The 288,358-nt window shown below is 40.5% G+C and overlaps 3 protein-coding genes, 1 non-coding gene and 2 pseudogenes across 17 annotated transcripts; 3 read left to right on the top strand and 3 right to left on the bottom strand.

The window, feature by feature from the left end:
• Positions 1-52,954: 52,954 nt before the first annotated feature.
• On the bottom strand, positions 52,955-74,254 carry SLAMF6 (SLAM family member 6). Of its 6 annotated transcripts, none has more exons than XM_019987915.2 (8): positions 74,101-74,254; positions 61,885-62,208; positions 58,728-58,991; positions 58,130-58,249; positions 57,402-57,440; positions 56,168-56,247; positions 54,071-54,145; positions 52,955-53,633 (listed from the first exon to the last, which is right to left on the bottom strand). In XM_019987915.2, exons 1-8 carry the CDS (start codon positions 74,207-74,209, stop codon positions 53,586-53,588), a joined length of 1,059 nt encoding a protein of 352 aa, XP_019843474.2. In that variant the 5' UTR covers positions 74,210-74,254; the 3' UTR covers positions 52,955-53,585. The 6 variants fall into 6 exon arrangements, with proteins under 6 accessions (XP_019843474.2, XP_019843482.2, XP_019843491.2 ...); XM_019987923.2 differs by having other exon boundaries at positions 56,168-56,244; XM_019987932.2 differs by having other exon boundaries at positions 56,168-56,205.
• Positions 70,330-70,401, top strand: TRNAC-GCA (transfer RNA cysteine (anticodon GCA)). The gene has a single exon. It is a non-coding gene; the product is annotated as a tRNA-Cys (tRNA).
• A 29,841-nt stretch (positions 74,255-104,095) lies between the features above and the next one.
• CD84 (CD84 molecule) lies at positions 104,096-203,432 on the bottom strand. Of its 9 annotated transcripts, XM_019987848.2 has the most exons (10): positions 203,308-203,395; positions 156,646-156,681; positions 149,315-149,430; positions 131,309-131,650; positions 113,102-113,353; positions 112,585-112,704; positions 111,713-111,745; positions 109,609-109,706; positions 108,642-108,704; positions 104,096-107,620 (listed from the first exon to the last, which is right to left on the bottom strand). In XM_019987848.2, the coding sequence occupies exons 3-10, from the start codon at positions 149,394-149,396 to the stop codon at positions 107,555-107,557; spliced, it is 1,056 nt and encodes a 351-aa protein (XP_019843407.2). In that variant the 5' UTR covers positions 149,397-149,430; positions 156,646-156,681; positions 203,308-203,395; the 3' UTR covers positions 104,096-107,554. The 9 variants fall into 9 exon arrangements, 7 of the variants coding, with proteins under 7 accessions (XP_019843407.2, XP_019843425.1, XP_019843450.1 ...); XR_011565109.1 differs by lacking the exon at positions 104,096-107,620 and having other exon boundaries at positions 108,664-108,704; positions 112,565-112,704; positions 203,308-203,389; XM_070783480.1 differs by lacking the exons at positions 104,096-107,620; positions 108,642-108,704 and adding an exon at positions 198,396-198,508 and having other exon boundaries at positions 108,711-109,706; positions 203,308-203,432.
• Positions 173,815-174,129, top strand: LOC109556680 (small ribosomal subunit protein uS14-like; annotated as a pseudogene).
• A 14,696-nt stretch (positions 203,433-218,128) lies between the features above and the next one.
• SLAMF1 (signaling lymphocytic activation molecule family member 1) lies at positions 218,129-257,427 on the bottom strand. The gene is made up of 7 exons (XM_019987835.2): positions 257,030-257,427; positions 248,094-248,432; positions 245,879-246,163; positions 232,682-232,780; positions 228,047-228,120; positions 220,397-220,489; positions 218,129-218,811 (listed from the first exon to the last, which is right to left on the bottom strand). Exons 1-7 carry the CDS (start codon positions 257,103-257,105, stop codon positions 218,761-218,763), a joined length of 1,017 nt encoding a protein of 338 aa, XP_019843394.2. The 5' UTR covers positions 257,106-257,427; the 3' UTR covers positions 218,129-218,760.
• Positions 257,428-257,896: 469 nt separating this feature from the next.
• Positions 257,897-257,995, top strand: LOC139182358 (U6 spliceosomal RNA; annotated as a pseudogene).
• The last annotated feature ends 30,363 nt before the right edge of the window (positions 257,996-288,358 follow it).

The raw sequence follows: 288,358 nt of genomic DNA, 5'->3' as shown, positions 1-288,358 counted from the left end.
TTCTTTAGAGTTTCTGAAGTAGTACTGGGCCATTATTTATGGTGGGGGTTACCAAGGGGACTTTTTGTATTATTAAATGATTAATTCAAGAACACAGAGGCCCAGGGATTAGATGTTAGATATCTGTGACACCACAGGCTGAGGGTATCTTAGGAATTTTTTAAAGGATGCAGCTGGGCACTTGGCTCTAAGTTTGGGGAAGCCCATTGTTTTGTCTTAATTTTAAAAAATTTTATTTATTTTTTGGCTGTGCTGAGTCTTTGTTGTTGTGTGGGCTTTTCTGTAGTTGTGGTGAGCGGGGACTACTCTGCAGTAGTGATGTGCAGGCTTCTCACTACACAGGCTTCTCTTGTTGTGGAGCACAGGCTCTATGGCTCACGGGCTTCAGTAGTTGTGGCAGATGGGCTGAGTAGTTGCAGTCCTGGGCTCTGAGGCAGGGCAGGGGCTCAGTAGTTGTGGCATACAAGCTTAGTTGCTTCGGGGGATGTGGGATCTTCCCTTAGGGATGGAGCCCATGTCTCCTGCATTGGCAGGCGAATTCTTTACCACTTAGCCACCAGGGGAGCCCCCTTCACTTCGTCTTAATTCACTTGTGAGTACCAGCCAAACTATAATGTTAAACTTGATGTCCTTTCCTGAAGTTTGAAAAAGAGAGTCACACTATGTTTACACTTCTGTATAACTGGACTTCTTTCCACATGCTTTTTCATTTTAATTAAGCTGGTTGAAACAGAATATAAAATGAGCCAGAGATTTTTAAGCTTTCTTCTGGTTCCAGGTTTCAACTGAACTTCCAGTCTTTGGTGCCTCTTGATGATGGGGAGTGGGGCGGGGTAACTTATGAAGGTGGAATATGGACCGTTTGGCAAGGTCCATCCTGTTTTTGCAGTGGCTACCTCCCACTTCCTATTTATTTTTTAACGTTCTATACAAAATAGCACAAATCCAAATTAAAAAAAAGAGTTTCAGAGTAGAAAACCCAACCCATCTGCTGACTCGGATGAGGCAGAAATCCACCCTGGTCTGAACAGCCTGTAGCTCTGTTTGAAAAGGGACTGCTGCTACTGCTCCCCTGGAAGTCTGACCAAGCCTCAGTGGCACAGCTGGGTCTGCTGGAAAGATAGGTTGGCATTTGTTGTAGATTCCTTTCTGGGCTTTGGTTCTTTGTGAATTGAAGGGATTCGACTGGTTGACTTCTAGGTGACTTTTTGAAGCATCTTGTTCTATTGAGTTTAGGGATCTCAATTTTGCACTCGGATGTTGGGGTTAGGAAGAATATGATTTAATTCTCTCTTGAACTCAAGTGCTGTGTTTACGTTTACTATGTGGAAAGTGGTGGTAGCTCTGTCCTAACTCCTAGTGGCTGCTTTCCCTTCAGTGCTGTCAGGGTGATCAATGATAATGGACTAAGGTGGACATGCAAGAGCATAAAAATAATCATCGCACTTGCATTGAGAATGTGCTCTTTAAAACATGTTCACATAACTTTTTGTGATTCTGAAATTTTCTGAAGAAATATGAGGAAAGAGAAAGGGATTCAATAATATGACTAACATCAGTTTATTTCCAAAGTGCCAGGCATTGTGTTAAGCTATTTATATACACTGTTAACACCTTTTTCATTTAAATTTATGTCTATACTTCATACTTGTGGTGGTCATTTTGGCTCATCTCAGGTCAGATTTGGAGAAGGAAATGACAGCCCACTCCAGTTCTCTTGCCTGGAGAATCCCATGGACAGAGGAGCCTGGGAGGTCATGGTCCACGGGGTCGCAGAGTCGGACACGACTGAAGTGACTAAGCATGCACATATACCTCATAACAGCTTTGTAAGATAGGTGCTATCACTACAGCAGTTTTACAGATGAGGGAATCAACACCTTAGTAACAATCCATCTGGTTACAGGGATGCCGCTTGCGAGCAGGCTGAGATTTAAACCTAGGTCTGTCTGACTCCAGAGCCCCAGTGCTTACCCACTCGGGCTCTAGGGTATGTAGGTTTCTGTGGTTGCGGCACACAGGCTCAGTAGTTGCGGTCCCTGGGCTCTGGATCACTGGCTCAGCAGTTGTGGTGCATGGGCTTTGTTGCTTCGGGGCACGTGGGATCTTCCCAGACCAGGGATGGAACCTGTGTCTTCTGCATTGGCAGGCAGATTCTTTATCGCTGAGCCACCAGGGAAGCCCCGCATTGTGTCTTAGTTGTGGCATATGAGATCTTCCCTGCGTCATGCAGGATCTTTCATTGCATTGCACAGACTCTAGTTGTGGCATGCGGGCTCAGAAGTTGCAATGGGCTTAGTTGCTCCAATGCGTGTGCGATCTTAGTTTCCAGACCAGAGACCAAGCCTCCATCCCCTGCATTGCAAGACAGATTCTCAATCACTGGATCACCAGGGAAATCCCTCTTCTTCATTTTTTATTGTGAAATATGTCCTACTCAGACTGTATTGCGTAAACTCATATTCATATGTGTATTTTATATCAAACCATGTAAAATGTTAATATTTTCTCAGATTTGACATATAAAATGGCAGTTTCATGCTTTAACATACTATATACTTTTTAATGAACTGCTTTAAAGTTAAAGCAAATTCTAGCATATACACCATCCAGTTTTAAAAATATAGCATTGTTTTCTGTGTCCCTCCCTGGTACCTGCTCCTTTTTCCCCTTTCTAGGTAACACTGTCCTGACTTTATGATTGTAATTTTTTTCCCTTATGGCTTAACAACTTTTAAACTTCAGGGTTGTTGAGTCAGTGAGTCAAAGTGGCTCAGTCATGTCCAGCTCTTTGCAACACCACGGATTGTAGCCCACCAGGCTCCTCTGTCCATGGAATTTTCCAAGCAAGAATACTGGAGTGGTTTGCCATTCTGTTCTCCAGGGGATCTTCCCGACCCAGGGATTGAACCCAGGTCTTCTGCATTGCAGGCAGGTTCTTTACCATCTGAGCCACCAGGGAAGCCCTTGGGATTGTTGGCATCCCTAAAAATATAGCTTCTTTTTGTTTGGTTATATCTTTATATAAACATATCATACCACACATGTTATTTTGACTATCTTATTTCATGCATCACTATGCTATGAGATTGAGCTAGAATGATGCCTGCAACTATAGTTTTTTTAAAAAGTGTATTTATTTAATTTTTTTTGGTAAATTATTTATTTGGCTGCTTTGGTCTTGTGTCATGCAGAATCTTTTCTTGCAGTGCATGGACTCTCTAGTTGTGGGACAAAGGCTTAGTCATTGTGGCACATGGGCTTTGTTGCTCCATGGCATATGGGATCTTAATTCCTCGACCAAGGATCAAACTCAAGTCCTCTCCATTGCAAGGGGGATTCTTAACCACTGGACCACCAGGGAAGTCCCTATAGATGGTTTTTTTTTTTTTTTTACTGTTGTATAATATTGTATTATGTGAATAAACCACAGTTTATTTATGCATTTTATTGTTGAAGAGCATTGGGGTTGTTTCTGGGTTTGAGTCAGTAAGCGCAATGCTTCTGTGAATATTCTCGAATGTGTCTTCTGGTGCACCTGTCAGGGATTCCTTCAAGTCTAGGGTGTACGATTATGGGTAAACTTTCTAAGTGGAAGAAAAGGTGAAACTATTTATACCAAATTTCTCTGCATCCAGCATGTATAACTTTTACCAAGTTTCCACTGCTCTGTATTCTCTTTTACACTTGATATTATCAGACTTATATATTTTTGTTATTTGAAGGTATGTAATGGTACTTCACTGTGCTTTTAATTTACATTTCTGTGATTATTAAAGAGGTCAGGCAATTTCTCATGTCTTCACCGAGCATTTGATTCTCTCCTTTGCCCTTTGGGAATTGCCTGCTTTTATCTTTTACCTCTTTGTCTTATTGTTTTTCTTTCTCTTTCTTCATAGGAGGTTATTATATATTTCCAGATATTAGTCCTTTGTCAGTTATATATGTTAAAAATATCTGGTCCCAGTTTGAGACTTGGTTTTTTACTTTCTTGGTGATTTCTTTAGGTGAACAGATTGAAAAAAATTTTAATGTGTGAGTATGATTAGTGCATTTTATGTTTTGCTTAAGGAATCCTTTCTTTTGCCAAGATCATTGATATGTTCTCCTGTATTATCTTTGGAAATCATTATATTTTTGCCTCTGATATTAAGGTCTTTAATATTCCTGGAGTTATGCTTGTGTATGGCATCAAATAGGTGGGAAGGGTCTAGTTGTTTTATTATGATTTATTTAAAAAGCTCATCATCATCCTAGTGATATGCACCACCACTTTTCACCATAGGTAATGAAAGCCATCCTGTTCCAGATTTGGGAACAATATAATTATTAACTTTGTAAACCTGCTGTTTCCTCCTCTCACTTGTTTCTGTGTGGTTATTTCACAGGTGTACTATTATGAAAATACTACAGTAATCAATTTTGACTACCTCTTAACTTCGTCTGCGTTGAGGACTAACACAATCATAATGACTTGTAAATTCCCCTGGATCCTGCCCCATCTGTCATCTTGCCCCACGCCACACAGATTGAGATGCTGTGTGGTGACTGTTGTCTATAGCTGACTCTCAGGTTTACAGAGTAACCAAGCAAAGAGTTTAGGAAGGGAACCAGGGCAGCCAAGTTGCATTCTGGGCCTGGAAGCAAGAAAGCCTGGGTCCCCTCTGTAACTGTTTTCTGTGTGACATTGGGCTGACCTCAGTTTTCTTATTTGTTGGGCTACATGAATAACAATGACTGTTTCACTTCTAAAATTCAAATAAGACTAAGTCATTACCTTTCTGTGTGACTATATGTATATATGAGGCTTCCCAGGTGGTGCTAGTGGTAAAGAACCCTCCTGCCAATGCAAGAGACATAAAAGATTTGGGTTTGATCCCTGTGTTGGGAAGATCCCTTGGAGAAGGAAATGGCAGCCTGCCAGGAGCCAGCACGGGAATTCCCACCTATGACAAGCTCATGCGGGAGAGCCCTGACGGGCAAGGCGAGTCAGGGCTCGAGAGGCCCCCTGGACCTGCCCGAGCATCTACCCTAAAACCAAAATTTGTCTGTTTTACTATTTCATGACTTTCACCAACTCTTCTGACATTAACAGGGGGCTATCCCTGACCACCTTTCTCTGAAGAAAATCAACTTAGAGCTCTAGTTAATAATTCTCCTGGGTATAATAGGAGTGTTTCAATTCAAACTCCTCTGATGACTTTCTAGCTTGCCTGACAGGTTTGTTCGGACTCCTGCAGCTACGCATGTGATTGCTCACAGCCTCCCAACCACGAGAGGCACGGGAAGCTTAAGATATTCTAACAATGCAGAGCTTCTCAGAGAGTTAAAATTTTTAGAATAGAACTAGTAGAGGATTTCTTTGTTGAGCTAATGCTTGCTGCCAAGTTTCCATATCCCTTACCTACTATGTCCCTGGGAGTGTATTGATTAATATAGTTGGTGTATAGAAATGTAAGTAGTAGCTTTAATGTTTGTAACCATGGACCCTTGAGTTAATTCTTTTCTTGTCATAGCCCATCACACTTTTGCCCTATAGGAATGCAACTTTATCTAATGCTTTTGGAGGGTGGTGCCTGACTTTAGAATAATCACCTTTAGAGAAAAATAAGTTTTCTGAAGAAAGGGTCATAAAATGTTAACAGGCCTCCTGGCCAGAAGATGATGTAAATCACCTAAAGCTTTGCATATGATAAGATTGCAGAAAGAAAGCCTGGCTTCGATAAGGATCAAGGACTGCTGACCTTGCATGACTCTACCCCGCTCCCCCCACCCCATTATCCTCTTTGCACAACTTAAGGTATAAAAACTACTTTGGAAAATAAAGTGCGGGTCTTGCTCACAGAAGCTTGGTCTCCCCATGTCCTTCTTTCTCTTCTTTTCCTTTTCAGGCTGATTCCCTGGAGCGCAGGGGCCCTCTGCGTTCACTTTCCTGCCTGGGCTTCTAAGACCCACTCGAGAAGGTGCCTAAGGTGGGGCACCTTCAGCTATTCGAGAGGGCGCCTGCGGCCTATGTGAACAGAGCAAGTCCCCTGCTGGGGCTTTATTGGCTTTCTGCATAAACCAAGGAATATCAGCCTCTTTTCTCTCCTCTATTTCCTTAACTGCAAAATTCTTTCCCTGTCTCTTTCTCCTTTTATCTATCTTTTTAATAGCCAATGCCGTCCTCCTGAGGGAATCCCTGGATCCAACTGGGGCTAGACCCCAGCAGCAACCCACTGCAGTATTCTTGCCTGGAGAATCCCACGGACAGAGGAGCCTGGCGGGTTGTAGTCCATAGGATTGCAGAGTTGAACACTACTAAAAAGACTTAGCACACATGCATATCTGTATACACATACATAGATTTTAGCTTCTTTTTCTATAGCTGTAGTTTTTCTTGAGTGCTTATTCAGTGTGAGTGTTTAATCAACATCTGATTTCTTACCCATTTGGGGAGAATAGCACTGGTGTATCCATGGCAGAAATGGAAAGAAGGTATCCCACATGGTGAGAGATGATCAGAAGTTTACAAGAAAGGGAAAGGCCCACCATTCTGCCCCCTCAATCCATAAAGTTCTTTAACAAAACATTTACCTCTTTGAAACTGCTTTCTTCACTTGCAAATGAGGATAACAGTACCAGCTTCATTACTTTATATACTTATTGAGAAGATCAAAGGAGATACTCCAAATGTAAATAATGATGTATTTTAAAAATGGAAGTAGTTACATACACACTCTCTGGATACTCTCTCCAATCCTGCAAAGGCAACACATAATCCGTTTCAGGCCTCTGGAGCTCACAATCCACAGAGACAACACGGTATAGTGGAAAAAATACTGCTGTAGGGAAAAAAAGCCCTGCTCCTAGTATTATATATGTTATGTAACCTTGACAAGTCTTTTAACATCCCCAAACCTGATATCTTTTATTTACAAAATGGGCAGGGAAAGATTAAACCATACAGTTGATAACATCTCTTTTAAATCCTCTGATTCTGGGCCCTTGGAGAAACTAAAACTATTCCTCCTCTTTTTTTTTTTTTTGTTTTTTCCTTCTTAAAAGAAACATTGTGGGTCAAGAAAGATGTGCAGAGGGACTTTGAAATCTTAGGGGGCTGTGTGAATGTGATGTGTGGTTATTTCTATCTTCCCCACTTTCTACCCCTGGTGTGTGTAAGTCTGGTGATTCTGTGTTAGCAAAGTCATTATCAGGTTGAAAAATCCCTTAACTAACACCCAAAAAAGTTTTCCTTTTCATTATAGGGGACAGGAATGCAAAAGTAGGAAGTCAAGAAACACCTGGAGTAACAGGCAAATTTGGCCTTGGAATACAAAAGGAAGCAGGGCAAAGGCTAATAGAGTTTTGGCAAGAGAACACACTGGTCATAGCAAACACCCTCTTCCAACAACACAAGAGAAGACTCTACACATGGATATCACCAGATGGTCAACACCGAAATCAGATTGATTATATTCTTTGCAGCCAAAGATGGAGAAGCTCTATACAGTCAGCAAAAACAAGACCAGGAGCTGACTGTGGCTCAGATCATCAACTCCTTATTGCCAAATTCAGACTTAAATTGAAGAAAGTAGGGAAAACCACTAGACCATTCAGGTATGACCTAAATCAAATCCCTTATGATTATACAGTGGAAGTGAGAAATAGATTTAAGGGACTAGGTCTGATAGATAGAGTGCCTGATGAACTATGGATGGAGGTTCATGACACTGTACAGGAGACAGGGATCAAGACCATTCCCATGGAAAACAAATGCAAAAAAGCAAAATGGCTATCTGGGGAGGCCTTACAAATAGCTGTGAAAAGAAGAGAAGCGAAAAACAAAGGAGAAAAGGAAAGCTATAAGTATCTGAATGCAGAGTTCCAAAGAATAGCAAGGAGAGATAAGAAAGCCTTCCTCAGCAACCAATGCAAAGAAACAGAGGAAAACAACAGAATAGGAAAGACTAGAGATCTCTTCAAGAAAATTAGATACCAAGGGAACATTTCATGCAAAGATGGGCTCGATAAAGGACAGAAATGGTATGGACCTAACAGAAGCAGAAGATACTAAGAGGTGGCACGAATACACAGAAAGGATATTCACGACCAAGATAAGCACGGTGGTATGATCACTCACCTAGAGCCAGACATCTTGGAATGTGAAGTCAAGTGGGCCTTAGAAAGCATCACTACGAACAAAGCTAGTGGAGGTGATGGAATTCCAGTTGAACTATTTCAAATCCTGAAAGATGATGCTGTGAAAGTGCTGCACTCACTATGTCAGCAAATTTGGAAAACTCAGCAGTGGCCACAGGACTGGAAAAGGTCAGTTTTCATTTCAATCCCAAAGAAAGGTAATGCCAAAGAATGCTCAAACTACCACACAATTGCACTCATCTTGCACACTAGTAAAGTAATGCTCAAAATTCTCCAAGCCAGGCTTCAGCAATACGTGAACTGTGAAATTCCAGATATTCAAGCTGGTTTTAGAAAAGGCAGAGGAACCAGAGATCAAATTGCCAACATCTGCTGGATCATGGAAAAAGCAAGAGAACCAGAAAAACATCTATTTCTGCTTTATCAACTACGCCAAAGCCTTTGACTGTGTGGATCACAATAAACTGTGGACAATCTGAAAGAGAATTGGAAATACCAGACCACATGACTTGCCTCTTGAGAAACCTATATGCAGGTCAGGAAGCAACAGTTAGAACTGGACATGGAACAACAGACTGGTTCCAAACAGGAAAAGGAGTACATCAAGGCTGTATATTGTCACCCTGCTTATTTAACTTATATGCAGAGTACATCATGAGAAACGCTGGGCTGGATGAAGCACAAGCTGGAATCAAGATTGCCAGGAGAAATATCAATAATCTCAGATATACAGATGACACCACCCTTATGGCAGAAAGTGAAGAGGAACTACAAAGCCTCTTGATGAAAGTGAAAGAGGAGAGTAAAAAAGTTGGCTTAAAGCTCAACTTTCAGAAAATGAAGATCATGGCATCTGGTCCCATCACTTCATGGGAAATAGATGGGGAAACAGTGGAAATAGTGTCAGACTTTATTTTTTGGGGCTCCAAAATCACTGCAGATGGTGATTGCAACCATGAAATTAAAAGACGCTTACTCCTTGGAAGGAAAGTTATGACCAACCTAGATGGCATATTCAAAAGCAGAGACATTACTTTGCCAACAAAGATCTGTCTAGTCAAGGCTATGGTTTTTCCAGTGGTCATGTATGGATGTGAGAGTTGGACTGTGAAGAAAGCTGAGTGCCGAAGATTTCGTGCTTTTGAACTGTGGTGTTGGAGAAGACTTTTGAGAGTCCCTTGGACTGCAAGGAGATCCAACCAGTCCTTTCTAAAGGAGATCAGTCCTGGGTGTTCTTTGGAAGGACTGATGCTGAAGCTGAAACTCCAGTACTTTGGCCACCTCATGTGAAGAGTTGACTCATTGGAAAAGACTTTGATGCTGGGAGGGATTGGAGGCAGGAGGAGAAGGGGACGACAGAGGAGGAGATGGCTGGATGGCATCACAGACTCGATGGACATGAGTTTGAATGAACTCCGGGAGTTGGTGATGGACAGGAAGGCCTGGCATACTGCAATTTATGGGGTTGCACAGAGTCAGACACGACTAAGCGACTGAACTGAACGGAACTAAACTGCAAATGGGTATAAGGGATCTTTTTGGGATGGTGGAATGTGTTCAAATTAGATTATAGTGATGATTGCACAAGTTTGTAAATTAACTAATAATTATTGAAGTGTACACACTTGAAACAGATGGATCTATGATGTGTAACTTACTTCAATAAATCTGTTTTTTTTTAAGTTCTTGAGAAATACACTGTATTGAGAAATACATTTTAAAAACAATGTATTTATTTTATTTTTTATTTTTTTAAAGTTCTTGAGAAATACAATGTATTGAGAAATACATTTTAAAAACAATGTATTTTATTTTTTATTTTTTTTATCAAGCTTGTAACAATTTTATTCATAATAGGAAAAAGTTACTTACATATATACACAAAAGACATTTATTTTCTTACTCTGACATAAAAAACACAGAAATATTTACATATGTACAAAATATTAAAACATACAAACTTAACAAATAAGGAAAACAAGCAAAACTTCACAAAGGATACTTTTTTTGGGAAATACACTCTAAAAAAGAGGTAAAACAAAGGAGACAAAACATTTACATGGAGACACCAGAAGCTGATATTTCAACAGATATTATTAATTTGGTAAAGCAAATAAAATAATCTGTTAATAGATGGCAAAGAAGATTTACTTTTAAGACTGTCTAGGTAAAATGACATGGTCTTCCTTTACCACAAAATGGAATGAATTTTATTTTACCTCTGAATCACAATCATCATAGTTCCCCTTTTTTCCTTAAAATATTTATATTTTCTGATTTACGTTGAGAATTTTAAATTTTTAAAATATTTTACAATTTAATAGTGAAAAAATTTAAAATTATCATGTAAATCAGAAAATATAAATATTTTAATTATTTATTTTAAATTACACATTATATATGTTTGAAGTATATGCTAAGATATTTTTAAGAGACTAGATTTTCAAATGAGAAGTTAAATCTAATACCTGGAAAGTTACCTGGAATATGTTAAAATGATGTAAACTTTAAAGGAAAGAATGTGAATCACCACTGAAATTATTCACTCATTCTTTAAAGACTTATTTAATTAGTTTTAAATTTACATATGGTAAAATTCAATCTTTGTGATATATACTTCTGTGGGTCTTCTCAAATGCATATAGTCATATAACCACTACCACACTTAAGATATGAAACAGTTCCATCACACTGAAAAATCCCCTTATGCTGCCCATATATAGTCAGCCTGTCTCCCACTCACAAACCCTGGCAACCACTGAGCTGTTCTCTGTCCCTATAGTTTTGCCTTTTCAAGGATGTTAAATGATATATAAATTTTGAAAAGATTTTCAAACCTAACAATTACTAATTTTAATTTTTAACTGAGACATAATTGACATATAACATTATATTAGTTCCAGGTGTACCAAATAATGATTCAATATTTTTTGAATCATTTGTTTATATTTCAATATTTGTTTGTATTGTGAAATGATCACTACAATATGTCTAGTTAACATTTGTCACCATACAAAAAAAGTAGTTACAATTTTTTTTTCTCGTGATGAGAACTTTTAAGAACTACAGTTTTAGCAACTTTCAAACATACAGTAAAGTATTATGAATTATAGTCACCATGTTGTACATTGCCTCCTGATGACCTATTTATTTTATAACTGGAAGTGTTTATTTTTTGACCCCCTTCACCTATTTTGCAGCACTCCCATCAAATGACACCACCAAATCTCTCTTCTGTATCTGTAAGCTTGTTTTTTGTTTTTGTTCTTTGGCGGTGGGTGAGGGGAAGGTTTAGATCCCACATGTAAGTGAGATCATATGATATTTGTCTGATTTATTTCACTCAGCATAGAGCCCTTAAGGTCCATCTCGGTTGTTGAATTTTAACTTTTGAATTAAAAAAATAATGGCTATTTTGGGGTTGTGGGAATTTCCCTACTGATAACGAGTCAGACTGAGAAGGCCGAGATAGTCACAGACAGGATGAGGTTAGCCTGAATTCAGCTGTATGTACAGATTCACATGAAGTTAGAACTGGAAGGAGTTTTAAAGACATTTAACCAAAATCCTAATTTTAAATATGAAGAAACTGAGATCCAGAGAAGAAAGATTTCAAGTTTATCTAACTAGCTGTAACATCAACCTGGCAGTCAGGTTCTTTCTTTTCTTTTTTTAAATTTAATTAAAAAAATTGAAGTATAGTTGACTTACAGTGTTTCAAGTGTACAGCAAAGTTATACATATATGATTCAGATTCTCTTCCATCATAGATTATTACAAGAAATTGATTACAGTTCCCTGTGATGAAAGTGAAAGTGGAGAGTGAAAAAGTTGGCTTAAAGCTCAACTTTCAGAAAATGAAGATCATGGCATCTGGTCCCATCACTTCATGGGAAATAGATGGAGAAACAGTGGAAACAGTGTCAAACTTTATTTATTTTTGGGCTCCAAAATCACTGCAGATGGTGACTGCAGCCATGAAATTAAAAGATGCTTACTCCTTGGAAGGAAAGTTATGACCAACCTAGATGGCATATTCAAAAGCAGAGACATTACTTTGCCAACAAAGGTCCGTCTAGTCAAGGCTATGGTTTTTCCTGTGGTCATGTATGGATGTGAGAGTTGGACTGTGGAGAAAGCTGAGCGCCGAAGAATTGATGCTTTTGAACTGTGGTGTTGGAGAAGACTCTTGAGAGTCCCTTGGACTGCAAGGAGATCCAACCAGTCCATTCTGAAGGAGATCAGCCCTGGGAGTTCTTTGGAAGGACTGATGCTAAAGCTGAAACTCCAGTACTTTGGCCACCTCATGTGAAGAGTTGACTCATTGGAAAAGACTCTGATGCTGGGAGGGATTGGGGGCAGGAGGAGAAGGGGACGACAGAGGATGAGATGGCTGGATGGCATCACTGACTCGATGGACGTGGGTCTGAATGAACTCTGGGAGTTGGTGATGGACAGGGAGGCCTGGGTGCTGCGATTCATGGGGTCACAAAGAGTCAGACATGACTGAGTGACTGAACTGAACTGAACTGAACTGTGCTATCCAGTAGTCTTTTCTGGTTATTTATTTTATATGTAGTAGAATGTATCTGTTGATACCAAATTCCTAATTTATCCCTCCCCATTTGGTAGTCATAAGTTTGTTTTTATGTCTGTGAGTATATTTCTGCTTTGTAAATAGGTTCATTTATAGAATTTTTTTTAGATTCTGCATATAAATCATAGCATATGATATCTGTCTTTCTCTGACTTAGTATGATAATCTCTAGGTTCATTCATGTTGCTGCAAATGACATTATTTCATTCCTTTTAATGGTTGAGTAGTATTCCACTGTATACCACATCTTCTTTATCCATTCATTTGTTAATGGATATTTATGTTGCTTCCGTGTCTTGGCTATTGTAAATAGTTCTGTTATGAATGTATATATCTTTTTGAATTACTGTTTTCATCTTTTCTAGATATATGCCCAGGAATGGGATTGCTGGGTCATATGATTACTCTATTTTTAGTTTTTTAAGGAAGCTCCACGCTGTTTTCCCTAGTGTTTGCACCAGTTTGCATTCCCACCAACAGTGTAGGATAGTTCCTTCTTCTTCATACTCTCTTCAGCATTTACTGTGTGTTGACTTTTTGATGATGTCCATTCTGACTGTTGTTAGGTGATATCTCATTGTAGTTTTGATTTGCATTTCTGTACCAATTAGCAATGCTGAACATCATTTCATGTGTCTGTTAGCTATCTGTATGTTCTTCTTTGGAGAAATGTGTAAGTCTTGTGCTTTTTTTTTTCTCTTGATACTGAACAGTATGAGTTGCATTATTTGCAAATATTTTCTCCCATTCTGTAGGTTGTCTTTGTTTTGTTTATGGTTTCCTTTGCTGTGAAAAAGCTTTTAAGTTTAATTAGGTCTGATTTGTTTATTTTTGCTTTTGTTTCCATTTCTTTAGGGCAAGTGTGTGTGCTAAGTTGTTTCAGTTGGGTCTGACTCTTTGAGACCCTATGGACTGTAGCCTGCCAGGCTCCTCTCTCAAGGGGGGATACTGCAGGAAAGAATACTGAAGTGGGTTGTCATGCCTTCCTCCAGGGAATCTTCCCAAGAAGGGGATTGAACCAGTGTTTCTTATGTCTCCTGCATTGGCAGATGGGTCCTTTACATTAGCACCACCTGGGAAGCTCATTACTATAAGAAAGTGAAGGTGTTAGCCACTCAGTCCTATTGACTCTTTGCAACCCCATGGTCTGTAGCACACAGGCTCCTCTGTTCTTGGGATTCTAAAGGCAAGATACTGGGGTGGGTTGTCATTCCCTTCTCCAGGGGATCTTTCCTACCCAGGGATTGAACGTGGATCTCCTGCATTGCAGACAGATTCTTTACCACCTGAGCCACCAGGGAACCCATGACTATAGGAGATGGATTCAAAAAAATGTCAGAGAGGGTTCTGCCTATGTTTTCTTCTAGGAGTTTTATAGTATCCTATCTTATATTTAGGTCTTTTATCCACTTTGAGTTTATTTTTTCATATGGTGTTAAAGAATGCCCTGATTTTATTTTTAATTATTTTTTCCATTTTTAAAAACTATTTTGTTATTGGAGTATAGCCAATTAACAATGTTGTGATAGTTTCAGGTGCACAGCAAAGTGACTCAGCCATTCATATACATGTATCCATTCTCCCCCAAAGCTCCCTCCCATCCAGGCTGCCACATAACATTGAGCAGAGCTCCCTGTGCTGTACAGCAGGTCCTTGTTGATTATACATTTAAATATAGCATTGTGTACATGTCCATCCCAAACTCCCTAACTGTTGGTTCCCCCATCCCTTCCCCAGTTCAGTTAGTTCAGTCACTCAGTCATGTCTCACTCTTTGCGACCCCATGAATTGCAGCACGCCAGGCCTCCCTGTCCATCACCAACTCCCAGAGTTCACCCAAACTCATATCCATCGAGATGGTGATGCCATCCAGCCATCTCATCCCCCTTCTCCTCCTGCCCCCAATCCCTCCCAGCATCAGAGTCTTTTCCAATGAGTCAACTCTTCACATGAGATGGCCAAAGTACTGGAGTTTCAGCTTCAGCATCAGTCCTTCCAAAGAACACCCAGGACTGATCTCCTTTAGAATGGAGTGGTTGGATCTCCTTGCAGTCCAAGGGACTCTCAAGAGGCTTCTCCAACACCACAGTTCAAAAGCATCAGTTCTTTGGCACTCAGCTTTCTTCACAGTCCAACTCTCACATCCATACATGACCACTGGAAAAACCATAGCCTTGACTAGACGGACCTTTGTTGGCAAAGTAACGTCTCTGCTTTTGAATATGCTGTCCAGTTTGGTCATAACTTTCCTTCCAAAGAGTAAGCGTCTTTTAATTTCATGGCTGCAATCACCATCTGCAGTGATTTTGGAGCCCCCAAAAATAAAGTCTGACACTATTTCCACTGTTTCCCCATCTATTTCCCATGAAGAGATGGGACCAGATGCCATGATCTTCGTTTTCTGAATGTTGAGCTTTAAGCCAACTTTTTCACTCTCCTCTTTCACTTTCATCAAGAGGCTTTGTAGTTCCTCTTCACTTTCTGCCATAAGGGTGGTGTCATCTGCATATCTGAGGTTCAAGAATGTTCTAATTTTATTCTTTTAAATGTAGCTGTCCAGTTTTATCATCGCCACTTATTGAAGAGACTTGCCTCCTTTGTTGCAAGTTAATTGACTATAAGTGTGTAAGTTTATTTCTAAGCTTTCTATCTTACTCCATTGATCTATGTGTCTATTTTTATGCCAGTACCATACTGTTTTGATTATTGTATGCTGAAGTCAAACAGCATGAATCCTCCAGCATCATTCTTCTTTCTCAAGATTGTTTTGACTATTTTGGATCTTTTGTATTTCCACACAAATTTTAAAAATTTTGATCTAGCTCTGTGAAAAATGCCATTGGTAATTTGATAGAAATTGCGTTGACTCTGCATATTAGCACTTAGCTTCTTAAGAGTCAGATTTCAGTATGCTTTTATCTATTACATAACATGGTTTTTAGTATTGGTGTTGTCTGACTTTCAGTTTCAGCACAAATTCTGCCTCATTGTAGTTCCTCTGCCATATTCCCCATTGCTGATGATCAAAACAATACTTGGAATATATCACTAATGCTGGAAAAGGATGATTTTAGACTACCATCTCATTGTTAATTCCTGACTCTTTGCATTATAAAACTGCATTTCAGTAACTCACTCACTAATAAACATAAATATTTATTTATATTATCTGATGGTTGTTCATTCTGCTTGTAGGATAAGTGCCCAAGAGAAAACACAATCCAGAATCAAGTCACTTTAAATGGTAAGGACTAGAAAGACATTTCTAGATCACTTGAGATGGTACTGAGGCAATGTTAGGCATCTGTTGAGTCCCCACCTGGAGCACCTTAATAAAGGGGTAAAGAAAGGGACTGAGTGGTAGCTGTGCTACCTCCTCTGATTAAACCATTTGGTATCATTATCATTATTCCTGAAAGGCTTTCTTTAACATTTCTTGTGGTGCCAGTCTGCTGGTAGTGATTCGGCTTTTGTATGTCTGAAGAAGTCTTTATTTCAGCTTTGTTTCCGAAGGCTATTTTCACTGGGTATAGAGTTTTAGGTTGATAGTTTTTTTCCTTTAAATTACTTATTTATTTTTGGCTGTGCTGGTCTTTATTGCTGCCCTTGGGCTTTCTTTAGTTGTGGTGAGCAGGGGCTATGTCTCACTGTGGTGCCTTCTCTTGTTGTGGGCTCTAGAGCACATGGGTTTCAATAATTGTAGTGCGTGGGTTCAGTAATTGTGGCACATAGGTTCAGTTGCCCTGAGGCATGCGGAGTCCTCCCAGTCCAAGGATCAAAGCGGTGTCCCCTACCTTGGCAGGTGAATTCTTTACCACCTAGCCACCAGGGAAGTCCACTAGGTTGACAGTTTTTGTCTCATTCTCAAGGTGTTGCTCCACTGCCTTCTGTCTTGCATTGTTTTCAGTGAGAAGTCTGCTTTTGTTCTTATCTTTATTCCTCTGTACATGATATGCCCCCTTTACTTGGGCTGCTTCTAAGCGTCTTTCTTTATATCAGTGGTTTTAAACAAATTTGATTGATACATCTTGGTAGAGTTTTCTTAAGTCTTTTTGTATTTGGATTTTATTGACTATCTTGAATCTATGAGTTTATAATTTCATCAAATTTGAAAAATTTTACTGCTATTTCTTCAAACTTTTTGCCCCTTCCGTTTTCCTGGACTCAAGTTACATGTATACTAGTCGATTTGAAATTGCCCTAAATGTCAATAATTCTTGATTATTTTGTTTTCATCTTTTTTCTATGTTTCATTTTGGTAGTTTCTGTTGCTACGTCTTTAAGTACTCTAATCTTTTTTTAATGCAGAGTTTAATAAGTTCTTAATTTCAATAAGTAAATGTTTTCATATCAGATGTTGCACTTTTTCATATTTAGAAGTTCAGTTTGGGCCTGTTTTATATCTTCCATGTCTCTCCTTTTTTTTTTTTTTTGGCTATGCCACATGACTTGCAGGATCTTAGTTCTCTGACCAGGGATTGAACACAGATCATGGCAGTGAAGGGCTTCTCTGGTGGTGCTAGTGGTAAAGAAACTGCCTGCCAATGAAAGAGATGTGAGAGACTTGGGTTCAATCCCTGGGTAGGGAAGATCCCTTGGAGGAGGGCATGGCAACCCACTTCAGTATTTTTGCCTGGGAAATCCTATGGATGGAGGAGCATGGGGCTACAGTCCATAGGGTCCCAGGTTTGGACATGACTGAAGTGACTTAGCACACACGCACATGGAAGCTGAAGTGCTGTGTCCTAACAGGGAATTCCTCTCCATGTGTCTCCTTAACATACTCATGCTTCTTTCTACCTTCTTGGACATACAGAATACGTTTATAACAGCTGTTTGAATTTCTTTTTCTATTCTTTTAATGATCTGTGTCATTTTTTGGTTCTGTTATTTTTTGTCCTCATAATGGGTCATATTATTGCATGCCTGATAATTTTTTTTTTTTTTTGATGTCACATACTGTGAATTTTAGGGTATTGGAAGTTTTTGTATTTTTTAAAAAATAATTCTAAGTTGTGTGTGCTATTAATTTACTTGGAAACAGTTTAATATTTTGACTTTTCCTTTTGAGCTTTGTTAGGTGAGATTAGGGCCAGTTCACTTTATTCCTTAGTATATACCTGAATTTCCATCTAAAATCTTTAAGTTTTAGCCTTAAGAACTTCTTTTGAAATTTCTTGTAGTGTAGGTCTTCAGGCTGTGAATTTCATCCTTTTATTTTTCTTAAAAGTCTATTTTCTAGGCCTTCTTTTCTGAAAGACATTTTCTCTGGATAGAATTCTAGATTTAGTGTTTTTTCTTTCAATACTTTTAAAGATGTTGTTTGCTTGCAATTTCTTTTTAATAGACATCTGCAATAATTCTTATCTTTCTTCCTCTGTATGTAAAACTCCTTTCCCCATGGCTGCTTTTAAGATCTTTTTTTTCTTATCACTGGTTTTCAACAATTTGGTTATGATATCACTTTTTTGTGGTTTTTATGTGTATCTTGCTTGGAGATGACAGAAATTCTTGGATCTGTAAGTTTATAGTGATAGTTTTATCAGATTTGGAATATTTTGGTCCATTATTCCTTGAAATAGCTCTTTGCTCCTCCCTTCTTGGGTCTCTGACTACATTTATGTTATTCTGCTTAATGGTGCCATACTTCACTGAAGTACTGTCTTTGTCTCTTTCTTAAAGTATTTCTTCTCTCTATTATTAAATTTGGATGGTTTTTATTACTATGTCATCAAGTTCACTGATCATTTATTTTGTAATTGTTAAGCCCAACAAGGGAATTGTCATATCAGATCTTGTATTTTTCAACACTACAACTTCTATTTGATTGTTTCCTGTGTCTTTCATTTTTTCTCACATGAACACAATAAGAATATAAGTGGAAGATAGAGAAAAGAACCAAATGCAGCATCAGTTTAAAACAACAACAAAAAAAATGAGGTAGTCATGAAAGTGTGCCACTGAGATCTTTTGTTGCATGAAGGTTAATTGATTGATAGTTCTAGCAGCATGCTCTGAATCCAACATTGTGCTTATAGTGGAGTCATGGTTTTCATGGGCTGCTCTTTTTCAATGATTGAATGTGATATGAATACTAATGCAGGCCTTTCCTTGCAAGATTCAGACTCCTCTGATGGGTGACTTTAACTTGAGGATTGAACAGCCTAGCTGAGACTGTCTTAGAAGCTGAGACTGTCTTAGAACTGCATGGCAGTCAGAAACTCTACCCATACAATTATTTTTCCTTTCCTCTCTCTTTTCCTAAGGGTCAGGTCTACAACATGGTCTCAAGAGTTTCCCTCTTTCTCCAGTTCTTTCTCTTTTTCTCATAAAAATCTCCCCCAATAAATCTTTGGCATCTTGTTCCTTGGAGGATCTGAACTAGTATATTTATTATTATTTTATTTTTGTTTTCAACAGTATAGAATTTCATTTAAATAAAAGATTCCAGAAATAAATTTTTTTGAGATCTAGTGATCTGTTTTATGTCACTTATAGTTTAGATACTGGAGCTTAGAGGTTCCTTCTGAAAACTGAGTTTGCAAACCTAAACCAACCTATGTTATGGCAATAGGTCATAAAGAGTTTTGCTCTTATCTGGTGGTCTGAGGTCCTGGACAAAGACTCAAGAGCCCTGACACACTACTAAATCTTTTTTGAACCTAACAAGCTACTCAACTTCTCTAAGCTTATTAAAGGGTTTGGGCTAGCTCACCTATATAGATCTTTTAACTCTAAAATGTAATTTTATAGCTGAGAAACCTTAAATAATTTACCTGTCCAATTATCCAAAATGTTGTTAAGGAATATCTGGAAAGAAAAGATATACCCATCTGAGTGCAGAGTTCCAAAGAATAGCAAGGAGAGATAAGAAGGCCTTCCTCATGATCAGTGCAAAGAAATAGAGGAAAACAGTAGAATGGGAAAGACTAGAGATCTTTTCAAGAAAATTAGAGACATGAAATGGGAACATTTCATGCAAAGATGGGCACAGTAAAGGACAGAAATGGTATGGACCTAACAGAAGCAGAAGATATTAAGAAGAGTTGGCAAGAATACACAGAAGAACTATACAAAAAAGATCTTCATGCCTCAGATAACCATGATGGTGTGATCACTCACCTAGAGTCAGACATCCTGAAATGCAAAGTCAAGTGGGCCTTAGGAAGCATCCCTACGAACAAAGCTAGAGGAGGTGCTGGAATTCCAGTTGAGCTATTTTAAATCCTGAAAGATGATGCTGTCAAAGTGCTGCACTCAGTATACAGCAAATTTGGAAAACTCAGCAGTGGCCACAGGACTGGAAAAGGTCACTTTTCATTCCAATCCCAAAGAAAGGCAATGCAAAAGAATGTTCAAACTACCGCACAATTGCACTCATCTCACACCCTAGCAAAGTAATGCTCAAAATTCTCCAAGCTAGACTTCAACAATACGTGAACCATGAGCTTCCAGATGTTCAAGCTGAATTTAGAAAAGGCAGAGGAACCGGAGATCAAATTGCCGACATCTGCTGGATCATTGAAAAAGCAAGAGAATACCAGGAAAACATCTCCTTCTGCTTTATTGACTATGCCAAAGACTTTGTGTGGATCACAACAAATTGTGGAAAATTCTTCAAGAGATGGGAATACCGGACCACCTTATCTGCCTCCTGAAAAATCTGTATGCAGGTCAAGAAGCAACAGTTAGAACTGGACATGGAAATAGACTGGTTCCAAATCAGGAAAGTAGTCTGTCAAGGCTGTATATTGTCACCCTGCTTATTTAACTTATATTGAGAGTACATCATGTGAAATGCCGGGCTAGAATCAAGATTGATGGGAGAAATATTAATAACCTCAGATACGCAGATGACACCACCCTTATGGCAGAAAGTAAAGAAGAACTAAAAAGTCTCTTGATGAAAGTGAAAGAGGAGAGTGAAAAAGTTGTCTTAAAACTCAGCATTCAAAAAACTAAGATCATGGCCTCTGGTCCCATCACTTCATGGCAAATAGATGGGGAAACAGTGAGAGACTTTATTTTCTTGGACTCCAAAATCACTGCAGATGGTGACTGAAGCCATGAAATTAAAAGACGCTTGCTCCTTGGAAGAAAAGCTATGATCAACCTAGACAGCATATTAAAAAGCAGAGACATTACTTTGCCAACAAGGTCCATCTATCAAAGCTATGGTTTTTCCAGTAGTCGTGTATGGATGTGATAGTTGGACTATAAAGAATGCTGAGCACTGAAGAATTGATGCTTTGCATTGTGGTGTTGGAGAAGACACTTGAGAGTCCCTTGAACTGCAAGGAGATCAAACTAGTCAATCCTGAAGGAAGTCAGTCCTGAACATTCATTGGAAGGACTGATGCTGTAACTGAAACTCTAACACTTTGGCCACCTGATTTGAAGAAGTGACTCATTGGAAAAGACCCTGATGCTGGGAAAGATTGAACACAGAAAGGGAAGGGGATGACAGAGGATGAGATGGTTGGATGGCATCACCAACTCAATGGACATGATTTTGAGCAAACTCCGGGAGTTGGTGATGGACAAGGAGGCCTGGCGTGCTACAGTCCATGGGGTTGCAAAGAGTCAGTCATGACTGAGTGACTAAACTGAACTGATCTGGATTGAACTTTTTCCCAACAGTCAACAAATGGCACAAGACTTTTCTTGTATTGAACTGTCTTTAGAAAAATACCTTGATAAAGCACTCATGGTGAAGGATGTAACCTGAGGAAATGGATTTGGGACTAATATAATGAAACAAAGTGGCTGAACTATTCTGAATAAAAAAGGGAAGGCATTTAATTTTGATTCTAGGAGGGAACAGAAAAGAGAAGGAAGAAGCAAGAAAAAAGCGTGAAGCTAGCAAAAGAGTAAGAAGCTATAGATGTACTTGAGGTGAACTTTCCTGGGGGTAGAATGGGGAAAGGGTTTTTTTTATTCTTTTCTTTCTTTTTTATATATTGTTTAAACTATGAAAGTATGATACCACATTTACAGGAGACTTGGAAAATACAGAACAAAGTTATACATAGTTCCACTATATATTACAATCATTTTTAAGTAGATAAGATTTTTAGTTGGAGTTTCTATCACAAACTCTCAAAAATTAATAAAATTAGTATGCAGAAAAGTAGAAGTATATAGTAGACCTGAAAAGCACTATAAACCAATTCAACATAATTAAGAATCACATAATTTTCACACAACAGTAGGATACAAATTCTATTCAAGTTCCCATGGACTATAAATGAGGAGACACTGGATCATATACAGGGACATAAAACAAGGTGCAAAAATTTCAAGGTCTAAAGGCACTGAAATCTTAGAGTCTGTTCTCTTATCAATGTGGAATTATGTTAGAAATCAACATCAAAAGATATTTGAAAATAACCCACATATTTTCAAATGGAATGTGATATTTATTAAGAGAGATCTTTGACTTAGCCATTGAAAGCCTCAGTAAGTTAGAAGACTGAAAAAACAGAGGGTGATTGCAGAGAAGAAAGCATTTAAATGAGAAGTTAATATCAAAATGAGAAATTAATATCAAAGATACTTTAAAAACTCCATGTATTTAGAAATTAAATGTCCATTTTTAAATGATGGGTCTCTAAGAAGCCATAACAAGGAAAATTAGAAAATATTTATGACAGAATAAAAATGAAAAGAGGATTTACCAAAATTTGTTTCATGCAGCTGAAACTGCCGGGAAAGGGCTTTTAAGGCTAGAGAGGTGGGTTTTTTTTTTTTTTTTTAGAGGTTTTTAAAAAATTTTGTATGAATTAGGCTTCCTGTTTGAAAGTAACACAAACCCAAATCAAAGAAGTTTCAATAAAAGAATCTTAGTGGCTCATAAAGTTTGGAAAGATTCTAGGAGAGTCTGTAGCATCTAAGGAAGAGTTATGGAAACCAGAGCTGTGGGAACTGGAGCCAGAAACTTAAATTAACATTGCCAGATCTCTCTCTCTCTCTTTGCCTTCTTCTCTCCTTCCTTCTCCTATCTTACTAATCTCTGCTTAACTCTTTCTTTCTCTATGTGGGTCTTACTCTTCTCTACTGCAGACAGGACTTTGCCATGTGGTAAGAGATATGACTACTATCAGACCCATCTCAGTGACCACAGAGAGTTTTCTTTGGGTACTAGTATGCATATCGGAGAAGGCAATGGCAACCCACTCTAGTACTCTTGCTTGGAAAATGCCATGGATGGAGGAGCCTGGTCAGGGGCAGTCCATGGGGTCGCTAAGGGTCGGACACGACTGAGTGCCTTCACTTTCACTTTTCACTTTCATGCATTGGAGAAGGAAATGGCAACCCACTCAAGTGTTCTTGCCTGGAGAATCCCAGGGACGAGGGAGCCTGGTGGGCTGCCGTCTATGGGGTCGCACAGAGTCGGACATGACTGAAGCGACTTAGCAGCAGCAGCAGTATGCATATAATGGGGCTTCCCATGTGGCGCTAGTGGTAAGGAAATAGCCTGCCAATGTAGGAGACTGTAAGAGACCAGGGTTTGATGGAAGAGGGCATGGCAGCCCACTCTAGTATTCTTGCTTAGAGAATCTCATGGACAGAGGAGCCTCGCTGGCTACAGTCCATAGGGTTATAAAGAGTTGGACATAAATGAAAAGACTTAGCACACACACATATATATAACAATCCTAGGGATCTTCTCTAATTAGCTTTACTTGGATTACATGTCCATCCCTGTATCAATCATCAGTGCCAGTGACATAGGGCACGATGATTGTCCTACACAAATCATGTGACTATATTTTGGCCTAGAGAGGAAGGGTCTATTATCAGAAGAATGGAGATGGAAATGTTTACTGGGAAGATAAAAATGATAGTGAAATCTTTGTGTTGCTTAAACCACCCCGCCCCCATTTCAAAAACCTTCAGTACAATCTTCTTTCCAGTAACAGGTTTGTGTAAATGGAATTTTTTAGCTAGAAATATTGGAAGGGATCTTAAGCCTTCCAAAGGTCTGGTTTAAGGTAGTAAAGAATAGGGAAATACACATAGATATCAAATGATCCATAAACTGAACTAATTTAGCAGAAGCAGGATTTTTAAACTGAACTAATTTAGCAGAAGCAGGAATTTGGAACCATAAGTGACTATGAGAATAATGCTATGAAAGAGGGCATTGGATTGCAAAAGATGTAGTGCAGAGATTTGAGCCCTTCTTATGTACCTCTATTACCTGGAAAGGGGCAGATTAATATTGTTGGCTTATTACAATGGGGTGTTGTAGGTTCTTCCAAGATCCCCCTGATGGGACTCTTTAACTGTAATTCCTGTCATGTGGGTGATGCTTCTTATCCGACTGGCTGGTTTTTAACTTCACCTCCCAGGAATGAGCCTCCTATAGTCAACATAGGGAACGTCTACGGCGTCATGAACTTTCAAACTGGCTCTGTGTGAACTCCATTTTAGAAAGCCTGTGTCTGGTATGAGGAAATATTCTTATTTCTGTTCTGCCATCTGTGGATGGTCAGCCTTCTTTTTTCTCTGCTCTGTGGCCCCAGGCCTGTCTATCTCCAAACTCCAGAGGACACAGATCATGCTGAATAATCTGCTGCTTATGATTCTATTGAAGCCCTTCCAGTCAGCTTAAGGTGATGGAAAATTCCCCTTCCCTGCACTGTGAACACAGCATTTACACAACTCTTCTAAAGAGATTCTGTGCTTCCTCTTCTCTTCAACTTTAACTCTTGATTACAGGGAATATGCTGAGGGTCACAAAGCCTGCTTTTGATTATCTTCTTTGTAAACTCCTCAAAAAAGGGCAAGCTTTGTAATGCGAGGAGAGCATGGCATCTACTGTTTTATTTTTGGTTTTGTAGACTTAGCCCAAACTCACAAAGAAAGAATACTGTTTTAAGTTCCTTTTAACAAGCATTGGGCTTTCCTGGTGGCTCAGACAGTAAAGAATCTGCCTACCTTGTGGGAGACCTGGGTTTGATCCCTAGGTGGGTAAGATCCCCTGGAGAAGGGAATGGCAACCTGCTCCAGTATTCTTGCCTGGAGAATTCCATGGACAGAGGAGCCTGGTGGGCTACAGTCCAAGGGATTGCAAACAGTCAGACAGAACTGAAGGACTAACAGACACACACGTACAAGCATTACCTCACTTAAACATTTCAGCATATTGGTCCCATTTTACACATGAGAAAATTGGCTTAGAAAGGTTAAGTGAATATTTGAGATCATACAGAGACTAAGTGGCAGGGATGGACTCTGAACCCAGATCTTCCTGACTCCCAGATCTTGATGTGTCTTTAACTTTAAAAGTGTTAATTGATTACCAGGGAGGCCTAGAGTTTTGTGGTTAATGCTCTGAATCAGATGTGAGGAGCCTTGATCAAATGCTGGTGCCTCTGATTCATTATGGTGTTGGTCCATTCACCTTGGTGTCTCACTTTTCCTTTCTGTGAGCTGTGGAACATAAAAGTAAAACTTCTATTTTATTTTTTTCTATTCCTTCCTGGTTGGTGTTGGTGAGGAGATTTAGGGGTTGGTGAGTAGGAAAAAGAATTGGTAGGATTAAAGTTTATTGAACATCCACTACTATGTCCCAGGCTGGCTCTGTGAGAGGCTCTTTATTATTTAATGTAACTGGTATTGACTACAATCATTTAGCAACAAGTATAGCACAGTCAATGACCAATTAGGATGATATTGGCCATTAACAGTCAGTAGGCTGCACCCTTGAGACCTGCCTGAGTGTGGGCCTCAAAGAAACAGGCTTACAGAGCAGCTCACACAGGTCAAACAACCAGTGAAGAGGGGCTTGGACAACTTTCTGGGCTGATTCATGACAAAGTCCATAATCTTTCCAGCTATTTGATGAATACTCAGGAGACAGTATCCACACAGAGTTGAGCTATTATTATCCTCAGATGTAGGTACTTTGATGTTACTTAGGAAAGGTAAACAAGGCTAAGAGCTTTTATTTTTATGGTTCTCCTTTCAAAAGAACACTGTTTTTCTTCTTTCTCTTATCTATGTTTTTCTCATGTCTCTGGTGAAATACGGAGAAAGCAATGGCACCCCACTCCAGTACTCTTGCCTGGAAAATCCCATGGACGGAGGAGCCTGGAAGGCTGCCGTCCATGGGGTCGCTGAGGGTCAGACACGACTGAGCAACTTCACTTTCACTTTTCACTTTCATGCACTGGAGAAGGAAATGGCAACCCACTCCAGTGTTCTTGCCTGGAGAATCCCAGGGACGGGGGAGCCTGGTGAGCTGCCGTCTATGGGGTCGCACAGAGTCGGATATGACTGAAGTGACTTAGCAGCAGCAGCCAGTGAAATAACTAGTTCAGTTACAAGCCTCAAAACCTTATATTCAGAATCTTACTTCCTCCTGTTGTGGCAGGTCTCCCTAATCAAGATACATGTACACGACTAAGAACAACACAAGAGAAAAAAGAAAGAGGGACAGAGGGGGAACAGATCAAAAAGAAAGAAAAGGTGACAAAGACAGAGAGGGAACAAAGGAAAGAGGGAAGAAAAAGCAAACAAACAAAGATGCGGTTCAGACCAGGGCTAGTTCCGGAGCTTGTTTCTACAGATTAATGAATGGAAAGTTTGCAAATTTGTAAGTCATTTCTGACTCCCTAACAGCTTTCAACATCAAAGTGCTTCAGTGTCCCCAGTGTATTCACTTAACCCCAGGGCTCTGGTAATGCCCACCTGGGAGGGGAGGTAAGAAAGGTACAGACTCAACTGTTACTTGTGGAAAAACCAAGGCCAAACAGGAAGAATTAAAACAGAAAATGACTCATAAACCATAGAAAGGGGCACTTCCTTTACTTTGATCATTCATCTCACAGAAAGCAGCATTTCCATTGCTTTGTTTTTAGGAGCTTTCCCTCAACAACTCAGCCTCTCCTAACTCCCTCCTATGAGGCAAGTTCAGTTTTTCCAAAGAAGTCATGACAAACTTCCCTGGCCTCTTCTTTCACTCTGACTTCTCTTGAGCTGAATACTTGTGTTGAATATTTGCTATTGAAGATATAGGAATAGTCGACGATTTATAAATGCATTGCTTATAAAAAACCACAGCAGCAGCTGCAAATTTTATGGGCCTGGTAAAATCCTTTAGAGAAGTGATAGGTTTAGAAAAGCTCCTTAACAGGCCTCTTCTTGGTTTAGATGCTGTTCAGATCCCATTCTGAAACGGGAACTACTGTGATAGTTGAAATTGGTCTGCATAATAGAGTAACAGATGTCTTTCAGTTTTCCCCTTGGGGTGTGCTATCATATGTTTAAAAACCACTTCTCTAATAAAAACAACAGCAAGCAAACAAAAACCCACAAAACACTGATTGGTAGCGCCTGTCTATTCTGTGGTATCATTTGCATAAAAAATGTGTACTATTATGTAGTATTTCTACTTTACCTGTACAATACATGTAAATAGCCTCAAGAGCATAGAATAGTAAAGTGTAGCAAAATAATTAGGAAGTGAGTGCTAATTATCTTTTAAAAATGTATTTTATTTAAATGTAACCTTATATAACTTCGCTTTTAATAATGGCTGTGTTTAACAACAGGCTTGTGAAATTTCTGAAAATTTAACAATGGACTTAAGTGAACCTGTATGCAATAATGAGCATACCACTAGCTTTGGGGGCCCTGAAAGTTTGAGAGGAGGGGAAAGAGAGTGAGAATGGGCTCTCAGGAAGTGTACATGCCAAAATGACAGCAAAGTGATGCCCAATGAAAAACTCTCTGTGCATAGACACCAATGGACTTTGAGGACAGTGATTTAAATAAAGTAATTTAAATTTGTTCTCTATTCCAGCCTTTTCCCTCAAATCTTAGGCCTGTTAAATAATGATTAAAGAAGACAACTTAGGTGATAAAAGCAATCTTTACTTAACATTTTATGAAGTAGACTATCTCCATTGGACAACTGCAAAATGAGGCGGAGGGCAGGAGCTTTTCTATTTTTTTTCTGTTTCTCTTTTTCTTGAAGTGTAGTTGACTTACAATGTGTTAGTTTCAGGTGTACAGCAATGTCATTCGTATACATACACATACATATACATATGTGTTAGGGGAAGCACACTGATTGAAACCGCCCACCCTGGCCAGGCACCGTAGTAACCTTATGCACCAGTTGTTTTATGACAGGAAATCCTGATAAGGAATACGGAGCTAATAAGCCACCACCAACCAGAAGAGTTCGGGAAAGGTCGAAAGGAGACACTGCGTGTCCGTCCATTTCCCAGAATCCCTCTTGCTAGCATCCATCTTGGCTGAGCGATGCGTGCGCCACCAGGAAAGACTCTGAATTAGAATGATTGGCCAAAGACCACCCGGAAACTAATCCCATCACCATAAAACCCGAGACTGCGAGCGACGCGGCACAGCAGTTCTCCTGGGTTCCCTTACCCTACTGCTCTCCACCCGGGTGCCCTTTCCCAGAACCAGTACAATATTGTAAAGTAATTAGCCTCCAATTAAAATAAATAAATTTAAATAAAAAAAAAAAGAAAAAAAAATCTCTTGCTTTGTCAGCACATGTGTCTTCTCGGACAATTCATTTCTGAGTGTTAGATCAGAGCCCAGTTTTGGGCCCTGGAAGGGGTCTGCCTTCCTGCAACATATACATTGCTGTAGGTAAATGTGTGTGTGTGTGTGTGTGTGTGTGTGGATACACACACACACACACACTTTTTCAGATTCTTTTTGGCAGGAGCTCTTATATGATAAAGAATAAGGCAAAAGCAAGGAAGTATAGAGCCCAGAGTTGGCTTGCATATTTTACACTCAAGCAAGCAGAGTGTAGGTGAGCAAAATGTGCCACCCCAAAATATCTCTTTGGCATGAGAATTATTTTGAACTGAAAACAAGCAGGTCCCAAAAGACTCAGGAAGAAACTTTGACCTTCTCCCTAATTGCCTAAAAGAATTCAGATAGAGGGCTTTTCCTGGAATAGAGCTATCACCAGAGATATCTGCAAAGACTATGGGCTAGGAGTGGTGGGGAAACTCAACAGGGCCCAGCGATCAGGATCCACTCTGTGTCTCATAGTTTCTGCCTGGCCCGGCAAACATTTGTTTACCAAACATTTGCTTTCCCATCTCCGTGTGAATTGCCCTCTTCCCTCTTGAAATCCCAAACCACTACCCCAACACCCTCTTTGTTTTTAGCTAAATATGGTATATAAGGTTAGAGTTTGGACTATTTTGCAAGTTACTCAGTTTTCCTGTGTCTTTCCCAGGTATGCATGCTATTAAACTTTTCTTTTCTTCTGATCATCTCTCTCATGCTGACTTAATTCTTGGGTTAGCCAGAAGAACCTAGAAGGAAAATTTCTATTGGCTGTCTTGGGTCTTCCTCCCTGCATGGGCTTTTTTCTAGTGAGTGGGGGCTACTCTCTAGTCATGGTATGTGGGCTTCTCATTGAGGTGGCTTCTCGTGTTTCACAGCATGGGCTCTAGGTTGTGTGGGCTTCAGCAGTTGTGGTTCCTGGGATTTAGAGCACGGGGTCAATAGTTGTGATGCATGGGCTTAAGTTACTCCAAGGCATGTGGGATCTTCCAAGACCAGCAATTGAACCAATGTCTCCTGCATTGGCAGGAAGATTCTTTACCACTGAGAAACCAGGGAAGCCATTCCAGAAACTTCAGACATTCAGATTACCTGACCAGGAGTAATAGTATATAAAGAAAAGCTAGGCTCCTAAAATGGCTGCCACCATGCCTTTGTTTATGGCTTTGTAGGAGAGGCCCTTGGATCATCTTTCAGAGTCTACCAAATCTTAATTCACATGAAATCAATGGCAATTTTATTTCTCAGACCACAGCAAAAGTGAAATATCAGGCTAGAAGGTACTAGGTTATAAGAGAGAGTTTCTACGATAAAGGAAATAACTATTGTTCTCCTGATATAGTAGGAGACTTTAGGAAAACATGACTGCTGTTGTTCAGTTGCTCAGTTGTGTCCGACTCTTTGTGATCCCATGGACTGTAGCACACCAGACTTCCCTGTCCATCACCATCTCCTGGAGCTTGCTCAAACTCATGTCCATTGAATCGATGATGCCATCCAACCATCTCATCCTCTGTCATCCCCTTCTCCTTCTCCTCCTGCCTTCAATCTTTCCCAGCTTTAGAGCCTTTTCTAATGAGTCAACTCTTTGCATCAGGTGGCCAAAGTACTGGAGCTTCAGCTTCAATATCAGTCCTTCCAGTGAATATTCAGGATTGATTTCCTTTATGATTGACTGGTTTGATCTCCTTGAAATCCAAGGGACTCTCAAGAGTCTTCTCCAGCACCACAGTTCAAAAGCATCAGTTCTTCAGTGCTCACCTTTGTTACGGTCCAACTCTCACATTCTACTGGAAAACCATAGCTTTGACCATATGGACCTTTGTTGGCAATGTGATGTCTTGCAAAATTCAAGAAAACCTGGTAGAGTACAGAAGTTAATAGTTATATTGACATACATGATTAATCAAGAAATGGAAAAATAATAGTTGTTATCTTCTGTTTAAGAAAGAGGGTGCTAATTAACTATTCTAGACAGATTTCCATAAATGTTTATAATACAAGAAAATTGCTTAAACATGTAAACTTCAGTTCCTGAACAAGTTGCATTAATACAAATCACATTGTTCCTTAAAGATCCTGGTGCATGCAGATTTATTATCTAACTTTTACATTTGAGTTTTTTTTTTTTTTAAGATTTTATTATTTATTTATTTATTCTTTTGCCATACTGCCTGGCATGTGGGATCTTAGCTTCCCAACCAGGGATCAAATCTGTGCGCTCTGCAGTAGAAACAAGTCTTAAGCACTGGACTGCCAGAGAAGTCCCTCTGTCTGAGGTTTTTTTTTTTTTTTTTTTTTTACTTTGCAATATTGTATTGGTTTTGCCATATGTATAACCAGTTTCCTAATTTTTCAGTCATTTGTTTGAATATTAACAAGAAGTCTAAATTATGCCTCTGGCCACACTTTTCCATCTGATGTTCGGCTTTCAATCTCATTCTCAATTTATTTACAACCAGACTCATAAATTTTCCTATGAAATAATAGAAAAAATATATATTTCTCTTTCCCCGGTTCATGGCACACAGCTCTCAAAACCCTGGTAGTTCCTTAATTCTTAAGGGCACTAGGAATATCTTCTGTTCTAATATTTGGTTTTTGATTTTAGCTTCTGACACAGAGCAACTAAATATCTTGGAATTCAGGAAATTCGCGTGGCAGAAATGGTTTTTTTTGTGCTAATGACTCTTGGTGGGATCCTGGATAGTTCAGGTTGGGGACTGGTCACCAGAAAGACCAAAGTATGATTAGAAGTGTGGAACTTTCATCTCCATCTCCCATCCTCCAGAAAGAAGAGAGGGCTGGAGACTGAATTAATGATCTATCATCTCTGTGTGATGACAACACCATAAAAATCCCCCAAATGTTGGGGTTTAGAGAGCTTCTGGGTTGCTGAACACATGGAAGTGCTGGAAAGAGAGCGTGCCTAGTGAGGGTGTGAACACTTTGAGCCCTTTCCCCCATTCTTTGCCTTACACAACTCCTTCTGGATGTTTTTCTGTATCCCTTAACATGTCCTTTTATAATGAATGAATAAATATAAGTAAGTGTTTCCTGAGTTCTTTGAAATATTTTAGTAAATTATGGAACCCAAGGAAGGAGTTGTGGGAACGCTGATTTACAGCCCATTTGGACAGAAGTTCAGGTAACAATTGAGGACTTGTGATTGGCATCTGAAGTGAGAGCTGGGGTACAGTTTCATCCAACTGAGCCCTTAATCTGTTGACTGCTGTTTTTCAGTTGCTCAATTGTGTCTGACTATTTGCCACCCCATGGACTGCAGCATGCCAGGCTTCCTGTCCTTCACCATCTCCTGGAGCTTGCTCAAACTTATGTCCATTGAGTTGGTGATGCCATCCAACCATCTCATCCTCTGTCGTCCCCTTCTCCTCCTGCTTTCAATCTTTCCCAGCATCAGGTTTTTTCTAATGAGTCAGCTCTTCACATCAGGTGGCCAAAGTATTGGAAGTTCAGCTTCAGCATCAGTCCTTCCAATGAGTATTCAGGACTGATTTCCTTTAATATTGACTGGTTTGATCTCCTTGCAGTCCAAGGGACTCTCAAGAGTCTTCTCCAACACTACAGATCAAAAACATCAATTCTTTGGTGCTCAGCTTTCTTTATAGTTCAACTATCACATCGATACATGAGTACTGGAAAAACCATAGCTTTGACTATATGGACCTTTGTTGACAAAGTAATGTCTCTGCTTTTTAATATGCTGTCTAGGTTTGTCATAGCTTTTCTTCCAAGGATCAAGTATCCTTTAATTTCATGGCTGCAGTCACCATCTGCAGTGATTTTAGAGACCAAGAAAATAAAGTCAGTCTCTGTTTCTATTGATTTCCCATCTATTTTCCATGAATTGATGGGACCTGTCAGATCTAACAGTAGCTCCAGGTATTAATAGATAGTGTCAGAACTGAGTTGAATTGTAGGACACCCAGTTGATAATGGAGAATTGCTTGCTGTGTAGAATACCACATATCTGATGTCAAGCACATTGTGAATATGATAGTATACTTTCTGTTTCTATGATTTTGATGACTCTAGATACTTCTTGTAACTGGGATCATAAAGTATTTGTTCTTTTGTGTCTGGCTTATTTCACTTAGCATAATGTCTTTAAGATGCATCCATGTCGAAGTATATAAGAGGGTTTCCTTCTTTTTTAAGGCTGAATATCTATTGAGCTTTCAATTTCAGTGATTATATGCTTCATTTCTAGAAATTAATTTTCTAAATCTTACTTTTTGTTTTACTTTATGTCTTTAATAATTTTAAGCATTAATCATTAGTTTTTGTCAACCTACTATTTTCTGTGCTTGAGGGCTCTAATTTTAACTTTCCTTTTTTTATATGCAGACTTTAAATTATAATGAATTGTTTCCTTGTGTGCTTTACATGTTTTAATGCGTGCTCACAGATTTTTGTTAGATAACTAATTCAGGTACCACAAGTGGTTTTCCTAAGTTTACTGTCTTACTAGTTTAAGGCCTTAAATCTATCACTAATAATCTTAACCTAGTATTTTAATCTTCTTGACTCAGATCTTCATTTTTAAAACTTTATTTATTTATTTAGACTGCATCAGGTCTTGGTTGCAGCATGCAGGTTTGGTTGCTCAACAGCATGTGGGATTTTAGTTCCCCAGCCAGGGATCAAACCCACGTCCCCTGCATTGGAAGGCCAATTCTTAGCCACTGGACCACTGGGAAGTCCCAGATCTTCATTTTTATCACCCTCTTCTATATCCACAAACTAGATCTTGCCAAATGCCATCTAGAATGGTTCTACCTGTCTGGAATATTAAACCTCTATATCCTACCTTTTGACAGCTTTTAATTTTGCTAACTTTTGTGTCATTTCTCTGCACAAATTACAAGCCTCATCAGTATCTCTAGTCCAATGACCCACTCTTTTTTCCCCCTCAATTTGTCTTCTCTCTAGCATCACTATGATTTTCTGTATGTTGAATACCCATATCTTTTGGAAACTCCTTTTCTTTCCTTCTACATGGTATTGGTAGGGCTGCTGATCACATGTTTCATGTGCTCTAGCCATCCTTATCATAGATGCGTGCCCCTGACCCAGGCTGTCTGGGCAATCCTTGTTAGGGATTGATATGTACACAATGAGAGCAATGATCAGGGTCAGCCTGTGAGGTCATGAGATGTAAAGAATAAATAAAAGTCGAGCTTCTGGAGGTTGTCCTGCCATGCGTACTTGGAGAGATTTGGGAGAGAATGAAGTCAAACAGGAGCAAACAGAGCTGAGTGATGAGAACAAAATCCTTCCTTCTCATTTACCAGCATTCACTCCCATTTAACATCTAAATCTTCTTTCTCTACTGAACTAAGCTTCTCAAAATAGTAATTTCCAATTTAAGTCTCTACTTCCATATCTTCCAGCCATTTTCTCAATTCATTGTTTACCAGCTTCAACAAACCATGCCAGTGAGGCTGTCTTTGCTAAGGTTCCTTATAACTTCCTACTTATCAAACTCATATATTATATAAGTTTACTGCAGAATTTACATATATCCTATTTCTTAAAATAATTCCCTTTCCTTGAATTTTTGCAACACTAGGATTTTCTGGTTTTTCTAAACTCTCTTTTGATTCCTTTTTCTTCTTCAGGTGGGAGTCTCTTCCTTAACCACATTACCTAGGGCTCTGTGTAGGTAATCATCTTTTTTTTTTCATGTCTTTCCTTTTCATACATATATACACACTCCTTGGGTGACCTTACCAATATTATAACTTCAGCTGTCACCCAGATTCAAATTGTTCCGAAATCTATATTTCCAGCTTCAACCATTCTCTTTTGTTCAGACCAAAGAAAATGACAATTGAGCAAAGACCAGAAGGAGATGAGGGAGTGAACCTTACATCTGGAAGACTATCATTCTAGAGTGTGGAAATAGCAGGTATAAAGGCCCTGAGATGGGAGTGTACTTGGCATGTTCAAAGAATGACTGAGAGTGAGGGGGAAATTAATGGAAAATGAGGTCAGAGAAGTAATGGATGGGAGAAGGTCATGTCATGTAAGGTCTTATTATAGATCATTTTAATGACCCAAACTTCTGCTCAGAGTGAGATGAAAAGTCAGTGGAGAGATTTTAGCAGAGGAGTGATGTGTTCTGTCTGATGTTTTCAAAAGGATCATTCTGTGATGAGAATAGACTGAAAGAGCAAGATATGAAGCTGGGTTATTATAGGCTACTGCAGTAACTTAGATGACACATGTTGGTGATCTGGACCAGGGTAATAGCAGTGAAGGAGCTGATTATGGATCTATTTTAAAGGGAGAACCAATAGCATATGATGACAGACTGGATGTGGAGTCTGAGATCATAGGAGTATTCAAAGATTATTGTCTCAAGTAACTGGAAGGATGGGGTCACAACTTACTGAAGTGGGGAACTTTGTAGGAAAAGAAGGTTGTGGGAACCAGTTATATATGAGATACCTATGAGACATTCAAGTGTAGAAGTCTTGAGGCATCTGGATAAAGGATGGAGTTTAGTGCTTAAATGGATTAGAGATATTAATTTGGCAATTATCTTCCATAAATAACATTTAAACTTATGACAGTAGATGAGATCATCACTGGAATGAGAATAAATAGAAAAGGTAAATATTCTAAGAACTGAGCTTTGGAGTAATCTACTGTTAAAAGGCAAGGAAGACAAGAAAACTAGCAAAAGAAACAAAGGAGTAGCCAGAAAATGGAGACAAAATCAAGAGAGTTTGATACCCTGGAAGATGATTGAAGAAATGTTTCAAGAAGAAAGGAGGGACTGATCATCAAATGTGGCTAATAGGTCAATTACATTGAGAACAGAGTATTTCAATGGGTTAATAAAAAGAGAGATTTCACTGAAAAAAAGAAGCAGTAGCTGGAGAGGGAAGTAGGATCAAGAGAGTTTTCTTTTGTTTGTGTTTGTAATCTGTTAGGGAAGATCTGGTAGGAAGGGAATTTGTCAGAGCAGAAAGAGAATTGGGAGAATTGCTGGAGCAATGTCCTTGAGTAGGTGAGAGGAGATGGGTTCTGGTGCATAAGGAAAAGAACAATCCTTTTCCCGACACAGTGAAATTTGTCTATAGTAACAGGAGAGAAGACAGAGTAGGGTACAGACATAGGTAAGTAGATACTTACAATGGTAGCAAATGGAAATACTCTTCTGCTTTCTATTTTTCTCAGTAAGGGAAATGAGAGTGAGAGGATGAGTGAAGAAGAATTGAAAAAGTGGCGCCCCTTATTTCTTCCCTGCCTTTATCTTCTAGTTGTTTAGGAGAATGAGAGAACACACTGGGGAAATAAAATACAATTGCCTGGCAGCATGGGCCTCCCTGGTAGCTCAGCTGGTAAAGAATCTGCTTGCAATGCAGGAAACCCTGGTTCAATTCCTGGGTCGGGAGGATCCCCTGGAGAAGGGATAGGCTACCCACTCTAGTATCCTTTGCCTGTAGAATCCCCAGGGACAGAGGAGCCTGGTGGGCTACATTCCATGGAGTCGCAAAGAGTCAGACATGACTGAGTTGAATGCACATGTTGAAGTCAGGGATCATACATGTAAGAGAGACTAGTCATGGCATAGTTGTATGCCTTTCTCCATCTACCTTTAGATGTGCAAATTCAAGCACCAAAGAGCCCAATAACTGGATTTAATCAGTATTGATTTTTTGATTTTTTTTTGTTAGACAAGTACAACCCCAAATGGAACAAGGCAGTTGAGGGTGTAAGGGAGGGAGTGGGATGATAACCAAACAGAATTTAAACTAGGTAAGGGGAAAAGTGATAACATAAGAGAGATGATGGATCATGAATAGTGGTTAGGTTAATGGACCATAGATCAGAGGATGGAGCTTAAAGGATTATTGGTATTGGGGAAAAATAGTGAGTGAAATGGAAAAGAGAAAGGTGGTGGTTAGAGAGAGTGGAGTGCTTGGAATTAAATTATAGAAGAACTGTAACTTTTGGTACTAGTGCATAGCTATAGGAAGTAACCAGTCAGTGAAACCTAGGGGGACAAGTCTATGATGGTACAAGAATCAGAAGAGAAACCAAGTCAAGGAGTGGTAAGGAGGAGCTAGAAAGAGGAATATACTAGGATGTTCAAGAGGAGAGGAGGAGAGGAGGTCAAGAATCTGAAAAACTAGGTTAATGCATGGATAGAATTATGACAGTAGTAGTGTTGAAGGATATGAGCTAGCTAGAAGCTAAACTTTTCAGGAAATGGGGGGCAGTGACTTGAGGATAGCAGATGACTGTAACAAAGCAGTGGTGTTATAGTCTTAAAACACAAGGTTAGAAGCTAAAATTGCTCATCTTGTGGTCATGCATGACATCCTACTTACAAAAAAATTTTGTCTTAAGTTTTCTGCAGAATTTTTCATACTTCCACTTTCTTCAACTTCTCTTTTCTTTAAACTGTATGACCTTGAGATCACTTAGTTCTCCTACCTGTCAATTCTACTTTTTGTCATCTCTTAGATTCTCCTTCTCAGTGGTGTTATTCCTGGCTCCCTATATGTTCTTTTCTCTCCTCACTATATGCACACTCCGAGTGATCTCACCAATCTTATGGCTTTAGCTGTAACACAAATGCATGTGGCTCTTAAATCTGTAGCTCCAGCCACAGCTATGCTCCTTTGCTTTAGACCTGTATTTCTGATTGCCCACTGAATAGCATTAGGATGGGTTTTCCAGGTGATGCAGTGGTAAAGAATCTACCTGCTAATGCCGGAAACAAAGAGACACAAGTTCGATCACTGGGTCAGGAAGATAACTGGGAGTAATAAATGGCAACCCACTCTAGTATTCTTACCTGAAAAATTCCATGGACAGAAGAGCCTGGTGGGATACAGTTCATGGGATCACAAAGAATTGGACATGACTGAGAGACTGAGCATACACACATGCTTCAGATACCTTAAATTCATTCAAGACTGAATTAATTATCTTCTTCTTTAAACTTTTCTTCATCTTTGAATCTCAGTCACTAAGATGACTCACCATAATTCAATTCCTCTTTCTCATGTCCCAAATATAGTCAAGTTATGAATTTCTGTGAATTTCATTTCTCTACTGAATTCTATTTCTGAATTGTCAACACTGATTAAATCCAACTTTTTGACTTCTTCAAGGTCATATCTGTATATCAAAAATTTGGTGAAGAAAAAGGCATTACCCTAATCTCATGGAAATATAGAAAATATAGTTATCAAATGTTCTATTTTCTATAGCACAGGAATGCACTTGTAAGGAAGATGGAAAGGATGTTGAATGTCTACTCATCACCCTGACATATCAGGTATGGGGTATGGGGCTTCTCAAAGAGGAAGAGAATTTTTCTATTTTTTTTGTGTGTGTTTATATACATCAGATAAGAAGTTTTCATTGCATTTTGATACTTGTAAATTAAAAAACAAAAATGAAAAAGTTACTACTTCAAGAAGCCTTGCTTGATCACCCTATCTAGGTAGGCTTTTCCCTATTATTCTCTAATTGTTCCTTCATTGATTTATCAAATACATAGAGTACCTATTTTGCATCAGTTACTATTCAGTGGTAGGAATACAGTGAAGAAAAGGGACAAAATCCATATTTTCATTGATCGTGAGAATGGTGGGGGGAGTCAAACAAGAAACCTGTATGGAAAAGAAAAGTAAATCTGTATGGAAATACACAGTGTATTTTTGAATAGTGATAGTGTCATGAGAAAATAAAGGATAATAGAACAGAATAAATGGTGGGGAGGCTGGGAGCAATTTTAGGTAGGAAAATCAAGGAAAGCCTGATTTTTGAGAAGATGAGGTTTTAGTGTAGATATGAATGATGAGAAGAAGGTAGCTAGACAAGGACCTCGGGAGAGAGATCTCCACAAAGAGAGAGCAGCAATTGTAAAGACCCTGAGGTGTAGGAGGTTGGCATGTTCAAAGATGCTGTCAATATCTCTGAAGGCCTCCTTCAATCACTTATCACAGTGATAAGTGATTATCACATTTATCACTTATCACAATACACTTATCACATGTAATAACATGTTTATTTTTGTTTACCTATTTGGATCTATATATATTTATTATCTTTTATTTGTTTATTGTCTTTTATTCCCATGATTCCTGAGGACCAAGGCTGTGTTTATCTTGTTAAAGATCCATACTTAGCACCTGGCACAGAGTGAGTAGTTCAATGTTTATTGAATAAATAAATAGTAACAGCTATTCAGTAAAAAATTTTATTTGTAGTATTAGTTATTGAAATGGTACTTTTTGTTTTCTAATTATAGAATTATAATTTTTACTATGCTTTTTCAAACTACATATCCTGTCCACTATAGTAAATAGGCTCTTTTCCTGTGCCTTTCCTCCCTTGAAAATATCTGTTCTAAGAAGTTTAATGTTAAAGTTTCTTTTCCCTTTGTTTTCAATTGTTGTGAATTCACCCTGTGATTTGGATTGTTATCAGACCCCAAGAAGGGCTTTAATAGAGACGCTCTCCTTTCCTTGGGTCACTATAAGCATTAATTATAGTTAGCCTATAGAAATGAATAAAGGGAGAAAGAAAAGTAGAATTTAAGGTGATTATGGGACATTCAAGAGATATCCAATCAACAGAGTCTAGGGAGACAAGTCTGTTTATGGAACAGGAATTGTAAGAGAAGCCAAGTTAAGGAGAGGTAAGCAAGAGCCAGAAGGATGGAAAAGAAAACTAGGATGGTGCAACGTAATGAGAGCTGAAAGGGGAAAACTTAAGGGTGAGGAGGATTCTGTAAGGTCAAATGCTGCAGCGAGCACCAGAATACAGAGTAAAGACCTCTGTGTCTAGACATTGGCACCTTTTATGATCGCAGCTTCAGAAGAGTGGTAAGGCTAGATGTGAGGAAATGAAAGCTTTGGACATATGCCATTCATTCTGGAGCTCTGATAGTAAAAGAGCAGTGATTTTGTTCCTCTCCTTCTTTCACACAGGAAATATCTATAGCCCATCTCCGGGAAGAGGAAAGTCAGGGGTCATACTCACTTCCTCTCTAGTTGAAAAGTCACATCTCAATCCATTGTCGTCACCTTGAAATTCAGGATGAAATGTCTGTCTAGTGACTCTGGAACAGGGTTCCCTTCTCTCTGTCCCACATCCATCTGCAGCAGTCTTCTCATACACTGGACCCCGAGGGAGAGGTTGGGCTGTTCTTTACTAAAAACTTCAGGTAAATATTCTAAAGCCACACAGGGTCCAAGCATTGTTTTGAGGGTGAATTGGGGAGTGGGTAAGGAAGATCAAGCATTGTTATTTTGGGTGTGGCTAATTTGCCCCTTTTTACCAACATGATATGGGGCAAAGCTTCATGGTTTAGTCCAGGAGTTGAAAAACATTTACCAGGCAGATATAATAAATGAAAGAAATAGGCAGGTCAGGCCAGGGATGAAGTGTAGAGTGCAAGTCCCATTTAGAATAGGATTAATGTTACTCCCCAGTGCTACTCAGCACCAGATAATTGTTTCTCTGTAGAAATGTGGTTCCACTGTGGTCAGATATCTGGAAAACAAAAACAAAAACAAACACAAACCAGGATCTTTAAGTGAATTGTTCCAATTTCTCATGTTACTATTCTGTTTTTGCATTTCCTTATAAATTTTATTTTCATGTTATTAATTTTTTAAAAAGCACTGTGGGGGCCAAATACCTGTAGATAGAATCCTGGTCTCCAGCTTCCAGTTTGTGATTGTTTTTTTTATTTGTTGCTGCACAGTTTGCAGGATCTTAGCTCCCCAACCAGGGATTGAACCTGGGCCCTTGGCAATGATAGCAAAACTCCTAACCACTGAAGTGCCAGGGAATTCTTAGTTTGTGATTTCTGGTTTAGAATGTAAGAAAGTATGCCAAGGAATAGTTTAGTCCTTTCTTAATTCATACTGGTCACTCCCCACCTCTACAATACTTCATGGCGTCCTGGGCCACTTTTTCTAAAGCACTCATTGATTGATTCCGGGTTATTTTCTCCTCCATCTTTATCTGTTGGCCCTGAGGGAAGTAGAAGGATGGGCAATACCCAAAAGATAGGAATGAGGAAAAGACTGTGTAGCTTTTCCAACTCTTTTAGTTTCTCAAATTCACAAGAAGGCTATTAGGTTTCTCTTACAGTACCTGAGATACCATGTGAGGTTCTGGAGAATTTTCTACCTTCTTGGAATTTCAATTCCAGTGGAGATATATGTCTAGATATATGGATATATCAATCATAAAATTACATAAAATCTTATAAAATTATAAGCTTTATAAATAATTGGGGAAATACAGGAAGCTATGAGATTATATAACAGACAGCTGACTTAACTGGGTATGAGGATGAATATGTCAAAGAAGACTTCTCCGGAGAAATTATGTAGAAGCTAGATCTGGAAGACTAAATAAGAATTAGCTAACCTGCTGTGTGTGTTTGTGTGTATGTGTGTAGAAGGTATTTCAGAGGGAACTCTTTATGTTAAGCCACAGAAGCAAGAGAGTTTGGAGAATTCTAGGAGCTGAATGAAGACCAGTGTGATTGGGATGCTGTGAAAGAAGGGGTGACAAGGTAGTAGGGGTCTTGGAGGCCATGCCAAAGGTTTGGAATTGCCAGTTGGTGTGACTGGGGTCTGCTTAAAAGGGAAAAGGACTTTTCTTCCTTTTTATTACCTTTCCAGAACAGTCAGTCACAATTGTCTTACCTCAGTCAAAGCAGTTTAATGGTGATGCATTTCCCTCCATTTTATTAAGGAAGAAGCTTACTTTCTGGACAAAGAAAAAAAATTTTGGTAGAAATTTTGTAGGCATTGCATGTTTTCTTCCCTGATTACAAAATTTATCTTTTGGGAATGGAGCATGCAGATCTTCATGGGTTTGCCTACAGAATAGTAGATTAGTTACAGTTGGTTAATTCCTTTTGTCTCCCGCAAGAAAGAAAACGGTAATTAATTACATGGTGAGTGTTGGGTGGTCTTCAGGCCTAGAGAGAGCTCTGACTGAGAATGTCCCATAGCAGTGGTGCCATTTACTCTTATGAGAAACAGTAGCATAAGGAAAGGCTTGGAGAGGGAAATCCAGAGATTTTAAATCTAGAGATTTTTTTACCCCTCCTTTTTGACATCCTAAGTTTGATATGTGAATTAGGGGTAGAGTTGAGATTCCAAAGAGACAGTCTGTGAGGTAAGGTCAGAGGTTAGGGTTAAGATATAAATTTGGGAACCATTAGCTTATAAATGGTATTAAGGCAATGAGAATGACTGACATCATATAAGAAGAACATGTAGGTGGAGAAGTAAAAGGGTCCCATGTCTGAGCCTTAGCTCCAGTCCTTACTGGTCCTGCATAGGTGAAGGGGGTTCAGAAAGAGACTGAGAAGCAGCTAATAAGAAAGGAGGAAGGCTAGGGGAATCTGGTGTTATAGATTCCAAAGGAAAAGAGTGTGTCATTGGTAATACATGTGGAGGAAGTTTAAAAGGTTCAAGGAAATATAAGAATCAAGAAGTCTATCTTTTATTTCCTGGTCTATACTGAAACGTAAGCTGTTTTTCTTATAAGCTCTTTTCTTATTTGCCTCTTAGGTATTCATAGACACATTCCTAGTTCTTGTTTTAGTAGTGATTCCCCAGTGCTATCCAGACTTAAGGTGCATTCTGGTAGATTTCCTACTCTTGATGATTTAGCAGTCCCTTCCATGCCATGATTTCTAATTGTTTTTGCTGTTTTTGGGGCATCCTAGATGTTGAAGATGTTTCTCTACCTGCCCTGACTTCCACATTATTCTGATTTTTTCTCCTTTGAAAGACCTTGGAAATCTTTTTTTTTTTCTTGATCTCCTTGAGAAAAAGGCACTCTCTACCCAAAGAAATTTTCCCCAAACTTTAGGCCATCTTGCATGGGCATAGACATAACTCTTCTTTATTCTTTGATTCCTCCATGACTCTATTACTGAATGAAGCCCTTCCTTCTTCCTGTACAAATTTCTCAATCCTGTTCTGCTGACTGATAATATAATTAGTAGCCAATGTGTGTTTTAGTCATTCAGTCATGTTGGACTCTTTGTGACCCCATGGACTAGAGCCTGCCAGCTTCCTCTTTCCATGGAATTCTCCAGGCACGAATACTGGAGTTGGTTGCCATTTCCTTCTCCAGGGGATTATTCTGACCCAGGGATTGAACCTGGGTCTTCCGGATTGCAGACAGATTCTTAACCATCTGAGTCACCAGGAAAGCCCTAATTAATAGTCAGTATTTGAGATTAATTTAACTTTGGTGAATTTTGTTTTGCTCATTTACTGTTCCCATTATTATTTCAGTTCTTCCTTATTCAACTCTCCCACTCCTTCCCATTAAATCTTGAGGTCTTGAGAGCTGATCTCCCTTACATAGTCTCCAGCACATGGGCTCTCTCCAACAGTCCTGGGCTGTTTAAATAAATTTTTAAATTTCAGAAGAATCTGATTGGCTTCAAATCCACCAAACAGGGTTTCCCTGGTGGCTCAGTGGTAAAGAATATACCTGCCAATACAGGGGACAGGGGTTTGATCCCTGGTCCAGGAAGATCTCACATTCATTGGACAACTCAGCCTGTGAGCTGCAACTACTGAGCCCATGCACCACAACTACTGAATGTGCACCTTGAGCCCATGATCTGCAACCAGAGAAACCACTGCAATAAGAAGCCCCCACTAACAACAACTGGAGGTGTAATTAATTGCTACATGCATTTTAAAGCTCTATTTGAATTTTAACTATCTGTAGGTAAAAACTTAATCAAAAGCAAAAAAAAATGTCATAGAGCTACATGTTTTGACATTTAAATTTTGTTTAAGAAATACTCTTAAGCAAAAAAAAAAAGAAAAGAAAAGGAAAAAAAAGCAAGTTCTAAAAAAATTCCATTCTGGGAAAAAAGCTCTTTTAATATGGAATCACAGAACTTCCTTGGTGGTCCAGTGGCTAAGATGCCATGCTCCCAATACAAGGGGTCTGGGTTTGATTCCTGGTTGGGGAACTGTATCCCTCATGTCACAATGAAGAGTTTGCATCTCACAACTAAGAATTCACATGCTGCAACTATAAAAAAGATCTGGCATGCCACAGCTAAGAGATCCTATATGCCACAACTAAAGATTCTGTGTGCTTTAACTAAAAGAATCCACATGTTCTGATGAAGGTTGAAGATCCTCTGTGCCACCACTAAGACTCAGCGCAGCCAAATAAACAAAAAAATTAAAAATATGGAATCATTAATAGTGGTTATCTTAGAGATTGTAGGCAATTTTTGCTTGTGAAATGTTTGAGTTATTTACAATGTGCATATATTTGTTATTTTATGATCAGAGAAAGATACACTTTAAAAAGATATATTAGAATGACTTCAATTAGATGGTAGAATAAGAGATTCTAGTCCATGTCCTACGACAGAAACACCAATTTAACAACCTTTCATGGACAAAGATACCTTTATGAGTACTCCAGAGTCCAGCTGAGTGGTTCTAGCACCCCAGTGGAACATAAACCCCGAGAATGAGAAAGGTGGCAGAAGCTTATTTAAAGAAATAATAGCTGAAAACTTCCCAAATCTGGGGAAAAATGGATATCCAGATTCATGAAGGTTAAAGCAATAGAAATAGGTTGAGTCCCAAAATGTCTACACTAAGACACATTGTAATTAAATGGCCAAAAGTCAAAAATAGAATTTTGAAAGCCTCAAAAGAAAAATGACTTGTCAAATACAAGTAAATTCCCACATAAAACTGTCAAAGGTTTCTCAGCAGAAGCCTTGCAGTCCAGGAGGGAGTGGAATAATATATTCAAAGTGCTGAAAGAAGACAACTGCCAACAAAAATATTTTATACCTGGCAAAACTATCTTTTAGAAATGAAATAGAAAGACTTTCTCAGACAAATAAAAACTGAGGGAGACCTGCCTTACAAGAAATGCTAAGGGAAATTCTTCATATTGAAATGAAAGGGTGCTAAACAGCAACACCAAAGCAAATGAAAGTACAGATCTTGTTGATAAAGGTAAGCACAGGCAATCCCTAATGGTTCAACTTACAATTTTTTGATTTTACAATCGTGTGAAAGTGTTATGCATTCAGTAGAATCCATACTTTGAATTTTGATCTTTTCCCAACTATGAATGTGTGATATGATACTCTCTTGTGATGCTGGGAAGGGCAGTGAGTCACAGCTCCCAGTCAGCCACATGATCATGAAGGCAAATAACTGATACATTTATAACCATTCCATACCCATATATCCATTTAGTTATTTCAGTACAGTATTTAATAACTTACATGAGAATTCATCAATACTTTATTATAAAATAGGCTTTGTGTTAGATGATTTTGCCCATCTGTAGGTTAACGTGAATATCCTGAGCAGTTTAAGGTAAGGCTGAGTGACTTCACTTTCACTTTTCACTTTCATGCATTGGAGAAGGAAATGGCAACCCACTCCAGTGTTCTTGCCTGGAGAATCCCAGGGATGAGGGAGCCTGGTGGGCTGCCATCTATGGGGTTGCACAGAGTCGGACATGACTGAAGCGACTTAGCAGCAGTAGCAGCAGCAGATTTATTAAATGCCTTTTGGTTTATGACATTTTCAACTTCAACTGGGCTTTTGGGGAAACAATCCCATTGTAACTCAAGGAAGAATAATGTAGTATTGTAATAGTGCCACATAAGTCATTTTAAACTCTAGTATATTTGAGATTTTTTGTATTTCCATACAAATTGTGAAATTATTTGTTCTAGCTCCATGAAAAATACCATTGGCAGCTTGATAGGGATTGCATTGAATCTATAAATTGCTTTGGGTAGTATACTCATTTTCACTATATTGATTCTTCCAATCCATGAACATGGTATATTTCTTCATCTATTAGTGTCCTCTTTGATTTCTTTCACCAGTGTTTTATAGTTTTCTATATATAGGTCTTTTGTTTCTTTAGGTAGATATATTCCTAAGTATTTTATTCTTTTCGTTGCAATGGTGAATGGAATTGTTTCCTTAATTTCTTTTTCTGTTTTCTCATTATTAGTGTATAGGAATGCAAGGGATTTCTGTGTGTTGATTTTATATCCTGCAACTTTACTATATTCATTGATTAGTTCTAGCAATTTTCTGGTGGAGTCTTTAGGGTTTTCTATGTAAAGGATCATGTCATCTGCAAACAGTGAGAGTTTTACTTCTTCTTTTCCAATTTGGATTCCTTTTATCTCTTTTTCTGCTCTGATTGCTGTGGCCAAAACTTCTAAAACTATGTTGAATAGTAATGGTGAAAGTGGGCAGCCTTGTCTTGTTCCTGACTTTAGAGGAAATGCTTTCAATTTTTCACCATTGAGGATAATGTTTGCTGTGGGTTTGTCATATATAGCTTTTATTATGTTGAGGTATGTTCCTTCTATTCCTGCTTTCTGGAGAGTTTTTATCATAAATGGATGTTGAATTTTGTCAAAGGCTTTCTCTGCATCTATTGAGATAATCATATGGTTTTTATTTTTCAATTTGTTGATGTGGCGTATTACATTGATTGATTTGTGGATATTGAAGAATCCTTGCATCCCTGGGATAAAGCCCACTTGGTCATGGTGTATGATCTTTTTAATGTGTTGTTGGATTCTGATTGCTAGAATTTTGTTAAGGATTTTTGCATCTATGTTCATCAGTGATATTGGCCTGTAGTTTTCTTTTTTTGCGGGGTCTTTGTCAGGTTTTGGTATTAGGGTGATGGTGGCCTCATAGAATGAGTTTGGAAGTTTACCTTCCTCTGCAATTTTCTGGAAGAGTTTGAGTAGGATAGGTATTAGCTTTTCTTAAACAGGTGGTGCTGGGAAAACTGGTCAACCACTTGTAAAAGAATGAAACTAGAACACTTTCTAACACCATACACAAAAATAAACTCAAAATGGATTAAAGATCTAAACATAAGACCAGAAACTATAAAACTCCTAGAAGAGAACATAGGCAAAACACTCTCTGACATACATCACAGCAGGATCCTCTATGACCCACCTCCCAGAATATTGGAAATAAAAGCAAAAATAAACAAATGGGACCTAATTAAACTTAAAAGCTTCTGCACAACAAAGGAAATTATAAGCAAGGTGAAAAGACAGCCTTCAGGATGGGAGAAAATAATAGCAAATGAAGCAACTGACAAACAACTAATCTCAAAAATATACAAGCAACTCCTACAGCTCAATTCCAGAAAAATAAATGACCCAATCAAAAAATGGGCCAAAGAACTAAATAGACATTCCTCCAAAGAAGACATACAGATGGCTAACAAACACATGAAAAGATGCTCAACATCACTCATTATCAGAGAAATGCAAATCAAAACCACTATGAGGTACCATTTCATGCCAGTCAGAATGGCTGTGATCCAAAAGTCTACAAGCAATAAATGCTGGAGAGGGTGTGGAGAAAAGGGAACTCTCTTACACTGTTGGTGGGAATGCAAACTAGTACAGCCACTATGGAGAACAGTGTGAAGATTCCTTAAAAAACTGGAAATAGAACTGCCTTATGATCCAGCAATCCCACTGCTGGGCATACACACTGAGGAAACCAGAATTGAAAGAGAGACGTGTACCCCAATGTTCATCACAGCACTGTTTATAATAGCCAGGACATGGAAGCAACCTAGATGCCCATCAGCAGATGAATGGATAAGAAAGCAGTGGTACATATACACAATGGAGTATTACTCAGCCATTAAAAAGAATACATTTGAATCAGTTCTAATGAGGTGGATGAAACTGAAGCCTATTATACAGAGTGAAGTAAGCCAGAAAGAAAAACACCAATACTGTATACTAACGCATATATATGGAATTTAGAAAGATGGTAACAATAACCCTGTATACGAGACAGCAAAAGAGACATTGTTGTATAGAACAGTCTTTTGGACTCTGTGGGAGAGGGAGAGGGTGGGATGATTTGGGAGAATGACCTTGAAACATGTATAATATCATATATGAAACGAGTTGCCAGTCCAGGTTAGATGCACGATACTGGATGCTTGGGGCTGGTGCACTGGGACCACCTAGAGGGATGGTATGGGGAGGGAGGAGGGAAGAGGGTTCAGGATGGGGAACACATGTATACCTGTGGCGGATTCATTTTGATATATAGCAAAACCAATACAATACTGTAAAGTTAAAAAAATAAAATAAAATAAAAACTCTAGTAAAAGTTAAAAGATAAAGGTATTAACCGTAAATATAAAAATCTATTAATGGATACACAATTTTTAAAATATGCATTATGACATCAATAGCAAACTATGTAATTAGAAATTTTTGAATGCAACTCTTCTATGGAGAGTTTTGCATGCAACTAAATTTAAACTATTATTAGCTTAAAATACACTATTATGAGATGCTATATATAGGCCTCAGGGTAACCACAAAAAAACACCTAAAGCAGATACACAAAAGAAAAAGAGAAAGAAGTCAAATCATATAAACACAAAGAATTATCAAATCATAAAGAGGACTTCCCTGGTGGCTCAGACGGTAAAGCATCTATCTACAATGCATGAGACCTGGGTTAGATCTCTGGGTCGGGAAGATCCTCTGGAGAAGGAAATGGCAATCCCATCCAGTACTATTGCCTGGAAAATCCCATGGACAGAGGAGCCAGGTTACAGTCCATGGGGTCAAAAAGAGCCGGACACGACTAAGCGACTTCACTTTCACTTTCAAAGAGAGAAAAAGAAGAATAAAAAACAGCAAAATAAAAAAATATTAACAAATGACAGTAGTAAGTCCTTACGTATCAATAATTACTTATTAATTTAAATGTAAGTGGACTAAACTTTTCAATCAAAAGTCTTAAAGGTGCTTGAATGGATACAATAAAAAGATCAAACTATATTCATTCTACAAGAGACTCACTGGATAGCCATAAGCTGAAAATAAAGGGTTAGTAAAAGATATTCCATGCAAATGGTAACAGGTATATGAAAAGATGCTCAACATCACTAATCATCAGGAAAATGCAAATCAAAACCACAATGAGACATCACTTTATACCTATTAGGGTGACAATTATTTTAAAAAATCAAACAACAAGGACTATTGTACAGCACAGGAACTGGTATAGTTCAACATTCAATATCTTGTAATAACCTAAATGAAAAAGAATCTGAAAAAGAATATCTATGTATCTGTATCTGAATCAGTTTGCTGTATACCTGAAACTAACACAACATTGTAAATCAACCATACTTTGATGAAAAAAATCAAAAGATAAGTGTTGGTGAGGAGGATGTGGAGAAAAGGGAACTCTTGTACACTGCTGGTGGGAGTATAAATTGGTACAGCCACTGTGGAAAATCGTATAGAGTTTCCTCAAAATTGAAAAATAGAACTACAACATGATCCAGCCATTTCACTTCTGAGTATATATATACAAAGGACATGAAATTCATGGATGAACCTAATGGACACTATGCTAAGTGAAATAATCTAGATGTGGGAAAACAAAGTATACAACCCTATTGATATGAGTAATATAAAACAGTTAAACTTATAGAAGAAGACAGTAGAATGGTGGTTACCAAGGTATAGGAAGAGGGGAGTAGAGAAGGTGGAATAGGGAAGGTGTTGGTTAAAAGATACAAAGGCTCAGTTATGCAAGAGGAATGAGTCCCAGAGATCTACTGCATAGCATAGAGCCTATAGTTAAGAACATTGCATTTATACTTAAAAATGTAAGAGGGCAGATCTTATGTGCTCTTATCACACACAAAAAATTAAAAATTAAAAAGAGAGTGGAGGAAACTTTTGGATGTGATGATATATTACTATTTACAGTATTGATTGTGATTTTGGTTTCATCAATGTATACTTATCTTCAAATCATCAACCTATTTGCATTAAGTATGCACAGCTTTTTGTATGTCAGTTGTTCCTCAATAAAACATTTTTTTGAAAATTGGAGAATTCAACCCTGGGAAAAAGGAGGATTATTTCTCAAATGAGGTAAATGAATGGAATTAGAAAACTTGAGCAGAGACAGAATAGGAAATAATGTGGAAACGGTATACACAGACAGTATATCATTTTTCCTTTCTTATTGTGCTGAAGACCTGTAAGATTATATTAGTTCAGGTGAATGTAATTTAATAATAATAATAACAAACGTAAGAATACAACAATAATGATGGCTGACTCTTAATTGATTGAGCTCTTTTATTTGCTAACCACAATGCTAAGAGTTTCAGGTGATTGTTTTACTTAATTCTCACGAAACTCCATTACTTCATAAACAACCCCATTTTATTTATTTATTAAGAATATTTATTGAACACTTGCTATATTTTAGGGATATGGTGATAAAATTATCATGGTCCCTCTTCTTGAAGACCTTATGGTATAGTAGGAAAAACAGACATTAAACAAATGAAAATAAATATTTAATGACATAATAAATGACATAGAAGGTGTGATAGAATAATAGGGGGATATATTTCAGATAGAAGGGCCTGGGAAGGTCTCTCTTGGAATGTGACATAGGTAAGCTGACACCTAAAAATAAGGAGGAGCCAGGCAGGCAGAGGAAGGGCCTTGAGGCAGAAGTAAATAGGTCTATTAACATAGATCATGAGAAATGCTGGATTGGAAGAAACACAAGCTAGAATCAAGATTGCCAGGAGAAATATCAATAACCTCAGATAGGCAGATGACACCACCCTTATGGCAGAAAGTGAAGAGGAACTCAGAAGCCTCTTGATGAAAGTGAAAGTGGAGAGTGAAAAAGTTGGCTTAAAGCTCAACACTCAGAAAACGAAGATCATGGCATCCGGTCCCATCACTTCATGGGAAATAGATGGGGAAACAGCGGAAACAGTGTCAGACTTTATTTTGGGGGGCTCCAAAATCACTGCAGATGGTGACTGCAGCCATGAAATTAAAAGATGCTTACTCCTTGGAAGGAAAGTTATGACCAACCTAGATAGCATATTCAAAAGCACAGACAACAACAACCTCTGCCAGCAAAGGTCCGTCTAGTCAAGGCTATGGTTTTTCCAGTGGTCATGTATGGATGTGAGAGTTGGACTGTGAAGAAAGCTGAGCACTGAAGAATTGATGCTTTTGAACTGTGGTGTTAGAGAAGGCTCTTGAAAGTCCCTCGGACTGCAAGGAGATCCAACCAGTCCATTCTGAAGGAGATCAACCCTGGGATTTCTTTGGAGGGAATAATGCTGAAGCTGAAATTCCAGTACTTTGGCCACCGCATGCGAAGAGTTAACTCATTGGAAAAGACTCTGATGCTGGGAGGGATTGGGGGCAGGGGGAGGAGGAGATGACAGAGGATGAGATGGCTGGATGGCATCACTGACTTGATGGATGCGAGTCTGAGTGAACTCCGGGAGTTTGTGATGTACAGGGAGGCCTGGCATGCTGCAATTCATGGGGTTGCAAAGAGTTGGACATGACTGAGCGACTGAACTGAACTGAACTGAACATAGATCATTCTTTCCTCTAATAAGAGAGATAAAAGAAGGTCTAAAAGGCTAAATAGAGATAGTGGAGGAAGAATGATGCTAGTTGAGGGTGGGATGGGCCAGACTGTCTAAAGCCATGTATATTCAACTTTTATCCTGAGTGCATTAGGAAGTCTTGAAATATTTTAAGCAGCCAAGTGAAGGATCTGATTTATGTTAAAAACAATGCTTTGGCTAAGTCATGGAGAATGGATTGGAGGGAGCCAAGAGCAAATATTGGGGAGAATTGCTCTGAGTTTATTGTAGCATTCAGGTTGAGAGGATAATGGTTGTACATCGGATGGTGGTTGCAGATTTCGAGAAAAGTGGAGAGGTCCACTAATTGGAGGTAGAGTCCAAAGGGCCTGGTTATAGAGAAGCTGAGTTCAGTTCAGTTCAGTCGCTCAGTTGTCTTTGACTCTTTGTGACACACACCGTGGACTGAAGCCAGTGATAACTTAAGTCCTTCATTTGTATAATAGGGCTGATCCACTGCTAGCTTCCTTTTTCAGTGTAGGAGACCAAAGCTGGAAGAGGTTAGGTAGCATGTTCCAGGAGATACATCTAGTAAATGATGTATTATGATAAGACCATGGGGTCCGCTCCAGAGAAAATACACATAACCAGCACACTGTATTCCCTCCCAGTGAGTTACAGTCCTGCTGCTTTCTAAAAGGAGAGAACTGGTTGTCTTCTGAATTATAGCCTCTCTGCCAACCATGAGTCCATTTGCTTAGTTACCTTAGAGAAAGTCAATAACCAGACTCTTTTTTTTTTTTTTTAACTCTTTCCCCCGGTAACCGTAAGTTCATTCTTTAAGTCTGTGAATCTGTTTCTGCTTTGTAAATAAGTTCATTTGTATCATTTGTTAAAAAGAGCTGCATATCACTTAGTATAATAATCTCCGGGTCCACCCATGTTGCTGCAAATGGCATTATTTCATTCTTTTTGATGGCTGAGTAATATTCCATTGTATAAGTGTACCACATCTTCATTATCTATTCTTCTATTGGTGTACACTTAGGTTGCTTCCATGTCTTGGCTATTGTAAATCATGCTTCAATGAATGTTGGAGTGCATATATTCTTTTGAGCCACTTTTTTCTTCAGATGTATGCCCAATATTGGAATTGCTGAATCTCATGGTAGCTCTACTTTTAGTTTTTAAAGGAAACTCCTTACTGTTCTCCATTGTGGCTGTATGAATTTACATTCCCACCAACAGTGTAGGAGGGTTCCCTTTTCTCCACATCCTCTCCAGTATTTATTGTTTGCAGATTTCTTTGGCTACTCAGGGTCTTTTGTATCTTAATACAAATTTTAAGATATTTTGTTCTAGTTCTGTGAAAAATGCTATTGGTAATTTGACAGAGATTTCATTGAATCTATAGATCGCCTTGGGTAATATAGTCATTTTGACAATGTTGACTCATCCAATCCAAGAAAACGATATATGTTTCCATCTGCTTGTGTGGTCTTTGATTTCTTTCATCAGTGTGTTATAGTTTTTGAAGTACAGGTTTTTGTTTCCTTAGGTAGGTTTATTCCTAAGTATTTTATTCTTTTTGATGCTGTGGTAGATGGCATTATTTCTTGAATTTATCTTTCTGATCTTTTGTTGTTGGTGTATAGAAATGTAACAGATCTCTCTGCATTAATTTTGTATCTTGCAACTTTACCAAATTCCTTGATGAGCTCTAGTAGTTTTCTGGTCTCATCTTTAGAATATTCTATGTGTAGTATCGTGTCATCTGCAAACAGTGATGATTTTACTTCTTTTCCAGTTTGGGTTTCTTTTCTTTTCTTCTCTGATTGCCATGGCTAGTACTTCTAAAACTATTTTGAATAAAAGTGGTGAGAGTGGACATCCTTGTCTTGTTCCTGATCTTAGAAGAAAAGCTTTCAGCTTAACTGTTGATTATGATGTTAGTTGCAGGTTTGTTTCATGCTAAGTCACTTCAGTCATGTCCAGCTCTGTGCGACCCCATGAACAGCAGCCCACCAGGCTCCTCTGTCCACAGGATTCTTTAGGCAAGAATACTGGAGTGGGTTACCATTTCCTTCCCCAAGGTTTGTCATATATAGCCTTTATTATGTTAAGGTAGTTTCCCTCTATGACCACTTTGTGGAGAGGTTTTTTTTTCAGTTTTATTTATTTATTTTTAAAGAAATTTATTTATTATAATTGGAGGCTAGTTATCTTACAATATTGTAGTGGTTTTTGCCATACATTAGCATGAATCATCCATGGGTGTACATGTGTTTCCCATACCAACCCCCTCCCCCACCCTCCCTAAGAGTTTTTTAAAAAATCTTAAATGGGTGTTGAATTTTACCAAAATCTTATTCTGCATCTATTGAGATGATCATATAATTTTTATCCTTCAACTTGTTGATGTAGTGTATCACATTGACTGATGTGCAGATATTGAAAATCCTTGCATCCCTGGGATAAATCCCACTTGATCATGGTATATGATCCTTTCAATGTATTGTTCAATTCAGATTGCTAGTATCTTGTTGAAAATTTTTGCAGGTGTATTATATGATGTATATTTTGGCCTGGAGTAGATTAGAAAATGTTATTTGGGTCACATTCTGGAAATGATGTTATTCCTTAAATGTTTGATGAGGGTAAGCAGATTCAAGTCTGATAATCCTAGATATTCAAATTGTGTTGTCAGGCAGAAACCAAGCTCTGTTCTTTCTCATGGGATCAGGATCAGATATGTAATTCTGAAATTCCTTTGAAGTCTTTCAGAAACCTACACGACGTTGTGATGGGCAGCTGTCCTGGTATAAATGGGCTTTCTCTAATAGGAAAAAGAAAAATAAAGAAGGTCAATAGAAACCAGAGTGTCAGGCCATTTCTTGTTATAGGGGTGTCTGGAAATCACTATGGGCAGATAGGGATATTCACAGCCTAAGCTAAGATTAAATTAAAAGAAAAATAAGTAGCTTACATCACTTGCTGTATAGCAGATATTGGCATAACATTGTAAATCAACTATACTTCAAATATAAATAAACAAACAGATCTATATTTTTAAAAAGTAAGTTAAAAACTCAGTTAAGTGTGGTGATCCTAATATTAATACAAGATAACGTGTTTTAGGTGTGTCCTGAGACTTTCTGTAGCCTGTACTTCTGGCATCTGTAAAATGGTCCCTTTGCTATTACTATATTTGTGAAATCTTAGGTGTGAGAAGAGAGGTAAGAGTGTAAGAACAGCTGGCAATTATGGGCTTACCTCTTGGGGATGATTAACTTCAGAGTAAATTGTGGTGGAGTCATAGTTTTTCACAAGTTTTGGGATTTTTGTTTCCTGTAGAACACAATTATATTGACTTGGCTTACATAAAGAAATATGTACTCATGCACACATATATTCACATAAAGAGATATAAACTCATGCAAACAGATATATTCTTGGGAAAGGCAGTGTGACGAAAGAGGGATGATGTCAAAATTCTTCAGGAGGAGGGCTATGGAGTGTTTAGCAAGAGGAACTGGAAATCAAGCACTACTAGCTCTCAAATTTGTGAAGGATCAGTCACCTTTCCTGAGCCCCAAACTGAAGCACAACACTCCAGCAAACCAGTGGGATTATGAGCCAGAGAGACAGAAGGGTGACCCTGTTGGCAGGTGGTGTGAGGGAAAGAAACCATTCTTGTCCTGCATCCAACTCTACTCTCTTTCCTCCATTTTTAAGAACTGACCTACAGGGACTTCCTTTGTGGTCCACCAGTTAAGAATCTGCCTGCCAAGGCAGGGGACATGACTTTGATCTCTGGTCTGGGAGGATCCCACATGCCATGGGGAAACTAAGCTCGTGCGCCACAACTACTGAAATCTGTGCACCCTAGAGCTCATGCTCTGTCACAAGAGGAGCTACTCGTGCACCACAACTACTGAAATCTGTGCACCCTAGAGCTCATGCTCTGTCACAAGAGGAGCTACTGCAAAATGAGAAGCCCACGCGCTGCAACTAGAGAGAGTGACCCCTGCTCACTGCAACTGGAGAAACCGTGAGCAGCAACAAATACCTAGGGCAGTCGAAAAAAACAAAACAAAACAACACAACAAAACACCTAACCTACACTACCAGAGAGTCATTGTATTACATCTTTGGTCTCAGATCTTTACTACCTATAACTGGAGGTATTGCCTGCTCTGTTTTGCCCCTGTGATTCTAATAGCCTGGTCATCATGTCATTGGGGTCTCCTTGAGCATGGAGAACTGTTAGAATAGGAATACCTCATCTTAAGAATGGCTCTGCTTGGAATAAAAAGCCTGATGATAACAGAAGTCCCCTGTGCTCATAGTTTTTGGCATTTTAAATGAATTAGGGTGTATCTAGGGTGTTACCAAAACCTCTGAAACTCTCCAAAGTACCAGGTTTTGCTAAAGAAAAAGTTAGCAAATTTGTTGGAGATTAGATTCTTGGTTTGTTGTGAGTGATTCATCTTGTCATCAAGAGAAAACTGGAAAGGCAATTGAAATAACTAAGGTGAAAGCATCTCTTCTTGTTTGCTATCTTTAAAGAGCCTACTTTGCAAACATCTGTAAAGGGCTTTGTGAGGGGAGATTTGCTGTGGAATCCAAGATTTCTAGCTAGACCACTGCTTCCATTATTGAAGAATGCTGGCTCTCTTGACTTATTTTTCGTTAGATGTGGAACTGGTCTCCCAGGATGTGTAGTGTTATTTAGAAATGAACCATTTGCAGGTGCTTTATTTTGGGGCTGATGAGGAATTACTGATGCATGGCGGGGAGTTCCTGATGCCTGACCAAGGCCATCCTGTTATGTCGCTAGAGGGGAGGGGACGATTGAGGGCTGCTCATGCCTTTAGTGTCTTTCACAGTTGAGGGATTGCCAATTCTCGTCACTCTTTCTCTCTTAAGAGGCTCTTCTGAGCCCTGCTATTTTCCCTAAAAAAGGATGAGAAGTCCCCTGATACAGAATTGTGTCCTTTGGGAACTCTCAAATTTAACTGAACTTTATCCATCCAGCAGATATTTACTGGGCTTCATGCTAAGACATAGGGGAAGAGAGAGGAAGACATAATTTTCACTTCCAGGCAGCTTGTAAGTAAGCTGAAGGGACATGACTTACTGATGCATTACATAGTTAGATTAAGCAATGTAAAGCAGGGTATGAGTAAACATTCCACCGGCGTGAGAGCAAAAGGGTGTAGAAAGGTCCCAGACATAACTCTTGTCACTGCCTTCACTTCACCTCAGTGGTGGACATCGTTTGGATTTAGTCAGATGATTGTGACAAGTTAATGAATAATGACTGTAAAAATAATGACCATGATGGAGTATAAAGCTGAAAGTACTCACCTTGTTTGAATGGGTGACCTGAGCATACACAGTGTTCCCTGAAGAGAAGGAAGCGTACTCTAAGTTACTCACAGTTTCTGCTGTTAACACAGGAAGACACAGTCAATGGCTGAAGAACTCTGGTCTGCTCTCCCAGGACCTTGTCAACCCCATGTCACTCTCTGGCCCCAAAATGGTAGTTGTTTGAAACATTGCCCTTCCTTAGGGTACATTCATGTTCCCAGTCTTGGGAGTTCAGGGTTGAACCAGAACCTTTTCATCCATTTGATCTATTTCTGACCTCATCTCCTAGGAGAATATGGTCTTGAGCTACCCTAAAGCCTCTGAGTCTCTCTGGATTCACATGAAGGGAAGCTTCTGGGACAAAACAGCACTGGCTCCATGGGAGCTAGAGAATCTCACTGGTGAGCATAACGGAGCCAGATTGTCTCACGTATATAATACTATTCAACTTTTCAGAGCTCCTTAGAGTGGGTTTGATTATATTAGAGATGAGAAATTTGAGGCTTAGAAAGTTTTATTGCCTTGGTGCAAATTTACACAGGAAATGATCAAACAAGAATTTGAATGCATGCTGCCTGCAATGCAGGAGACCCCGGCTTGATTCCTGGGTTGGGAAGATTCTTGGGCTTCCCTTGTGGCTCAGCTGGTAAAGAATCCGCCTCCAATGCGGGAGACCTGGGTTTGATCCCTGGGTTGGGAAGATCCTCTGGAGAAGGGAATGGCTACCCACTCCAGTATTCTGGCCTGGAGAATTCCATGTACTGTACAGTCCATGGGGTCACAAAGAGTCAGACATGACTGAACAACTTTCACTTCAAACTCAATTCCCAAACCCTGGCTGAATAGAGTGATGGGGTCAGGCAGTCATCTTTGGGCATTTGATGCTCTAGTCCTATCTTTACACTGCGCCTGCTGTTGATAATGGACAGGCCATGAGCCCTTTCACTGGCACTTAGCTCTCCATTGACAGGATGGGGGAATGGCCCTAATCCCATCCCAAGAAATTGCCTGAGTGACCAGTTTGCATTCTTGTAAGGGACCCTGTAGGTCCCACAGGGGATAGACTTTCACAATTCCAGGTCTTCTTCCCTTGCACCATCTGGTCCATCTGAATAATGACATTCTGACCTCCTCCTCTCTCATTATCTAGCCCTCTGATCACCCCCCTTCATTTTCCATCTGGCTCTTGCCATCTGTTTAGTGACTGGGAGCTAAGAGTCTGGAAGCTCACCATGACACTGGGTTTGCTGAGTAGACAATTGAAAGAAACCTGAAAAATAAAATCAGGGAAACTGAAATATGTGACTGTAGTGAGAGAAGCCTTCCATCCTCTACCCCTGTAGGTGTGTCTCTGGAGTAACAGCCCCCAACCCTTTGGCACCAGGGACGGTTGGTGGAGGGGGTGGTTTTGGGATGGTTCAAACACATTACATTTATCGTGCACTTTATTTATATATTGTGGCAATCTCAAGATATTCTGCCTTGACTTTAGGGTTAGAGTTCTCATTCCTATGAGAATCTAATGCCACTGCTGATCTACAGGAGGTGGGGCTTAGGTGATGTGAGTGATGGCGAGTGGCTGTAAATACAGATGAAGCTTCATTCGCTTGCTCACTGCTCACCTTCTGCTATGTGAACTGGTTCCTAAGAAGCCCCATACTGGTACCAGTCTGGGGCCTGGGTGTCAGGGAACCCTTCTCTAGAGGATGTGGTGGGAAAGGGACCCAGAAAGGAGGGCAGGCAGGCCCCGAGGCTGGGTCCTGCATTTTCTAGTAGGACAGTCTCCTTAGGAGATTAGCACATGTGTATTCACAGCCCAAGTGTTGTCCCCGTGGACTGACTGAGCCGGGTTTGCATCCTCCCCACCTTTATCTGTCTTCTGCAAGACAGAGTCTTGTATCAGCCCCAGACTCTAAGTCTCTGAAGCCTGAGAGAAGTAACAATAAGAAGAAAGGAAACCTGCTACTTTTTTCCTCTGAACAAATATTAATATGAATGCAATGAAGAATATACATGTCAAAACAACCACAATGATAATCCATCTGATATCCAGGTATTCATTTTTCCCATTAATAACACCTGCAAAGAAAAAAACAAAAACAAAAAACGTTGCACTTGAGACACATCGAGTGAGGCCCAGAGTGGTATTTTAGAGCCTCTATTGCATCTCTTCTAGACTATCTTTGGGGGTTGGGTGGGTTCATCTATACCCAGAGGTTCTGGGGGTCTGGGCAGGATTTCTGCAAGTGGGAGTCTCATTTAGGCAGACAGGGCAGTGTGGAGCCTGGTAGAGACAGAGAGAAGAAGCAATCTTGCCTTCCTAAGGACTTTGCTCCTGGGCTCTGGGAGGCTTAGAGAAATGGTTGGTGGAGGGGGAGGGAAAAGGAGAGCATTCTAGAGGAGTAAGAGACACAGAGCTCCAGGGGGTGTCTGTCCTCTCCCAGCATCACTCAGCTGTCTCCCACTGGGCCTCTGTTTTAGGAATCATAAAGGGCATGAGCGACACCCCACACCCCACAACACTCAAGGCCCTCAGAGAGACCTGAGACAGACTTACCTTCACAGACACTCTTGTCAGAGACAGAAAAGGATAAATAACTGACAGGATTCTCAGCTATGCAGGTGTAGGTCTCTTCACTGAGGCTCTTGGGGTCCCAGGATATAGAGAGATTTGCTTCACTATGATATGGATTTCCTGCGACCTGCCACCTGAATGAGACGTTATCATTTGGATTCTCCACAGAGCACATCAGCTGGATCTCACAGGTATTATTTTCAGACCACGTGGTGTGATGTGCAACTTGTAAGTTGCTCAGTCGTCCTGTGTGCAGAGAAGAGTCCTGGATGAAGGACAAATGGCTTGGCTCAGCCCTCTGTGAAAAATCTCTATCACCTCTATGTTTCCATGTATCCCACCTGACACTGCTGTATACTCTGTAAATAACTTTGTGTGTGCTGCCTAATCGATGGGATTGAGGCCTCTGGTGACCAAATGATGAGGGATGTCAGTATGAGACAGAGTAGGCAGTGGAAGAGAGGGAAGGGAAAGACTGGAGTTTTTGCCAGCTAGTCAGGGGATTTTGAGCTGATCACTTTAATTTTTGGAGCTCCAGTTTATTCCTGGGGTCCTTCTAGCCCTTGTTCACTGCCCTTTGTGTAAACATAATTTGGAGACTATGCAGCCCAGCCTTAGACAGTTCAGAAACCAGAAGAGCAGGTGCGTGAGCTCTGTTTCCTCCATTATCAGAATTTTCCTAGCTGGGATGGAAGATAAAAGCTTAACTTACTTGGAGAACCAAATTTCCCACAACTTTGTTGGGATACTGGTTCTCATTGGATCTGGTGCTGCCTCAAATGATAACAAAGAGATCTTGATGCAGAGTGTCAGCAAGTCAGAAAGGGGTGTGTTGAGAACTAAAGAATTAGGGAAGGAAGGAGTGAAGAAACAGAGCAAGCAAGCAGTTCATGGGAAGGAAGAAGTGCAATAGATTTGGGCATTTGAGAATACACATGATGCAGGTACTTCTGAGAGTGGAGACCAGAAAATATTACCTAAAACTGTGTCAGCAGCTGTGAACCAGTGTGAACATGGGAGCAGTGCAGGAAAACCTTCCGACCTAGACTTGGCCCAAGGGTTGAAATAAAGATGACCCAGTAAAAAATGGAATGACTCCAACTATCTCATTAGAAGAGATTAGGCAAAGCATTAAGTTTAGCTAACTGAGTAGGGGTTGTGGAACATACCTTGTTTGAAAGGAATTTTCATGTCATGGCAAGAGTGGATTTGGAGTTAGGAAGACCGAGGTTAGAATCACGGCTTTGTCATTTATTGGCTACATGACCATGGACAAATTTTAGTCTCTGCTTGCCCCAATTTCTTCATCTGTAAAACTGGGCAATAATACCTACTTCTTGGATAATTATGAGGATTAAATTAGATAGCACATAGCACAGCAATGGCAAATGTTTGGCTTGAATATTTACCTCCTTCAACCAATGTCCATTGCTGGATTGGTGCTGCCTCAAATGATAGCAAAGAGATCTTGATGCAAAGTGTCAGCAAGTCAGAAAGGGGTGTGTTGAGAACTAAAGAATTAGGGAAGGAAGGAGTGAAGAAACAGAGCAAGCAAGCAGTTCATGGGAAGGAAAAAGTGCAATAGATTTGGGCATTTGAGAATACACATGATGTACTCTCAAAACATCTATATTAAAAACCTATATTAATATCTTACTCCACTTGATGAATATATAATTACTCACTTGACATTTCCACCTGAATATAATGTATATCCCCAAGTCAACATGTCCAAAAATATCCTCCAGTTGTTCTCCACCCGCCAAAAGTAGAAGCCAAAGTCCTTGTGAAGGCTCCCAGAGCCTTAGATGATGTGACTCCCTATTTCCTTACTGACTTTATTTCCTGTTACTCTCTCTTACTCTGCTCATTGACGTTTGAGCCTGCCAGACACAGGGAGGGCCTGTGCTGGATAGCTCTTCCCTCAGATATCTGCATGGCTCACTCTTTCACCTCCAACTGGCCTTGGCTCTAATGTCATCTTCTCAATGAGGCCTATTATGACTCCTCCATTTAAAACAGACTGCTGCTTTCTGGCATTTCTGGTGGTCCTTATATTGTTCTAATCTCTTTTTCCATGAGTTTCTCTCATTGCTTACTTACTATGTTCTTTGTTCATATATAATGTGTATTTTTATCATTGCCTCCATATCCTCTACCCAGAATGTCAGCATCATGATGAGGTCAGGGATCTTTGTTTTGTTCACTGATGTATCTCAAGGGACTAAAACAGAGTCTCAATATCATTCATGGTTAACAAATACTGTTGACTCAGTAAATAAACTTAACATGACTCACATTTTTCTTAACACTGAATCTTAGGCTGCTGCTGCTGCTAAGTCACCCCAGTCGTGTCTGACTCCGTGCGACCCCACAGACAGCAGCCCACCGTGCTCTGCCATCCCTGGGGTTCTCCAGGCAAGAACACTGGAGTGGGCTGTCATTTCCTTCTCCGAATCTTAGGCTGCTGCTGCTAAGTCACTTCAGTCATGTCCGACTCTGTGTGACCCCATAGATGGCAGCCTACCAGGCTCCCCCATCCCTGGGATTCTCCAGGCAAGAACACTGGAGTGGGCTGTCATTTCCTTCTCCAGTGAATCTTAGGCAGTTACTCCCAATTAATTGATATTGACCCATAAGATCAAATCTTTGCTATCCCTAGCCTAGTACACACAGATTAATTGGTCAATGTTTTAAAAAGCCAATAGTTTTTATCTTAAAATTCCTTTGCACAATTGCAAAAACAAACATGTTGGTGTACCTTACGTCTGTTTTTGTGTATGTGCTTTAGAAGGAGAGGCACTCCAAAATGCCCTGGGAATGTATTGGCATTCAGTCTCAGGGGTGTGGTTGTTGCAGAAGTTGTACTTGGTCTTCTAAATAGTCACAGAAGAAACTTGTCTCAACAAGTATAATGGAGCCTGGTACAGGGTCAAGGAGTCATAAGCTTTAGGTTCTAATCTCAGCTCTGTCACTAACTGCTGTGCAATGTCATTGAACTGTTTTGTTTCTGGACCTCAGTCTAGCTCCAAATGCCATACTTTTTACCACGAGTCTATAGTGCATATTTGCAGTCACATAGAATTGAAATTGTACTATTTTTTAGTCCATACAAAATTAAGCCCAAGTTTTGACTCACTGAAGATCTGCAGGTTATAATCGGTGTTCAGAGAAGACGTTGATGTGGTTATCTGGGCACGGTAATGTCCCACGTCTGCCATTGACAGATTGTTGAGGTGCAAGGAGTAGGACTCAGTGACATTCAGTTGATCTTTCCGTTTTGGATCAGTCACCTGTATTTTTGCTTCTTTTGGCCATATGAAGATGACAGAGCTTCCCTCGTGAAGCCAGGTGATGAACGTGATATTCTCTTTCACAGGAAACTTTGAGGGAAGAGTTACAGACTCCCTCAGGACCCCATTCACAACCAGTGGGGTTGAGCTGGCTTCTGAAAATGAGTTCCCTGTGAACACAGAAAGCAAACTGTTGTGACTCTCCCTTCCCTACCTCCCACACCCTTTCTCCTTACGCTGCCAGTCTGTTAGAGCTCACTGATACTGAAGTCCAAAGATAAGATGAAGAGGAAAAGGGTTGGGAGGAGTGCTGAAGCAGACAATCACAGAGGCTCCACCAACAAAATGCCTGGCACCCTTGGTTGATGAGTAGTTGGTCCCAGCCAGTCTACCTGTGACCAGCTGGATGCCACACTAGCTGGTCACACCTGGGTCATAGCCATACTATCTGACCCCAGCCTCTGAGTTATCTGGGCATGAGATGGAGAGGGACAACTGCATCCAATCCCTGGCACAGATTTCAAAAACTGCAACTCTTTACTGATGAAATATAGTTAAAGCTTGACATTTAGTAAATACCTGCTGTGTTCAACGTAGTAGGCTTGTGAGATTTAAAGGACTAATAATAGGAATTTACAGTTCTTATACATTATTTCATCTGATGCTGACAACAACTTTGACAAGTAGGATGAATATTATCATATCCATTTACAGACAAGGATCTGAGGCACAGAGTAGTTAACTAATTTTCCTAGAGTTGCCCAACTAAAGAATAACAGAGTTGGATTCAGATCCAACTCCTTTGACTCTAACTATTTTGTGCTCCTTGCATGATACCAGAAGATATCTTTTCTGCTCCCAAAAGATAACTGTCTAGGAGTTGAGAAGATAAAAACTGGTAAGTATAAAATTAATACATATAACTTCAAAGTAACATGTAATGGCTACACTCTCATGAACCTATCTCAGAGCCATTAATGTTTGAGCAAAAAAGGTGAAATGGTTATAATCATTTTTAAAGAAGATTCTTCCTTAACATCCTCTGCCAAATTCCTAGCATTTATCATACCATTTTGTAGCCTTCTGTTCTCTTGTTATCTTAACTTAATCATCTTATTTAATAGTTATCTTAATTATCTTTATATCTGAGCACAGAGCGTTACACAAAGTAGGATCTGGAAATGTTTGAGTGAATCAGTGAATAAGTAACCATTACCACTAGGATTCAGCAATATGTGAACTGAGACCTTCCAGATGTTCAAGCTGGATTTAGAAAGGCAGAGGAACCAGAGATCAAATTGCCAACATCCGCTGGATCACAGAGAAAGCAAGAGAATGCCAGAAAAAACATCTACTTCTGCTTCATTGACTACACTAAAGCCTTTGACTGTGTGGATCACAACAAACTGTGGAAAATTCTTAAAGAGATGGGAATATCAGACCACCTTATCTGTCTCCTGAGAAAGCTATATGCAAGACAAGAAGCAACAGTTAAAACTGGGCATATAACAACAGAGTGGTTCAAAATTGGGGAAGAAATATGTCAAGCCTATATATTGTCACCCTGATTACTTAACTTATATGCAGAGTACATCATGTGAAATGCCAGGGTGGAGGAATTACAACCTGGGATCAAGATTGCCTAGAAAAATATCAGCAGCCTCAGATATGGAGATGATACCACTCTAATGGCAGAAAGTGAAGAGGAACTAAAGAGCCTCTTGATGAGATTGAAAGAGGAGAGTGAAAAAGCTGGCTTGAAGCTCAAGATTAAAAAAAAGAGCTAAGATCATGGCATCTGCTTCCATCAATTCACAGCAAATAGATGGGGAAAAAGTGGAAGCAGTGACATATTTTATTTTCTTGGACTCCAAAATTACTGCAGAGAGTGACTGCAGCCATGTTGTTGAAAGATGCTTGTTCCTTGGAAGAAAAGCTATGACAAACCTAGACAGCATATTAAAAAGCAGAAACATCACTTTGCCGACAAAGGTCCTTATAGTCAGAGCTTTGGTTTTTCCAGTAGTCATGTACGGATATGAGAATTGGACCATAAAGCAGGTTGAGTGCTGAAAAATTAATATTTTTGAATTATAGTGCTGGAGAAGACTCTTGAGAGCCCCTTGGACAGGCAAGGAGATCAAACCAGTCAATCCTAAAGGGAGTCAACCCTGAATATTCACTGGAAGAACTGATGCTGAAGCTGAAGCTCCAATATTTTGGCCACCTGATGCAAAGAGCCAACTCATTGGGAAAGTCTCTGATGCTGGAAAGATTGATAGCAGGCAGAGATGGGGGCAACAGAGGATGAGATGGTTGGATGGCATCATCAACACAATGAATATGAGTTTAAGAAAGCTCTGGGAAATGGTGAAGAACAAGGAAGCCTGGCATGCTGCAGTCCATGAGGTCGCAGAGTTGGATGTGATTTAGAGACTGAACAATAACAACTATTACCACAACCTCAACTTTCTTAAGACCCCTTAGTTCTCAGGAGAGAATCTGAGTAGGGGAGGAAATATCTCTTAGGATTTTTGTGCTCAACTCCTGGGTGAGCTCGCACTTCCTCTCTCTCAAATTGTCATATGCATGCCTGTCACATGAAAACGACTTCACCCCTTACTACATTTTTCCATCAGCATTGTAACCTGCTGTTGTTTGTCATTTGGCCCTTCTTCCCTCTTGGAATAACACGCGTGAATATCACAAGCAAAATCTTGAGTGAAAAAAGAAAATTCAGATACAAATAGAATACAGTGGCATGCTTCCATTTATTTAAAGTTTAAAAACAAGCAAAATAAATCTATTCTTTTAAAAGTTGGGATAGGGTTACCTTTGCAGTGGAGGGAGAGCAAGTAGGAGGGAGCATAGTGGGGGCTTTCTGGGCTGCTGGTTATGTGCCGTTTCTTAACCTGTGTCCGGATACACAGATTTGTTCATTTTATGATGACTCATTGAGCTGACACTTAGGATTTGCAGTTTTCTCTATTTCAGTAAAAGAGGTTAAACAACAAAAAGCAAAACAAAAAAATTGCAATGGCCTATGTGGGACAAGAGCTTCCCTGGTGGCTCAGATGGTAAAGAGTCTGCCTGCAGTGTGGGAGACCTGGGCTCGATCCCTGGGTCAAGAAGATCCCTTGGAGAAGGAAATGTCAACCCACTCCAGGACTCTTGCCTGGAAAGTCCCATGGACAGAGGAGCCTGGCAGGCTACAATCCATGGGGTCACAAATAGTCAGACATGACTGAGCGACATCACTTTCTATGAGGGACAAAATGATCTGATTCTTTTTCTCTCTGGCCTAATTTCCTATAACTTTCCACCTTCTTCCCTTCCTAGCTCACATTATGCTGGCCTGGTTCTTCCTTGAAAGGCCAGGGTTGTACACTTGTAATTGCCCCTGTCTGGAATGCCCTTCGCCCAGGTATCCACATGGCTCACTCTTTTTGTCTCCATAAGGTCTTTAACTTAAACTTGCCCTCTCAAGGAGGTCTTCTATGACTACACTTTCCTCACCACCAGTCCTCACTGCTGTACACTCACTGCCTTTGAATTTGTTTTTCTCTGTAATATTGTCTACCACACTTTGTAATTCGCATATTTGTTTTACTGTTCTTTCCCCCTTCCACTAGAATATAAGCTCCATGAAAGCAAGAATTTTTGTCTGTCTTGTTCAGTGTGGTGGACACTCTTGAACAGTGCTTGGCACATAGTAGGCCCTGGTGGTTCAGTGGAAAAGGATCTGCCTGCAGTGCAAGAGATGCAGGAGATGTGGGTTCAGTCCCTGGGTTGGGAAGATTCCCTAGAGGAAGGCATGGCAATCCATTCCAGTATTCTTGCCTGAAAAATCCCACAGACAGATGAACCTGGCAGTCTGCAGTCCATGGGATTGCAGAGTTGAACAAGACTGAGTATGAGCATGAATATTGTTAAGTGAATGAGTACATCTCCACTCTTTATCTTGGAGTTTCTGTGCCAAGGATGTTTAGGTCCAGTTCCTCTTTGTAAGGAATCTTGGCATATCCTGTGGCCAAGGACTCTTCAGGAACTGTTATTCTTTGTCTAGTACAGACTTTTAAGCTTTGTTTTTACAGGTTGAAATCCTTCATTTATTTAGCAATCATTTTACTATTTGCTCAGCTCTATGCCAATTCAGTGAATAAAAGCCTTAGAAATCACGGCATTCAGAGCATATTTATTAGATTCCTTTTATATACCAGTTTCTGGGCTGATGACTGTGAATACAAATATGAATAAGACACTGCTTGTCCTTCTTAGAGAAGCCTGACAGGTAAACGTGTAGCTGCGGTGTGGCGAGTTAGGCATAGACCTAGGATAGAGTTTGCTTCCAGACAGCTCTCACATCACTAATTTCACCCTGCACACTCACTATCAAGTGTTTCTTTCTCTTAGCCATAATTACGAGGTTGCTTTCCTCTATTTTGCATACTCTTGAGTGTAGGGATTATGCTTATTATCTCTGTAACCCTAGCCTTTAGCACAATTTTGAGCCCAATAAATGTCAAGTTGATAAGAGGTATATGCTCTCAGTTCAGTTCAGTGACTCAGTAGTGTCCAACTCTTTGCAACCCCATGAATCGCAGCACACCAGGCCTTCCTGTCCATCACCAACTCCCGGAGTTCACCCAAACTCATGTGCATCGAGTCGGTGATGCCATCCAGCCATCTCATCCTCTGTCGTCCCCTTCTCCTCCTGCCCCCAATCCTTCCCAGCATCAGGGTCTTTTCCAATGAGTCAACTCTTCGCATGAGGTGGCCAAAGTATTGGAGTTTCAGCCTCAGCATCAGTCCTTTCAAAGAACACCCAGGACTGGTCTCCTTTAAGATGGACTGGTTGGATCTCCTTGCAGTCCAAGGGACTCTCAAGAGTCTTCTCCAACACCACAGTTCAAAAGTGTCAATTCTTTGGTGCTCAGCTTTCTTCACAGTCCAACTTTCACATCCATACATGACCACTGGAAAAACCATAGCCTTGACTAGACGGACCTTTGTTGGTAAAGTAATGTCTCTGCTTTTTAATATGCTGTCTAGGTTGGTCATAACTTTCCTTCCAAGGAGTAAATATCTTTTAATTTCATGGCTGAAATCACCATCTGCAGTGATTTTGGAGCCCAAAAAAATAAAGTCTGACACTGTTTCCACTGTTTCCCCATCTATTTCCCAAGAAGTGATGGGACCAGATGCCATGATCTTTGTTTTCTCAATGTTGAGCTTTAAGCCAACTTTTTCACTCTCCTCTTTCACTTTCATCAAGAGGCTCTTTAGTTCCTCTTCACTTTCTGCCATAAGGGTGGCATCATCTGCATATCTGAGGTTACTGATATTTCTCCTGGCAATCTTGATTCCAGCTTGTGTTTCATCCAGCCCAGCATTTCTCATGATGTACTTACTCTGCATGGCAGTGCAAATAGTGAAAATGATGGGGCAGGAAGGGTTGGAGGTTGTCAGGAAACACATCACAGAGAAGATACCATTGTAGTATGGCTTTGAATAAAAACAAGAGATCCTTCATTGCTTGATTATTTCAAGAATGTCCTACTCTTTCTTTGCTCTGTTGTTCCCTTTGACTGAAACACCTTGCCCACATTTTCCCCTCGGGTGAGCTCCTATTTATCCTTTAAGGGTAAGTTCAAATTGCTTATATTTGTGGGGTTTTGCATTGATCCAGGAAAGTTGAAAGGAGTTTGTAGTGGGAGAAGAGGAAAAGGTATAGAAAGAGGAGAAGGGGTTGGTAGGAGTCGTTCCCTGCAGGTCTAAGAATAAGATTTAAACCTCTGTGCTTAAGGAAGGTGAAGGTCAGAAACTGCTTTTGGAAAAGCTCAAAATTACTTTTGAAAAAGTTCAAAAGCTACTCTGAAAGACTTTGGACTGAAGGAGAGCTGTTTTGGGGTCCAGATGATACAATATGGCCCAGAGAGCACAAGGTCTTTTTCTCTACTCTACCTGGAATCAGCACTGATGCTTTGGGAATGTCCTAGATCTGTATCCTTGGCATGAATATTGATGTTCTCTGCAGAACATTGAGGTCTCCCCTAAGTGGTTCAGCTGGTAGCAGATTTGGTTAGGACTGGAACCAGAAGAGATTAAGAATTGGGAAGATGTTTCATGACTGCAACAGAAGGCTGCTTTAGTGATCCATGGAAAGTTCTCTTTTTAGTCACTGGGGGCCACTTGGAGCATGGGGTTGGTGCTGAGGTCTTGCTCATCCTCTGGTGTGGATGTTGAGTCAGCAGAAATTTGCAGTATGTTTGTTTACAAGTTTCACTCACTCTGGGAACATGAGTAGTGTCTTCATCAGCTTATTATGCCCTTAGAATCTGGCCCAGGGAACCTGGAATACTGCATAGGTTGAGATTAGAATGTGAAGTGACTTGAACGATTATCTGAATGATTTTTTTTTAATGTGGTAAGAAAAATGGAGTATTTTTTAGAAATGAGAAGGAATAAAGAAAGCAGGTAAGACTGAGTTGATTCTGGAAAAATGGCAGAGAAACTTTGGGTTATCTAACCTAGGGGACTGGCTTAGGCCTATCTAAGGGAAAAAGAAATATAGTGGGCTGTTTCAGCTCAGCATGAAACAAGTTCAGAAGGAGGTTAGAAAATATATGAATAGCCAATAAGCACACGAAAAGATGCTCAGTATCATTAATTGTGAGGGAAATGCAAATCAAGAACCTCTATGAAATGTCTTTATATCTACTAAGATGGTGACTAATAATAATAACAACAATAAAAATAATTGAAAAAAAAAAAAGAAAAAAAAAAAAAAGAAAAATAAGTGTTGGTAAGGATGTGGAGAAATTAGAACACATTGCTGGTGGGAATGGAAACTGGTACATCCACTGTGAAAAAACTGTTTAGTGATCCCTCAAAAAATTAAGGACAGCATTATCATATGATCCAGCAGTTTCATTCCCAGAAGAACCGAAAACAAAAACTTGTACAAAAGTCTTCATAATAGCACTATTTGAAAAAGCCAAAAGCTGGAAACAACACCAATGTCCATCAGGAGGTGTGTGGATGAATAAGTTATGGTACACACATACAGTGGAATATTATTGAGCAATTAAAAGGAATGAACTCTCGATACATGATACAATAGGAATAAACCTTGAATACATTTTACTAAGAGAAAGAAGTTAGACATAAAAATTCACAGATCACATGATTTCATTTATATGTAATATCCAGAATAGGTGAACTCATTGAGACAGAAAGCAGATTAATGTTTGAAGGGGGGTAGTCGGGGAGAGAAATGAGAAGGGATTGCTTAATGAGTACAAGGTCTTCTTTCAGGGTGATGAAATGCTCTGGAGCAGTAGAAGTGGTGGTTTCCCAATGCTGTGAGTTTACTAAATGTCACTGAATTTGTACACTTTAATATTATTATTTTATGTTTTGTAAATTACACCTTAATGGAAAAACAAAACAAAACAAAAAAAACGGAAGAAAGACAACAGTCTGCTTGTGCATGGAGACACAACTGAGACTAGATCTGGAGTGAGACTGAAAACTGGGAGGCTTGGAAGCCTGGCAGTCCAGTGGGCGGTGACTGCAGATTCTGAGAGGTGGAAAGACCCAGTTGTTCTTGATGATAAGACAAAATGTAAAACAACTCTCTGCCTGTGGTGAGCAACAATAAACATTGATAGGTATGGATGGTTGGTAAGAAGTAGATAATGCTGCTCAAGGGAAGGGGAGTCATTGGATTATAGTCTCTGAGCAGAAAAACCTGCAGAGTTTTTGGCTCAAAACCTCAGAATCATTTGGTTGGCCCATGTGTATTGGTTGTAACATATATTTCCTACTGCTGTTCTCTCTTGCACATCAGAATACCTGTATCTGCTTCTTGCAAACACACTCAAAGAACTAGTTCTTATTTCTCCATCCTTCCAACCCCATTGTGACTAAAGTCTCATATGTGGTCCATGGAACAGCACTGGTGTTCCTTGGGAATTTGTCATAAATGCAGAGACTTAGTCTCCCCTCCAGAATCAGCATTATAATAAGATGCCCTAGTACTTTGTATGCATGTTAACATTTGATAATGTTTCATGTTCACTTTTCACTTTCATGCACTGGAGAAGGAGATGGCAACCGACTCCAGTGTTCTTGCCTGGAGACTCCCAGGGACAGAGTTGGACATGACTGAAGTGACTTAGCAGCTAACATTTGATAAGTTCCCACCTAGAAAGAATTAAATGTAGAAGCAAGTGAGATTCATTTTCTCCAGGGCATGATGACGTTTGATCTCAATTATACCTTGAGCTTCCCTGGTGGCTCAGATGGTAAAGCATCTGCCTGCAATGCAGAAGACCCGGGTTCGATCCCTGGGTTGGGAAGGTCTCCTGGAGAAGGAAATGGCAACCCACTCCAGTATTCTTGACTGGAGAATCCCACGGATGGAGGAGCATGGTAGGCTACAGTCCATGGGGTTGTAAAGAGTTGGACACGACTGAGCGACTTCACTTCACTTCATACCTATTGGAATTATTTCTTAACATGGTTTATCTTTACAGTTAAATTTCCTAAAAGGAGCAAGTTATGGTGTCTGGCTCCTTGAAAGAATGTAGGCTGGCATGAGTCATCTTCCTTCATGCTTGCTTCAAGATTGATTTGTACCATACTCTTGTCACAGTGGTTTTCTTTTCCTTCCTTAATCATTCTAAACTCTTCCCTGCACCAGGGCCTTTGCACATGTAATGTCCACTGCTTTGAATGCTTCTTCATTAGACTCCTCCCTTGTTTGACTTCTCTTTAAATATCAGTTGAGATGCTACCTTTCCAGAAAATCCTTTCCACACCACTCCATCTAAAGAAGGTCCTCTTGTTTTTCTATCCCATGGTCCTGAAACCAAGCAGGACCCTGTGGGGCTCATGGACACAGAAACCTTTCTGTCCTGCATATCTTGTTTGTAGGGAATAGACTCCAGCATTCATGACCTTCAAATCTTCCCTGGTGTCTCAGACAGTAAAGCGTCTGCCTACAATGTGGGAGACCTGGGTTCAATCCCTGGGTTGGAAAGACCTCCTGGAGAAGGAAATGGCAACCCACTCCAGTATTCTTGCCTGGAAAATCCCATGGATGGAGGAATGTGGTTATGCTACAGTCCATGGGATTGAAAAGACAGACTGAGCACTTCACTTTCACTTTCATGACCTTCCCTTAGTTCCTAAGGGCAGATTATAACAATTGCTAATCTGGAAAGGGAAGGGATGCAGACAAAAGGAGGAGCAGTAAAAACAATGGTGCAGCCTTGGGGCAGGGTCCTGGTTCTGCCTTAGGGATGCACAACAATATCTTTGAGCTCTTTATACTAATAGAACTAACACTCCCATAAAATGGAAGATGCCAGCATTCTTCATTCCAGATTAAAGGAACTAGAGAAGCTCTTCTAGAAGACCACCTCAGGCCATATTAAAGGAACTACAGAAACTCATCAGATTATCTGAGACCAGATTAAAATAGTACTGGCCCTGCACACACCCTAATCTTATTAGCAATCCTACCCTTGAATGGTTGCTATAAAACTCTTCGCCAAACCCTCCAGGTTGGAACACATGGTTTTCAAGAGCAGAAGCCTTCTGTGTCTCCCTTTTCCTGGCAAACCAATAAAACTATCCTTTTCTACTTCACCCATAACTCTGTCTCTGAGACTTGATTCGGCACCAATGCACAGAGGCCGAGTTTTCAGCATCAGTACCCTGCTTATTATCTTCTTAGTATCACAGTTTATAATTCCAAATACATTTATGTGAATATATAGCTGTTTGTAAACTATGCAGCATAGTAAAATGGTTATGAATAGACTCTGGAGCCAGTTTCCCTAAATTATAACCTTGTAAATTACTGCTTTCTTCCTGGACCTCAGAACACCTGCACACACATTCAAGTATGTTTCATTTCCTAAACCATTCACTTCCCCCGCAGCAGTGTGACAGTAAGCAAGTTACTCAAGTGTTGTATGCCTTCATTCCTCTTCCTTAAAGTGGGGATAGGAATAGTGTATATTTCATAGGGCCCTTATGAGAAATATTAATGGGAATGGGGAGAAAAATGGGAATTTTAACCTGAGGACATTCAGAATATTGAATTCTAGAGATGAGTTCAATTTTGCAAGGAGGTAAAGACAGGGATCTCTTGTCTTTGCCTCCGTGGCTCCTGGGCCAGGGAGTAGCTCTTGAATGTATAATTTTTTTCTCTTTCTGCTCTTGTACATATTCCCCAAGTTTCTGTCCTTACAATTTTATCCTTAGCTTTATTTATTATTTCTATGCTGTGAGTTCCAAGCCTCCAGCCTCAGCTCTACCTCTAGTCCTAAATTTCCAGCTGCTTTCAGGAAATTTCATGAATATCACACTAACATCTTAAAATTAGTAGGTCCAAAATTGAAATCATCTTCGCGTCATGGCTGCTCCCTCTTCCCCTCTCCCAACTTTGTAAACTTTTTGGCTATTCTGTCTGAAATTTCTCTGCCCCCAACATTTAATCTCTTCTCTCCTTGCTTGATTTATTTCCTCCTTATCATCTATCACTATCCAATATACTTATTTATTTTGCTTCACTTATTTGTTTTGTTTATAGCTTGTTTCCTCGGCTAAAATGTTAACTCCGTGAGGGCAGAATTTTTTTCTGCTTCATTCATGGTGTACACTCAGAAACTAGAATAGTGCCAGGCATCCAGTAGGTGCTCAATGATTGTTTATTGGATGACAATGAATTCTCTCCCCACTTCATTCCCATTGCCAGGTAATCTAGCTAATTCAACATCTGTGGTGATTCTTGCTTCTGCCCTTTCTTGTGCTGCTACCATTTTGATTCAGCTGTCACTGTTCCTCAAAACTATCACAAGAGCTTGCCACCTACTGGCTAATGAAATCTGTGTGAGTTATTTCAAAAGGGAATAATAATAGTACAGACTCCTAGAACTGTCAAGAAGCTTATGTGTATGATGTAAGTATAGCATTTGACTCAGTGCCTGGAACAGTACAAGCCCACAATGAATGTTAACTATTTTTACCTGCTACCCTGGGCTAGTTCTGGGATAGCTTTCTTGTCTTGTTTTCTGCCCCTTCCTGTACTTTGGCCCCAGTGGACCGCTTGTGCTTCCCCCAAACCTGACATGAACCTTCAAGTTTTCCACATAATGGACAGCAGGGAATGAGAAGCATGTAGGATCTGAGAATTCCTGTCTGGCAGATTAAGTATTGCTGGACTAGCTAGTCCCTGATTTGCATCAAAGGAAAGGAAAGCTGGAGAGTAGTTTTTTTCACAGTACGCAAAAACCGTAAACACTGAGTGTTTTAGTTGGGTTCAGAAATTTCAGCTAAACAGAACCATAGATTTTCGATATTTTCGATGAGGCAAGAAAGAACATGTAGCCTACTTGTGATCACACAGTAAGATAGCAGCTACTCTGGTGAGAAGGCTTCTTTTCTTAACCTTGCTGCTGCTGCTGCTGCTAAATCACTTCAGTCGTGTCCGACTCTGTGCGACCCCATAGACAGCAGCCCACCAAGCTTCCCCATCCCTGGGATTCTCCAGGCAAGAACACTGGAGTGGGTTGCCATTTCCTTCTCCAATGCATGAAAGTGAAAAAATAAAGTGAAGTCGCTCAGTCGTGTCTGACTCCTAGCGACCCCATGGACTGCAGCCCACCAGGCCCCTCCGTCCATGGGATTTTCCAGGCAAGAGTACTGGAGTGGGGTGCCATTGCCTTCTCCGTTCTTAACCTTAGCTCTCTTTATATCACAACATGCTGGCTGTAAACCCCAGTCGTATCTTAGAAAAGCTCATTTCCCGTGCTCCAGAATATAATTCATTTAAATGCAGACACAGTTGAAGCTGTTAACTCCAGATAATCTCAGGCTGTAAGCTGTTAAGTTGAGAGGCAATGGCAGTTTATCAGGCACCTCTGTGAGCCCCACCAGATCCCTTAGTAGAGATACAGACAGACACCTAAATGTAGGTGATTTAGATCAAGCAAACTGCACAAAACCAGGAGTCAAACATGACTACATGGGTATACTTCAGCATTTACCTGGGCCACGGCAGAAGAAGACAAGTAGGAGAGCCTGGAACAGCCAGATCATGCTCTTAGCAGTGGAGAATGGTGTTGGAGACTTCAAGATAGTCAGTGCTCTTGCCATTCTTTCATAAACTGAAAGTGCTTCTTATCGACACTGCCTGTTTCCTCTTAGAGGCGTGGCAAGACCTTCTTCCCCTGCACTAAAAGTCCCAATTTTATTTTGCATATTTGTTTACTTTTTTTCTGAGCTAAGTGCAAAAATCATGTGTGATGTGAACTGGAATCTTCACTACTGTTAACTTAAAAAATAGTTACAACCTAAAAGTTGAGAGTTATGTTTTATTTGCCAGAAATTTTTAGGACTTCAGACCTGGGAGACAGCATCTCAAGTAACCCTGAGAGAACTGTTCCAAGGAGGTGGGGGGAAGGGTCAGGCTCTACAGAAGTTTGCAACAAGGGGCAGGTAGTCCAAACATCAAAAGATTATTGTTAATTAAATATCTCAAGTTAAGGAATTTAGCCCTTTTCTATGTATGGAAGATGCAAGAGTCTGGGCTTACTGAAATCATTCCGTTTATGTGCATCTCAGCTCCCTGGGGCCAGCATCCTGCATTTTTTTACATCCTTGGTTCCTCGAAGTGAGTGGAGGCAGCATGATAGCTGCTGGACCGCAGGTATTCTTCTCTTTCATGGTTAGCCTGGAGGACTGGAATCACTGATGACTGTGACATTCTTGTTGATTGATATGATAGGAAATACTGTTTCCTACTATCTACATCCTTTCTTCTTTTATTTTGATTTTTTTTTTTAATCGTGGTAAAACAACTGTCAACTACAACTTGGCACTTGCTATGGGCACTTGCTGTCTTCCTTTACAATGGTTAAATCATGTGTTGCTGCAGCTGCTGATCTTCAACAGCTCCTGAAAGGAGTTCAGGGTAGAGAATAAAAAGAGGCACTCTGTGCTCTGGGAAAAACTGGCAGGACAGGTCTTCAAGTAGTTAGGTTGCAAGAAGGGGGACCCCTTCCAGGACTTGAAAGTGGGTTCTTGTCTAACACTCAGAAATGAATTGTCTGAGGAGACACATGTGCTGACAAAGAAGGAGTCTTTATTGGGAAGGGGCACCCAGGCAGAGAGCAGGAGGGTAAGGGAACCTGAGAGGGCTGCTCTGCCATGTGGCTTGCAGTCTTGGGTTTTACGGTGATGGGGTGAGTTTCTGGGTTGTTTCTAGCCAATCACTCTGATCCAGGGTCCATTCTGGTGGCACACACATTACTCAGCCAAGAAGGAAGTCAGTGAGAAGGATTCTGGGAGGTGGTAGGACACATGGCATCTCCTTTTGACCTTTGCCAAACTCTTCTGGTTGGTGGTGGCTTACTAGTTCTGTATTCCTTACCAAGACCTCCTGTTGTAAAATAACTCATGCAAGTGGTTCTTTTGGTGCCTGGCCAGGGTGGGTGGTTTCAGTCAGTGTGTTTAGTCTAACAATTAGGTATTTTCAGGAATCAATTTTATGAGCCCAATTCTTGTATCTCCTTATATCTAGAAAAACACTAAAATCCTTCCTGGTGACAACTGTTCCTTGATGTCAATCCAGGATTTTGGACTGACTCATTGGACTGACAAATCCAATGAGCAGAAAGTTTCACCAGACTAGCAGAAACCTTCTGGGAATATATGTGCTTGAGTGCATGTATTTCTCCTTCACCAAAATCACATGCATACCTACCTTCTCCCCCTGCCTCTTTGGAACAGTTTATCAGAGCTATCTGAGGTGCTGTCTCCTGGGCTGCAGTCCTCATTTTTGCACCAAATAAAACTTAACTTGCAGCTCTCATGTTGTGCATTTTTTAAAGTTAATACAACCTAAATTGTATATTGTGGTTATGTAATCCAAAACTTACTGTTTTAACTGTCAGTTCAGTAACATTAAATAAAAACCATGTTGTGCAACTGCCAACATTATACATTTCCAAAATGTTTAATTACCTTCAATATTGTGATTCAACTGTATCATTCAGATGACTGAATATATGTGAGATAGATATATCTGTCTTACATATATTTGGTCTTTGTCCACAGCTCTCAAAATCTTCAGAATTTCCTGAGCTATTAGAATAATGCAAACATCTTTTGTTATACTATTTGGTCCCTCATCTTCAATTTCTGAAATCACTTTTGTTGTTCAGTCGCTAAGTCACATCCGAGTTTTTGTGACCCCACAGACTAGAGCATGCCAGGCTTCCCTGTCCTTCAGTATTTTCTGGAGTTTTCCCAAACTCATGTCCATTGAGTCAGTGATGCCATTCAACCCCTTCTCCTCCTGCCCTCAAGTTTTTCCAGCATCAAGGTCTTTTCCGATGAACTGACTCTTCGCATCAGGTGGCCAAAGCCTGAGGAAGTATTCATTCAAACCTCTGATATGTAGCTGGGAGGTCAAAAGCCCAAGTGACAGCTTGCACTTGTGACTGGCGTCTGAGGTGGTGGTGTGGGTGAGGGCAGTCTTATGGGACTGAACCTGTAGCCAAGCAGGACCTTATGGTGCCTTCCCCAGACTCAACCTCCCATCCCATGTCTTCTGCCTGCCTCTCTTTTTTTGTAGAAAAGTTTTATTCTCCAAGGCCTCCCCTGAGTCACAAAAGATGAGCTCAAGAATTGACTGAATTGAGGTGAACTTGAAGTAACAACAACAACGAAAATTGGGGCCAGGAAAACTGGTAATGAATCAAACTGTAAATCAGCCACAAAGCAGCCACAGAATGTTGAGCTCCTCCCTGAAGGACATAGATACAGTGTCTGACGCACATTTCTGAGTTGTCTTACAGATACTAAAACCCTCACCAAACTGAAGAAGCTAACTAGATAAAGACAATGAGCCCCCAGACTGCCTGGAGTCTGAGGACTTATGATGTTACCACCTGTGACACCACCCTATTATTCACCATTAACCAGTCAGAATTGTGCACGAGGTGATCATACAACCTGTGACTCCCCTCCATCACTCTGCCCTTTAAAAAGGGTCCCTGAGAGCCATGAAGACATCAGGTTTTCTGAGCATCAGATGCCTGCACGCCTTGTTTGGCATCTACAGAAAACACTCTACTTTCTTTCAGCATAGCCTAGTATCAGTAGATTGGTTTACTTTGCACAGGTGAGTGGACTGAAGTTTGGTTCAGTAACAAACCCCTAACTTATGGAACCTGATGTTATTTCCAGGCAGAGAGTGTCCAAATTGGGCTGTATTATCAGTTCAGTTCAGTTCAAGTTGCTCAGTCATGTCCGACTCTTTGAGACTCCATGGACTGCAGCACGCCAGGCCTCACTGTCCATCACCAACCAACTCCTGGTGTTTACTCAAACTCATCTCCACTGAGTCGGTGATGCCATCCAACCATCTCATCCTCTGCCGTCCCCTTCTCTTCCTGCCTTCAATTTTCCCCAGCATCAGGGTCTTTTCCAGTGTCAGCTCTTCGCATCAGGGGGCCAAAGTATTGGTGTTTCAGCTTCATCATCAGTCTTTCCAATGAACACTCAGGACTGATTTACTTTAGGATGGACTGGTTGGATCTCCTTGCAGTCCAAGGGACTCACAAGAGTCTTCTCCAAGACCACAGTTCAAAAGCATCAATTCTTCGGTGCTCAGCTTTCTTTATAGTCCAACTCTCACATCCATACATGACTACTGGAAAAACGATAGCCTTGACTAGACAGACCTTTGTTGGCAAAGTAATGTCTCTGCTTTTTAATATGCTATCTAGGTTGGTTATAACTTTTCTTCCAAGGAGTAAGCATCTTTTAATTTCATGGCTGCAGTCACCATCTGCAGTGATTTTGGAACCCCCCAAAATAAAGTCTGACACTGTTTCCCCATCTATTTCCCAAGAAGTGATGGGACTCGATGCCATGATCTTAGTTTTCTGAATGTTGAGCTTTAAGCCAACTTTTTCACTTTCCTCTTTCACTTTCATCAAGAGGCTTTTTAGTTCCACTTCACTTTCTGCCATAAGGATGGTGTTATCTGCGTATCTGAGGTTATGATATTTCTCCCAGCAATCTTGATTCCAGCTTATGCTTCATCCAGCCCACCCTTTCTCATGATGTACTCTGCATATAAGTTAAATAAGCACGGTAACAATATACAGCCTTGATGTACTCCTTTTCCTATTTGGAACCTGTCTGTTATTCCATGTTCATTTCTAACTACTGCTTCCTGATCTGTATACAGATTTCTCAAGAAGCAGGTCAGGTGGTCTGGTACTCCCGTCTCTTTCAGAATTTTCCACAGTATGTTGTGATCCACACAGTCAAAGGCTTTGGCATAATCAATAAAGCAGAAGGAGATGTTTTTCTGGAACTCTCTTGCTTTTTCGATGATCTGGCAGATGTTGGTAATTTGATCTCTGGTTCCTCTGCCTTTTCTAAAACCAGCTTGAACTTCTGGAAGTTCACAGTTCACATATTGTTGAAGCCTGGCTTGGAGAATTTTGAGCATTACTTTGCTAGCATGTGAGATGAGTGCGATTGTGTGGTAGTTTGAACATCCTTTGGCATCGCTTTTCTTTGGGATTGGGGTGAAAAGTGACCTTTTCCAGTCCTGTGGTCACTGCTGAGTTTTCCAAATATGCTGGCATATTGAGTGCAGCACTTTTACTGCATCATCTTTTAGGGTTTGAAATAGCCCAACTGGAATTCCATCACCTCCACTAGCTTTGTTTGTAGTGATGCTTCCTAAGGCCCACTTGACTTCACATTTCAGGATGTCTGGCTCTAGGTGAGTGTGAGTGATCACACCATTGTGATTATCTGGGTCTTGAAGATCTGTTTTGTACAGTTCTGTGTATTCTTGCCACCTCTTCTTAGTACCTTCTGCTTCTGTTAGGTCCATACCATTTCTGTCCTTTATCGAGCCCATCTTTGCATGAAATGTTCTCTTGGTATCTAATTTTCTTGAAGAGATCTCTAGTCTTTCCCATTCTATTGTTTTCCTCTATTTCTTTACACTGATCACTGAGGAAGGCTTTCTTATCTCTTCTTGCTATTCTTTGGAACTCTGCATTCAAATGGGTATATCTTTCCTGTTCTCCTTTGCTTTTTGCTTCTCTTCTTTTCACAGCTATTTGTAAGGCCTCCTCAGACAGCCATTTCGCTTTTTTGCTTTTCTTTTTCTTGGGATAGTCTTGATCCCTGTTGCCTGTACAATGTCATGAACTTCTGTCCATAGTTCATCAAAGACTCTATCAGATCTAGTCCCTTAAATCTATTTTTCACTTCTACTGTATAATCATAAGGGATTTGATTTAGGTCATACCTGAATGGTCTAGTGGTTTTTCCCTACTTTCTTCAATTTAAGTCTGAATTTGGCAATAAGGAGTTCATGATCTGAGCCACAGTCAGTCCCAGTCTTGTCTTTGCTGATTGTATAGAGTTTCTCCACCTTTGGCTGCAAAGAATATAATCAGTCTGATTTAGACATTGACCATCTGGTGATGTCCATGTGTAAAGTCTTCTCTCGTGTTGTTGGAAGAGGGTGTTTGCTATGACCAGTGCAGTCTCCTGGCAAAACTCTATAAGCCTTAGCCCTACTTCATTCCGTACTCCAAGGCCAAATTTGCCTGTTACTCCAGGTGTTTCTTGACTTCCTACTTTGCATTCCAGTCCCCTATAATGAGAAGGACACCTTTTTTGGGTGTTAGTTCTAAAAGGTCTTGTAGGTCTTCGTAGAACTGTTCAACTTCAGCTTCTTCAGCATTACTGGTTGGGGCATAGACTTGGATTACTGTGATATTGAATGGTTTGCCTTGGAAATGAACAGAGATTATTATGTCATTTTTGAGATTGCATCCAAGAACTGAATTTCAGACCCTTTTGTTGACTATGATGGCTACTCCATTTCTTCTAAGGGATTCTTGCCCACAGTAGTAGATATAACAGTCATCTGAGTTAAATTCAGATGGGTGAGTTAAATTCACCCATCCCAGTCCATTTTAGTTCACTAATTCCTAAATGTCGATTTTTTGCCATCTCCTGTTTGACCGCTTCCAATTTGCCTTGATTCATGGACCTAACATTCCAGGTTTCTATGCAATATTGCTTTTTACAGCATTGGACTTTGCTTCCATCACTAGTCATATCCACAACTGGGTATTGTTTTTGCTTTGGCTCTGTCTCTGTGTTCTTTCTGGAGTTATTTTTCCACTCTTCTCCAGTAACATATTGGGCACTACCAACCTGGAGAGTTCATCTTTCAGTGTCAAAACTTTTTGCGTTTTCATACTGTTCATGGGGTTCTCAAGGCAAGAATACTGAAGTGGTTTGCCATTCCTTTCTCCAGTGGACCTCATTTTGTCAGAACTCTCCACCATGACCTGTCCATCTTGAGTACCCTATGTGGCATGGCTCATAGTTTCATTGAGTTGGACAAGGCTTTTGTCAATGTGATTAGATTGTTTACTTTTCTGTGACTGTAGTTTCAGTCTCTGCCCTCTGATGCCCTCTCCAAGGGCCTACCATCTTATTGGGGTTTCTCTGACCTTGGACGTGGGGTATCTCCTCATGGCTGCTGCTCCTGACCTTGGACGTGGGGTATCTCCTCTTGGCCGCTCGCCATTCACTATTAGTATGGGGTAATTCCTTATTGGTGTGAACCCTCCCCCCAACCCCTGCCCCATCAACATAGGAACTGGGTACAGAACATTTTGGAACCATTAAGCAATGACTCCCTGATTACCTTGTCCTTCAACCTCTACCAACCTCTAATCTATGTTCCATATCTATGAATTTTCTTTCCCTAGATACCTCATATAAGAGGAATCATGCAATCCTTACCCTTTTGTGCTTGGCTAATTTTACATAGCATGTCTTTAAGATTAATCCATTTGGAGCATGTATCAGAATTTTGTTCTATTTTTTATGGCTGAATAATATTCCATCATTTGTATATATATGACTGAGTCCAAGCTCACTCTACTTGTCAAACAACAGGTCAGTTAATCAAAAGACAAGATGTTGAAACAAGGAATACAACTTTATTTGGAAAGCCAGCTGACTGAGAGAGGGGCAGACTAAAGTCTCAAAATAGCCATTTTATCGGGGTCTGGATGCCAGGTTTTTTATAGATCAGAGAGTGGGAGAGGTGAGGAGGTAAAGTTAAAAAGGTCATTAATCTTACAGATATTTCCTGGAATGGCTAGCCTTGGGGGGATGTGTTAATTTCTTCCTTCCTGTAGCCATCCACAGGTGGACAGGGTCCTGAACAAAGATTCAGGCAGAGGGGCAGGGTTCTCTGAGACAGGTCATTCTGTATGGACAGTATCCTTTTAGTGAACAAAAGCAATGGGAAACAAAGCAAAGCAAAGGGAAAAAACAAACAGATCCAACATGGAGACCATTCTTCCCTGTAACATATATACTACATTTTCTTCATTTATTCATCTGCTTATGGACATTTTTCATATCCCCTGCTTTTGAAAGATCCACTTTGCTTCTGTGAAAGACCTACATTAGTACCTGTTTTCGCTAACTGAAGGAAATTCAAAGATGATTTTTGCATTTGTGAATAAAGGCAAAAAAGCAAAAATCGTATTGAACATTTGTTTTGCAAGAACTTTTACAGAGGCAATATACACCCTGAGCATTGAGAGTGACACCACCAAGCTTCTTCCCCTGGAACTACTTGGCATATCGGCATCAAGCTGCTGTAACTTTGAACTGTGTCGGTGATTTATCTTGATTTATTTTGTGCATCTGTTAATAAGATGTTTCCTAAAGCAATTGCTTCTTTGGTTTATGCTCTCTCTGCTTACAAAAGGTTTCAGAGGGACACTCTAGTTTTGGATAGCAGGGGGAAATCTGTATTGTGAATAATGCTACAGTGAACATTGGAGCATGTGTATCTGTTTAAGTGTTTCCTTTCATACAATAATTCTATGTTTAGCTTTTGTCCTAAACTGTTTTCCATGGTGTTTTCTACACCATTCTACATTCACACCAGCAATACGCAAGAGTTTCAATTTCTCCACATCCTTGCCAAAGTTTGTTCTTTTTTTTTTTTTTAATAATAACCATCCTAATGGATGTTAAGTAATAGCTCATTGTGGTTTTGATCTGCATTTCTTTAATGATTAGTGATGTTGAACATCTTTCCATATGCTTATTAGCCATTAGTAATTTTTCTTTGGAGAAATGTCTATTCAAGTATTTTGTCTACTCAAGCCTTAAATTTTTTGTCGTTATTGAGTTATAAGAGTTCTTTATGTATTTTAGATCTTAATCACTTACCAGATATATGATCTGTAAATATTTTCTTCCATTTTGGAGTTGTGTTACTTAATAGTATCTTTTTTTTTTTTTTTACTTTTTTATTTTTAATTGAAGGAAATTTGCTTCACAGTATTGTGTTGGCCTCAGCACACATCAACATGAGTCAGTCATAAGTATACATGTGTCCCCTCTCTCTTTAACTTCCCTCCCACCCCTTCCCACCCCTCTAGGTTGTTACAGAGCCCCGATTTTAGTTTCTTGAGTCATATAGCAAATTCCCATTAGTTATATATTTTACAAATGGTGTATATGCTTCCATGCTGTAGTATCATTTGATGTACAAAAGTTTTTAGTTCAAGTGAAAATTGATTTACCTGTTTTTCTTTTTTTCTTTTGGTGTCTATGCCTTTGGTGTCGTATTCAAGAAATCATTGCCAAATCCAACATTATGAAGGCTTTCCCCTTTGTTTTCTTCTAAGTGTTTTATATTCTTAGCTTTGATATTTATCTCTTTGATACATTTGAGTTGGCTATTGTACATTGTTTAAGGCAAGATTCACCTTCATTCTTTTGCATACAGATGTCTAGTTTTCCCAGCACCATTTGTTGAAAAGACTGTTCTTCCCCTATTGCATGTTCTTAGTATCCTTGTTAAAAATCATTTGTCCATATATTTGAAGGCTTATATCTGGTCTCTCTGTTTTATTCCACAGGTCTCTATGTCTATCTTATGCCCCTGCCACACTATTTTGATTATTGTAGCTTTGTAGTAAGTTTTGAAATCAGAAAGTGTGAGTCCTTCAGCTTTGTTCTTTTTCAAGATTGGTCATTCAGGATTAAATTTACTCAAATACATTTTTTTTTGAATCTGTCAAAATGATTATTTCTTTTCTCCCCTTTAATATGTATTAACAAAACACTGCAATAAAATAGTTCTTTAACAAAATATAATCCAAGTCTTGAAAGAGAGAAATCTTCAACCTAGAATACTCTACTTAATAAGATTATCATTTAGAATAGGAGAAGAAATAAAGAATTTCTAAGACAAACAAAAACTAAAACAGTACTTTGAAAAGAAGTACTGAAAGGTCATCTCTGAACAGAAAAGAATCAAGAGGCAATAGGAAGGGAGAAATTGAAAAACAAATCACTTAAATTGACCAGTATACAGATCAAAAAGAGGAAAAACTATTTGTGAAAGCAACGATAAACACAAGGAATGGGAAAAGAATAAACATAAAGATGTAAAAGGGAACATCAAAATTATAAAATGTGGGGAAGAAGAGTAACAAAATGCATATTCTTTTTCTTTTTTTTTTTTAGAATGTGCTTGAGCCTATATGATTATTAGTCTAAAGCAAGCAGATATAGGAAGGGGTTAACATACTTGAGAAACAGGGAAATCACAAATAGTAAAATATACAATAAATTCACAAAAAACCTAAATGAAGAGACCACAAGCATAAAATAAAAGGAAAATTTTTCAAGCCACAAAAAGAAAAGCAGAAAAAAAGAGAAAGGAACAAAGATGAAACAAAGAATCAACTGAGAAACAAGGTTTGAAATGACAATAAATATATATGTATCAGTGAAAGTGAAAGTGTTAGTCACTTAGTTGTGTCCGACTCTTGTGACACAATGGACTATATAGTCCACCAGGCTCCTCTGTCCATGGAATTCTGCAGGCAAGAATACTGGGTTGGGTTGCTACCTCAAATGTCAATGAACTAAATGCTCCAATCAAAAGACGTAGAGTGACAGATTGGATAAAAAATAAGAGCCCATAAAATCCTGCATGCAAGAGACCCACTTTAGGGCAAAGGACACATATGGATTTCAAGTGAGGAGCTGGAAAAAGACATTTCATGAGAACAGAAATGACAAGAAAGGAGGAATTGCAATACTAATATTAGGCAAAACAGATGTTAAAGAAAAGGCTATGAAGAAAAATAAAGAAGGATACTACATAATTATAAAATGATCTATACAAAAAGAAGATTTTACACTCATCAATATATATGCATCTAATATAGAAGTGGGCTTACCTAGTGGCTCAGCTGGTAAAGAATCTGTTAGCAATGCGGGAGATGTAGGTTTGATCCCTGGGTCAGGAAGATACCCTGAAGAAGGGAATGGCTACCCACTCCAATATTCTTGTCCAGAAAATCCCATGGACAGAGGAGCCTGGCAAGCTACAGTCCATAGGGTCACAAAGAGTTGGACATGACTTAGCAACTAAGCAAATACAAATGCTAACAGACATAAAGGGAGAAACTGATGGAATACAATAATATTAGGAGACTTTAACACCCTACTCACATCAAAAGATAGATCTTCAAGAATCAATAAGGCAACAGAGGTCCTAAATGATACAATAAAACATTTAGACTTAATTGATATTTTCAGGATACTACATCCAAAAAAAGCCAGAATATACATTTTTTCCAAGTTCACATGAAACATTCTCCAGTACTGACCTCATCTTAGAGCACAAAACTAACCTCAATCAAATTAAGAGTAGAGAAATTATTTCAAGCATTTCTGAGCACAAGGGCATGAAACTAGAAGTCAATCACAGGAAAAGAAATGAGAAAAAATGAATATATGAAAACTAAATGATATTTACTAAAAAACAAATGGGTTAATGATGAAATCAAAAAGGTAAATAAAAATACTTTGAGACAAATGACAATGAAAACACAACCTACAAAATTCTATGAGATGCAGCAAAAGCAATTCTTAGAGTGAAGTTCATAGTGATATAGGTCTTCATAAAACAAAAACAAACAAAAGACAAGAAAAATATCATGTAAAAAACCTAACCTACTACCAAGAAGAATTGGAAAAAAGAAGAACAAGCAAAACTTAAACTTAGCAGAAGGAAGGAAATAATAAATACCGGGGGGGGGGGAGGGGGGTGTAGGAAATAAATACAATAGAGATTAAAAATGAGAGAGAAAAAAAATCAACAAAACCAAGAACTGATTCTTTGAAAGGGTAAACAAAACTGACAACCCCCTGGCCAGGTTCACCAAGAAGAAAAGAGAAAGAACCCAAATCTGACTGATAACCACAGAAATAAGAGAATACTATAAACAATTATATACAAAAATATTTGACAGCCTGGAAGAAATGGACAATTTTCTAGAAACATCAGCTCAGTAGAGTCACTCAGTCATGTCCCACTTTTTTCGACCCCATGAACTGCAGCATGCCAGGCCTCGCTGTCCATCACCAACTCCCAGAGTTTACTCAAACTCATGTCCATCGAGTCGGTGATGCTATCCAGCCATCTCATCCTCTGTCATCCCCTTCTCCTCCCACCTTCAATTTTCCCCAGCATCAAGGTCTTTTCCAGTGAGTTAGCTCTTCACATCAGGTGGCCAAAGTATTGGAGCTTCAGTTTCAGCATTAGGCCTTCCAATCAATATTCAGGACTGATTTCCTTTAGGATGGACTAGTTGGATCTCCTTGCTGTCCAAGGGACTCTCAAGAGTCTTCTCCAACACCACAGTTCAAAAGCATCAATTCTTCGGCACTCAGCTTTCTTTATGGTCCAACTCTCACATCCATACATGACTACTGGAAAAACCATAGCCTTGACTAGACAGACCTTTGTTGACAAAGTAATGTCCTGCTTTTTAATATGCTGTCTAAGTTGGTCATAGCTTTTCTTCCAAGGAGCAAGCATATTTTAATTTCATGGCTGCAGTCACTATCTGCAGTGATTTCCGAGCCCAAGAAAACAAAGTCTGTCACTGTTTCCATTATTTCCCCATCTATTTGCTGTGAAGTGATGGGACCGGATGCCATGTTCTTAGTTCTTTGAATGTTGACTTTTAAGTCAGCTTTTTCATTCTCCTCTTTCACTTTCATCAAGAGGCTTTTTAGTTCTTCTTCACTTTCTGCCATAAAGGTGGTGTCATCTGCATATCTGAGGTTATTGATATTTCTCCTGGCAGTCTCGATTCAAACTTGTGCTTCATCTAGCCCAGCATTTTGTGTGGTGTACTCTGCATATGCATTAAATAAACAGGGTGACAATATACAGCCTGGACCTACTTATTTCCCAATTGGAAACCAGTCTATTGTTCCATGTCCAGTTCTGTTGCTTCCTGATTTGCATACAGATTTCTCAGGTGGTCTGGTATTCCCATCTCTTGAAGAATTTTCCAGTTTGTTGTGATCCACACAGTCAATGGCTTTGGCATAGTTCATAAAGCAGAAGTAGATATTTTTCTGGAACTTTCTTGCCTTTTCTATGATCCAATGGATGTTGGCAATTTAATCTCTGGTTCCTATGTCTTCTCTAAATCCAGCTACAACATCTGGAAGTTCTCAGTTCACGTACTGTTGAAGTCTACCTTGGAGAATTTTGAGCATCACTTTGCTAGCATGTGAGATGAGTGCAATTATGCAACAGTTTGAACATTCTTTGGCATTGCCTTTCTTTGGGATTGGGGTGAAAAGTGACCTTTTCCAGTCCTGTGGCCTCTGCTGAGTTTTCCAAATGTGCTGGCATATTGAGTGCAGCACTTTCACAGCATCGTCTTTTAGGATTTGAAATAATTCAGCTGGAATTCCACCACCTCCACTAGCTTTGTTCATAGTGATGCTTCCTAAGGCCCACTTGACTTCATATTCCAGAACGTCTGGCTCTAGTTGAGTGATCACACTATCGTAGTTATCTGGGTCATTAAGATCTTCATGTGTGTTGTTCTGTGTATTCTTGACACCGCTTCTTAATTTCTCCTGCTTCTGTTAGGTCCATATCTTTTCTGTCCTTTATTGTGCCTATATTTGCATGAAATGTTCCCTTGGTATCTCTAATTTTCTTGAAGAGATCTCTAGCCTTTCCCATTCTATTGTTTTCCTCTATTTCTTTGCACTGATCACGTAGGAAGGCTTTCATAATCTCTCCTTGCTATTCTTTGGAACTCTGCATTCAAATGGGTATATGTTTCCTTTTCTCCTTTGCCTTTAGTTTATCTTCTTTACTCAGCTATTTGTAAGGCTTCCTCAGACAACCATTTTTGCCTGTTTGCATTTCTTTTTCTTGGAGATGGTTTTGATCCCTGCCTCCTGTACCATGTCATGAACCTCCATCCATAGATCTTCAGGCACTCTGTCTGTCAGATCTAATCCCTTGAATCTACTTGTCACTTCCACTGTATAATTGTAAGGGATTTGATTTAGGTCATGCCTGAATGGTCTAGTGGTTTTCCCTAATTTCTTCAATTTAAGTCTGAATTTAGAAATAAGGAGTTCATGATTTGAGCCACAGTCAGCTCCCAGTCTAGAAACATACACCTCCTCAAAACTGAATAAAAAATATATAATTTGAACACACCGATCACTAGATGTGAAGCAGAATCTTTAATGAAAAAAAAAAAAAAAAAAAAAACAACAACAACAAAAACTTCAAACAAAGATTCAAGACCAGAGGGCCTCAGAGTCAAATTCTATCTAACATACACAGAAGAACTTATATAGATTCTTCTCAATCTCTTCCAAAAAAATGAAGAGAAGGGAACAGTTCCAAAAACATTCTATGAAGCCTCCAGCATCCTGATACCAAAGCGAGACTTAATATTGAGATTAAGTCAAATAATCTTCTATAAAAAATTGAAATTGTTTATTTGTGTATTTCAAGTGGTTTCTTTTGTTAATGAATTCTTCAAACTTAAAAGAGAAGTAAAACTTTTGCAAAATAATGGAACCATTAAAACAACAACAACAACAACAACAACAACTAAGTAGGAGACATAACTTTCCCAGACTTCAGACAATACTAAAAAAGCTACAGTAATCAAAGCAGGTGGTATTGGTACAAAAACAGACATACAGATCAATGGATCTGAGTCAAAAGCCCAGAAATAAACCCATACACTTATGGTCAAGTAATCTTAGACAAAGGAGGCAATAATATAAAATGGAAAAAAGCAGATTCTTCAGCAAGTGGAGCTGGAAGTTTAGGCAGCTGCATGTAAGTCAATGAAGTTAGAACACACCCTCACACCATCCACAAAAACAAACTCAAAATGGATTAAAGACTAGAAGAGAGCACAGACAAAACATTGTCTGACATGAATCACACCAGTGTTTTCTTATGTCCATCTCCCAAGGCAATAGAAATAAAAACAAAAATAAACAGGTGGGACCTACTCAAGCTTACAAGGTTTTGCACAGCAAGCCATAAAAAATCTGAAAAGACAATCTATGGAATGGCAGAGAATATTTGCAAATGGTGCCACAGACAAGGGCTTAATGTATAAAATATACAAAAAACTCATACAATTCAACCAAACAATACAGTCGGAAAAATGGGCAGAAGACTTTAATGGACATTTCTCCAAAGAAGACACACAGATGGCCAATAGGCATGTGAAACTATACTTAACATTATAAATTATTAGCGAAATGCAATCAAAACTACAGTAAGCTACCACCTCACACTAGTCAGAATGGCTATCATTAAAAGTCTACAAATAAATACTGAAGCGGGTGTGGAGAAAAGGGAACCCTCTTACACTGTTGGTGGGAATGTAAGCTGGTACAGCCACTATGGAAAACAGTATGGAGGTTCCTCAGAAAGGTAAAAACAGAGTTACCATATGATTCATACCACTCCTGGAAATATACCAAGACAAAACTATAATTCAAAAAGATACATGTGAATACAAGCACTATTCACAATAGCCAAAACATGGAAATAACTTACATGTCCATTGACAGATGAAAGCATAAAGACATGGTACATATATACAATGGAACAGTACTCAGCCATAAAAAGAATGAAATAATGCCATTTGCAGCAACATGGATGCAAGTAGAGATTATCATACTAAATAAGTCATAAAAAGAAATGTATATACCATGTGATATCACTTACTTGTGGAATCTAAAATGTAGCACAAATGAACCCATCTACAAAAACAGAAACAGACTCAGACATAGAGAACAGACTTGTGGTTGCAAAGGGGAAAGTGGGGAGGGGGAGGGATGGACTGGGAGTTTGGGGTTGATAGCTGCAAATTATTACATTTAGAATGGATGAATAACAAGGTCCTGGTGTATAGCACAAGGAACTATAATCACTATCCTGAGATAAACCATGTTGGGAAAAAATATAAAAACACAATGTACATATGTGTATAATGGAATCACTGCTGTACAGCAGAGATTGGCACAACATTGTAAATCAACTATATTTCAAAAAGATTTCTTAAAGATAAACCATTTTTGCATTTTGGAGAGAACATCTACTTGATTGTACTTTTTCCCCTTTAATTCCTTGCTTGGTTCAATTTAATAAAATTTGAATTAAGATTTTGAATATTTATATTTGCAGGTAAGACTGGTTTATATAAGGAGTTGACAAATGACAGGGTTTTTTTTTTTTTTTCTGTAAAGGTCAAGATAGTGACTATTTTAGACTTGGGTCTATTTGGTCTCTTTGCAACTACTCCACTTTGCTCTTGTAGCATGAGAGCAGTCACAGTCAATAAATGAATGAGTATTGGGAGTGTTCTAGTAAAATTTTATTAACACTGAATTTTGAATTTCATAAATTTTTGTATATTATCAAATATTGTTCTTCTTTTGAATTCTTCCAATTTTTAAAAGCTGTAAAAACTATTCTTAACCTACGAGCTATATAAGAATACCTAATAGGCTGGATTTGTCCATAGGATGCAGTTTGCTGATTTCTGCTCCATATTTTTCTTTTCAGGGAATCATCCTTTAGTAGTTTGGAATCAAAGTTATACTAATAGTGCTCAGTGAATTTTGAAGTTTTCCAGTATTTTCTTTGCTTTAAAACAGTTAAAATTACATAGAAATTATCATCTCATTAATGGCGGTAGAACAAGTTCACAAGACCTTCTAGGCTCCGTGCCTTTTGGGGTATTAGATGACAATATCTTTTCCATTTTTTTCTCTGACTAAAGAAGTTCTAGTTATAAACTTTGAGCTTATGAACGCCTGTGGATGGAAAGGTATATACCAGAGCAATTTATTGGTTCTGCCTGCCACCAGATGGCATTGTCACATCTGTGTTTTGGAAAGATCACTCTGGCTATGGTGTAGAGCAGTGGTGACCAATCCTTTTGACACCCAGGATGAGTTTTGTGGAAGACAGTTTTTCCATAGACTGGTAGGGTTGGTGGGGGTCAGGGTGGGAGTGGGATGGCTTCAGGATAATTCAAGCTCCTTATGTTTATTGCACACTTTGTTTCTATTATTATTACGTCATCTCCACCTCAAATCAGCAGGCATTAGATCCTGGAGGTTGGGGACCCCTGGTGTAGAGAATGGGTTGGATCAGGGCAAGTGTGACTACAGGAGGTAAAGTGCTGTTGTCCAGGTAAGAGATGATAGTGGCTTGACTACTGTAGCTACTAGTGGATGAAAGAAGAAAAGTTGGATGGATTATAAAAACATTCACGGAGGTAAGTGCGGGATTTTCATGACCACTTCCACGTTCAATGGTTCACTATGAGGATGTGTAGGATCCAGCATATGTTTATACTCATGGCTATGAGTAATTACAGTGAATAGATACAAAGTAAAATCAGTGAAAGGGAATGGTACATAGAATGATATCCAGGAGAAGCCAAAATACAAGCTTGCAAAAGTCTTCTCCCAGTGGAGTCACATAGACTGTCCTTAATTCCTCAAGTGACATGTGATGACAGTACATGTGTCATCACAATGTTTGCTGCTAGGGAAGTTTACCTGAGCCTAGGTTTCTAGGGTTTTTATCAGTAGTCACTGTCTTCCTAGCATGTACAAAATTTCAGAATCCAAAAAGGAAAGCAGGTGTTCAGCACAAAGCAAATTGTTTGTATAGTTTTAAGTTCAGTGAATTGCTCTTAGGAAATGGAAGAATCTCCCTAAAACCAAGTTCCTATACACTAGCTAAGAGTCAACCTTGTAAGTACACCTTTCAAAGGATAATAGCCTTAAGTCTGTATTGTTAAGGTTAACTCTTTTCTGTGTTTTCTAATCCTTAACCATGCTTTCTGCAGAGGAAGTAAAGTCAGTATTTTTCTACTGTGTATCCACCCAAAGGTTGGAAACTTATTAAGGAAATACGATTTAGGAATAAATAGCTTTGTCATTGAGACATGTGCCAAAGGATTGTCATAGTCCAGCTAAGGTAAGGCAGTTAAAGGCTGTAAAAACTGTTGCATCTTCACTAATTAATCAAGATATTATACATTGAGGACTTCCTCTGTAACTTGTGCAGGATCAGACATTGTGGTTACAAATGATGAGCAAAATCAGATGTGATCTGCCTCCTGATGGAGCTCACAGTCCAGTGGGGAAAGAGAGAAATTAATCAAATAATCATGAGGAGAGATATTTAAAGACAAATTATAAAAACTGCTGTTGTAGAAAGAGATCTAGAACAATCAGAGTAAAAACAGGCATCAGACATGGCCTGAGGACTAGGAAGACTTCCCCAAGAAAGGGACATTTGAGCTGAGCCCTGACGAATGAGTGGGCATTAACAAAGTGAAGTTGTGTATTAGAGGCAGTGAGGGTAAGGAGTCAGTGATAAAGCATTTCAGACAGAGGGAGAGGCTTAAGGCTAATGTTTAGATTAAATTAAATGAAATCTGCCAGAACCTCAGAGGGCACTAGAAAAACACCACGAATTTTGTTTTTTTACTTTACAATATTGTATGGTTTTTGCAGAAAAATTTTAAAATCTTCTCAAGATTATCTGTATCTGTTTATAGAGTCCTTCACAAGGACCCTGAAATGGGTTCAATTTCAGCCCAACAAGAAAACAATAAAGAGATTTATCTGTGGGAGGCCAAGCATATTTGCAAAGAGTTGCTCAGAGCAAAGGATGTGAAGCTTCTTTGATAAGTTAGACTAAAGGAAGTGGTTTCATATCTAGAAGCTTCCATTTGCTATTTCACATTATCACCTTTTAGCAAGTCACTTAAGTTTTACAAAACATCCTGAGGCCCTTCACCCACAGTTCTGAGGTAACCACACCTAGTCTCCTCATCAAAAAAGGTGGCACTGTGGATGATCCAGACAATCCTACTCTCCAGTTCCCTAGAAACAGGCTCTGAAAGTGGTTTCCAAGACTTCTTTTCTACTGTTGATATATGGGTCCCAATCTGAGTTCAGTTCAACAAATATTTATTAAGCTGTCTTAGGCAATGACCCCACGTCTGAGGTCAGGGGCGGCGGCCGAGAGGAGCTATCCCACATCCGAGGTAAGGGCCGGTGGCTGAGAGTGCCAGGCTGCGACGGTTCAGGAGTGGCTGAGAGGAGCTACCTCCCACACGAGGCCAGAGCGGGCAGCCAGGAGGAGCTACCCCATGCCCGAGGTCAGGGGCGGTGGATGAGAGGAGCAACCCCACGTCCAAGGAGCGGTGGCTGCGCAGGCACAGGAGGGCCCAAGAGAGCTACTCCACGTCCAAAGTCAGGAGGGGTGGTGGTGAGTAGATACCCCTTGTCCAAGGTAAGGAGGAGAGGCTGTGCTTTGCTGGAGCAGCCGTGAAGAGATACCCCACGTCCAAGGTAAGAGAAACCCAAGTAAGATGGTAAGTGTAGTGAAAGGGCATCAGAGGGCAGACTCACTGAAACCATAATTACAGAAAACTAGTCAATCTAATCACATGGACCACAGTCTGGTCTAACTTAATGAAACTAAGCCATGCCGTGTGGGGCCACCCAAGACAGGCAGGCCATGGTGGAGAGACAGAATGTGGTCCACTGGAGAAGAGAATGGCAAACCACTTCAGTATTCTTGCCTTGAGAACCCCATGAACAGTATGAAAAGGAAAAATAATAGGATACTGAAAGAGGAACTCCCCAGGTCAGTAGGTGCCCAATATGCTACTGGAGATCAGTGGAGAAATAACTCCAGAAAGAATGAAGGGATGGAGCCAAAGCAAAAACAATACCCAGTTGTGGATGTTACTGGTGATAGAAGCAAGGTCCAATGCTGTAAAGAGCAATATTGCATAGGAACCTGGAATGTTAGGTCCATGAATCAAGGCAAATTGGAAGTGGTCAAACAGGAGATGGCAAGAGTGAATGTTGACATTCTAGGAATCAGCGAACTAAACTGGACTGCCATGGGTGAATTTAACTCAGATGACCATTATATCACTACTGAGGGCAGGAATCCCTTAGAAGAAATGGAGTAGCCATCATAGTCAACAAGAGAGTCTGAAATGCAGTACTTGGATGTAATCTTAAAAATGACAGAATGATCTCTGTTCATTTCCAAGGCAAAAAATTCAATGTCACAGTAATCCAAGTCCATGCCCCAACCAGTAACGCTGAAGAACTGAAGACCTTTTAGAACTAACACCCAAAAAAATGTCCTTTGCATTATAGGGGACTGGAATGCAAAAGTAGGAAGTCAAGAAACACCTGGGGTAACAGGCAAATTTGGCCTTGGAATACAGAATGAAGCAGAGCAAAGGCTAATAGAGTTTTGTGAAGAGAATGCACTGGTCATAGCAAACACCCTCTTGCAACAACACAAGAGAAGACTCTACACATGGACATCACCAGATGGTCAACACCGAAATCAGATTGATATATTCTTTGCAGCCAAAGATGGAGAAGCTCTACACAGTAAGCAAAAACAAGACGGGAGCTGACTGTGGCTCAGATCATCAACTCCTTATTGCCAAATTCAGACTTAAATTGAAGAAAGTAGGGAAAAACCACTAGACCATTCAGGTATGACCTAAATCAAATCCCTTATGATTATACAGTAGAAGTGAGAAATAGATTTAAGGGATTAGATCTGATAGAGTGCCTGATGAACTATGGACTGAGGTTCGTGACATTGTACAGGAGACAGGGATCAAGACCATCCCCATGGAAAAGAAATGCAAAAAAGCAAAATGGCTGTCTGGGGAGGACGTACAAATAGCTGTGAAAAGAAGAGAAGCGAAAAGCAAAGAAGAAAAGGAAAGACATAAGCATCTGAATGCAGAGTTCCAAAGAATAGCAAGAGGAGATAAGAAAGCCTTCCTCAGTGATCAATGCAAAGAAATAGAGGAAAACAACAGAATGGGAAAGACTAGAGACCTCTTCAAGACAATTAGAGATACCAAGGGAATGTTTCATGCAAAGATGGGCTCGATAAAGGACAGAAATGGTATGGACCTAACAGAAGCAGAAGATATTAAGAAGAGGTGGCAAGAATACACAGAACTGTACAAAACAGATCTTCAAGACCCAGATAATCACAATGGTGTGATCACTCACACTCACCTAGAGCCAGACATCCTGGAATGTGAAGTCAAGTGGGCCTGAGAAAGCATCACTACGAACAAAGCTAGTGGAGGTGATAGAATTCCAGTTGAGCTATTCCAAATCCTGAAAGCTGATGCTGTGGAAGTGCTGCACTCAATATGCCAGCAAATTTGGAAAACTCAGCAGTGGCCACAGGACTGGAAAAGGTCAGTTTTCATTCCAATCCCAAAGAAAGGCAATGCCAAAGAATGCTCAAACTACTGCACAATTGCACTCATCTCACACGCTAGTAAAGTAATGCTCAACATTCTCCAAGCCAGGCTTCAGCAATACGTGAACTGTGAACTTCCAGAAGTTCAAGCTGGTTTTAGAAAAGGCAGAGGAACCAGAGATCAAATTGCCAACATCTGCTGGATCATGGAAAAAGCAAGAGAGTTCCAGAAAAACATCTCCTTCTGCTTTATTGATTATGCCAAAGCCTTTGACTGTGTGGATCACAATAAACTGTGGAAAATTCTGAAAGAGATGGGAATACCAGAACACCTCACCTGCCTCTTGTGAAACCTATATGCAGGTCAGGAAGCAACAGTTAGAACTGGACATGGAACAACAGACTTGTTCCAAATAAGAAAAAGAGTACGTCAAGGCTGTATATTGTCACCCTACTTATTTAACCTATATGCAGAGTACATCATGAGAAACCCTGGGCTGGAAGAAGCACAAGCTGGAATCAAGATTGCCAGGAGAAATATCAATAACCTCAGATATGCAGATGATGCCACCCTTATGGCAGAAAGTGAAGAGGAACTACAAAGCCTCTTGATTAAAGTGAAAGAGGACAGTAAAAAAGTTGGCTTAAAACTCAACATTCAGAAAACAAAGATCATGGCATCTGGTCCCATCACTTCATGGGAAATAGATGGGGAAATGGTAGAAACAGTGTCAGACTTTAATTTGGGGGGCTCCAAAATCACTGCAGATGGTGATTTCAGCCATGAAATTAAAAGACGCTTGCTCCTTGGAAGGAAAGTTATGACCAACCTAGATAATATATTCAAAAGCAGATACATTACTTGGCCAACAAAGGTCCGTCTAGTCAAGGCTATGGTTTTTCCAGTGGACATGTATGGATGTGAGAGTTGGACTGTGAAGAAAGCTGAGCACTGAAGAATTGATGCTTTTGAAGCATCAATTTTGAAGTGGTGTTGGAGAAGACTCTTGAGAGTCCCTTGGACTGCAAGGAGACCCAACTAGTCCATTCTAAAGGAGATCAGTCCTGGGTGTTCTTTGGAAGGAATGATGCTAAAGCTGAAACTCCAGTACTTTGGCCACCTCATGTGAAGAGTTGACTCTTTGGAAAAGACTCTGATGCTGGGAGGGATTGAGGGCAGGAGGAGAAGGGGACGACAGAGGATGAGATGGCTGGATGGCATCACCAACTCGATGGACATGAGTTTGAGTGAACTCCAGGAGTTGGTGATGGACAGGGAGGCCTGGTGTGCTGCGATTCATGGGGTTGCAAAGAGTCGGAAACAACTGAACGACTGAACTGAACTGAGGCAATGGCTTCTGTGATGAGTGCTGTTAGTGGAAAGATGAATAAGACATACTTTTTTCCTGGAGGGAGATGGGCCCCAAACATGTGACTAAGTGCCTAATTTCTCTGTTTCTAGGATGATCAAGGTAGAACTCCCTGCTCCATCTCTAACCATATGGCTCTGCTGCACTCCAGTTTCTTGTTTCTGATACCCTGTCTTTAGATTTTCCATCCTGTCTCAGGATCCTGGTCATGCCTCTTGCATCAGACTTCATTTTTGCTATTCTGTTTCTGAATTCCCCTCAGCCCAAGGTGCCTTTATGTCTCCTCAGGGTCTGAGTTCTCAGCTTTACAGAGCCTTTGTCATAGTGTTAATAGAGCATTTGCTGCTTTAGCTACTTACCTTATCTCTTATTTTCTTGTGAAAAACAAAGATAAGAAAAGAATAGAAGCATCATCACATACTTTTTCTGTTTACTTGTTGAAATGAAGCCTGTGGTCTCATTTCTTAGGCACTTACAATGTGTAAATAATTTTATTAATGGAAATTTACAAATGCAAGAAATAAAAGATGACATGGAGAAAAGACAAGCTACCCTGTTACAATCATGGCATCTAGCTTCTGAAATAGACTTAGGTAGCATTTACTGCTAGTGAGCATGTGTGCTGTGCTTAGTCACTCAGTCGTGTCTGACTCTTTGTGACCCCATGGGCTGTAGCCCACCAGGCTTCTCTGTCCATGGGGATTCTCCAGGCAAGAATACTGGAGTGGGTTGTCATGCCCTCCTCCAGGGGATCTTCCCAACCCAGGGATCAAACCCAGGTCTCCCTCATTGAAGGTGGATTCTTTACCATCTGAGCCACCAGGGAAGCCCCAAAGAATGTGTTGCCTCCCCACTGGGGAATTGAATGCCGGTCTCCCACATAACAAATGGGGCTACTCACCACTATACTAATGAGGATGGCACTGGTGAGCATAATCTTCACGTTTGTATTAATCAGTTAATTAATCTAATTCTTTTTTTTTTTTTTTAAGGATCCAAGGTTAATTAGGTACTGCAGACACAAAGAAGAGAAGAGTCTTCTGAGCCAAAACAACTTATTGGCCACCTGGGGACACAGTTGAGAAAATGCCACTGCTATATAATTATCATAGAATATGATAAATGTTACTTTTATGCACTTATGTACTAAATGTTACAGGAGTGTAAACAGGAAGCTATATATTTAGCTTTGGGTGGGAGGTTTTAGTGGAGAAGGAAGTTGTAACTCACTCCAATATTCTTCCTTGAAAAATCCCATGGACAGAGAAGCCTGGCAGGCTACAGTCCATGGGGTTGCAAAGAGTTGCACATAACTGAAGCGACTTAGCAAGCATGCCTGGGAGGTTTTAGAAGGCTACACAAAGAGAGGATACTTGGTCTGATCCTTGAAATATGGAAAAGTCAGAGATAGAAGGGAGAGAAAGGCATTTCAAGTGGAGGACATAGCATGGGCAAAGGCATGAGAGTGGGAAAGGATTTGATATGTTCATGGATCCATGATATTTCTATGTGGCTGGAGCTAGAGAAGAGGCAGGAGAGGGGCCTGGAAACTCTCGATGGGTCAGATTGTTAAGGGGTGAGGTCCCACAGGAAAATGAATTGATAAGTTCCTTGTTTTACAATAGAAAGATTGATTTTTATGTGATAGCAGCCCAGGTAATGAATGTTAAAGGGATGAACTGAAAGACTGGGATGGAGAGACAGAATGTGTTTGAGGATTAGACACATTGAGGGGACATGGTTGAGAGGAGCCATAGAAAGGAGCTGGAACTGACAGACTACCGGGGTCCAGCCCCGGTTGGATCCAGGGATTCCCTTGGGAGGACGGCATCGGCGATTAAAAGGATAGATAAAGAGATAAGGAAAGAATTTTGTAGTTGAGAAAATAGAGGAGAGAAAAGAGGCTGATATTCCTTGGTTTATTCAGAAAGCCAATAAAGCCCCAGCACGGGACTTGCTCTGTTCACATAGGCCCCAGGCGCCCTCTCGAATAGCTGAAGGTGCCCCACCTTAGGCACCTTCTCGAGTGGGTCTTAGAAGCCCAGGCAGGAAAGTGAACGCAGAGGGCCCCTGCGCTCCAGGGAATCAGCCTGAAAAGGAAAAGGAAAGAGAAAGAACGACACGGGGAGACCAAGCCTGATGAGCAAGGCCCACACTTTATTTTCCAAAGTGGTCTTTATACCTTAAATTGTGCATAGAGGATAATGGGGGGGGGGGGGCGGGGAGTGGGTAGAGTCATGCAAGGTCAGCAGTCCTTGATCCTTATCAAAGCCAGGCTTTCTTTCTGCAAACTTATCATATGCAAAAGCTTTAGGTGATTTACATCATCTTCTGGCCAGGAGGCCTGTTAACATTTTATGATCCTTTCTTCAGAAAACTTATTTTTCTCTAAAGGTGATTATTCTAAAGTCAGGCACCACCCTCCAAAAGCATTAGATAAAGTTGCATTCCTATAAGGCAAAAGTGTGGTGGGCTATAACAAGAAAAGAGTTAACTCAAGGGTCCAAGGTTACAAACATTAAAGCTACTACTTACATTTCTATATACCAATTATGTTAATCAATACACTCTCAGGGACACAGTAGGTAAGGGATATGGAAACTTGGCAGCAAGAATTAGCTCAACAAAGAAATCCTCTACTAGTTCTATTCTAACAATTTTAACTCTCTGAGAAACTCTGCATTGTTAGAACATCTTAAGCTTCCCGTGCCTCTCGTGGTTGGGAGGCTGTGAGCAATCACAAACGTAGCTGCAGGAGTCCGAACAAACCTGTCAGGCAAGCTAGAAAGTCATCAGAGGGGTTTGAATTGAAACACTCCTATTATGCCCAGGAGACTTATTAACTAGAGTTTTAAGTTGATTTTCTTACAGAGAAAAGTGGTCGGGGATAGCCCCCCGTTAATGTCAGAAGAGTTGGTGAAAGTCGTGAAATAGTAAAACAGACAGATTTTGGTTTTGGGGTAGACGCTCAGACAGACCAGGGGGTGGCCCTTGAGCCCTGACTTGCCTTGCCCGTCAGGGCTCTCCCGCATGACCTTGTCATGGGTGGGAACTCCCCGTGCTGGCTCCCGGCAACAGACCCTAACAGCTGATTAGATACAGCAGGGAAGTTGAGGTGAAAATAGGAAAGAAAGAAGACAAGGATAAAAAAGCTCTCTGCTTTTGGTAGCTGATGATGGGTAGAGCAGCAAAGAACAGCAATTCAGGACACAGACCTTGGAGTTGGAAGGCTAGGAATTGATTTCTAAGTTTTAATATTTGCTTGTCTGAATTACTTAGCCTTTCTGTGACTCAGTTTCTTAATTTGCAAAATGGGGGATGACTGCATTTTCTTTAGGGTAGATAAGTTTTAATATTTCTTATTGGCTTTAAATGAGTGAATATATATAAAACATCAGGGTGGGAATAGTACATATTAAGCACTCAATAATTGTCAGCTATTATGATTTTGGTAGGTTATTAACTAGCACAGGGAAAACAGACTGAAAGCAACTTGGGGAGGCTGAGGAAAGATCTGTGAGTTCAATTTGGGGCACACTGAATTTAAGGTGATTTCTGACATCCATGCAGAAATGATCCGTAAATAGTTGGAAATATAGGTTATAAATTAATCATTGTGATTATGTATTTGAAAAAAATTCCTTGACAGATAATTTATGCAATTATTTGTCTACTATATGATCTCATAAGAAAAATTTCTCAGTTGCAAAGATATGACCACTTTGAATTCCCAGAGTTGATTCATCTGAACCCTGAACCTTGTGCAAGGCTATTCAAAACTGACTGGGCAATCAGCCAGCAAGAGTGATGACAGTAATTATCATTCAAAGAAAGAGTGGTTCTGTTTATGCATTCTTCTAAATAAATTCACAAAGTCTACAAGTCTCTAGAGAATGTACTATTCATTACTCTGCTTCCTCAAATCAGAACTTCAAGACTTATACTAATGGTCTTTGTCAAAATGTATTTACACTTTAATCTGATTTGAACAACCATCGAGGGCTCCTCACACTTGGACTGCAGATCATTAAAATCTCAAGGTGTGTAGCTGTTTCTTAACCATGAAATAGTATAGCACAACTCCCCAATTCTGACCTCTTTCATTTCTGTTTCTCTTGTGGCATAAATAGTGCAAATTTACACTGTATCTCTCTCATTTTGTAACAACTCATTGGAAATGCTTGACACCTGAATTCCTTGTTTTCTAGGAAACCAGTTCTGCCCAAAATGCAGGCACGGTTTTTATACAAGCTTCTTTAGTAGGTGTTTCCCAAATGAAATTGAGTGGTTATCCAGAGAACAACAGAATTAATATGTGTACACATTTACCTGGAGCTGCAAATGGCACCCCACTCCAGTACTCTGGTCTGGAAAATCCCATGGACGGAGGAGCCTGGTAGGCTGCAGTCCATGGGGTCGCTAAGAGTCAGACACGACTGATCACCTTCACTTTCACTTTTCACTTTCATGCATTGGAGGAGGAAATGGCAACCCACTCCAGTGTTCTTGCCTGGAGAATCCCAGGGAAGGCGGGGCCTGGTGGGCTGCCGTCTATGGGGTCGCACAGAGTCGGACACGACTGAAGCGACTTAGCAGCAGCAGCAGCAGCAGCAGTTTTAGTATCTCTAAAATATCATTATATGTACATATTCATTCAACAAATACTTGTGGACCACCTATTATGTGTCAAACAAAGTGCCAGGTGTGGGCTATACCTGACGCAAAGTGTCAGGTGTTGGGAATCCAGAGCAGGCAGCATGGTAGAGTCCAAGTATGGACTCTACTCACTCTCATGGTAGAGTCCAACATGGTTCTTGGTGACAAGAAGTCCTAAGTTCAAATCCTTGCTAAGATTTTTATTCGCTTAGCTTTAATGTAAACTAGAAGAATTAATTTCCACTTTACAGCATCCAGTGTAGCAGTTGATATACAAAGTAAGCTACCAGTTAAATATTATAGGCTCCCTGCCCTCAAGTAGCTCTTTATTTCCTTCACTATTATTCAGACATAGCCCCTGTTCTTTCACTAGTTGAGGAGACGGGTATGCTATCAGGTAATTAGGATGTGGTGTGGTAAATTAAACAATAGGAGCAGATCTTGATCTAGGAGGATTAAGAGTTAAAAGTTTGATATACAAAGTTAATTTAGCACAATGTCAGATATATTTCTGTTGCATGGACCTTTATAACTTTGGTTTTAGCATCTTATAATGGTTTCAGGCCTGCTGCTAAGTTGCTTCAGTCATGTCCGACTCTGTGCGACCCCATAGATGGCAGCTCACCAGGCTCTGCCATCCCTGGGATTCTCCAGGCAAGAACACTGGAGTGGGTTGCCATTTATTTCTCCAATGTATGAAAGTGAAAAGTGAAAGTGAAGTCTCTCAGTCGTGTCCGACCCTCTGTGACCCCATGGACTGCAGCCTACCAGGCTCCTCCATCCATGGGATTTTCCAGGCAAGAGTACTGGAGTGGGGTGCCATTGCCTTCTTTGTTCAGGCCTATAATAACAGACCTATAATGATCCAGGGCTTTACTGTGTGTGGGCATGGAATACCTCTTTTAATACTCACACGAATCCTACACAGTAAGAGCCAGTATTATCCCAATTTTGCTGCTGCTGCTAAGTCGCTTCAGTCGTGTCCGACTCTGTGCGACCCCATAGACGGCAGCCCACCAGGCTCCCCCGTCCCTGGGATTCTCCAGGCAAGAACACTGGAGTGGGTTGCATTTCCTTCTCCAATGCATGAAAGTGAAAAGTGAAAAGTGAAAGTGAAGTCGCTCAGTCGTGTCCGACTCTTAGTGACCCCATGGACTGTAGCCCACCAGGTTCCTCCATCCATGGGATTTTCCAGGCAAGAGTACTGGAGTGGGGTGCCATTGCCTTCTCCATCCCAATTTTACTGATGGGCAAATTGAGGCACAGAGAGGTTAAAACAAGAAACTAGGATTCAAACCCAGGTACTCTAGCATCAGAGCCCACATTTGTGACCACTCATTATACTTTGACTGCAGCCATGAAATTAAAAGACGCTTACTCCTTGGAAGGAAAGTTATGACCAACCTAGATAGCATATTCAAAAGCAGAGACATTACTTTGCCAACAAAGGTCCTTCTAGTCAAGGCTATGGTTTTTCCTGTGGTCATGTATGGATGTGAGAGTTGGACTGTGAAGAAGGCTGAGGGCCAAAGCATTGATGCTTTTGAACTGTGGTGTTAGAGAAGACTCTTGAGAGTCCCTTGGACTGCAAGGAGATCCAACCAGTCCATTCTGAAGGCGATCAGCCCTGGGAGTTCTTTGGAGGGAATGATGCTGAAGCTGAAACTCCAGTACTTTGGCCACCTCATGCGAAGAGTTGACTCATTGGAAAAGACTCTGATGCTGGGAGGAGGGATTGGGGGCAGGAGGAGAAGGGGACGACAGAGGATGAGATGGCTGGATGGCATCCCTGACTCGATGGACGTGAGTCTGAGTGAACTCCGGGAGTTGGTGATGGACAGGGAGGCCTGGCGTGCTGCGATTCATGGGGTCGCCAAGAGTCGGACACGACTGAGTGACTGATCTGATCTGATCTGATTATACTTCTTCCTATTATGTCCTTAAGCTTCATTTTACAGTCAGAAGTTACATGAGAGAAAATGTTTACAACTCAAGGGAAATTCAGGGAAAAGCCTAATAGAAGGAAAGAAATGTATCTTGAAGAAAATATAGTCCGATCATTTCTGTTTTCCAGGAGGAACATGAGAAGTGCTGTCTGTTGACATAGCCTGGACCAGCCAGACTCCTTCCTATGCCCACTTTCCAGAAGTGGCCCAGTAAAACTCTTCTCTTGTGGGCTGTGCAGTTAATAATGTTCTATAGCTTTAAAAAATTTTCATTTAAAATCAGCTTCACTCTCTTTTTCTGAGAGGCATGCAGAAAAATCTGCAGCATTTTTCACTTTCTCTCCCTGGTAAAAAGCCCATGGTGACTTGAGAGGGAATGTCTTGCCTTACCACTGCTTTCCACTAGAGGCCTCAGCCCCTGAGATTTCAATTTCAAAATACACTAAAAAAAAGCTGGCACATCTTGGTCTGATACAAGTATCTGATACAAATACCTTATATTAACACATATATATGGAATCTAGAAAAGTGGTACTGATGAACCTAGCAGAGAACGGACTTGTGGGCATAGTGGGGGAAGGTGAGGGTGGGACGGACTGAGAAAGTAGCCTTGACATGTATACACTATTCTATGTAAAAGAGATAATTAGTGGGAAGTTGCTGTATAGCACAGGGATCCCAGTTGGAGCTCTACGATGACCCGGAGGAGTGTGATGGGTACAGGGGAGGGAGGCTTAAAAGGGAAAGGATATATATAATTACAAGTGATTCATGTTGCTGCATGGCAGAAACCAAAATAACATTGTAAAGCAATTTTCTACCAGTTAAAAAGTAAAGATTCTGTTCCACTGAAAGAATAGTTTGATTTTATACGCCTGCTGGTCGTAATATAGCTTATATGGAAAGACGTGAAGGGGAAAATAAGATCCCATTCATATTACAGAAGGATAATCTGAGAACTGAATGGGAATGCAGTGAGTAGCTTATGCCTTCATAAATCAGAAGATTCATAGAGAAGAATCAAACACGGTGCTCCTGAGTCCCGAAAGTCACTTGAAGAGTTTCTGTGCACTGGCTGCACCCCAGGTTTGTTCTCCTGGGAAGACCCAAGGAACTCTTAGTTCTAGTTCTTTCATTTCTTCCTTCCTCCCTTCATCTTTCTTTCTTCCTTTCTTTCCCCTTCCTTCCTTCTTTCCTTTCTCCTCCAACCCCTACTTTCTACTGGGGAATTAGAATACTAAGAACATGACTCAGTAAGCACACCAGGGAGAGGCAGGGGCAGCAGTTACCGAATGCATATGTTCATGAGTGATCTCTCAACTCACATAAAGAAGTACTTTTATTTTAGGAAAAATATCTTATTCAGTGTGACTTTGAAACTTCTACATCCTTTGAGACTATGTCTCTTATTTCTTCTTCCATACCCTTCCCTAGGGTGACTGCCTTATACCTGGTTCATTGCTCTACTTGATGTTTTAGAAGATCTGTCTAACTCTGAAAATCTTTTCTCTCCAAATGCCCCTGTACTGGGAATGGCCTCTGATGTTTTCATGTTGATATTTAGTGCTTGCTGTAATTTGATTCCACTATGCTTATTGGCTTATATCCATCAGTACTTCCAATATATACCCTTTTTTCAAGCTAGCTGATCACTTTCAATTCTATTCAACAGCATTTATAGCTCATAAAGCAAGGTGCAAGGCACCATGTTGGCTGATGATAAATGCAAAGACGAATAAAGCTAATACGTCTCATGATCACCTTTTCTTGATCATGAAGTCATGGGCCTTGCCTTTAAGTAATGAACAATACATAAGGAAACAAACAATTATCTATACTGTAAGGTAGAATGAAATGAGTTTTAGTGACAGAAAGACAATAGGGGTGGGGAAAGGAGTGCAAAAAGAACCATAGTTATTTTGACTACAGAAAGCTTCACAGATAAGGTGATATTTGAGCTGGGTATTGAAGGATATATAAATGAACAAGGGATGGGGCCATACATTCCAGCTGAGCACTATGCCACACATAGGCAAGGGACTGTGATCGTGCATGGTGTGTCTGGGGTCCTGCTGTTTTCTTTCTCTATGCCTTCCTCACTTGGAGGCTGTCTGTCTTCTTCATTCTCTGCCAAATCCCATCTACACCTTGAGGTCCACCTTCAGCTTCATTTCCTCTATGAGGTCTCTTCTGACTGTGTTAGGTCACTCCACCCCTTGTAGCATGTAGTTCAGGATTTGACTGTAGTGTTTGTGCTGTAGTTAGACCAAATCAGACATCATGTGCATCTTATACTTTGGAGATCTTGAAGCCCCCAACATAGTGATAGATGATTCTATGGGCCCATTAATGGGGACTAACACCTTCATTCTCCTAAAAACAGTTCATTTCTGTTATTGAGACTGGAATTGTTCATGGTGGTTTAGGATTTAGCTGGTTATGCTTGTTAATACATGAGGGAAACAATTTTTTCAAATGCTTACCTGAAAGTTTCCCTTAGGGGAAGAGGGAGGATCACTAACCATAGCTTGAACCCCACCACTCTCTGGGCTAAGCCTTAGTAACTAGGTGGACACAGTTTCATAATGTGTATCATCATCTCCCAAGTTCCCTCTGGAGAATGACTGCTTCCTTCAATGTCTTTTGTTCTGATGTTTGGGTTTCCCTAAAATGCCAGAAATATAGCTGAGTAGTTAGAAGAAGAACTAAAGAGCCTCTTGATGAAAGTGAAAGAGGAGAGTGAAAAAGTTGACTTAAAGCTCAACATTCAGAAAACTAAGATCACAGCATCTGGTCCCATGACTTCATGGCAAATAGATGGGGAAACAGTGGCTGACTTTATTTTTCTGGGCTCCAAAATCACTGCAGATGGTGATTTCAGCCATGAAATTAAAAGATACTTACTCCTTGGAAGGAAAGTTATGACCAACCTAGACAGCATATTAAAAAGCAGAGACATTACTTTGCCAACAAAGGTCCATCTAGTCAAGGCTATGGTTTTTCCAGTGATCATGTGTGGATGTGAGAGTTGGACTATAAGGAAGGCTGAGAACCAAAGAACTGATGCTTTTGAACTGTGGTGTTGGAGAAGACTCTTGAAAGTCTCTTGGACTGCAAGGAGATCCAGCCAGTCCATCCTAAAGAAGATCAGTCCTGAGTGTTCATTGGAAGGACTGATATTGAAGCTGAAGCTCCAATACTTTGGGCACCTGATGCAAAGAGCTGACTCATTTGAAAAGACTCTGCTGCTGGGAAAGATTGAGGACAGGAGGAGAAGGGGATGACAGAGGATGAGATGGTTGGATGGCATCACCGACTCAGTGGAGATGAGTTTGAGTAAACTCTGGAAGTTGATGACAGACAGGGAGGCCTGGTGTGCTGTGGTCCATGGGGTCCTGAAGAGTTGGACATGACTGAGCGATTGAACTGAACTGAGTTCCTTTTGGAGAATGGCTTTATTGAAGATGCCTTCTTTTTCATGATGATCAGGCAGTTTGGAGTGTATCTTAGCCTGGTTTTGTAGAGAAACAGAATTATAGGAAATAGCTATAAAGGAATTGACTCGTGGTTACAGAGATTGAGAAATTCTGAGATCTGTAAGCAAGCTAAAGAGGTCTGAGTTGAAAGGCCTGAGAACCAGGAAAGCTGATGGTGGAAGTTCCAGTCCAAATGCAAGGCAGAAGACTAATGTCTCAGCTCAAGATGCTCAGCTCTCAGACAGTCTGTCTGAGAGAGAATAGATTCTCCCTTACTCTGCCTTTTTTTCTATTCAGGTTTTCAATTGATATGGTGATGCCCACCCACATGGGGGGGGGGTGTTGAGAATTAATCTGCTTTACAAGGTCTATCAATTCAAATGCTTATCTCATGCTTCACACTCACACCCTGAATAATGTTTAACCAAATATCTGGGCAACCCATGTCCCAATCAAACTGACGCACAAAACGAACCATTACAGAGGGATACAGAAGGAAAACTTAGCCAGAAAAAAATATTATGAGGTTTCTGAAGTGGAGTCTAAAGAAAAATGCCCCAGAAGTCTAGTCCCTACAGAAAGAACATGTTCCAACACTCGTTTGGAAGAGTGTGTCTGCACAGCTGAGACCCACAGCTCTGACATCTTTCCATGCCACACAGTGATATAGGGTTGGGCTGGTCCAGCCAGGTATACCCTGAACAAACGTTCCCAGGCAAAGGGACAAACAGAGCCTGAAATGCAGTCCACACTCTATACATCAAGTCATGCACTTGAGTGAGAGGCTTATCTGCCCAAGGTACAGGGGGACTGGGTGAGGCCATGCACCAGGGCTTCTCCCATATATTGAGTATGAACAGAGGCTCTTAAGTGGTGTGTCATGGCAGGTTACAGGTGTGTAAATATTGATGCTCCACATATGGGATTGCTGGGAAGAGTCATCCCATCCAGTCATATTCAGCCTCCAGCCATGAGCAATCTTGATTGCTTATTCCATTGTATCATAAAAATTATTTTCTACATGTGCTGCAGCGTGAAGAAGGATGGGAAGCACTGTGCCAAGGGATCTGCTTTGTTATTTGTTAGGAAGTGAGCCATCTTAGAAAGGGCATGATCCATTTGTCTATTTCAGTACAAGTTATGCCCAGCATAACCAAAGAAGTGTCTCCTTCTTTGCTTACATGTTGGAATCTGGTGATCTGTAATTTCTGGGTAAGATCTGGGCAGAGGAAGTCTAGGTCTGGATCATTTGCCATATGTGTGGTTGCAGCTCAGTTTCCATGGGGAGAATTCCATCTAGGAGCCTAGATCACAATTTCATAGCTTGAAGTCCCAAGAGGTTTGCTGTTCTGAGTGCTGGTTTTCTCCATCTGTACAAAAGGGAGAAGAGGGAAATGCTGACGTAAAGGCACTGCTCAGGAATTCCAGTCCCACAGGAAGCCTTTAGAGAGACACCTTAGATTTCCCTGGTTCTGGGGTACTCTGGGGTAGCAGGATCTTGCCCTTTGCTGAGTCCCTCACCTCTGTTCCAGTCACTCCATTTGGAAGCCCTCTTAACTCAGAAAAAATAGCAGGTGGGAATGTAGGTATCTGCATTGATTTTGATTATAGGCTTGAAGCGGCATTCAGGCTCATGTGACCTGCCTTCCTTGTTCCTAGGTAAGCCTTCATTTCTCCTTTACCCCAGTAACTTCACCTTGGCTTATATGTAGTGGTGTCACTTTCACTGGTGTCATATGCTATAGTTACTTAGAATACTGCAGACAACTCTTCCACTGGCTCATGGAGTCCTAGGTTTTAAATTACATACTAACCAAACTAGTAATTACCAACCAACTTGTCTAGAGAGTTTACTATGAGATGTCTCAATCCAGGAGTCCCTGATTAATCCTTCAAATCTACTACTTCCCAGTGTATTTTCTTCTGTTTCCTCCCATTCTCCTTCTAATCCTGGTGCAGACCGTGAAGGTCTGCTGAGGGAACCAGTGGCAACTGGGATTCAACCTGTGTTCTGCCTGCCTATCTGTGCATCTGGTATGGCCCTGTGTCTGCCTGGGGCATGGCAGACCTGCCTTCCAATTTATACACTGTGAGCTAGCAATGGCTCTGGATGTTATTAGAGGCTGAAGTTTCCACACTGCAGTTCAGAGACCTAGATGCTCCTTCATAGAAAGGCTGGGAACAGAAATCAAGGAAGTCAGCTTGTAAATGGCCTTGGACCTGGGAAGCAGAGCTGTATGCATGTGTGGAAGGAGATCAAGGCTATCAGCAATTAATCCTGAGAAGCACAGAGTCCCAAGGGAACTATTTTACTCCTGTTTGGTTAGATAAGATGCCAAAGAAAAGTTGGAACAGACAGGACAACAGTGATAAAAATCAGACAGACTTTACCTTATCAGAGTACTGCATTATGGAGTAAACTGTGTTCACTGGCTCCTCCTTGGTGGGGAGCACCTGTAAAACACCCATCTTGCCCTCAGTGAGGGAGCCCAGGCAAATCTCTTACTTCTTCCTCTGCCCATCAGCCCTCCCTGCTCTCACTTTCACTAGGTGGTCTCCTCTCCCAGCTTCACCTTTGGTTCCATCCAGGTGGAGAGGATCAGGGTGAAGTTGGAGTGGGTATAGGTAGCAATTGGACAAGAACCTCAGAAGCCAAGAAGAACAGTCTGGTGGTTCAGACTGAGTCTTGCTTAATCAGAATTTTAGCTTTCCATGGGCTCTACAAACCCAGCTGAACTATTAGTCCAAGTACAGGGCTGGATTGACCAGGCAGACTTCAATTTCCCTTTCTCTCCTTAGAGACTTCAGGAGAGCAGGCTGGTAGAAGCACAGAGGAAGGCGATACCATGAGGAAGCCTGGTTACGAGTGGAGGTGAGGGAGGGGCAGGCAGGTAAAAGGAAGGTGGGAGGGCAGGCTGTGGGACAGAGTGAATCAGCCTGTGGAGAATAAGCTGCTGCTGCAGCCAGACCAAGAAGTCAAGTTCAAGTGGACCTCTCTCCGTTTTGTGCACTTGAAATCCCCTTAGCAACTTGTTTACTGGTCAGTGGCCACATAAAAGCTCTCACCTCATATCAGAGGCTCCCCTGGTATGGGTCCCCTATAGAAGGTGCTTTACTCTTAGTCATGACATCTAACATGGAGCCAGGCCCAATTAGAAGCATGAGGTCTCAAGTCCAGGAGGCTACCAGGGGGTGACACATGGCCACTTTCTTGTCCTCATAGAAAGATTCGAAGGATCATTTCCCTGACATGGTATTTCTTGGTCGGATCCCACACCCCCAGCCTCTGGCCTGTGGCTGCTACCCATGACTCCCTGTTTGGGGTGGTGGTGGAGACCTGTGAGTAGCACCACCTTACCTTGGATTGGGGGATCTCATCATAGATCCTGGACTCTGCTGGCTGGGTGTTTCTTGAAACTGTGATGTATGTGTATATTGTTTTCTTTGAGGAAGCATCTGAGTCACAAACAAGCATAGAACCACAGTACATGAAAATGTGGATGAATTTTTAGAGATGACTTAATGTTCTCTTTTTTCAAATAAAGAAATGAAACCCCAAGAGGTTAAATGACTCCTGTCCTCTTGAGATGGATGTTTGAATCCTTGCTTGGGGATTGAATCCCTTTCTTAGGGATGCCATGCAGTACAGGAGACACCTGGCTCAGGTCTTACCCAGAGCTCAGTGGGAATTCTTTTCAGTCCCCATTAGGATAAAGAGATTCTCCCCAACCTCTGTGTGGGCACTGCAGGTAGCTTTTCCACCCAGGGTCTTCCTTAGTATCTCCAGCATTTAGCATTGACTGCCTTGTATGGCTAGTCTTTTCATGTGACGGTCTTAGTTTTTCAATTAGATTGATTCTCTCTAGTTATACACTGTGTTGGTCTCTTCTGGTACATATCTTTCTTTTACCACTTCAGTGTTAGACATGTAAGAGGTACTCCACACATATTTGTTACTTGACTGATTGATTCAAACATTTGTTAAACTCTCTACCTGCCAAGCTCAGTGAGAGGAATTTAAGAATTCCTACTTTTAAGAATTCAGGGTTCACCTAGTGACTCAGATGATAATCTGCCTGCAATATGGGAACTGTGCTGGGCTTAGTCATGTCTGACTCCTTGTGACCCCATGAACTGTAGCCTACCAGGCTCCTGTGTCCTTGGAATTCTCCAGGCAAAAATACCGGAGTGGGTTGCCATGCCCTCGTCCAAGGGATCTTCCAAACCCAGGGATCGAACCTAAGTCTCCCACATTGCAAGCAGATTCTTTACCATCTGAGCCACCAGGGAAGCCCAAGAATACTGGAGTGGGTAGCTTATCCCTTCTCCAGGGGATTTTCCCAACCCCGGAATACAACTGGAATCTCCTGCATTTCAGGCAGATTCTTTACCAGCTGAGCTACAAGGGGAGACCAGAGTTCAGTTTCTGGTTTGGGAAGATCCCCTGGAGAAGGGAATGGCTGCCCATTCCAGTATTCTAGCCTAAAGAATTCCATGGACAGAAGAACTTGGTGGCTACAGGCTATGGGATTGAAAAAAGTCGGACACAACTGAGTGTCTGTTTTAAGAATTCATGGACTAATAGATGCATTTCTCCCTTTGTACTGCTTTTCTTTGCTCCTAATGTGGAACATTTGAGGGTCAAGTTGAAAACAGATAGCCAGAATTGAGGGCCTTCATATTCCAAAGCACCAACATATCTGCAGACAACAGGTCTGGGCTGAGTGCTATTATTACAGGGATCAAGTGTTTCAGAGTTTAGTCCTGTCCCAGTCCCTGCCTCTGGAGAAGGAAATGGCAACCCACTCCAGTGTTCTTGCCTGGAGAATCCCAGGGACGGGGGAGCCTGGTGGGCTGCCGTCTATGGGGTCGCACAGAGTCGGACATGACTGAAGCGACTTAGCAGCAGCAGTCCCTGCCTCAGACTTGGTGAGTGAACCAGATTCAGTGCTCTCTCTTATTTCATTTGCAGATGAAAAAATAGGACTTCTTCCCTTCAACAAGGCTGTGAGGGATTGAGGGCAAAGGCCTCTTTGAGGAGCCCTGAAGATCACCTATGGCCTGAGGAGGTGGTGTGACTTCTCCCCATCAAGAGATTATTTGAGCTACAGTTCATATTACAGACTCTCTTCGCCCAGGATGCCTCCTTCTGTGCCAAGCCCAGGTATGTCAATTGTAAGGATAGTATCAAAGTACTCACGATGTACCAGGCACTTGGCCAAGTCCTTTATATGTGTAATTCATTAAATCTGTTCAGTAAGTATATGCTGCACAACCTGGTTTTACATGTATTTTACAACTGAGAAAACCAAGACAGTGATAAAATAATTGGTAGCTGATAGATGGTCAAGCTGGGACCTTCACCCCAGATGTCTGCAAAGTACAAGCTTAGGCTTCACCACTCTACTGTGAACTCATCTCTTCCAGTTGTCATCCAGGGAAACTAGTGGTTGAGAACTTACCAGGGTTCTTACTGAAGTTCTTCAAGAAGGAACCTGAGGAATCAGACCCAAAAGAGAGTTAGGAACATGGAATCAGAGGTAGAACCTCTCTACATCCATGGTTGCTATTATGATGGGTGGGAAAGGAAGATTTTGAGTGGACACAGAATTAAGAGGAATAGAAGGGTGGACTCACCTAGGGCTCAAGATCAGGTTTTCTGAGTTTAGAATGGTTACAATTACAGAATGATCCAGAGGGACCCAAAGGGATCTAGTGACAACTAATACTTGTCCCTCAATGACATTTCAAAGGTCACAGTTTTGGTGGACTTGGAAGTGACCTTGGAGACTTAGTCCAAATCTTATTTCACGTGTGAGAACACTGAGTTGGAGAGGTAAATACATGTGCCCCATGGAGCACAGTTTGTTAATGGCAGTGCTAAACTTGAACCCAGGGGCTCTCTTTGACTTGAGGTGTCCAATTCTGATTTTCCCTACAGGAGACCTGGAGAAGGAAATGGCAACCCACTCCAGTATTCTTGCCTGGAGAATTTCATGGACAGAAGAGCCTGGCAGGCTACAGTCCTTGGGATTGCAAAGAATCAAACACGACCAAGCGACTAACAGTTACTTACTCACTTAAACTTGGACCGAAGTTCTGGACCCATGGCATCCTGCTGATCCCAGAAACATGTTTGGAAGACCATTCAGGGTAATGTAATACAGTAATCAGGGCTGTCTTTCTGGGAGAGGGTAAGATGGGGCACTGAGGAGTCTAGAAAGACTAATTCCCTGGAACAAAGGACATTTCCACCCCACCTTGGATAACTGACTTCAATACCAGAAAAAATGAAGGTACATTTCTACATTTACCTTGTGAGAAAATCTCCTACCTTCTCCTTTCTTGCACAAAAGGAACAAAACCACTGAAGGTAGAATGACTATAAGCACAGAAAGCACAGCCAGCCCACTCATCAGTCCAGTGTGGCGAGTATGGGGGGTCATTGTGATGTCTGAAAACAGAAGATTCAATGAGACTTGACTCTCAGGAGATGGGCCAGAGAGGTTAGGCAAGCTTGTCCACATTCAAGAGCACTATCCATACTAGGTGCCCTCCAGGGGAGTGCCAAAGCTACAAGGAAAACTGTACTGCCCACTATTAAAGGTCAGGATCAGAAACTGAATCAGGCAGCTGAGTGGGGACTGCCTCAGAATACCCTGAAATGCCTGGCATCTCCCAGAAGGCTTTGGACTCTTTTCTGGGGCTTACTGGGAGGAGAAGCACCTTGGGTCCAGCCATGCCATAACGAAGGCACCTTCCTCTGGAGAACTTGGGCCAGTTTCAGGCCTTGCAGCAGGTCAGAGTGAATTTTGAGACTCCAAGAGAGATGGCCAGAGATGCTTGGTTACCTGCACAGAGCTGCTGGGCAGAGATGGAGTCAGAATTGTTGCTGACAGGGTTCCACGCTGTACACGTGTAAGTCTCCTCTTGGTTGTCAGGGGTCTGGAAGATTTGAAGGACATTGCCCTCTTCCCCTCGTGGACTCCAACTGTATGTCACATTCTTTTCTTCTTTATCCACAGAGCACATCAGTGTGACATTACAGGTGCTGTTCACAGATGTCACGAAACTCTGAGTAATTTTTGGCTTCTCAAGACGACCTGTGAGGAGAAAACACATGAGCCAGTGGTAAGCTGGAGATGACCTATATCAGCCTGAGGGAGTCAACTATTAAATTTTCAGACATTTTCATGAGGGTTGTTAAAAACTTACAATGAAATACATTTTATTAATAACAAAGCTAATAAATCCTCAAAACTCATCACTTTCTAATGTTTTTAGACAATTTACTTTTTTATTTGTTTTTTTTTGGCAGTGCCATGAGGGATCTTAATTTCCCAGCCAGGGATCAAACCCATGCCCCCTGTGGTAAAAGTGCGGAGTCTTAACCATTAGACTAATAGGGAAGTCGCAATTTACTGTTATCTATGCTCTAGGAGTTATTTATATCTATCATATTTATTCCTTGTAATGATGTAAAATGTCTTCCCAACTCTGCATGACTTAAAATCAGCTGTAGTGGGAGTATTTACATCAAAGGAATTGGCAAATGCTACAAACTAGGGCTTGATTTATTGCTTTTCTGATTGTCACTTCAGACTTAAGAAAGGAATGGAGGAGAGGGTTCTAAAGCAGATTAAACAAACAAAACTGAAGATTTTACATTGTGACTAGCACACAAAAAGTCAGAAATATTCTTCTAGAATTTGAGAACCATCATCCAGTTCAGCAAAGAAGTTACTCACATCATTGATGAACAAATGAAGTTCCAATACATGTGTCTTTGCTGAATCACTTTTTTCTTATTAGTAAGCTTAAATTAAAATGTCAACCAATACTTATGTTGATTGTGTTCATGCATTTTCATGTTGGTTCATTTATCAGTTGCAACCACATGTTGGCTAGGGATATAAATGCTCAGCGAAAACCAGTGAATGCATTCTGTGAGAACAACTGGCTATATGGAATTTACAATAAAGGCTATTGTATATTATCACTTATACAATTGTGTGCCACATCTCCTTTATGTCAATACAGTTTATAGTGTGTGTATACAGACACACACATCATTAAGAACTGGTTGAAAATTTATCAGCACCCCACTGTATGACACAATCTTTAAACATTTTTGTTCGGCTCTGTTTTCTGGTCAATGTGTGTTTTCTTTTCTTTTTTTTTTTTCATTTATTTTGTTTTAAAGTGCCCATGATGAAAACTTCAAACCTCTTTAAAAGTTCATTTCAAAAAATGGTTTTACTAAAACAACCAAAAGGTAAATGATAAAAGTTTTAGGTGTAAAGGATTACGAAAAAACCAATTATATGTAAGTTCATGCAATAACTAGATCTGGAGCTGGAAGAAGTACAGCTGGAAAGATCCTTTGCCAGGAGATAAGAAAAGGACCATATTCAGAGTATATAAGTTCAGTTAATTCTTGGCAAATCTGCTATGATGTGGTTTGCCCCTCCACTACTGCCATGCAAGGGAGGGAATAGAGGAAGGAACTGGCACATAACTTTCTAATTAACATAGAGTCTGTAAAAGCAATACATTTGGCAGTGTAGAGACAGAAACCATTTGTTTGTACCTGTGAGGATGTGAAAAATGGGAAGTAAGAGCTGTAAAGGCTTTGATTCCAACCTAATCAGAAACTCTGGTTCTAAGAGTCTCTTGTGCATGCTTACACTCTTTGTGACCCTGTGGACTGTAGCCCAGCAGGTTTCTCTGTCCATGGGACTCTCCAGGCAAGAATACTGGAGTGGGTTGCCATGCCCTCTTCCAGGAAGAGTCTCTTAGAGGGGAACATTCCAGATCAGAATTAGTGATGACTTGGCAAAAAAGCTTCTAAATAAGTTTGGAGTAAAGACCTTGATTAGCTGTGACAGTGATAGATACAGATATACATGGTGAAAAAGGAACCAAACTGTGTGTTTCCTCAGAAACTTGATTAACAACAGTGTTTCAATCTCTGCTTGTTGTTCACTTGTTTTTAGAAAGTTTTTTTTTTTTTTTTTTTAGTGAATGTTAAGGTGGTGGATAGTGGTGAAAATAGGATTCCATCTCATTTTTCTCAGCAGGCAAAGAGATGTTACTGTTAGGTAGTTAGAATAGGAAAAAGAAGTCCAAAATGGTGGTGGCTAAAAGACAAAGAAAGAAAAAAGCCCACAGAAACAGAACAAAAGAAAATCTGAGGACCAGACTGAGAACCTCAGGTGAAACAAACAGCTTTCTGGGTTAGCCCAGTTTACATAGGGCAGGCTCAGGGGGAGGAGACAAAACATGTAAAAAGAGGAGCCAAGATTGAGACTCTCTCCTTTTGGGTCAGCCTGCCCTCATGCTTCGAGGGTGTACTACCTTTTGTTTGCCAAATAAAACGGAGCTGTAATCAGGCTATAACACTGGTCCACCATTTCAAATCTTTGCTGCAGTAAGACAGAATCTAGGAAATTACACACTCCCCTGATGACATATCTGGTGCCATAACTCGGATGTAACCTGGCTGAAACAACCTCAGCTCAGCCCCATGAGGCAGAGACCAAGCACAGAAGAAGCCCGACAACAGTCACGTGGCAAAAGGTCATGTGGTGGAAGCTGAATGCCAAGGAAACCCAGCCCAGTGGAAGTGACAAGAAGCCTAGTATGCTGAAAACAGGGACAGCAAAAACAAACTCAGCAGAAAGTTCACACAGCTCAGTCTCAGATTCCAGAAGACCTCCAGTTAAGGTAAGAGGTCCTTGCCCCAGTCGCTGGAAGGACATATGGCTAACAAATCTTAATTCCTTTACAATCTCGAGTTTCTTGTTTCCTTGAACCCCCTGTGAACAGGTGAGCAGCAGTGGGTGCAGTTGAGGGTCTCTGGCACGGGGCTACTTCTCAGTGTGTCCTGAAGGCTCCACTATCTGCTATGCCTTAGTAGCTGTTGCCCAAGTGGGTGAGGGTTATTCTGTTCTTAATCTTCTTTGTGCCAAGGATCAGGCCAATGAAAACTATGGGTACAGGTCAGGCATTTAGCAGTTTTTCTGACAGGCTATGAAGGGAGTTCCTCGGCATGCTTTTCCCACTGCTTTTTTTTTTTTTTTTAAACTTTACAATATTGTGTTAGTTTTGCCAAATATCAAAATGAATCCACCACAGGTGTACATGCGTTCCCCATCCTGAACCCTCCTCCCTCCTCCTTCCCCATACCATCCCTCTGGGTCGTCCCAGTGCACCAGCCCCAAACATCCAGTATCGTGCATTTTACATGCTTCAATGCCATTCTCCCAAATCTTTCCACCCTCTCCCTCTCCCACAGAGTCCATAAGACTGTTCTATACATCAGTGTCTCTTTTGCTGTCTCGTACACAGGGTTATTGTTACCATCTTTCTAAATTTCATATATATGCGTTAGTATCCCACTGCTTTTTCTCCCATTCTTCAGCTCCTCTCTCCATCTGTGCCACTGTTTACAAAATATTGGGCAGGTCGTCATCTTTCCATCTCCAAAAGTTGTGTTTGAAACTGTTTACCTAAGATTGGGACTCAAACTCATATGGCAGGACCTAATGAAACTCAGGTTTTTGATGTCTCATTGCAAAAAAATTCAGTGAGAGACACAGTGATAGGTAAGGGGTAGATTTGTTTGGATTCAGAGAGAAGCACAGGCCACAGAGTGTGTGCCATCAGAGAAGGTAAATGCGTTGGCCGTGAAATGTGTGGTTAGTTTTTGTGAGCTGGCCGATGTCATATGCTAATGGGTGGGAGGATCTTTCCAACAATTGGGGAGCCACCCACTCCTTGGTCTTTTGGTAGTGCCTTGGAACTGTCATGGCGCCTTTGGGTGTGTCATTTAGCTTGCAGATTGAGGATCAAGGCCTAGTTGAATTTGACTTGTCTGCCATCTTGGACCCATTTGATTCTAATCAGTTTATGTTATGCCTATGCCCTTGGGCTATGTCATTCTTTCAAAAGTTGTGCCCTGGCCCCTTCCCTCCTGTTTCATGCTCTTACAGGCCCACCATGTTGCCTCTACAATCTTCTGGAGGGACAACCAGAAAATAGCTGGCCCTTGGGAGGGAAGTACTATATAATATCCAATCCCTCTAGAGATTCAGGCCTTCATCTTCCATGTTTTCTACAACATGTGTATCAACAGCGCCTCTCAGTGAACCTGTTAGGGGGGGTGACAGGCCCACAGTGCCTGCTAGAGGTCCATCTGTTGGTGGCATCCCTTCAAGAGCAATTGGGCTTCCAGGGACAATGTTTGCCACTTTGGGAGTGAACCCTGCAGGCCTTTTGGGCCCAAACCCTTACCACCCTTCCCCTAAAGTTACAAAAGTAGTGAAAGCGAAGTCGCTCAGTCATGTCCGACTCTTAGCGACCCCATGGACTGCAGCCTATCAGGCTCCTCCGTCCATGAGATTTTCCAGGCAAGAATACTGGAGTGGGTTGCCATTGCCTTCTCCAAGGAGAAGGTTACAAACATAACCCTGATCAAATCTCCACTCCACTTTTATGGAACACCTGATCTGTTGCCTCTTATTAATTTGTTCTCAAGTCACTTACTAACTCCTGCAACCAGGACCCTGCCCCCTTGTAGGCAACATCACCACCCAGCTTATTATTAAAATACTCTTAATGCCCCTAACAGGACCAGGTAACCCTCTCCTTTGCCATTACTTCTGTTACTACCTAAAGTGGGCCTATGACAATGAAATGTTGATCTCTAGGAGATTGTCAAGCCTCAAACTCCCTGGGGATCTGCACCTTGACCCTTAGCTCTCAGGTTGCAACAGTACTGGGTAGGATAACCTTTAGAAAGACTCACCCCTAAGGAAGTCCACCCATAAAAATAGAAGAAGGTCTATTAGTTTCTTCTCCTTTTTTCTTTTTCTCCCTGTCATCACTGTCTTTTAGATGGGAAATAACCAATCAACTTCCTTACAGGTGCCCTTGAGATGCATCCTTGATAACTGAAAGTTGTTTGATCCTCTAAGGAAAAGTTGCTTAAAATTCTTTTGTGCCACTTCGTGGCCACAGTATTCTCTGGGGGATAAGGAACACTGGCCTGATGATGGGAGTTTAAATTACAATACCGTCCTACAGTTGGACTTATTCTGCAAAAGATAAGGGAAATGGACAGAGATCACCTATGTCCAAATTTTCTTCCACCTAAGAAATATGAAGGAACTCTGTCTTAAGTATGGGATTGTTGTACGCCCTAAAAGTGAGCCTACTAGGCAAATGGTGTTAGGCATAGACAACTAAGAGAAGGAAGCCTCCCATGAAGGCTCACCTCCCATGGCTCCCGAGTTGCCTGGTGTTCTTTCCTTGTATCCAAATGTGCCCCCATATCTGGGAGCACCCCCTCCACAAAAGCCAACTCAAGTATGTCCCTTAGTGAAACTGGAGGAGAATTTGGATCAACCTGGGTCCATAAGTTCTTCTCCCACTTAGAACTAAGACTGATAAAACAAGACCTGGAAAGCTATCCAGATGACCCAGGCAAATATGTAGATACATTCCAATACATTACCTTGGCCTTTGACTTGACGTGGAAGGACATCATGGTCATATTGAGTCAAACTTTATCTGACCCTGAGTATGCTAGGGTCATAAAGGAAGCCTGAGGGTATGCTACAGGGCTTCAACAAGTCAAGCAGTAAATATCCAGTGGGGGAAACTGCAGTCCCCTCCTCAGATCCTAACTGAAATTATAATGACCCTGAGCACATCTGGGAAAGGGATTACTTTCTGATCTGTGTAAAGGTAGGGCTAAAAGCAGCCCAGCAAAAAGTAATCAGCTATGCCTGGGTCTCAGCAATAAGTCAGCAGTCCAGTGAGAACCCCACTGCCTTTCTGGAAAGGCTAAAAGAGGCCCTCCAAAAGTTTACCAATCTGAACTTCGACTCTTACAAGGAACAGGTGATTTTAAAGGACAAATTCCTGTCCCAATGTGCATCAGATATTAGGATAAAGTTACAACAACTACAGCAGAAGGACCCTTCTGCTTCTTTAAATGGGATGGTCCAGACAGCCACCAGTACCTTTTATAACAGAGAACGAGAGAGGGACGTCAAGGTCGAGGAAAGGGAGAAAAGGAAAGAGACAAGGCATACCCAGATGCTGGCCGTCCTCCAGGGAAGCACTATGGCGAACCCCGAGTTCTTAAAGGACAAGGCACAAGGCAAATGCCTAATCTGTAGACAGGTGGGACACTGGGCCAAAGAGTGTCCAAACCATGACAAGTCTCCTAAATGGCTTGCTACAAATGCCATCTATTGGGACATTGGGTGGCATTCTGCCCTTGGGACCCAAGAGCCTCAAGGTCAAGCTTCAAGCCTTCCCTCACGATGGTTTAACAGGACTGAAGTGGCCCGCTCCAGCCAGCCTGCCTGTCACAGATAATCATCACGGGGCTGGAGCCAAGGGTGCAGCTGGATGTGGCAGGTAGGTCTGAGAATTTCTTGGTTGACACATGGGCTACCTACTGTGTCCTGACCTCCTATTCTAGAGGCTTCTCCTCCCAAACCTGTACCATTTTGGGTGTTACAGGAAAAACAATTACAAAAAGATTCACCCAAGCACTTCTTTGTTGCTGGAATGGACAAATATTTTCCCACCAGTTTCTGGTGGTCCCTGAGTGTCCTACTTCTTTATTGGGAAGAGATAAACTCACTAAACTGGGGACCACCCTTGTGACAGGAAGCTTTTCTACAGCTTCTGGTTACTACTGAGGAATCCAATATACCCTCTCCAATAGGGAGGGACCAAAAACTATGGGAGGACAAAATTAACCCCCAGGTTTGGGACCAGGGAACTCTTGTACAAGCCCACCAAGCTGAACTGGTCATCATTGTCCTCCAAGATCCCACTTGGCTTCCAAACTGGAAACAATACCTCTCAGAAGAGAAGCTTGGGAAAGACTACAATCGCTAATAAAATTCCTTGCCTGTGGGCTATTGGTCCTCACCAGTTCACCGTGTAACACCCCAATCCTCTCTGTAAAGAAAAAGGATGGGACCTGGTGAATGGTTCGAGATCTCTGGATTATAAATGAAGCTGTGGTCCCCCTCCATCCCACAGTACCCAATCCCTATGCACTCTTGGGATAAATCCTGCCCAGTGCCAAGTAGTTTACAGTCCTGGATCTTAAGGATGCATTTTTTTGCATGCCACTGGTTAAAGAATCCCAATATCTTTTTGCCTTCGACTGGGAGTCTCCAGGAGAAAAACACCAACAGATGACTTGGACAGTATTACCTCAGGGGTTCAGAGATAGCCCCTATCTGTTTGAGCAGGCTTTTAGCTGGGATCCCCTAGATCTGATTCTGGGACCTTTGGGAAAATATTACAATATGTAGAAGACCTACTATCTGCTCTCTGGATGAGAAAAATGCCCAACAACATGCAATTCAGATTCTTAACTTTTGGCAGAGAGGGGATATAAAGTCTGTGCTAAGGCACAGATGGTCGAGACAAAGGTCACCTACCTGGGAGTTCAGATTACACATGGGTCATCTAGGAGGTTGTCCTTTGATCAAGTACAAGGAATCTTCCAGTTGCCCTCCCCCACGACTCAAAAACAACCATGAGATTTCCTGGGGCTAACCGGGTATTGTAGAATCTGGACACCCAATTATGATCTAATTGCCCAGGCCTTATATGAAAGCTTGAAGGGAGGGGGTGATTTAATTCCCACATTGATGTGGGGAAGTCCTCAAAAGGAGGCAGAGGATACACTAAAAGAAGCCTTAACTCAAGAACAGCCTTGAGATTGGCAGACCCAGAAAAAGCATTCCACCTGTACATGCAAGAAAATGAAGGAATAGCCTTGGGAGTGTTAACTCAAAGGTTGGGACCTGAGCCGCAGCCTGTAGCTTACTTATCCAAGAGGCTCGACCCAACTTCCCAAGGCTGGCCTCCCTGCCTTCTAAATCTTGCTGCTATTGCAGTCCTGATAGGAGATTCTTTAAACTCTCTGGAGAAGGCAATGGCACCCCACTCCAGTACTCTTGCCTGGAAAATCCCATGGAAGGAGGAGCCTGGTGGGCTGCAGTCTGTGGGGTCGCTAAGAGTCGGACACCACTGAGTGACTTCACTTCACTTTCACTTTCACTTTGGGGGCAAACTAACTACTTTTACCAGCCACCTAGTGAAACAACTCCTGAATAGGAGAGGCCATTTATGGATGTCTGATCAAAGGATCCTCAGATATTAAGTAGTGCTGATGGAAAATCCAGGCCTGACTATATCCCCTTATGAGGTTCTTAATCGAGCTACCCTCCTACCTACCCCCAAGGGCTCTCTCCCTTTCACTCTTGCCTAGAAACTTTGGATTACTGGACAAAACCCTGAGAGGGCTTGTCAGAAGATCTAAACAATCCTGAGGAAATCTGGTACACTGATGGAAGCAGCTTTGTCTTGGATGGAAAAAGAAGAGCTGGATATGCAGTAGTTTCCAATTTTGAGACCATAGAGGCTAAACCTTTTCCAACAGGTACTTCAGCCCAATTGGCTAAGCCTATAGCCCTGACTCAAGCTTTAGAGCTTGGAAAAGGAAAAAAGAGTAGCCATTTACACTGACTCCAAGTATGCCTTTCTGGTGCTACATGCACGTGCTGCTATTTGGAAAGAAAAGAGGCCACTTGACCACCCGAGGGTCCCCAATCAAATATGGTGATCAAATCCTTAGGCTCTTGGAGGCAGTCCATCTGCCAGATGATGTTTCAGTCTCCCATTGTAAAGGACACCAAAAAGGGAGCACAGAAGTGGCACAAAGGAACCAAGCAGATGATCAGGCAGCTAAGAGAGCAGCATTAAAAAACAGTGATGTAGTAGTGGTTGCCACCTTAGTTCCATGGGCTAATTTGCCAGAAATTCCTTCATATACTGAAGGTGAGACTCTTAAAGCTAAGAGTGAGGGCTTTCAGGAAGATCATATGGGGTGGTTCCAAAAGGAGGGACTCCTTTTTCTGCTTGGGAACCTTCAATGGAAGTTGGTTAACTCCTTACACACCACCACTTATTTAGGGGAGAATGCCCTCCAAAGGTTACTAGAAAGGTCCTTCAGAGGAACAGGCCTCCAAACAGCTGTAAGGCGATTGGCCTCCTCTTGTCCCACTTGCCAATTAAACAATCCCCAAGAAGCTCAAAGACCCCAGCTGGCCCAGCCTGTCCAACGGTGTGGGACCTAGCCAGAAAAGGACTGGCAGATGGACTTCACCCAGATGCCAGTTTCTCAAGGGTATAAATATCCTACTAATCATGATAGATACATTCACAGGATGGATTGAAGGTTTTCCCACCCAGACTGAGAAGGCCAAGGAGATGGTAAAAAACTGCTCCATGAAATCGTTCTGAGATTTGGCCTGCCCAAGTCATCACAAAGTAACAATGGGACATCATTTACTTCTAAAGTCACCCAAGGGGTCTCTAAAGCGTTGGGCATTACTTATTATCTCCATTGTGTCTGGAAGCCTCAGTCTTCAGGAAAAGTAGAAAGAGCCAACCAATTCTTAAAATCAGCGATAAAAAAGATAACCCGGGAGATCTCCCTGGGATGGAAGGAGGCTTTACCAATAGCTCTCCTCCACACCTCTATTGCCCCTAAGGAACAGGTTGGTCTTAGTCCTTATGAGATGCTATATGTGAGAACTTTTGTTTATGCCAATGACCTCTTCCTAGATCCAGAGGCTCAGACCCTCGAGTCTTACACTGTGGTCATTGGGTAATTCCAACCAGATATATTCTTGTGGGGTGTCAACCAGGACCCAAAAGATTCTAAAGAGCCACCACTATATGCTTCAGTGACTCAAGTCCTAATTACAGTCTGGAAAGATGGGTCCCCAAAGACTCAACTCCAGCCCACATGGAAGGGCCCCTACGCTGTAATACTTTCTACCCCCACAGCAGTCAAGTTTTCAGGGCATGATTCCTGGATTCACTACTCATGAGTCAAGCCATGGAAGAAAACAGAAGAAGACACTCAATACACCTGTGAGCCCCTGGAAGATCTCAGAAAACTGTTCAGGACCACAAATGAGTGCCATTCTAATGAACACCCCCAAAATTAAGTTTCTGGGGATAAGATTTCTCAGGACAGCTCTTAAGAGCCAACACAGCCTGGAAAGGGTTATACTCCAAAATAGATAGGAGATAGCTCTCCTGATCCCTGAACAAGGAGGGACTTGAGCTATCTTGAATGAAATGTGTTGTTTCTGGGTAAATACCTCCAGCCAAGTTAAAGAAAGTCTCACAGTCCTCAAGAAAAACATTCAGATCCTATGGGATCTCAAAAAACGAGCTGGAGAATTCTTGGGGTGGCTACAATCTCTCCTTGGGAATCCTTCTCGTGGCAAGGGAGGATTTGGAGTTGGCTAATATCCCTACTAATCCCTGTTATCACCATTTGATGCTGCTTATGATTGCTCCATGTATTATCAATTGTCTAACCCATTTTATCTCTGCTCAAGTCAACAAGCTACAACATGCGGTGCCAATTCAACAAGGATGTATAAAACTATACCTGACCATGGGAAATATCACTCACCCTTAGATGGACACCGCTATAAGGACTCTGAGGATTGCGATAAGCAAGAGGGGGAGGCCCAATGCCCTTTGGTGTCCCAGCTCAGCAGGAAGTAGCCAGAGAGACCTCGAGGCCCTATTCCCAAAGAATTGGGCCACCCACCTCTTGAGGGGGGAATGTTAGGTAGTTAGAATAGGAAAAAGGGGTCCAAAATGGTGGTGGCTAAAAGACAAAGAAAGGGAAAAGCCCACAAAAATGAAAGAAAAGAAAAGAAAATCTGAGGACTGGAGTGAGAACCTCAGGTGAAACAAACAGCCCTCCTGGCTAGCCCAATTTACATAGAGCAGGCTCAAGGGGAGGAGACAAAACATTTAAAAAGGGGAGCCAAGATTGAGCCTCTCTCCTTTTGGGTCAGCCCACCTTCACACCTTGAGGGTGTACTATCCTTTGACTGCCAAATAAAACAGCTGTAACCGAGCTGTAACACTGGTCTACCATTTCAAATCTTTGCTGCAGTGAGTCAGAACCGAGGAAATTACACACTCCCCCAACATATCCTACACAAATCCGATGGGCAGTGAAGATCAGAGTTGTGGCCGACAGGCTTTCATCTTTCCAAGTCAAAGAATGGGGAGGCCATTGGAGATCCGCTTCAGAATCCAGGCTCCACTGTTCTCTAACTATAAAATTGTGAAGAAGGTATCCAGTGGTACTGAGCTTCAGCTCCCTCAATTTTAATGTGGGGACAACAAATTTCTCTAGCTAGGGTGGTTGAGAGGATTAAATGAGTTATTACACAGATAGACCACTCTACTATCCATCAATTTGTCTATCTATCATCCTCTATTTATGCTCATATGTACTTTAATTTTCTATTGAAGAGGCAAAATAAACTGATAAGAGTGACTGCCCCTGAGAAGGGAGAGTTGCATTTCACTGTATTATCTTTTGTGGGTATGTTGCCTAAATATGTATAATCTTTATGTATTTTTAAAAATTAGTAGAATGTCAGTCAAGTACTGTCCAGTAAATGTCAGTTTTTTCTCTTTGTCTTCTCAGCTTACTATTCCAAAAGCACAGATTTTGTTGTATGGGAATTCTCTAAGATTTTACAGCAGAAGGCAATGGCACCCCACTCCAGTACTCTTGCCTGGAAAATCCCATGGATGGAGGAGCCTGGTAGGCTGCAGTCCATGGGGTTGTGAAGAGTCGGACACGACTGAGTGACTTCACTTTCACTTTTCACTTTCATGCATTGGAGAAGGACATGGCAACCCACTCCAGTGTTCTTGCCTGGAGAATCCCAGGGACGGGGGAGCCTGGTGAGCTGCCATCTATGGGGTTGCACAGAGTCAGACACGACTGAAGCGACTTAGCAGCAGCAGCCTTAACTACAGATGGTAAAACATCTAAAGACTGAGTGGGTAAAACTAAACATATAAAGGGATGAAAACAAATATCATAAAAATTGAACGCCCTCTTTATTTTCACAAGCAAAGGTCTTGAATGAGTCAGATATTTTCTGCAGTGTCCAACTTGGGTATGGTTCTTTCAATTATGCTATATTAATTGAGCACTTATTATCACCAGACCTTGTATTAGGACCCGGGACTACTATGCTTAACTTATTCTTTCATTCAACAGATACTTCTGCAGCACCCACTGTATGCCTGGCAAGGTGGGAGCTGGGGATATAGTGATACACATCATATACAAATCTCTGCCTTTATGGAGCTTGAATTTTAGTGGACTAACTATATACCTGAATTGTATTAGCCACATTTCTGTGTTTTTCTACTGTGGGGCAGATGGAGATGGTAAAATCCTTGAGACATGATTCAAATATTCTCTATGCTAGAAATTAGTGCTGAGAAAATGTTACTCACTTATGTCATTTAAGGTTTTCTAATGGTGAAAATAAACAGGTGATGTAATAATATATTTTATTTAACTCACTATATCCAACATGGAATCAATATAAAAATAATTAATGAGATATTTTATGGGTTTCTTTTTTGATAATAAGACTTTGAAATTGAGAGAGTAACAGGCAGGAAGGTTTGGGTCCCCAAGCGGAGGAAATAGACTGCAAGTAACAGACGCTTTTTTTCCACTCTTTTAAGTGGCAGGAAGAAACAAACTACAAGTGTCAGATGTTTTTTTCCCTTCTCTATACAAAATTAAAAGGAGGTTTCTTTTAAAATTCAGTGTTGCCATGACGACACGTGGTTGCCTGAACTTTTGTCAAACCTTGAGCTAGTCAATGCGTTTTTCTTATGAAGATGTTCTCTTAAGCTATGTTAATGAAACTATGTATTTGCTTGGAAATCTGCCTTTCCTCAAGATTCATGTCAATTGTTTTATGACCCAGGATAACTCACCTTGTGCCAATGCTATCTTAAATGCATGTTGTGGGTGAAATGCCTGGTGCAACTTTCTCAGTTTTGAGGCATTTTCTTTCTCTAATTAGCAGCTTGCTAATAGGTATAAATTTTATTGGCATCACCAGATGGTCAACACCAAAATCAGACTGATTATATTCTTTGCAGCCAAAGATGGAGAAGCTCTACACAGTAAGCAAAAACAAGACCAGGAGCTGACTGTGGCTCAGACCATGAACTCCTTATTGCCAAATTCAGACTTAAATTGAAGAAAGTAGGGAAAACCACTAGACCATTCAGGTATGACCTAAATAAAATCCTTTATGATTATACAGTGGAAGCGAGAAATAGATTTAAGGGCCTAGATCTGATAGATAGAGTGCCTGATGAACTATGGAATGAGGTTCGTGACATTGTACAGGAGACAGGGATCAAGACCATCCCCATGGAAAAGAAATGCAAAAAAGCAAAATGGCTGTCTGGGGAGGCCTTACAAATAGCTGTGAAAAGAAGAGAAGCGAAAAGCGAAGAAGAAAAGGAAAGATATAAGCATCTGAATCCAGAGTTCCAAAGAATAGCAAGAAGAGATAAGAAAGCCTTCTTCAGCAATCAATGCAAAGAAATAGAGGAAAACAACAGAATGGGAAAGACTGGGGATCTCTTCAAGAAAATCAGAGATACCAAAGGAACATTTCATGCAAAGATGGGCTCGATAAAGGACAGAAATGGTATGGACCTAACAGAAGCAGAAGATATTAAGAAAAGATGGCAAGAATACACAGAAGAACTGTACAAAAAAGATCATCACGACCCAGATAATCATGATGGTGTGATCACTCACATAGAGCCAGACATCCTGGAATGTAAAGTCAAGTGGGCCTTAGAAAGCATCACTATGAACAAAGCTAGTGGAGGTGATAGAATTCCAGTTGAGCTATTCCAAATCCTGAAAGATGATGCTGTGAAAGTGCTGCACTCAGTATGGCAGCAAATTTGGAAAATTCAGCAGTGGCCACAGGACTGGAAAAGGTCAGTTTTCATTCCAATCCCAAAGAAAGGCAATGCCAAAGAATGCTCAAGCTATCGCACAATTGCACTCATCTCACACGTTAGTAAAGTAATGCTCAAAATTCTCCAAGCCAGGCTTCAGCAGTATGTGAACCGTGAACTTCTTGATGTTCAAGCTGGTTTTAGAAAAGGCAGAGGAACCAGAGATCAAATTGGCAACATCTGCTGGATCATGGAAAAAGCAAGAGAGTTCCAGAAAAGCATCTATTTCTGCTTTACTGACTATGCCAAAGCCTTTGACTGTGTGGATCACAATAAACTGTGGAAAATTCTGAAAGAGATGGGAATACCAGAACACCTGACCTGCCTCCTGAGAAATCTGTATGCAAGTCAAGAAGCAACAGTTAGAACTGGACATGGAACAACAGACTGGTTCCAAATAGGAAAAGGAGTACGTCAAGGCTGTTTATTGTCATCCTGTTTATTTAACTTATATGCAGAGTACATCATGAGAAATGCTGGGCTGGAAGAAGCACCAGCTGGAATCAAGATTGCCGGGAGAAATATCAATAACCTAATATGCAGATGACACCACCCTTATGGCAGAAAGTGAAGAGGAACTACAAAGCCTCTTGATGAAATTGAAAGTGGAGAGTGAAAAAGTTAGCTTAAAGCTCAACACTCAGAAAACGAAGATCATGGCATCCGGTCCCATCACTTCATGGGAACTAGATGGGGTAACAGTGGAAACAGTGTCAGACTTTATTTTTCTGGGCTCCAAAATCACTACAGATGGTGACTGCAGCCATGAAATTAAAAGACGCTTACTCCTTGGAAGGAAAGTTATGACCAACCTAGATAGCATATTGAAAAGCAGAGACATTACTTTGCCAACAAAGGTTCGTTTAGTCAAGGCTATTCTTTTTCCTGTGGTCATGTATGGATGTGAGAGTTGGACTGTGAAGAAGGCTGAGCGCCAAAGAATTGATGCTTTTGAACTGTGGTGTTGGAGAAGACTCTTGAGAGTCCCTTGGACTGCAAGGAGATCCAACTAGTCCATTCTGAAGGTGATCAGCCCTGGGATTTCTTTGGAAGGAATGGTGCTAAAGCTGAAACTCCAGCACTTTGGCCACCTCATGCGAAGAATTGACTCATTGGAAAAGACTCAGATGCTGGGAGGGATTGGGGGCAAGAGGAGAAGGGGACGACAGAGGATGAGATGGCTGGATGGCATCACTGACTCGATGGACGTGAGTCTCAGTGAACTCCGGGAGTTGGTGATGGACAGGGAGGCCTGGCGTGCTGCGATTCTTGGGGTCACAAAGAGTCGGACACGACTGAGCGACTGATCTGATCTGATCTGAATAGGTATAAAAATCCTTGCTAAAAACCAACAAGGGGGCACTCTTTCTGTCCTCTCTGATATCTATGTCAGAAGCTTTCTCTATATCTTTTATACTTCAATAAAACTGTATTACACAAAAAGCTCTGAGTGATCAAGCCTCGTCACTGGCCCTGAATCAAATTTTCCTCCTCTAGAGGCCAAGCATCCCAGTGTCGTTCACAGCTCATAGCAGCAACCTTTCAAAATCTAGTGTGTATTTTACATTTACAGCACATCTCGATTTGTACTCATCATCTTTCAAATACTTAGGAGCTACATGTAGCTACTGACTACCATATTGGACGGGGCAACTCTAGATGAGCACTTCTCAAACTGTAGCACACATAGGAATAGTCCAGAGAGAATGTTAAAATACAGATTCCTGGACTTCACCACCAAAGGTAAGGACTGGGGCCTGAGAATTTGCATTTCCAATAAGATGCTGCCACATACAGACCATAACTTGAATAGCACTGCTTAACACACCACACACCTGCCAGTGAATTCAATTTTAGTGATAATAACTGTACTAATATTTGACCTCTTAAAAGCATTTTGCATTAGCTACTGGTGAAATTAAGATTAAAAACCAAAATGAAATATCACTACACACTCATCAGAATGGCCAAAATAAAATATACTGACAACATTAAATGCTAGAGACACCAAATAATTCATACATTTTTTATGGGAATGCAAAATAATTTGGCAATATTTTTAACACTAAAAATGACTTAAAAGTTTTGGAGAGAGTTATCAAGCCATGAAAAGGTATGAAGAGAACTTAAATGTATTTTATTATGTGGAAGAACCCAACCTGAAGGGGTTACATACTATGTGATTCCAACTAGACATTCTGAAAAAGACAAAACCATGGAGACAGTTTCCTCTTTGAAAAAACCCTGATGCAGGGAAAGACTGAAGTGAAAGGGGAAGAGGGTGGCAGAGAATGAGCTGGTTAGATAGCATCACTAGCTCAATGGACATAAATCTGAGCAAACTCTGGGAGACAGTGAAGGATGGAGGAGCCTGGCATGCTGCAGTCCATGGGGGGTCGCAAAAAGTCAGATACAACTTAGTGACTAAACAACAACAATTGAGACAGTAAAAAGATCAGTGGTTGCCAGGGGTGGTGTGGAGGGGTGAATAAGCAGAACACGGAGGGTTTTCAAGGCAGTGAAGCTACTCTGAATGATACTATAACGGTGGATAAATATCATTGTATTTTACCATTACCCATAGAATGTGCAATACTAAGAGCAAACCCCTAATGTAAACTATGGACTTTGGTAATGATGTATCAATATACATTATTAACTGTAATGAATGTATCCCTCTGGTGGGAGATATAGACAATGTAGGAGTCTAGAACTCCTGTACTTTTACTCAATTTTTTCATGAACCTTCAACTGCTCTAAAAAATAGAATCTATTTAAAAGGGGAAAACAAAGTTCTGAAGAGTGATGATGATTGCACAACAATGCGAACGTATTTAATGCCACTGAGTGTTACACTTAAAGATAATTAACATGTTAAATGTTATATATATTTAATCACAATAAACAAAAAAAGAAAAATGGATTTAGCATATGATTTCATTCTTGGGCATTTATCTTAAAGAAACAGAAAGTCATTTAATGTAGAAACTTGTACACAAATATTCATAGCAACTTATTTGTAATTGCCCCCAAACTAGAATAGCTTCTTAGGTGATGCCAATGCAGGAGACATAAGAGGTGCAGATTTGATCCCTGGTTTGGGAAGCTTCCTGGAGAAGAAAATAGCAACCCGCTCCTGTATTCTTGCCTGGAAAATCCCACAGACTGAGAAGCCTGGTGGGCTACAGTCCATGGGGTTGTATATAGTCACACACGACTGAAGTGATTTAGCACCGAACTAGAAACAACTAAAATATCCCTCAGTAGGTGAATGGTTAAACAAAGTAGCACATCTATACCATGAAATACTATCCAGCAATAAAAATATATAACCTACTGATAGTTGCAATAATTAGGGTGACTCAAAGAACTTATGACGAATGAAAAAAGCATGCATACTGCGTGATTCTATCCACGTAACATTTGTGAAGTAGCATAATTCTAGATATTAAGAGTGGATTAATGTCTTCCAGGAGTTTGGGAGGAGAAAGAGGGTGGTGATGAGTGACTGTAAAGGATGAAGGAATCTTGTGACGTTGGTCCACTTAAGTTTGTTGATTATGGTAATGGTTACATGAAGCTATTAATGTGACTAAGTTGTACAGAACTTCACATATACACATAAATGAGTGCCTGTATAACTGCTGAAATCTAAATAAGCGCTATAGGTTGTACCAATGCCAATTTCCTGACTTTGATATTGTACTCTAGTTATGTAAGCTGTTACCGTTGGGAAAAGATGGGTGAAATGCACACAGGCACTCCCTACACATTTCTTTACACCTTTCTATGCCTCTATAATTATTTCAAAATAAAAAGGGTTTTTTAAAAGTACTTTGCATACTCTATCTTACTTGATATTCACAATAACTATGGGAAGTAAATAGTATGATTATTTTCATTTTATAGAAAAGAAAAACAAGGTTTACAGGAAGAGTACATTGCTAAATGCAAGCAAAGCCATACCCTCTCCATAAGCATCAATATATTTATGTAAGTACTTATAAGTATGAAAAGATTTAGGGAACCCAACTGTCAGAAATAAAGGTGTTTTTACATAGCAAATTGCAAAGTAAAAATAAAAAAAACAAGCCTTCTCTCTTTCTACAACTTACGATAGACTTGAAGGTTGTAGGACCTGGTGGTCGTCACTTTAGAGGTCTCTACATTTATGTCGGCTTTGTAGATCCCTGAGTCTTCAATCCTCAGATTTCTGAGCTCCAGGTTATAGTTCTGACCTGAGACACTTATTCGTTCATGGTAATTTTGGTGGGTTATGGTAACTATGGGTTCTTCTCCAAAGTTTCCTGGTTTTACGAAAGCAACAGATGTTTTGGAATGCCAAGAAATGATGGTAACTTTCTGTGATGGTTGGATATTTAAGGGAAAAGTAGCTGACTCCCCCAGAATCCCATTCACTATGAAGATGTCTGTGTCGCTTCCAGCTGCTTCCAGACCTGAGAACATAAATAGAAAACCATAAACATTTGACAAAACCATAACCATTTGACTGTTGCTCCTTTTAGAATTCTCTTTCTCTCCAGGCTTGAATCTCCCTGAGGAACAGCTGATCCAGTTTCTTGACGATACCTTTTTTCCTCTTTTTTTTGATTTTACTTTAAACATATTTAACATGTTATGATGGCTAACTTTTCTAAAAGATTCTCATTCAAAAATTAAGTTTCCCAGTGAATTTTTTAATTATAAATTTATTTAATTGGAGGCTAATTACTTTACAATATTGTATTGGTTTTGCCATACATTCATTAAAACATATTTATCTAGACACCTAGACTCTAATAAGAGTTAGATGGAATTTGAGAGATTAAGGCTGTAAATCTCCATATTTAAACCTCTGAGGTCTGAGATAGTAAATATTTTCTTTCCCAAGGTCAAATTGCCAAGTGGTAGAAGAGCTGGGGACACGAGCCTGTGATGGCTGCCATGGTCTTTACAAAAAAAAGAGTTACATTTATGCCTCTATTCCTAGAAGATATAGGCAGAGAGTGCTTTAGAGGTCCTGGAGTAAATATGCCCCAAGTTAGTGATTTTGAGGGCTCTTTTTGCTTACTGTCATGACTCCAGTCTGTAGATGAGTACCTGACACATAGAGGGTGCTTAGCAAATATTTGTGGGATGATTTAATAAATTAAATTCAGTTATGTGTTGCCTAGGCTCTTTTGGAGCAACTTCTGAAGTAAGCAAAGTTCATTTATTCATTTATACTTTTATGAATGAATGAACATATTTATTCAAGGACAACTTTGTTCTAGATCTTATAGCAAGTATTTATTAATTTGATTATAATACAAATGCTTGTTGAGCCTCTACTCTTTAAAGCATGATGTCAAGAGACTGGGGTACAATGGAGAGTAAAAATAGACATGGTTTCTGTTCCCTGGAACTTAAACGAAGAGAACAAGTTTGATAAGGTAACTACAAATAAGATAAAGGTTATGGTACTTTGAGAGAGAATAGGAAAGGGACGTGAGTCATTCTGGGAATCCAGGAATAATTTTGGGATTGTAGTATTCAGTATAAAGCTGAAGGATGAAAATCTAACATAGAAAAAAAATTAAAAGTTTATTTTGTTCTCTTCTCCATTACCTTATGAACATAAACTGATTTAATACATAGTTTGTAAAATGAATAGCAATATAATTATAAGGTGTTATTTTCTCCCTTTTCTTCTATTCTTTCATTACTCTGTTATTCTCACTGAGCTATATGGTATGAGAGGGTGTTTTGAGCCAGCATGCATGATATTCAAAACATTTAATAACAAATAGACACAAGCACTGACCAATCAAGAAGAGCTTCAGCCATAAACACTAACAGGGCCATTCTGATGAGTACTGACTGCATATAAGCCCCAAAGAGCAGGGCAAAACTTTTCACTTAAGTGGGTTCAGCCTGACTCTAAAGTTTATTCAGGGCTTGGCATAAAGAGGATAAGAATAAAGGTCACTGAGAATACAAGTCATTGTGATGCGTCAGAAAAGCAAAGGGATTTCTTAAACTGATGATGCTGTCTCACTATGACCACCCTTGCACTCTAGCCCAGTACTTTCTGGACAAGCCAGGGACTGCTCACATAAACCTCTTTCCTTTCAGAACATCCAACATTTTCCCTTAGAAGGAATATCCCAGGCAAGGACTGGTGACTTAGTTGGGGTGGGCTAAGTAGAGATGGAGATGTAACAAGGTCCTGGGGTGGGGAGAAGAAGGAGACTAAGGACCCTTATCTACAAACATTTATTAAGTGCTAGGGCTTCCCAGGTGGCTCAGTGGTAAAGAATCGGCCTGGATTGGGAAGATGCCCTGGAGAAAGAAATGGCAAGCCACTCCAGTATTCTTGCCTGGGAAATCTCATGGACAGAGGAGCCTGGCGGGCTACAGTCCACCAGATCACAAAAGAGTGGGACATGACTAAACAAGTGCCACTCAGGGATGAATAGGACATGGTGGCAGCTCTGAGGAACTCAGAGCCCAGAGAATAAGATGCATGTGCATGCATGCAGACAGTAATACAATATGATGAGTACTAAACAGTAAAACAATAGCAACCAAACTACTGGGGGAACAGAAAGCGAGACTAAGCTTGTCTTTGGTGGCAGGAGTCAGAGTTAGCCAAAATCCATTCCTTGAAGGTTAATTCTCCCCAGATAAGCTCTGCCACTGTGTTGATGAGATCTGGTAGAACGGCACTTGGAGTGTCCCAGCCTGAATCCTTGAATGTCCCCAACTGGACATGTGACCTGTGCAGGGTACAGAGACTTGAGCTCAGAAGGACCTGAATTTGATTTAATGCTGTTGTGTTGTCATGAACTTCTTAATATTACTTGTAAAAAGACCCTATATTTTCATATTCTACTGGGTTCCACAAAGTGTACAACTGGCCCTGGTGCCAGATCTCACAAGGTTTTTTTCTTTTTTTTAATATCAAGTCCTTGTGCCTAATTTCCATTTCACTCTTTGAATTCAGGTTCAGTGTGAGAAGATGGAAAAGGTGGGGGTTCCATAGACTCATAATTCTGGTGGGTTTTCTCATCAAATCCCAGGAAATGGTGGGCAGTTTACTAAGGCTGAGATCTTAGTAGGAGGGCAGTTGTGCAGCCACAGAATGGTTGGTGGGTGGTGTTGCTTTTTGAAGTATATCTTGTCTCCTCTTGCGAGTCATTCAGGAAGTGGTGCTTGGGTATCAAACAGTCAGGGTGTCAGAGAGCTAAGCTAGAGGAAGTCCTTTTACTATTTTGTGCTGTGGTGCTGCTGGTAAGACTCCTGGGCTTTCTGAGAAAAAGTGTAGGGCTTGCACAAGCATAATATGTACCTTTGAACACCCAACGGAGGTATGAGGCACCCACAAAACGACAGCAGGCAAAGAAAAGATAGGGAGGATGAAGTCATAGGTGCTATGAGCAGCCATAGCTGCTACTTCTACATATGAGCTGGTCAACCTTAATTAAGTCACGAGGCTTTTCTGAGTCTCAGTTTCTTCATCTACAGAATGGCAATAGTAACTATAAAATTTGCTTATCTAATTAGTGATCAGAAAAATCATATATGAGTGGAAACTCTTTGTTGACCATCAAGGCAAAATCAGATCAGATCATATCAGATCAGTCGCTCAGTCGTGTCCGACTCTTTGCGATCCCATGAATTGCAGCACGCCAGGCCTCCCTGTCCATCACCAACTCCCCAAATGCTAGTTATTTCTGAGGTTATTAATGATAATGATTCTCATTCTCATCCTCATCTTAACAATTAGGATATGCCCTTTAGGACTTCCCTAGTCCATTTCTATGATGACCTTGGTAACACCAAGATCATACTGAAGAATGTATGAAGAACCATTATTAAGGGCCAATTCAGGAAAAGCACAGAGGGACAGTTTTCAGTACCACTGCACTTGGTGGCCCCTCTATTCTTCTCTTAAAGACTTTGGTGTTTTAAGAATCTCCATATCAGCCAATGTTAATATTTATTTTTCTAGGTGCTGGGGGGACTCGAACACTATATTAATGTTGGAGGCAACTTTAAGAAAACTTAATTTCAGAGAGAATTTGTGGCACAAAAATATCTTAAGGACTTACTACGAAAAGCACTATGCAAGTCTATGACCAAGACAAGTTCTCTGTCCCTTTTAAAAATTTCATATATGGTTAGGGAAATAAGACACACACACATATACACACTCATAACTCACCTTTGCAATATGATCTGGTAAATGATAAATTCAAATGAATGGTAGAGACAGTAATTACAATAGGAATTTGAAGAAGGATAGATCACTTTGATCTGCAGTGGTTAGAAAAAACTTCTTGGAGGAAACAGAATTTGAAGAGGACCTTGAAGAATGAAAAGAATGTTACTAGATAGAAAGGGAAAGAATTAGTGTCTCAGGTCTTCAGGTTCTGAATAAAGGTTTAGAAAGAGAAGAATGTGTGATGCAGGTTGAATAAGTATAGATTTGCTTAACAAAGTAGAGAGCAATCAGGCTAGAAATGTAAATTTAGGTTTAGATTTAGGACAGACCTGAGTTTGAAGTCTACACCACAGGCAGGGGGAAGCTATTAAAGTTTTTGAGAACGAAGGCTAATAATGCTTTAGGGTTAGGGTCATATGGTAATAATTTGTAGAAGGAATAAGAGGAAAGAAAAGCTGGGCTTGAAAGACCATTTCAGAGGCTACTGTTAGCCATCTGGGCATGAATCGAGGGGTAATGGGAATGGAAAGGAAGGGATAAATTTGAGAGATAGGACAAAGAAAGGCAAGGAATGAAGAGGCATGTCATAAAATTCAACAGTATATTGGGTGTCTAGTTCATGAGAGTGGAAAACTAATAGCTACTGGAATTTGATTAAGTTTATGCTTGGAAGAAGTCAAAAGGAGAAGACAAGTTTAATGTCAGAAACACTGAATGTGAGATGATGGTGCACCACTAAATAAGAAGTTAGAAGAATGGAAGATAAGAAAAGTAAAAATGTATTCAAAGTATTGTTTGGGGGCTGTGGCAGAATCTGCTGGTTGTTTTCCAATATTTGTTTTCTACTTCATTCTTAGTAATATAATCCCTAATTTTTAGCAAGGTGTATGGTCACCTTGCTAATAAATATTAGGGCGAATAAAGATTATATCGCCCAACTTTCTGCAATCTCAGTTTGGTCATGTGACTAAGTTCAGGTCCATGGGACGAAAGTGCAAGTATTGTATTGACTTTTATGTCGTTAAGAAGACGGCGTTTGCTTTCTTCTTCTCTTCCTTGCTTGTTATAGGCTGGAATGCCATGACAGTGGATCTTGGACATTTTGGATCAAGAAGAGGAAGCCAAGTACTGAGAATCATGGAGCAGGAAGACTCAAAAAGTGTGGATCCCTGATGACCTTGTGAACTATTCTACCAACTGAACTGCCAACTCCAGTCATTTTACACTAACAAGGAATAAATTTCTTTCTTCTTTAAGGAATTCTTATTTTTGAGTCTCTGTCACTTGCCATCAAACTGAAATCCAAGTGGTTTAGGAATCATCTATGGAGAGGAGGTGATTGAAGGAGAGGGTCACTCAGGAAGAGTAGGCTGAAGTCCAAGGCTGAACCTTGTGATAAGTGCTTACAGTTACAGAAGAGGCATTATCAAAAGAAACTGAACAGATCAAGCGATACGGTGGCAAGAGGGGCACCAATAGCAGACAAAATCATGAAACCCAGGAGGAGGAAGAATCTCAAGAAGGTAACTGTCACTGACGTCTAGTGATCCAGAGTCTTCAAGTGAGTTAAAGGCTGAAAATGACCCCTAGATTTGTCCATTAGGAGGTTACTGATGGCCTTTGAGAATGTAGTTCAAGTTAGGATGATTCAAATGGAGGCCAGAGTGTAGTGGATTGAGGATAGAAAAAGTGGTAAAGAAGTGGAGAAGCTTCATAGTGAAAGAAAGGTTATAAAATATAACAAATAGCTAGCTAGAGAGCCAAACAAAACCGATTTATTTTATTTTATTTTAAAATAGATGATACTGAAGGGGGAAGTGTGGTATGGAGAAAAAGAAGATAGAGATGTCCCTGATCTGGGATGGATGTCCCTACGCATGGAGTTCTTTGTTTCTCTCTCATAGGACTTGCCACTCTGGGTGGTAGTCATGAGCCCACATGTCTGTTTCTGGACACTGAGCCACTTGAATCCTGGGATCTTGTCTTAAAATCCCAAGCACCAAGCACAGTGAAATATACACAGGCCACTAAGACTTGTGTGGAACAAAAAATGGAAGGGAAATGGTGTGCAGAGAAAGGTATATGTTTTCAGTCAGAGGAGGGTCATGCCTTCATCTGAAGTGGAAGGAAAAAAGGAAAGGATGTGTGAAAGGATATTGATATTTTGAGGTCTTGTTGGGAGTGAGGATAGGAGAAAGTTTGCTTGGCAAGATGGAAGAAGCGCACAGTTTGAGTCCAATGGGCCTGTGTTCTATTCCTGATAGTTACTGAGGCCCTTATCTTACTTAGCTACAAGATAGGATATAGTAATACCTACCTCATGAAATTGTTGGGAGGACACATAGATGTTGCTTAATATGTAGTGGACATTTTGGAACAGAGAAGATAAAATGCTAACTAGTCACCTGGGACTGCAAGGACATCCAACCAGTCCATTCTAAAGGAGATCAGTCCTGGGTGTTCTTTGGAAGGAATGATGCTAAAGCTGAAACTCCAGTACTTTGGCCACCTCACGTGAAGAGTTGACTCATTGGAAAAGACTCTGATGCTGGGAGGGATTAAGGGCAGGAGGAGAAGGGGACAACAGAGGATGAGATGGCTGGATGGCATTACCGACTCGATGGACGTGAATTTGAGTGAACTCCGGGAGATGGTGATGGATAGGGAGGCCTGGCGTGTTGCGATTCATGGGGTCGCAAAGAGTCGGACACGACTGAGCGACTGAACTGAACTGAGTCATGCTTGATGGCCTTCATATCTTCAGTAATGTGGGAAGCAAGAGGAGGCAGGAGAGGGACTACTTAAGAAGTGTAAAGTTAGGGGCACAGGTCTTGAATCTAGGGATATTTGAGCCTAGATATGTTATTTGGTGGGAAACTATTGAAATTCTCTGATTCTTAGGTTCCTTACCTTTAAAATATAGGTAATTATTAAATGCAATTATGAAGAAAGAACACTAAGCACAAATTCCTGGCACATAAAAATGATAGTTGCTATCATTATTTTGATGAATGTAAAATTTTTGAGGAAATGCTGCTCTAGGGAACACGGCCAGGAAGTTAACAGTTTGACTGAGGGGATGAAGGGACTCGTGAACAGGCTTGGGGCCCAGTGAAAAAGAGATGACTCGTATTTATAATATCTCATAATGAGTGTGAAGAAAGCAAAGAACTAAAGAGCCTTTTGATGAAAGTGAAAGAGGAGAGTGAAAAATGTGGCTTAACACTCTACATTCAAAAAACTAAGATCATTGCATCTGGTCCCATCACTTCATGGCAAATAGATGGGGAAACAATGGAAACAGTGAGATACTATATTTTCTTGGGCTCCAAAATCACTGCAGATGGTGACTGCAGCCATAAAATTAAAAGATGCTTGCTCCTTGGAAGAAAAGCTATGACCAACCTAGACAGCATATTAAAAAACAGAGACATTACTTTGCCAACTAAGGTCCATATAAGTCAAAGCTATGTACGTGATATGAGAGCTGGACTATAAAGAAAGCTGAGTGCCAAAGAATTGATGCTTTTGAACTGTGGTGCTGGAGAAGACTCTTGAGAGTCCCTTGGACTGCAAGGGAATCCAACCCATCAGTCCTAAAGGAAATCAGTCCTGAATATTCATTGGAAGGACTGATGCTGAAGCTGAAACTCCAATACTTTGGCCACCTGATGCAAACTGACTCTTTGGAAAAGACTCTGATGCTGGGAAAGATTGTGAAGGCAGGAGGAGAAGGGGACAACAGAAGATAAGATGGTTGGATGGCATCACTGACTTGATGGACATAAGTCTGAACAAGCTCCAGGAGTTGGTGATGGACAGGGAAGCCTGGCATGCTGCAGTCCATCGGGTTGCAAAGAGTCAGACGTGACTGAATGACTGAACTGAATGAGTGTGATTTCCTGATTCTCATAGCCAGACCACAGCAGGATAGGGTGGGAGAAACGCAATACTTCTAGAAGAGAAGCAAAGGCAAGAAAAGGCTTGAACTCCGTGATGTGGGCTTGGATGGAAAAATTGGTTCCCCATGACCTCTAGATAGCTATGGTGAAGAGGTAACCGGAGGGTCAGGATGACCCCAGCTTGAACAGACAACACCATGGACAGTCTATTCACTGGAGCTGGGTTTCCCCTCCTGGAAGGGAAGCTGGACATCTTTCTCAGCCTTATATATCTTTTGTGTTTTAGATGATAACTCCTGTTTCCCTGGATGAACCCATGTGAATGGGTGAACTTTACAAACATACATTTCATGATAAAGTAGCTGCCCAAAACCACTGATTGAAAGAAGGAAATAGAGAATATGAGAATAAGAAATGTGTTTGGAAAAAATAAAGACTTAGAAACTTTATCTGGGTTAGAAATATTGATGGGGTAGGAGGAGGTTAACTGGCCAGAGGGAAATTCTTCAGACCTGAGTAAGGGAAATTTACTGAGAAGTAAATTTACTAGAAGTTGGGTAAAACCCAAAGAGATTACAAAATAACAATTACTGATGGCAACAGAGAGGGCATTTAGACCTAAACTTCATAGTTCTCCTTCAGTTCCGTTCAGTTCAGTCCCTCAGTCATGTCTGACTCTTTGCAACCCCATGAATCGCAGCATGCCAGGCCTCCCTGTTCATCACCAACTCCCAGAGTTCACCCAAACTCATATCCATCAAGTCGGTGATGCCATCCAGCCATCTCATCCTCTGTCGTCCCCTTCTCCTCCTGCCCCCAATCCCTCCCAGCATCAGGGTCTTTTCCAATGAGTCAACTCTTCACATGAGGTGGCCAAAGTATTGGAGTTTCAGCTTCAGCATCAGTCCTTCCAATGAACACCCAGGACTGATCTCCTTTAGGATGGACTGGTTGGATCTCCTTGCAGTCCAAGGGACTCTCAAGAGTCTTCTCCAACACCACAGTTCAAAAGCATCAATTCTTTGGCGCTCAGCTTTCTTCACAGTCCAACTCTCACATCCATACATGACCATTGGAAAAACCATAGCCTTGACTAGACAGACCTTTGTTGGCAAAGTAATATCTCTGCTTTTCAATATGCTATCTAGGTTGGTCATAACTTTCCATCCAAGGAGTAAGAGAGTCTATTAAAAACAAAGACAGTGTACATTTGGGGTTTCAAGGGACTCCTCCCTAGTCTCTTAGATCCTATCTCCTCCCACCTGATCTCATATCCTTCTCTCCACTGCGCACTCTAACCACACTGACTTTCTCATTCTTCAAACTGGCTAAGAACACCTTAGAACTTTTTCTATTAAATACTTGCTGCCTGGTAGGCTGCAGTCCATGGGGTTGCTAAGAGTCGGACACGACTGAGCGACTTCATTTTCACTTTTCACTTTCATGCATTGGAGAAGGAAATGGCAACCCACTCCAGTGTTCTTGCCTGGAGAATCCCAGGGACCGGAGATCCTGGTGGGCTGCCGTCTATGGGGTCGCACAGAGTCGGACACGACTGAAGTGACTTAGCAGCAGTAGCAGTCCTTTTTTTACAACACCCTTTCCAGCACTCCTTCACTGTGAAACTCTGTTCCAATGTCATCTTCAGAGAAAGCCTCACCATGTTTAAGTAGCCGTCTCTTTCCCATCACTCTCTATTGCCTTGCCTTATTTATTTTTCTTCACAGCAGTTATGACTACTAAAGCATTGCATGTGCATATTTACTTATTGTCTTCCCCACCTTTCACCCCCATGAGAATATAATGGCCATGCAGTCTTTTTCTGTTTCGGTCACTAGTACTTCCCTTACAATTAGTGGATGATTATTAAATATTTGTTAAAAGAATAAATACTTTTTTGGCAACTGACTCACTTTCCCTTTTTCTAGCAATAAAAAGCAAGATAGAAAACTTAGAGTAAGAGAAACAGTGAGGACAAGAAATAACTCTACATGTCTCTGGCTCTTGGTAAGGAAGGTTCAGAGTATAAACTGATTAATAAGAAAGAGCAGTTGGCTAACAGTAAATTCTTTCCACTCCAATATTCTCATATTGTTAACAAAAATTTGCATATGTCCACAGGCTAGGGAATCATAGCATGGTGAGTAAAAGATCAATAAACAAGACTGAGCCAAGGTTCTATTGCCAATTAGCTAAATGACCATGACTAAGCCAATTACCTGCTAAACCACAGGATTCTATTGGTAAATGAAATAAAATTTCTCTACTACTTTTGAGGAAGTATGAAAATTAGATGACATGACACCGCTCTCAGATATATACAGCAATAGAGAAGAAACTAGAGACCCCAAAGGGAGAGTTGCCCTGAGGGGCACCCTCTTTCTGCCCCTGTGTCAGACACTATGACTTAGTAATGAAAAGCCAGACTGCCTGAGCTTGAATCCTGCTCCTGCCAGGTTCCAGCCATGAGGCCTTGGGAAAGTTAACCTCTCTGTGCCTTGGTTTTATCAGCTTCTAAATAGACTAACAGGAGCACTTCATAGAAGTGTTATATTAAATGAGTTATTATTTGTAAACCTATTAGAAAAGTACTTGGCATATACTAGGCACCATAAGTGCTTGTTATGTAAAATAAGAAAACATTGTTGCAGAGATTAAAATAATACCCCTAGACAACTCTTATGGAAAAAAGGAGAACTGGAGTATTATGGAGATGTTACAAAAGGCCAGCATGAAGGTTTTCATATGAGTGGAAATAAGGAAGGGTGTATTGTTGCTTAATAGCTACCCAACCCCCCTTGCTTCTTTAGGACCCTTCAAATCAGCATTTCTTGATATTTCTTCAGTCATAGCTAACTTTTGCCTTGTCTCCTCCCATCCACTGCTTCCCTGAGTATGGCAGGTCTGGAAAAGAGTTACCAGAGGCAGCAGCACCCAGAAGAGAGATGGTTGTAACTGGTTATTCTGAGTGCAGGGAAAGAAGGACAAAGAGGAAGCAAAGGGTTAGCTGCAAGAAGCTTTGTGTCTTTCTCCATGAAAATGGAAATTCCTTGCTTATGAGGGTTTTAAAACAAGGAACCTACCACCTCCATACAGTTCAGTTCAGTTCAGTCTCTCAGTCATGTCTGACTCTTTGGGATCCCATGAACTGCAGCACGCCAGGCCTCCCTGTTCATCACCAACTCCTGGAGTCCACCCAAACCCATGTCCATCTAGTCGATGATGCCATCCAACCACCTCATTCTCTGTTGTCCCCTTCTCCTCCTTCCCTCAATCCTTCCCAGCATCATGGTCTTTTCCAATGAGTTAGCTCTTCGCATCAGGTGGCCAAAGTATTGGAGTTTCAGCTTCAACGTCAGTCCTTCCAATAGTATACTATTTTCTGCTGGCTTGTTTTTTTTTTTTTTTTTAAATTTTATTTTATTTTTAAACTCCACATAATCGTATCAGTTCTGCCAAACATCAAAACGAATCCACCACAGGTATACATGTGTTCCCCATCCTGAACCCTCCTCCCTCCTCCCTCCCCATACCATCCCTCTGGGTCGTCCCAGTGCACTAGCCCCAAGCATCCAGTATCGTGCATCGAACCTGGACTGGCAACTCGTTTCTTACATGATATTTTACATGTTACAATGTCATTCTCCCAAATCTTCCCACCCTCTCCCTCTCCCACAGAGTCCATAAGACTGTTCTATACATCAGTGTCTCTTTTGCTGTCTCGTACACAGGGTTATTGTTTTCTTTACTTTATATAATCTTTATTGAGATTTAGGGTGACATGAATCCTATTCTGCAAAATAAATACACACACACACACACACATAGATTCTCAAAGATGAGATCCTGTCACTCATCATTTTATCATTACTTAGCACTCTATGGACATGAATCTGAGCAAACTCTGGGAGACAGTGAAGGACAGGGAAGCCTGGTATGCGGCAGTCCTTGGGATCACAGAGTCAGAAACAACTTAGTGACTGAACGATAACAACAGCACTCTAAGCATATAATAAAAAATGGAGTATAGTGAAGGAAAAGGTGTAGTGGGTATGTACCTCCACTAACATCAGTCACCCAACTGACTGCTCAGACCTCTTTCTTTTCTAACTTCCACATAGCTGAGTCTAGTTACCCCCAAACTTACAGATTCATCCTTCTCTTAAGTTCAAGAGAACAAAAGTCTGATTTGGGAATTATTCGAGTAGCCCAAGTGACCTGGCATTGACCTTTGGGCTCCTGTTGTGGAAGCACTCTGGCTGCTCTGGGGTCACACACTGATCTCCAGGGCTGCTCTGGCATACTGGGTTGATGAGGGGGTCACTACCCCCTCTACTGGAGTCTCACGTTGTTATAAGGATGCAGCCTCAAGCATCTCTTGGAGACTGGAATTTAAAGCTAATGTCCTGATATCTACTTTTCTCCATACATAATATATTCTTCCATTTCTGTAATTGGGCTTTTGTTTTTAAGCCCTTCTGGAAGGTCTATGGCAATAGTCTGCTCAAATCTCTTTCTACAACAGAGGCTTTGTCTTTATCTTGAAGGTGAAAGTCACTCAGTTGTGTCCGACTCTTTGCAACCCCGTGAACTATACTGTCCATGGAATTCTCCAGGCCAGAATACTGGAGTGGGTAGCCTTTCCCTTCTCCAGGGGGTCTTCTCAACCCAGGGATCAAACCCAGGTCTCCCACATTGCAGATGGATTCTTTACCAGCTGAGCCACCAGGGAAGCCCAAGAATACTGGAGTGGGTAGCCTATCCCTTCTCCAGTGGAGCTTCCTGATCCAGGACTCAAACTGGGGTCTCCTGCATTGCAGGTGGATTCTTTACAAACTAAGCTATGAGGGAAGCTGAAGGCCCCTCTCTAATAGGACTTTGGACTAATGGCAAATTGACACTTGCCAGGACTCTTCTCCAGGCATGAAATCTTATCTCCAACTCTCTCCCCTATTTCTTGTGTCAGCTGCTGGAATGCCTCATGACTGTGCTCTACATTCAGCAGAACATTGAGATCTTGTTGACACTGGATCTTTGCTTGTTTTGAAAAAGCAAATTCAAATCATTCTATAACCATGCTCATGTGAATGGTACTTGATCCACGTCTCGAGATGGTTATTTCTTTGGATATTCTACCTTGCTGGCCTGCCTAAACTTCTGTTACTGGCAAAGGCCTGCCCACCAGCCTCCAACCTCCTCTGTAGGTGGGTACAGATAGGCCCAGTCTCTGCTGAATAAACACCACTCATGATAAATCCCAAAGTGTGATAACCATCAGCCTCAGAGATAATATACTATTCTATTTCAGCATCAAAGTGGTGAAGGCATCACTGTCTCAGTGGTTAAGTCTGTAGACAGGAGTTCAAATCCTACTTCCTCCACTTTTTGGCTAAATGACTTCTGTTTTCTTCTGTAATATTAATAGTACCCATCTCAAAGGGTGTTATGAGGATTAGACAAAATAACATATGCAGACTACTTAGAGTAATGACAGATATGTAGTGACTGATCCATAAGTGGTTAATTATTACTATCGTTGATAAGAGAGGAGAAGGCAGCAAGGGGAGTGATTGAAGAAAGAGAAACAAGAAAGGTATGGAGAAAAGGAAGAATTAAAGGAGTGTGAGAGAGAATATGTAGAAGGAAGTGAGTATGGAGCAAAAGCAGTGGGCTCTTGTTTTTTATCCCAAATGGTTGGCGGCTAGTAGAATACTTGGAAGGACAGTCAGAGTCACAGTATTCACAGGTCATGATGAGGAAGCTGAGATCACAAACATAAGACTGTGAGTCTTGGCTCTTCAAGAAAACTTTTCCAACATGGAATGGTCATGAGCTTGCACACTCAGACTCCTCTTATTTCAGTGCTTTCCAGCGGAAAAGGGGATTTTTTAATTCCCTTTTCCCATTGCATCTCAGCTGCTTAAATTGTTCAGAATTCATTCCAGGGAAGTAAGTACAGTCAGTGTTGACATCTAAGCTCAATGCTAAATATCAGGGACCATCTTTGTCAGGAATAGCAGCAAGAGAGATATGGGGTACACTTTTGCACTCAGGAAATGTTGGTAGAATAATCTTTAAGAGGCAAACATATCCATTCAACAAAGCCAAATGGTACATGAAAGTACTGCTGGTTTTTCTGCTATAAAAACAAACTCCCACCTCTCATTAATGGGTCCTTGACAAAGGGAATATTTCATCCCTGGTTTTCTCTTTGGGAACTTCAAAAGCCCACACCTAAGTTCAAATTCATACCATCTTTTCACCGGCTCATGTTCCTTGGATCATCCTAAACAGAGGAATCTTGGCCAAGATCTCTGTGTAAGAAAGCCCTGGCTCTTTCCTAAAACCATATGAAAAGCAGGTGTGAAAAACAACAGCATTAGCTAGTATTTGGTAAGCACCTACTATATTCAAATACTGTGCCAACTGTCATACCTGGGTTATCACTTTGATTCTCAAAAATCTTATTGTACTAAGAGTTCTCCCATTTTGAAGTCTAAATAACAGTGTTGGGTTGGCTGAACCCAACCCAGCCCAGGATGGATTGCCCCCAAATATGCCACTATGACATATGATTTTTTTCTTTTTTTTTTTTTTGTCGGCATCATTTGTGGGAATCTCAGTTCTCAGACCAGAGATTGAACCTAGGCCACAGCAGTGAAAGCCCAGAATCATAACCACTTGGCCACCAGGAGACTTTCCATATTGATTATTTTGAATAAAAGTTGATTGAGAAGAAGACAGTGCAAAAGAAAAACTCTGATTCTTCTCTATCCCCCTGAAAGCAGAAAATAAACCTCACAGCATCTGGAGGTATAAGGACATCCTTATCAACAAAGACAGGGAATCTGGGGGCAAGAAGCTTATATAAACAAATCTTGTTATTTTAATCTACCACTTCAAGCCCCAAGTCTGTTTACACTCTTCACTAACTGATCACCAAAAGCCTGAGTTTCTTTGTCCTGTTGATTCTTCACAAATTTATTGTTTCTTTGTCTAAAAAGTAAAAGCTGTTTGTTTTGGCCACTTCTTAGTTTCCATTTCTATGAGACCTCATAGAAAATTAAAATTTAATTAAATTAATTAAAATTAAAATTAAATTTAAAATTTTAAAATTAAATTAAAATTTAAAAATTAAAATTAAATTTAAAATTTAAAATAAAATTAAAATTTATTTAAATTATTAAATTATTTAAATTATTTAAAATAAATATAATTTATTTTAAATTTAAAATATTTAAAAAATAATATTTTAAATTTATTAAATTTATTTTAAATTTATTAAATTATTTAAATTTATTAAATTTATTAAATTAAATTAAATTTAAATTTAAATTTTTTTATTTAATTTTTTATTTAAAATTAAAATTTAAATTTTTAAATTAATTTAAATTAAAAAATTAAATTAAATTTAAATTAAATTTAAAAATTTAAATATTTAAAAAATATTAAATATTTAAATATTTAATTTAATTTAAATATTTAAATATTTAAATTTTAAATATTAAATATTTAAAAAATATTTAAAAAATAATTTAAAAAATAATTTAAAATAAATATAAAATAAAATAAAATTATTTAAATTATTTAAAATAAAAATTAAAATTAAATTTAAAATTTAAAATAAAATTAAAATTTAAAAATTTTAAAATTAAATTAAAATTTAATTAAATTAATTAAAATTAAAATTAAATTTAAAATTTAATTAAATTAATTAAAATTAAAATTAAAATAAACAAAAATTAAAATTTGTTACTCAGTCTCACAAACTTAGAGAATGAACTTATGGCTGCCAGGAGAGAAGGATGGAGGGGACAGGATAGTTAGGGAGTTTTGGATGGACATGTACACACTGCTGTATTTAAAATGGATAGCCAACGAAGACCTACTGTATAGCCCAGGGATGTTATGGGGCAGCCTGGATGGGAAGGGGGTTTGGGGAAGAATGGATACATGTATACATGTGGCTGGGTCCCTTTGCTATTCACCTGAAACTATCACAACATTGTTAATTGGCTCTGTGTGTGTGTGTGTGCATGTGTGCATGCGTGCACACATGCTCAGTCATGTCTGACTCTTTGCAACCCCCTGGACTGCAGCCTGCCAGGCTCCTCTGTCCACAGAATTTTCCAGGCAAGAAAGGGTTGTCGTTTCCTACTCCAGGGGATCTTCCCATTCAGGGATCGAAACAGTGTCTCTGGTGACGCCTGCATTGTCAGGCTGACTCTTTTACCACCGAGCCTCCAGGGAAGCCCCTAATCACCTATACGCCAATATAAAATAAAAAGTTGAAAAAAAATGTTTATTTTCTCCTGCAGTCTATCCCATATCATTTTTTTAAATTTATTTTTTAATTGAAGGATAATTGCTTTACAAAATTTTGTTGTTATGTCAGTTTTATTATTAGTCCAGCCACAGAACTCAAGAGGCAGAAGAGAGAAATATTCCCCTTTCTGACAACAGGTGGATTTTATATAACTTTCCCAAAGTTCTAAAGCTAATGGATGAATGATTCATTGCTAGCTAATTCAATAACTTTGATTTCCATTTTAGTAGATGAGGCAAGTGTACCTTAGAGCTGCCTCTCATGTAGTGTACAGTAGCCCTTTGAAGAGCATCAGGGACTTGAAAACTGTGAGTGAAAGGTCAGAAAAATGTGGAGCAGAAAGAACTATAGCCCTGGGATTAACACAACAAATGTTCATTTTCAGCTCTACCAATTTCAGGCTGTGAAATTTTAGGTGAATTGTTTAACTCAAGTCTTAGATTCTACTTTTTTTTTTTTTTGCATAATGAAATTAAGAACATCTATCTTGCTTATTTCAATGATCTTAGTATGTATCACATAAGAGTATGTACATAAAAATCGTGAATGCTTTGCTAGTTAAGTGGTATCAAATGCTTCCCTGTCCAGCCCTTCTTTGAAAGACTGGGGACATCCCTAGATTTCCACTTAGGTTCTATCCAATATTTTCCCCCATCTACTTGCATTTTCTACTTGTCTGTTAAAGGGTGACTAGCACAGGCTCTAAAAATTTGACCTGCCCAGTGGATACAATCTCAAGGAAGCTCACATGAAGGAGCCATAGCTTTAAGCGGTCAGGGGAATCAGAGATACCACAGTGCACCAATTGTACCTTTTCTAGAAATCCTAACCCACTAGATTCTCTGTGTTCTAACTCATGCCAGGAATTTGCTAGTGCATTTCCAAAGCTGGTAAGAGACACTATAAGTATTTTTAGAAATGATACTTTTTACATAAACAAGGCAATTGTTCGGATTCAGTGAGATAATATATGCAATGACAAAACACTCCCAAAGCTATGTTAATGTTACATAGTGTCCTTTGTACTAACAACAAGCAATATTCATGTGACCATTATACTTTACTGTTAAGCCTTATGTAACAAAAACAGGATTTTTAGTTCAACTTCTCCATTTCTTTTTTGAGAACTAATTTGTTTCTAAAACATGGATAATACTCTCTTCTCCATTAATTTTAGAGTTTTTGGAGGACAGAAGCAGAGTAATAGCTTTGAATGTGCTTTGAAAATAAAGGGAACTTAAAGAGATGAAGTTTTTATAATGATAATTATAGCCATGCGTCACTCTAATCTGCTGGAGCAAGAAATAATTAAGTCATATCTCTGTTAAAATTTATATAACACATTCTAAAGCCCCAAAAAATTGCTTCTAAGTTTTTCAAAGTTTTGGACTATCTATTCCTTTGTTGGTTTTCTGGGCAGGTCTACCATGAGCTGATGCTTCTGAGCAGAAGAGTTTTTCTCAGATGTTTAGAGGCTGAGTACAGATAAAATTCAGATATATAAACTATAAAGCTGAAAACCAGATAGGTTTGGATCTTAAGTCTCTTCCCAGTCAGGAGGATCCCTTTGGAGACCCAGGGTGTTTCTATTAAAGCAGGCCAAAAGGACATTTCAATAGCCTCCTTAAGGGCAATTTCCAAAACTTAATAGAAAATTACGAGGATATCAGCAAGGGGCAGAACTCACAGGTTTGTAGGCAAAAGAGCAAGATCCATAGGTGGTGATGAGCCATCGTTTTCACTATAAACTTCTGCACACAGCATGGCATTCTTTCAGTGGAGAATCAGCTTCACTTCTGTTGCCTTTTTATAGCCACAAAGCAAAGGAAGTTGAGTTAACTCATGATGGACAGACTAGTTCTTTTTCCTGTTGTATAAAGTGCTTAGCAATAAATATTTATTGAATGCCTACTATGTGCCAGACACTATTGTTGGCACAGGCAGTATAAAGAGCCACAAAGCGATTTGATCTCTCTCCTTTCATGGAGCTCATATTCTTGTTATGGAAATCAACATCAGCAGGCAGTGTAGTGTGATATGTATTTCAAAAGAGAAAATAAGAGGAACTAGGAGGGCAGCAGAGACATCTAATCCAGGCTAGGACAGTGTCAGGGAGGCTTCCTGAAGGAACTGATGACCAAGCTGAGCCAGATCTGAAGAGCAAGTTAGCATAATTAGGAGAAAGGTGATAGGGATCAGGCAATGGGAAGAATGTGTTAACACTGTAAGAGCTTTATAAGTGATAGCAACTAATATTGCAAAATTATTAATATTAGCATATGCAATAATAATCATGTAGAATTCTATTATACAATTGTATATAACTGTATAATTATTTGTACTATATGATCATTATAATCATATATGTAATAATAATATAATGTATATATCAGATATACAGGTATTATCTGATAATAATATATAGTTATATATATATAAGTTTAATAACATATACAGCTATATATAAAATATAGATATTATCAGATATCAGATATTATCTGATAATGTATCTTATCAGATATAATATGGCTATATATAATTATAAAATTGTTATAAATTGTAGTGTATTGTATTACTGTATAGACTGGTTCCAAATAGGAAAAGGAGTACATCAAGGCTGTATATTGTCACCCTGTTTATTTAACTTATATGCAGAGTACATCATGAGAAACGCTGGACTGGAAGAAACACAAGCTGGAATCAAGATTGCTGGGAGAAATATCAATAACCTCAGATATGCAGATGACACAACCCTTATGGCAGAAAGTGAAGAGGAAATAAAAAGCCTGCCTCTTGATGAAGGTGAAAGAGGAGAGTAAAAAGTTGGCTTAAAGCTCAACATTCAGAAAATGAAGATCATGGCATCCGGTCCCATCACTTCATGGGAAATAGATGGGGAAACAGTGGAAACAATGTCAGACTTTATTTTTCTGGGCTCCAAAATCACTGCAGATGGTAACTGCAGCCATGAAATTAAAAGACGCTTACTCCTTGGAAGGAAAGTTATGACCAACCTAGGTAGCATATTGAAAAGCAGAGACATTACTTTGTCAACAAAGGTTCGTCTAGTCAAGGCTATGGTTTTTCCTGTGGTCATGTATGGATGTGAGAGTTGGACTGTGAAGAAAGCTGAGCACCGAAGGATTGATGCTTTTGAACTGTGGTGTTGGAGAAGACTCTTGAGAGTCCCTTGGGCTGCAAGGAGATCCAACCAGTCCATTCTGAAGGAGATCAGCCCTGGGGTTTCTTTGGAAGGAATGATGCTAAAGCTGAAACTCCAGTACTTTGGCCACTTTATGCAAAGAGTTGACTCATTGGAAAAGACTCTGATGCTGGGAAGGATTGGGGGCAGGAGGAGAAGGGGACGACAGAGGATGAGCTGGCTGGATGGCATCACTGACTTGATGGACGTGAGTCTCAGTGAACTCCGGTAGTTGATGATGGACAGGGAGGCCTGGCGTGCTGCGATTCATGGGGTCGCAAAGAGTCGGACACGACTGAGTGATCTCATCTGATCTGATATGCATATATATAGTGTATATAATATATAATATAATTTGTATAATTGTGATTGAACTAGACATGACTCAGGACCATTCTTTTATGAAGCCTCCCCAGTCCCTGTTAGAAGTATAACAAGGGCTTTGTCTGGGTTGGAGGTGAGGGAGAGTGGTAATGGGAGTAAAATTTAGGACCAGATACCAAGCAGTTTGAACTTGGACCCAGCTATTCTGGGGAGAGGTGGGTGGTGGTGGTGGTCCAGTTGCTCAGTTTTGTCCAACTCTTTGCGGCCCCATGGACTGAGCCCATAAGGCTCCTCTGCCCATGGAATTTTCCAGGCAAGGATATTGGAGTGGGTTGTCATTTCCTTCTCCAGGGGATCTTTCCGACACAGAAATTGAACCCGAGTCCCTTTTATGTCCTCTGCATTGGCAGACAGATTCTTTACCATTAGCACCACCTGGGAAGCCAGTGGAGTGCTGGGGAAACTGAGGAAATAGGCCCTGAGACCTGGAGAAGTAAGATTGTATGTAGCCTTTTCCACTAACAGGACTCCTCAACCAGCTAGCTCATTTCTAGGGATTCTGAGCATTTGGAGTCATTCACTGAGCAATCCTTCTCATCATTTCCCATATATACTTATTCAGTGTTGAACAGTTGAGTGCCTTTTTGAGATATAGTGAATTGGGAAGCTCGGACCAAAGACTGATTAATATAAAATTTTCCAAATTATGTCCTTTCACAAAATTAACCCATATTACTTTCACAGTTTTAACAAGCATATCTCCCTGAAATATGTAATTAGTACATTTGCACAACCACACATCTATCTTGTGTTAGTTGTACAGAGAAGGGAGAAAGACTATGAAGTTGCCAAGAGCTGCTAAAAACCTAACTTTGTATCTTCTTTATTCCTTCTTTATTCCCTGAAGGAATGTTCCTTCTTCTCTTGCATTTAAAACTCTTGCTTGGTCTCATATGTATGTCTTTAGAACTTCTGTATTGGTATCTTGCATGTGCATGCTAAGAAGCTTCACTCATGTTTGACTCTTTGTGACCCTATGGACTCTAGCCTGACAGGCACCTTTGTCCATGGGATTCTCCAGGCAAGAATACTGGAATGGGTTGTCATGCCCTCCTCCAAGGGATCTTCCCAACCCAGGGATCCAACTCGTGTCTCCTGCAGCTCCTGCATTGCAGGCGGATTCTTTACTGCCACCAGGTAAGCCCGTGCTGGTGTTTTATTCAAGGACTTATCTCCTCTTATGCTTGGACAAATGTCTTTTCTCCATATTTCAGCCTTAAGCTGTCAAACAAGCAGTGTATTTTTCTTTTTTTTAATTAAGAAGGAACTAGCTTTTGTTGCAGAGAAGGCAATGGCAACCCACTCCAGTACTCTTACCTGGAAAATCCCATGGACAGAGGACCCTAGTAGGCTGCAGTCCATGGGGTCGCTAAGAGTCGGACACGACTGAGCGACTTCGCTTTCACTTTTCACTTTCATGCATTGGAGGAGGAAATGGCAACCCACTCCAGTGTTCTTGCCTGAAGCGACTTAGCAGCAGCAGCTTTTGTTGAGGATCTTTTCATGTGTTTATTAGCTATCTGTATGTCTTCTTTGCAGAAAAGTCTGTTTAGGCCTTTTCCCCACTTTTGATTGGGTTGTTTGTTTTTCTGGTATTGACTTGTATGAGCTGGTGCTTTTATATTTTGAAAATTAACCCTTTGTCAGTTGTTTCATTTGCCATTATTTTCTCCCATTCTGAAGGTTGTCTTTTCACATTGTTTATAGTTTCCTTTGCTGTACAAAAGCTTTTAAGTTTAATTAGGCCCCACTTGTTTATTTTTGTTTTTATTTCCATCACTCTAGGAGGTGGGTCATAGAGGATCTTGCTGTGATTTATGTCATTGAGTGTTCTCCCTATGCTTTCCTCTAAGAGTTTTATTGTTTCTGGCCTTACATTTAGATATATAATCCATTCTGAGTTTATCTTTGTGGTGTTAGGAAATGTTCTAATTTCACTCTTACACGAAGCTGTTCAGTTTTTCCAGCACCACTTATTGAAGTGACTGTCTTTGTCCTGTTGTATATTCTTGCCCCCTTTGTCAAAAATAAGGTGCCCATAGGTGTATGGGTTTATCTCTGGACTGTTTATCTTGTTGCATTGGTCTATACTTCTGTTTTTGTGCCAGTACCATACTTTCTTGATGACTGCAGCTTTGTAGTCGAGCCTGAAGTCAGGAAGGTTGATTCCTCCAGCTCCATTCTTCTTTCTCAAGACTGCTTTGGATGTTTGGGGTCTTTTGTGGTTCCATATCAATTGTGAAATTTTAAATTCTAGTTCTGTGGAAAATGTCACTGGTAACTTGATAGGGATTGCATTGAATCTGTGGATTGCATTTGATGATATAGTCATTTTCACAATATTGAGTCTTCCAACCAAGGAATATGGAATATCTCTCCATCTGTTTATGTTGTCTTCAATTTCTTTCTTTAATGTCTTAATTAGAGAAAGGCAAACCAAAACTATAATGAGATACCACCTCACACCAGTCAGAATGGCCATCATCAAAAAAAAAATCTACAAACAATAAAAGCTGGAGAGGGTGTGGAGAAAAGGAAATCTTCTTGCACTGTTAGTAGGAATGTAAATTGATACAGCCACTATGGAAGATAGTATGGAGATTCTTTTAAAACCTAAAAACAAACCACCATATGACCCAACAATCTCACTGCTAGGCATAAACCCTGAGGAAACCAAACTGAACCAAAAAGACACGTGTACACCAGTGTTCATTGCAGCACCATTGATAAGAGCTAGGACATGGAAGCAACCTAGATGTCCATCAACAGATGAATGGATACAGAAGCTGTGGTACATATATACAATGAATAATTCTCAGTCATAAAAAAGAAACAGTTCAGTCAGTTCTAATGAGGTGGATGAACCTAGAGCCTATATACAGAGTGAAGTAAGTCAGAAAGAGAAAAACAAATATTGTATACTAATGTGTGTATGTATATATATATATATATATAATGTAGTGATAGTCACTCAGTCATGTTCAACTCTGTGACTCCATGGACTATAACCTGCCAGACTCCTCTGTCCACGGAATTCTCCAGGCAAGAATACTGGAGTGGGTTGCCATTTCTTTCATATATATATATGGAATCTAGAAAGATGATACTGATGAAATTATTTGCAGGACAGCAGTGGATACACAGACACAGAGAACAGACTTATGAACACGGAGGTGGTGGTGAGAAGGAAGGAGAGGATGGGAGATATGGATAGAATAACATGGAAACAGACATTACCGTATATAAAATAGATAGCTAATGGGAATTTGCTACATGACTCAGGGAACTCAAACCAAGGCTCTGTAACAATTTAGAGGGGTGGGATGGGAGGGAGGTGGGTGGGAATTTCAAGAAGGAAGGGACATATTATACCTATGGCTGATTCATATTGATGTTTGGCAGAAACCAACATAATACTGTAAAGCAATTATTCCTCAATTAAAAATAAATAAATTGAAAAAAGAAGATACTAGCTTTTGTTGATTTTTAAAACACCTCCAGCAGGAACAATAAGTACATTTCAGACTAATCTGTATGTGGTGGTTTTGAGCAATTAAACAGCCTAGAATGGGGAAAATGTTGAATGGCTGGCAGTCATCAAGTTTCATCTGATAGTTAATGAGATTCCAAGAGTGAAGGATCAGTAAGAGACCTGCCTTTTCTGATTTCAGCTCACAGTGCACTTTTTCTTCTTTCAGGCTTCTTAAATTCTATAACAATATTCATCTTAAGAGCATATTTTTATCTTCTTGTTAAAATACAGACAAAGAATTTTCAGTTCAGTTCAGTTCAGTTCAGTCGCTCAGTCGTGTCCAACTCTTTGTGACCCCATGAATCGCAGCATGCCAGGCCTCCCTGTCCATCACCAACTCCCAGAGTTCACTCAAACTCACGTCCATCGAGTCAGTGATGCCATCCAGCCAGCTCATCCTCTGTCGTCCCCTTCTCCTCCTGCCCTTGATCCCTCCCAGCGTCAGAGTCTTTTCCAATGAGTCAACTCTTTGCATGAGGTGGCCAAAGTACTGGAGTTTCAGCTTTAGCATCATTCCTTCCATAGAAATCACAGGACTGATCTCCTTTAGAATGGACTGGTTGGATCTCCTTGCAGTCCAAGGGACTCTCAAGAGTCTTCTCCAACACCACAGTTCAAAAGCGTCAATCCTTCGGCACTCAGCTTTCTTCACAGTCCAACTCTCACATCCATACATGACCACTGGAAAAACCATAGCCTTGACTAGATGAACCTTTGTTGACAAAGTAATGTCTCTGCTTTTCAATATGCTATCTAGGTTGGTCATAACTTTCCTTCCAAGGAGTAAGTGTCTTTTAATTTCATGGCTGCAGTCACCATCTGCAGTGATTTTGGAGCCCAGAAAAATAAAATCTGACACTGTTTCCACTGTTTCCCTATCTATTTCCCATGAAGTGATGGGACCGGATGCCATGATCTTCATTTTCTGAATGTTGAGCTTTAAGCCAGCTTTTTCATGCTCCTCTTTTCCTTTCATCAAGAGGCTTTTTATTTCCTCTTCACTTTCTGCCATAAGGGTGGTGTCATCTGCATATCTGAGGTTATTAATATTTCTTCTGGCAATCTTGATTCCAGCTTGTGCTTCTTCCAGACCAACGTTTCTCATGATGTACTCTACATATAAGTTAAATAAGCATGGTGACTGTACAAAAAAGATCTTCACAACCCAGATAATCACGATGGTATGATCACTCACCTAGAGCCAGACATCCTGGAATGTGAAGTCAAGTGGGCCTGAGAAAGCATCACTACGAACAAAGCTAGTGGAAGTGATGGAATTCCAGTTGAGCTATTTCAAATCCTGAAAGATGATGCTGTGAAAGTGCTGCACTCAATATGCCAGCAAATTTGGAAAACTCAGCAGTGGCCACAGGACTGGAAAAGGTCAGTTTTCATTCCAATCCCAAAGAAAGGCAATGCCAAAGAATGCTCAAACTACCACACACGCTAGTAAAGTGATGCTCAAAATTCTCCAAGCCAGGCTTCAGCAGTACATGAACCATGAACTTCCAGATATTCAAGGTGGTTTTAGGGAAGGCCGAGGAACCAGAGATCAAATTACCAACATCCGCTGGATCATCGAAAAAGCAAGAGAGTTCCAGAAAAACATCTATGTCTGCTTTATTGACTATGCCAAAGCCTTTGACTATGTGGATCACAATAAACTGGGGGAAATTCTTCAAGAGATGGGAATACCAGACCACCTTACCTGCTTCTTGAGAATCTATATGCAGGTCAGGAAGCAACAGTTAGAACTGAACATGGAAAAACAGACTGGTTCCAAATAGGAAAAGGATTATGTCAAGGATGTATTAGTCACTACACTGTATGGCAACTCAACTATCAACCCCAGTAGTATTATTATTATTGCTTTTTCTTCAAAAGGCAGTCATATACTTACGTATTGCTTTTTCTTCCAGTACCTCCTCTTGATTACCTGGAACAAAGAAAAGGGAAGGATAATTCACTAGATAATGGAACAGTGACAATTATTTGATTACTCTTTCCACCATGTGACAATTTCTACTGCCTTGAAACTAATTTCAACATGTTTGCTGCTGCTGCTGCTGCTGCTGCTAAGTCGCTTCAGTCCTGTCTGACTCTGTGTGACCCCATAGACAGCCGCCCACCAGGCTTCCCCATCCCTGGGATTCTCCAGGCAAGAATACTGGAGTGGGTTGCCATTTCCTTCTCCAATGCATGAAAGTGGAAAGTCAAAGTGAAGTCACTCAGTCGTGTCCAACTCTTAGCGACCCCATGGACTGCAGCCTACCAGGCTCCTCTGTCCATGGGATTTTCCAGGCAAGAGTACTGGAGTGGGGTGCCATAAACCTTACTTTTTATTATGCCCTAAAACACTGAAGTAAAATAAAAAAGGCTGATTCCTTTGGGAAAAAAGATTCTAGCTTTTGAGAAACCTCTTGTTGTGCCATTTGCAGTTGAGCAGAGTGCCAAATAGCTTGAGATCTGGGACAGGAAGCTGGTCTGGGGTACAGACCAATAGAAGAGAAAGACTGCTATAGACAGAAACTTTGAGAAGAAGGACAAATTAGATAAAATCAGGTGGCCCTGTGGGTTGGCAGGCTAGGATGGAAGCTGGAAAAGTCCCAATGCTAAAACTTTTTTTTTTTTTTTGGTCCAAAAATTCCCATGCCCTCCAGAATTTTTCTGGGAAAGTGGCATTGACAGGATCTGGAAAACAAAGGCAGATTGTATGACATATATAGCTGGAATTTTAATATAAAAGTGAACCAAAAATAATAAAACTACAGCCCAACCCCTTTCCACTTCAAATATTGATACGATCTAAGAGGCAGGGATGGGGAAGGATGTTGGGGATTAGGCTGATTTTAAGCAAACTCAATCTAACTAAAGCAACGACACTATCCCAGTTCAATTTAATTCTAAGGAAAATATTAATAATCAGAGTCTCACTCAAAATGCCAGGCAGAGTGAAGGGATTGCATTTCCATGAAAACAAAGTAAAACAAACAAAAAGTATTATACTTAAAAATATACCATTTTTATACAACTATTAGAATGCAATCAAAGTTATAAGAATTGTTAAGAAGCAAGAAAACACGATACATAATTAAGAGAAAGCTCAGTTAATAGAAACAAACTACAGATGAGCAGTTTTTGGAAATAGATAAAGACTAAAACAACAATTGTAAATATTTTTAAGAATTTATAGGACAAGTTGTTGAAAATTTGAAAAGATGGGCTCATTCTAGAGAGAAATGAAAATTCAAATGAAGAACTAACTGGGAATTCTAAAATGTAAAAAAATATAATATGTGAAACAGAAGTTAATTTGATGGACTTAATAAATATCAGAATAGACACTGTCAAAGAAAGGGTCAGTGAATGTCAAAATAATAAAAACTCGTCAAACTGAAGAAAAGAGGGGATCAAAAACATGAAATATTTACAAATAAATCTGATGAAAGTGTAAGGATAAATCTGACAAAGGCACTGGAGACTAGAAGTAAATGGGAAGGAATGCCTATTGATGTGTTGGAATATTCAATATTGTTAAGATGTTAGTTCTCAAGATGGCAGAGCAGTAGGTAGATGTGGAATACATCTCTCTCCATGGATACATCACAAATTCACCTTCAGACACAGAAGATCTTGAAGAACACCAACTGAGAGCAGGCAGGAGTACCTGACCCCCGGAAAAGAATACATAGAACCAAGCAAAATTCAGTAGGATGAAGGAAGTAGGGGGAAAAAGAGGAGAGTAAGCAGGATTGGACCTTGCCTTGGTGGGTGGGGGAACTGAAGCAGGGCTCTAATCTCCACATCAAGGCAATTGTTTGGGACAGAGGAGAAACATTTGAGGCTGAGAGTGAAGCAGCTGATCTGTGACAGTCTAAATGGAATGAGAATCACACAGACAATCCTTACTGTAGCCATACGTACCCCAGACAGGGATGCGAGTCCCGTAGAAAGCACAATAGCTGGGAGCTGAAGCATAGGGATTGGAGTGCAGTCCCATGCTTTTGATGGCAGGGATACAGCCAGAGGGGACATGAGGGAGATCACCATGGGAAATGCCTGTGGAAGAAAACCAGGCAACCATGGAGGCAAGGTGATACTGTTGAGTCACACGTAGGGTGTGCAGCCATCACCATTGCTCTCTCTCTCCCCACACACCAGCACTGACAGCTGAACAATAGAGAAAGACCCCAGAGAGACTGGCCTTTTAAGCTCCTGACATGCCAAGCAACAGAGAAGGACCAGCCAAAGAGGCCTTCTGATCACCAGTTTCCAGAGGCTAGAAAGACACTTAAAGGGCCATATCTCCTGTGACTGAGGCAGTTGGTGTCCCATCACACTAGGGTCCCCACGATCCAAACAGCTGTGTCACATTCACACTCAATTTTCACTGGGGCAGAGTTGCCAGGGGCTAAAACAAGCCCTAATAGTGTCATATCTTCTGTGACAATAGCTGCAAGCACCCTTGTGTAGCTGACATTGTCAGGGTCCCTGTGATCCAAGAAACTGTGCCACCTCCATCCTCAAACCCCACTGGGACAGAGTTGTCAGAGGCTAGAAAAAACCCTGGAGTGGGGTGCCATTGCCTTCTCCGTGACTTAGCAGCAGCAGCAGAAAAAACCCTAAGAACACCATATTTCCTGCTGCCCTAGCTGCCAGCTCCCCTGAGTACCTGATGCTGCCAGTTTCCCTGCAATCCAAACAGCTGTGCCATCTCCACACTTGGTCCTCATTAGGGCAGACCCAAGTATTCCAGGGAAGCCTCAGAAGCAAACCCCTATGGATATCTTATATGGAGAGGTGGAGATAAAACCACAGTTGAAACCCAGGGGCTGTGTGTCTAAGGAAGAGGACCTAAAACCTTCCCACCAGCTGTACAAGCTTCAGATTAAATCCACATGATCAACTAAGCAGACTCTCTGTCTGCCTAGAATATATAAAAGGACAATAAGAGTTCCCACAAAAGAAAATGCACTAGTTCTGACAACTGTGGACATTGGAGGCTAGAACACACAGGACGAGGACCAGATTAGAGTCTACAGAGACCAGCCCAGTATTGAAGGGTGCCCTATGCAGGTGAAGTGGACTGTGACTCACAGCAAGGGAAAGGATGCTGACAGCAGAAATTCAAGAAAAACATTTATTATTCTTGTATTTTGACTTGTTCTGCAGTTGCTTCTGTATTTTTTCTTTTTCACAGTTTTTTTTCCTTCTGTTGCCATAGTTGTTGACTTAACTAGTACTATTAAAACTATTTAAACTTTTGACAATTTTTTTAATCACAATTTTTATTTCTTTTATATACTTCTGCCTCTACACTGGTCTTTTGTGGTTCTGTGGGTTTTCCTTATTTTAATTTTTAAAATGTATTATTTTGCTTCAACACTTATTCTTTTGTTTGCTTTTCCTATGGTAGTTATTCTTTTTAATACATATAAATCTTCTTCATTTACCTTTATTTAACTTTGCATTTCTATTCTTTATTTTCTTCCTTTTATTTCTTTTTCTCACCATGTGTGTTTGTTTCATTTTCATTGCTTTGTTCCACAATTGGCAGCTTGCTTTGGTTTTGTTTCCCAGTTTGTGCTTTAGTTCGTTTTGTTTTTAACTGGTTGGTATTTTTTTGTTTCCTTTGCTCACTGGGAAATCTACTGTACTTCTTTTTTTTTTTTTTTTTTTGGACTCTTTTGGTTTTGTTTATAGGTGTTTGTGTGTGTGCATATTCCGTTATTTTTGTTATTGTTTGCCTGATTTTGTATTTGCCATTTGTATGAGATGAATCTTTTGTTTTTTGTTTTTGTGTGTTTGTTTTAATCCTCTTTAAGGCCATAACAAATTACCTGTGCAAGCTCCACTCCCCAGCTAGAGATCGGGCCATGAGCCTTTGGAATGGGGGTGCGGACTCCAAGACCCTATACTGCCAGAGAACCCCTAACCCTAGGGAGTATTAATTAGTGAGAACTCCCACAAAGGCATCCACTTGTATACAAGACCCTGCATCACCCAACTGCTGGCAGCACCCAGTGCAGAATGCCTAATCCAAACAAACAAGACAGAAACAAACCCAATCATCAGCAGACAGTATTACCACCTCACACAGCCCTGCCCATCAGAGGGGACAAAAAAAGCTCACCTCCTTCCACCAGAATGCAAGCACAAGCCACACCCTACACGAAGCCCACACGAACTACTGCACAAACCTTACCCATGCGGGCAGAAACCAAAAGGAAGAAGGAATTTGACCTCGAAGCCTTGAAAAAAGAAGACCTCAAACACAATAAGTTAAAAAAATTGAAAAGACAGAGAAATATTGTGAAGATGAAGGAACAACCTAGAAACATGTAAGTCCAAATAAACAAAGAGGAAATAGACAACCTAACAGAAAAATAATTCAGGATAATGATAGTAAAAATTATCCAAAACCTTGAAAATAGAATGGAGAAAATGCAAGAATCAATTAACACATTTAACAAAGACTTAGAAGAAATAAAGAATAAACAAATGGTGAAAAAAAGCACAGTTACTGAAATTAAAAATACTTGAGAAGAAATCAATAGCAAAATATCTGAGACAGAAGAACGGATAAGTGAGCTGGAAGACTGCTGCTGCTGCTAAGTCACTTCAGTCGTGTCTGACTCTGTGCTACCCACCAGGCAGAGCCCACCAGACTCTGCTGTCCCTGGGATTCTCCAGGCAAGAACACTGGAGTGGGTTGCCACTTCCATCTCCAATGCATGAAAGTGAAAAGTGAAAGTGAAGTCGCTCAGTCGTGTCAGACCCTCAGCGACCCCATAGACTGCAGCCTTCCAGGCTCCTCCGTCCATGGGATTTTCCAGGCAAGAGTACTGGAGTGGGGTGCCATTGCCTTCTCCGACAGAATGATGGAAATAACTGCTGAAGAGCAATATAAAGGAAAAGGAATGCAAAGAGCTGAGGATAGTCTCAGAGACTTCTTGAACAATATTAAGTGCACCAACATTCTAATTATAGGGGTTCCAGAAGACGAAGAGAAAAACAAAGGGTATGAGAAAATGTTTGAAGAGATTATAGTTGAAAATTTCCCCAACACAGGAAAGGAAATAGTCAATCAAGTCCAAAAAGCTCAGAGAGCCTCATACAAGATAGAACCAAGTAGAAACATGCCAAGGCACATACTAATCAAACTAACAAAGATTAAACACAAAGAAAGAACAAAAAGCAACAAGGAAAAAGCAACAAGTAACATACAAGGGAAACCATATGATTAATGGCTGATCTTTCAGCAGAAACTCTGCAGGCCAGAAGGAAATAGCAGGATATATTTAAAGCACTAAAAGGGAAAAACCTACATCCAAGATTACATTACCTGGCAAGGATCTAATTCAGAATTGATGGAGAAGTCAAAAGCTTTACAACAAGCAAAAGTTAAGAGAATTTAGTACTGCAAAACCAGCTTTACAACAAATGTTAATGGGACTTACATAGACAGGAAACACAAAAGAAGAAAAAGACCTACAAAAACAAACCCCAAACAATTAAGAAAATGGCAATAGGAACATATATATCAATAATTACTTTAAATGTAAATGGATTAAATGCTCCAACCAAAAGACACAGACTGGCTGAATGGAAACAAAAAAAAGACCTGTATATATGCTGTCCACACGACCTATTTCATAACTAGAGACACATACTGACTGAAAGTGAGAGGGTGGAAAAAGATATTCCATGCTAATGGAAATCAAAAGAAAGCTGGAGTAGCAATCCTCATATCAGACAAAATAGACCTTAAAATAAAGATTACAAGAGACAGGAAGGACACTATATAATGATCAAGGGACAAATCCAAGAGGAAGACATACAATTGTAAATAGTTATGCATCCAACATAGGAGCACCTCAATACATAAAGCAAACACTAACAGACATAAAAAGGGGGAAACTGACAGTAACACAATAATAGTAGGGGACTTTAACACCCCACTTACACCAATGGCCAGTTATTTAAAGCAGCAAATTAATAAGGAAACACAAGACATAAATGACATATTAGACCAGATGAATCTCATTTATATCGTCAGGACATTGCATCCAAATGAAGAAGAATGCACTTTTTCTCAACTGCACATGAACATTCTCCAAAATAGACCACATCTTGGGTCACAGATCAAATCTCACTAAATCTACGAAAATCGAAATCATACCAAGCATCTTTTCTGACCACAGCACTATGAGACTAGATATCAGTTACAGGAAAAAACAAAAAAACAAAAAAAACTGTAAAAAAAAAAAAACCCACAAGCATATGGAGATTAAATAATACATTTCTAAATAATGAACAGGTTATTGAAAAATCAAAAGGGAAATCAAAAAATTCCTAGAAACAAATGACAATTAAAACATGACAATTCAATACCTAAGGGATGCAGCAAAAGCAGTTCTAAGAGGGAAGTTTATAACAATACAATACTACCTCAAGAAACAAGAAAAACATAGAATAGACAGGATAATTTATACCTAAAACAACTGGAAAAGAAGAAGAACAAAACCTGAAAGTTAGCAGAAGTAAAGGAGTAATTAAGATCAGAGTAGAAATAAATGAAAAGAAATAAGAAATAATCAGTTCAGTACAGTCACTCAGTCATGTCTGACTCTTTGTGACCCCATGGACTGCAGCATGCCAGGCCTCCCTGCATCACCAACTCTTGAAGCTTGCTCAAACTCATGTCTATCGAGCAGGTGATGCCATGCAACTATCTCATCCTCTGGTGTCCCCTTCTCCTCCCACCTTCAATCTTTCCCAGCATCAGGGTCTTCAAATGAGTCAGCTCTTTGCATCAGGTGGCCAAAATTTTGGAGTTTCAGCTTCAGCATCAGTCTTTCCAATGAATATTCAGGACTGATTTTCTTTAGGAAATCCTTGCAGTCCAAGGGGCTCTCAAGAGTCTTCTCCAGCACCACAGTTCAAAAGCATCAATTCTTTGGCACTCAGCTTTCTTTATAGTCCAACCCTTACACCATACATGACTACTGGAAAAACCATAGCTTTGACTAGATGGACCTTAGTTGGCAAAGTAATGTCTCTGCTTTTCAATATGCTATCTAGGTTGGTCAAAGCTTTTCTTCCAAAAAGAAAGGGTCTTTTAATTTCAAGGCTGCAGTCACTTCTGCAGTGATTTTGGAGCCAAAAAAAAAAAAAACGTCTGTCACTGTTTCCATTGTTTCCCCATCTATTTACCAAGAAATGATGGGACAGGATGCCATGATCTTGGTTTTCTGAATGTTGAGTTTTAACCCAGCTTTCTCACTCTCCTCTTTCACTTTCATCAAGAGACTCTTTAGTTCCTACTCTGTTTCTGCCATAAGGGTGGTGACATTTGCGTGTCTGAGGTTATTGATATTTCTCCCGGCAATCTTGATTGCAGCTTGTGCTTCATTCATCCCGGCATTTGGCATGATGTACTCTGCATATAAGTTAAATAAGCAGGGTGACAATATCCAGCCTTGACGTACTCCTTTTCCTATTTGGAACCAGTCTGTTGTTCCATGTCCAGGTCTAACTGTTGCTTCCTGACCTGCATACAGATTTCTCAGAAGGCAGGTCAGGTGGTCTGGTATTCCCATGTCTTGAAGGACTTTCCACAGTTTGTTGTAATCCAGACTGTCAAAGGCTTTGGCATAGTCAATAAAGAAGTAGATGTTTTTCTGGAACTCTCTTTCTTTTTCTATGATCCAACGGATGTTGGCAATTTGATCTCTGGTTCCTCTGCCTTTTCTAAATCCAGCTTGAACATCTGGAAGCTCATGGTTCACGGACTGTTGAAACCTGGCTTGGAGACTTTTGAGCATTATATTGCTAGCATGTGAGATGAGTGTAATTGTGCGGTAGTTTGAATATTGTTTGGCATTGCCTTTCTTTGGGATTGAAAGAAATAATAATACAGACTAATAAAACTAAAAACTGGTTCTTTAAGAAGATAAAATTGACAAGCATTTATCCAGATTCGTCAAGAAAAAAAGAGAGAAGAATCAAATCAACAAAATTAGAAATGAAAAAGGAGAGGTTACAACAGACAATTCAGAAATACAAAGGATCATAAGAAACTATTATCAGCAACTATATGCTAATAAAATGGACAACCTATAAGAAATGGACAGATTCTTAGAAAAGCTCAATTTTCTAAGACTGAACCAAGAAGAAATAGAAACTATAAACAAGTCAATTGCTGCTGCTGCTGCTGCTAAGTCACTTCAGTTGTGTCCGACTCTGTGTGATCCCATAAATAGCAGCCCACCAGGATCCCCTGTCCCTGGGATTCTCCAGGCAAGAACACTGGAGTGGGTTGCCATTTCCTTCTCCAATGCATGAAAGTGAAAAGTGAAAAGTGAAAGTGAAGTCGCTCAGTCGTGCCCGACTCTTAGCGACCCCATGGACTGCAGCCTACCAGGCTCCTCCTTCCATGCGATTTTCCAGGCAAGTGTACTGGAGTCGGGTGCCATTGCCTTCTCCGAAACAAGTCAATTACAAGCACTTAAATTGAAACGTTGATTAAAAATCTCCCTTAAAACAAAACCCAAGGCTGGCTGGCTTCACAGATGAATTCTATCAAACATTTAGAGAAGAGATAATGCCTATCCTTTTAAAGTGTTTTCCTAAAATTGCAGAGGAAGGAACACTTCCAAACTCTTTCTATGAGGCCATCATCACCCTGATACCAAAACTGGGCAAAGACAACACAAAAAAGGTAAATTACAGGCCAATATCACTGATTAAAATAGATGCAAAAATCCTCAACAAAATTCTAGCAAACAGAATTCAAAAACATATTAAAAGGATCATACACCATGACCAACCCAGGATTATCCCAGGGATGGAAAGATTTTTCAATATATGCAAATCAATCAATGTGATACAGTTTATTAACAAATTGAAAGATAAAAACATATGGTAATCTCAATAGATGCAGAAAAAGACTTTTGACAAAATTCAGCAACCATTTATGATAAAAAACTCTTCAAAAGCCTGCATAGAAGGGACCTATCTCAACATAGTAAAGGCTGTATATAATAAACCCACAGCAAGCATTATTCTCAGTGTTGAAAAACTGAAAGCATTCCCTCTAAAAACAGGAACAAGACAAGGAAGCCCACTCTCATCACTATAATTCAACATAGTTTTTGAAGTCCTAGCTATGGCAATCAAAAAAGAAAAAGAAATAAAAGGAATCCAGACTGGAAAAGAAGAAGCAAAACACTCACTGTTTGCAGCTGACATGATACTATATATAGAAAACCCTAAAGATACTAGGGTATCTTTACAAAATCAATACACAGAAATACTTCCATTCCCATATACTAACAATTAAAAATCATAAAGAGAAACTAAGGAGTCAATCCCATTTACCATGGCAGCAAAAAGAATAAAATATTGAGGAATAAACCTACCTAAGGAGAAAAAGTGTATATACAGAAAACTAAAAGACCCTGATGAAAGGAATTGAAGACAACACAAACAGATGGAGAGATATTCCATGTTCCTGAGTTGAAAGAATCAATATTGTGAAAATGACTATACCATCAAATGCAACCTACAGGTTCAATAAAATCCTTATCAAAGTACCAGTGACATTTTTCACAGAACTGAATAAAAAACCTCACAATTCATATGGAAACACAAAAGACCCCAAAGAGCCAAAACAATCTTGAGAAAGAAGAATGGAACTGGAGAAATCAACCTTCCTGACTTCAGACTATACTACAAAGCTACAGTCATCAAGAAAGTATGGTACTGGCACAAAAACAGAAATATAGGCCAATGGAACAAGATAGAAAGTCCAGAGATAAACCCACACACCTCTGGGTGCCTTATTTTTGACAAAGGCGGGAGGAATACACAATGGGGCAAAGAAAGCCTCTTCAATAAGTGGTGCTGGGAAAACTGGAAAGTTACATGTAAAAGAATAAAACTAGAACACTTCCTAACAGCATACAAAGATAAACTCCAAATGGATTAAAGACCTAAATATAAGGCCAGAATCTATGAAACTCTTAGAGGAAAACCTAGGGAGAACACTCCATGACATAAATCACAGCAAGATCCTCTATGACCCACTTCCTAGAGTGATGGAAATAAAAACAAAAATAAACAGGTGGGACCTAATTAAACTTAAAAGCTTTTGCACAGCAAAGGAAAATACAAACAAGGTGAAAAGATAGCTCTCAGAATGGGAGAAAATAATAACAAATGAAACAACTGACAAAGGATTGATTTCCAAAATATACAAGCAGCTCATGTAACTCAAATATCAGAAAAACAAACAACCCAATAAAAAAGTGAGAAAAAGACCTAGACAGATATTTATCCAAAGAAGACATACAGATGACTAATAAACACACGAAAAGATGCTTGACATCACTCATTGGGGGAACAGGATGGCAGAGGAGTAGGTGGATGTGGAATACATCTCTCTCTACGGATACATCAGGAACACACCTTCAGACACAGAAGTGCATGCAGAACACCAGCTGAGAGCAGACAGGAGAACCTGACCAGTGGAAAAGAATTATAGACCCATGGAAAACTCGGGAGGATGAAGGAACAAGGGGGAAAGATGGGAGTGTTAGTAGGACTGGACCTGTTAGTAGGACATAACAATTGTAAATATCCATGCACCCAACATAGGGGCACCTCAATACATAAGACAAACACTAACAGACATAAAAGAAGAAATTGACAGTTACACAATAACAGTAGAAGGCTTTAATACTCCACTCACACCAATGGACAGATCATCAAAACAGAAAATTAATAAGGAAACACAAGTTTTAAATGATACATTAGATGAGATGGATCTCATTGATATCTTCAGGACATTCCATCCAAATGCAGAAGAATACACCTTCTCAAATGCACATGGAACATTCTCCAGGATAGACCACATCTTGGGTCACAAATCAAACCTCAGTGAATTTAAGAAAATTGAAATCATATCAAGCATCTTCTCCAACCACAATGCTATGAGAATAGATATTAATTACAAGAAAAAAAAAAACTATAAGAAACACAAACACATGGAGATTAAACAATATATTTCAAAATAACCAACAGGTTACTGAAGAAATCAAAAGGGAAATCAAAAAATTTCTAGAAACAAGTGACAATGAAAACTCAAAACCTATGGGATGCAGCAAAAGCAGTTCTGAGAGGGAAGTTTATAGCAATACAATCCTACCTCAATGAACAAGAAAAACATGCAATAGACAGCCTAACTTTATACCTTAAACAACTGGAAAAAGAACAAAAAATTAGGAGAAGGAAAGAAATCATAAAGATCTGAACAAAAATAAATGAAAAAGAAATGAAAGACACAATAGTAAAGATTAACAAAACTAAAAGCTGGTTCTTTGAGAAGATAAAATTGACAAACCTTTATCCAGACCCATTAAGAAAAAAAGACAGAAGAATCAAATCAACAAAATTACAAATGAAAAAGGAGAGGTTACAACAGACAAAGCAGAAATACAAATGATTGTAAGAGACTATTATGAACAACTATATGGCAATAAAATGGATAACCTAGAAGAAATGGACAGATTCTTAGAAAAGTTCAATCTTCTAAGACTGAACCAGGAAGAAATAGAAATTATTAACAACCCAATTACAAGCACTGAAATTGAAGCTGTGATCAAAAGTCTCCCCCAAAAAACAAAAGCCCAGGGCCAGATGGCTTCACAGGATAATTCTATTAAACATTTAGAGAAGAGCTAATGCTTATCCTTCTAAAATTCTTTTAAAAAATTGCAGAGGAAGGAAACCTTCCAAACTCATTCTATGAGGCCACCATCACCCTGATACCAAAATGAGACAAAGACAACACACAAAAAAGAAAACTACAGGCTAATATTACTGATGAACATAGTTGCAAAAACCCTCAACAAAATTTTAGCAAACAGAATTCAGCAACACATCAAAAAGCTCATACACTATGATTAAGTTGGGTTTATTCCAGGAATGCAAGGATTCTTCAACATATATGAATCAATCAATGTGATATACCATATTAACAAATTGAAAGATAAAACCATATGATCATCTCAATAGATGCAGAAAAAACCTTTGACAAAATTCAGCACCCATTTATGATTAAAACTCTTCAAAAAATAGGCATAGAAGGAACCTACCTCAACATAGTAAAGGCCATATATGATAAACCTGCAAAAAACGTTATTCTCAATGATAAGAAACTGAAGCATTCCCCCTAAGATCAGGAACAAGACAAGTGTGTCCACTTTCACCACTATTATTCAACATAGTTCTGGAAGTCCTAGCTACAGCAATCAGAGAATAAAAAGGAATCAAGATCAGAAAAGAAGTAAAGCTCTCACTGTTTGCAGATGACATGATATTGTACATAAAAACCCTAAAGATAGTATTAGAAAAGTACTAGAGCTAATCAGTGAATTCAGCAAAGTTCATGATACAAAATCAAGACACAAAAATCACTTGCATTTCTATACACTAACAATGAAAAATCAGAAAGATAAATTAAGGAATCAATCCCATTCACCATTGCAACAACAAAAAAACTAAATATCTAGGAATAAACTTACCTACAGAGACCAAAGAACTGTACACAGAAAATTATAAGACACTGATGAAAGAAATCAAAGATGACATAAACAGATGGAGAGGTATTCCATGTTCCTGGGCAGGAAGAATCAATATTGTGAAAATGCCTTTGAACTGTGGTGTTGGAGAAGACTCTTGAGAGTCCCTTGGACAGCAAGGAGATTCAACTAGTCCATCCTAAAGGAAATAAGTCCTGAATATTCATTGGAAGGACTGATGTTGAAGCTGAAACTCCAATACTTGGCCACCTGATGTGAAGAGCTGACTCATTTGAAAAGACCCTGATGCTGGGAAAGACTGAAGGCAGCAGCAGAAGGGAACAACAGAGGATGAGATAGTTGGACAGTATCACTGACTCAATGGGCATGAGTTTGAGTAAACTCTGGGAGTTGGTAAAGGACAGGGAGGCCTGGCGTGCTGCAGTTCATGGTGTTGCAAAGAGTCGGACATGACTGAGTGACTGAACTGAACTGAACTGAACCAAACACAATCTACCAATTCAATGTGATCGCTATCAAATTACCAGTGGCATTTTTCTACAGAACTAGAACAAAAAATTTCACAATTCATATGGAAACACAAAAGACCCTGAACATCCAAAGCAGTCTTGAGAAAGGAGGATGGAGCTGAAGGAATCAACCTTCCTGACTTCAGATTATACTACAAAGCTCCAGTCATCAAGACAGTATGGTACTGGCACAAAAACAGAAATATAGGCCAATGAAACAAGACAGAAAGCCCAGAAATAAACCCATACACCTATGGGTACCTTATTTTTGACAAAGAAGGCAAGAATATACAATGAGACAAAGACAGAAGCTTCAATAAATGGTGCTGGGAAAACTGGACAGCTACATGTAAAAGAATGAAATGAGAACACTTCTAACACCATACACAGAGATAAACTCGAAATGGATTAAAGACCTAAATATAAGACCAGAAACTATAAAACTCTTAGAGGAAAACTGGCAGAACACTTGATGACAAGACCCACCTCTTAGACTAATGGAAATAAAAACAAAAGTAAACAAGCAGGACCTGATTAAACTTAAAAGCTTTTGCACAGCAAAGCAAACTATAAGCAAGGTGAAAAGACAACCCTTGGAATGGGAGAAAGCAATAGCAAATGAAAAAACTGACAAAGGATTAATTTCCAAAATATACAAGCATCTCATACAACTCAATACCACGAAAACAAATAATCCAGTCAAAAAGTGGGGAAAAGACCTAAACAGACATTTCTCTAAAGAAAACATGCAGATGGCTAAAAAACAGATGAAAAGATGCTCACCATCATTCATTATTAGAGAAATGCAAATCAAAACCCCAATGAGATATCACCTCACACCTGTCAGAATGACCATCACCAAAAAGTCTACAAACAATAAATGCTGGAGAGGGTGTGGAGAAAAGGGAAAGCTCTTGCACTATTGGTGGGAATGTAAATTGATCCAGCCACTATGGGAGACAGTATGGAGATTACTTAAAAAACTAGGAATAAAACCACCACATGACCAAGCAATCCCACTCCTAGGCATATGCCCTGAGGAATCCAGGGTTGAAAGACACACGTGTCCCATCTTTCACTGCAGCACTATTTACAATAGCTAGAATATGGAAGCAACTAGATGCTCATCAACAGATGAAAGGATAAAGAAGTTGTGGTATATATACACAATGAAATATTACTCAGCCATAAAAAAGAACACATTTGAGTCAGTTATGAGGTGGATGAACCTCGAATCTATTATACAGAGTGAAGTGAGTCAGAAAGAGAAAGATAAATATGGTATTCTAATGAACATATACAGAATCTAGAAAGATGGTTCTGAAAAATTTATTTACAGGGCAGCAATGGAGAAATAGACATAGAGAATAGACTTACGGACATGGGGAGAGGGGAGGAGAGGGTTTGATGCATGGAAAGAGTAACATGGAAACTTACATTACCATATGTAAAATAGATAGCCAATGGGAATTTGCTGTATGACTCATGAAACTCAAACAGAGCTCTGTATAAACCTAGAGGAGTGTGATGGGGCAGGAGATGGGAGAAAGGTTCAAAAGGGAGGGGATATATGTATACGTATGGCTGATTCCAGTGGTCATGTATGGACGTGAGAGTTGGACTATAAAGAGAACTGAGAGCCGAAGAATTGATGCTTTTGAATTGTAGTGTTAGAGAAGACTCTTGAGAGTCCCTTGGACTGCAAGGAGATCCAATCTGTCCATCCTAAAGGAGATCAGTCCTGGGTGTTCATTGGTGGGACTGATGTTGAAGCTGGAACTCCAATACTTTGGCCACTTGATGTGAAGAGCTAGCTCATTTGAAAATACCCTGACGCTGGGAAAGATTGAGGGCAGGAGGAGAAGGGGACGACAGAGGATGAGATGGTTGGATGGCATCACCAACTCAATGGACATAGGTTTGGGTGAACTCTAGGAAGTGGTGATAGACAGGGAGGCCTGGCATGCTGTGGTTCATGAGGTTGCAAACAGTCAGACAGGACTGAGTGACTGAACTGAACTGATGGCTGATCCATGTTGAGGTTTTACAGAAAACAATGAAGTTCTGTAAAGCAATTATGCTTCAATAAAAAAATAAATAAGAAAAAGCTACAGTGAGATACCACCTCATACCAGTCAGAATGACCATCATCAAAAAATCTACAAACAATTACTTTTGGAGAAGGTGTGGAAAAAAGGAAACCATCTTTCGCTGTTGGTGGGAATGTAAATTGATACAGCCACTATGGAAGACAGTATGGAGATTCCTTTAAAAACTAGGAATAAAACCACTATATGACCCAGCAATCCCACTATTAGGCATATACCCTTAGGAAACCAAAATTGAAAAAGACACATGTACCCCAATATTCATTCTGGCATTTTAAAATAGTTAGAATATGGAAGCAACCTAGATGTCCATTGACAGATGAATGGATAAAGAAGCTGTGGTACAGATACACAAACAGAATAATACTCAGCCATAAAAAGGAACATATTTCAGTTAGTTCTAATGAGGTGGATGAACCTAGAGCCTATTTTACAGAGTGAAGTAAGTCAGAAAGAGAAAAACAGATATTGTATATTAACGCATACACCATGGCTTCCCTGGTGGCTCAGAGGTTAAAGCGTCTGCCTGTAATGCAGAAGACATGGGTTCGATCCCTGGGTCAGGAAGATCCCATGGAGAAGGAAGTGGCAACTCACTCCAGTATTCTTGAGAATCCCATGGAGAATCCCATGGATGGAGGAGCCTGGTGGGCTACAGTCCATGGTGTCGCAAAGAGTTGGACACGACTAAGCGACTTCACTTCCACTTCCAACGCATACATATGGAATCTAGAAAGACAGTACTAAAGGAAATTATTTTCACAGTAGCAATGGACACACAGATATAGAGGACAGACTTGTGGACACAGTGATGGGAGGAGGGGGGAGAGCAAGGATAGCGTGGGATGTATGAAAAGAGTAACATGGAAACAGTATCACCATATGTAAAATAGATAGCTCACTGAAATCTGCTGTATGACTCCAGGAACTCAAACCAGTGCTCTGTAACAACCTAGAGGAGTGGGATGAGGAGGGAGGTGGGATGTAGGTTCAAGAGGGAGGGGACATATGATTCATGATTATGTTTGGCAGAAGCCAATATAACACTGTAAAGCAATTTGGTTTAATTAAAAATAAATACATTTTTAAAAAGTGCTACTTCTCCCCAGATTGATCTATAGATTCAACATAATCCCACTCAAAAGCCCAGCAGGGTTTTTTTTTTTCTTTTTCTTTTTGAACATTGTATCATATTTTAAAATTAATATATACGTTTCTCTGAATACATATGATAAAATACTCTGATTATATCAAACAAGTAAAAATTACAAACACATAGATCCTACCATAGTCTAGTTCTTCATAATCAATGTGATGGTTACGATACAGTCCTGAGAAAAGCTGTGTCAAAAACTAAAATTGAAAAATCCTTCCATGAGCTCAGTCATCCCCAATCCCCCTTAAAACTAAAAGTTTATCAAGTTATAGCAAATATAAAAGAGGTGTTTAGTAATTTACAACACTCTTTGAGAGAATTATTTCTCAATTGTTTAGCTACTTTAGGCACAACTGCTTGTTCTCTAATGCCATCTTTATCAAATGTATCATGCAATATTAGAAGTTGGAGACAAAAGAAAAATGAAGCTTTCCTTAGCTCTGTCAAATCACGATTCCTGACGAGTATGTTCTTGAAAATGGTGGAAAGTTTTTCTATTTGATAGTGGAGAACATGATGTAGAATATCGGTATTTGGCACAGAATCTGGCTTGGATGATTTGGTTAGATATGAGTACCGGACATGTGATGGAACATTTAAATTTAGTTCAGATGTGTCCTACCAGTTGTATAGGTTGTATGCATTGATAAGAAATAACACCTTTTATCTCGTTGCAGCCGAGAAAGCCACATGGGTCACCAACAGCTGTACAGGAGCCACCTGAGAAAATTTGGCCAGAGTTCTCACTCTTGCTGGGTCTGCTCGAACCAGCATGGTCTGATTCGGAAATACGCCACAATACGTGCGGCCAGTGTTTCCAGCCGCATGCTAAGAACATCGGCTTCATTAAGTTGTACTAACCGAACTTCCTTAAATGGAAGGAACACATCAACATTATGCAGCACATTAGCCTTATGCAGAAACAGTACTAGCTCTTTGTATATAAAAGAAAAGCTTTAAAAACTTCAAAAAAAAAAAAAAAGAAATAGCAGCATTCCTGATCTGTTCGTTTTACTTCCAGGAAATTTGAAGACATTTACAGCATACTTTTTGATGTTAAATAGAACTGAAACTCCAATACTTTGGCCACCTCATGCGAAGAGTTGACTCATTGGAAACGACCCTGATGCTGGGAGGGATTAGGGGCAGGAGGAGAAGGGGACGACAGAGGATGAGATGGCTGGATGGCATCACCAACTTGATGGACATGAGTTTGGGTAAACTCCGGGAGTTGGTGATGGACAGGGATGCCTGGTGTGCTGTGATTCATGGGGTTGCAGAGTTGGACACGACTGAGTGACTGAACTGAACTGAAATGTTGAATGTTTCAGTTCAGTTCAGTTCAGTCACTCAGTCACTCAGAATCCTTAATAACTGACCTCAAGAAAGGAGGTATCACTGCTTTCTCTAAGATATACATGAATGCAGTTATTTCATCACTGTATTATGGTTTTTGTGTACAGAACTTTCACCTCCTTCATTACATTTATCCCTAGATATTAATATTTTATTCTTTTGATTCAATTGTAAATAAGATTATTTTCTTAATTTCTTATGGCTCATTATTAATGTATATAAAAACAAGTGATTTTTGTATATTGGTTTTATACCTTGCATTTTTACTGAATCTATTATTTCTAGCTGGTTTTTTTTTGTGTGTGTGTGAAGGGTTTGTGGTTTTCTATATGTAATATTATATCATCTGCAGAGAGAATTTTACTTCTTCCTTTTCAATTGTAATGCGTTTTAGTTCTTTTTCTTGTCTAATTACTCTGGCTAGTACTATGACTTCCACTACTATGCTGAATACAAGTGGGGGCAGTGGCTTGTTCCTGACTTTAGAGGAACTCATGTTTTCACTGTTGAGTATGACACTAGCTGTAGGCTTGTCATATATGATCTGTATAATGTTAAGGTAATTTCCTTTATGCCTATTTTTAGAGAACTTTTATGATTAATTAATGATAATTTTTTTCAAAAATTTTTGCATCTACTGAAACAATCATATTATTTTTACTCTATTAATGTGATGCATCACACCGATTGATTTGCAGATGTTAAGTTATTCTTGCATTGCAGAGGTAAATCCTACCTGGTCACGGCATATGATCTTTTTAATGTATTGTTCAATTGGTTTGCTAATATTTTGTTGAGGAATTTTGCATCTGTGTTCATCAGAGATGTGTGTGTGTGTTTGTGTGCTAACTCACTGCAGTTGTGTTCAACTTTGTGACATTATGGACTATAGCCCCGCAGGCTTCTCTGTCCATGGGATTTGCCATGTAAGAATACTGGAATGGATTTCCTTCTCCAGGGTATCTTTCCAACTTAGGGATCAAATCTACATCTTCTGCATTACAAGCAGATTCTTTACCACTGAGCCACCTGGGATGCCCTTTTGCTGTGTATACATGTGTGAAAATTTGTTTCCAGACATTTAAGCAAAGAACTTTTGGAGTCTCCAACATCTATCTTCTCTAGTAGAAAGCAACTATTGTACCTGAAACTCAATGTACAGTTTTCCATTTTTAAGTATGCAAATTTGACTGAATATCCTCACCTGTCATACTCTCAATATTACTAGTAGACTTTTTAAGTAATTAGTTTCACCTCTCCTTGGAAAATGGTACGTCATTTAGTTCTAAGTCCTCAAATTTATAATAAATTGTCAAGACACTGGGTGTCACCAAGCCTCCAACATAATTTCTAAATTTCATTTTTAATGTGAGCTTTGTGCAGTAAGCACATTGTACTGTGTGGTTTGAACCAGAAAAAGCATGATGAGAAAAACATATGCAATCTACTTAAAAGACATAGTTATCATAAAATTTTAGTCACCTAATGATACAACATTTACATTCTTAAATCAAACATTGCTTGAAATGCAAGTGGAAATTGCCAGAAAGATGGTTATATTTCTTTTCATTCCAGTTAACTTGGCCAACTAAACAATCTCTTAATGGTGTCTCTTGTCCTGCTCACTGCAGTGATTTATTCTGATTTCTATCTTGTTGAGCTATCTAGCCTTATATTCACAAACTGGTTACCTAGAAGTCAGTTTTCTTACTGCTAAGTTCTTTCTTTCATCAATATGTTATAATGCCTTAACAGACTGGGCTAAATCTCAAAAATAATCTATTCTATTAATGGTTTCACAAAAACATTTAATAAATATAAAATCTATATTTTTCTATCAGTTATTATTTTCTATCAGTTATAAAATCTCCATTTTTCTATTAATTAATGAGAATTAATTAGTGTTGATATTCCTAACTCTGAGCAAGATTAAATATTAGCATTTATCTCTCTCAATCTCTTCATTTTGTTGAAATAAGCTGGAGTTTTATTTCTTTATTAGTTTTTAAAATCATTTCCTGCTTTATTAATTATCTCCTAGTAATACTTATGTTAAAATTTTTATTCTCAACAGTTTGGGAATTTACTCCTATTGTTTTCTTTGGTCACTAGTATATCTTGAATTCCATAGCTTCCCCCTCTTTTTGGAAACATTTATTTTGCTCTATTTTTTAAATTGAAGTGTAGTTAATTTACAACATCATACTAGTTTCAGGTGTACATCATAGCAACTCAACACTTTTATAGATTATATTCCACTGAAAGTCACCAAAAAATAATGATTATATTTCCCTGTGCTGTACAATACATCCCTGTAGCCTGTCTGTTTTTATACATTTGTACTTCTCAATCCATGCCGCATCCTGTTTCTCCCCAATTCTCTCTCCCTTCTGGTAACCAACCAGTCTATTCTCTATGCCAGGAAATCTGTTTTGTTGTATTCATTTGTTTTATTTTTGGATTCCACAAATACTTAATCTCCAGTGTCTACCTTTCTTTGTCTTATTTTACTTAGTATAATATCCTCCAAGTCCATCCATATTGTTACAAATAGCAAAACTTTATATTTTTTTATGTCTGAGTAGTATTTCATTACACACACATGCACACATATATATGTGTGTGTATATATATATGGGAGAAGGCAATGGCACCCCACTCCAGTACTCTTGCCTGGCAAATTCCATGGACAGAAGAGCCTGGTAGGCTGCAGTCCACGGGGTCGCTAGGAGTGAGACACTACTGAGCGACTTCACTTTCACTTTTCACTTTCATGCATTGGAGAAGGAAATGGCAAACCACTCCAGTGTTCTTGTCTGGAGAATTCCAGGGACGGGGGAACCTGGTGGGCTGCTGTCTATGGGGTCGCACAGAGTCGGACATGACTGAAGTGACTTATATATATACACACTACATCTTTTTTTTTTAATTAATTTATTTATTTTATTTGGAGGCTAATTGCTATACAATATTGTAATGGTTTTTGCCATACATTGACATGAATCAGCTATGGGTGTACATGTGTTCCCCATCCTGAACCCCTCTCCCACTTCCCTTCCCCTCCCATCCCTCAGGGTCATCCCAGTGCACCAGCTCTGAGCACCTTGTCTCATGCATCAAACCTGGACTGGTGATCCATTTCACATATTGTAATATACATGTTTCAATGCTGTTCTCTCAAATCATCCCACTCTCACCTTCTCCCACAGAGTCCAAAGTCTGTTCTTTACATCTGTGTCTCTTTTGTTGTTTCACATATAGGGTCATCATTACCATCTTTCTAAATTCCATATATATGCATTAATATACTGTATTGGTGTTTTTCTTTCTGACTTACTTCACTCTGCATAATAGGCTTCAGTTTCATCCGCCTCATTAGAACTGATTCAAATGCATTCTTTTTAATAGCTGAATAATAGTCCATTGTGTGTATGTACAACAGCTTTCTTATCCATTCGTCTGCTGATGGACATCTAGGTTGCTTCCATGTCCTAGCTATTGTAAACAGTGCTGCAGTGAACATTGGGGGTACACATGTCTCTTTCAATTCTGGTTTCCTCGGTTACACTACATCTTTTTAAAACAATTTATTTGCTGATGAACACTTAGGTTGCTTCCATATCTTAGCTATTGTAAATCATGCTGTTAATAACATTGAGGTGCAGACATCTTTTCAAACTAGCATTTTTTTTTCAGATATATACCCAGAAGTGGAATTGTGGGATCATATGTTGGCTGTAGTTTGGTTTTTGAGGAAAATCCATACTGTTTTCCATAGTGACTGTATTAATTTACATTCCCATCAAAAGGGTACCAGGGTTCCCTTTTTCCCACATCATCACTAATATTTGTCATTTGTAGACTTTTTGATAATAGCAGTTCTGACAGGTGTGAGATGATATCTCATTGTGGTCTTGATTGGCATTCTTTGATGATTAGTGAATTAAACATCTTTTAATGTGTTTGTTGGCCATCTGTGTATCTTTGGGAAAATGTCTATTTATGACTTCTGCCCACTTTTAAATCAGGTCATTTGTTGTTTTCAGTTCAGTTCAGTTCAGTTGCTCAGTCGCATCTGACTCTTCGCAACCTCATGAATTGCAGCATGCCAGGCCTCCCTGTCCATCACCAACTCCCGGAGTTCACTCAAACTCATGTCCATCAAGTTGGTGATGCCATCCAGCCATCTCATCCTCTGTTGTCCCCTTTTCCTTCTACCCCCCAATCCCTCCCAGCATCAGAGTCTTTTCCAATGAGTCAATTCTTCGCATGAGGTGGCCAAAGTACTGGAGTTTCAGCTTTAGCATCATTCCTTCCAAGGAACACCCAGGGCTGATCTCCTTTAGAATAGACTGGTTGGATCTCCTTGCAGTCCAAGGGACTCTCAGGAGTCTTCTCCAACACCACAGTTCAAAAGCATCAATTCTTCGGCGCTCAGCTTTCTTCACAGTCCAACTCTTGCATCCATACATGACCACTGGAAAAACCATAGCCTTGACTAGACGGACCTTTGTTGGCAAAGTAATGTCGCTGCTTTTGAATATGCTATCTAGGTTGGTCATAACTTTCCTTCCAAGGAGTAAGTGTCTTTTAATTTCATGGCTGCAGTCACCATCTGCAGGGATTTTGTAGCCCCCCCAAAATAAAGTCTGATACTGTTTCCACTGTTTCGCCATCTATTTGCCATGAAGTGATGGGACTGGATGCCATGATCTTTGTTTTCTGAATGTTGAGCTTTAAGTCAACTTTTCACTCTCCTCTTTTGCTTTCATCAAGAGGCTTTTTAGTTTGTCTTCACTTTCTGCCATAAGGGTGGTGTCATCTGCATATCTGATTTTGTTAGAGTATGCCATTGAGTAAATTAAGTGTACTCAGGAAGTATATAGTCTGAGTCCATAAATATTTGCAAATGTCTTTACTTACTCTCTTATGTAAATAACTTAGCTAGCCATAGACTCCATTATTATTTTATTTTATTTTATTTTATTTAGGATTTAGGCTTGCATATAAGAAAAGTGAACTCCGGGAGTTGGTGATGGACAGGGAGACCTGGTGTGCTGTGATTCATGGGGTCGCAAAGAGTCGGACACGACTGAGCGACTGAACTGAACTGAACTGAACTGATAAGAAAAGTATGCTATTTTAAATTTTGTTCTTTAATTTCTCTGTATTCTCTTTATCCTATGTTACTGAACCAAACTGTTTTCCTTTATTTCTTCCTTTTCTCATTTATCTTATTAAATTTACTCTTTGACTAAAGTTTTTCTATAGACAAAAGGCAGGCAGAGAATATGGGAGTGGTCCATTCTGGGAAGGCCCCACAAGGTCTTGCTCAGTTACAATTCTCCCCTTTTCTTTAACACTCTTCAGTCTTGAGGGTGAATATGTGTAGAACAAGAGAGGGAATACCATTTTGGATTGAGAGGTTAATCATAAACTCAACAGAGGAGCTCACTTTTAGTTTCTTTTTCTGTTTCAATTTCCCTAACTCTTTGAGGGAATGAGGTGATGACCATTCTGGCTACTTTCTGCTGAAATGGGGGCATAGGCCTAACTAATTTGGGAAATGTACACAGAGTTGGGAATAGTTTCTAATTCCAAGCTTAGCATCAATATTTTGCATTATGAAAGCATTACTTCTCTTTTTGATTGTTTTGTTGTAGCACTGGATAAACATTTGAAAATTAGTACACATATTACAATGAGGAGAATGATCAAAATATGTTTTTGCAGTACTTCTCAAAAGAGTTCTCCTATTTTAGATGGTGTTCAGGAAAATAAGTTTTGGAGTGTTTCCTCTTTATGTAATTCAGTAATCAAGTAGCCTTTTGAATTATTGTATATTTGGGTTTTAACTTTTCCAGGGGTATTAATTTTATATAATAAGAGCTATTGGCCACTATATATTTCTCCCCTTTTTTGGTCAAAATAGAATTTAGACTAATTTTAATAGCTAATGCTACTATGACTGAAGAATTTAGTGACTTTTTCTGGGAGACTGTAGCATAAGATCATTCACCACTACTATTTCTAGTGTATTAGTCACTCAGTCATGTCTGACTCTTTGCAACCCCATGGACTGTAGCCTGCCAGGCTCCTCTGTCCATGAGATTCTCCAGGCAAGAATACTGGAATGTGTAGCTATTCCTTTTTCCAGGGGATCCTCTTGATCCAGAGATCAAACCTGGGTCTTCTGCATTGCAGACAGATTCTTTACCCTCTGATTCATCAAGGAAACCTGGTAGTAGTCCCATTTGCCACTACCATTTCTAAAGTGGGGAAAGGTTTTATAGTGATAAGGAGACCTTGAGACCATAAGGTTGCAGCTGGCAGTTGTTAGCAGACATTGTTTTGAGAAGAGCTGGTGATATACTTAAGTCTAATAAAGTTTAGAAAACTCAAGTTCTTGGTAATGTAGGAATGTGTCTGAACTCATATCCACAATGGCTACCGAGCTCTATTTTGGATGTTTGAACCATAGTTATTCCATTCTGATTTTTTAAATGCATTTTTTTCTTAATGGTTAAAGCAGATGTACAATGCATGTTTAACAGGCCACAAACAGGCCATTTTGGTTAGCCTAAAGCCAGAATGACCCTACATACCTCAATATGTAAAAATTTCTTTCGTCATTTTACCCTTTTGATTCTGAATCTTTCAGTAGAAATCACTGATGATCAGAATATCTGTCCCTTGATGCTGGGGTAGTTCAGCTGCCTGCCACAGGGTTAGATCATGTCCTCTATTTTAGACCTCCTTTCTATTTGTCTAGTTATCCATGTTGGGGGAAAACTAATCAGATATTGCAAACAGGCTCAGAGGTATGTCAATGGGGAAACATTTTATAGGCTATACATTTTATCAGTCATACTCAATTGTCACATGAGCATTGTACTTGTGCTTTCAACAATAAATTTTAGCCAGCAGTATTACACATCATAGTGGTAATACTCTGTAAAACTTCATTAGAGAATTTTATTTCTATCATAGTAACTCCTGAGGGCAACAGTGTGGTTTAAAAGTAAAACAATAACTTTCTTTTCTTTTTTTACATACTGATTCTATATATATATAATTCTAGAAAACATACATTAATCACTAGTAATTACAAAATCAGTCGTTGGCTGAGAGTAGGAGTTGGGGCTAGGGGAAGCACAGGATTACACACTGAATATATTGGAGATGATAAATATGTTCATTGTGTTTGTTGTGATGATGATGTCACAATTGTATGCATATGCCAAAAGTAAAATCTATTATATAGTTTTAATATGTGAAATTTATTGTATGTCATTTGAAAGTATTTTTAAATGTTTAAAATTGTCATAAAATACATATAACATCAATTTTTAAAAAAGTCAGATGAGGAACAACCTTAATTCCATCTGTGATCTTAATTTCCCTTAACCATGTAACCTCACACGTTCACAAATTCTGGGATTATAATATAATTATCTTTGGAGGGTCATTATTCTATATACAACTCAGTAAATGATAGCTATTAATCAGTTCTTACTTGGAATTTTTTCTAGACTTCCATTATGTGACAACATATAGTTGTTACTGAAATGACTGAAACAGTAACTTTCAGTGTTGATAGGGAGAAAAACATTTGGTAAACAATTCACTTAGATTTGTATGTCAGATCTTAAGGCCTGTCTGGGTCAGTTGCATATCACTGCTGTTGTCTTCTCATCCTGATATTAATATTGTTTGGGGACAGCAGTCCTTTCTACAGACCAGCCCAATGTAGTGGCCCTTCGTAAGTAGGAAATATAAGTTTAAGAGTTAATTTCCTTCAGTTTCTTAGTGCATGATGTGCTTAAGGGTACCTGATGTCATCTTTCATCTAGGTTGGAGACAATCCTTTAAATTATGCTTCTTCCAGTATGCATAATCCCCTGATTATAGATCAGGGGGCATCTGATCTTCACCCCAAAATAGATTACAGTGATCAGTTTCAGAAACAAATTTAGAATATCTTTTTAATAACTCAATTAATTAAGCTTTACAACTATGTAACATAGTAAAAATAGCTACTTGGGAAATGAGGTTTAGACAGTAAATACAGATCTCAATGAGCAAAACTAGAATTTAACATGGGCTTCCCACGTGGCTCAGTGGTAAAGAACCCCCTGCCAAGCAGGAGACATGGGTTTAGTCCCTGGGTCGGGAAGATCCTTTGGAGAAGGAAATGGCATCCCATTCCAGTATTCTTGCCTGGAAATTCCCATGTACAGAGGAGCCTGGTGGGCTGCAGTCCATGGGGTCACAAAGAGTTGGACATGACTCAGTGATTAAACAGCATCAGTAGCAGCAGCAGAATTTTATATTGAAGCACAACCATTTTTTTCTCTAAAATTACCCTAATTTTTACCAAACATAGCCAAGTTAATATTAGTTTGTTTGCAAAATAAATCTGGTTATCTGATCACATAGACTTTGAAAAAATTGGCTGTGCTGAAACTCATAAGGAATCTCACACTGAGCTTTTAAAAGCCTCTCAGAATGAACTTTTAAAAGGAGTGTCAAGGTCAGTCAAGCCACACCAATGGCTTGTAACAGATTCTGCCTGTAGTATCTATAGATTTGGGTGAATTCTTCTCTTCTCAAGGTCCTCAAAATATCTTCAGATATACACACAGACACACAGACACACAGACACACAGACACACAGACACACACACACACACACACACACACATATATATATATATATATATAATTGTACTATGTATAATCCCAGTTTGCAGGATCTCAGTTCCCAACCAAGGATCAAAGCTGGGCCAGAGCAGTGATGGCACTGAATCCTAACCACTAGGCCACCAGAGAATTCCTTTGAGATTCTTGAACTTGTTAGGAGGTGACCTTCCTTACTCACTGATAAGGCTTCTGGCACCTGAGAGTTTCTAATTTCTGGGGGGATCAGGTAGGGAGGAAAGAGAAACATTTTAATTCTATTTACAAGGTATAATTTACCAAGGTGTTATAAATCATAATCAGCTTAAGGGCAAATGTTCCTTTAAATCTGAAAAACAAAGATCAAGCCAGTAATATGTCAGACAAAATGTCATACAAGTTATAATTGTATTTTTTAGTTCATTCAATCCTATGTAATTAATTTTTGTTCTGCTCAAGTCTGTTTCTTTCCATTAATTTTGTTGACCTTGCCTCATGATTGAGGATGATAATGACAGATAATTTTAATAAGTTTGTGAGGTTTTTGTTAAGGCTTGTGTAATTTGTCCAGTGAAGTGAGTGCCTTGCTCACTGGAGATTGTAGAAAGTATACCCCAAGTAGAAAGTCATTTCCTTTTTCACTGTGAGAGCATTGGCTTTGCATCACGGGAAGGATTTAACTCATCAGATAGAAAAATGGAGTTGTTCAGGGAGCTGGAAAGAGTCAGTTGACTGTCTTGGGTGTGCCATCAGTTCAGTTCAGTCGCTCAGTCATGTCCAATTCTTTGCGACCCCATGAATCACAGCATGTGAACTCCTTATTGCCAAATTCAGACTTAAATTGAAGAAAGCAGGGAAAACCACTAGACCATTCAGGTATGACCTAAATCAAATCCCTTATGATTATACAGTGGAAGCGAGAAATAGATTTAAGGGCCTAGATCTGATAGATAGAATGCCTGATGAACTATGGAATGAGGTTCGTGACATTGTACAGCAGACAGGGATCAAGACCATCCCCATGGAAAATAAAGCAAAATGACTGTCTGAGGAGGCCTTACAAATAGCTGTGAAAAGAAGAGAAGCAAAAAGCAAAGGAGAACAGGAAAGATATTCCCATTTGAATGCAGAGTTCCAAAGAATAGCAACGAGAGATAAGAAAGCCCTCCTCAGCGATCAGTGCAAAGAAATAGAGGAAAACAACAGAATGGGAAAGACTAGAGACCTCTTCAAGAAAATTAGAGATACCAAGGGAACATTTCATGCAAAGATGGGCTCGATAAAGGACAGAAATGGTATGGACCTAACAGAAGCAGAAGATATTAAGAAGGGGTGGCAAGAATACACAGAAGAACTGTACAAAAAAGATCTTCATGGCCCAGATAATCATGATGGTGTGATCACTCACCTAGAGGCAGACATCCTGGAATTTGAAGTCAGTTGGGCCTTAGAAATCATCACTATGAACAAAGCTAGTGGAGGTGATGGAATTCTAGTTGAGCTATTTCAAATCCTGAAAGATGATGCTGTGAAAGTGCTGCACTCAATATGCCAGAAAATTTGGAAAACTCAGCAGTGGCCACAGGACTGAAAAAGGTCACTTTTCATTCCAATCCCAAAGAAAGGCAACGCCAAAGAATGCTCAAACTGCCACACAATTGCACTCATCTCACACGCTAGTAAAGTAATGCTCAAAATTCTCCAAGCCAGGCTTCAGCAATATATGAACCGTGAACTTCCAGATGTTCAAGCTGGTTTTAGAAAAGGCCGAGGAACCAGAGATCAAATTGCCAACATCCACTGGATCATGGAAAAAGCAAGAGAGTTCCAGAAAAACATTTATTTCTGTTTTATTGACTATGCCAAAGGCTTTGACTGTGTGGATCACAATAAACTGTGGAAAATTCTGAAAGAGATGGGAATACCAGACCACCTGACCTGCCTCCTGAGAAATCTGTATGCAAGTCAAGAAGCAACAGTTAGAACTGGACATGGAACAGCAGACTGGTTCCAAATAGGGAAAGGAGTACGTCAAGGCTGTATATTGTCACCCTGCTTATTTAACTTACATGCAAAGTACATCAGGAGAAACGCTGGGTGTGCCATAGCCCTGTTTAATTCACAGCTATTGTTTACCCATCCTAATTCCTCTGATTTAGGAGAAACTGTTGCTATGATTCAAGGATATCAGGATGGCAAAAGTCTGACATGAGGGGTTAATTTTTTTTAATGAGTATAATGGACTTTATCTACCTGTGCCACAATCTTAACAGATTCTGTTATTGCCTTTGCATGAAAGCCAATTAGGACATTTTCTTAAGACTTGTGTTCAGTCTATTTAGTGTGGGCCTCAATTTTGATGACAGATAACATTTTATGTCAGGACATATGTGATCTCCAGGAATTTCATATAATTTCTGGAACACCTATAAAATACATTTTTATAGACATAGCATAAAGAAGGCTTAATGTTACCTTTTACTTGATGATGTTTCCCCTGTAATTTAATCTACCAAATAATCCCAGTTAGTTTAATATTTTTCTGAGTTGCCTGAAGTATCTTAAAGTTAGCTAGAGAAAGAAATTCAATGTGTTATCAAAAGCAGCATTCTAACAGAACTTTGTGTTCATAATAGAACCAAATTCCAACCTGTATTAGCTTACTGTTAATAGCAATATTCATTTAACTAATTAATTTCAGTCTAATCATAATAAATTCTGGCCATGTACAAAATTCTTTTTTCAAGATTCTTTTTCTACAAAATTTTCATAGCTTTCGAAATCCATTTTAATTGCTCCCATTTTTTTCCACCCATTCTCCAACAAATATATTTCCAGTCTTCCTATCTTCTATCATTGACAACATATATACTGATTTCTTTAGACATCAAGATACTTTTTTTTTTATCATTTTAGTAGCTTTAATTACATATATTATCACTGTAACCTGTAAAAACCTTAATATCAATTTAAAATCAAGAAGCAAGTAATTGTGAACTGTATGTCATACCAGTATTTCAGGATTAACAAACAAACATATATCATTAACTCTAAAAACATACATTTTTATAGAATAATTTTTAATGTGATGTAAGACATGTATCTGATAAATCCAAATATCTTAAATTTTTTCTCTTAATCAAAGGCAAAAGTAGATAAACTTAGTTCAGAGATCTATTTTAGGCCAATTTTCCCCATGAATCCTGGGAGTATTATGGCAGGATATATTACAAAGGAAAATCATCTTTTCATATTTCATTGGCTTACAGCTGAAATTCTCCATTTCTGGAAAATGTACCTCAAGGGGTTGAATTGGGAAACAAATTTGAGTTTCCCATGGCTGGTACACTTACACATAGACAAATGCAGACATACACACTGCCGGGAGCCAGCACAGAAGTCCCCACTCAAGACAAAGTCATGTGGGAGAGCTCTGACGGGCAAGGCGAGTCAGAGCTCGAGGGCCCCCGCCCCCCGGACCTGCCTGAGCGTCTACCCCAAAACCAGAATCTGTCTGTTTTACTATTTTATGACTTTTACCAACTCCCCTGACATTAACAGGGGGCTATCCCCGACCACCTTTCTCTGAAGAAAATTAACTTAGAGCTCTAGTTAATAATTCTCCTGGGCATAATAGGAGTGTTTCAATTCAAACCCCTCTGATGACTTTCTAGCTTGCCTGACAGGTTGTTCAGATTCACAGCCTCCCAACCACAAGAGGCATGGGAAGCTTAAGATATTCTAACAATGCAGAGCTTCTCAGAGAGTTAAAATTGTTAGAATAGAACTAGTAGAGGATTTCTTTGTTGAGCTAATGCTTGCTGCCAAGGTTCCATATCCCTTACCTACTGTGTCCCTGAGAGTGTATTGATTAATATAGTTAGTGTATAGAAATGTAAGTAGTAGCTTTAATGTTTGTAACCTTGGACCCTTGAGTTAATTCTTTTCTTGTTATAGCCCACCACACTTTTGCTCTATAGGAATGCAACTTTATCTAATGCTTTCGGAGGGTGGCGCCTGACTTTGGAATAATCACCTTTAGAGAAAAATAAGTTTTCTGAAGAAAGGGTCATAAAATGTTAACAGGCCTCCTGGCCAGAAGATGATGTAAATCACCTAAAGCTTTTGCATATGATAAGTTTGCAGAAAGAAAGCCTGGCTTCAATAAGGATCAAGGACTGCTGACCTTGCATGACTCTACCCCTCCCCACCGCCCCATTATCCTCTATGCACAACTTAAGGTATAAAAACTACTTTGGAAAATAAAGTGTGGGCCATGCTCATCAGGCTTGGTCTCCCCGTGTTGTTCTTTCTCTTTCCTTTTCCTCTTCAGGCTGATCCCCTGGAGTGCAGGGGCCCTCTGCGTTCACTTTCCTGCCTGGGCTTCTAAGACCCACTTGAGAAGGTGCCTAAGGTGGGGCACATCCCGTGATTCGAGAGGGCGCCTGCGGCCTACGTGAACAGAGCAAGTCCCGTGCTGGGGCTTTATTGGCTTTCTGCGTAAACCAAGGAATATCAGCCTCTTTTCTCTCCTCTGTTTTCTCAACTGCAAAATTCTTTCCTTATCTCTTTTCTTTATTTCTACCCTTTTTGCCAATGCCGTCCTCCCGAGGGAATCCCTGGATCCAGCCGGGGCTGGACCCCAGCAACACACAAAGACCAAAATCTAATTTCTTCAGGACAAAAACAAAAGGGCGAAGTTGAACAATTTTTTCAAGTTTTTCAAGCAAGAAGCCCTCTTTTAAAGAACAAACAAAATGTAAATAGAAAGATAGGGGAATCATGACCATGGATAATGGCAATTTAACTGGCAAATGCAAAACCAAAAATAACATTCAGAACAGGTTAAATTTACTTATTTGAGCTTAAAGAGTCGCTTTACACATTTTACCTTTGGTTTGCAGTTCTAAGGCCAAAGTTCTCAGGCAAAGTGGGCTGTGTTTGTATTTCAAAGACATGATTAGAATTGAAACTTCAAGATTTTTCCTAGGAATATTTTTGTTGTCTCAGGGTCAGAATTCTGATTTTTATCAAACTAGCTTTTTCTTTTTGCAAAAAGAACCAGTTTTGGAATTTCCAAAGAGTTTCATCTTAACCAATTTTTTCCAGAGTCTAAACAATATTGTGACCACACAGTTTTAAATAATATTTCTTAGTCATAGGTTCATAGCTATAATAAGATTATTTTTCCAAAATGTGACCTGGAGGGCATGCTCCCCAGAAATGAAAAACAAAGCATAAATGGTGGCTCCAAAGCCAAACATTAGCATCTAAATAAGCAAGGAATCATTTCACAAATAGGATAGAAGTCCAATAGCTATTCTTCTTTCCAACAGGGTACCCCACATGAATACAAAACAAACAGGCTTATTTGAGGAGGAAAGCCCAGGGTAGAGAGGAAGGGAGGTTTTGGTTGTACATACAAAAGCGACTTACCCTCCTACATTGAGTCTGTCAACCCCTAAATGTCTGCTAATGTTCATTTGTAGAGACAAATCAAAACCAGGGCCTTGCTTCCTTCATCTCAGAATTGAAAGCACTGTGAGCCAGCAATGCCTGGTCAATGGCAAGCATTTGGGGCTGTCCCCAAGACAAAGGTGAGCAGCTCAGGCAGCTTCTGGACAGTATGCAAGAACTACCATCATCCAGAAATTGATGTGTCATGGACAAGATGCCCACTTGGGACTTCTGCCCCATCTGGGTTGCCAACATTGTTACCAAACCAAACTTGGGTCCATGTGCCTGTGTGTAGTAAAGCCAATTTACTGACTGTGGGTTGTGGTGAAGGGAAATGCAACATTTATTGCAGGATACCAAACAATGTATCCTCTTGAGAAATTTGTATGCAGGTCAGGAAGCAACAGTTAGAACTGGACATGGAACAACAGACTGGTTCCAAATAGGAAAAGGAGTCCATCAAGGCTGTATATTGTAATCCTGCTTATTTAACTTCTATACAGAGTACATCATGAGAAATGCTGGACTGGAAGAAACACAAGCTGGAATCAAGATTGCCGGGAGAAATATCAATAACCTCAGATATGCAGATGACACCACCCTTATGGCAGAAAGTGAAGAGGAACTAAAAAGCCTCTTGATGAAGGTGAAAGAGGAGAGTGAAAAAGTTGGCTTAAAACTCAACATTCAGAAAATGAACATCATGGCATCTTGTCCCATCACTTCAGGGGTAATAGATGGGGAAACAGCAGAAACAGTGTCAGACTTTATTTGGGGGGGCTCCCAAATCACTGCAGATGGTGACTGCAGCCATGAAATTAAAAGACGCTTACTCCTTGGAAGGAAAGTTATGACCAACCTAGATAGCATATTGAAAAGCAGAGACATTACTTGGCCAACAAAGGTCCGTCTAGTCAAGGCTATGGTTTTTCCTGTGGTCATGTATGGATGTGAGAGTTGGACTGTGAAGAAGGCTGAGCGCCAAAGGATTGATGCTTTTGAACTGTGGTATTGGAGAAGACTCTTGAGAGTCCCTTGGACTGCAAGGAGATCCAACCAGTCCATTCTGAAGGAGATCAGCCCTGGGATTTCTTTGGAAGGAATGATGCTAAAGCTGAAACTCCAGTACTTTGGCCACCTCATGCGAAGAGTTGACTCATTGGAGAAGACTCTGATGCTGGGAGGGATTGGGGCAGGAGGAGAAGGGGACGACAGAGGATGAGATGGCTGGATGGCATCACTGACTTAATGGACGTGAGTCTGAGTGAACTCCGGGAGTTGGTGATGGACAGGAAGGCCTGGCATGCTGCAATTCATGGGGTCGCAAAGAGTTGGACACGACTGAGCGACTGAACTGACTGACTGACCAAACAAGGAGTCTAAGTAGCTAGTACTTAAAACGTCTAAACCCCCAGAAGGCTTTTGGGGAAAGGTTTTTAAAGACTGAGTGAAGCAAAGGATTGTAGGGCATGGGATCTGCTCATGGATATTCTTTTGATTGGTTGGTGGTGAGGTAGTTGGGAGTCAATATCATCAGCCTTCTGGTTCCAAATGGTCTGAGGTCTACATGTTTGTGGGCAGCATACAGTTAACTTCTTCCACCTAGTGGGGGTTTCAGCATCTGCAAAACAACTCAAAGGACTTGGCTCAGAATATTATCTGTAGTGCTTGGGGAAGAACTAAAGGTTCTTGGGTTTTTGGAACTAAATGGCTAAAGTATTAATATTTTGTCTTGCTTGACTATTTTCCTTTTTTTCTATGTTTTATTAATTCTTTGATTAAAGTTTTTCTACAGACAAAAGGCAGGAAGAGGATGTGGAGATGGGAACTGTTCTGAGAAGGGCCTGTATGGTCCTACTTGGTTACACTTGAATGTAACCAAGATTGCACCAGAATGTGTTCAAGTGTGTTACATATTCTTGTATGGCATTGATTGTATTTTTTTCAATAAAGAAAAATTCTCTTCTATTTCCTTGATTATTACTTTTTTTCTGGCCTCTCTAATTTTTCTTCCTGAAATTACTATTAAATTATCTGTAGGTATCTTCCATATTGATTAATTACTACATCCTGGTTTTCTCTTTTTGTCTTTCTATTTTACATTCCAACATGATTCTTTTTAATATTTACTTATTTTTAATTGAAGGATAATTATTTTACAATATTATGTTGGTTTCTGCCGTACACCAACATGCATCAGCCTCTATCTGATATATTTATTTATAGATATCTTATGGGACATCTTCCAAACATGGGTTTCAACCATATTCATACTGATCTTCAGCTTTTTGCTTGAGTTTTAAATTTTGCTAATATAAATTTATTTCCAAGAGTCTTTTCTTAGCCTCCAGTCACACTTAATTCTTGATTTATGATTATCTTTAATTCTATGTTTGGAAATTCTCTATGCTAATGAAAGTGTAGACTAAAAAATAAAACATACTGACAAAATCCTGAGGGAAAGAACTATGATTGGAAGAGAAGGGAACTGAGATAAAGTTGTTACAGTAGTCAGAGGAAAACAGGAGAGGAAATGTCATGAAATTCAAATAAAGAAGGATTTACATAAGAAAGGAATATTGAAACATTTTTAATTCTGCAGATAATTAAAAGAGAAATGAAAGAGTATATGCAATTTTTAAGCTAATGTAAGCTTCCCAGGTACTGTTGGTGGTAAAGAACCCGCCTGCTCATGCATGATACATAAGAGACCTGGGTTCAATTCCTGGATTAGGAAGATCACCTGGAGAAGGAAATGGCAGCCCACTCCAGCATTCTTGCTTGGAAAATTTCATGGACAGAGGAGGCTGGTGGCCACAGTCCATGGGGTCACAAAGAGTCAGACATGACTGAGCATGCATGCACCACAAGCAAAAGTTAGATTCTGAGAAAGAAATAAGCCAAATAACCAAGTAGCATAAAAAGGCTCCAAATCCATCTATCTATATGGCCATAGTTTTGACCTTAGCAAAAACACTGTTAAGTGGAAAGAGAATGGAGGCTACCACAATTTAAGTGAGAAACAAGGGGAAAGTTATAAGAGGCAATGCTGTACAAATAGATGAAAGCATGGGAGAAGATGCAGAAGACTACAGTTGCAACCCCTTGGCTATGTTACCTCAATAGTCTTTTTTTTGTTTTGTTTTAATGATTCTGCTGCTACTACTGCTGCTAAGTCACTTCAGTCGTGTCCGACTCTGTGCGACCCCATAGAGGGCAGCCCACCAGGCTCCCCTGTCCCTGGGATTCTCCAGGTAAGAACACTGGAGTGGGTTTCCATTTCCTTCTCCAATGTATGAAAGTGAAAAGTGAAAGTGAAGTTGCTCAGTCATGTCCGACCCTCAGTGACCCCACGGACTGCAGCCTACCAGGCTCCTCCATCCATGGGATTTTCCAGGCAAGAGTACTGGAGTGGGGTGCCACTGCCTTCTCTGCTAACGATTCTAGGCCTTGGTTAGTTCTAAAAGGTCTTGTAGGTCTTCATAGAACTGTTCAACTTCAGCTTCTTCAGCGTTACTTGTTGGGGCATAGACTTGGATTACTGTGATACTGAATGGTTTGCCTTGGAAACGCACAGAGATGATTCTGTCATTTTGGAGATTGCATCCAAGTACTGCATTTCGGATTCTTTTGTTGACCATGATGGCTACTCCATTTCTTCTGAGGGATTCCTGCCTGCAGTAGTAGATATAATGGTCATCTGAGTTAAATTCACCCATTCCAGTCCATTTTAGTTCGCTGATTCCTAGAATGTCAATGTTCACTCTTGCCATCTCTTGTTTGACCACTTCCAATTTGCCTTGGTTCATGGACCTGACATTCCAGGTTCCTATGCAATATTGCTCTTTACAGCATCGGACCTTGCTTCTATCACCAGTCACATGCACAGCTGGGTATTGTTTTTGCTTTGGCTCCATCCCTTCATTCTTTCTGGAGTTATTTCTCCACTGATCTCCAGTAGCATATTGGGCACCTACTGACCTGGGGAGTTCCTCTTTCAGTATCCTATCATTTTGCCTTTTCATACTGTTCATTGTATTCTCAAGGCAAGAATACTGAAGTGGTTTGCCATTCTCTTCTCCAGTGGACCACATTCTGTCAGATCTCTCCACCATGACCTGCCCATCTTGAGTTGCCCCACGGGCATGGCTTAGTTTCATTGAGTTAGACAAGGCTGTGGTCCTAGTGTGATTAGACTGACTAGTTTTCTGTAAGTATGGTCTCAGTGTGTCTGCCCTCTGATGCCCTCTTACAACACCTACCGTCTTACTTGGGTTTCTCTTACCTTGGGCGTGGGGTATCTCTTCACGGCTGCTCCAGCAAAGCGCAGCCGCTGCTCCTTACCTTGGACAAGGGGTATCTCCTCACCGCTGCCCTTCCTGACCTTCAATGTGGGATAGCTCCTCTAGGCCCTCCTGTGCCCACGCAGCCATGGCTCCTTGGACGTGGGGTAGCTCCTCCCGGCCACTGCCTCTGACCTCAGAAGCGGGGTAACCCCTCTTGTCATGGCCCCTGACCTTGGACGTGGGGTAGCTCCTCTCAGCCGTTCCTGTGCCATTGCAGTCTGGCACTCTTGGCCGCTGCCCCTGAACTCGGACGTGGGGTAACTCCTCTTGGCCGCCGCCCTTCAGGAATGGGGTCCTCCCGGCTTCTGCCCCTGACCTCGGACGTGGGGTAGCTCTTCTCTGCCGCGCTTAGTGCACCGGTTGCAGCCTTGGAATACAGAATGAAGCAGGGCAAAGACTAATAGAGTTTTTCCAAGAAAATGCACTGGTCATAACAAACACCCTCTTCCAACAATGCAAGAGAAGACTTTATACATGGACATCACCAGATGGTCAACACCAAAATCAGATTGATTATATTCTTTGCAGCCAAAGATTGAGAAGCTCTATACAGTCAGCAAAAAAAAAAAAAAAAAGAAAGACCGGGAGCTGACTGTGGCTCAGATCATGAACTCCTTATTGCCAAATTCAGACTTAAATGGAAGAAAGTAGGGAAAACCACTAGACCATTCAGGTATGACCTAAATCAAATCCCTTATGACTATACAGTGGAAGTGAGAAATAGATTTAAGGGCCTAAATCTGATAGATAGAGTGCCTGATGAACTATGGAATGAGGTTCATGACATTGTACAGGAGACAGGGATCAAGACTATCCCCATGGAAAATAAATGCAAAAAAGCAAAACGGCTGTCTGAGGAGGCCTTACAAATAGCTGTGAAAAGAAGAGAAGTGAAAAGCAAAGGAGAAAAGGAAAGATATAAGCATCTGAATGCAGAGTTCCAAAGAATAGCAAGAAGAGATAAGAAAGCCTTCCTCAGCGATCGGTGCAAAGAAATAGAGGAAAATAACAGAATGGGAAAGACTAGAGATCTCTTCAAGAAAATTAGAAATACCAAGGGAACATTTCATGCAAAGATGGGCTCGATAAAGGACAGAAATGGTATGGACCTAACAGAAGCAGAAGGTATTAAGAAGAGGTGGCAAGAATACACAGAAGAACTGTACAAAAAAGATCTTCATGACCCAGATAATCACGATGGTGTGATCACTCATCTAGAGCCAGACATTCTGGAATGTGAAGTCAAGTGGGCCTTAGAAAGCATCACTACGAACAAAGCTAGTGAAGGTGATGGAATTCGAGTTGAGCTATTTCAAATCCTGAAAGATGATGCTGTGAAAGTGCTGCCCTCAATATGCCAGCAAATTTGGAAAACTCAGCAGTGGACACAGGACTGGAAAGGCAATGCCAAAGAATGCTCAAACTGCCACACAATTGCACTCATCTCACATGGTAGTAAAGTAATGCTCAAAATTCTCCAAGCCAGGCTTCAGCAATACGTGAATCGTGAACTTCCAGATGTTCAAGCTGGTTTTAGAAAAGGCAGAGGAACCAGAGATCAAATTGCCAACATCTGCTGGATCATGGAAAAAGCAAGAGTTCTAGAAAAACATCTATTTCTGCTTTATCGACTATGCCAAAGCCTTTGACTGTGTGGATCACAATAAACTGTGGAAAATTCTGAAAGAGATGGGAATACTAGACCACCTGACCTGCCTCCTGAGAAATCTGTATGCAGGTCAGGAACCAACAGTTAGAACTTGACATGGAACAATAGACTGGTTTCAAATAGGAAAAGGAGTCCATCAAGGCTGTATATTGTCACCCTGCTTATTTAACTTCTATGCAGAGTACAGCATGAGAAACGCTGGACTGGAAGAAACACAAGCTGGAATCAAGATTGCCGGGAGAAGTATCAATAACCTCAGATATGCAGATGACACCACCCTTGTGGCAGAAAGTGAAGAGGAAATAAAAAGCCTCTTGATGAAAGTGAAAGTGGAGAGTGAAAAAGTTGGCTTAAAGCTCAACATTCAGAAAACAAAGATCATGGCATCCAATCTCATCACTTCATGGCAAATAGATGGTGAAACAGTGGAAACAATATCAGACTTTATTTTGGGGGGCTCCCAAATCACTGCAGATGGCGACTGCAGCCATGAAATTAAAAGACACTTACTCCTTGGAAGAAAAGTTATAACCAACCTAGATAGCATATTGAAAAGCAGAGACATTACTTTGCCAACAAAGTTCCGTCTAGTCAAGGCTATGGTTTTTCCTGTGGTCATGTATGGATGTGAGAGTTGGACTGTGAAGAAGGCCGAGCGCCAAAGAATTGATGCTTTTACTGTGGTGTTGGAGAAGACTCTTGAGAGTCCCTTGGACTACAAGGAGATCCAACCAGTCCATTCTAAAGGAGATCAGCCCTGGGATTTCTTTGGAAGGAATGATGCTAAAGCTGAAACTCCAGTACTTTGGCCACCTCATGTGAAGAGTTGACTCATTGGAAAAGACTTTGATGCTGGGAGGGTTTGGGGGCAGGAGGAGAAGGGGACGACAGAGGATGAGATGGTTGGATGGCATCACTGACTCGATGGATGTGAGTCTGGGTGAACTCCGGGAGTTGGTGATGGACAGGGAGGCCTGGCATGCTGCAATTCACGGGGTTGCAAAGAGTTGGACACGACTGAGCGACTGAACTGAACTGAACTGAGGCCTTGGTTTCCTGATTTGTAAAATGAGGACAACCATAATAGTACCCCATGTGTGTTCTGCACATTCATTTAGAATGTTTGTAAACACATTGTTTTTACGATTTGTCTGTAAACAAATTGTTCACAAGCAAAGTGCTTGATATACCGTCAGCTTTCCATAAATGTTAGTTCTTAAGATTATCATCATAAGAAATGAATAATAAATAGCATTTCAACAACATTAATGATCAGGAAACTGTCCACGAGAGGGTAATTGATGGTGAAGTATCAGGCACTGGTAACACTAAGAAAGATAATTATCATTTATTGATTGTAGAATTTGTTTCTAAGACTATGTTAAATACTTCCTAGTGAGAAACAGTTCAAGAAATTGGAGGTGATTAGCTTGGAAAAGAGGAAATATGGTGAGAAGAGCTGGGATTAAGGCAACAAGTGGAACAGCGTAATAACCATGGTCAGATATTTGAAACACTTTTGTTTGGATGATGGCACCAAGGCGTGTCTATAAGGCCAAACTAGTCACCAAGGATCTGGTTCCCGGAAGCTGACTTCAGTTCAACATTCAGATCGCCTCTCCCCCCTCCCCCCTCCCCCGCCTCTACTTACAAGCGTTTCATTCCACAAGGACTTCACCTGGACCTCTGGAAGGCAGATGTAATTGTGGAAATGTCTCATTTTGTAGTTGAATCATGAATGTACCCAAAGTTTTTAAATTCTCTGTTTCATTGTTATGAAATTCTCCCAGCTACCTAGTGTGTGATGCCATGAACTTAGAGGTTGTTTATCTAATAGATTTTGTTTTTCAACTTGGCTTTAAAAACCATCAGCAGCCTGTGGGTAACCTAAAATGATAAATATCAGTGGAGGAAGGGATAAATTCTGCAACAATTTTGATATTCTCAGCTTTCAGGCTGAAATAGAAAAGACTCAATAACTTTTTATATCAACATACTGAAATCTATTTTAGAGTCATAAAAAACAAAGATGCTTATGTTTAACTATTAATCAGAGAGAGTGTGTGTGAAACACCTAAAGTTCACAAGTGCTCTCTCTAATTGAGAAAAATTCATGTGAAAAACAGCAAGCCCCCTACACAAACATATACACACACTCATGTGCACATCCTCCTTAAGGTATTTGCTCAGAGTCCATTATTAGCATCTAATCCATACTTTCAGTGCATAGGGACAGATTCAATTCTCAGGTAAAACTCGTTGTTTTCTTCTTCTCTCCTCATCTCTCTTATTCTTTTTCTCTTCTATTTTTTTCAAAAATTATTTGAAGAGAAAAGAACTAATTTAAAACCATAAGATCAATGCTAGTTTAGAAAATACATTCTTCTAAAAAATTCCAGCAACCTGGAATTAGAAACAGATACAAATGAAAAACTGATGAAATTTTGTGACTATGTACCAGGAATAATTATTCTATGTCATTATAGTTATGTGACTTACAAAAAAAGACATAATCATGGAAATTAAGTAGGATAGTTTCATAGCTCAATAAGTTTTGTTTTTAATAGGAGGAAAGAAAATGAAATGGTATATGGTAGAGGATATGAGGTCAGGATATGATACTGTGGTGATTTTTTTTTATAAAGCATATTTGTGTGTCTACATTACCTCAGTAATGAGGCAGAAGTTGATGATGCAGGCTGGGGAGGGGAGAAAAGGATAGAGTCCAGAGAACAAGAATGAAAATTGACTTTTCACTCGCCATATTGTCCCTTCTGAAAGACCTATTTGTTTTCCAAGTCTATGCCCCGACCAGTAATGCTGAAGAAGCTAAAGTTGAATGGTTCTATGAAGACCTACAAGACCTTCTAGAACTAACAACCCAAAAAGATGCCCTTTCATTATAGGGGACTGGAATGCAAAAGTAGGAAGTCAAGAAACACCTGGGGTAACAGGCAAATTTGGCCTTGGAGTACAGAATGATATAATGTCAAATACATTGTGTCTGGATATAAGTCTTTGGTTATTTTGCTAAAGTTAAATGCTACAAAATTATAGGCCTTATTAATTCCATTCGAGTCTGGTATAGAGTAAAAATATATCCAATTGAAAATAAGAATTTGACTCAGAAATTCTTTGTAGAAGTGAAGACGTTACAAAACATGTCTTCCACCTTGCATCGCTAAGTGGGATGTAGCAGTTTGAACCAGGTCAATGCTGCAAAAATTTTAAACAAATTTTAAAAGGCCAGATGAATTACAAAAATCTTATTCTTAGAGGTATCGGTGAACTGTGAAAACAATGGGATTCCATGACATAAAATTCCAGAGAGGTAGGACTTTTCTGAGGTGAGCTGATCATCACCAGCCATTTTTCTACCTGGAGGTAGGGTAGATTGACCTACTCCATTCACAAGCTAAATATTGAATTTGGTCCAAGTTGAGCAAGCTAGGGACAGAAAGTTTTTTTTTTTTTTTTTTTTACTCTGTAAATCTAAATGGAAAATTGGAAAACTGAGGCAGTCTCTAATACATGGCTGATTTTCTCAACAGACATTTGCTTATTTCCAGGAGTGCCTTGGATGATGATGAGTTAGACTGACATCTTCTTAAAGAAGAGTGAACTCTTTCAGTCCTGCAGTTCTATGAAGGAGACCTACTGTGATGGTCTTTTCCCTAATTCACTTTCTAGATTTTGAAACTGAGTGGGATGGAGGCTGAAAACTAGATCTTCTGATTGTCTCTCGGATCTGAGGAGATTGATACCTGTTGTTGTTCAGTCGCTCAGTTGTATCCGACTCTTTGTGACTCCTGTCCTTTCTGGTATGTTACAGTCCATGGGGTGCAGAGTGATACCTGACAGTCCCTCGATCAGAGACCTGTAGGAGCCACACCCAAGAATAGGGTAAAGCAGAGATAAATTGTCTTGTTTAAATTGAAATCCAGCCCAAACAAACTAACTCCCTGATTGCACTGAGGTAATCAGCCTTTTACCCTGCCTGGCTAACAGGAAGTCAAGGGAACACTTTCTGCTGAAAGATAACATAATCTGAAGCCTCTTTGGTTCTTTTACAAAAACTGGTGGCTCAGCCTGCCAATGCAGGAGATGCAAGTTTGATCCCTGGGTCAGGAAGTTCACCTGGAGAAGGAAATGGCAAGCCAGCCCAGTATTCTTCCATGGGAAATTCCATGGATAGAAAAGCCCGGTGGGCTACAAAGAGTCAGACACCATTTAGCAACTAAACAACGAGAATACATGACAATGAAAAAATTCTCGGCAGACACAGCTATAATTGATAATAAAGAGAGAAAGTGGACATTAGAAACAAATCTACATATATAGGTTAAAGACTTAAAAATAACTATGATTAATATTTTGAAGAAAGTAGAGGGGAAAATGTACATAATAGGTGAAAAAATGAAGAACTTCAATAGAGAATTTGAATCTATTAAAAATTAATTTGATGTACTAAACCTATTAGATGATTAAATAGAAGAATATATTTATAGCTCTGAGAGTGAGGAAATTTTTTAACCAAAATATAAAAAGCACAAATAATAAAGTGAAGAGTTTGTCCTTTTTTATGGCTGAGTAATATTCCAGCTATATATCTATATCACACATTCCTAATCCATTTTTCTGTTGATGGACATTTAGGTTGCTTTCATGTCCTGACTATTGTAGATAGCGCTGTAGTGAACACTGGGGTGCATGTATCTATTTGAATCATGGTTTTCTCTGGATATATGTTGTAGGATCATATGGTAACTCTCTTTTTAGCTTTTTATAGCATACTGTTCTCCATAGTGACTGCACAAGTTTACATTTCCACCAACAGTGTAGCAGGGTTCCCCTTTTCCACACCCTCTCCAGTATTATAGTTTGTAGATTTTTTGGTGATGGCCATTCTGGCTGGTGTGAGGTAATACTTCATTGTAGCTTTGGGATTTTCATTTCTCTAATAATTAATGATGTTGAACATCTTTTCATGTACTTTTTGGCCATCTTCATGTTTTCTCTGGAGAAATGTCTCTTTAGGTCTTCCAATTCTTTTTCGATTGGGTTGTTTGTTTTTTAGATATTGAGCTGCATGAGCTATTTGTGTATTTTGGATATTAATCCCTCATCAATGACTTCTTTTGCAAATATTTTCTCCCATTCTGAGTGTTGTCTTTCCGTATTCTCTGTGGTTTCTTTTGCTGTACATAAGCTTTTCAGTTTGTGCCCCATTTGTTTATCTATTTTTTTTTTATTATTACTATAGGAGGTGGGTCAAAAAAGGTTTTCTTGTGATTTATGTCAGAGAGTGTTCTGCCAGGGCTTCCCCCGTGGCTCAGTGGTAAGAATCCACCTGCCAGTGCAGGAGACAGGGGTTCGTTCCCTGATCTGGGAAGATCCCACATGCCATGGAGCAACTAAGTCCATGCACCACAACTACCGAGCCTGTGATTTAGAGCCTGAGAGCTGAAACTACTGAATCTATGTGCCACAACTACTGAAGCTTGTGCACCCTAAAGTCCGGGCTCTGAAACAAGAGAAACCCCTGCAGTGAGAAGCCTGCAAACTGCAACTAGAGTGTGGGCCCCACTCTCTGAAACTAGAAAAAAGCCTGCACAGCAACACTCAGTGCAGCCAAAAATAAAAATAAATAAATAAAAATTATTTTTTAAAAAGAGTGTTCTATGTTTTCCTTTAAGAATTTTGTAGTATCTAGCCTTACATTTAAGCCCTTAATCCATTTTGAATTTAGGGCGTGTTCTAATTTCATTCTTTTACTTGTAGCTGTCCAGTTTTCCCAGCACCACTTATTAAAGAGACTGTCTTTCCTCCATTATATTTTCTTACCTCTTTTGTCATAGGTTAGGTGACCATAGATGCTTGGGTTTATCTCTGTGCTTTCTAACCTGTTCCATTGAACTCAATCAACAGAGGAATAGATAAAGAAGATATGGTACATATATACAATGGAATATTCAGTTCAGTTCAGTCACTCAGTCGTGTCCAACTCTTTGCGACCCCATGAATTGCAGCACGCCAGGCCTCCCTGTCCATCACCAACTCCCAGAGTTCACTCAAACTTACGTCCATTGAGTCGGTGATGCTATCCAGCCATCTCATCCTCTGTCGTCCCCTTCTCCTCCTGCCCTCAATCCCTCCCAGCATCAGAGTCTTTTCCAATGAGTCAACTCTTCGCATGAGGTGGCCAAAGTACTGGAGCTTCAGCTTTAGCATCAGTCCTTCCAAAGAACACCCAGGACTGATCTCCTTCAGAATGGACTGGTTGGATCTCCTTGCAGTCCAAGGGACTCTCAAGAGTCTTCTTCAACACCACAGTTCAAAACATCAATTCTTCGGCGCCCAGCTTTCTTCACAGTCCAACTCTCACATCCATACATGACTACTGGAAAAATAGCCTTGACTAGATGGACCTTTGTTGGCAAAGTAATGTCTCTGCTTTTCAATATGCTATCTAGGTTGGTCATAACTTTCCTTCTCAGTCGTAAAAAGAACAAAATAATACCATTTGCAGCAATGTGGTTGGACCTAGAGATTGTTAAACTGAGTGAAGTAAGTCAGACACAGAAAGACAAATATCAGATAGTATCACTTATATGTGGATTGAAAAAAAAAAAAAAAGAGTACAAATGAACTTATCTACAAAACACAAGTGATATAGTTGTAGATAGTAAACTTATGGTTACCAGGAGATTAGGAGAAGGGAGTGATAAATTGGAAGATTGTGACTGATATAACCACACTACTCTATATAAAATGCATAACTAATAAGAACCTACTGAATAGCACAGGAAACTACTCAATACTCTGTAATGGGGGGGGGGGGGGGGGAGTCCTAAGATGGCAGAGGACTAGGACAGGGAGACCACTTTCTACCCTACAAATTCATTGAAAGAGTATTTGAACGCTGAGCAAACTCCACAAAACAACTTCTGAACACTGGCAGGGGACATGAGGCACCCAGAAAAGCAGCCCATCATCTTCGAAAGGAGGTAGAACAAAATGTAAAAGATAAAAAGAGAGACAAAGAGTTAGGGATGGAGATCCGTCCACGCACGCCGTGAGCGGGGGCAAACCCAGTCTGGCTGAGACACTGCGAGCACTCCCCACACACGCCAGTGATATTTTTTTGCAGTGTTCCTCCCTCCCCACAGCACGACTGAACAAGTGAGCCTAAACAAGAGACCACCTCCGCCCCCTTGTGTCAGGGCGGAAATTAGACACTGAAGACTCCTGCAAACAGAAGACGCTGAATAAACAGAGGGAACCGCTTTGGAAGTGACAGGTGCAACAGATTAAAACCCTGTAGTTAACACCGACTACATCGGAAGGGGCCTATAGATCTTGAGAAGTATAAGCTGAAACAAGAACTATCTGAAACTGAACTGACCCCACACTGCCTGCAATAGCACCAGAGCAATTCCTAGATATATTTTTACTATTATCATTTTTTTTAATTTTTAATTTTTTTTCTTTTTTTAAGCCCTCAATTACTCCTTTAATTTTCATTTTTATAACCTACTGCTAAGTTGCTTCAGTCGTGTTTGACTCTGTGCGAACACATAGATGGCAGCCCACCGGGCTCCCCCATCCCTGGGAGTCTCCAGGCAAGAACAGTGGAGTGGGTTGCCATTTCCTTCCCCAATGCATGAAAGTGAAAAGTGAAAGGGAAGGCGCTCAGTCATATCTGACTCTTAGCGACCCCATGGACTGCAGCTGACCAGGCTCCTCCATCCATGGGATTTTCCAGGCAAGAGTACTGGAGTGGGGTGCCATTGCCTTCTTCGTATAACTATTACCTTGCAAAAAAAATAAGACCTTATTTTTAAAGCAAACTTCATATATATTTCTTATACTTTTTGTGATTTTTTTTAATATTGTATTTTTGAGAGTCTAACTTCTGCTCTAGATTTTTAATCTTTGCTTTATAGTATTTGTTATCAGTTTTGTATATTTAAGAATCCAATCTTCAGTACCCATTTTTACTTAGGAGTGTGATTACTGGCTGATTACTCTCTCCCTCTTTTGACTCTCCTTTTTCTCCCCCAGGTTACCTCTGTCTCCTCCCTCCCCCTTCTCTTCTCAACCCAACTCTGTGAATCTCTGCGGGTGTTCTGGGCTGCAGAGAACACTTAGGGAACAGAGCACTGACTAGATCTATCTCTCTCCTTTTGATTCTTCCTTTGCTCCTCCTCCTCACCTCTATCTCCTTCTTCCCTCTTCTCTTCTTTATGTAACTCCGTGAACCTCTCTGAGGGTTCCAGACTGTGGAGAGCACATAGGGAATTGTTTACTGGCTAGATTGCTCTCCCCCTTTTTGATTCCCCCTCTTCTCCTCCTGGTCACCTCTATCACCCATGTCCCTCTCCTCTTCTTCATGTAACTCTGTGAACCTCTCTGGGTGTCCCTCACTGTGGAGAATCTTTTCACCCTTAACATAGAAGTTTGATTATCAGGGCTATATGAATGGAGAAGTCTTGAGGCTACTCTAAGAATAAGACTGAAAACCAGAGGCAGGAGGCTTAAGCCCCAAACCTGAGAACACCAGAGAACTCCTGACTCCAGGGACCATTAATCAACAAGAGCTCATCCAAAAGCCTCCATACCTACACTGAAACCAAGCACCACCCAAGAGCCAATAAGTTCCAGAGCAAGACATACCATGTAAATCCTCCAGCAATGCAGGAACATAGCCCTGAGCTTCAATATACAGGCTGCCCAAAGTCACACCAAACCTATAAACATCTCAAAACTCACTACTGGACACTTTATTTCACTCCAGAGAGAAGAAATCCAGCTCCACCCAGCAGAACACCGATGCAAGCTCCGCTAACCAGGAAACCTTGACAAGCCACTCGTCCAACCCCACCCACAGGGAGGAGCCTCCACAATAAAGAGGAACCACAAACTACCATAATACAGAAAGGCCACGCCAAACACAGCAATCTAAATAAGATGAAAAGGCAGAGAAATACTCAGCAGGTAAAGGAACATGATAAATGCCCACCAAACCAAACAAAAGAGGAGGAGATAGGGAGTCTACCTGAAAAAGAATTCAAAATAATGATAATAAAAATGATCCCAAACCTTGAAAACAAAATGGAGTTACAGATAAATAGCCTGGAGAAAAGGATTGAGAAGATGCAAGAAATGTTTAACAAGAACCTACAAGAAATAAAAAAGAGTCAATCAATAATGAATAATGCAATAAATGAGATTAAAAAAAACACTCTGGAGGGAACCAACAGTAGAATAATGGAGGCAGAAGATAGGATAAGTGAGGTAGAAGATAGAATGGTGGAAATAAATGAAGCAGAGAGGAAAAAAGAAAAAAGAATTGAAAGAAATGAGGACAACCTCAGGGACCTCTGGGACAATGTTAAACGCCCCAACATTTGAATCACAGGAGTCCCAGAAGAAGAAGACAAAAAGAAAGACCATGAGAAAATACTCGAGGAGATAATAGTTGAAAACTTTCCTAAAATGGGGAAGGAAATAGTCACACAAGTGCAAGAAACCCAGAGAGTCCAAAACAGGAGAAACCCAAGGTGAAACACCCGAAGACACATATTAATCAAATTAACAAAGATCAAACACAAAGAACAAATATTAAAAGCATCAAGGAAAAAACAACAAATAACACACAAAGGGATTCCCATAAGGATGACAGCTGATCTTTCAATAGAAACGCTTCAGGCCAGAAGGGAATGGCAGGACATATTTAAAGTTATGAAAGAGAAAAACCTACAACCCAGATTACTGTACCTAGCAAGGATCTCATTCAGATATGAAGGAAAATTCAAAAGCTTCACAGACAAGCAAAAGCTTAGAGACCTCAGCACCACCAAACCAGCTCTTCAACAAATGCTAAAGGATCTTCTCTAGACAGGAAACACAGAAAGGGTGTATTAACTTGAACTCAAAACAACAAAGTAGGTGGCAACAGGACCATACTTATCAATAATTACCTTAAATGTAAATGGGTTGAATGCCCCAACCAAAAGACAAAGACTAGCTGAATGGATACAAAAACAAGACCCCAATATATGCTGTCTACAAGAGACCCACCTCAAAACAGGGGACACATACAGACTGAAAGTGAAGGGCTGCAAAAAGATATTTCATGCAAATGGAAACCAAAAAAAAGCAGGAGTAGCAATACTCATATCAGATAAAATAGACTTTAAAACAAAGGCTGTGAAAAGAGACAAAGAAAGACACTAGATAATAATCAAAGGATCAATCCAAGAAGAAGATATAACAATTATAAATATATATGCACCCAACATAGGAGCACTGCAATATGTAAGGCAAATGCTAACAAGCATGAAAGGGAAAATTAACAATAATACAATAATAGTGGGAGACTTTAATACCCCGCTCACACCTATGGATAGATCAACTAAACATAAAATCAACAGGGAAACAAAAACTTTAAATGACACAATGGACCAGCTAGGCCTAATTGGTATCTATAGGACACTTCACCCCAAAACAATTTTCTTTTCCTGAAGAATTTCACCTTTTTCTGAAGTGCACATGGAACCTTCTCCAGGATATATCACATCCTGGGCCATAAATCTAGCTTTGGTAAATTAAAAAAAAATTGAAATTATTCCAATCAACTTTTCTGACCACAATGCAGTAAGATTAGATCTCAATTACAGGAAAAAAAACTGTTAAAAATTCCAACATATGGAGGCTAAACAACATGCTTCTGAAAAACCAACAAATCATAGAAGAAATCAAAAAAGAAATCAAAATATGCACAGAAATGAATGAAAATGAAAACACAATGACTCCAAACTTACGGAACACTGTAAAAGCAGTGCTAAGGGGAGGGTTCATAATAATACAGGCTTACCTCAAGAAACAAGAAAAAAGTCAAATAAATAACCTAACTCTACACATAAAACAAATAGAAAAGGGAGAAATGAAGAACCCCAGGGTTAGTAGAAGGAAAGAAATCTTAAAAATTAGGGCAGAGATAAATCCAAAAGAAACAAAAGAGACCATAGCAAAAATCAACAACGCTAAAAGCTTGTTCTTTGAGAAGATAAAGAAAATTGATAAACCATTAGCCAGACTCATCAAGAAACAAAGGGATTTATTTATTTAATAAAAATTTTAAAAAAATTAAAAAAAGAAACAAAGGGAGAAGAATCAAATCAACAAAATTAGAAATGAAAATGGAGAAATCACAAATCACAACAGATAACACAGAAATACAAAAGATCATAAGAGACTACTATCAGCAATTATATGCCAATAAAATAGACAACTTGGAAGAAATGGACAAATTCTTAGAAAAGTACAAGTTTCCAAAACTGGACCAGGAATAAATAGAAAATCTTAACAGATCTATCACAAGCATGGAAATTGAAACTGTAATCAAAAATCTTCCAGCAAACAAAAGCCCAGGACCATACGGCTTCACAGCTGAATTCTAGCAACAATTTAGAGAAGAGCTAACACCTATCCTACTCAAACTCTTCCAGAAAATTTCAGAGGAAGGTAAACTTCCAAACTCATTCTATGAGGCCACCATCACCCTAATACCAAAACCAGACAATGATGCCACAAAAAAAAGAAAACTACAGGCCAATATCACTGATGAACATAGATGCAAAAACCCTTAATAAAATTCTAGCAAACAGAATATAACGATATGTTTAAAGATCATACATCATGACCAAGTGGGCTTTATCCCAGGGATGCAAGCATTCTTCAATAGCTGCAAATCAATCAACATAATACACCACACTAAAAATTGAAAGATAAAAAACCATTTTATTATCTCAATAGATTCAGAGAAAGCCTTTGACAAAATTCAACATCCATTTATGATTTTTAAAAACCCTCCAGAAAGCAGGAATAGAAGGAACATACTTCAACATAATAAAAGCTATATATGACAAACACACAACAAACATTATCCTCAATGGTGAAAAATGGAAAGCATTTTCCCTAAAGTCAGGAACAAGATAAGGGTGCCAATTCTCACCACTACTATTCAACATAGTTTTGGAAGTTTTGGCCACAGCAATCAGAGCAGAAAAGGAAATGAAAGAAATCCAGATTGGAAAAGAAGAAGTAAAACTCTCACTGTTTGCAGATGACATGATCCTCTACATAGAAAACCCTAAAGACTCCACCAGAAAATTACTAGAGCTAATCAATGAATATAGTAAAGTTGCAGGATATAAAATTAACACACAGAAATCCCCTGCATTCCTATACACTAACAGTGAGGAAACATAAAGAGAAATTAAGAAAACAATTCCATTCACTATTACAATGAAAAGAATAAAATACTTAGGAATATATCTACCTAAAGAAACAAAAGACCTATATATAGAAAACTATAAAACAATGGTGAAAGAAATCAAAGATGACACTAATAGATGGAGAAATATACCTTGTTCATGGGTTGGAAGAATCAATATAGTGAAAATGAGTATACTACCCAAAACAATCTATAGATTCAATGCAATCCCTATCAAGCTACCAACAGTATTTTTCAGAGAACTAAAACAAATAATTTCACAATTTGTATGGAAATACAAAAAACCTTGAATAGCCAAAGCTATCTTGAGAAAGAAGAATGGAACTGGAGGAATCAACCTGTGTGACTTCAGGCTGTACTACAAAGCCACAGTTATCAAGACAGTATGGTACCAGCACAAAGACAGAAATATAGATCAGTGGAACAAAACAGAAAGCCCAGAGATAAATCCATGCACCTATGGACACCTTATCTTTGACAAAGAAGGCAAGAATATACAATGGAGAAAAGACAATCTCTTTAACAAGTGGTGCTGGGAAAACCAGTCAACCACTTGTAAAAGAATGAAACCAGAACACTTTCTAACACCATACACAAAAATAAACTCAAAATGGATTAAAGATCTAAATATAAGACCAGAAACTATAAAATTCCTAGAGGAAAACATAGGCAAAACACTCTCTGACATAAATCACAGCAGGATCCTCTATGACCCACCTCCCAGAATATTGGGAATAAAAGCAAAAATAAACAAATGGGACCTAATTAAAATTAAAAGCTTTTGCACAACAAAGGAAACTATAAGCAAGGTGAAAAGACAGCCTTCAGAATGGGAGAAAATAATAGCAAACGAAGCAACTGACAGAGAATTAATCTCAAGAATATACAAGCAACTCCTGTAGCTCAATTCCAGAAAAATAAATGATCCAATCAAAAAATGGGCCAAAGAACTAAACAGACAGTTCTCCAAAGAAGACATACAGATGGTTATCAAACACATGAAAAGATGCTCAACATCACTCATTATCAGAGAAATTCAATTCAAAACCACAATGAGGTACCATTTCATGCCTATCAGAATGGCTGCTATCCAAAAATCTACAAAGAATAAAGGCTGCAAAGGGTATGGAGAAAAGGGAACCCTCTTACACTGTTGATGGGGATGCAAACTAGTACAGCCAATATGGAGAACAGTGTGGAGATTCCTTAAAAAACTGGAAATAGAACTGCCATATGACCCAGCAATCCCATTGCTGGGCATACACACTGAGGAAACCAGAAGGGAAAGAGACACATGTACCCCAATGTTCATCACAGCACTGTTTATAATAGCCAGGACATGGAAACAACCTAGATGTCCATCAGCAGATGAATGGATAAGAAAGCTGTGGTACATACACACAATGGAATATTACTCAGCCATTAAAAACAATACATTTGAATCAGCTCTAATGAGATGGATGAAACTGGAGCCTATTATACGGAGTGAAGTAAGCCAGAAAGAAAAACACCAATACAGTATACTAACACATATATATGGAATTTAGAAAGAATGTAATGATAATCCTATATTCAAGACAGCAAAAGAGACACAGATATATAGAATAGTCTTTTGGACTCTGTGGAAGAAGGCAAGGGTGGGATGATCTGAGAGAATGGCATTGAAACATGTATATTATCATATGTGAAACAGATCGCCAGTCCCGGTTCAATGCATGAGACAGGGTGCTCAGGGCTGGTGCACTGGGATGAGCCTGAAGGATGGGATGGGGAGGGAGGTGGGAAGGGGGGTTCAGGATGGGAACACATGTACACCCACAGCTGATTCATGTCAGTGTATGGCAAAAACCACCACAATATTGTAAAGTAATTAGCCTCCAACTAAAATAACAAATTTTTTTAGAAAAGAAAAAAAATGTAATGGCCTATATGGGGAGAGAATCTAAAAAAGAGTGGATATATGTGTATGTTTAACGGCTTCACTTTGTTATATATCTGACACTAACACCACATTGTAAATCAACTATAATCAAAAAGTGAAAATGTATAAATACATCAAAATTGTTTTACACTTTGTGAAAGACACTATTCACAGTGTTAAAAGACAGGTGCATGTATGTAACCAGCTGAGACTGAATATCCTGAATAAATAGGAATAACCTGAATATTATCAAGAACAGAATATCTCATGGGAAAATGAGTCAATAATATGCATATGAAATTCATTAAAGTGAAAACTAGAAAAGCAAGCAAACATATGGAGAGAAGCAGAATCCTTTAATAGGAATCAGAGGAGTGAACCTTAAAACAACTATGTTAGATCCCATACTTGACTGGCCAAAAACAAAACAAAATCCAGATACTATCAAGTACTGTTGAGGAAGTGGGGAAGGAGAAACTTTGTATACCCTCAGTATGAAAAGGCAAATGATAGGATACTTAAAGAGGAACTCTCCAGGTCAGTAGGTGCCCAATATGCTACTAGAGATCAGTGGAGAAATAACTCCAGAAAGAATGAAGGGATGAAGCCAAAGCAAAAACAATACCCAGCTGTGCATGTGACTGGTGATAGAAGCAAGGTCCAATGCTGTAAAGAGCAATATTGCATAGGAACCTGGAATGTCAGGTCCATGAATCAAGGCAAGTTGGAAGTGGTCAAACAGGAGATGGCAAGAGTGAACATCGACATTCTAGGAATCAGCGAACTAAAATGGACTGGAATGGGTGAATTTAACTCAGATGACCATTATATCTACTACTGTGGGCAAAAATCCCTTAGAAGAGATGGAGTAGCCATCATGGTCAACAAAAGAGTCTGAAATGCAGTACTTGGATGCAATCTCAAAAACAACAGAATGATCTCTGTTCATTTCCAAGGCAAACCATTCAGTATTACAGTAATCCAAGTCTATGCCCCAACCAGTAATGCTGAAGAAGCTGAAGTTGAACAGTTCTATGAATACCTACAAGACCTTCTAGAACTAACACCCAAAAAGATGTCCATTTCATTATAGGGGACTGGAATGCGAAAGTAGGAAGTCAAGAAACACCTGGGGTAACAGGAAAATTTGGCCTTGGAGTATGGAATTAAGGAGGGCAAAGGCTAACAGAGTTTTGCAAAGAGGGGTTTAGCAAACACCCTCTTCCAACAACACAAGAGAAGACTCTACACATGGACATCACCAGATGGTCAACACCAAAATCAGATTGATTATATTCTTTGCAGCCAAAAATGGAGAAGCTCTATACAGTCAGCAGAAACAAGACCAGGAGCTGACTGTGGCTCAGATCATGAACTCCTTATTGTCAAATTCAGACTTAAATGGAAGAAAGTAGGGAAAACCAGTAGACCATTCAGCTATGACCTAAATCAAATTCCTTATGATTATAACGTAGAAGTGAGAAATAGATTTAAGGGACTAGATCTGATAGATAGAGTACCTGATGAACTATGGATGGAGGTTCGTGACATTGTACAGAAGACAGGGATCAAGACCATCCCCATGGAAAATAAATGCAAAAAAGAAAAATGGCTGTCTGAGGAGGCCTTACAAATAGCTGTGAAAGGAAGAGAAGTGAAAAGCAAAGGAGAAAAGGAAAGATATAAGCATCTGAATGCAGAGTTCCAAAGAATAGCAAGAAGAGATAAGAAAGCCTTCCTCAGCAATCAATGCAAAGAAATAGAGGAAAACAACAGAAGGGGAAAGACTAGAGATCTCTTCAAGAAAATTAGAGATACCAAGGGAACATTTCATGCAAAGATGGGCTCGATAAAGAACAGAAATGGTAGGGACCTAACAGAAGCAGAAGATATTAAGAAGAGGTGGCAAGAATACACAGAAGAACTGTACAAAAAAGATCTTCATGGCCCAGATAATCATGATGGTGTGATCACTCACCTAGAGGCAGACATCCTGGAATGTGAAGTCAAGTGGGCCTTGGAAAACATCACTACAAACAAAGCTAGTGGAGGTGATGGAATTCTAGTTGAGCTATTTCAAATCCTGGAAGATGATGCTGTGAAAGTGCTGCACTCAATATGCCAGAAAATTTGGAAAACTCAGCAGTGGCCACAGGACTGGAAAAGGGCAGTTTTCATTCCAAAGAACCGCAACGCCAAAGAATGTTCAAACTGCCACACAATTGCACTCGTCTCACATGGTAGTAACGTAATGCTCAAAATTCGTCAAGCCAGGCTTCAGCAATACATGAACCATGAACTTCCAGATGTTCAAGCTGGTTTTAGAAAAGGCAGAGGAACCAGAGATCAAATTGCCAACATCCGCTGGATCATGGAAAAAGCAAGAGAGTTCCAGAAAAACACCTATTTCTGCTTTATTGACTATGCCAAAGGCTTTGACTGTGTGGATCACAATAAACTGTGGAAAATTCTGAAAGAGATGGGAATACCAGACCACCTGACCTGCCTCTTGAGAAACCTGTATGCAGGTCAGGAAGCAACAGTTCGAACTGGACATGGAACAACAGACTGGTTCCAAATAGGAAAAGGAGTCCATCAAGGCTGTATATTGTCACCCTGCTTATTTAACTTATATGCAGTGTATATCATGAGAAACGCTGGGCTGGAAGAAGCACAAGCTGAAATCTAGATTGCCCAGAGAAATATCAATAACCTCAGATATGTAGATGACACCACCCTTATGGCATAAAGTGAAGAGGAACTAAAAAGCCTCTTGATGAAAGTGAGAGGAGAGTGGAAAAGTTGGCTTAAAGCTCAACATTCAGAAAATGAAGATCATGGCATGTGGTCCCATCACTTCATGGGAAATAGATGGGGAAACAGTGGAAACAGTGTCAGATTTTATTTTGGGGGGCTCCAAAATCACTGCAGATGGTGATTGCTGCCATGAAATTAAAAGACGCTTACTCCTTGGAAGGAAAGTTGTGACCAACCTAGATAGCATATTCAAAAGCAGAGACATTACTTTGCCAACAAAGGTTCGTCTAGTCAAGGCTATGTTTGTCCAGTGGTCATGTATGGATGTGAGAGTTGGACTGTGAAGAAAACTGGGCACCGAAGAATTAATGCTTTTGAACTGTGGTGTTGGAAGACTCTTGAGAGTCCCTTGGACTGCAAGGAGATCCAACCAGTCCATTCTAAAAGAGATCAGTCCTGGGTGTTCTTTGGAAGGACTGATGCTAAAGCTGAAACTCCAGTACTTTGGCCACTTTATGCAAAGAGTTGACTCATTGGAAAAAGACCCTTATGCTGGGAGGGATTGAGGGCAGGAGGAGAAGAGGACGACAGAGGATGAGATGGCTGTATGGCATCACTGACTCTATGCACATGAGTTTGTGTGAACTCTGGGAGTTGGTGATGGACAGGGAGGCCTGGCGTGCTGCAATTCTTGGGGTTGCAAAGAGTTGGATATGACTGAACGACTGAACTGAACTGAACTGAACTGAGAACAATTGCATATATCTAGAGAGGTGAATACTCTTGCCTGGAAAATCCCATGGATGGAGGAGCCTGGTAGGCTGCAGTCCATGGGGTCACTAAGAGTCGGACATGACTGAGCGACTTCACTTTGACTTTTAACTTTCATGCATTGGAGAAGGCAATGGAAACCCACTCCAGTATTCTTGCCTGGAGAATCCCAGGGATGGGGGAGCCTGGTGGGCTGTCATCTTTGGCGTCGCACAGAGTTGGACACGACCGAAGCGACTTAGCAGCAGCAGCAGCAGCAGCAGAGAGGTAAATACTTACATAATTTATTACCCAGAAATTGCACTCCTTGTACTACCCAGAGAATCACTTACATGGGTGGCAAAAGAGATATAAAAGAATGGGAATAAGGTTGTTTATCATGGCATTATTTATAATAACAGAGAGTTAGAAAAACTTCAATGTCTATCAAAAGGGAATTAGACAGATGAAATGTAGCATGTCTGAAGGATGTAACACTAGACATTATTCAAAAAGATAGAACCAAATCTTCCTGTTTCAACCTAGAAGGATCTAAAAATCACAACATTGAGCGAGAAAATGAAAATGGAGCTGAGAAACAGAATGAGATGTCTGTATTTATGTAACTCAAAAACAATTCTAGATATCCACATACGATTGCAAACACACACATAAATATATAGAAAATGGTCTAAGAGGGCCCATATTAGATAGATTCTATTCAGGGGCATGAAGGCGGGAAAGAGAACAGGGTCATGGTATGAAGGGGGAAAATAAGAAAAAAATTAAAACAAGATATAAGAGATGCAGTACCTGGACCACTGATGATTATCCACCATGAACTGAGGAATATGCTTGATCATATTCATCCATTTCTGTAGACTTGTGTCTAACTTAAAAGCCAAAATGATTGTATATTGCTCCTATCACGGAAGATAACAATTCTTAGTCTACACTGGTATATTTACATCTGAAACAGAGTTCAATTTTGAGCAGCAAATTTTGAGAGCATTGACAAATCAGACTGCGTTCAGGAGACCAGTCAGAACAATGGGAAGGGCATGTCAAAGGCTTGTGTCATGTAACAGGTAATCGAAGAGACAGAGACTTAGATAATAGACTTTTAGGACAAGGAGACCTTTATTTTCATTGTTACTTAAAACTTTTAAACTAAAATAAGCTTACTCTCCTCACTCCTGAAGTCTGAGATTTGGGCATCTCCTCTATACTCACTGTACATTCCTTACCCTCTCTGTCATTAGGGTGACTACAGATTCTAATTTGCCTAGCCATTGCCACAGTATAATTATTAATAGCACTTCCTTTAACTTTCAAGTGGTCCCAGTAGATCAGGTGGTTGTCTACCTATGGCAGTATTTTATTCACTTATTTTAATTTTATTGGAGTATAGTTGGTTTGCATTGTTGGTTTCAGGTGTACAGCGAAGTGATTCAGATATACACATATTTATTCTTTTTTAGATTCTTTTCTCATATAGGTTATCACAGAATATTGAGTAGAGTTCCCTGTGCTATACTGTAGGTCCTTGTTGATTATCAGTCTTATAAGGTAGTAGTCATACCAAGCTTCCAATTTATCCCTCCTTCTTACAATGTTTCCCTTTTGGTAATCATTAAGTTTTTTTTCAATATTTGTAAGTCTATTTCTATTTTGTAAATAAATTCATTTGCATCTTTTTAAAATATTCAATTCCACTTATGAGTGATATCATATGACATTTGTCTTTCTCTGTCTGACTTAGTATGAAAACCTCTAGGTCCACATTGTGACAAATGGCATTATTTCATTCTTTTTTTATGGCTGAGTAATATTCCACTGTATATATGTACCACAGAGGCTTCCCCAGTGGCTCAGAGGTAAAGAATCCACCTGCAATGCAGGAGATGCGGGTTCAACCCCTGGGTCAGGAAGATCCTCTGGAGAAGGAAATGACAATTCCCTCTAGTATTCTTGCCTGGAAAATCTTGTGGTCAGAGGAACTTGGTGGGCAGCAGTCCATAGCGTTGCAAAGAGTCGGAGTGACTGAGCACACACCCACTGGATGACAATCCCTAACACTTAGTAGAAACTTAATAGCTATTTTTTTTGTGTGTGTTTTTATTAACTTATTTTTGGCTGTGCTGGGTCTTTGTTGCTGCACAGGCTTTCTGTCTAGCTGCGGTGAGCAGGCTCAACTCTCTAGTTGTAGTACATGGGTTTCTCACTGTGGTGGCTTCTCCTGTTGCAGAGCACAGGCTCCAGAGCATGCAGGCTTCAGCAGTCGCAGCACTTGGCTTAGTGGTTGTGGCTCCCAGGCTCTAGAACACAGGCTCAGAAGTTGTGGGATCTTCCCAGACCAGGGATGGAACCATGTCTCCAGAATTGGCAGGCAGGTAGATTCTTTGCCACTGAGCCACCAGGGAAGCCCAAAAACTATTTGTTGAATGAGTATGCCACTGAGTAGAATTAGGAGTTCTGTGAAATAAAGTTTTGCAGTCAACTTTGATTAAAGTCTGTTACAAACCCACATTGGACCTCATTAGCTCTAAGGGAAGGGATCAACTCTCCCTCCAGCATGTAAATGCTGTGAACTGGTGAGAATTTAGCCCCAATTTCAGCCAGTCCATGATCACGTCCTTCAAATACTGGCAAAGTGGTGCTGAGGATGCTGGTGTAGGGTGGACTGAATTGCTATATCGCCCTCTAGTGGTTGCTATGTGGAACTCTTCACAGACTCCTGTCTGGCTACAATCATAGCCTCTAAGTTGCTGTTTCTATAGATCTTCACCCAGACATCGTTCAGATTTGAGGTAGGGTTTGGGCAAAGAGCTCGAATATAGATAACCTTCATAATATTGGTAGATGCGGGCCATTCTTAAGTGACTAGGTGGCCACTCTCAAAATATGATTTTTTAAAATTTTATTTTCTTATTGAAGGATAATTGCTTTATAGAGTTTTGCTGTTTTCTGTCAAACCTCAACATGAATCAGCCATAGGTATACATATATCCCCTCCCTTATGAACCTCCCTCCTGTCTCCCGCCCCATCGCACCCCTCTAGGTTGATACAGAACCCCTGTCTGAGTTTCCTGAGCCACACAGCCTTCTTTGCCTTTCCTACTGCTCTTTTCCCCTTGTAGTTAATCTTTAATGTATATAGAAAATACGATTTTTGATAGATCCACTTCTTGGTATATTCATGTATATTTAGTCTATGCAAAGATGACTAGGTGGCCAGTATGTTTCTAGATCAGTTTGGGGGTTCTCAATTTGGGGGTTCTCAGTCAGTAGGAAGATTTTGCCCTGCAAAAATATCTGGTAATGTCAGGAAGCATCTTTGATTGTCATGACCAGGGACAGGGGATGTGCTACTGGCATCTAATGGGCAGAGGCCAGGGATGCTGCTAAACATCATATGATATATAGAACAGCCCACCATGTCAAGCAGTTATCTGGACCAAAATATCAATACTGCTGCTGCAGTTGAGAAACACAGTCTAGATTTGCTCCACAGGGGGAAGCTGAAGAAATTCAGGGAAGGCAATAACTTTGGCAGTGACAAAAATTAATCCTTTAAAAATTGTTGCTTCTCGGTGTGGAGTGTGACTCCTGACCTTTCCCCTAGGAAAAGGACAACCTCGCAGTTCATCAAATCAAATCAGCCACCTTCAGGGCTTTACGACTAGCTATAGAGACACAAGGTCACGAAACCTGTTTTGCCACACTGCTATATCACGTATTCTCTGGGTAACAAAGACAAAAGTACAATTTCTTGGGTGGGCTGTCTGTATTTTACTCTTTCCAGGAGGTAGAAACAAAATCTCGAGGAAGAGAAGTAACTTACTGTAGTCAATGGTTTCACAGTCAGCGGTTTCACAGTCAGCATACGGACTCTTTATCAATCAGATCCTGGTTGTGTGACTAGAGTAAGTGACCTAAGGAAGCTTAAGGTTACGCCCAGTTTATTTCAGAACCCCAGCCCCTTAAAACTGAGAATGGGTCTGTTCCTCCTGAGTTCTCCAGAATTCAGATATGCTCAGTCAAAAGAAAACAGCAGAGAAACTTGGGGAAACCAGATTCTAAAATATCAGTTTAATTTTTTTTTTTTTTTTTAAGACTGAGGAAAAAGAAAGCTCCAGCTCACCCACAATGTCTTAGGGGAAAACTGGGAAGCAGTAAAAGGGTGATCTGAAGGGTTCTCTGATTTTCGACTTGAATCTGGGACCTGGTGATGTAAAACGTACACTGAATGTTATTTCAAGGGTAGCCAAAAAGATTCCAAGATGCAGCCATTCTCCCAGTGAGTTCACGAGCCTTGGTAAGGGAATTTTGAAGGGATAGCCTTTTCTTTCCCTCCTTTGTTTCTGCCCTTCCATCCGGTAGAATTCAGCCACAGGAAAAACCCAACTGCTGGGAACTGAGCTGCTAAAAAGTCTGAGTTATAGTAAACAAGTGATTGCTCATCGCCCTGGGGTTTGCAAATCCTGGTTTTTTGAGTATAGGCAACTGATGAGCTTAAGACTACACAAAAGTGGTATAGTGGGAAGTGTGTGTGTGTCTGTCTGTCTGTGTGCGTGCGTGCGTGTGTGCATGCCCAGCATGGAATCCCAGTCGTTGTGTTTGTGGAAGACCCAGCCACCACTATGAAAGTGGAAAATGCCAGAAGTTCAATTCCCAACCTCCCTTGGAAGTAGAACATGGACGTATGACCTGGGATTGGTCGCTTGATCTTAGCTTCTGATTTAGAAACTAGAGAAGAAAAGATGAAGAATGGACCCTGGAGAAGTCACTTTGGTACAGAAGGTACAACAGCAATTTGGGGTCCAGGTCTAGCTGAGGCAGGGAGGGAGTGGTGGAGTCTGAGTCTAGTGCTGGGAGGACAACAGGAATACAACTGGTAGCCAGTGTTGTCGTCCCTGGGCTGTACTCCTAGCCGCAGCCAAAGTTTCCCCTCTTCTTGCTCATTTTCAAACCATCATCTTACAGAACCTCCCAGTAGTTATTGGGACTAACCAGCATCTTTTTAGGAGATTCCTTTTCTACATAAACAATTCAGTGTCCGTTTCTGTTCATCACAAATTGGAATACACCTGGAATTGGTTCTAAGAAATGAGATGCACTGAACAACAGAACTAAAATGTGAATTGATTGACTAGAGAGGGTAAAGTATAAGGCTATGAGGACCTCAGAGTTTTGAGCTGGGAAGTTAGTGACTCTTGTTATATGGTTGTAAGACTGTTGGCAGTTTCCTTAAGTGTTTGCTGAGGTCATACAAGACCCTATCAGAAAGAAGAAGTGCTGAAATTCAAGAAGGCCTGTCTGAAAGCAGAGAATAGACGGGAAATAGGACTTCACTGGAAGAGGCTCTTTCTGTCTGCAGCCTATAATTTAAACTATGAAGTATTCAATTAGTTGAAACTGTTGGGCCAAAATATGTTAATTTTCTACTTCAGGATAGATTTAGTGGTGAGGAGAGTTATGCAAAGATTAAGACATGTTTGATAGAGACCCTGAAGACATGAGGCCATGGATGTAAAATGGTCTCACAATCAGTTTGCAGTCTTAGTTGAGGCTCCAGGTTCGTTGCTCAATGGAGTAAATAGAGAACTAGGATTTAAAAATCATTTTGGGAAGTGAAAGTCAAGTTCCTTTGTAATAACAAACACTGGCCAATTTTCTTTAAATCTGACTGCCATTTCCACAGAACAGTACTCTTAAGAATCTTAGGTTTTTTTCATTCCGTTATTCAGAGCTCAGAGACCTCAAAATCATGTTTTCAGTTTATTGACTCTTTAGCTTCCAGGTTTTACAAATAAAATACTTTATTAGCTTCTTTGATAGAATAATGTCAGAGTGTTTTACATACAATGAGGAGTTCGTCCTTCACTGTCTATTCAGAGAGAGAAACTGAGGCACAGAGCCTTGATCAAGTCTACTTGGTGATCGGGAGCAGCTCCCAGACTGCGTACAGGCAGCCAAGGTGTAAGCGGTTCCAGACTCCATGGTCAGCTGTCTGAGATAGGTCCTAGATGTCCTGTGCTGGCTTTCTGCCTTTAGCTTTCATCATCAAGTTGCGGCAAGACTTGATGGTTGCCTGAAGGTCCAGACTCACTGGACCAGCATTATCCATTTCATCGGCTACACTCCGGAGATGTAAAGCTGTATCAACTAGCTCTCTGCTCTGAGCCTGGGCCATGTGCAGAGCAGGCTAAGTGCTTGGGAAGCCTCACTTCCGTATCCATTTCACAGGTATATGTGGAAGCAACGTCACCAGGGAGCCGAACCGAGAAGAATGCAGATGTGCAGATGTCACGAAATGCTTGGGATCCGGGACCAAGTTCAGTGTTTATTTTGGCTCTTCTATATTCCTTCGGAAAGTCCTTTCACTAAGTCTGTGATGTCAGCTCTCTGGAAGCGTCACACTGGCATAGACCGTGAAGGAACCTGATTCCTGGGGGAAAAACAGAACAAGTCTGTGAGGGGAGGGACCAGCACTAGGTTTACAGGCTATAAATGGAAAGTGTGATGCTTAGGAAAAGGAAAGGTTCTCAAGAATCAGGAAGCATTGCAACTTGCTCAGCGTCTGTCACAGCTGGGTTTGTCAAGATTGTTTTGCTGTGAATCATTTTTAAAGTCTCTGTTGAGTTTGTTACAATATTGCTTCTGTTATATGTTTTGGTTTTGGGGCCATGAGGCATGTGGGATCTTAGCTCCCCAACCAGGGATCAAATCCACATCCCCTGCATTGGAAGGCAAAGTGCTAACCACAAGACCTCTGAAACTGTAGAGCTAGAGGCAGCACTCAGGTCCGCAGACTGTCTGCCTGCCCACAGATGGGCTACAGTCTCCTTCAAGCATATGCAAGCCATCAGGGAGACTAGGACAACTGACCCAGTCATCTGAGGACAAGCACTCAATTTAGAGCAGCCAAGAAAGTTCTAAATTACCAAGTTTAAAAAAAGGGAAGATCAGTGAGACCTAAAGGGACAAGGAAGAAGCAGTTCAGGTGGGAGAGGGATGGGGAGGAGATGAAGACTGAGAAGAGAATTCTCATAAGGAGAGGAGATTCAAGAGTCAGAGACACAAAGAGACAAGAGTGGGGGAATTCAGGTGGTTTTGCTGCAAAATGTGAATATATGCCAAGTGCTGTGTTTCTTCCCCAAGAAAGCATCATTAAAAATCTACATGATTTTTTAAACCTTTTAAAGTCAGATTTATGTTTTTACTTCCCTTTGGATAGGAGTGTTCTGTAACTAAACCTCAAAATGAAGACAAGGCATCCTTCCAGGCATTGCTGGGTATGTGTACAGTAGGCTTGAGGAAAATAGGTAAAAGTAGGTATTTCTGTGGTCTTTTGATCCTCCATTATCTCCTAAAATGCTTTATTTTATAAAGCCCAACTGGAGCCAAGACTTCAGCACAGAATTTACTTCTGTTCATTTAGTAAAAGGAAGATTTTTTTTCAAGTAAACTTACTCCATTCTGATCTTGCAATGGGATAAAACAGGTGGGCTAGGCGACATATTCTTTACACGTTTGCAGAGCTCTACTCCTAAATATTCTGATAAATAGGGCTGAATGGAAACTAGGCATGGATATTTTTACAAAGCTCCCCTGGCTATATGCAGCTGGACTTGAGAAGTCCTGGACTCAAGATGCAATTCCTGAACTTAAGCATGCATCAGGATCACTTGGAAGGTGTTTTTTAATGTGCAGATGCCTGGTGACCTGTTATAGACATTCTGATTGAGCAGATCTTAGAGAGAAGTTCCCAGAATCTTTATTTTTAAGAAATATCCCAGCTGATTCTGCTGTGGTCCTTAGACAGCTCTCAGAGAAACACCAGTGAAGAGAAAGCGAGCAGGTGAGAAGCCATGAGGGTTTTCCCAGAAGCCCTGCAATCGAGGCTGCAGATGCTCCTTGCTGCCTGCTTGCCAGGACCTGCGTTCTCCATTTCAGCTCCACACAGGTTCCACCCTTTCCCGGCCTCCACCGATTCCCTCTCTACAGAGAGGAAGCACAGAGTGACACCTCACCTGGATGGGCTCTGGGACAGGCTCTGTGGCAACGACGTAAATGGTGGTGCAGGGGTCCTGTGCTGGCAGGGGGTCAGGTTTCTTCTGAACAGACTACAAGGGAAACAAAGTAAATAAGCCATTAGTTGAGCAGCAAGTTATTTCCCATCTAATTCTCCTCATGGAGAAGCGCAGAGTCAAGACGTTAGGAGCTGAAAAGTTCTTTGGAGTCATTTGGTCCTTTTCAGGTGAAAGTTTTCCCCCAGATCCCCTGGAACTCAACTCCCTGGGCTTTGCTTAAGACTCCTCGAGTGACATCTTAGAGCTTACAGCCTTGTGAGGCAGCCTGACTTACCATTACCACTTCCTAGCTGTGTTAAAAGTCTTCCTCATAGTGAACTGAAATTGGTGTGGCTCTTACATGGATAGTTGATGAGAATGAGACTTACATAGTATTTTAGTCTCACTCATATCACCTACATAGGGCTTCTCTGACACTCAGACTGTAAAGAATCTGCCCCCAATGTAAGAGACCCAAGTTTGACCCCTGGGTTGGGAAGATCCCCTGGAGAAGGGAATGGCAACACACTCCAGTATTCTTGCCTGGGAAATCCCATGAACAGAGGAGCCTGGTGGGCTATAGTCCATGTGGTTGCAAAGAGTCGGACACGACTGAGTGACACACACATAACACACACACACACACACACACACACACACACACACACACATCACTCACAACATGCAGAGGTCCTGCTATTCCTCACTATCATGGCTTCTCATCAGTTCTCTTTCCTATCTAAATATCGAAGTTAATAATAACCATACATATGCAAGTGTTTTAAGTGTACAAAGTTCTTCACATATATCTTCCCATTTGTCTCACAACCACTCTATATGTTAAATACTATTGTTACTCACATTTCATAGATGAAGATGCTAAAGTCCAGAAAGATTTAGTGCTTTCTTTATGGCACATACAAGAAGTATCAAAGCCAGGATTTTAACGTAAAGCACATGTACTTTCCATCATGCTATTCTTCTTTGGTTACCCCAACTTATAATGACCTCTCCTTTACTTAAATTCCTTAGGTACTTAAAGTCTAATTCTCACATTATGGCACTGTATACAAGACACTCTGATATATTTATACATTGCTTCTCCAAACAAACCATCATTTCCTTGACAAATAGCCTATATATATATATATATATATATATTTTTTTTTTTTTTTGCATTCCCTACAAAGCAGTGCTGGGCCCACAAGAACCTTCAGTCGATGTTTGTTAATGTTACTAAGAATGAATTAAAATCCATGATACCAGGACAAAATCAGTGTAGGTGTCAACTGAGACCACATCTCTCTAAGATGGAGATGACATATCTGATGCCTAGAAAGTCATCCTTTCAACATACATAGCGGCCCTGATGTAGAATAATATTATACTCTCCCTTTCCTGAACATAGAGAAAGACTTAACGATGAAGCCCATGGGTTTTAATGGGAGAACACTTGGAATCTTGTCATCTGATAGAAGAGATAAGAAATTGGAAAAGTTTACTAGAGGAAAGAAGATTCAAGGTGTGACATGATCTTTCTTTTCATATGTCTGATGAATTGCCACGTAGAAGAGGAATTACATTTGTTCTATAAAATACTTTAGCTTTAAACCAAGGTTGGAAGCTTTAGGGTAAGATTTTGGTTCAGTATAATGAAGATCTTTCTAATAGCAAAAGAAAAGAAAGAAAATGTTTGTCCTTCAGTTATGTCCGACTCTCTGCAACCCCGTGCACTGTAGCCCTCCAAGCTTCTCTGTCCATGATATTCTCCAGGCAAGAGTACTGGAGTGGGTTTCCATTCCCTTCTCCAGAGGAGCTTCCTGACCCAGGGATTGAACCCAGGTCTCTTGCATTGCAGGCAGATTCTACCATCTGAGCCACCAGGGAAGTAAGAGGTGCTCAAATGTGGGATGAATTGTCTTGCTGCTGCGGCTAAGTCACTTCAGTCGTGTCCAACTCTGTGCAACCCCATAGACGAGAGCCCACTAGGCTCCCCCATCCCTGGGATTCTCAAGGCAAGAACACTGGAGTGGGTTGCCATTTCCTTCTCCAATGCATGAAAGTGAAACGTGAAAGTGAAGTCACTTAGTCGTGTCCGACTCTTAGCGACCCCATGGACTGTAGCCCTCCAGGCTCCTCCATCCATGTGATTTTCCAGGCAAGAGTACTGGAGAGAGGCAGTGAATTACCCACTACTGGAAGTGGTTGGGGTACGGCAGGAATTCTCACACTTTAATGTGCATAAGAATTTCCTAAGGATCTTGTTAGAAGTTTGGTTCTATTTCAGAAGATCTGAGGTGGGAACTTTCTGCATTTCTAATTAGGTCCCAGGTAATGCTTTTAGTAAAAGATTGTTTTAGTAAAAATGAGCTAGCCAGCACTTTGGAAGTAATGTTGTAGAAGATAATTCAAGCAGTAACTGGGTGAAATTAAAGAAGATCTAAATAAAGGAAAGGACATAACATTTTGTGAATTTAAAATTCAGTATTAAAACATACATGATCTTCTCAAGTCGATCACTGCAGTTCTAATTAAAATTCCAGCAAAATTTTAAGGGTCTTGAAAATTGAATCTAAAATATATAGATGAAAATTCAAAGGACTAACATGAGTTTGAGTGAACTTCGGGAGATGGTGATGGACAGGGAGGCCTGGCGTGCTGCGATTCATGGGGTCGCAAAGAGTCGGACACGACTGACCGACTGAACTGAACTGAACTGAAAAATGGCCAAGAACTTGAAGGAGAACAAGTGAAAAGAAAGAAAGTGTTAGTCACTCAGTCGTGTCTGACTCTGCAACCTCACAAACTGTAGCTCGCCAGGCTCTTCTGTCCATAGGATTCTCTGGGCAAGAATACTGGAGTGGGTTGCCATTCCCTTCTCCAGGGGATCTTCTTGACCCAGGGATGGAACCTGGCTCTCCTGCATTGCAGGTAGGTTCTTTACCATGTGAACCACAGATTTATAATGAATCTGTAAGCACAGGTTTGTAAAGACAGTATGGTACTGGTACAAGTGTAAATAACTAGAACAGTGGAGCAGAATAGAGAACTTCAAAATAGATCCACACATATACGGACCCTTGATTTATAATGATGTGGCACTGCAGTGGGTCAAGAACAGTCTTTTAAATATAGTCAATAAGATATACATATGGAAAAATATAAAACAACCCATCTCATACCATACTCAGAAAATCATTTTCAGATACATAACAGACATAACTTTAAAAGATAAACCACACTGTTTGTAGAAGACTGTAGAAGAATATCTTCTAATATTCTTAACTGGAATATCTTCAAAATTTCTTAACCAGAATACAAAAAGTTTTATCTACAAAGGAAGAGATTACTAAATTGTTCTATGGAAAAATTGAGAATATTCCTTTATCAAAATGTATCTGAGAAATTTCAGAGGCAAACCATAAGATGGGTGAAGGTATCTGCTAACATACAACTGCCAAAAAGCCAAAAATATTTAAGTATCTTATGATAATCCCACCCCGAATAGACTGAGACTCAAAGGAAAAATGGGTAAGGGATTTAACAGCCACTTTAAGAAAGAGGATATTAATATGGCAATAAACAATATGAAAAATTGTTCAATTGCTTAATAATTAGTGGAATGCAAAATAAAACTATAAAAAGGTATCCAGCAGAATGACTAAAATTTAAAAGGCTAATAAATAAGAAAGACTTCTTAAGTGAACAATGCAAAGAAATAGAGGAAAGCAATAGAATGGGAAAGACTAGAAGTCTCTTTAAGGAAACTGGAGATATCAAGGAAACATTTCATGAAAGGATGGGCACAAGAGAGGGCAGAAATGCCAAGGACTTAACAGAGACTAAGAAGAGGTGGCAAGAATACACAGAATTATACAAAAGAAGTCTTAATGACTTGGATAATTATGATGGTGTGGTCACTCACCCAGAGCCAGGCATCCTGGAGTGTGAAGTCAAGTGGGCCTTAGGAAACACTACTATGAACAGAGTTAGTGGAGGTGATGGAATTCCAGGTGAGCTCTTTCAAATCCTAAAAAGTGATGCTGTTAAACTGCTGCACTCAATACATCAGCAAATTTGGAAAACTCAGCAGTGGTCACAGAACTGGAAAAGGTCAGTTTTCATTCCAATCCCAAAGAAAGGCAATGCCAAAGAATGTTCAAATTACCACACAGTTGCACTCATTTCATATGCTAGCAAGGTGAAACCTGCTAGAGAATGTCCAGATGTACAAGCTGGGTTTAGAAAGGCAGAAGAACTAGAGATCAAATTGCCAACACTAGAGAAAGCAAGGGGATTCCAGAAAAGCATCTACTTCTGCTTCACTGATGATGTTAGAGCCTTTGACAATGTGAATCACAACAAACTGTGGAAAATTCTTAAAGAGATGGGAATACCAGACTACCTTATCTGTCTGCTGAGAAACCTGTATGCAGATCAAGAAGCAACAGTTAGAACTGGACATGGAACAATGGACTGGCTCCAAATTGGGAAAGGAGTACATCAAAGCTATATATTGTCACCCTACTTATTTAACTTATATGCAGAGTACATCATGAGAAATGCTGAGCTAGATGAATCACAAGCTGGAATCAAGATTGCTAGGAGAAATATGAACAACCTCAGATATGCAGATAGCAACACTCTAATGGCAGAAAGAGAAGAGGAACTAAAGAGCCTCTTGATGAAGGTGAAAGAGAAGAGTGAAAAAAGCTGGCTTAAAACTCAACATTCAAAAAGCTAAGATCATGGCATCCAGGCCCATCACTTCATGGCAAATAGTAGGGAAAAGTGGAAACAGTGACAGATTTTATTTTCTTAGGCTCCAAAATCACTGCAGATGGTGACTGCAGCCATGAAATTAAAAGACACTCGCTCCGTGGAAGGAAAGCTATGACAAACCTAGACAATGTATTAAAAAGCAGAGACATCACTTTGCCAACAAAGGTCCATATAGTCAAAGCTATGGTTTTTCCATGTATGGATGAGAGAGTTGGACTATAAAGAAGGCTGAGCACTAAAGAATTCATGCTTTTAAATTGTGGTGCCAGAGAAGACTCTTGAGAGTTTCTTGGGCTGCAAAGAATCAAACCAGTCAATCCTAAAGGAAATCAATCCTGAATATTCATTGGAAGGACTGATGCTGAAGCTGAAGCTCCAATACTTTGGCCAACTAATGCAAAGAGCCAACTCATTGGAAAAGACCCTGATGCTGGGAAAAACTGAAGGCAAAAGGAGAAGGGGGTGCAGAGGATAAGATGGTTAGATAGCATCACTGACTCAGTGGACATGAATTTCAACAAACACCAGGATATAGCAAAGGACAAGGAAGCCTGGCATGCTATAGTCCATGGTATTGCAAAGTGTCAGACACAGCTTAGTGACTGAACAACACCGCCATCAAGTTTTGATTAGAATGTATAACAGCTGAAACTCTGGTATACAGGTGCAAAAAAGTAAATTGATATGCATATTTTGAAATACAGCTTGGCCTTGTCTAGTCAATTTGAAGACATGTATACTGTATGACTTAGCAATTCTACGTCTAGACACATCCCCCCCAAAATATGTACACATATCTACCAAGAAGCACACATACGAATACGAATAGCTGTAGTTTTCATAATCCCTCAGACTAGAAATAAAGTAAATGTCCATCAATAGTTCATTGGAAAAATAAACTCTAGTATATGCATATATCGATATATCATAAAGCAATGACTATGAATGCATTGTATCTAAGCTCAAAGACATGGATGCATCTTATTAAGGTAATATTAAGCAAAAGCAACCAGACATAGGAGGAAAAATACTGTAGGATTCCATTTTTATAAAGTCAAAAAAAAGAGTAAACTTTATTTCTAGGAAGTAAGGATAAGGAATCTTTGAGGAGGAGAGAGAAGAGAGTGATTAGGAGACATACAAGAGGGTCTTCTAGGGGTCCGGATGATGTTCTGTTCCTTGATCTAGGGGTTAGTTTTATGGTCCTAAAAGACTCAACACTGAGAGATATAATTTCTCCTCAAATATAATAGATGTGCCGATTCAGTGCAATCCTAATAGGACTTTTCCTCTTTTTGTGATGCTTGAGAAGCTGATTCTAAAATACATATGAAAGTAGAAAGGGACAAGGATAGTCAAAACTCTTGAAGGAAAACAAGATGAGAAGGCTTTATTGGATATGAAGATAGGATACCTCATTGAGGTGACATTTACAGATTGTGCACTGTCTAGTATGCATGTTATGCTGTTAATCACTCAGTTGTGTCTGACTCTTTGCGACCCCATGGACTGTAACCTGCCAGGCTCATCTGTCCATGAAATTCTCCAGGCAAGAATGCTGGAGTGGGTTGACATTTCCCCCTCCCAGAGATCTTCTGAACCCGGGGATTGAACCCAGGTCTCCTGCATTGCAGGCAGATTCTTTACCATCTGAGCCACCAGGGAGTAAAAAGAGATGCTAACAACATGGGATCGAATAGATAGGGAAGGCACTGTGGTAAACTTGAACCTGATTACCTAAAAGTATAAATGCAAAAGAGGTTCTCTTGGGACTCATATATTTAAATGGAGTTTGGTTCTCAATGGTAGTCATGGCCTGTGAAACAAATCCTCCAGGCCTCTAGGGGACAGCAGAAAGAAGATTTTTGTCCAAGAGTTAATCTCTGGCTTACAGAAATGCATTTACTGTCATCTGATGCAATTTCCCAAGGTGTTAATCAAAACTGTATTTACCTTCACATCTTTTACTCAAGAATTTGCCTTCCCCTATAGCCTAAAGGTCAGATTCTGGCCTATACATCACTTAGAATTGCTTTCAGTTCTGAAAAACTATAATATCTTCATCAGTTCAGTTCAGCCACTCAGTTGTGTCCTTCTTTTTGCAACCCCATGCCCTGCATCACGTGAGGCTTCCCTGTCCCTCACCAACTCCCAGAGATGTACTATCTTCATATTTAACCATTATCCTTTAGCCACCCTCTTACTTCTAACATATCTGCTCCTCAACTTTATCTTGACTCTTTTTTAAAATCCAGCTCTTCCATTTCAATCCAACCATCACTCCATCACAGTTCTGCTTTCATCTCCTGCCTACATACCCTCTTCCATCTCACCAACCACTCTCTAGGCAGAATCCTCAAGATCCTCCTTCTTTATCTCTTTGATGTTTGCAAACTCTTAAACTTGGATCAAACCAACATGGCACACAATAGCCTTTCTCAACCATTCCCTCTCTCTTTAAGCTGCATCCTTTTCCTTAGAGAAGGAAAGAGTTTGATAACATGGAACTGTAAACTCCTAAAATGCCAGAGAGGGAAGGAGCCATACATTACATGTTTCTAGTGTCCTCATTTTTTTCCTATGAAGAAACAGATGGCTAGAAAAGTACCCAGTGTTTCCCACATTTCAAATAATAAATCATCCCATCTGACACTGAAGTTTAATGCCCTTTTAGAGAGCTCTTGTTCTTGCCTTCTGCTTTCCAAATTTCTTCTGCCTCATAACTCATGTACAACAACAAATGTCAGGCATGCAAAGTGAACTGACTGGCCAGGGAGTCCATGGGAAACATGACAGGTCCACCCCAGACAAAGAAAGTATAGAACTTACACCTGATATCTGGACTTGGGCATAGATAGTAAGGCTTTTTGCTTCCGTTGTTGGCTGGTAATTGTCTGTTTTACCTGGGGAAAAGAAACCATAATTGTTATGTCTCTCTCTCTGGTTTCCAGCATGAACTCTGCTCAGACTTCTCTGGTCTTTGCACCTTGATGCATACCACCTACCCCAGGAGTACCATAGAGAAAAGCATCGAGTCCCAAATCCCGTGCACATTTGTCCTATGGCATTAGGTTAGTCACTTGATCTCTCTGGGCCTAATGTCCTTATCTGTAAAATGAAATGGAAATACCTGCCTCTCAGGGCTGTTGTGATGATTACATGACATATTACCTGTAAAGTGTATAGGACGGTGCCTGGCACATAGTGTTACATGTAATTGTTAAGTGTAATTGATATGCCATTTGATTAATTTGATCTCTCTATTGTTTGATGTGCATATCTAGTCTCCTATTAGAATTTCAAGTTTTTTAAGGGTATGGAAAGTTATTTATACCTCTTTTGTATTCTTCAGTTCATAGAGGTTCATTCACAGCTTTCTCAACTCCTAGTTTCTGGGGAACAGGTAGATGTGTAGTGGGAGGGGTGTAAGAGGGATGATCGGCCAGGGACTATTTGGAATAAAGCCGCCATGTCATTCTAATGCCTACCATCTTTTTTTTCCCCCCCCTCAAAGTCCAGGGTCTCTGAAAATTAATATGCTGCAGAACATTTAAATTTTTAAATAGTTTTAAACTTTTTTCTTTTTAAATCTATAGAAATAATTCATTGCTACAAAAACTTAAATAGTAGAGAGCAAAAAGTACTTCCTCCTTCCTCCTTCCTCCTTCACTCAGTAACCAGTATGATTTCATTCTCAGAAGTAATAGTTTTCAACAGTTTGATGTATCTCTTCCAGATGAACTCTGTACAATAGAACTTCATCTTTGATGATGGAAATATTCCCTGTCAGCAATTTAAGTAGCCGCAAGTCTCACGTGACTACTGAGCACTTGAGCTGAGGCTAATGCAACTGAGGAATTGAACCTTCAGTTCAACTCAGTTCAATTTTAAATTGCTTTCAGTACTATTAAAAAGAATATACATAAATGCATAATTTAATCACTGTGCTGTGCAGCAGAAATTAACACAACATTATAAATCAACTATACTTCAAATTTTTTTTTAAAACAATTGCATTTAATTCTAATTAATTTAAATTTAAATAGCCACATGTGGCTGGTGACCACCAGTGTGGTTCTGGACACTTGTATAGACTTTTTTAATGCAAATATGGTCATTCCATACACACTTCTCTGTAACACGACCTTCTCCCTTACCATATATTGAGGACATTTTCCTTGCTAAGGCAGTAGATCAATCTCATTCTTTCTGATGTTTCATGGTATTCCTTGCATGCATCATGTAGCAGTGAGAATGATGGAGGGAAAAAACAGAAGCAAGGATGCCTGTTTTGGGGACTATTGCAAAGTCCAAGCAAAAGCAATGGGGCTTAACACAGAGGAAATCACAGTCTTCAGGGTAGACTTATTTTAACACCAGTTAATTTATTCTCTTAAAAAACTAGACATGTCTCTGAGGAAATAGCACTTAGGAGAGGTATATTTTTATTTGGAAGGAAAAGGCCTTGTGTGTATGTTCGCGATAAAGGTGGTGGAACGTGCTGCTTGAGGGTGTGACCCTTGGGGAGGAAATGATGGGCAGCCCCAGGAGAAGCTCAGAGAATTCAAAGAAACCAAAATATGGTTTTCCTGTGTGGGTGTGGGCATGGAGTGCTTACCTTCCTGGTGGTTGCAACTTCTCTTTTTTGGTCTGAGTGGATAATTGGCTGAGGAGTGTGCATATATTTGGATACGGGAATGGAGAATAGAGGTTGGAGTGATCAGAGGAGATAACAGAAGGATTGCAAGTTAGTTCTGTGAAATACATCCTTTCAGTTCAAATCTGGAGTGTCTGCACAGTTATAACCCTCACTCAGCACTATCCTTGGTGTTGTAGGGGAGCAGAGACGGTACAGAATAAATTCTGGCCCTTAAGGACTTGCAGTCTTTCAGGTCAGCTCAAGCTGAAAATTACAATAGAGGGGACAGTCTTAAACGGTCAGAGGATGCAAAAGGCTGTATGTTGCTTCTCAAAAAGACTGCTGGATCAAGATAATTCAGTCTCATGCATTTTTTCCTCAATGCAGGGACAAGTTTTCATGAGCCAGCTCAACTCTAGTCACTGAGACCTTAAGATCTAATGAAAAAGTTCTTGGCCTTAGAATTGGGGCATCTACCTTCTAGTCCTCAGTGGTTGTGTGGCATTAGATAACGCATGTCATCTCAATGGATCTCTTCTACCATCACTGTAAAATAAAGCAGTGGACTGTCTACTATTCTTTTTCTTTTTTTAATTTCATTTTATTTTTAAACTTTACAATATTGTATTGGTTTTGCCAAACATCGAAATGAATCCACCACAGGTATACTTGTGTTCCCCATCCTGAACCCTCCTCCCTCCTCCCTCCCCATACCATCCCTCTGGGTCGTCCCAGTGCACCAGCCCCAAGCATCCAGTATCGTGCATCGAACCTGGACTGGCGTTAAGTTGTCTCATGCTACCCTAACCTCAAGTATTGATACTTTAAATCCGCTCTCTGTGCCCGTCCCAGAGCCTTCCAGTGCTGCCCTCTGCTGGCAACAGGATTTAAATAGTAATGCCTGGAGAATCCCAGGGACAGCGGAGCCTGGTGGGCTGCAGTCTTTGGGGTCGCACAGAGTTGGACACGACTGAAGCGACTTAGCAGCAGCAGCAGCCTGCGTTAAACACTGTTTATTTGTGTATGTTATGTATCGATGCATCTATTTATCCATCATCCATCACTTATCAGTGCTTTCTGGTATTGACTCTTGAATCCCCACAAAAACGCCATGAAGTATGTATTATTATCCCCATTTTGCAGAGGAGAAGTTAGATTATCTGTTTGATCACAGAACTCATAAGTGGCAAAGTTTGCATTTGAAGGCTAAAATCTCTGTTCTTACCCAATGTACCTCCCGAGCCCGGAATTTCCAGAGAGTCCATTTGAAAAGCTTCACATGGACTGCATTCTGGAAATGACGCTGGTAGAAGTTGCCAATAAAATCTCTTGAACAAAGTCTTATGGGGTTACGATAATTGAGCATAGGTTTTAACCACAGATTTAAAGCAAGATTTTTGCGTGTTCCTGGCTTACAAAGAACACACAGTGATCAGAAACAAGGATGGGTATGTGTGTTGGGAAAACTGATAGAGAATTATTGCGGGGTGGGGAGTACTAGTCCCTTCAGAGGCAACCACGTGATAGCAGCATGTAGCGGAGGAAAGAGTGTGGGTTAGGATCCCAGAGCCTTCGCCAGCAGGGTTAATGCAGATACGTTAATCTCAGTTTTCTCGTTGCTAGTATTTCAGTGCTGCTTCATCGTCTTAGCCAACAGTGGCTACCCTGCCTCATCCCCATAAGCTTTCATCGTGATGTCTGTCTGAATCGCCCCACCCCCTCCCAGTTCCTCCCCAGCTACCTCTTAGATGGAGGAAATGAGACAATGTAGGTGGCCTGCTATGACCTAGATTATTTAATATAAGCAAAACCAACATCAGAGTGCTGAGGTAGGGCTTTTCCAAGAAGGTTGTATGTGGAGAACATTAATCTGCTTGAGAATGAGATTGGCCATCAGATCTGTGGTGTGAAGATCAAGTTCCATCTTCCCCGTGGGCGGACCAACTCGGGGACCTGTCCCGATTGTGGAGCAGGAGCTTCTGCTGCTAGCGTGGGTGGGTGGTGGGTAGTGTGGCCAAGGAGAGCACATGGCCTTGAGATATTGAATCAGAGGACAGCGAGGAGGCCAGGAGATACTAGCTTGGCATTGAAACCTCAAGGGAATCATTGGACCTTAATTGTTTCAGTCCACCCTGGGTGACTTTCCATAACTATTTAGTTTGGCTTTAAGTGACCTCATGGATTGCACGCTTGACCAAGGTGAGTCAGAACATGTGCTAAATCGTAGTAAACTGTGTTCCCTCTGCTGTGTTCTGATGACCTGTGGGCCTTCCCAGAGGAACATACTCTGGGAGTTGGAACACATGTTTGCAGTTCTGATTCCCTCACCAACCAGCTGGGTGACCTTGCAGGAGTCACTTAGCCTCTCTGTGCCTTGGTTACCCCACTGCAACTTACTATAAGGTTCTTTTTATCAGTCAGTAGATATAGCTTCCCTTGAACAAGATCCAAGACTCCTCTGAATTCTGCTCCTAGTTTAAGCCTCTTATCTGGCCCCTTTCAGCATCCTATACACACTTCAGATGCAGTGCTAGTTATACTGAATTTAAATTATCTGTGTAATGTCTCCTGTGTTAGATATCTGTGGTTCATCTTTCCTTTCATCCCTATAGACTAGCGTGGTGGGGGGGGCGGGGGTGGATCAAGCAAGACATGTTGAATGAGACTGAATTAAACAAAGTCTCAGGATATGTTTATTTAGTGTTTTTGCAAAGGTGCTTGCTCCCTGCAGAAAGCCAAAGTGGTGAGAGCAAGTGCTCATGGGGAGAGGTCCCTTGCTTACCACGGGGAGTCTGATAAGAATCTCTTTGTTGTCAGGCACCTACCTCTTCTTCTCAACAGTAGTATCACCACTTGGAGAATCATGATAATGCCAACGATGCCCCCTAAGAAGAGCCCAGCATATAGTCCCCATTGTCTTGATTCTGGAAAAAAAAAAAGTTAAAGGGCAAACTCAAAAGTGCTGTGAGTTTAAAAACATCCCACGCAGAAGTGGGGAGACCTAGCCTCATGTTTTCTGCCTATGTTTTTTCTCAAGGGAGACATTAATTCTCATAGCTTTAGAGATCAAATTTAGCCCACTGAAGAGTTCCAGATCTGTTTCCTTATCCTGATTTCCGTCGCTATACTTGACTTCCATACACCTAGTTTCTGTAAAGACTCTTCTACTCAGATGTTTTATTTTTCACTTCACTTGAGACATTTTACCACATGACTAAAGCTAAACTTATCTTTGTTTTTTCCTAAGTCCATCTCTCTGCTAGGTTTCTCTGTTTGTAAATTTCTAATGTGTCCTGTATCCATTTTGGTAAAAAGAACACAATGGCTCCACATGCTGCCCCCACACTCCCACACAGTTCTCATGAGACACCACGAGGAAGGAGGATCTACTTTACTTTTAAAATAAACACAGTAGTGCTATTATTGTCCTTCCATGCAAATAATTGTATTGAACTAACTAGACCTGAACTGAAAGAAAAGCATGTAGTTTTCCTCTGAATCATTCCCGCATTTAATATTAGCACTAGACCACCAGTCACTAAGTTAAAAATCAGAGAGCCAGTTTTCATTGTTTTCTCTCCTCTCCCTCCTTTACCAAATCCTTCTGAACCAGGAGCAGCATTTTAATAAATAAGACATTTAGCTCAAAAAGATAATAATAGATAATTACTGAGCATTTACAATGGACCAAGCATTTTTTAGTGCATTGTCTATTAATGCATTTAATCCTCAAAGCAATCCTATGAGGTAGATACTCATTACTCCCATTTTGTGGATAAGGAAGAGGGCACAGAGATCCTTGAGAACTATAGGTTGGTCTAAGAGTAGAAACATGGCTGAATATTGAAGACAGACTTCTTGGAGACTCAGGGAGATGTATGGGCTTGGGGTTAAGTTACATCAGGGTAATGAACAGTGGCTGACAACCCAAAGCACTAGGTTTCTAAGTGAAGTAATAGCATTCACATTCTAAATAGAAAGACATCAGGAGGTACTGTTACATTAATGAGTAAGGGTAACTTGTAAAGATGATTGTGAAATCAGGCTGATTGTTGTTAAACCTGTGATAGATTTGTTGGGAAGTAACTGAAAGAAAGGAATAAGTAGAGGACAGAAGGGCAGGGTACTTACAGACACAATTCAGACATTTACAGAGTTGGCCAGAGATATAGCCTGAAGTTGCAACAAACTGATAAAATGCATCCTGCCAAGATCCAACTGCGCCTGATAGATGAGCAGAAGTTGCCTCCAGGATTTGAAAAGATTTTTTTCTTTCTAGGTCTTTAACACATCAAGTCATCCCAGGGAGTCCCACCGAACTGGGGTTTTGTAAGCATCTTGATTATAGAGTTTCTTCCCAGAACTTAACATATTTTAACTCAGCCAGATAACAATTTTAGCAGTCTCATGACCCCCAGTCAAAAAGCAAGGGTGCAGAGTTGTAAGAAGGCTACTAAATTTACATAAAGCCTGAAATGTGAGTACAGAGTCACTGCGGAAGCTGGAGTTGCCCTATGAACAGCTCTAGCCTGAATGGCTGAGGGCTGCTGAGAGCCCACTTCACGTGTGTGTATGTGTGTGTGTGTGTATCTGAGGAACAGTGACAGATTGATTATTTAGTGCTTATGTTGCCAACACCAGAAAACTCATAGAGAAACCTTTCAAATCCTAAGATAAAGAAGCAGGGCCCGCAGCCTAAGTACCGCCAGGTTTCTTCAACCCATGGGATGGACCCAGTAAACGGTTATAGTAGCACGTAGTATTTCAAGACTATTTACTCTTTTTCTTCCCTCGTGTATTTTGAGATCTTCTAAAACAACAGGACAAGCACTGCAACTACATAAGTGAATTTAAAAAATAGCATTTCTTTCAAATTTCTTTTATATAAAAATAAAACCAATAAGGTGGTGTACCTAAAACTAGAAAATAGCAAGATAGCTAAATAAATTAAAGTAAAACTAGAAAATAGAAGATGACATAAGTGCATTAGTCACAGCTGCCAAATGAGAGTTTCTTGTGTTGTGACAGCCCAGCCACCTACCTACTCACATAAACTAAAAATAACTGGGGCATATTATGGCCCAGAGGACATAATAGCAAGTGCTCTCTCTTTCTTTTCAGGGTCTCAGGAAGATGAAAGCCATCTGATCCTCTTGTCCTATGACATACATGACCCACTTCTGCCAGGTCTGCCACATCGGAAAGGCAACCTGGTCACAGTCCTGAAAGACATTTCATAAGCCCTAATTTCCCCCTTAATCTTTGGATACAAATTAATATGAATCTATTGGAGGATGTAAGTTATAGGACCACAGACTTTTTTTTTTTAACTTTAAAGGAATTACAGAGCTTATCGGGCTCAGCTCACTGGTTTGATGTTGAGAAAACAGAGACCCAGGCAAGCATACCTAGAGTCACAGAAGAAGGCAATGGCCAAAACGGGTGAGAAGAGACCTGAAGGCTTCACAGTTTGTTTTAGCCTATGGAGGTGAGGCCTCTTACAATGAGAGCAGCAGAAGGGTAGGACGCCTGGCAGATGTTCTGAGTCAAAAGCTCTCTGAGGTCCCAGCTCACCCCTCACCAACCTTCATCCCACATCTGCAGGTGTCTCTCCTCTGCTTCCTCCCACTGCACCTTCACCAGTCCCATCGCCTGCCTAGCCCTGGCCCCAGGCCAAGCTTAACTCCTCTGTGTAACTCTTCCCTCCACTCCAGCTCCCATTCTTCCATCTCCTTTGGACTCTGAAGCCCCTTGATTTATGTCCTACATCTGAAAATTATCTTTGCTGTGGAGACTGTCTTCAGGGAGGGCACCTGGAGCCAGACAGATGGACTCAAATTCTGGGTCTACCACTTGATAGCTCTGTGACCTCCAGAGGCCTCATACCCTCTGGGGTCCCTGTTTCCTCAATGTCAGAACAAACATAAAAATATTCAGTTCGCAGAGTTGTTCTGATGAACCAATGAAATAACATATGGAAAGTGCTTAGAGTAATGCCTAGAATCTAGCATGTGGTGCGTGCATGATAAATCACTTCCGATTTATCACAACAGAGAGTTGTGTCCGACTCTTTGTGGCCCTAAGAACTGTAGCCCACCAGGCTCCTCTGTCCATGAGATTCTCCATCCCATGGATATTCTCCAGGTAAGAATACTGGAGTAGGTCACCATGCCCTCATTCCAAGGGATCTTCCTGACCCAGGGATCAAACCTGCATCTCCTGCATTGGCAGACGGGTTCTTTACCATTAGTACCACCTGGGACTCCCAAGGCAAGTGGAATTGATGTTTATTCACCACACGCTTCCCAGGTGTAGCTTCTACACTTGGTGTTCACCTTTTTGGTGCTCTTATTCAATTATGATATGCATATGGAAACTAAATGTCACGGACTGCCTTTGGCAATTTAAATAAATATGGACAACAAAAAGCTACTTCTACAGCTTGTGGGGGTCAGGATGCCCACAATCTCTTTAATTTCTCTCCTGCAGCCCTCTAGTCTGAGCTGTCCTGAGTGCAAGGTTCAGTGCCTTCACCCATTTCCACACACACAAAAAATAAAACCAAAAAACCTATACTAAGAATTTTGTTGGGGGACTTCCCTGGTGATCCAGTGGTTAAGACTCTATGCTTCCACTTCAAGGGGCATGAGCTCAGTAGCTGGTCTGGGAATTCAGATCCTGCATGCTGTGTGGTGTAGCAAAAACAAACAAAGAGACTGTCATGGGTTCGAATCCTCTACTGCAGATTTGAAAGTTCACAAGGAGCAGATTCCATCGTGAAAAGGGAAGCTTTCTAACACATGAGAGGCTCAGACCCTATCTTTCTCTTTCTATACCTACACAAGCAACACCTTCCCCCATTATAACACAGAAGTATTTAACCTACAGCTGGATTCTTTGGGGGAGGGAGGTCTTATCTTCTGCTCTCCATAAAGAGCAGCTTACACTCTTCATAAAGCATTTATGAAGCTCTTTATCCTAAAGAAGCTCTGTTCCCTCCCAAAGAGGAATTCTAATAGTGGTTTCTTTAATATGATCATGTTTTTCTAACCCAGTAAGGTGTAGGAGTCCTATCTAGATGGTAAACTCCTTGAAGGTAGACCCTGTACCTTATACTTCACATGCCTTTCCCTTTCCACATGACACAGTATAGGGCAGGGGGCACTCAATATGCACATGATGGACAAGTGATTTAAGTTAAATTAAATTAGGAGCCATAGAATGAAGTTTGGAGAAGACTATCATATACCCTTTGGCTAAGAATTATCAGAACTCTAAGTTCAGTGGTAAAGAATCCACCTTCCAGTGCAGGAGACACAGCAGATACAGGTTTGATCCCTGAGTCGGGAAGATCCCCTGAGGGAGGAAATGACAACCCACTCTAGTATTGTTGCTGGGAAATTCCATGGACAGAGGAGCCTGGAGGGCCACAGTCTGTGGGGTTGCAAAGAGTCAGACATGACTGAGCATACATGCATATACACAAAAGTATAAGAAGGTCTCAGAAGGAATGCAGGGTCACCTTCTGAATGGCTCAAGGCAGGAGTAGATGGGAACAATCAATGACCTACTTGGCAGTGCTTTATTATAGCCAAATGGAACCAGGAAGAAGGTGTGCATCTGTGCTCTCAGCACCATCTGTGTTCCCATTTTCAAACCACCACTTCCTGTAGCAGAGACTCTGGCTCTTTTTGCTCTCCCTCTTTTCGCTCAGTCATATAGTGAGGCCCCTCAGGATGACGATGCTCAGAAATCAGACCAACATTTTTCTGGGGTCCACAGGTCCCATTCTTCGTCCAAAAAGAATCCTTATCTGAACAGTCTTCTTTTTAAAAAAATTAAAAAATCATTAAAAAAACTATTGAATTTGTTACAACATTGTTTCTGTTCTTTGTTTTGGTTTTTTGGCCAAAGGCACATGGGATCTTAGCTCTCCAACCAAGGATCAAACCCACACTCCGTGTATTGGAAGGCAAAGTCTTAACCACTGCCAGGGAAGTCCCTGAACATTCTTAAAGAGGAGACTTAGGACTTTCCCCCTCCGTGGAACCTCTTAGAGACAGCTGAGCAGGCTGGTTGAGAACTCCAGTGCCATTTATGAAGAGTTCTTTGCATGAGTTTCCATCCTTTGGTCTTCTATTTGATTGGCTGTGGTTTAAACCTGATAACTTGGCAGGTAGCCACACTTCTAAGGAAAAGGCTGAAGGGCCTTTTTCATGTATCTCTGAAAGTCTGCTGCCACAGAAACACAAAAGTCTCTCTCAAGTCCCCAGACTCTAATTGTTTAGGGAGATAAAGAAGAAAATAAAAAGAATCTGAGAAACAAATGTAGCTCACCCGAGGAGATACCGAGATGCTAATATAACGGTCTGAGAGTGCCATATCTCTTTCCTGCCTTTCATGTGGTTCTGTCAGTAAGGCCTTCTGCCTGAAGCACATCAACTTGAAGAAGTCAATCGTCTTCAAGAGACACCTTTTTGTTGGTGGCAGTTTCCTCTCAGAATTGGGAGTGGGGGAAGGGTGGTCCCAAACCATACACTAATTTAAGATATGGCACCACCCAAGTAAAGATTATTACACAGAGTTCTCAGCTTCCAGAAAAATCCCTCACACTTGCCTATACCACCCAGCATCATGTTGCAGGGACTACTGGGTGTAACCCATTTTCATCCTTCCCCGACAAAGCAAGTCTTGTCCAGTCACATGACTGCACAGCTAAGGACTACATTTCTCAGCTTCCTGTGTAGCAGGTGTGGCCACGTGACAGGGCTCTGGTCCGTGAGAGGGGACAGGTTTCATCCTTCCAGGATTGTTGCCACACTTCCTGGGTTGGGAGTACCAGGGAGAGGGACTTGCCTATACACAGAACAGCTAGATGACGCAGTAACAGTGGGAGCTCCCTTTTGATGAGATGGCCTTGTTAGAAAGGGGGAGCCCCCGGAGCTCACTGGCAGGCGTCAGATTTTCCTTCCACGGAGCTAACCTAGACTTGCTGAGCCAACCTTTTGCTAATCTACTGAAAGGGGTCCTCTTTTCAAAATGAGCTCCCAGGGGCATTCCCTCTGAGTTCAACTGTTTAAGGTTCAGTATTACTCATTACTGCACAGACAGAACTGTTTCAGATCACGGTCATGAAGGATGGCAGCAAGTCACTGACAGCCCAGAACTGGCCCACATTGACATGACCTAGGAGAAGGCTTGGTAGCACCCCTGGATTTGTTTTTGTTGTTGTTGTTTAGTTGCTAAATCATGTCCAGCTCTTTGGGACCCTGTATACTGTAGCCTGCCAGGCTTTTCTGTCCATGGATTTCCCAGGCAAGAATACTGGAATGGGTTGCCATTTTCTTCTCCTGGGAACCTTCTTGACACAGAGATTGAACCTGCATCTCCTGTATTGGCAGGTGGATTTTTTTTTTTTTTTCACCACTGAGCCACTAAGAAAGTACTTTGTAGTAAAGAGGCTTCATAACAATAGATATGAAGGTATTTCTTGCTGTAAAACAGTGAGATAACAATTGGAATAAAGATGAATATATGATGGAGAGCCTGGACAATTGTTAGGAAAAAAGATCTTGAGAAACAAATATGTTCTTGTGTGGTTTAGTCTGAGTCCTGATGGGAACCAGTGCTGACATCATAACACATTTGCTTTCATCACATCATTACCATTTGAATTTTTCATTAACGAAAGTGAAATATGTCTCAAGATCACTGTCCTTATTATAGATGACAAACAGACCTCTAGTAAATCCTCATACCCCACCACATCATCCCAAGACTGGGATTTCCCTCCCTTGAATGGGATCTTTGTTAAAGGAACAGCCAGTGCTCTGGCTCAGGACTCATCATCTCTTGATGGGTGACTGCAATAATGGGCCCTCCCCACAGCTAGTTTCTTTTCCTTCTGCTTCTTCCCCACCACAGTCTACTGTCCACACCACTGAAAATTCTCTCTGAAATGCAAAACTAATCACATTACTCCTCTATCTAAAACTATCTATTAGTTCCCATCAGAATACCATAGGACAATACAGAACAAGGCCCAGTTATATCTGCTGTTCTCTCTGCCTTGAGTGTCTTTCTCTTATCTGCTTGGGTAATTTCTATTTATTCTTAAAAACCTAGTTTGTGTCACATTCTCCGTGATGCTGTTTCTGATTCCCTGAAACAGTGTCAATCATTCCGTCCTCTGGGTTCACTTGCACATATTTCTGTTTTGCCCCTATCGTACTACTTAACCTGGAATAATAGTTACTTATAGAGCTATTCCCTTTCTTAAGAGCAAAGAGTGTGTCTTTTTTTTGTCTTTGTGTTCTCAGCACCTAGCACACCTTTGGAACATAGCAGAATCTCAGTAATATTTTGTTTGTTGAACCAAGCATGGTATTTTAAAAATTAGTGATATTCCTTTGCAAACCCAAATCAACGAAATAATAAAATTCTGTTTTCCATATTTAGGCAATCTGGTGTACTGAAAATGGCATGCCACAGTCTAGCTGTGTGATTTGGTTCTCGAATGCTGTGGTTCCCCATCCCTGGAGGCAGGGCAGGGGATCTCTATTTGTGTTATGGGTTGACTGTGTTTCCCCAAAAATTCATATGTTGAAGTCCTTAGAATGTGACCTTATTTGGAGACTGGGTCTTTACAGAGGTAATCAAGTTAACATGAGGTCATTAGGGTGAATCTGAATCTAATCTTACTAATGTCCTTGTAAGAGGAAATCTGGACATACAAAGAGTCACTGGGGATGAGCATGCAGAGACCACATGAAGATACAGCAAGAAGACAGCCATCTACTGCCAAGGAGAGAGGCCTCAGAGAAAAAATCAACCCTTCCAACACTTTGATCTTGGACTTCTAGCCTCCTTTCTCCTGTGAAAAAGTAAATTTCTGTTATTTAAGCCACCTCACCTGTGGTGTTTTTGTTACGGCAACCCTAGCAAAGTAATTACTGCTGCTGCTGCTGCTAAGTCACTTCAGTTGTGTCCGACTCTGTGCAACCCCATAGACGGCAGCCTACCAGGCTCCCCTGTCCCTGGGATTCTCCAGGCAAGAACACTGGAGTGGGTTGCCATTTCCTTCTCCAATGCATGAAAGTGAAAAGTGAAAGGGAAGTCGCTCAGTCGTGTCCAACTCCCAGCGACCCCATGGACTGCAGCCCACCAGGCTTCTCCATCCATGGGATTTTCCAGGCAAGAGTACTGGAGTGGGGTGCCATTGCCTTCTCTGAAAGTAATTACAGGTGGGTCCTAATCCAACATGACTGGTGTCATTTTAATAAGGGGAAATTAGGACAGATATACGCAGAGAGGGAAGACAATGTGAAGAGACAAAAGGAGAAGACAGCTATCTCCAAGCCAAGGAGAGAAGCATGGAACGGCTCCTTCCCTCATGGCCTTCAGAAGAAACTTAACACTACTGACACTTTGATTTTGAACTTCTAGCCTCCAGAACTGTGAAACAATAGATTTTGGTTATGTAAGTCACTCAGTTTACAGCACCTTTTTACAACACCCCTAGCAAATATATACCTTGGTAATCCTTCATTAGCATTTCTTATCAATGTACATACAAATGGACTTATAGACTATTTACTCTGGAAAGAACTTCAGGAGTTCACCCTTTTCAGTTTACATATAATGAAACAGAGGTCCAAGAAAGTGTAATGGCTGCTGAGTAGTTGCCTTAATGCCTGAGTTGAGGTCCTGACAGGGTTTTCCCATGGTTCCATGTTTCTGCTGCTTCTTGACCTCCCCCATCTCATGAAGGCCTGCTCCATATCCAGTAAATCTGGTCACACTAGTGCATACTCAGTCCTCAAAGTGGTTTAGATGGACCACTCAAGCATCTTTACATGTTTCTTTTTTCTTTCCTTTTTAAAAATTTTATATTCAATTTTTATTTTATTTTTTGTCCATGTCATGTGCCATGTGTGATCTTAGTTCCCTAGAAAGAAAGAAAGTGATGTCGCTCGGTCATGTCCGACTGTTTGCAACCCCATGGACTATAGCCTACCAGGCTTATCTGTCCATGGGATTGTCTAGGCAAGAGTACTGCAGTGGGTTTCCATTTCCTTCTCCAGGGCATCTTCCTGACCCAGGGATCAAACCCGGGTCTCCTGCATTGTAGGCAGATGCTTTATCCTCTGAGCTACATGTCTTCTGCAGTGGAAGTGCAGTCTTAACTACTGGACCACCAGGGAAGTCCCTTTATATTTTTTTTTAAGAATGTCCTGAGCTAAGTGCTTCTAGCAGAAGCTTTATGGCCAAGACTTTGAGATACTTTAAGTAAATTCTTGTTAAAGCATACTGAGGAACATGAAGAGAATTATTCTTTTCTGAGATGGGTCAGGGTAAAACATTTGGTGCCCTAAGAGGGTTGCTATGACCAGAGAAGGCTGTGCTGAGGTGAGGGCTACCACTTTCTCAGCCACAAAGGAAAAACACACATATTTATTATGATTTATAAGGCATTTTAAAAGTGTATCATCTATTCTGATATTACCCATGAGGATTTCAGGATCAGACAACTCAACTCTGGCACTTGCTCAGTGTGTGACTTTTGCATATCTTTGTTTCCTCATCTGTAAGGTGGGGATATTAATACTATTTGGTTGCTGTGAGGATTAAATGAGAGTCCACATAATTGATACATAGTCAAGAAAAATTTTCAGGCATTATTTTAGATGAAGAATCTGAGTCTTAGGATAAGCAGCTTATCTTTGTAAGTAACAAGGGTAACACCAGATCTAGAGTTTACATTCTGTGTCTTTTTGTTGGAGCATTTAATCCATTTACATTTAAAGTAGTTATTGACATATATGTTCCTATTGCTATTTTCTTAATTGTGGTTGATTTGTAGATCTTTTTCCTTCCCTTGTATTTCTTGACTATATAAGTCCCTTTAACATTTGTTGTAAAGCTGGTTTGGTGGTACTGAATTCTCTTAACTTTTGCTTGTCTGAAAAGCTTTTTATTTCTCCATCAATTTTGAATAAGATCCTTGCCAGGTACAGTAAACTTGGTTGTAGATTTTTCCCTTTCAGTACTTTAAATATATCCTGCCATTCCCTTCTGGCCTGCAGAGTTTCTGTTGAAAGATCAGCTGTTAAGTGTATGGGGTTTCCCTTGTATGTTACCTGTTGCTTCTCCCTCGTTGCTTTTAATATTCTTTCTTTGTGTTTAGTCTTTGTTAGTTTGATTAGTATGTGTCTTGGCATGTTTCTCCTTGGGTTTATCCTGTATGGGACTCCTTGTGCCTCTTGAACTTGATTGACTATTTTCTTTTCCATGTTGGGGAAATTTCAACTATAATCTCTTCAAAAATTTTCTCATACCCTTTCTTTTTCTCTTCCTCTTCTGGGACCCGTATAATTTAAATGTTGGTGTGTTTGATATTGTCCCAGAGGTCTCTGAGACTGTCCTCAGTTCTTTTCATTCTTTTTACTTTATTCTGCTCTTCAGAAGTTATTTCTACCATTTTATCTTCCAGCTCACTGATTCATTCTTCTGCTTCAGATATTCTGCTACTGATTCCTTCCAGAGTATTTTTAATTTCAGTAACTGTGTTGTTTGTCTTTGTAGGTTTATTCCTTAATTCTTCTAGGTCTTTGTGAATTGATTCTTGCATTTTCTCCATTTTGTTTTCAAGGTTTTTAATCAACTTTACTATCATTATTCTGAATTCTTTTTCAGGTAGTTTGTCTATTTCCTCTTCATTTATTTGGACTTCTGTGTTTCTAGTTTGTTGCTTCATTTGTGTAGTATTTCTCTGCCTTTTCATTATTTTCTTTTAACTTACTGTGTTTGAGGTTTTCTTTTCCCAGGCTTCAAGTAAAGTTGAATTCTTTCCTTGAAGAAGGTTGAATTCTTTCTTCCTTTTGATTTCTGCCCTCATAAGCTTGGTCCAGTGGTTTGTGTAAGCTTCACATAGGGTGAGATTTGTGCTGAGTTTTTGTTTGTTTTTCCTCTGATGGGCAAGGCTGAGTGAGGCAGTAATCTTGTTTTCTGATGATTGGGTTTGTATTTTTGTTTTGTTTGTTCTTTAGATGAGGTGTCCTGCACAGGGTGCTACTGGTGGCTGGGTGATGCTGGGTCTTGTATTCAAGTGGTTTCCTTTTGTGAGTTCTCACTATTTGATACTCCCTAGGGTTAGTTCTCTGGCCTAGGGTCTTAGAGAATATGCTCCCACTCCAAAGGCTCAGGATTTGATCTCTGCTATATATCGGGCTTGGTCTGTGACATCTGAGATCCAGTAGTAATCCAAACAGAAAACAATGCTCCTCATGGTACTGTTTTCAAGGGTTAGTTCTGACCGCTGGTAGAGAACCGACTGCAGGGGCCCAAGGGTGGCAGCAGGGAGACCAGGAAGAAGGCTATTGTAGAAAGCCAGGCGAAAGAGGACAGTAGCTGGAGTCAGGGTGGTAGCTCTGTGATGGCACACTTTGGTATCCCCCTCAGCGTGGGCGCAGTGTCTGTGGGGACTCTGAGTGGAGTCGCAGGGTGCAGGCACCTGAGATCAGGGTCAGGCAGGGATGAAGGGTCTGTGATCCCCTAGAGTTTACATTCTGTAAACTCTACACTCATGAAAGACTGCTGTCTTGATCCCACCAGCACGTTCTGAATAGCTGTGGGCAGGGAGAGAGGTCTGAACCGGGGGAGAACCTCTGAATGTGGTTCATGCGCAAGGTAGGCAAGCAGCCAGACACCTCATGTGAGTGGACAGGTGGCCAACTCTGCCATGAGTGGCTGGGGGAGGTAACATGCAGTGGGCGAGGCTCACCAAGGAGCTCTTAGATGCAGAAGGCAGGTGGATTTCCCCAGCAGTCCATCTGGAATACCTCAGGGGAGTTGCTGACTGGATATGCTATGCTGAAGGGCATGACCTGGCTGGATTCCCCTGTCCCTAGATCCTTAGTTATCTGGAAAAGCCTTCCAAATATACATCAAGGCTACTGTGGGCAAGAGTCTGCTTGGAATGATTCCTGTTTACCCTCAGTGGATGCAGAAGGAAGAATATCAGGGCACAGGTAATGACTGGCAGGGCCAGCACACTGGTTCTTCTGCCCCTGAACCTACCTGAGGCACGGATGCAAGATCTTAGTGAAAAGGCTCAGTGGTCTGTTTCCAGTCTCAAGTGGTGAGATGGGCTTACTTAATCAGCCCTTCCTTCCTTTTGATAACAGAATAATAATGCTTTATCTTTCCAGAAAAAGATTAGTCAGAAGATCTAGGTTTAGGTTCTGACTACCATTTATAAGCTGAAAAAACTTGAGAAGGGTTCTTACAGGCTATGAGCTTCAAGTTCCTAATCTGTAATAAAATGAGGATGATGACAACAGCTATCTGATAAGGCCATTGTGAGGAACAAGAGAGATCATACAATTGAAATGCTGTCTCAACAATAAAGTGCTCTATGACTTACCACTTTCCTAAGCTTCACAGTCCAGGTCTTAGTCAGAGATCTGACTCCCCTGACCCTCTGACCTGCTGCGGGAGTCACAGTCCATTTCATAAAATGTTTCCCTTTGTTACATCTTGCTTTTCAGTATTGAGCACATGTTTCATGTATTATCTGGACAGCAGAGGTTGTATGTCATGTCTGTTCCAAATTTCCTACAGCACAGGTGACTGATAAATACTTATTGATGGTCTAGAACCATCCCACTGTTAGTGGAGCATGAATTGGGAGTCAGGACCTGCCACCCACACTCCCTTACCCCGCCAGCCTTGTAGGTTGGCACCAAGGCAGGAGGGGAGGGCAGGGTTCACCCAGGGCTCTGGGTCTAGTTCCATCATTTCTCACCAGTTTTCTCAACTATGAATGGAGCATAACGACACCTTGCTCATTATGAAGAGTAGCCACTCACTGAATGCACATAGGAGGCTTTTACAAACCATAGAGAAAATATAAAGTGTTGTTCCTAAGGTGAAGCCATGGCTATGGAAGCAGAGCATTGGTCCAGGTGGGGACTGAGTCCATATCATTAATGTGGCCTAACAGCTGCCTCTCAGACACTTACCTGGGGCACTGGAGCTGCAACTGGGCCAAGGGATGAAGGTCTGAGAGCTGTTGCTGATGGGGTTGCTCACAGTGCAGATGTACACGTTGTTAGCATGCTGAGGGCCAAGAGTGAGATACAAGAGGTGGGAGCTATTGGTGGGACTCAGCAGGGGGACTCCTGCTTCCTCACTCCAGTTGTAAGTCACGTGGTCCCCTTTCTCCACCATGCAGGCCAGCATGAGACTGCAGTTCCCATCTTCCTGGGTGGTGTTCAACACCTTAATTTGTGGAGTGGAGACCTGCTCTGTCAAAAGGGGGAGGAAGAGAGCCATCACTGAAATGAATCCTCTGGAATGGTGATTTAACCTTTTTGTTAGAAAAAATGCAACCTAATAGCATCTTTCCCTCCCTATAGATCTGTGGTGTAATATATTTCTAATAGGAACCTACTATTTCGCACCTTCCCTCCCCCTACTACCCCTCTATACTCCTTTCCAGGACCAGGGATAAAACAAAGAAGAGAAATATTGTCTTTTAGTTCCCTCCCACCAAGACTGTTAGGGCTCCCCTTGCATTCCTCTTGTTTCTAATTTAGGTTGCTCTCCTGTATTCCATCTGGGGAGTTTGCTCTCAGCTTATTCCCCCATGGGTTTGAATGTCCATGGCTAAAGTATTACCTTCTATATCTAAAAGAATGACTTTTCAGTGGTGGGATTTCATCTGTACTCTGTGTGTGTGTGTGTGTGTGTGTGTGTGTGTGTGTGTGTGTGTTGTGTGTGTGTGTATAGCAAGTGCTTTAGGATGTCTGAACTTGGGATAGCCACAGGCCTTACCAAACTTTTTCACTCTAAGGATGTAAAATTGGCAAGGTAAAAGGGAAAGTCCTTTTTATTTAGTAACTACTATAGGACAGGCAGAATACTAGAATTTCACACTCATCATGTTCTTTAATCTTTTCAACAACTTTCTCAACAACTATTATCCTAGTTCTAATTATTCTCATTTTATAGATGAGGAAACTGAGTCCCAGAGAGGTAGAGTGTCTTACATAATTCCACTCAACTTTTAACAGCCAAGCTGAGATCTGAAATTATGTCTGTCTGATTCCAAAATCCAGCCTCTTTCTTTGACTTGAGAGAATACCATGGTTGCAGAGAACATATTTTCTAAGGTGAGAATTTGATCATAAAATATGATAAGATGTGACAAAGACAGTGAATCATTCTAGAAAACCTATGTGTAACCTTTGTGCTTACAGCAGCCTTGCCCTGGGGACACTACTGGAGTGATCAGAACACCCTGATACCTGGTTAAGGGCTGTGGGAATTCTGCAGACATTTAAAGGGAAGATACCAAGGGAAGGCGGGGGAGGGACGTGCCATCTTGTGGTACCTGAGAATTTTAAAGAAATGTTGTGTGGGGGGAGCTTCCTGACCCACCTAGAAGCAGGACACCACACATAGCTGCCAGGATCCCTGGGAATTCAAAAGAGCTTTGGGACTGAAGAGACAAACTCTGGGTGCACTCAAGAGGGTCTGGCAGTTAAAGAGGCTCAAAAAAAAAAAAAAAACAAAAAAACACCACTGGCCTTGGATTCAGATGGACCTAGGTTTTAGTTTAAGTTCTGCAACTAGGCGATTTTTTTTTTCACAACCAGGGCCTTTGTTTAAGTGAGAAAACTATGCTTCTTCCACCAGGTAGATGCAATCCTCTGCCAGGATGCAGGGCTTGGTGAGTGGTGTGTGGGTTGAGTTTCAGCTCTCCTTCTCCCAGGACCCCTAGTGGAGTGAACCACCTACACAGATGTGAGTAGGCACGTGCAAACCACTTATCTCTTGATTTCAGTGTCCTCGCCTATGAAAGAGAGGTTTTGCTTGATCAGTGGTATTCAAACTTTTAAAAATCAGAAGAAAAACCCACTATTTTCAAACAAAATCTTATTTGTAAATTGAGACTCTTGGGGCTCCGGGCCCTCTAGCATACAGGCAGCCGGGCTCCTTTCCTTTAGAAAATGGGAATAAAGGTAACTAGTGCTAATCAGCTATTACTAATGTGCAATTTGGACCAATTTAGTGAACCTCTAAAACTTTTCCCTGAAACCCTGTTTAACCCTAGACTGAGATATCTTTCAAGTTGCTTCCAATTCTGAACACCCTTTGCTTCTGAGAGAAGCTTGAATTCTTAGGCAAGGCACTATGGCATTCCTTGTGGGCCAAGGAAGCCACCGTCATTACCATAGAGCTTCAGCTGCAGGCTAAAGTGCTGGACTGAAACATTTTCCTCCAGGCTTATAAAGTACCAGCCTTCATCCTCCTTCCTGCTCTTCAGGATCCTCAGGCTCAGGTTTTCCAGATGAAACTCATAGCCGTCATTCAGACGTGGAGAGTCACCTTTCCGCAGATATAGGGACACTATTTTCTTCTTGACAGTGTCTTTGGGTGATTCTGCCATTGTGACAAGGATGTGGATGCTCTTATTCATGCTCCTACTTATCTCCTCAGATGCCAGGGGCAACAGCACGCTGCTTCCCAGCTGCCCGAGAATCGTCTTCGTGGAACTGGTCAAGCCCTCACCTGTGGAAAGAAGGAGAGGGAAGTATCTTATCATAGAAGCTTTGAGACTTACGTCCGTGCATCAGGAAAAACAGACTGGAGCGTCTCTCTCTTCCTCTTGGCCAATCTCTGGGGTTGCCAGATCCTTAGTAGTTTATAAGGACTGTCATGAGGATCTCACTGCATTCTCAGTATTTAAAAAATCCCAGTGGAAGTCTTGTGATAGGGCTGTATAGACTAACTACAATACTTGGTCTCTATGATCTAGGAGGGAATTCTATCAACTCAGATTTATAGTTAAGGCACCTAAGGCATAGAGAAGTTAAATGACATGCCTAAAGTTGTATAACTAGTAACCAGATTAATTCCTCAGCCAGACTTCTCACCACCACTGGATACAGTAAGTCCCCTACATACGAACATTCAAGTTGCAAACTTTCAAAGATGTGAATGTGCCCTTATATGCCAACTGTTCACTGTATTGTGCTATTGTACTTTTCAAGGTACTATACTGTAAGATTAAAAATGTTTTCTTTTAATTTTTTTTTTAATTTTTAGCACTCAAAATGTTTGTATTGGGGTATAGCCAGTTAACAATGTTGTCATAGCATTGAACAGTGAAGGGACTCAGCCACCCATATACACGTACTCATTCTCCCTCAAACCCCCCTCCCACCCAGACTGGCACATAACATCAAGCAGAGTTCCATGTGCTATACAATAGGTACTTTTTGGTTATCCATTTTAAACATAGCAGTGTATACATGATCTTCTCAAAATGCTTTTTATGTGCTTGTTTTTAAAGTATTATTTGTGTGAAAAATATCATCACCTAGTACAGTCCAGTACTATATAGCCAATTGTATTAGTTGAGTACCTAGCCTAACTAGGTACAACGAAGAGGATTTATGAGCAAATTGGACTTACGAGCTCCCTCTCGGAATGTAACTCACATATAGGGGATTTAACCCGTTCATACATAGGGGACTTACTCATAAATAGTGTGAAGGAAAGAGGGTAACTGAAACTAATTCTGAGCTTGTGAGGCCAAGAGACCAAGATTACAGAAGCATCATTTCAAATGAGAAGGAAAAGGAAAAGTCTAAGGGATGTGGAGTCAAGGAGGAGGCAAGCCTGTGGAATCATATCTCTCCAAAAAGTTATTGAGATATATAATAATGTTGAGGGAGAGAAATTATTTTATTTCTCTTTTTCAAAAGTGTCAAGCCAAAAAAAAAAAAAAAACACACCCAAATCTTTCAAACCACTGTAAGTGATCCTACTGCTGACTTTTTAACACCTCCTCTCTCCTCAAACCCACAACCTCAGTTGATGAACCTGCCTCTCATTTCACTGAAAAAGGAAAAGAAACGAAAAGAGAGCTTCCATTTGTTCCCACTATCAAGTCAACCCACATACTTGGATGGATGGTCTCTGCTCTTGGGTAAGGGTGGCCTCTTCCTTCCTGGAACACTCACCCACTTCAAGGCTTTGCTCCTGAAACTTCTGCCACCCCTTGCATCATCAATTTTGTTATTGTTATGGTACACTGTGGGTTATTTCTATTAACACCCGACATACCAACATGTAATTTCCCTTATCTTAAAAACCCTGATCCCAGGTCCATCCCCAGCCAATTTCCCATTTCTCTGTTTTTCTTTATCCTAAAGTTCTTTAATGTGTATTTATCCTTTCTGTTCCCATCTCCTGACATTTTTTCCTTGTACTCACTCCAAATAAGCCTCGTTCTTTACTCCTCACTGGAATCACTCTTGTCAAGGTCACTGTATACCCCATGATACTAAGTCAATTCTCCATCTTCATCTTGCTTTCTCAAGAGTGCTGAGAAAGTTCACATCTCCCCGTTGAAACGCTGTCTTCATTTGGCCCAGAGAACAATACACTCTTTCGGTTTTCTTCCTATTTCATTGGCTGCCCTTTCTCAGTCTCCTTGACCAAAATCTTCTGCTCTTAAAGACCTCTAAAATTGGAGCATTCCAGGGATCAGTACTCAGACTTCTTCTCTTTCCCAGCCACACTTATCTATTAATAGTCGCATAGTTTGACAGGTTTCTGGAATGCTTCCAGAGATGTATCTCCCATCCAAATCTTTCACTGTATTCCAAACTGCCTACACCAATTGGTATTAGTGTTTGGAGGTCTAAAGGGCATCTTAGACTTAGCAAATGGACTCTTGATTCTGTAGCCTCTTCTGCAAACATTACAATTCCCAGGCCAAAACACTGGAATCACCCATGACTCCTTTCTTCCTTTCATATTCCATATTCAATCTATCAGCAAATCCCATTGGCTCTGCCTTCACAATATATCCGGCATCTGAGAACTTCCAACCCTCTTCATTTCTACCACCATCATCACAGGCCTGGCTCTTCTTTTGTCTTCCAACAAATCTTCCTGCATCTATACAATGGACAGAGAAGCCTTTTAAAACTATGTCAGATTTTGTCTCTCTTCAAAGAGAAACAAAATCCATAGTCCTTGTTATGGCTTCACAGATTCTGAATAACCCAGTCCCTTGGACCTCCCTGACTCCATCTCTTGTCCACTCTTCACTCACTACACTATGACCACACCAGCTCCAGCTGGTCCCTAACTCATCCAGAGCATTCTCATCTCATAGCTTTTGCATTTATTGTTCTTTCTCTTTCTGGAAATCTCTTCCTTTATGTATCTAAAGAGCTCATACTCTCATTTTCTTTTAGATTTCTGCTCAAAAAAAAAAAAAAAATCGTCTTTTCTGAAAGACCTGCTCTGATGATCCTATCTATATCCTATCCTTTCTTGCTGCACTTATCACTGTCTGATGTTATACTGTATATTTGGTCATTTTTATTTTTGTCTCCCCCTGTACTAGAATGCCAGCTTCTCAAGAGGAAGAAGTTCATGTTGTTCATTGTTTTTTCCTTAGGACCTACAGCAGTGTTTGGCATGTAATAGGTTTTAAATAAATATCTGTTCAATTTATGAATGCTAAAAGCCATGCTATCTGATTAAAATCCCTCTTATTTAGCTTTGACCCATATGTGGCTAAACTTCATAACTGAAATTAATCACAAGCTAATGTTCATAAGAGAAGGAGCCCATGACTCAGAGAGAGCACAGATTGTTCTAGTTGATAAGAAAGTCAAAAGAGTACAATAAAACTGCTTAAATAATGCAGACACCTAGAGAAGGCACAATTAACTTGTGGTTAAGATGGGTTGTTGGAAATTTGGGCAAACAGATTCAGATGTTCTTGATAGCAAAATGCTTTGATATCCTGCGAAGGGCCCTGCTGATATCAGACTAGAGATTTAAAGGTTGGGAAAAAGAAAAATTCGGATTTGAATGGTTGGCTCTTGCTTTTTTTGCTACACTATGTGACTTGTGGGATCTTAGTTCCCCAACCAGGAATTAAACCCCGGCCCCCAGCAGTGAAAGCACTGAGTCGTAACCACTGGACTGCTAGGGAATTCATGGCACATAACTATTAAGGAATGGTGAAAAGACAATTAGCATTTGTTCTTTTGCATATCGCTATTAAATCAACTCTTGAAACAGAGTGCCTAATTAAACAGTTGCTTAATTTATTAGACAAGGAATGCTATTCTTGGTGCTGGTATTTTATTTTTACAAAGATATGTAAAAGAACGTGTTGAAATTCCTTCTAGTCGCACTTATGGATGCCTGGCTGTCCAGATAATGTGGTACATATAATACCCAAGAATCCTGAACCTAAACTTCTACCAATAAAGGGATGACAGAAAACTAGAACCATCCATGCAAGTAGAAATATCACATGGTATACAGGCCCCCTAAATTGAATATAGAAATCATATAGGTAAGCATATGTACATTTTTTTCTGGGAGCATAGCCATGAATGTTACTTCTCAAAGGAATCTGGGCTTCAAATCAAGGTTGAGAATTACCATCACACTGTTGATTTTTTTAGATCAATTTTGATATGGAGAAGAAGAAAATGCAAAATGATACCCATTTATAGACCATAAGCCTCCACCCTCCCTTGTGTCGTGTGAGTGCTTTCCACCCACCTAATCCAACAGACTCTTTACACCATGGTTGTTTTTGGAATTTAGAAATGGAAGGGAGTCAGGAGAAGAGGAGACAGAGGATGGGCCTAGAAGTAGCTAAAAAAAGAAAAAAAAATTTTTAATTTTTTTATAGAAAAGAAGAGGTTAAGAGGGAAGAAAAGAGAGGGCAGATGAGAATGACAGGATGAGTGGTTTAAGCAGACTTGGTCATGGGGAGTGGAATCAAAACCCCATTCAGAACAGACCCTCACATGCCACAGCCCACATAAAGAATGATGATGTAACAACTGAGTGTGTGAGTGGCCGGGTCTTTAGGGGGTGTGTGACCTCACTGACACCTGAGCAAGAGTGGAAAAACAAGTGGGGACTTTAAAGTGGTTCATAAAACCCTTCAAGTAGAGTACCAGCTCCTGAAACATCCTACTGCCTGATGAGTGTTTTCCAGTGGGTTTGTGATTCAGTCAGACCCTGTTTACTAAAAGAGTCTGGAGGAAACATTTGTAGCTGTTAACACCAACTCACTTTCCTTCCAGGGCAATTCTACTTAGAAAGTAGAGTGATTCACATGAGCCCATGGATATTTTCCTGAAATTAGTAGCATTTAGCCAACCCTTTCATAAGATGGGACTCTACCTAGTGATAACCTTTCTTGGTCGGGGGCAGCCCTGACACTGGGCGTCTTGCTACAGCATTTCTTTCAGGGAGGACTCAGAGCCCTCATAGTTCCTATGGGAAATTTGGGTTCACAAAGATAAGATAGTGTGTCTAAGTCTCCTTTTTAAATTGAAGTCCTACCAGGTGTCCTTCTAGTCCCATTCCTTGATGCTGCTGGGTCTTTCTATCTTAGAATATTTGCGCTTACCGTTCCCCAGCCTGAAAGTCAGTCACTGCCCTTTATTTGCCTGGCTAACTCCTCCTGTCCTTCAGGCCTCTACATTTGACCCTTGGCTGTGATAAGGCTTCTCTGCCATGCACTTCCAGTGCACTTTGGGTCACTCCTTTCACATCACCCATCACACTTTTAACTCTCCTTCAATGCTTTTTATCCTTATGCAATTACAAGCTTCTAAGAGTAGGGTCTGTGTCTGTTTTGTTCACCACTGTAACAGCGAGACAAATCTCTCTTCAATACCCTTTTATACTGTTGAAGTTTTATAGACCTACGTAGGATACTCCTCCAGAAACAAACTAGTTAACAAAAAATTAAAAAAAAAAAAAAAAAAAACTACATGACGAAAGATGTTTCTATCTACTTTCCAAATCCCAGATCAAATACTTCCATATGCCTTCTACTTCCTTCTCTGATTTATCCAACTTCTCTCACCTTTTGTGAATTCCTATATTTAATTTCAATTCAATTAACATCAACTCATATGCTTCAATTATAGGCAGCACAATCTAATTTTTACCATGGGACCTGGATACAAATTTTAGGATTCTCCTCCCTAAACATAAGCTTATCCCGTTTCATTCCTTGAGGCCTCTGGAGTCAAGCTGTGTGATTAAGGAGAAATTACTAACTACTCTGCACCTCTTTGGAGAAGGCAATGGCACCCCACTCCAGTACACTTGCCTGGAAAATCCCATGGACAGAGGAGCTTGGTAGGCTGTAGTCTATTGGGTTGCTAAGAGTCAGACACGACTGAGCGACTTCACTTTGACTTTTCACTTTCATGCATTGGAGAAGGAAATGGCAACCCACTCCAGTATTCTTGCCTAGAAAATCCCAGGGACAGGGGAGCCTGGTGGGCTGCTGTCTATGGGGTCGCACAGAGTCGAACACAACTGAAGCGACTTAGCAGCAGCAGCAGAAGCTGTGCCTCTTTTTCCTCTTTTATAAAATCATAATGTAGCAATACCAACTCACAGAGTTGGTACAATTAAATGAATAATACACATAAAGCACTTACAACAGTGTTTGATATATAGCAAGAAAGTTCTGTACATACTATCATTAATCATTCAACAAACATTTGTAGAAGGACTCTCGTGTGCCAGATTCTGTGCCAAGTTCGGGGCAGAGGCTGTGGTGGTGCATTTTACCCCACACGTCACCTAGTGCCAGGCATACCATGTGTCCTAATAGATAGTTGCCGAATGGGATTGTCCGAAGTCAATCTATGGATAAAACCAAATAGCCCTGAAGTTCTGATTTTCAGTCTAACACCGGAGATAGTGAAGTCAGTGGAGTTATGTCACAGTATTAAAACTTTTGAGAAATAAAAGTGCCTAGATCTAAATATTGGGGTAGAATGGTTCAGTGAATACACAAGATTGGGCAAAGTCTAGAACCACCGCCCCCCCTCCCCGGCAACTTGCCCCTCACTTCTCTTCCTATGTGTGTGGAGGAAGTGGGGAGGACCTGAATGAAAGAATAAAAAATCCTACTGGGGTAGATTCATCAGTTGTAACAGATGCACCACTCTGGTGAGAGATATTGATGATCAGAGAGGCTATGTGTATGTGAGGGCCATGGGAAATCTCTGTACTTTTCAATTATTTTGCTGTGAACCCAAAACTGCTCTGAAAAAGAGAAGCCTATTAAAAAATGTATCACTGAGGGAAATGGAGAATTCAGTGTGGGCTTTTTTTGATTTTTACAGTTTTGACTGGGAATTGGAAGGTGAGCTGAGTAGAGATGGGAAGGGGAGTGGGTACTAATTTTACAAGAAGTGGGCTTCTTGGTTGGGTAAATCTGTCATGGTTGACCTGTCCCATTTGCAAAGCATTTCCGTCTGGGTTTTATTGGGGTTTCACAAGAGGGTGCATGTTTAAAAATAAAAACAGTATAAAATTTTTGTACATATTTCAGAGAAGACAATCGTAAGAAATATGAACACTGCTGATTGGATAGACACGCCTTTAAAGGGCTGGGCTGTTTCTTACTAACCAGTGACCTCCGAAGCTTTGCCTGCAGCAGCTGTCAGCAGAACCTGAGATGCCAGGGCCAGGCTGACCAGAAGGCAAGTCAGCACAGGGATAGAAAAGTTCAGTTCACTGTTCAAACCCGTCACTCCTGATAGTCACCAGAAAGTATTCCAAAAATGGTGGAGTCGTGAATGGGGTGCCCCCAGGAAGGTTTGACTCTTCCTGAAGTGAAGTGAAGTGAAGTGTTAGTTGCTCAGTCATGTCTAACTCTTTGCCAACCCGTGGACTGTAGTCCGCCAGGCTCCACTGTCCACAGAATTCTCCAGGCGGGAATACTAGAGTGTGTCACCATTTTCTTCTCCAGGAGATCTTCCTGACCCAGGGATTGAAGCTGGGTCTCCTGCACTGTAGGCAGGTTCTTTACCATCTGAGCCATCTCCTCGTTATGGCTTAAAGTAGTTCCATATGGCTTTCTGAACCCTGAGTTCAATTACTGCTCTCTGAGACCTTGGGCAGCGAGAGCCATCAGTCTGCCTGATTCTGAGGAAATGCAGGGCCAAGGAAGAGCTATTCATCTGGGAATCTGTCAAAAGATCAATCTCAAGTGCAGCCCCTCAGATAACCTCAGCACATCTCTGGGCTTCTCCTGGAAAAGTCCATAATGGATTTGCGGTCTTGAAATCCCCAAGAACAAAACATCCAGAGCCTCAGGATTTTCCCTCTTTCCCCAATGGCGCTTCCACTTTAGGCTGCCTCCCACAGTCTAAACAAAGTCTGAAGGCATCTAAGCAGAAAGAAGATGCTCATCCACTCCTTAGTGAGCCCAGTTTGCTCCTTGCTTGGCTTTTTCTTTTTCAAACACCTTTTCTCAAAGCTCTAAACAGAGTAGTTCGCAAAACTACTAAACAGAGAATGCCAGCAAACCAGAAAGATAGGAGCAGAGTCCAGTTCCAAACACTCTGGCTCTACACTGAAGCTACTCTGACTCTGAGCATTCTTGATTTGCATTTCTCACTAACTGTAACCAGCCCTGGGCTCCAAAAATCCTGGCCTCTTCCCCTCTTGCTGCCTTGGAATGCTACTTCTGGGAAAGTAGCCACCAGCACAACCACGCTGTGGCCACTATCTGTTCCCAATCATTGCCTGGGGTTTTCAGTTTTACCCTCTCTTCCCGCTACAGCCCTTTCTTGTAGGTGGACCATGTTTTTGGTTTGTCTGCTCGTGTGTGTGTGTGAAGATCCCCATCCAGGACAGGGTAGGAGTAATTTTCTCCCAGAGTTCCCTCTCTCTCCAGCTCATTCCCTTAGCCTGGGCCTTTGCCAAAAGGATACTCACACAAAACCAACCACTCAGCCAGGACTTTGACTGCAGCCTGTCACCCAGAGAGGCCAGTCTAGAATGTGACCAGTGTCTTTGACTGGAACTCCTGGTTTCCTTGGAAGCTAGGACTGGCGGGGCTAAGCCTCGGACCCAGGAGCCCAGTAACTCACAATCTTCCTTCCTCTTCGACAGAGGTAGGAGGAACTCAGTCTCTGAGGAAGAGGCAGCAGATCACAGCCCTCCGCCTACCCCCCTGCCCCCTACCCGCAGCCAAATGACAACCCCTGGCCGCTGAGTTCTCTCTCTGTCTAGGAAGCTATAGCTGATTCCTGGTAGGTAATCCTAGGACCCAAGCCCTCAAACAGATGAACACTTACCTGTTCTGCAGCTCAGCTCAATAATCAGAGAGAAAAGCAGCAGGACATTCGAGGAGAGCAGACCTTTGGGATCCATCAGCCAGTGAGGATAAGGAAGGGAGTCTGGTGAGAGCCCGGTAGCTGCTCTCAGACACCAGCCAGAGCAGAGAGAGCTCCCGCCAGCCAAGTGCTGCCTCTACTGTCTAGTTTATGCATCAGAAACCAGCAGGCTTCCTGTCTCACTGGGGCTTTTTCTGCCTGTGCCCCGAGGATTGGTCATCTCTTTCAAGCCTTAAGTCACTCTGCTCTTCCCAAGAAGTCAGAGTCAGGTGGTTACACTGCAAGAGCCGGGAAGAGATCTGTGTAATCACCTCGGTCAAACCCCCAGCCTTGGCAGAAATGTCCTCCCCTCTCTCCCTTTCTTAGCTGTCTCCGGGAAAGGGATGTCAAGCCTCTCTGGGTGGTTCTGATTGGTAACTCTTATTATAGTGCAAAGAAAAGATGTAGTTGTGTCAGGCTACCCCAAATTTGGATGGATTAGTCCAGATTGTACTTGGATGATTGACTTTTTACAAAATTAATTTATTTTTTATTGAAAGATAATTGCTTTACAGAATTTTGCTGTTTTCTGTCAAACCTCAAAATGAATCAGCCATAGGTATACAAATATCCGCTCCCTTTTGAAACTCCCTCATGTCTTCCTCCCCATCCCAGCCCTCTAGGTTGATACAGAGCCCCTGTTTGAATTTCCTGAGCCATACAGCAAATTCCCATTGGCTGTCTATTTTACATATGGTAATGTAAGTTTCCATGTTACTCTTTCCACACATCTCACCCTCTCCTCCCCTCTCCTCAAGTCCATAAGTCTATTCTGTATGTCTGTTTCTCCATTGTTCCCCTGTAAAAAAAATTGGAATGATACAGAGAAGATTAGCATGACCCCTGCGCAAGAATGATTGACTTTTAATAGCTGATGGACATTTTACTTCTGATTTGTTCCATAATTTCAGAGAACATCCCTCCATGCAGTCAGGTCCTGGTGCCAAAATCACAGATAGATGGAGGTGGGCAGGGTGGGTCAGCTGGCAGAAACCCAATCTCCCTGCTGGCTACATTGTGGTAGAATTTAGTGAGCCCTATGCTGTGTTTGGAGGGGCTGCCTTATTTTAGAACTTGCAACTAATCTTCCTGTTGAGGAGAAGGGACTAAAACTGGTGGAAGATCTTGTGCTTTTCCATATATGAAACACACTATTATTGGCTCACAAGGAAACTTTGAAATGCAATTGTAACGGGGTTTTTTTTTTTTTTTTTTTGGGGGGCTGTGCTGGGTCTTCATTGCTGGGCTCGGGCTTCCTCTAGCTGTGGTGAGCGGGGGCTTCTGAACCATGGTGTTCAGGCTTCTCACTGTGATGGCTTCTCTTTTCGCACAGCACCGGCTTCAGTAGTTGTGACTCTAGTGCTCTAGGAATTTGGGCTCAGTCATTGTGGTGCATGGGCTTAGTTGCCCCATGGCATGTGAGATCTTCCCATGCTCATGTCCCCTGCATTACAAGGCAGATTCTTAACCGCTGGACCACCAGGGAAGCCCCTGTAACAGGTATTTTACAGGTCCAAGTCCCTTTCCAATGGGCCTCCCTAAGAGGATAAGGGTAATAAGAGCTGGTGACATAGTGACAGTGCTCTTTATTCTCATCATTCCCCTTTCCACATACATAAACGCCTGACGCCCAACTGTCCTGCCCACAATACTACCCAGTGCTGTGCTGGAGTCAGCACATATCAACTCATGAGAGCCACTTGTTAAAGTTTCAGAAAGCTTGTGAGCTGGTCATTGATAAACATTATATTACTAAAAATGGAATTATATAAATTTACAGTTAAATAAATTGCATCCAAAACTGAGGGAATTGAAAACTCAAAATTCATTACTTCTTAATTATTTTACATTTTACTATTCTTTGTGCTCTTGAGAACATTACGTCTATTGTATCTCTGTTATGGGAACAAAATATCTGATCATGGTTGCTGCTACACGGCTTTCCCCAGCTTTGCATTCAATGCCATCATGCTGGTAGCTTGAAATCAGCCAGGGTGAGAGTATATATACCATGAAAAGAGGAAAATGATATATATCAGAGTTTTGATTCTTTAGGTTTTTAAAATATTCATTTATTTGTCTGCCTGAGGTCTTAGTTGCATCATGTGGGATCTTTCTTGTGGTGTATGGACTCACAGTAGTTGCGTTGCTCAGGATTAGTTGCTCTGTGGCATGCGGGATCTTAGCACTCTGACCAGAGATCCAGCCCACATCTCCTGAATTGCACGGTGCATTCTTAACCACTGGACCATGAGAGAAGTCCGTTGATTTATTGTTTTGTTACTTGTCTAGATGTAAGAAAGTGAGAAAAAGAGTAAACTTAAAAGTGTGTCATGACTGTAGTTTTAATTGTGAAATGCATAAAAAATTGAGGAAATATTTTCTAGTATTTAAAAACTTTTATCTTATTCAGCATAAAGTCACTAGTGTCACAATATATGTCTCCACATTTCTTTAACTTAAAAAGAATTAACTGCAAGCAACAATTGAGAGTGGAATAAAATACTTAAAAGTGTTGAGGAAAAAACTTATAATTATATAAATATAATTATAATTATATAATTATAACCACCAACTTATAATTTTCTGTATCCTTTGAAATTATTCTTCAAAAGTGAAGGAGAAATAAAGATATTTTCAGACAAACAAAGATGGAGGGAATTTGTTGCCATAGTTCTGACTTGTAAGGAATGTTACAAGGATTTCTTTAGAGAGAAGGAAAATAATAAAGATCAGAAACTCAAATCTACTGAGGGAGAGCATCAGAGAAGGAATAAGTGAAGGTAAAAATAGAAGCTTTTATTTTTTTTATTCTTAATTGATCTAACAGATAACACATTGTTAAAAGTAATAATAGCAACAACATATAAACAATATATCTAATTATGTATGCTTATGCATATGCCTCGTGTATATATGCTTATATATAAGTGAAATGAATGACAGCAATGATACACAAATCACGGGAGGGAGGAATTGGGATTATTTTGCTACTATTAAGTACTCATACTACCCATAAAGCAGTATGAAGTGAAGTGAAGTGAAGTTGCTCAGTCGTGTCCGACTTTTTGCAATCTGATGGACTGTAGTCTACCAGGCTTCTCTGTCCATGGGATTTTCCAGGCAAGAATACTGGAGTGGGTTCCCATTTCCTTCTCCAGGGGATCTTCCTGACCCAGGGATCGAACCCAGGTCTTCTGCATTGCAGGCAGACTCTTTACCCTCTAAGCCACCAAGGAAGCAGTATAGTGTTATTTAAAACTGTGCTTGGATTAGTCATAAATGCATATTGCAAAATCTAGGGAAGTCACTAAACGAAGTTAAAAAAAGTATAACTGACATACTAAGAAAGGAGAAAAAAATGAAATCTTACAAAAGCTCAATCAAAACTATAAAAGATAGAAAAAGAGGGAAAGACAAAAAGTGCAACAAAGAATGAGGTTACCAAATAGGAAATAGTAACACACATGGTAGATATTACCCCACAATATCAGTAAACACGTTGAATGTTAGTCGTCTAAATGAACCAATTAAGAGGCAGAGATTGGCAGAGTGCATCCAAAAACAAGCCTTAACTATATGTCTTCAAGAAACCCACTTTAAATATAAACACATATAAAATTAAAAGTAAATGAATGGAAAAAGAAAACAAGTTAATATTAATCAAAAGTAAGCAGATGTGGCTATATTAATTTCTGACAGGCAAGCCATCAAAGTAAGGAAAGCTATAAGGAATAAAGAAGAGTATTACATAATGACAAAGAAGTCTCCACAAAGACATAACAATCCTTAACATGTATGCACCTAACAACAGAGCTCAAATAATAAGGTGAAAACTGTTAGAACTACAAGGAGGAAAAAAACCCAAAACAAAACATATACTTCCAACAAAATAGGATTTATTGCAGGTACTAGTTTAACATGTGAAAATCAGTTAATCCATCATATCAACAGGCTAAAGAAGAAGACTCACAAGATCACATTAATAGGTGAAGAGAAACATTTGACAAAATTGAACAGGTTTTCATGATAAAAACTCTCGACCAGCTAGAAATAGGGGAAGGGGAATTTCCCAATTTGATAAAGAATATCCACAAAATCCTATAGTTAAGCCATCAAGTTTGTGGTAATTTGTTATAGCTGCATTGTTACAGCTGTCACAGGAAACTATTTTAAACCTAAGGGGCAAGGTGACTAACCTGAGGTTTGCAGTTATTAACTTGGTATACCAAGCTGCTTCGTCAGCTATAAAGAACAGATTCTGACAGATCAACAACAAAAGATACACCATTGATAGTGCTTTGTATTTACAGAGTCATATTCAAAAGCCTTCACATTACACTGGACAAGAATCCTAACCAATCTTCAAGCTTGTGTGGATCACTAGCCCATTATCCACAGAACATTCCATTTGGCACAGAGACAGGCATAGGCAACAGGAGCATCTGGATGAGTACAATTTCTGCCCTACACATTCATCACTTGTAACAAAGCACCACTTCCTTCCCTTTGCCTATGTGGAGCCCCTCCCTGAGAGCAAGGAGGACCATGTGTCTGTGAAAAAAAAAAAAAAAAACAAACCCTCTGCAAACAATCTCAGGTGGGCTGCACAATGAGGTCATCTCCTGCTCTTAAACAGGAAAGTATAAATCCCCCTGAGACTTGCTACTCTCTCTTCTGCCACTTTAAGGTGAGAGATGGCAAAGTGACCTGCCTGAAGGTTCCTGGTTCTGAACTGCCCCTGAGCATTCCAGCTTCCCAGCCAATGACCATTCTCTGGTCTCATACCAGAGGTCCCTATAATATAAGCCACTCCACAGGGAAGGGTCACTGAGAAGCAGTCCAGACTACCTGGTTACTTGGAGTTCATTTATTGGATAAGTAAAAAAAAAAAAAAAAAAAAAAACCCACAAAAACAAAATGAAAGTATGAAATTCCCCCAAACTCTGAAACATCTCCTAGGAGACTTGATTGCAGAGTCTAAAACTGGCCTGGGGAAAGCACTGGGAAAAACACCCTGGGGTCTGCCCTGTGGGGTGAGATGAGGAAGCTCACTGGGGATAGGTGACTGATATGGAGGCTGAGCCGGCCAGGGTACCAAACAGCCCTGCCATGGCCTGGGGTTGTAAGGTTGAGGGGACACGGGGGCGAAAACGAGACTATGAGGTGGCTGTCACTCAGATCTAGACCCAGGTTTCATCCAGCATCTTTCCCCTGAGAACTCAGGAAGTTACCTTCCTGAGCAGATCGATGTGCCCAGGCTCAAGGAGGGGAGCTGGGTACGTAGCCCAGAACAGTCTGTGATGATGTCCACTGGCAGTGCCTTCTGACCCTTACCTGATCTGTGCTACTCAGATTGCCCACTTCAAGGCTTTTTACCAGGTTTCCCACATCAGTGCCTGCTCTAATCCAGTTCAGAGCACTGGAATCTGGAGGTTGAGGAGAGAGATCTATGAGCATATGTAATCTGAGGATTTTCTCTCTGAAATCTTCTCACTTCCCTGATGCTTTTGCCATCGTTCCAGACCTCAGAGCCAATGTGTGGAGATCTCTCCCTTTCTGAGACCTTTTTGGAACTTGACCCTGAACTTCTCATGTCCCCGAAGTCTCCGCAGCTCTTTGAGAAGCATTCTTGGTAGGGTTGGGGGTACTCTTTAATGTCCCCCAAATTGCCCTACATGGCAGCCATGTAGTTTGCTAGCTTGCTTTCTACAGGCATAAGCCACTAGAAAGAGGGAAGTGCCCTTATCAGCCCACACCTTCTAGGAAGGAACAAGCCTCAGGAACCAGTAACAGTGGCTGTTGAGGCACCAACCTCAAGCTTTTTCTTGTGCACCAAAAACTGCCTCCCATAACTCTGATCCAACTTCTCTCTCTCTCTCTCTCTCTCTGGCTGCACTGGGTCTTCCTTGCGACACTCTGCGATTCATTGCAGCTCATGGGCTCTAGAGCACGCAGCTCAGTAGTTGTGGCATGCAGGTTTAGTTCCCCTGAGGCATGAGGGATCTTGACTCCCTGATCAGGGGTTGAACCCACATACCCTGCATTGGAAGATGAATTCTTAACCATTGGACCACCAGGGAAGTCCCTGATCTACCTTCTTAGACAAGATAGATATATATGACAATAATTTGTGAAGTACTCTAGAAACCCTGAATAAACACTGTCAGCCTTATTCTTCCCTCTATGCAAAGCTCAACCCAAAGCCTCATCTTCAGTCATTCTGGAAGGCTTTTTGGTACATCTACTGAGCACTTCTCCTGCAAAGGTTAGCAAGGAGCAAAATGCTCCTTTCTCTCTGAATAGATCCAGTCTCCAACCACCGTGGCTTCCCTGAGAGACAGAGCTGGGGAATGAGCACTGCACCTTCTATGAGATCATTCAATGATTGTCTGAGATGCTAATGGACCAGCCCAGAACAGGGATTCCTGTGTCATCATGCCAATGAAGTGGACTGACTTGAAGCGAGTCCAGGGAAAAGGGAGAAGTTAGACTACTAGCTGAATTCTGAGAAAGTGAGCCTATTTCCTCTTACATATGTAGCCCCTAGAACTACATATGTTGGCTGACCCACTTGTTTGTATTTATTTCCCAATAAAAGAAGGGCTCTTAAAGGCAGCAAACAAAACAAAAAACCAACAATGAGCTATAGATTAGAAAGCTTCAGTGAAGACTCTAGCTGGGGTCATTGGTGAGCACAATGAATTATGTGGACAGCCCCAAATGAAGGATGGTAGAGGAAGTTTAGTATCTTCCTCTGCTCTATCCACTTGCTTGCTCCAGCACTAACCCTGAGAAAACCATTCCACTTGGTTAAAAAGTAATGACTCCAAATGTTCTTTTTTCATGTAATTGTATGAGGACTAACACATTTAATTATCAACCACTTGAATTATTTTATCAGATATCACTACTAGTTAAGAGCAGAATATTTAGGAAGTGTAGTTTTTTTATTTTTTAAAATATAAATTTATTTATTTTAATTGGAGTCTAATTACTTTACAATATTGTATTGGTTTTGCCATACATCAACATGAATCAGGATTCTGTCTCCTCTTTTAAGAATTGCAAATATAGCACAATATTGAAGAAAAATTTTAAAGAAAGAAAATAAAATCTTCCATAGTTTCCTAGCCTTGTCACGACTTTTCAACTTTGCAAATCTCCTCTAAATTTTGTTTATCAGGTGCTAGAGTGACTGGTTGAGAATTTTGACTCGGCATTTGCAGTAACATGGTTGTCATACTGAATGAAGTAAGTCAGAGAAGGAGAAATTTTGTATGATATCCCTTATATGTGGAATCTAAAAAGAAATGATACAAATGAGCTTGCTCATAAAACAGAAACAGACTCACAGACTTAGAGAATGAACTTAGGGTTGCCAAGGAGGTTGGGGGGAAGGAATAGCTAGGGAGTTCGGTTGTGCCTCAGCTGATAGAGAATCTGCCTGCAATGCGGGAGACCTGGGTTTGATCCCTGGGTTGGGAAGATCCCTTAGAGAAGGGAAAGGCTGCCCATTCCAATATCATGACCTAGAGAATTCCATGGACTATATAGTCCATGGGGTCGCAAAGAGTCTGACACAACTGAGCGACTTTCACTTTCACACTTCCACTTTGGGATGGACATGTACAGACTACTATATTTCAAATGGATAACCAGTGAGGACCTACTGTATAGCACATGCAACTCTGCTCAATGTTATTTGGCAACCTGGATGGGAGGGGAGTTTGGGGAAGAATGGATACGTGTATATGTATGGCTGAGTCCCTTTGCTAGTCACCGGAAACTATCACAACATTTGTAGACCAAACCCCAATACAAAATAAAAAGTTTTAGAAAGTTAAAAGAAAGATCTCAGCTCTGTAGTCAGACAGACCTGAGGTTAAGTCCCTAGTCTGTTATTTATAAATCGTGTGACTTTGGCAAGTTATTTAATCTCTCTAAGCCTTTCTTTCTTCATCAGTAGCAGAGTTAAGATGAACCACCATCTCATGGGGTTGTTGGGAGAACTAAAAGACATTAATTCAAGTAAGGTGTCCAGCTCAGTATTTGGTGGGCATTTTGCATTTGGTGTCTGTCATTTTCATTATTTCCTGAAAGTAGGTGTAAGTGATGAAATGATGAACCTCAAATAGCTGCAGCAGGTGAGGCACAGGGAGTACTACCTGTGGTCAAGACCAGGGACCATCCTCAGAGACCTGGAACAGAATGCTTCAGGCACTCTGGAAATTCCTGGGCTTCTTCATAACACTGGTGGTAAATTTCCAGCATAAATTAGAGACAAAGCACATGATGAACCATTAAGAACTTTTAGCAATTGAAGACAGAAAGATAAATCTTCTGCAATCAATATTTAAAGGCCCTGTTATAAAGCAATCAAAAATTCTCAGAACAGACTATCACATTTGATCAAGAAAAATATCAGTGTTTAAAACAGAACAGGAACAATAAAATAAAATATGAATCAGAACTGAAAATTTGAAACGGAATGAAAATATGAACTGAGCCCTTAGTTACACCTGATACAGTTTTGCAAAACTCATGTGTGAGAGGATTTGAAGCCAATATCAAAATCACACAATATAATAACTGCATTTATTATTTACTTCAACTGTAACTGTATAAAATACCTATAGGGGTCTTATTCTCATCCAGTAGTGTGGGTTTGGTCACCTCAACTTATTCTTTTGCTGTGTTATGAAATTTCAATTAAAAATGCCTTTGGGTATCATCATAAGTAAACGTCTGGTAGTTGGGCTGTGTATATATGTGCTAAGTCACTTCAGTCGTGTCCAACACTTTGCAACCCTATGGGCTGTAGCCCTCCAGGCTCCTCTGTCCATGGGATTCTCTAGGCAAGAATACTGGACTGGGTTGCCATGCCCTCTTCCAGGGGATCTTTCAGACCCAGGGATCGATCCCACATCTCTTATGTATCCTGCATTGGTAGGTGGGTTCTTTACCACTAGCACCTCCTGGGAAGCTCTGATAGTTGGGCTACTTCCAAATAATTGCCATCCAGATGCAGGTGCACAGTGTGCAGATGGTGGAAGCAATACTCCTAACTGTGCAGTCGCTTAAGTGAAGTTTTTTTTTGCTGCAGTGGGCTGCTCATTCTAAAGCACATATGTAACTAAAATGACAGGTATGCATACACTTTTGCTTTTTTAAATTTAACATAATGAAATTAAAAGACGCTTACTCCTTGGAAGGAAGGTTATGACCAACCTAGATAGCATATTCAAAAGCAGAGACATTACTTTGCCAACAAAGGTCCGTCTAGTCAAGGCTATGGTTTCTCCAGTGGTCATGTATGGATGTGAGAGTTGGACTGTGAAGAAGGCTGAGCACTGAAGAATTGATGCTTTTGAACTGTGGTGTTGGAGAAGACTCTTGAGAGTCCCTTGGACTGCAAGGAGATCCAACCAGTCCATTCTGAAGGAGATCAGCCCTGGGATTTCTTTGGAGGGAATGATGCTAAAGCTGAAACTCCAGTACTTTGGCCACCTCATGTGAAGAGTTGACTCATTGGAAAAGACTCTGATGCTGGTAGGGATTGGGGGCAGGAGGAGAAGGGGACGACAGAGGATGAGATGGCTGGATGGCATCACTGATTCAATGGACGTGAGTTTGAGTGAACTCCGGGAGTTGGTGATGGACAGGGAGGCCTGGTGTGCTGTGATTCATGGCGTCGCAAAGAGTCGGACACGACTGAGTGACTGAACTGAACTGAATACATACAAATGTATTGCTATATCTGTTGCTTAGTTTATGAACACAGACTTCTTTATTTCCTCTGTGTGAAGATAATGTATTCTTTTTTTTTAATAATTGGTGGATAATTGCTTAGCAAAGTTGTGCTGGTTTCTGCTATACAACAGTGAGAATCAGCTGTGTCTATATATCCTGTCCCTCATAAGCCTCCCTCCCATCCATTCCCATCCCACCCATCTATGTTGTCACAGAGCTCCACTACAGGGAGCACGGATTCCATCCCTGGTCAGGGAACTGACTTCCCACATGCATGGAAAAGATATATTAGGATGAAAAAAAAGAATATTATGTTAATTGTCTTGCCTTGAAAAGAGAGCAAAGGAAGATCATGAGACTGTTTAAATTGCTAAGTTTTAGAAGGTATTCTATGAGGTAAAAGAGTTATAGCCTGTAACCAGAGACAGAGATTTCCTTGTTTAGTTTTGCTGTTTCTAAACTTTGCGTTGTTTAGCAAGACAATAGAATTGAAACAGTAAGGAGCAGTTCCCATCATATGACATTTTCCAGGGCATAAATAAATCAATTGAGAGGAGGCCTCTAAAAAAAAGTGTGTTAAGTGACTTCAGTCATGTCCGCCTCTTTGTGATCCTATGGACTGTAGCCCACCAGGCTCCTCTGTTCATGGGAATCTCTAGGCAAGAATACTGGAGTGAGCTACCATTTCCTCCTTCAGGAAATCTTCCTGATCCAGGGATCAAACTTGCGTCTCTTTCATCTCTTGCAAAGAGGAGGCCTCTATTTATGTTGTCTTATCTTTAAGAAGGATGCCTTATAGCTCCCAGTTCTAATGACAGAAGCAGGACATTAAATGCTGAATCTTGGTCTCATTGGGCCCCAAGTGGCTGGGATATTAAGTCCTACTTGCTCAGGCAACCTGAGCCCCGCTGTCCTCAAATCTCCCACCAGCTAGAGCCTCCAGCAAGGGTTTCTGCAGATGTTCCCCCTAAATCTCAGATTGTGCACTCTTCCTCCTGGGAGAGACTTCCACACAAGGACAGAAAGCTGGGAGAAAGGCAGGCACTCATGTTGCTTCCCGTGTTATTTACTAAACTCTCTAAAAGATAAGAATCTACCTTAAGAGCCTGGGTTCTAAATTTGGTTTGCCCACACAGGTGCGTTAGGTCATGGGTGTGGAAGAATATGAGAATTCTAAAATAGAAACAGCTTATTTCTCCCATGAGCTCTGCACCAGGCCTGCTGCTGCTGCTGCTGCTGCTAAGTCGCTTCAGTTGTGTCCGACTCTGTGAGACCCCATAGACGGCAGCCCACCAGGCTTCCCCGTCCCTGGGATTCTCCAGGCAAGAACACTGGAGTGGGCTGCCTTACCCTCATCCAGCAGGGGTCTTCCCGACCCAGGGACTGAACCCTGCACCAGACCTAGACATGACAATTACCCCCGGTTTACACATGAGGAAATGAAGCTTAGAGAGTTAAATAACTTGCCCGAGGTCACACAGTAAAAAAGTAGCAAGCACAGCACTTGAATGATAAGTTCTCCCACCTCCTGCCCCACTGGCCTGGAATGCATGTTTCCTAGCAAAGCCATTATCAAAGCCCTTTAAAGTCCAGGGACAAGAAGCCATGTAATGAGATCAGGGGAGAACAGCTATGACCCCTGTGCCCTCATTCTATCGCATTCTTTCTGGGCTCTGTGCCCTATATTCTATATATATATATCTGTAAGTGTCTGTGACTCTTGACTTCTTTAGTACTTCCTGTCCTCTTCTTCGGAACTGCCTCCTTTTTGACTCTGGGCTCCCTTCTTCCCCTCCCTCTGTCCCTCTCCTATTAGCGCTCCAAGCTCTCTAGCTCTCAGAACGTTTCTGGCCACTGGTCCACGTCTGTGACCACTGCTTTGCTGGATTTTTCAGCTGCCAGTTTTCTACAGACTCATTCTGGTCCTGCCATAAGCATGATCCTGCTTGTCTTGTCCTCAGCTTCACAATGAGGCTCCACAGGTCCTGATTCTTACTCTGTCTTTCCTCAGTAATCTCTAGGACTTTCTTTCTTTTTTTTTTTTTTTTTTGTCAGTTTAAATTTTACTTTATATTGGGTTATACAATAAGTCCCTCTACCTACAAACCTTCAAGTTGTAAACTTTCAAAGATGTGAACATGTCCCTGTATGCCAGCTGTTGTACTGTGTACTGCACTTTTCAAAGTATTTTACTGCAAGATTAAAAATGTTATTTTTGTGTGTGTGTTTTTTTAAATGTAGTATTTGCGTGGAAAGTGTTATAAACCTATTACAGAACAGTTCTATATAGCTGATTGTGTTAGTTAGATACCTAGGCTAACTTTGTTGGACTTAATAACAAGTTGAACTTATGAATACACTCTTGGGATGGAACTCTTTGGTATGTAGGGAACTTACTGTAGTTGAATTACAATGTTGTGTTAGTTTCAGGTGTGCAGAGAAGCAATTCAGTTACACATGTATATATATCTATTATTTTTCAGATTCTTTTCCATATAGGTTAGTGCAGAATATTGAGTAGAGTTCCCTGTGCTATGCAATAGTACCTTGTTGATTTTCTATTTTATGTATACTAGCGTGTATATGGAGAAGGCAATGGCACCCCACTCCAGTACTCTTACCTGGGGAATCCCAGGGATGGGGGAGCCTGGTGTGCTGCTGTCTATGGGGTCGCACAGAGTCGGACACGACTGAAGCAACTTAGCAGCAGCAGCAGCAGCAGTGTGTATGTAGCAGTCCTGAACTCCTAATTTATCCTGCCACCCCACGTTCCCCTTTGGTAACCATACACTTGTTTTCAAAGTCTGTGAGTCTGTTTCTGCTTTGTGAATAAGTTCATTTGTATCATTTTTTTTAGATCCCACATATAAGTGATGTCAAAATATATTTGTATCTAAGACTTTCAATACCTGACCTCCCTATTTCTCTAATTTTTCCTCAAAGGATTAATACATGTGACAGCTTATACTGCCATTCAGGTATCTGATGGTTCAAGTTTGACTTTAATGAAAATTTTTTCCAAATTAGAAAAGTATAGGTAGTCAAAGGAGGATGGAATCAGAAAAATATGAATTTGAGCCACAGAAGCTTCACTTACAACTTGTATAACCTCTAGGATAAGTCACATTATTGGTGGGATGCAGATTTTCTACCTATAAAATAATGCACCACAAGTTACCCAGTGGATCCTGTGATATGCTGCTCGGATCTCCTCAGAACCAAAGCAATCATTCCCCAGTTGCTCGAAGCATTAGTGGTCGACAGCTCTCAGCTGAGTCCGTCTCTAGGCACTGCCTTCAGCAAGTTCCTTCCCTGAGGGCCACCCACACCTAACAACTGGTCAGTTGGTCAATGAGTATCGAAGTCCCATCTCTTTGCCTCAGTTTAGAGCAGCCCTTGAGGAGCATCCCAGCTCCAGAGCTCCTCGTAGAGTCAGCTAAGCCTTTATGCAAGAAGTGCATCCAGAGTTCAACTTTTCTGTCTGCTCAGTTCTGCATTCCTTGCTTTCCACAGGTAAGGATTCCACAAGTACTCCCCAGTAAATTCCTGCACACACATCTCCATCGCAGTCTATGCTGGGAAGACCTGACCTAAGATACCTCATATATTTTTTGAATGTTGAGACAACATAGGGTATATAAAGCACAGTATCTGATATAGTATGGACATTCAATGTTTGCTATTTCTCTTCTTATTTTTCTGTTCTTTCACTTATTCCTAGTGATAGTTGGTCTAGTGAACCTAGGCTTTCCAACCTGATCAAAACTCCTTTTCACAGACAAATAGTTAAATACATGCTTGGGAAAGTCTTTCATCCTCTTGATGGGAGCCACCAAAAATTTTAAGTTGGTGAGTGACCAGGTCATATTACTGTTTAGAAAGATTACTTTGGCCATAGTGTAGGAGAAATCTAGGTAAAACTAGAGGCTGGGAGATGATTAGAAGAAATAATGGTCTCCACTAAGAAGTGGCAATGAGGTAGGGGAGAAGGAGGTCCCTTGGAGAATTATTTTAAAGCTGGATTTGGTAGGGTTTGGCAATTGATAGGATGTGGTGTATAAAGGAGAAGGGCCTCTAAAGTGGCCTTTAGACTTATGGTGCAGTTTCTAGGCATATAGAACAATGTCATTCTCTGAGATAGGACGTATGGGAGGTGGAAATAACTTTGGGGCAAAATGTGGATCAAGAGCATGAATTACTTTGTTTGCTCAGGATATGTTCAGTTGAAGTGGTTATGGTTCATCCAGATGGAGACTTCCAGCGGGTACATGAAGATTTAGAGCTGAATGTCAGAGGAGAGGTATAATCTGGAAAAGAAAACAGCAACAACAACAACAAAAAAAAACCCTTAGAAGCCACCTTTCCAATTCCCTTTTCTCACTCTCAGAAAGCTGAGGTTTAGAGGTTAACACCTTTGAGGGACTTGCCAGAGCCACATGGCTAGTTTCTGTCAAGCCATGACCAGAAATCAGGTCTCCAGGGTCAGTGCACCCATCCCTTAACTGAGTTTGCTCTATATTTATGTTTCCCCAATCGAACAACAGCTGCCATACAGTAGAATGAACATACTGATTACAACCATTCTCTGAGGAAGGGCTGGCCTCTCCTCTCCACATCATCTCTGAAATTATACCTCAGTGACATCCTGGAAATCATCAGACCCAGGGAGGTCCTATTTAGTCACCAAATTTGCATTTCCACAGGTGCCCCACAGACCCTCTTCACTTCCTTTGAGAGTCATATCTCTGTTGTGTAGGCCATACCCATGACAGCTTTCGTGTGGAGTCCACAGACGTGAATGAAAAATTCATAAAAGCAAGAATAGAAAGAAGGTGTTATGAGGGCACAGAAATCATGTAATCAATTCCTTCTTACTTTACATTTGGAGAAACTTAGGCTAAGATCTTGTTCTGGATAATTTATTGAGGTTGTCTTATTTAATCCCTGTAAAAAGATTATCTACATTTTTTAACACCAGGAAACTGAGACCAGAAAGTTTACCTTTCCTGAAGTTCTAAAACTGGTGGATTTGGAACTCAAACCTAGGACTGTCTGGTTCCAAAGGGTATGCTGTCTCCCTTATACCATGCAGTCTTCTAGAGGTTCCCATTGTGTGTGGTTCCAGGTCTTAAGTCTAAGCATGGATACCAAACATGTTTATTCCAGGGCTTTCCCTAAGAGCCAGTAAGATCTTCAATGTTGCCATCTTAGCAGACCCTGCAGAATTCAGTGATCTGAGGTTTAAGAGAATCCAGGAGACTTTTATGAACATAAAATATGGTCAAGCCCAAGGGAGGGCCTAGTGGGCATCAGCAAATCCCAAAGTAAGAAGAAAGCATTTTTGGCTTTCAGCCTCAACTCTGCTGGTAACTTGTTACATGACCTTGGGCATACCACTTCCCTCTCTTGGTTTTCCAAGACTGAAGAAAATATGGGGAAATGTAAATTTTCTGGGCTTCCCTGATGATGATTTTCATGTCTTCTCCGTAATAATCATCTCCATCACAAGGGGATGGAAAGCGGTGATGTGTGGGGAGAGACTCATCCCTAAGAAGTGGTTTGGGGGCTTTAGCGAAGCCACAAATAGTTTGAATCTTGACAAATCTGTAGGAGTTTGTTAGGAGGGGGAGGGGAGATTCCAGGAAGTGTAAAAGCTTGAGCAAAGGCACTGAGTGAGTTTGGGGAACTGTGAGTATTTCAGGAAGATTGCAGCACTTGCTGCAAAGGAAGGGGCCAGGCTAGAAATTAGATAAGAGAAATCAACAGAAGCCAAGTCATGTAGGCATTAATAGTAATCTTGAGGCCCTCTAAAGAGTTTATCCTTGAAGATTGTAAGCATAGAAATGTCACAAACTAGTGCTTTAAAAAACAAAAAACAAAAAAAACACCCTTCTGCTCTGTATTTCTGCCCTCTGCCAGATAATAGCACAGCAAAGAAAGAGTCTGCTCCTGCTGCCTGGGAACTGGAATGGAAAGACATCTGTGGAATAGGCCCTCCAGAGCCACAGCCCACCTGTAGCCCCTACCTATCTGTTATTCCATGGCAGCCCTCTTCTCTTCTTGATTGAGTTTACCGAAAAATCTTAAGAGCACTGTTATCCACACCTCATAGAGCTGCAAAGTCAATTAACTGCCTCTAATTGTTTTTGAGAAACACTCCCAGGGGAAAGATTTTCACACTGTATGATTTTCCAACCAGGTTTAATAAAGACAACTTTGCAGATGGGGTCTTTCAAGGAGCCACCGGATGAAATAGGACAGTTCTCTGGGAATGAGATTTTAAAGGAGTTCCAATCCTTTCTACTCCTTCAGTGGCTCCTTCAGGCTGTTGGTTTTCACCTTAACTATGGACTTTTGGTTTTAAAAGCAACAGAAAAAAAAAAAACAAGAAAGAAAGAAAAAAAAAAGAAAAGCAACAGAAAAGCTAGAGACTATAGAATGGGAAGAGAGCAGGTTAAAATACCTTAAAGCTCACTGTTCTTACTGGGATTCAGCCATTTTTTGTTTGTTTGTTTTTTGTTTAATAAACATCCCTGAATTGTTGTAAGCTTTTGGTCAATTTTTAGAATTTGGAAAAAGTTGACTCTGATCATTCCCCACCCACCCAGTTTTCTCATTGCTTTTATAGATGAGAGCGTTTTAGGAGGTCCATACACTGTCACTTTTTGCTTACATCTACTATTTGCAGGTGTGTGCAATTCTCTTTCTACTAAGGAAATTCCCATATACTAGGTTGACTTTTGAAAACTGTCATAAAAATCTTTTTATGACTACATCTTTTCTTCATTTATTGAAGTGATTGTATGCTTTTTCCCATTTAATGAGGCAAATGTGTTAAAAGTTAAACCATCTTTTCATTCCTGGGATAAACGAAGGGTATATCTTTTTGAGTTAATGAATTCAGTTTGTTAATATTTTATTTAAAATTTCTATACACAAGTGAGGTTGGCCTATAATACAGAGAGCTGAAAGAAGAATAACCATCACTTGGACAACTAAGCTCAGAGAAGTCTGTAACCATGGTGTGACTTGACTCTATGTACATAAGTTAGCTCTAACTTTTAGTTGGTTCCTCTTGGGTAGCAGGTAAATCCATTTGAGGCTTCATATGTTGAATCAGTTAGTGTTAGGATTAGGTGAGTTGTAAAAGTGTGAAAAAGAGAGGCTTAAGCAAGATACATGTTTGTTATTCCCTCAACTAGGCAGCATTGAGGAATGGGGAGTGTTATGGGCTGAATTGTATCCTCCCCAAATTCATATGTTCAAGTGCTTACCCTACCCACACCCCCCCAACAGAACCTCCTAAAATGTGACTGTATTTGAGATGGGGATCTTTAAAGAAGCAGATAAGATAAAGTGAGGCCATTAGGGTGGGCCCTCATCCAGTAGGACTGGTGTCCTTGTAAGAAGAGATTGGGACACAGATACTTACAGAAGGAAGATGACATGAAGTCAGGGAGAAGATGGCCATCTACACACCAAGGACAGAAGCCTCAGCAGAAACCAACTGTGCTGACTCCTTGATCTCTGACTTATAACTTTCAGAATTGTGAGAAAATAGATTCCTGTTATTTAAGTCACCCAAACTGTGGTACTTAGTTTTGATAGCCCAAGAAGACTGATACAGGGACTTATTGTTGCTGACTGGGCTTCCCATGTGGTGATAGTGGTAAAGAACCCACTGCCAATGCAGGAGATGAAAGAGTGGTGGGTTCAGTCCCTGGGTCGGGAAGACCCCTGCTGGATGAGGGTAAAGAAACCCACTCCAGTGTTCTTGCCTGGAGAATCCCATGGACAGAGGAGCCTGGTGGGCTATAGTTCATGGGGTCGCACAGAGTCGGACACGACTGAAGTGACTTAGCATGCATGTATACAACTAAGCTAAAAGAGATAAAGGTAGGCAGTTAATTTTGCTATGGTGATTCTTTGGATATCTCTAGAATATCTGAGATATGGTAGTTCTATTAATACTATCCTTATGTTGTATCCTTTGTTCTCTTAGTTCAAAATGGCACTGAAGCTCCCTCCATTCATTTTTGTCCCAGGCAGCAGGATGAAGGAAGAAATGGAAAATACCTTTCCAGTCATTCCCAGAAATCCCACACAATCTCTGCTTGCATAGCAATGGCTCAAACATAGTTACATATAAATAAGTTGGGAAATGCACCCTTTAGATGACTGAAACATGTTCAACTACATATCAGTTTGGTATAGAAAAAAAGGAAGATAAATTATTTAGTAAGTAATTACGAGTCTCTGCCACTCACAGAATGGCTTGACCATGGAAGTAAGGACATCTTTGTAATCGGATTATGGGAAGAAGGTGGAGGAGCATGTGCTTATATAACACAATGCTGGCAGTCTAGGAGAATAGAGGGGGCATCTACTAACATTATGTGCTCATCTTTTCTCTGAGAACAGTGTCACAGTAGTATTTATTCCTTACATTTATTAAAAGTTAAAGGCAAATTTCTTGATCTGGGTGCTAATTATAGAGGTATGTTTCCTTTGTAGAAATTTACCAAGTGCTTTTCAAAGCATATTAATATGTACATTAATATGTAATATTCTAATAAAGAAAGACAATGAAAAAAGGTGATTGGGAGAACATACTGCCTTTTAAATATTTGTTTCAAATCCTTCCCTAGTTTTGTCCATTTGAGTTAGAACATTAGGAACCTATTTTATTTCCCCTTTGTACAGAAATATACAATTATTTAGCATATAAATATATTTATATTACTTTATTATTATATATTGGAGAAGGAAATGGCAGCCCACTCCAGTATTCTTGCCTGGAGAATCCCAGGGACAGAGGAGCCTGGTGGGCTGCCGTCTATGGGGTCGCAAAAAGTCAGACACGACTGAAGCGACTTAGCGGCAGCCATGCAGCAGCATTATCACAGATAAACACATAATAAAATTTATATATCTATTTATCAGGATTATTACTGAGGCCCACAGATCTGCCTATAAAGCCTTGGTATTATACTATATTAATTATTCTGAATCTAGAAAAAACATAAAATAAAACCAAATTAACATCTGGAACTTTTCAATGAAATACTTTGTTTCACAATTTTATAACTTGCCTCCTCATCCTGCAGAAAATTCATGTAGAACCACTTCTACCAGTACCTATAACATCCTTGAAATTTCCCATATATCAGTGAAAGCAACCTTTCAAAGCACAAATCTGACTCCCCAACTTTCCTGCTCAAAGCCAATCAATGGCTTGCCAATGTTTTAGGATAAAATTCCCAAGATCCTGCATGATATGGTCCCTGCTACCCCATAAAGTCTTGTATCCTGCCATGCTTTCTCTAGCTTTCCCAGACACACTGGTCTTCTCTCAGTCTGAATTTCGGGAATGACAAGCCTCTCCTGAATTGTGGTTTTCTGAATTCAATCTTGTATCTCTGGTGCTGATGCAAGGAGAGAGGAGGTAGGAATTAGAGCTGCATCTCTATAGGTACTGATCTACAGATCTGTCTGATAGTACCAATAACTGTGACTCTTCTTCGAAATTCATAAGAGGATGGGGTTGATTCTTCTCCAGCCTTACCTCTCCAGAGCCCTTACAAGAGACTGGAGAGGAATCATGGGCTCTTTTCATAGTACCTCCTGCCTTTGTAGTTTTTCTCTTAAGAAGGACACCCCAGTCTACTATGTGTATATATATAATGGTCTTTACTGAATTGTCCATGGGATTTCAAAAGCCTGGAGAACTCTAGCAGAAACAGTGGTCACAGGAATTTGCATATAAAGCAGAATGTCACAAGTCTGGAAGTGAAGCTGATTCACCTTGGTGGGGAACCCTAAAAATTTACCTCCTAAATCTTGCTACCTAGAAGACAGTATTTAGCTTTTCTCTTGATTCTTTAATTTACTCCAAAACCCTTCAGCAAGATTCTCCCTCACCTTTTTTGTTTGGGTATCTTGCATATAACCAGCTGATACATGAGTTAGTTTCTGCCCTTTCAGTCCTTTCCCATCTTTTGCAAATACAAATGCCCTAGCTTTGCCCTGATGTTGCTTGAAATTCTCCTTTGCTCAATCAAAGTTGATTTTGGAGTGGAGAAAAGTAAGCTGTAGTCTAAAGGATGAGGGAGGAAATGGGTTCATTCTATTCTGATTGAGTCTCCTTGTCAGTGAAATTTTGCAGCTGATTTTCTCACTAGTATTCTTACGAAATAAGTAGATGTCAGTCATATTACGAAAATGAGATTTTTTTCCCCTGTGGGATCTTAGTTCCCTGACCCGTTCTCCCTGCAGTAGAAGCCTAGAGTCCCAACCTCTGGACGGCCATGGAAATCCGAGGAAAATGATTTTTCTCATCATCTGACCCAACTTTTGTGACATCAAAGCCCCAGAATTATTGTGCTAAGGAAAATTTGATTCTCTGAGAACTGATTTGTTTTTCAAGAGCCTCCATCCAAGATGGCTCTCTGTTTTCCACCTAGAAATGTGGTGGTAGCTTATTTTGGATACCTTTTAATTCAGGCCTTTCCAACAACTGGGTTGACTTTTTTCTTCCAGAGCATCCCTGCTTCATTCTCCTTTCTTCTTTCTTGAAGTCTCCTCCACACACTGTTCTTTCAACTATCTAATATTTCCTCATTTTTCAGCCTCTGATTCTAAAGGAAAGTTCTCTTGAACCCTCAAAACCAGACCCAACTTCCTGGTCTGCATTTGCTCAACTCTTACAAGTTCATCTGTAGAGCAGTTGTCATATCTGACTTCTGTTGCATTGTTACAATTGAAATTAAATTACTGATTTTACTTAGTGCTGTCTTCCAGAGTAGACTATAATCTGCATGAAGACTAGGGATGTGTCTGTCTTTTTATGTGCTATATCAGGATGGTGTTTGAATCATAGCAGCTGCTAAATAAATACACATAACCACTTTTTAAAATAGTCTGAACTTGATTGGTTGGGAGCTAACATCTAAGACTGAGTACCCTTTACATCAGGACTATGTCAAACTGCCTTCTGTCACTTAAGGATGTTTTAGAAAAATCCCTCAGTTTCATTTTTATCACTTCTAGTAACTTAACAGTACAGTTCAATGTAAAACTCCCCTTTAACCTCTTCCTGTCACTCCAGCTCAGGCTTATCTCATGGTCCAAAAATCTATAATAGGGAGGTGGATATGGTTTGAACACCCCCACATCCTCCTAGTTTGCCTCATCCATTTCCAGCTTCTGACGTGGTTTCAAGTCAGGGAAGAATGGGCCAAACTCTATCTTAGTTACTTGGCTTCTTCGTTATCTCTGTTTCTCTGGTAGGGATGATGCTGAGGGGCCTGGGCAAGGGACCGTGCTGCATAGCTTACCCAGCCAGAGCACGGGAGAACGGGCAGAGCAGCTGGTGAAAGACAGTAACACTGATCCACTATAGACGGCTTCTCTGACACATGCCTGAATGCTGGCTGTTGTGTGGAGCATGAGTTGGAGAGCCTTGGCAGTGGTGGGGGTGAGGCGCCTTCCACTGAAGAGTGCCGATGTGGGAGATGTCCTCTGGCGTGGCTGCTTCCTGCCTTCTCCCAACTCAGCTCCCACTGATGGTGTACTATACACCCTCTCGGTGCTGAGATCTGCCTTCCTGGTGGCCAAGGTGGCAAAACAACTAAGACCAGGTACTGTCTGCCAAGTCCATTGTGGAAACTCCTACATATCAAGCTGTGAGTATATAGGCTGCTTTTTCATCTAGCTGCAATGAAGCCCATCCGCACTAGAGGCCATGCTCCACGACAAGAGAAGCCACTGCAATGGGAAGCCCACACACTGAAGCTAGAGAGTAGCCCCACACTCTCCGCAACTAGAGAATGCCCATGTGCAATAGTGAAGGACCAGCATAGCTAAAAATAAACAAAATTTAAAAAGAAGTGGGGTGAAGAGTGCTGGGGTGATTGCTGAGGCAGCAAAGTCAGTTCACAGTCATCCCTGACTAAGCCTAGACATTTGCTGTCCCTGACTTATTTGTAGCTCTCTTTATTTTTTTTAAATTTTTTTTAAATTTTATTTTTAAACTTAACGTAATTGTATTAGTTTTGCCAAATATCAAAATGTAGCTCTCTTTAGAATGTGAGATCTCTTTCTGTTTCTAAATCTGAGACATTTGGAAAAATTCTGCCAGGATATCACCCTCCTTTCCTTCTCAAGTTAAATTTTCCAGATATCAGTTGAGAGGATAAGCCAATGTGTTTGTTGTGCTGTCTGTTCCATCCTCTGCCCCAGCTGGGCTCCCACGCACAGAGGTCACTGTGGTGGGAAGCATTTATGGGGGGGGGGGGGTCACATTTCTTATTTCATTAAGGAGGAAAAGAATCCATCCAAGGCACTGACTATCAGGAGATGTACAGACTCTCATCAGCAGATGGAACATCAGAGGCAGAAATGTCTGGGTAAAAGGCAGGAGTGATGACAGAAACAATCAGTAGGGTGAGGTAGAACAGAGGAATGAAAAATTAAGAGATGGGAAAATGGAATAGAAAATGAGGGTGACAGAAATTTGGAAAGAGAGAAGATAACAGAGGAGAGAGGAGGGAAGACTAAGAGATGGGGTGATGCTGAGGGGCCTGGGCAAAGGGGCTGTGCTAAATCGCTTACCCAGCTGGAGCATGGGAGGATGGGCAGAGCAGCTGGTGAAAGACTGTAAGGGCCTGTGGTTGCCACTTTCCAGCTGGTGCAGGTGATTATGGGCTAAATTTTCCCCTGCCCACCATGCAATCTGCTGAGAAGCTGCAGGGAGTAAGGGAGAAAAGCAGGAGGTTGAGGGAGGGGAGAGCACACCTCTCCAGGTGGAGGGTCTGCCACCTTAACAAATGCACTTAAACATAACCCAGAGGCACTGGAGGAGGTTGATACTGTTGTTTCTGGACAAGAAGTAAAGATAAAAGATGGAGCCTTTCTAAGACCACTTTGGTCTCAGCAAGAGTCATGTAAGTACACATGGTCAAGGAAGTTATTTAAATCCAAAACCCAGTGAAGAATTTTGGAAAGACTTCTCCCAACTCCCAGCACTGCCCCCTAAAGGAGAGTGTTCAAGAGAAGAACTCATCACAGAGCTGGGCACATAGATGACCTCCATCAATGTTAGTTCTTATTAAGCAGCTACCAACATGGAGCTTCAGCAACAAGCATGGCCAAGCACTCACTAAATATGGGCAGGGAATGAATGAACTCACTCATCCAAGAGTCCTGGTTTAGTTTGCCTGGTCCCACCGCCAGGGCCTTGTGCAGAGCCAGATATGAAAACCATATCCTCTCAGTTCATAGGAGCTCTTGGCCTTGCAAACCTTCCTTGTGCTGCCTGTTGGGACTAACTGGTCTCTAGTGGTATAGGTGATGCGCCTGAGGACACTAGGAACCTGGGAGGGACCACTGGAAAATTTAACTTGAGAAGGAAAGGAGGGTGATATCCAGGAGCAGAGCAGGGCAGGCAGTGGAAGACAGAACAAAGTCCCATGGACAGGCCTAGAACCATGAAGCTACGTTCAAAGCAAGGAAGCTTATAGACGTCTTCTTGCACCTTATGGCTCGGAAAGTGGTCCATGTACAGCAACATTAGCATCCCATAGGGGTCTTGTTAGAAATACAGAATCTTGATCTCCACCCTAGGCCTGCTGATCCAGAGTTTGCATTTTAACAAGATCCCAAGGTGATTTGCTACCGTTAAAGTGAAGGTTTGAGGAGTACTGATCTAATCCAAGGCTTTTTAAATTTAAACTTGCTTCGGTGGAGCCACCAGACAGCACTGCTTGAGACGTTGATAATCATCCCACTAAGTTTTGAAACATAGAAACATATGAGGGTCTGGGGAATACATGCTAATCTGGTTTCAGCCCTGTACTGGAACTACCAGAGAAGCAATCCCTTTGGGATAGGCTATCAGGCATCCTTGAGGCAAACTGAGCTTCATGGGCATGAAACCTAAGCAATCAAACAGGGCCCTGTGCTCAGAAGGGCTCTGCACTTCATTTAGTACTCTGTTGTCATCATCTTGAAATTCTTTTTTCCTCCCCTTTTAAAATATAATTTTTATTTTATATTAGAATATCCATTCATGCTAAGTCACTTCAGTCATGTCTGACTATTTTTGACTCTATGGACTATAGCCTGCCAAGCTCCTCTGTCCATGGGATTCTCCAGGCAAGAATACTGGAGTGGGTTGCCAGTCCCTTCTCCAAGGGATCTTTCCAACCCAGAGATTGAACCCATAACTCCAATGCCTCCTGCATTGGCTTTACCACTAGCCACATGGGAAACCCATATTGAAGTATAGTTGATTTACACTGTTGTTAGTTTCAGATGTACAGCTAAGCGATTCAGTTATACCTATACATATATCCATTCTTTTTCAGATTCTTTTCCCACATAGATTGTTACAGAATACTGAATAGAATTCCATGTACTATATGGTAGGTCCCTGTTGATTATCTATTTTATATATAGTAGTGTGTATATGGCATTCCCAAACTCCTAATTTATCCCTCGCCCTATACTTCCCTACTAGCAACCACAAGTCTGCTTTCAAGGTCTGTTTCTGTTTTGCAAATAAGATTATTTGTATAGTTTTTTAAGATTCTGCTGCTGATGCTGCTAAGTCACTTCAGTCGTGTCCAACTCTGTGTGACCCCAGAGACGGAGGCCCACCAGGCTCCCCTGTCCCCGTGATTCTCTGGGCAAGAACATTGGAGTGGGTTGCCATTTCCTGATCCAATGCATGAAAGTGAAAAGTGAAAGTGAAGTCTCTCAGTCGTGTCCAATTCTTAGTGACCCCATGGACTGCAGCCTACCAGGCTCCTCCGTCCATGGGATTTTCCAGGCAAGAGTACTGGAGTGGGGTGCCATTGCCTTCTCCGAGGCAAGAGTACTACATGTAAATAATATCCTGTAATATTTGGAGTTGAAATTCCTAATAATTTTATCTTTCCATTTGTATTGTAAGTGAAGTTCACTGGAACAAGGGGGCACACTCTTCAGCAGTTCTGTACAGTATGTGTCAATAACTGTTCCTTATGGCCTCATTCATGGTACCCCATGGGTATAGGAGTTAAGTGAGACTCAAATGAGTACAAAGGAGACTCAAATTGAGTATGCATGTATGAGCTATTAAACATGAATTGAGTAATTTCAGTGATTCTACATACAAATTAAATGTTCTTATATTTCTTTCTAAGCTGACATTGCACAATACAAACAGTAAAACTCATAGTAATAATTTAAAATTTTAATTTTCCTTTACTTACAACAACATTAAATAGCAAGTTTAAAAGTACCATCCCAAGAAGAGAGCCTGAGGAAGGAAAAGACTTTATTTTGTACATTTAATGGCTTAAAGCTCAACATTCAGAAAACTAAGATCTTGGTATCCAGTCCCATCACTTCATGGCAAATAGATGGGGAAACAGTGGCTGACTATTTTTTTGAGCTCCAAAATCACTGCAGATGGTGATTGCAGCCATGAAATTAAAAGACACTTACTCCTTGGAAAAGAAGTTATGACCAACCTAGATAGCATATTCAAAAGCAGAGACATTACTTTGTCAACAAAGGTCTGTCTAGTCAAAGCTATGGTTTTTCCAGTAGTCATGTATGGATGTGAGAGTTGGACTATAAAGAAAGCTGAGCCCCAAAGAATTGATGCTTTTAAACTGTGGTGTTGGAGAAGACTCTTGAAAGTCCCTCGAACTACAAGGAGATCCAACCAGTCCATCCTAAAGGAGGCCAGTCCTGAGTGTTCATTGGAAGGACTGATGCTGAAGCTGAAACTCCAGTACTTTGGCCACCTCATGCGAAGAGTTGACTCATTGGAAAAGACCCTGATGCTGGGAGGGATTGGGGGCAGGAGGAGAAGGGGAGGACAGAGGATGCGATGGCTGGATGGCATCACCAACTCGATGGACGTGGGTTTAGGTGGACTCTGGGAGTTGGTGATGGACAGGGAGGCCTGGCGTGCCGAGGTTCATGGGTCACAAAGAGTCAGACACGACTGAGTGACTGACCTGAACTGAATGGCACTCTTTTTCTGCTTTTTGATGGTTGAATGGCATCACTGAGCCAATGAACATGAGTTTGAGCAAGCTCCAGGAAACAATGAAGGACAGGGAAACCTGGCGTGCTGCAGTTCATGGCGTTGCAAAGAGTCGAATATGACTTAGCAGCTGAAAAACAATGGCACTCTTTTTCTACTTTTTGAACAAGTATTCCCAAGTTTTCACTTTTCACTGAGCCCCATGTGTGTGTACCTGACACTGCCTCAGAGATGGGAGAGGCAGAGAAGAGTTGCTGCAGGGGCACCTAAGCTGTCTCAGGTGGGATTTGCTGCAAGTTTTAAGTAACTAGAATCAGTAGAAACATGATGCCTGGAGAAACGTGCCTGTTTCTTAGCAGCCCAGGAACATGCTAATTTATATTATAAAATGGCTTCTCTTTCTTTTTACTCTTCCTCCAAGAATTGCTCTTTTATTCCATTCATCTATATGTATGCATGCATGCCCATATGTGTGTGTGTGTATGTGTGTGTCTTTCTCCCAACAAAACTTCCTCCTCTGCCAAAATAATAGAAGGAAAAGGGGATGATGCTGCATACAGAAAGGAGAACCAGACAGTCTGATTGGAGGATGCGAGATGATTGGAGGTGAGTTTGGGATGGGTGTGCAAGCTGGTCTGAAGGAAAGAGAGGGATGTCTTAGGGAGCCCAGGCCATCTTCTTGTAACAAACAAACCCAAACTTTCTTACCATGCATGTCCAATGCAGATCAGACAGCCAGCTTCCAAACAATTGCTTGGATCCAGGTTCATTGCATTATGTGGTTCCACTTCTGAGTCCCTCACTTCTTGTTACATCAATTCCACCCACTTTCTATTGGCTAAAACCAGGCACGTGGCCCCAGTTAAATGAAAAGGGAGCTTGGAAAAAGTTTTTCTATTGATTGATGTATTAGTTAGTGTTCTCCAGAGAAATGGAACCAATAACATACCACATACACACACAAATACATACACATGCACACACATATACAGAGATTTATTATGAGGAATTGGCTCATGTAATTATGGAGGTTTACAAGTCTCAAGACCTGAGTCGGCAAGCTGGAGACCCAGGAGAGCTGATAGTGTCAGGAAAACCCAAATATCCTAGCTTGAAGACAGTCAAGAGGAGTTCTAAACTTGTGGGAGGATAAGCCTTTTTGTTCTTTTTTTGTCCTATTTTTTTTTAAAAAATTGTTTAATCGGGGGATAATTACTTTAAATATTGTGTTGGTTTCTGTCATGCATCAACATGAATCAGCCATAGGTATACATATATCCCCTTTGTCTTGAATCTCCCTCCCACCTCTCATCCCATCCAGCTCTCTGCTACTGCTGCTGCTGCTGCTGCTAAGTCGCTTCAGTCGTGTCCGACTCTGTGCAACCCCATAGATGGCAGCCCACCAGGCTCCCCCGTCCCTGGGATTCTCCAGGCAAGAACATTGGAGTGGGTTGCCATTTCCTTCTCCAATGCATGAAAGTGAAAAGTGAAAGTGAAGTCGTTCAGTCGTGTCCGACTCTTAGCGACCCCATGGACTGCAGCCCACCAGGCTCCTCCGTCCATGGGATTTTCCAGGCAAGAGTACTGGAGTGGGTTGCCATTGCCTTCTCCAATCCAACTCTCTAGGTCACCACAAAGCACTGGATTTGGGTTTCTTGCATCATACAGCAAATTCCCACTGGCTATCTATCTTACATATGGTAATATATATGTTTCAATGCTCTCACAAATAATCCTACCCTCTCCTTTCCTCACTGTGTCCAAAAGTATGTTCTTTATGTCTGTGTCTCTTTTGCTATCCTGCAAATAGGATAATCAGTATCATCTTTCCATATATATGTGTTAATATATGGTAATTGTTTTTCTCTTTCTGACTTCATCTGTATAATAGACTCTAAGTGCACCCACTTCATTAGAAATGACTCAGATGCGTCCCTTTTTATAGCTGAGTAATATTCCATTGTTTATATGTACCACATTTTCTTTATCTATTCATTTGTTGATGGACATCTAGGTTGCTTCCGTGTACTAGCTATTATAAATAGTGCTGTGATGAACACTGGGATACATGTTTGTTTGCTTTTTTAATTACGATTTCCATCAGATATATGCCCAGTAGTGGGACTGTTGAGTCATATGATAGTTTTATTCCTAGTTTTCTAAGGAATCTCCATACTGTTCTCCATAGTGGCTGTATCAATTTGCATTCCCACCAACAATGCAAGAGGGTTCCATTTTCTCCACACCCTCTCCAGCATTCATTGTTTGCAGATTTGTGAGAATGGCAATTCTGACTGGTGTGAGGTGATACCTCACTGTAGTTTGGATTTTCTTGTGCTTTTTGTTTTTCAGTTGCTAAGTCATGTCCTAATCTTTGTGACCTCATGGACTGCAGCACACCAGCCTCCCCTGTCCTTCACTATCTCCTGGAATTTGCCCAAACTCATGGCCATTGTGGAGAAGGAAATGGCAACCCACTCCAGTGTTCTTGCCTGGAGAATCTCAGAGTGGGAGGAGCCTGGTGGGCTGCCGTCTATGGGGTCGCACAGAGTCGGACATGACTGAAGCGACTTACAGCATGGCCACTGAGTCGGTGATCCTATCTAACCACCTCATCCTCTGCCACCCTCTTCTCTTTTCGCTTTCACTCTTTTCCAGCATCAGAGTCTTTTCCAATGATCTGAAGTTGGATCTCTATATCAGGCGACCGTAGTATTGGAATTTCAGCAGTCCTTTGAATGAATATTCAGGGTTGACTTCCTTTAGAATTTACTGGTTTGATCTCCTTGCTGTCAAAGGGGCTCTTGAGAGTATTCTCAAGCACCTCAATTCAAAGGCATTAATTCTTCAGCACTCAGCCTTCTTTATGATCCAAATCTCACATCCATACATGACTACTGGAAAACCTTGGCTTTGACTATGCAAACTTTTGTTGGCAAGGTGATGTCTTTGCTTTTTAATATGCTGTCTAGGTCTGTCATAGCTTTCCTTTCAAGGAGCAAGCATCTTTTAATTTCATGGATGCAATCACTGTCCAGTGATTTTGGAGCCCAGGAAAAAAAAATCTGTCACTGTTTCCCCCTTTTTCCCTTCAATTTTCCATAAAGTGATGGGACCAGATGCCATGATCTTAGTTTTTTGAATGTTGAGTTTTAAGCCAGCTTTGAATTTCTCTAATAATGTGTGATTTTGAGCATATTTTCAGTCATCTGTATGTTTTCTTTAGAGAAATATCTGTTTAGGTCTTCTGCCTACTTTTTGATTGAGCTGTTTGTTTTTCTGGTATTGAGCAGAATGAACTGTTTGTATATTTTAGAAACTAATCCTTTGTTAGTTGTTTCATTTGCCATTATTTTCTCCCATTCTGAGGGTTGTCTCTTTAACTTGCTTATATTTTTCTTCACTATGCAAAAGTTTTTAGGTTTAATTAGGTTCAGTTCAGTTCAGTTCAGTCGTTCAGTCGCGTCCGACTCTTTGCGACCCCATGAATCGAAGCATGCCAGGCCTCCCTGTCCATCACCAACTCCCAGAGTTCACCCAGACTCACGTCCATCGAGTCAGTGATGCCATTCAGCCATCTCATCCTCTGTCGTCCCTTTCTCCTCCTGCCCCCAATCCCTCCCAGCATCAGGGTCTTTTCTAATAAGTCAACTCTTCACATGAGGTGGCCAAAGTACTGGAGCTTCAGCTTTAGCATCATTCCTTCCAAAGAAATCCCAGGGCTGATCTCCTTCAGAATGGACTGGTTGGATCTCCTTGCAGTCCAAGGGACTCTCAAGAGTCTTCTCCAACACCACAGTTCAAAAGCATCAATTCATTGGTGCTCAGCCTTCTTCACAGTCCAACTCTCACATCCATACATGACCACAGGAAAAACCATAGCCTTGACTAGATGGACCTTTGTTGGCAAAGTAATGTCTCTGCTTTTGAATATGCTATTTAGGTTGGTCATAACTTTCCTTCCAAGGAGTAAGCATCTTTTAATTTCATGGCTGCAGTCACCATCTGCAGTGATTTTGGAGCCCCCCCAAATAAAGTCTGACACTGTTTCCACTGTTTCCCCAGCTATTTGCCATGAAGTGATGGGACCGGATGCCATAATCTTCATTTTCTGAATGTTGAGCTTTAAGCCAACTTTTTCACTCTCCACTTTCACTTTCATCAAGAGGCTTTTTAGTTCCTCTTCACTTTCTGCCATAAGGTTACATTTGTTTATTTTTGTTTTTATTTACATTACTCTAGGAGGTGTGGTTTTTCCAGTGGTATGGATGTGAGAGTTGGACTGTGAAGAAAGCTGAGCACCAAAGAATTGATGCTTTTGAACTGTGGTGTTGAAGAAGACTCTTGAGAGTCCCTTGGACTGCAAGGAGATCTAACCAGTCCATCCTAAAGGAGACCAGTCCTGGGTGTTCATTGGAAGGACTGATGCTGAAGCTGAAACTCCAGTACTTTGGCCACCTCATGCAAAGAGTTGACTCATTGAAAAAGACCCTGATGCTGGGAAGGATTGAGGGCAGGAGGAGAAGGGGACGACAGAGGATGAAATGGCTGGATGGCATCACCAACTCTATGCACGTGAGTGTGGGTGAACTCCAGGAGTTGGTGATGTACAGGGAGGCCTGGCATGCTTCGATTCATGGTGTCACAAAGAGTCGGAGACGACTGAACTGACTGAGGAGGTGGGTCATAGAGGATCTTGCTGTAATTTGTGTCAAATAGTGTTCTGCTTATGTTTTCCTCTAAGAGGTTTATAGTTTCTGGTCTTTTACATCTATAATCCATTTTGAGTTCACTTTTGTGTATGATGTTAAGAATTGTTCTAATTTTATTATTTTACACATAGGTGACCAGTTTTCCCAGCACCAGTTATTGACGAGACTGTCTTTTCTCCATTTTATTAATATATTTTTGCCTCATATGTCAAAGATAAGGTGCTCATAAGTGCATGGATTTATCTCTGGATTTTCCATCTGGTTCCATTGATCTATATTTCTGTATTTGTGTCAGTACCATATTGTCTTGATGACTTTAGCTTTGTAACATTGTCTGAAGTCAGGAGGGTTGATTCCTCTAGCTCCACTCTTCTTTCTCAAGATTGCTTTGGCGTCTTTTGTGTTTCCGTACAAGTTGTGAAATTAATTCTTTTAGTTCCATGAAAAATATACCATTGGTAGTTTGATAGGGATTGTCTTGAATGTATAGATTGCTTTGGCTAGTATTTTCACTTTCACAGTATTGATTCTTCCAATCCAAGAACATGGTATATCTCTCTATCTCTTTGTGTCATCTTTGACTTCTTTCATCAATGTCTTATAGTTTTCTGTCTTTTGCCTCTTTAGACAGATTTATTCCTAAGTATTTTATTATTTTTGTTGCAGTGGTGAATGGGATTGTTTCTTTAATTTTTATTTTTGATTTTTCATTGTTAGTGTATAGGAATGCAGGAGATTTCTGTGTAT

Source organism: Bos indicus, chromosome 3 (assembly GCF_029378745.1).
Source record: "Bos indicus isolate NIAB-ARS_2022 breed Sahiwal x Tharparkar chromosome 3, NIAB-ARS_B.indTharparkar_mat_pri_1.0, whole genome shotgun sequence".
Lineage (NCBI taxonomy): Eukaryota > Metazoa > Chordata > Mammalia > Artiodactyla > Bovidae > Bos > Bos indicus.
This window is presented reverse-complemented; position numbering and strand designations above follow the sequence as displayed.

What these genes read in the sequence shown, in the direction of transcription:
- SLAMF6 (XM_019987915.2), bottom strand. Translation starts at nt 74,209, where the DNA reads ATGGCAAGAGCACTGACTATCTTGAAGTCTCCAACACCATTCTCCACT. An exon ending in CTTCTTCTGCCGTGGCCCAG is followed by an intron (nt 62,209 to 74,100) that starts GTAAATGCTGAA and finishes CTGTGTTCACAG; the next exon opens with GGAACTCATTTTCAGAAGCC. An exon ending in TCAGCAAACCCAGTGTCATG is followed by an intron (nt 56,248 to 57,401) that starts GTGAGCTTCCAG and finishes CTGTGTTAACAG; the next exon opens with CAGAAACTGTGAGTAACTTA.
- CD84 (XM_070783480.1), bottom strand. Translation starts at nt 149,396, where the DNA reads ATGCCATGCTGTGTGCAGAAGTTTATAGTGAAAACGATGGCTCATCAC. An exon ending in GCTCTTTTGCCTACAAACCT is followed by an intron (nt 131,651 to 149,314) that starts GTGAGTTCTGCC and finishes TTATGTTCTCAG; the next exon opens with GTCTGGAAGCAGCTGGAAGC. An exon ending in GAACTTCAGTAAGAACCCTG is followed by an intron (nt 109,707 to 111,712) that starts GTAAGTTCTCAA and finishes TTTGTGACTCAG; the next exon opens with ATGCTTCCTCAAAGAAAACA.
- SLAMF1 (XM_019987835.2), bottom strand. Translation starts at nt 257,105, where the DNA reads ATGGATCCCAAAGGTCTGCTCTCCTCGAATGTCCTGCTGCTTTTCTCT. An exon ending in ACTACTGTTGAGAAGAAGAG is followed by an intron (nt 228,121 to 232,681) that starts GTAGGTGCCTGA and finishes TCTTTTCCCCAG; the next exon opens with GTAAAACAGACAATTACCAG. An exon ending in CTGTCCCAGAGCCCATCCAG is followed by an intron (nt 218,812 to 220,396) that starts GTGAGGTGTCAC and finishes TTTTTCCCCCAG; the next exon opens with GAATCAGGTTCCTTCACGGT.